Source organism: Myxine glutinosa, chromosome 2, assembly GCF_964187855.1.
Source record: "Myxine glutinosa chromosome 2, kmMyxGlut1.1, whole genome shotgun sequence".
Taxonomy (NCBI): domain Eukaryota; kingdom Metazoa; phylum Chordata; class Myxini; order Myxiniformes; family Myxinidae; genus Myxine; species Myxine glutinosa.
This window is the reverse complement of record NC_136262.1, coordinates 51,786,274-52,029,228: the sequence shown is the minus strand read 5'-3', so window position 1 is coordinate 52,029,228 and position 242,955 is coordinate 51,786,274. Positions and strand designations below refer to the sequence as shown.

The following is a 242,955-nucleotide window of genomic DNA, read 5'->3' as shown; positions in this document are numbered from 1 at the left end:
GGCAGTGGGTGTGCTAGATGCATGGAGACTGCATTACCCCAACAAATCTGAGTATACTTGGGGACGATGTGCCAATGGGAGAATGACTTTCGCTAGACTTGACCGTTGGTACATAAACTCACAGTTCAGGAATGCGGTTATCTCTCCAAATCATTTTCCATCTTTGTTTTCTGATCATCATTTAGTTACCATGGGCCTCTTTTTCCCTCAACCCTTACGCAAAAGTGCATACTGGAAATTCAATACCAGTCTTCTCGAAGATGCTTTGTTTAAAGACGCCTTCCGTGCTTTTTGGGTCATCCAACTTTCAAGAAAGCCCTCTTTCTCTTCTTTAGCATTATGGTGGGATAACACAAAAGCTCAGATTAGAGTGTTTTGTCAGCAGTTTGTTTCAAATGATACTGACGTAAAAAATATAACAATGGCTTGTTTAGAAGCTGATATTATACGGTTAGAGTGTAAACTGGCTAAAGATAATATCAGAAGAGACCACAGGTTATTGGTTGAAAAGAAGGCTCAACTGAAAGAGCTGATTCAGGAGAAAGCAGCAGGCCTGTTAATTAGATTAAGAATAAACAATTTAAAGGTATCAGACACCCCGAGTAAATCTTTCTTCCAAATGGATTTTGTAAATAAGTCACCCAAAACCCTTTTCTCTGTACAAGACTTTAGGGGAAACATGGTTGCCAACCCTGGAGATGTAAGGTTGTGCATTAGAGAGTTTTTTTCAAAAGTCTATGCAAAACAAAATGTTTGTGAGCAAACCATGGAATTTTTAACTTCTCACCTTTCATCCCTAACTGAGCCTCAGTGCCTGGGCCTGGATTCAACAATTACTTTGCCTGAGCTAACGCAGGCCCTAAGTGAAATGGACTCGGGGAAAGCTCCTGGGATTGACGGCCTACCGGCAGAATTTTTCTTGGCTTTTTGGGACCTTTTGGGCCCTGAATTATTGAATGTCCTGGAATCATCCTTGGTGCTTGGAGAACTCCCACTAAGCTTCAGAAGAGCAGTGGTGTCGCTGATTCCAAAGACTGGGGATCTACGACAGATAAAGAATTGGCGGCCGGTCTCGTTATTATGTACGGACTATAAAATATTGTCAAAAGTGTTGGCCAATCGGTTGAAGACCGTAATCGGTGATCTAGTCCACCATGATCAGAGTTACTGCATCCCAAACAGATCTATTTATGATAATATTTTTTTGATTAGAGATTTAATGGAATGTGATTGCTTGGAAAAAGATTTTGGGATAATATTCCTGGATTTGGAAAGGGCTTTTGACAGTGTGGATCATGTTTTTTTGTATCGGGTGCTAGAAGCATGTGGCTTTGGTGTCAATTTTAGGGCCTACGTGACTTTGTTGTACAACAATATATTTAGTTTATTTAAAATAAATAACGAACTCAGCTCTCCGGTACAGGTTCAAAGAGGGGTGAGACAAGGATGCCCGGTTTCTGGGTTATTATTTTCCTTGGTAATGGAATCACTCCTAATTTTATTTAGGAAAAATATTTCAGGAGTGACTGTATCCCCTGGGAGTCCTTCAGTAGTTGTATCGGCTTATGCAGATGATGTCTGTGTGGTTGTTAAGAAGGAGAGTGATATCCCAGCACTTGTTGAATGTTTAAATCTTTTTTGCCTCGCTTCTTCTTTGAAGTGTAACTGGGACAAGAGTAAGGCCTTATGGATTCCCTGTCTCAAGAACATTCCACCTGGAAGAGTGCTGGTACCACCTGTGCATCTACCAACAAAGTTAAAATGGGTGGAAGACGGAGTCAAATACCTTGGGGTTTTCCTGGGATCTCCACATTACGTCCTCAAAAATTGGGACGGGATTGTTGAGCATGTCAAAAAAAAGACTGGGACTGTGGAAACGAGCTCTGCCCCACCTTTCCTACAAAGGCAGGGTTCTAGTGGTGAATAATTTGGTGGCTTCTTCCCTGTGGCATAGGTTTATCTGCCTTCAGCCGCCAGAGGCACTACTAAAGGCAGTGCAGAGGCTACTCGTGGATTTTTTTTGGAGTGGTCACCATTGGTTACTACCAAATGTCATATGTAGCCCCTTGTCTGAAGGTGGCCAGGGACTGATCGACATAAAAAGTCGTATCATGGCTTTTCGGCTGTGTACCATACAGCAGTTGCTGTACAAGGAACGACTGCCAAGCCGACTTCTGGCCTATCACGTGCTGCGAAAAGCAAGCGGGCTCGGATATGGCCTTGAACTTTTCTTAGTCCAACTCCAACATGTCGACACATCTCATCTACCATCATTCTATCAGAGCCTTCTGAATGCCTGGCAAAGCCTTTCGACTAGTCGCCAGCAAGAAACCTATGCTATAAGCATGTTTGTGGAAGAACCCCTTTTTTACAACCTACTGTTTCCTGCAATTCCATGAAGCCGAGACTTTTATCAACACTTTATTACAGCGGGCATAATCAAAGTGTTGGACCTCCGCCATGATTCTGGTTGGGGGTGGAAGACGGTGCAAGAGATAGCCGATATGACTGGAATATGGTCAAACAGAATAATCGGAAGAATACTAAAGGGAATAGTAAAGAAAAGCTTCCAACTTGGACTAAGATGGACCCAGGAAGTTTTGGTGACATCCAATGAATGGCATTTTCCTGGTTTATTGGTACAGCCTAGTCACGGAGACTTGCCCCCAATTAGTGAGGGACAAAACATTTTTCAGAAATGCAGTAGTAAAGACCTGTATCGGTTATGCACTGCAGTTCTGCTTGGGAACTCACCGTTAAATGGAGTGGCCAGGTGGAAAGGGCTAATGCCGGAAGGACTCCCATCTGAGCCTGCATGGGAATCAGTATACAGTAAGCTGGTAAGCAAAAGGACAGGTGATCTCCAGTGGCGAATGATACACTGGATCATTCCATCTAATAAATTAGTGAGTCATTTCGCGCCCATATCTATGTGTTGCCCGTTCTGTGTTTACACAGAGGATGTGTTCCATGCATACGTTGATTGTGCAAGGCTTGTGCCTTTATTTCAATGGCTGAACTACATGGCTGGAAAAATGAAGATCACTTTTTCTCTGCGATCATTTATTTTTGGTTTCAATGATATGAAAGAACATGTACATATGTTGTTTTTGTTTTTAGTGGCCACGGCGAAAATGGCAATTTATTTATCGAGGAAGGAAAAACTGAAAGGAAAGCCGATTGGGCAATGTGATGTCTTGTTCTTTTTTAATGCCTTGATATCTGCCAGACTCAAACTTGAATTTTGTGATTCTGGAAGAAAGAAATGTATTGATGAGTTTATGAACATCTGGTGTTTTGATGGGATCTGCATGGTGCAGGAGAATGAATTATTGATATATTTGTAGGTTTGTTGGGATTGAATCAGTGTGTGGTCGGTTTTTCTGTTGTTGTTTTTCTTTTCTAGTTCATTGGACTGTTTTGATTTCCTGTCATTATCTCTTTTTCTTTTCTGTATTTTTGATTATTGTGCCTGTATTGAATAGTATCTTCACCGACTGGCTTGTATTTTTATATTTTTGTAATAAAAAGTCTAAAAAGTCTCTCTCTCTCTCTCTCTCTTCCCACTTTGCACAGCTGCCACTCGCTTAGCACGCACGTGCGATTGCCAGGTCTGTTGCTCAGTCACTGGCGGTACGTGCTGTGTCTCGTGTTGCTTTTTCCTTTCTTCCTACCTTTTGGTCCTTTCTGCTGTCCGAGTGTCGGTGTCCCTTTCTATCGTCTTGTCTACTGAGCGAGAGAGGGAGAGACAGCGCGGTTAAAGTTATCCGCTTTAGGTGGTTAACGGGATTTATTTATTTATTTCCCAGTTATTGTTGTTGTTTTTTTCATTTATTTCGGCTTTATAAACCTTTGTACCATTTATTGGTTATTTTTTTCGTTTAGTTACTTCAAATGGCTAGCAAGAATAGTCGAAGTAATGCCGGTCGTGACGCCGATGAGGGGTTAACAGATGAACACGGCATGTGTTTTGTCCCACCGGAAGATGTCTCGCTGGAGGAGACGCTCCTCGCAATCGGAGAATTGATCGGTTGTGAGGACATACGGGCAGCGTCCCGAATGCACCACAAGGTGGTTGTTTTCGTTTCACGTGTCCGTTTCGCGCGCATCGTCGTGCAGAACGGACTCACCTTGGGTAATGACCAGTTTGTTCCGGTTTCGCCATGGAACACTCCGGCCTCGAAGGTAATACTATCAAACGTTCTACCGACGCTGTCTAATGAGGAAATTCTTCAGAAGCTCGGTCAGTACGGTACTGTGGTGTCGAGAATTATCCAAGCCTCCATTCGCACCACAGACGGGAAGCTTAAGTATATCGAAACGTTTAGACGGTTTTGTTATGTTGTTTTGAAGGATGGTTTGACGCAATTGAATGTCTCTCTCGTTTTTAAGTCGTCAAAACGTGAGCACAGGATTTTTGCGGCAACGGAGAGGTTGATTTGTTACGGGTGTGGTGTACATGGACACACTCGGCAGTATTGTCCTGATGGGGAGAACACGTATGCCACAGCAGCCGGACCAGCTCCCCCCCGTGACCATTACGGAGGATTCTGTAGATGATTCGCCTTCAGTGCGGGAATCTACGTTGGACCATCAAGGTACGGCTAAGAGTGGTGCTGATGAGACCCATACGGATGTGCTTCGTGTAAGCGATGAGTCATCCAGTACAGCTGGCCATCGTGCAACCGATGAGTCGGCAAATGTAAGGGAGAAGCCTCTACCTGTAGAGGGAATGATTTGTGAGGAGCAGCAGATTGTAGATGCGGCGTCTCGGAAAAATTTGAAACGGTCACTTGTAAGTGCGAGGAATGAGGACAAAGGTGTTAAAGTGTTGGTGGTGCAGACAGGAAGCAGTTTAAACGATTCAGACAGTCCTTCACATGAAGATCAGCAAGGTGGTGAAATTATGGCTGACATGATACCACCTGCTCAGGATGAAGGGGAACTTTTTCCTGAAGGTTGTAAATCAACCTGCGAAACCGAACAGCCTACTGATGACCATATCAATTCTAATGGGGAATGCAAAATACCCATTACTACTAATAACGACTCCTCCCCCCCCCTCCCCCCCCCCATTGCAATGATGCATGAGGATAAAGAGGATGAAGAACCTAAGGTAGATGGGGATGGAACAGGTGTTTCTGTAGAGGTTCAGGAGGAACTCGGTACTGGCGTCACAGAGGGAATTCTAACTACAGAGACACTGATTGGCCATGAGGAACCAGTGGCAATGGTTGACAGCCCCCCCCCCCCCCCTCAGGAGGAAGAGCAGCCTTTGGAGATCTCAAAAGAAAATATTGTCAGATTTTTGAAGGAAACTTTCAGACAAAGGCATGTACGAATTAAGGATCATTTTCCTAATATCCAGGCCTTCCTTGCAGCCTCAAAACCTTTGCTGCAAAGGAGTGAGCATGTGGAAATCTCCGAACCTGACTTTCAGCGGCTGAGGAAATCCATCACGAAGGCAAACAAGGAATTAATTGAGGAAGAGGACTTCACCCCCCAGAAGAATCAACCATGGAACTAAATGTTGTATCCTTAAATATAAATGGGGGTCGTGCCCCCTTACGGAGGGTGCAAACCATTCAAGCAGTTGGAAAAGAAAAGGCTGACATTATTCTCTTACAAGAGACCCATGCTACTAGTGCTCAAGTAGCCGATTGGGGGAAACTTTTTAAAGGGCAATGGTGGCTAAGTGGGTTCCCTACACCTCGGGCCGGTGTTGCCATTTGCCTAAGTCACAAGATTTGTGCTCAACAGGTTTCATTTAAAGAAATCTATAAAGGGCATTTGATCTCCGTAGATTTTCTTTATAATACCCAAAAGATTATAGTAGTGAATGTTTATGCACCGTGTGACCCAATGGAGAGGAAAATTTTCTTTTCCACTCTGCGGGATTTTGTAAAAACTCTGGACCCAACAGCCTTTATCTGTATCGCGGGAGATTTTAATTGCACAATTTGTCCGTCGATTGATAGGAATGGTCATGAGCCTCATGTTGCCTCTACGAAAGCTCTAGAGGACACCATCAACATCTTTCGGTTTAAGGATGTGTGGAGATCACAACACCCACTCTCACGCTGTTATACATGGTGTAGATGCAATGATGGTATTATGTCAATGGCAAGGCTGGACAGATTCTATGTGAACAAGCCAATGTTGAATGTGGTGTCTGTCTCCAAAATTTTACCAACTGGATTCACAGACCACAGTTTAATCTCAATGTCCTTTAAGTTACCCTTTCCACCCGGTGGTAGTGCTTACTGGTCTTTGAATACTCATCTCTAACATGACAAGGAATTTAATGAGGCCTTTCACGTCGTGTGGGAGAAAATTAGCTCCTCCAGACCTGAGTATGATAGTCTCCAGCTGTGGTGGGACATTGCAAAATCCCAAATTAAGAATTTCTGTCAACAATATAGTGCATACACCACCAAAATCCAATCAATATCAATCGATCAGTTAAAATCTGAAATTATATCGTTAGAACAGAATGTTGATGAGGTTGGGAGAGGTGCACGTGACCAACTAATATGGGCAAAGAAAGCAGTGCTGGAGGAAGCGGTACGGCAACGGGCGATGGGTGCTTTGGTCCGAATGCGAATGAGCTATTTAACTCTGGACATGCCAAACAAAGAGTTCTTTAAGTTAGAGTCTTCCCTCAAAAGGTCACAACAAATTTATACTTTACTCACTCCCAATGGGTCGCTGGTGACCTCCCAGCAGGCGATCAGGTGTACTCTGAAAGGGTTCTATTCTAACTTGTACTCTCCTCAGAACGTGGACAATGAGGTGATACGAGAGTTAACTGCTGGGCTTCAGAGTGTCGAGGAGGATGAGCGATGCATGCTCGATTCCCCAATTTCGGCTGATGAACTTGAAGCAGCTGTGTGGAGCCTGAAAGATGGGAAAGCTTCTGGAATAGATGGCCTGCCCACAGAATTCTACAAGACCTTCTGGGCCCTTCTGGGACCTGACTTACTCGATGTACTAGATGAAAGCATACGTGTCGGAGAACTTCCAATGTCTTGTAGACGAGCAGTCGTTTGTTTGCTACCAAAAGCTGGGAATCTTCAACTGGTTGATAACTGGCGACCTGTCTCCTTATTGTGTGTTGATTACAAGATTTTCTCTAAAGTACTTGCTAATCGTATGAAGACTGTGATCAGTTCAGTTATACACCCGGACCAGACCTACTGTGTGCCTGGAAAACCTATTTATGATAATATATTTTTGGTAAGAGATATTATTTCATGCAATAATTTCCTGCGTGACGATTTTGGATTGCTGTTTCTTGATCAAACTAAGGCTTTCGATCGTGTTGACCACAAGTACCTTTTTTCTGTCCTGAAAGGAATGGGGTTTGGTGAAACTTTCACCTCTTATGTGAAACTCCTGTATACTAATACTCAATGTATGATGAAGATCAACAATAGGTTATGCTCTCCCTTTCCTTTCCAACGGGGTATTCGCCAAGGTTGCCCCCTCTCTGGGCTTTTATATATAGTCGCCCTTGAACCACTCCTTCGGTCTATTAGACAGCAAATACCTCAGGGAATGAGAAGCATAGAAGGAGCAGAATTTGTGCAGACGGCTTATGCTGATGATGTCTGTGTTTTGATTAGAAGCTCCAATGATGTCTCTGCTTTACAACGTTGTATGCGAGATTTCTCTGCAGCCTCTTCCGGTGGGATCAATTGGAATAAAAGTACAGCATTATGGTGTGGCAAAGGCAATCTCTCTTGTGTATCACCACCCTCACTCCCACACAACCTGGTCTGGAGAACGGACGGGGTTAAATATCTTGGAGTGCATATCGGTAATCGTGAAACAGAAATGAAAAATTGGGAAGGAGTGTTGGAACAAATTATGCACAGATTGAAAGCATGGGAAGGACTGCTGAGGTCCATCTCCTATCGAGGCCGTACCCTTGTCATAAACAATCTGGTTGCAACAAAATTATGGCACAGAATTATTGCTTTACAGCCATCAAACCAAATAATTATGGCTACTCAGCGAATGCTAGTAAACTTCTTTTGGAGTGGCTACCATTGGCTGAGGCCTGAGATATTGTACTACCCCCGGAAGGAAGGTGGCCAGGGCATTGTTGATATCTCTGGTCGGGTTGTGGCCTTTCGGCTGCAGTCTCTGCAGAGACTACTGTTCGCTGAACAGCTGCCCTGGCGGCCCTTTGCATTTTTTCTGTTACAACAGGCTGGTAGACTGAGATATGATCGGCAGCTTCTTTTGATAGACCTCGAGCATATAAATTTTGCCTCTCTTCCGAGATTCTATCAGAGTTTATTGGACACTTGGAAAAGGTTTGACGTCCACCGCTTCCTTGAGGGCTATAATTGTCGAATGTTCCTTCAAGAACCCCTTTTCTTCAATAACTTTTTTCCTGGTATCCCTCATAGCCATGCCCTGATTAAAAAATTTATCCAAGGAGGAATTAACAAAGTATGTGATCTGAGAGATTCATCTGGAGTTAAGTGGAAACCTGCTGGTTTGGTGGCAACCTCAGTTGGATCTCGGTCTGTCCGACTTGTAGACCAAGTTGTACGTATAGTCATTAGAAAATTTAGACAGCTAAACATCGGCTGGGAAGGTGTTGGTAACATTGAGGACTTTCGGTTAGGTTTCCCTGAAATCAAAGTGCTCCTTTCGTCTTCTCTTCAGCCGGAGATTGAACATACCCCCCCTTTTCATCTTGTAACTAAGATTGGAATCCGTGATCTCTCTCGACAAAATAAGAATGTACCCCTCTCTGGGAGAACACGAGTAGCTTTGTGGTCAGAGCGGTTAGGGTCGGGGTCTCCGTGTACCCCCCTTTGGCCTCACATGTACACCTTTACCAATACATGGTGTGTTAGCGGACATACAATGGAGGTTAGCACACTGGGCGCTTCCCTCCAATATTTTTGTCCACCGTATTAACAGCTCGCTGCCGGAAACTTGTCCTTTCTGTGATCAGAAGGAGGATTTGTTTCATGCTTATGTACAGTGTCGTCGACTGACATCGCTTTTCTTGTTCCTTGAATATCTTTTTCACCAACTGTCCTACCCTTTCAATATGCATATGTTTATATTTGGTGTGTCTTCCAGGCCCACATGTAGAGATGTGGGTGTTCTTCTCAATTTTTTGGTTGCTGTTGCAAAATATGCGATATATAAATCTCGGAAAATTAAAATAGATAACGGCTATGGCTCTGATGCTATTTCTATTTTTAAAGGGTTTGTCTCAACACGACAAGCTAGAATTTGATTTCTTTGTCAGTAATGGAAACGTCCAACTTTTTGAGAGAAAGTGGTGTATTGGCAATGTTCTGTGCTCAGTCGATGATTCAAAAGTGGTAATTACTTTATAATTCCTGATTGTTTTGACTTTTTTTCTTTGGAACTGATTGCTTGCATATATGTTTCTTCCTGTGTCTTTGAATACATTTCTCTCTCTCTCTCTTAGGTTTTCGCTTAATTTGCTCTTGATGTATTTATAGCTCTTGCGTGAGCGTTTTCCTTTAAAATTGGTTGTGGTTTTGTTTGTGTCTTCCCCTTTGGTTTGTAAAATATATATTTTTGTATATTTGCTGGTTTTCTTTTAAATACCCCTTTGCTCTTTTTGTGGTGTCTTCATGATCCTTATGCAATTTCTTTAAACTGGTTGCTGTGTTTTCTTTTACAACTGCTTTGTGAAATGTTTTTTTTACAACTGCTTGTGAAATGGCTTTACATTGTTTATAATAAAAGGACACAAAAGTCAAAGTCTCTCTTTCTCTCTCTCTCTCTTTCTCTCTCTCTCTTTCTCTCTTTCTCTCTTTCTCTCTCTCTCTTTCTCTCTTTCTCTTTCTCTCTCTCTTTCTCTCTCTCTCTTTCTCTCTTTCTCTTTCTCTCTCTCTCTTTCTCTCTTTCTCTCTCTCTCTTTCTCTCTTTCTCTTTCTCTCTCTTTCTCTCTCTCTTTCTTTCTCTCTCTCTCTTTCTCTCTTTCTCTCTCTCTCTCTCTCTCTTTCTCTCTCTTTCTCTTTCTCTCTCTCTCTTTCTCTCTCTCTCTCTCTCTTTCTCTCTCTTTCTCTCTTTCTCTCTCTCTCTTTCTCTCTTTCTCTCTTTCTCTCTTTCTCTCTCTCTCTTTCTCTGTCCTTCAACCCTTCCTATTCACTCCAGGATGTATACATTCTTTCAGTAACGACCTGGTTAAATTTCCAAAATCCAGGCTGATAACTTACCTCAACCCTTTTCTTCCTCATTTACCTGTTTCTAGATCCACCTTTACACACTTTTTCTTCCAGAATTCAAGCAAGTAGTGCACTGCCATCTCTTCTCATCCGCAATTCTGACCCATTGTCTTCATCAACCCCATTAGTCTTTCATAACCTAACTATTCTACCAGCTAGTTTCAGTGTTTGCTCCTCTCTCTCTCTCTCTCTCGCTCCTCTTTTCCTGTGGTTTTTCTTCCCTTAATGTCTCTTTTCCTGTGGTTTTTCTTCCCTTAACGTTTGCCCAACTGTCATTTCTACCTTGCTCTTCCATGAGCCTCTCTCATATAAATGAATAGTCGTTATAATAAATACTTGTGAACTGACATTGTGTACCAATTGATTTAATAATTTTGAGAGCTAATTTCAAGTTCACCCTTTTACCTGTCGTACAAGGATTTCATACTGGCAATGTGGAATTGTTACAAAGTTGCTTCCATGCTGTCAAATACTCAATCAGCAAACTTGTATGCAGCTTGTGTGCAGATGGATGATGGATACTGGGGTTGGCGCAGCACAGGTATTAGGTGGGCCTAAAGGCTCCTCCTGTGCCAAAGTTCCTTTTTGTGTAATTATATAAAACAAAAACCTTTCACATAATCTTTAAGTTCAAATTGTAAATATATGGAATGTTAAACGGTTTTGGATCAGAAATTACAAAACAAAGACCAGATGATGTAGATATTTATTGATCATTCGTTCATGAGATGGAAGCAAAGTTTCAACCATTCAAATACCTTAGTCCACATGCTGTAACGAGGAAAGGAAACCCAACTCGGGAAAAAAGTTACCTTCACAGTCTTGATTCTTATTTGCAGAAGCAATTTCTGATGTGGTTCCATTTGATACGAATTATATAAAATGATCCAAATGTTGTTCTTATTGATGTTGTTCTTTTGAGTCTGCAACACTAAAATTCCTTCAAGATTTTCACTCATATGAGCATGTTATCGTAAATTGATGTATCTTGATGATGACCACTTTTTACATCTTCAGATACATAGAGCTGCCGAAGCAGTTTCTCAGCCACAATCCTGGACGGGTCACCACTCCGATGCAGGTACTCGAATAGCTCATTCATCCCAGCAAGCTGGTATTCATTTTGCCAACCTCAGAAAGATGACAGGCTGAATCAACCCAGCTCGTGTTAATTCAACGGTTTGACAGGAGATTGAACTTTAATGTGTACTTTTAATGTATCTGTACCCGTTCTGTAGTTTGTTGAAAAAGAAAAAAAATGTACAACAAGCTGTAATAATTGTTTTTAATTAAAAAGTTTCATCCTCAAAAGTTTGAATCCATTTAAACAAAGTAATATTGTTTATACGTTTCCCACAATGACCTCTGCTTTCACACTGGGGCCTGCGACCGTACAATGGGAAATGGTGCCTACAACAGCCCACTTGTCCCATGCCTGAGTGTCCCGTATGTTATTCCTGGTCACCCTAGTAAAGGTTTCAAACAACATTGTGATTATTTACCAATAACTCGCTATTACGTTGTCGGCAGTGCACCAAAGAGCAGCAGCCATGGAGGATCCCCAGTCAGCTGGGGAAGGGGGTGAACCTTCTGGATCTCAGTGACTCACAACCATCAAACAGTAGATTGTTTCATTTTAATAAAGGGTGATTTTTTTTTATTAGCCTCACCCCTCACCATGTGTTTGCTTCCATCCATTGAGTACACCCTTTCACCCATGGGGATTACTCACACTTGGCATGAAGAGTCTCCACTCCCCCAGCATAGTTTTTCACTTTTCCCCACTAATAGTGTCCGCTCCCCCAACATAGTTTTGCATTTTTCCCCGCAAATACTGTCCACTCCCCAGCCTAGTTTTTCACTTTTCCCCACTAATAGTGTCAACTCCCCGGTCTAGTTTTGCACTTTGCCCCGCTAATAGTGTCCACTCCCCGGCCTAGTTTTGCACATTTCCCCGCTAATAGTGTCCACTCCCCTAGCATAGTTTTGCACTTTGCCCCGCCAATAGTGTCCACTCCCCCAGCATAGTTTTTCACTTTTCCCCACTAATAGTGTCCACTCCCCGGCCTAGTTTTGCACTTTTCCCCACTAATAGTGTCCACTCACAGGCCTAGTTTTGCACTTTGTCCCGCTAATAGTGTCTACTCCCTGGCCTAGTTTTACACTTTTCCCCGCAAATAGTGTCCACTCCCCAGCATAGTTTTGCACTTTTCCCCGCTAATAGTGTCTACTCCCTGGCCTAGTTTTACACTTTTCCCCGCAAATAGTGTCCACTCCCCAGCATAGTTTTGCACTTTCCCCCACTAATAGTGTCCACTCACAGGCCTAGTTTTGCACTTTGCCTCGCGAATAGTGTCCACTCCCCGGCCTAGTTTTGCACTTTTCCCACTAATAGTGTCCACTCCCCGGCCTAGTTTTGCACTTTGCCCCACTAATAGTGTCCACTCCCTGGCCTAGTTTTGCACATTTCCCCGCTAAGTGTCAACTCCCCCAGCAGAGTTTTGCACTTTGCCCCGCCAATAGTGTCCACTCCCCCAGCATAGTTTTGCACATTTCCCCACTAATAGTGTCCACTCCCCCAGCATAGCTTTGCACATTTCCCCGCTAATAGTGTGCACTCCCCGGCCTAGTTTTGCACATTTCCCCGCTAAGAGTGTCCACTCCCCCAGCATAGTTTTGCACTTTGCCCCGCCAATAGTGTCCACTCCCCCAGCATAGTTTTGCAAATTTCCCCACTAATAGTGTCCACTCCCCGGCCTAGTTTTGCACTTTTCCCAGCAAATATTGTCCACTCCATGGCCTAGTTTTGCACTTTTCCCCGCAAATAGTGTCCACTCCCCGGCCTAGTTTTGCACTTTTCCCCACAAATAGTGTCCACTCCCCGGCCTAGTTTTGCACTTTTCCCCGCAAATAGTGTCCACTCGCCGGCCTAGTTTTTCACTTTTCCCTGCAAATAGTGTCCACTCCCCCAGCATAGTTTTTCACTTTTCCCCACTAATAGTGTCGACTCCCCCAGCATAGTTTTGCACTTTTCACTGCAAATAGTGTCCAATCCCCGGCCTAGTTTTGCACTTTTCCCAACTAATAGTGTCCACTCCCAGGCCTAGTTTTGCACTTTGCCCCGCTAATAGTGTCCACTCCCTGGCCTAGTTTTGCACATTTCCCCGCTAATAGTGTCCACTCCCCCAGCATGGTTTTGCACTTTGTCCCGCCAATAGTGTCCACTCCCCCATCATAGTTTTGCACATTTCCCCACTAATAGTGTCCACTCCCCCAGCATAGTTTTGCACATTTCCCCACTAATAGTGTCCACTCCCCCAGCATTGTTTTGCACATTTCCCCACGAATAGTGTCCACTCCCCCAGCATAGTTTTGCACATTTCCCCACTAATAATGTCCACTCCCCCAGCATAGATTTGCACATTTCCCCGCTAATAGTGTCCACTCCCCGGCCTAGTTTTGCACATTTCCCCACTAATAGTGTCCACTCCCCAAGCATAGCTTTGCGCTTTACCCCACGAATAGTGTCCACTCCCCCAGCATAGTTTTGCACCTTACCCCACTAATAGTGTCCACTCCTCGGCCTAGTTTTGCGCATTAACCCAATAATAGTGTCCACTCCCCCAGCATAGCTTTGCACTTTACCCCGCTAATAGTGTCCACTCCTCGGCCTAGTTTTGCACATTTCCCCGCTAATAGTGTCCACTCCCCCAGCATAGTTTTGCGCATTTCACCACTAATAGTGTCCACTCCCCCAGCATAGCTTTGCACTTTACCCTGCTAATAGTGTCCACTCCCCCAGCATAGTTTTGCGCATTTCCCCACTAATAGTGTTCACTCCCCCAGCATAGCCTTGCACTTTACCCCACTAATAGTGTCCACTCCCCCAGCATAGTTTTGCACTTTTCCCCAATAATCGTGTCCACTCCCGCAGCATATCTTTGCACTTTATCCCACTAATAGTGTCCACTCCCCCAGCATAGTTTTGCACTTTTCCCCACTAATAGTGTCCACTCCCCCAGCATAGTTTTGCACTTTTCCCCGCTAATAGTGTCCACTCCCTCAGCATAGATTTGCATTTTTCCCTGTGAAGTGTCCACTCCCCGGCCTAGTTTTGCACTTTTCCCCACTAATAGTGTCCACTCCCCCGGCATAGTTTTGCACATTTCCCCGCTAATAGTGTCCACTCCCCCAGCATAGTTTTGCACTTTTCCCCGCCAATAGTGTCCACTCCCCGGCCTAGTTTAGCACGGATAGTTTTTCATCCCGGGTCGCCAATTATTATCGATGTAAATGGTATCATGTAGCACCGCTTCCAGGTGGGAAAGCAGTGGCGGATCCAGGGAGGAGGGGTGGGGGGCGCAGGGGGTGCGCACCCCCCTCCTCTTCAACGCAACGGCATGGATGTGCTGGAGGCAGACTCGATGATTGACGACAAGAAGGAAGCGCTTACTCAAGTAGGGTCAAATGCTGAAACGGCATTCTCTCTGTGGTTCGATCACGCTAAGGCCATAGGTGCATGCGATTTGGTCTCTTCCGAAGACCGAAGCCTCTTCCGGAAGATTGCTTTGCGCCGAACAGGCAGAAGAGAAGCAAGATGGCGGCCAGACATGCATTACTCACGCTCATGATGGAAGAATTAGACAAAGATGACACTACATCACAAGTTGATGCAAATATCCAGATTGTGTTTTCACTTGCAAGTTTTGCTGCGTAAGTATAACCAGCAGCGTTTCTCCGTGACTGAAATTAGGCGAGGCCATTTTGTTTTCGAAGAGCCTGCGCCTCTTCTGCTGGATTTTTGGAAAAGGCAGAAGAGCTTCCGAGAAGAGAAGAGTCCAAATCGAACGACCGGAAGAGTCTTCCGGAAGTCTCTTCCTCTTCCAGACGTGCAAATCGCACACGCCTCATGATATAACCTGAAGGAGGTGATGTCACAATGCCGAGAGTTGTAAAACGACAAATCCATCGTCCAAACACTGCCGCCAATGCTCCCTGGCTCTTCTACCTCAGAAACATGTCCATTCCATTTCTCGACAACCTCAGCCAGGAAATGGACACCGATTCTGTGCTGAAAATCGGGAAGGTAGTGATCTCTTTCTGCTAATGCAAATCTGCAATAATCGCCGATACCTGCGACATTCCAGCTCTACATCAGACGCTGTTGCGTTGGAAAAACGACATGGAAAAACAAAAACGACACCCGTCCAGCCATCCACCTCCAGCCATTCATTTCTGCCTTCATTCCCCATTCGTGAAGTCTGACTGTCGTCTGTTTTGTGTGTCTTGTCCTGGGGTATAAGTAAGGACTGATAAATGAGCTTAGAGACTGGCAGATGTTTTGGAAAAGGAAGCCCAACAACACGCTTCCAAGCACATTCATGGATTGTTTCTACGCAGTAGATGGAGACGAATTTCCATCCATCAAAGTCCTACTCCATATTGGATGCACCCTCCCTGTAGGTTCCTGTGAGGCCGAACGCTCATTTTCTTGCCTGCGTCGTCTGAAGACCTACCTAAGAAATTCCATGGGAGAAAGTCGGATGGCATCTCTGGCCCTCATGAACATACACCATGACTTCACCATATCCCCACATGATGTGTGTGACATTTTCGTTCAGAAACACAAGCGCCGTCTATTCCAAAATAGCAAAATTTACGATTAATAAAATTATTTACATTCCGCTGTCAAATCTGAACTCTTTTGTGGGGAGAACCCACTGCCTTGAGCTTCACAACCTCGGCGCATGGCGGTGCCAGGCTTTGCCCAGCACCTATTAAACTACTCTATACACCTTAGGCCAAGTAAAAAAAAAAAAATGTTTCTCGTCCCCGCCCGCTTCCTTTTTTGTCGCCGCCTACTTTTATTTACTATTTAATACTATTTTTTAAAAATATATTGTTAAAAAATTGGATTTGAGAATATTGTTGTAAATATCACCCTCTGTAAGTGTAATGAATTCTTGTAAATATCTCCGTTTTGTGTGTAAAGGTCAAAGGCCGTCCCCTTAGTTAATCCATGTACAAGCACGTAGGCCACCATATACCTCTCTTATAGTTATTTCCTTATTCTGTGTTCCAGGTTAAGGCTCTGTTACCCATTAATTGACACTGTATTGCACTGAATCGAATAAGACAGATTCCCTTTTCAAATTTCCCCAAAAGCCTTTATTGCCAACTGCATTTGCCAGTGTATTGGGCGGTTTTCTGGACCCCAAACTCCATTACGCACGCGGTCATCTCAGAGCAGAAGGTGGGAGGAGTCAGCAAAGTGCCAGGAACAAGGCGTGGCTTTGCCAACGCCTCCTCAAGGGGCGGGATCGGTGAGCCCTTGCGACCAATCAAGGCCGAGGCGAGCTCACCGATGGGCCTTTCTAAAAGGCCGGCGGCTTGATTGCGACGCGCCTCATAAAAGGGGGTGCGGAAGGACTGCGGAGAGAGATGAGAGAGATAAAAGATGCGCAGCAGATGCGGCAGAGGCACGACCTGACTGCAGCTTTTGACCACTGCAGCTTTTGACCACTGCAGCTTTGACCACCGCAACTTCGAGCCGTGCCGTGACACCGAACGGACCCGCAGCCTTCCCGCCCTGTGATCCCACCTCATCCGTCCAGCCATCCACCTCCTGCCATTCATTTCTGCCTTCATTCCCCATTCGTGTAAGTCTGACTGTCGTCTGTTTTGTGTCTTGTCCTGGGGTATAAGTAAGCTTGTATAGATAAGTAGTATTGCACTGTGTCTTCTTTTCCTTCTGTCTTTATTTTCGTATCTTTCCTTCTGCCTTGGTTATTTTGGTCTTGTAAATAATTAGTAATAAATCCCTGTTCTTCCTACCTTCGTCTTCTTCATTCTCATCCGGTTCGTTTTAGTGATTTCCCCATTGGATACCTGTGGCACGATTTGGCCAAAGTTCTGAATCGGGTCTAGTTTCTGTTAATGGTTCGAGCCGCGGCTGCTAATCCGCTCGGCAATTAATATCTTGTCCGCGGTCTCGGACGAGGTTGCTCACCTGCCTCCCTGGAGGGAGCTGGGCAGCTTCAGGACTCACGTCGGTCAGTCACAAACAAGGGGATTAATCCCCCCTTGGTAAGGGGAAAAGGGCCGACATTGAGATCCGTAACAATATACTTGTTTTAAAAAAAACGTTTTGCGAAGAAACTCGGTCTAAAACTTGCCGTTTCCGGGCGTTTGCTGATCGTATCTTGTGCATTGATGATCAGAACTATTATGGATCGCGCCCTCTATCGGAACTTCCTGGTTAATACATGCTAGGCTTAACGCAGACACTTTGTGCTAAAGATGGTCAATTCTCGCAGCGGTTGTGCACTGGGCAAGTGCAATTTACGTGTAAAAATCTTGCATTTCATACTTTTAATGGTACAAATTTGAGTAGGGAATATGACGATATTCGTGTGTGTAAGCATACATACGTTCGTCGACAAAAGTTTTGAAGTCTTGGTTCGCGAGATCAGTTGTAGATGAGAAGCGAACGTTGAACGATCTCTTCGCTAAATTTGCCAGTGGAGAATTTGACGATGGAGATTTTTTTTTTTTTTTTGTATACAAGATCGAGGCTCGTGAAAGAGCGAACATTAATCACACAGAAAGACAAACAGACACACAAAACAAATAACATCGGGAGCGGTAGACAAGATGGGGAGAGAGGGGGAAGGACACAAACACAACATTTGAGAGCAGGGACCGAGAGACATGGAGACATCGAGAGAACTGTGGGAGGGAGAGGGCTTTGGGGGGAAGGCATGGGAAGGGGGGGGTGGTGGGAGAGGTATAAAACATATGGACACTGCCAGGACTTCCAGGAAAGAAGTTGGAATTTCAAACAAGGTGGATCTGGGGTGAATTAGTGGGGGTAGAAAAGATCAAGGTTTTGGATGGGGGAAGATAAGAGATGGTGGTGAACAGCTGTTTTAAAGACCTGGAGGGAGGAGTGGGATTGAAGGGAGTGAGGGAGTTTGTTCCAGAGGCGGGAGAAAAGAGGAATGAAAGAGTGAAGGTGAGCAGAGAGCCGAGATTTCGGCAGTTTAACCATCAGAGGGTTGCTGGCAGATCTTGTGCGACCTGTAGGAATATTTGGGGGACAGAGCACAGAGAGAGCTGGGGGTGCAAGGCCGGAGAGGAGTCGGTAGAAGACAGAAAGACCACCTACCTGCCTGCGGTGAGTGAGTGAAAGGCCCTCAGAGATAGCTTCATCGTGGGAGATTCCAATAATTCTGAAAGCTTTGGTTTCAACAGCGTGAAGCCGAGCTAGGTGTGAGGCAGGAGCACCGGCCCATAGGGGAGAACAGTATTCCATTGAGCTGCGGATGAAAGCCTTGTATGTGGTGAGGAGCTCAGGTGTGCCGAGGAAGGACTTCGCACGACGGAGGATGCCCAGTCGGCGACTGGCTTTGGAGGCCAGCTTGGAAATGTGGTTTTCCCAAGAAAGATCATGGCAGATAGTGAGACCCAAAATCTTGAGCGACAGAACTTCTTGGAGAGGATTGTTGAGAAAGTAGATGGGAGGGTTGTCCAGTCGATATTTTCGGAGAGACATAGTAAGAGTGTGAGATTTGTCAGGATTGAAAGACATGTTCCACTTGTTTGACCAGTCTGTGATTTTGTCCAGGTCTTCAGAGAGTGAGGAGGCAGCAGACTGCCGATCTGAGGGAAGAGGAATGGAGCGGCAGAGAGTGGAGTCATCAGCAAAGAGATAGAGAGGATTTTCGAGAGAGTCAGAGAGATCATTGATGAAGACCAGAAAAAGCACGGGGCCCAGAACACTGCCTTGGGGAACTCCAGCCTGAACAGGAAGAGGAGATGAGAGAAACCCATTCAGGGCTACACGTTGACGACGACTAGAGAGGAAGTCCACCAGCCATGCGTGGAGATTTCCATGGATACCAAAGGAGGAGAGTTTGGTGAGCAGAGCGGGGTGCCAGACCGTGTCGAAGGCACGTGATATGTCGAGGGAGACAGCTCTAATTTCCTGTTTGGCATTGAGGACCTCCATCCATTGTTGAGACAGCAGAAGCAGCATGTCCAGAGTAGAGTGACCTGGTCTGAAACCAAATTGATGATCAGAGATCAAGCCATTGGAGAAGAGGAAAGATTTCATATCCGAAGCAATGATGGATTCCATGACTTTGCTGATAATTGGGAGAAGGCTGATTGGTCTGTAGTTGCTAGGATCTGTTTTTGCACCTTTTTTGTGCAAAGCGGTGATGTTGGCTGATTTCCAAGCAGATGGCAGTTGACCTTGAGCAAAAGAGAGGGTGAAGAGAACAGAGAGAGGGTGAGATAGAGCAGCAGAGCAGGATTTTAGGACCCGTGGGCTGATGCCGTCGGGTCCAGTTGCAGAATCAGAGTCGAGGGTTGACAGAAACTTTTCCACCTTGTCAGGAGGAAAGGACACGGAGTCCAGGAGCAGCAGGGTACGACTGGGTATGGTGGGTACAGAGAGGGATGGGTTTGGGACACAAGATTTAGAGGCAAACACAGAGTTGAGGCATTCAGCTTTTTCACGTGCGGAGTCAGCTGTGTAGCCGTTTGAGGTAAGGGAGGGGATGGAGGGGGAACAAACACCAGAAACGGATTTGACCAGACGCCACCAGGATTTGGAAGAGGGAGACAGATAAGAGAGTTCGGTCTTGAGAACGGAGAGATATTGTTTCCTGGCTCTCCTGAGGGTGGACACACACTTGTTTCGGGCTTTGTGAAAGGAAATGAGATTTCCTTCCGTTGGATTTGCTTTCCAGGAGACGAAGGCAAGTTGTTTCTGGGCAACAGCCTCACCACAAGATTCCGTGTACCATGGACGGGAGGAAGGGTATGACAACTGAAGACGAGATGGGATAAATCTGTGCATGAGAGAGAGCAATTTACTTTGGAAGAATTCCCAGGATGAGTTGATGTCAGAGGTGGTAGAGATGGGAGACCAGTCCAGATGATTGATGGCTGCTTGAAGACCGTGCCAGTTGGCCTGAGTGAAATGCCAGACTCGTCGACGCTGAGCAGGCTCCCTGAGGATGGTCAGAGAGATGTCCACTTTAACAAGGACATGATCAGATGATCCGATCGGAGCAGAAGAAGAGCAGCAGACATTTTCAGGGAAGTTAGTCATAACCAAGTCCAGAAGAGAAGATGTTCCGTTGACTGAGATCCGGGTCGGGAAATTGACAGATTGTGTCAGTCCCAGTGAGTCACAGAAGTCCTTTGCTGAGGAGCCATGGCTGGTGAGAGAGGTACCCACACCCAGCCAACTGGCATGATGACAGTTGAAATCACCACATATGAGGAAGAGAGAGTTGGGATGAGTAGATAGAAGTTGGTCCATATCATCAGACAGCGAGATGTAGATGGAGTCATCACTGTTTGGTGGACGGTACAACACACATATGAACAAGAGGTGGGAGCGAAGGGGAAGCCGTAGCCAGAGGTATTCCTGGGGGTGAGGTGGAGAGAGTGCAGTGCAGGGCGAGTGAGGAAGAGAGTTTTTGATAAAGATAGCAACCCCGCCTCCAGGACGAGGCTCAGGTCTATCATACCGGAGGAGGGAGTAGCCCGGGAGAGATACTATGGAATCAGAGACATCATAAAGGAGGAAAGTTTCTGTTAAGCAGATCACGTCTGGTTTGACAGAAGCAACCTGTATGGAGAGATCAGTTAAGTTTGAACGAAGGCCCCGGATGTTTGAGGTCCATACCGATGAGGTCCAGAGGTCCAGATGACATTGGTGATGGATACCAAACAACGAAAGTAAGTTGGCGTCGTAATATAGCATAAATATTTAAGCCATATCAAGACATACATTTTCTTGACATAAGTCTCACTGGGATTTCTTACTTTAATATTTATGGAACAGACCATAAGATAGACCAAGTCCTATAGTCATTAGTTTCACTATGTGGGGGGAGGGCAAACTGGAGATTAAACATATATTATTTAGTCCCACTTCTGGTTTTGTAAGAGGGAAGGATCAGCCTTCCAATGAAACTACAGTAGTTGTTTTTTAGGATTTCATCAATCTTTTGGTCTGTTCTCTGAGTAGTCCCCAATATGAACAATTCTTGTACTATTAGTGTATTATTGTGTATTTATATTAAACAAGGACACATACCAAATTTAAACATTGTCATTGTTTCTTTTTTGTTTTATTCAAATATAGTTTGTCCGGTGTAACACATGACATGTTCCATTGATTGATTCTATTCATATGCCATTTCAGTTAAAACATATATTTATTTGCTATTTTGGAAATGAAATTGCAGGCCTTTCGGTAACAATCAACACTGGCATGTTTCACATTACATTGGACAAACTATAGAGTCTTTAAGTCAGCCACAGTGGTCATTCAATTCATGGCAGCCATCTTGGAAAAAAATAGCAAAAAAAATGAAAATAGTAAATAGTAAGGGCCTCCCTCCTTTTTTCAAAAAAGTCCGGACGAGAAACTTTTTTTTTTTTTTTACTTGGCCTTAACATGGCATGCGTTTAGAAACATGGGAATTCTTCTGGATTCTTTGTAGTTAATTAGCCTAATTAACTCAGGACATCATAACAATCATTTCGCGAGAACTACACAAATCAGAAATTCCATATCAGAAAGCTCCAGAACTACACAAAAAACACGACACACACACACACACACACACACACACACACACACACACACACACACACACACACACACACACACACACACACACACACACACACACTTCATTCTGGCCCTTCGGGGTCAGGATGCATGTGTTTTGATTGACCATGTGCTTCAGCCTTTGGTTTGAGGTGCATGTGTATGCCAATGGGGCAGTCTTGATGGACGGTGTGCCTTGGCCGTGGGGTCAAAGTGCACCTCCAAGGCTGTTTAAATGTTTGATTTTTTAACCTTTTTTATTATAAAAAGGCAGGCCTCATAAGGCCATCGCGAATCTGTTGAACTGTTGGACCAGGGAAGAACACAAGGAACTGCAGAAACTTCCAAGAACGCACGAAATGCCGTTTGACGATCAATTGTTAAAAATTTCCTGGTGAGTGGTGGAGGACCCCCAGACCCCCCTTAATCCCCCCCCCCCCCCATCTTGAAATTCCTGAATCGGCCCCTGGAAAGGGTATTACAAGTCTGCACCCTTTACAGTCCAGTATTCCTGTCTGCATGTTTTCCAGTGCAATGAGGTGTAGCTTTTAATTTATAAACAGCAGGCATTTTTTTTCCTTTATGCACTTAATCGGGGAGCAGTATGATGCCAATACACCGCCCAAATAAAGGTTCGTCAGAAAAACGTGTTGCATGCAATTGTTCCCGTAAGGCACGATTACTCTGCTTGTTTTTACAATGTGTCAACAGACATGTATAGGTTAAACAGCACATATTAATGTGAAGCTTATGTAACGTATCATGTCGTCCTGATGTTACTGATGTGGTGGAGGTCCATATACTCTTGGCAGTGTTGTGGTGTTCATAACGCTTTTAGGTGAGAATGAATCTTGGACGAGTGGCCTCTCCTTGTGAGTGTGCATCACTCAAGGAAGGTGATTTTGGCTGGACGTTGAATGTAATTTGATCAGGATGCCGGCGATAACTCGCCTACTCTTCATCAACCACATCATGGGATGTTTAACGTCCACCAACTAATGCTGGAAAATTGGACAGCCGGCTTAACATCCATCCTAGGGACGGTGCAGTTTGTGTGCAACACCTCATCTGCGAAGCACCAATGCGGTCGTTTATATTCGAGCAGAGAATAAACCCAGTAGTGTAGCAGCATAGCAAACCTGTTGTGCATTTTGTGATACAAGCACCAAATTTGGCACAAATGTACATTAATATGTTGCGAACATTTTCAGATATTGGGCCACTTGAAATTCTCTCTTTATGTCCGCCATATTGGATTTCAAAATGGCCGCCACTTGAAATCTACATTTGCTATTATCTCTGGACGTAATGCAGCTATTGACTTGATTCTGGTATCTAAATGTATGTTTTTGGGGGCAAGGAATCCAATGGTACCAATTTCAACTTAATATTATCTATCACAGTCTGTTATATAATTTTATTTGGAAATTATCTAGGCAAATATTGGATTCAACACAATACTTTGAAAAGAATGTCTTAGTTCTGTAAATGTCTTAGGTATAATACTGACATGCTACATGGTCTATTATTTGAGGCTAGGTGTACTGGTATCTGAGGCTAGGTATATACCGGTACTGAAGATACGTGTACATAAACAGTGTCATGTTAACAAGTTCAGCATTGCCACAAGTACATGTATGTTGTTGACTCATCGTCATGTGCAGTCCCCTTCACACACACAGAGGGCTGTGCACTGAAGGGCAGCCTTTTTGCACTTGCAGCGCCTCACACACCCTTTCTTGCACTTGCAAGAAACCAGCTCAATGCAGCTGTGAGCTGCCTCAGTTAGCCTGGTCCAGTAAGGTGTGTACTGTCCTTCTCCAGTCCTTGACCAACCCCAGTTGGTTAGTGGAGGGAGCTCTGGTGCTGGCAGCAGTATCTGACCCCACACATGTCCACCTTGATACACTGCCCTCTTGACATGTTCCTCCAGAGCTGCCTTCGTTGGAGGGATGAGCTGCACATTGTTCTTCCTTGCGAAGAGTTTCCTCCTGGCCTTGTCAATGTCTGTGCATTTGCTGGTTCGATCATACAACAGGATCACGAACCTCTCGATGATGCGCATTGCATCGTCTGGTATGTCACGAGGTGCAGAGGACAGCAGCAGCAGCGCCTCAGTGAGTTCTGGCAGTACCGTCCAGACTGCCCACGCAGTGTTCTTGCCATGTCTATGAAAACTAGACACAGTGTCGCATCCAGTTAGAGCGTGGAACATTGGCAGTGCACGAGCCTTCTCTCGTCCCAATCCAGCTGCTATTTCGTGTGCTGCTAGGTATCGGAAACTCTGGCCTGTTCCGAATGCCAGCCACAGTTTGTCTTCTGGTTGCAACTCCTGTGCCAGGGACACTGCCAGCACCACAACATCGGTGTCTACAGTCCGGATGAGTATTGCATGGTGTCCATGCTGGACTGTGTGAGATGCATGCAGCAACATCCGACTGTCAGCCTCTTCATGGTTACATGGGGCGAGTGAGGTCAGATCTGGCAGTAGTGGCTTGCTGAGCACTGCCTCTCCATCAGTAATGACGAGTTGCTTGTCCTCCTGGTCAAACCATTCCATGAGAGCTGCTGAGAGGAACTTCTTGACATACTTCAGGGAATCCTGTGAAGGGCTTGGCTTCTCCAAACATGTGACGGCGAACAATCTGTGCAGCATGGGCAAGATGGACTGCATCACTATCACTGTCCAGCTCGCAGGCTTTGGCAAGAGCAGCACCGACATCTTCTTCAAATGCCATCAGGATGTCTCTCCCCTTGGTGTGTGCCCGCATGTCAGGAAACTGAGCCAACAGTCTCTGTTTCAGTCGTGTGGAGTGGACTCTCGTGTCGAGCTGGACTCCTAGCTGTTCCATTCTGGACTGATAGAGCTGGACAAGGTCAGCCAATCTGAATACTGGTGCCGTCTCCTCATCTTGTCTGGTTTCTTCAATGTAGAGGACGAGTTCAGCGAAGACAACTGCCGACATTGCTCGCTCTTGTTTTGTGTCCTGTGATCCTGTTGACTGGGCCTTTCTTGTGCGATTGTAAAGTCCTATCAAGCACCGTGGGTGATACTGGGCGTCCAACGATATCATGTCCCCACCACTGAGACGGCCCAGCAGTTCTGTATCACCAAGAAGGGTTGCACAGGCACGCACCCGTTTGTCCATTTGGAATGTTGCAGCTTTCCGAAGACTGTCAGCCCCAGCAGGTTGTTCACAGAAGAAACAATTTTCTGGGACCTTCTTCTCTGTACTCGATGAGCGTGAATGTAACCTGGTGCATTTGCATGCAGCTTGTTCCTCATCGCTCTCACATTCTTTCTTGAGTGCTCTCTTTTGTGCTCTCTGCAGTTTGGTGTTGTTGTACTGGAGCCTGCATGTCTGATGATATTTTGCACCATGTGCAACCATCGCAGCTTCAATGCCATGACCATCATCGAGTCTTTCCAGGTGAAATTATCCTGGAAGCTCTCCAAGTTCACTGAATTTGACCAAGTTCTCTGCGAGTGAACTGTACCCACTCCCAATGTCTTTTCTCTTTGATTGGTCAGGTTTGGTCAGTGTCTCCGTCTTGTCATCTTGACATATAAGGCATAACTTCCAGTCAGTTGTGGTGAGGTGCTGTGATGTTGATGGTGAAGTTCGCTCAACATCAGCTAGTCTGAAGCTCTTGGACATGGTGGAACTGTCTTCTGAATCTGCAACGATACAATGATATAATGTTAACATTTTGTTATATATATAATAGAGGGGTTTCCTCCGCCATACTAATGGAGAGGAGGATAATTCCTCTATATCGTAGAGCATTTAGCTTGGCACACTTAGGGAATTAGTTTTGTGAGATTATGCCGGAATTAAATTTTCACCCATACCGGAGGCAAGAAGAGAAATAAAATCACATGAGATTCTTTAGTTAAAAAATATTCCCAAATTTATTGAATATTTACAAAACATTTGAATTCATAAATTCTTACAATATTTACACAGCCAAGATTTAAATATAAATCAGTCTAAACTCTTATTAGGTTGGACAGTACATTTTCCAGACATACCCCGTTCTGTTAATTACAGCCTTCGTGTTAAATTCAGAACATGTCAAAACTGTCAGTGTGGAATACACACTTCACTCAAAATACTACTTTATATAAAACATTTCTAATTTAAAGCCTTATAGTAAGAATTTCAGATAAACCCCAAAAAAGTAAGACCAGGTTGGCTATTAGACAACCTGCCTCTGTCGTGCCCACCAGACAAGTGGTTTTAGCCAGCACACATGTGTATCAGGTAAGCTTGTGCTGAGTACATCATACCTGAACAACTCAGTGAGGCAGAACACAGCAGTGCACACCAGGGTGACCCCTTCAGTGCATAAACCAATTAACCTGTCCACTGCAGGGCATATAGAAATGAAGTTATTTTCTGCATATAATAATAATATAAGTTCAGTTCTATATAACAATTTCTGTTATCACCACTACCACTACAACTACCACTACTACAAGCTTTGTCTGGAATTTTGTGGACTAACAGACAAACAGACATACAGACAAGCTGGGATCAAAACATTACCTCCTTCCACCATTGAGTGTAGAGGTAAACATCATGGAAATTATATCATGCCCTAGATTTAATTCATGCTTACCCGTGTATTTGCTTCACTGGTTCACAAGGTCTTTTGCATACATGTAATTCAGACTCTCGTCTTCATTGCTGACCACACAATGTTGTCTAGCTGAGCCCAGATTGTATGTAATTAACTCATTTATGTGGAGTCACAAGGTGATTTAAACACAGCCACACACAAAGAACACAGTTGATGTGGGTCAACACACATGCAGCCTCTCTACTCTTTTATTTGGGTCAGGGCTGTGATTAAAGACACTAGGGCATGCCGTACTATATATATATCTAAAATTATATCCCCCCCCTCTATTTACATGAAATGGTTTGGTCCATTCGCAAAGCCAAAGCGAACGGTTTGCGAGTACGGTGACAATCCCCCCCCTCTATTTACATGAAATGGTTTGGTTCATTCGCAAAGCCAAAGCGAACGGCTTGCGAGTACGGTGACAATCCCCCCCTCTATTTACATGAAATGGTTTGGTCCATTCGCAAAGCCAAAGCGAACGGCGAACGGCTAAATCGCCATAGCCGTACCCGTATGCTCTCACATCACGCATCTCACATCACGCATCATGTTTTTAATTGAATTACTATCCGTAATGGCGCACGCTCTCACAGGAGCTCCGGAAGGTCGCATATCGCAGTTACGATGAATCGCAAATTAGTTTTAATTAGTTTTAAAACATAGTTTAACGCCAACATAGCGCCAACATAGTTTGCCAACGTGAAATAAATGAATACGCTCTCAAATGTGCCGTCCGAGGCAGAGTCTGTTCGCCACGTTCGGCACACGTATAGCTCGCTGCTCTCTGATTGGTTGAATCGTTTTTTGGACATAGCTCGGTAACTACTTGTCCGATTAATTTCAAACCTTGAAAAGGCACATCCTCGGGTCCCCAGCAATATACCTGGCAAGTTGCAAGTATATCGGACCCGTGGTTGTCGAGAAACAGCGGTCACAGACAAACACACACACACACAGACACACACACACACACACACACACACACACACACACACACACACACACACACACACACACACACACACACACACAGAGATTAGTGGAATTATAGATAGATGTAGTGGAGTCATGTTTGTAAACATTGTTAAAGACATGCTACAGTGCATTGTTAAGGAAACAAGACAGATGGAAGCCTATACAAGAAATTTCTGTACTCTAGAAACACAAAAGATGGCTTAAAGGGTCTAGGAAAAGGGGATTATGCATGTTTGGTATTTATTGACAATATGAATGTAATGTTACATAAAATATGCATATGAAAAACACAAATGAATGGGTCACTTTGTTTCCTAATGGGATATGAATTTATATTTTAGACTGCCAGTATATATGAGCTTGTCTGAGTTGTTACTAGTGATTTAGTATAGTTTTTTAATTTATTTATATTTACAGAACTAAGACATTCTTTTCAAAGTATTGTGTTGAATCCAATATTTGCCTAGATAATTTCCAAATAAAATTATATAACAGACTGTGATAGATAATATTAAGTTGAAATTGGTACCATTGGATTCCTTGCCCCCAAAAACATACATTTAGATACCAGAATCAAGTCAATAGCTGCATTACGTCCAGAGATAATAGCAAATGTAGATTTCAAGTGGCGGCCATTTTGAAATCCAATATGGCGGACATAAAGAGAGAATTTCAAGTGGCCCAATATCTGAAAATGTTCGCAACATATTAATGTACATTTGTGCCAAATTTGGTGCTTGTATCACAAAATGCACAATTCTTTTGAATATTTGGGCTAAGCCGCCCCACTAAAAGGTCGGTCTAATGAAACAATTTCACCAAACTGCAACTGATTGTTTTATCACCCATTGACTCACTTGTACGTCGTCACCTCCTGACTTGGCTGGAGTACAAACTAGCTGGAGTACCCGGCGTTGCCCGGGGAAATTCGTGCGATTGAGGAGGAGAGGAAGAGGGAGTGGGTGGGGGAAGGAGGAGGAGAGGATGAGTGGACAGGGGAAGGGGGGGGGGGGTAGGGTAGGGTGAGGGGAGACATGTACGGTATATATACATATATATATATATATATATATATATATATATATATATATATATATATATATATATATATACATATACATATATATATATATATATATATATATATATATATATATATATATATATATATATATATATCTTTTGGGAGGAAGGTTTTGTAAGTGTCCTCCGTTTCGGGGGTGGGGAGGGGGAGATGAGGGAAGGTGGACAAATTTACCCATGCGAAGAATGCTTTAACCTCAGCCTTGCCCAGGTATAAAGGAAACTGTAATACCCCATGCCATCACCACCAGGTGGCGCTACACAATACGCATTTATACAGAGAAACTTCCAAGAAGCTTGCGATACCCACATTCCAGGCAGGAATTTGTAAGCTTGCCACGGTGATAACTCGTATCCTCTTGCGAAGGACACCATGGGATCTTTAATGTCCACCAACTAATGCTGGCAGACGGGACGCCAAGTTTAACGTCCATCTGAGTGACGACACACACATTGCTGCATTTCCCAGGCTACGAAACACCAGGGTGGAAATTTATAGTTGGCACAATATGCGAACGCAGGTAAGACAGCTCGGAGGTGAAACGTGGGCACAAGCAGACGCTTTTCTGCAAAAGTGACGTCATTTACGAGTAGACGCGCAAATAATTCAAATGCATTCCAAAAATGGAAAACTATTTTGCATAATTCACAACATAATCCACAATAATTGGTATAATTTTAGATTTTTACTTGTGATATGTCGCGGATCTACAAGAGCTTCGTGTTGCTGTTACCTGAGGTGGATGGAGGTTATGTTTTCACCTCTGTCTGTTTGTTGTGGACGGATTCAAATTTGGTGGAGAGATTGGGTATGTGACAAGGACGAAATGATTCGATTTTGGTGAAGATCTAAATACGGATCTGCATACGAGAATTTTTTTTTTTTTAAGCGATTCTTCACCATTGAGTGATCGGGCCAAAAGCGGTATAGAGCATATTATTCCAAAAAGTTGTGGATGGACAATGGCAAAACTTGGTGGATGAGTTGGTTTGGTGACAAGACCAAGCTGATTAGATTTTGGTTCAGGTCCGAATCCAGATCCGGCCTATCAGTGGGATACAAAATGTAAACTGTTCAGCCTGGTGGAGGTGTGTGCTCTACCAATTACCGTTCTAGTTTGATATTGGGTCATTCCTGGTGGAACTTTATGTCATCTTTCAACTTTGGTTCAGGTGAGAAGCATCGGAGATTTGCAATGTCGCGCCATTGCCCACGCTCTCGTTTTCCATGTGCCTATGATCTGACCTTGGTACTACCAGCACGTATGCAAGATTTGGCAGAGATCTGTCCAGCCCTGTTTTTTTCCTATGATTTTCAGATGTGCACACACACACACACACACACACACACACACACACACACACACACACACACACACACACACACACACACACCTTGCTTAATACAGTAGGATATAGCAAAGGTATAAATTCCTTCCCTTTCGATTAAACTCCCAAAATCCTAACTTACCTGCCATAACTGACTCCGTGAACACCTGACGGTCAGAAGAGTACTCGCACAAGTCCGCAGCCCAGACGAAAATCAAATTACGACTCCAAAGTGTCTGCGACGTCACGAGCGCCTTTTCGCTAAAAGAGCTTCATCAGCGGCGATGATTATCAGCGACCGGGGCTTCCTGGTTATTGTGAAACAAACAAACGAACGAAAAACTGCCGTGAAAATAATATCAAACAAAAACTCAGCAAGTTTATACCCATAGGATTCTTTATGTAACTTTTTGAACTTTGGAATACTTTTTTTCAGGGAACTAATTTCACCTTCGGGGGTAGGAATATGTTCGTGTGTGTGTGTGTGTGTGTGTGTGTGTGTTTTTCCAAAAAGAACCAAATATAGGAGTTGGGGAAAGGAGGGATGAAGGGGTAATGTGTCCCGCCAGGATCCTCCAGAATCAAAATCGGTACAATGTTGATATTAAGTACATCGAACAAGGATTTTGAGATTCTTTAGCAGATCCTTTTGAAATAACTATGGGAATTCATGGAATATCATTCATTATAAGGTAATTATAGGTTGTTTGTGTTTTGTATACACGTTTGAGGCTTGTGTAAGAGCAAGAGCAGAAAGAATGGAGATAACAAAATGGAAAGGGGGAAACACCAACATCAGAATAGAAATGAGAGTGAGAGTGAGATCATGAGTATGGATGTGGGATGGGGATGGCTCTGACCTGTGTTGATGAACAACTGACTTGAAGCCCTAGATAGAAGAATGGGACTGAATAGACTGGGTAAGTTGGTTTCACAGGGGAGAGAAAAGAGGAACAAAATGAGTAGAAGTGAGCAGTGAACTTGGATTTTGGTGATGTTAGTTATCCTGCAGGATGGATGGCGCAGTATGCCCAAACTTTTGGCATTTATAACATCTCTTTTGAAAAAAGATGCGAGCAGACGACCACTTTTTTGAAATACCGACTTCTTTCCTTGAATCCCTCACAGTGTCCATGTGTTTCATACCTCATTCCACCCCCCTCCCCCCCTCCTCCCCTCATTCCCATGCCTCCTCCCCCAAGCTTCCTCCCTCCCACAGATCTCCCAATGTCCCTGTTCTCCACTTCTGTACTTGTGTGCTTCCCTCTCTCCCCATCTTGTCTCCAGCCCCATTTACTACATGTTTTTAATGTGTCCGTTTTTTTTTTTGTGATTAATGTTAGCTCTTACACGAGCCTCGATCTTGCATACAACAACAAAAAAAAGACCCAAAAAGTCGTTGAGACCTAAAAGTCCCTGAGGACCCAAAAGTCCCCAAGAACCCAAAAGACCGAAGATTCCCCCCAAGGACACAAAAGTCCTCAATGTCCCAAAATACCCTTAAGTCCCCAATGACCCAAAAAATCCTTGATGACCCAAAAGTCCCTGAGGCCCCGAAAGTCCTCAAGGACCCAAAAGTCCTTGATGACAAAAAGTCCCCATGGACACAAAAGACCCAGATGACCCAAACGTCCTTAATGACCCAAAAGACCCCAAGGACCAAAAAAAGTCATTGATGACCCAAAAGTCCCCAAGGACCCAAAAGAACCAGATGACCCAAAAGTCCTTAAAGACCCAAAAGTTCCTAAGGACCCAAAAAGTCATTGATGACCCAAAAGTCCACAAGGACACAAAAGACCCAACAGTCTCCGAGGACCCAAAAGTCCCCAAGGACCCAAAAGGTCCTTGATGACCCAAAAGTCTCCAAGGACCCAAACGTCACCAATGAGCCAAAACACCCAGATGACCCAAAAGTCCTTAATGACCCAAAAGACCCAAATGTGCAGTGAGCACGTGGGCCGGGCAGCTCCGAACAGCACAGTAGCACGTCAACCAGGCAGTCCTGAACAGCGTGGCAAGCACTTTGACCAGGCAGCTCCGAACAGCGTGGCAAGCATGCCGACCAGGCAGCCCCGAACAGCGCGGCAGCATGTCGACCAGGCAGCTCCGAACAGCGTGGGAAATCGGGTACCAGCCTGCTTCCTTCACTTCAGCCAATGTATATAACAGCACCACCAATCTTTGTTATCAACTCATCAATCTCGGGTAACAGAGGAAGAAAACGGGGGATCAACCGGGCAGCAACTTTCACACTCTTACCTATCTTGAAGGTAAACTACACAATCCCTGCAAATCATTGAATCTCGATCTTCTCTAGGAGGTGCTCAGGGAGTGGGAAGGGGTCGTAATCTGGTGTGGAGACTTCAATAGCCATAACTCTCTTTCGGGCTCCAATATCAAGGATAAAAATGGTGAGTGCATCGAAAGCATCATTGAGGAGTTCGACGTGGTGCCGTTAAATGATGGAAGTGGGACCTGCTTGAATCCATCCTGGGGGAAAACCTCCCCCCTTGATCTCACCTTCATATCTTCGTCTGTAGCAGCAAGATGCAAGTGGTGGGTGCACGGGGATAATCTGGGGAGCGACCATTTCCAGTGTTCACAAATCTTTTAGTTGAAAGGGAAATCAAGGCTGCTGGTAGCCCTCCCTCCTGGAATTTCTCCAAGTCTGACTGGGCTTCCTTTTCTCGTCAGTACTCCGAGGGAGTGAGGAAAGATCTTGCAAGTGGGAATACTGCGGACTTCAACAGCTCTTTAGTTCAGACCGTGAAGGCCATCGCCCAGGGAACAATCCTTACCTGCAGAAGCTCATTGGGCAGGAAAACCAAAGTGCCTTCGTGGAATGTCGAGTGCGGGAAGACCATCCGCGAAAGGAGGGAGGCTCTGAAGAAACTGAAGAAATCCTTAAGGATGGATGACGTAATAGAGTACAAGAGGAAAAGAGCCCAGGCCCAGCGGGTCATAAAACGTGCCAAGACTGCTTCTTGGCGGTGCTTCTGTTCAGCCATTAGCCCGGACTCCTCTCTTCAATCCGTTTGGAGGAAGGTGAAATCCATGAGCGGTATTAAAGATGGGGGAGGGGTCATCCCTATACTCGTTTCTCCTGATGGAACCTCCTCCACGAATAAGGACAAGGCCGAGGCCTTGGGCAAACATTTCTCTGACTTGATTAGAGAAAATAACACTGACACGGAGTCCAAGGTGTCCAGGTTCCAGTTCCAGACCCAGCACAGAAAAATCCTCAATGACTGGTATCCCAAAAATTCTCTTCTAAACCTGGACTTCTCCCTCTGGGAACTTAGGCAAGCGGTTCATAAGTCTCGGAACAGTGCCCCTGGCCCCGACCTATTGACCTTTCATATGTTTACGAATATGGAAGACAAGGTGTTGGGCGTGTTTCTCGACCTATTTAATAGAATTTGGTCTTTAGGAGAACTGCCCCATGAGTGGAAACACTCTATAAGTTGATGACATTCTCTCTCGCCATCCAGGTGCCGGTATTATTATAATGGGAGATGTCGATCACCTCGATCTGACTGCACTTCTTATCGGCCACAATCTTAAGCAGGTTGTAGACCAGTCGACAAGAAATAATGTCGTACTGGGCAAAATTGTGACAAATATGAAAAACCTCTGCAGTTCTGTTCAACTTGCTGCTCCAATCGGGCAAAGCGATCACAGCGGGGTAATGTGGTACCCGAAACAACATCTCTCTTCCAATAATGATACGAAGCGCAAAGTTATCCGCCCAATGCGTAAATCAGACATTCGTGCTTTTGGTGAATGGATAACACATCATGACTGGACAGATGTTATTAGCAAATGTGACGTTGAAGACAAGTGCACACAATTCTATATCGAGTTGAATTCTGCAATTAACACTCACTTCCCGTCTAAGATCATTAGACTCCATGTGGCAGATAAACCATGGATAACATCGGAAGTGAAAGTGCTGATTCATAAACGTCAAGACGCATTCCATAGAGGATCCCCCAGCTGGAAAAACCTCCGAAATAAGGTTCAACGGAAAATCAATGAGGCAAAGCAAGACTTCTAAAGTAACCGAGTTCAACGATTGAAGTGCGACAACCCGAGCTCATGGTATCGTTACATTAAACTCATGACGTCCAACACACAACAGGAGCTGATTATCAACTTGCCAGGCATTCCGAGCAGCGACTCCTGAGCAATTTCAAACGCCATTAATTCTTACTTTGTTTCAATTATGAGTAGTACATCCCCATTACACAAAGACAATATTCCAGCTTTTTTTCCTTTTCCACCAAATAGTGTTCCCATGGTGCAACCAACGATGGTCTATAAAGAACTATTAAAGACCAAAGTGGGGAAGAGTTGTGGGCCGGATGGCATCTCTCCTAGACTTATACGAGAGTTCGCCATGGAACTAAGCATCCCTCTCTGTGATATTATCAATGCCTCATATAAACAAGGTGTTGTTCCCAGTCAATGGAAGAAATCAATAGTTGTTCCTCGACCTAAACAATCACCACCGACACTGGACAAGCCGAGACCGATTGCATTAACTGATCATTTTGCGAAGCTTGCGGAGCTATTCCTGCATCGATGGCTCATGTCTGACATTTCTGGTAACATCGACCCTCAACAGTTTGGGAACCGTGCAGGTATGTCCTCCACCCACTATCTCATACAACTGATGGATTTCCTGTATGGTAGAGCTGACAGACGAGTGGGAACTGAGTACCCTCGTCCCTCTACACAAGGGGAAAGGTGACCCTCTGGACTGTGGCTCATATCGAGCGATAAGGTTATTGGAGCATGGAATGAATATATTGGAAAGGGTGTTGGAGAGGAGGATAAGGAAGAAAGTGAAGATCGACAAAATGCAGTTTGGATTTATGCCAGGAAGAGGATTGACAGACATGCTTTTTATTGTGAGGCAGTTGCAGGAGAAGTACATGGAGAAGAGGAAGAAGTTGTTTCTTGGGTTTGTTGATCTGGAGAAAGCATTCGATAGGGTTCCACGTGAAGTATTGACATGGGCATTGAGGAAGTTAGGAGTGGAGGAATGGTTGATCAGAGTAGTGATGGCAATGTACAAAAGAGCACGCACAGCTGTAAGGACGAAGGACGGGAACAGTGGTAAGTTTGAGGTGAAGGTGGGAGTGCAGCAGGGGTCGGTACTAAGTCCACTACTATTTGTAGCTGTGGTGGAGGTGCTGGCTCAGAACGTAAAGGAGGGTTTACCGTGGGAGTTGTTGTATGCAGATGATCTGGTGTTGATTGCGGAAAGTATGGATGGACTGAAGGAAAAGATGAACAAGTGGAAGGAATGTATGGAGACAAAAGGTCTGAAGGTGAATATCGGAAAGACGAAGGTGATGGCAAGTGGTAAACCATGTGGTGAGGTGGAAAGAACTGGGAAGTGGCCATGTGCTGTGGGCAGGAAGGGTGTCGGAGTGAACTCCATTCAATGTACAATGTGCCCTGAGTGGGTTCATCAAAAATGTATTGGTCTGAGAGGGTCATTAACCAGTGTGGTAGCTCCATTCAAATGTAAGGTGTGCACAGAGGGAGCTGCAGATGGAGGAAATGTTGAGTTGGATCTTGGAGACAGTGTGAAGCTGGAAGGTGTAAAAACATTTTGCTACCTCGGAGACATGCTGAATGGAGAAGGTGGATCAGACTCAGCAACGGTTGCTAGAGTGAGATGTGCGTGGAAGAAGTTTCGGGAACTGAGTGGCGTGCTGATGAGGAGGGGAGTGTCGTTGAAGCTGAAGGGAAAGGTGTATGCTGCATGTGTGAGAAGTGTTATGATTTATGGGAGCGAGACATGGGTAATGAGTGTAGAGCAGCAACGAAGGCTGGAAAGGGTGGAAATGCGAATGGTTCGGTGGATGTGTGGAGTATCGTTGAGAGAGAGAGGAAGACAAATGATGAATTGCGAAAGATGATGGGAATAGAGCCTGTGATTGATGCTGTGAAGAGGAACAGGTTGAAATGGTTTGGTCATGTGTTGAGGAAGGATGAAAGTGACTGGTTGAGAAGAGTGATGGAAATGAATGTAGAAGGAAGTAGAGGACGGGGAAGACCGAGAAAGACTTGGCTGAAGATGCTGGAAGAGGAAATGCGGGCAAGGGGGTTAACAAGGAGAGATGCAGAAAATAGGGCAAAATGGAGAAGATTGTCATGTGGACCGCAAGGCTCACCCCCGCTCTCGCAGGGAAAATGGCCTTAAAATGCATGTTGTTGTTGTTGTTGTTGTTGTTGTTGTCGAGCTGACAGACCTGGTACAATTTCGACTATTGTCGAAACCTTTTGACCTCACAAATAGTTGCTTTCCTATTTCAGTGATGCACTATGTAATTGCTGCTAAATTTTCGAGTTAATATAATGAAAAGTGAGGATTTTTCAGATGAAAATAGATTTTAGAAGTTTGACATTGAGTTGACCGTTGACCTTTTGACCTTAAACATAGTTGGTTTCCCACTTCAGTGACTCGATATGCAAATGCTGTTCACCCTTCAAGTTAATCGGATGAAAAATGACAATTTTAGAAAATTCATCTCAAGATGACCTTTAACCATTGACCTCAAAATCGATCGGCTTCTTCCTTATGGCTAACTCCACCATTTGGTGAAGTTTTGTGAAGATCGGTTTAAAATTGTGACCTGCAGGCGATTGATAGACAGACAGACCGATAGAGAATAACGCACAAGACCAACCAATATATTTGAAGAATCTTCGATTTTGCAAGTAACAAACAGACAGGGGTGAAAACATAACCTCCATCCACCTGTGGTGGTGGAGGTAATGAAACGCAGCAAGAAGAGGAAGGAGGGAAGGCGGGTAGGAAACAGAAAAGTAAAAAACCAATGAAGAGAGGAGAGGGAGAGGAAGGAAAAATCACAATAACCTGGAGAAATGGAGTTCCCCAACAAAGTTCCAAATTTAGAGTGTTGGCACTGCCCAAGTAGTCTCTCAGAAAGGGCTATGCTGGGTGGTTTGGTGTTGCATTATGCTGGGTGGGCAGGGTCATGTCGGTGGTAACTCGTCTGATCATCACCCCGTGGGAGGGATCTATGGCATCCACCAACGACCAGTGCTGGCAGACAGGTCCTCGGGCATCATCTCCTTCACAGGGATGGCACACATTGATGCATCGCTCTGCATGTGAAACAACAGGGTAACAGTTTAAAACTGACCAGACATTCTAACCCAGGTTAGACAGCAAAAGTGCAGGTGTGTAAACCTCCAATCGAGATCTCCGATAAGTCTATCCTACCAATCGTATCATAATCCGACAAGCACGAAACACGGAGTACTCATAAACATAGATGTAACCCCATCGCCAAACTAGAAGAATCGTGCCATCTGAGTTTATCGTGGTGTCGGGAATCGAACCCACATGAGAGAGCTACGGTTGTAGTTCTGCTACTCCTGTCGCACTTACTACATTGAAGTTTGTCAATTATCAAATGAAGTTACAACTTAAGTAACTTTAAAAAGTTGATTATTTGTTTTAAAAACATAAATTTGAGCTACGACCACTTAACGTGAGCAATAACTTATCGGCATAAATAGTCCACGGTACCTTTTTCATATCAACATATAAATTAACCAAACTTTATAATTTAAATGTGACAGTAAATCAACTTTTCATTCAAAGTTTGAAACAAATGGAAATGTGTAGAATATCGAATCAAACATTATTTTCATGAAATATTATTTGGGGGCAGAGAATCCTCTTTTTCAGTGAATTTTGAATAAACACATGAAAAGGAAATCCAGCACAGTATCGTTGTGATCTTGGTGCAGTAGTGTTATACATGTTGGTACAGTGGTGTTATAAATGTTGGCACAGTAGTGTTATACATGTTGGTACAGTGGTGTTATACATGTTGGTACAGTGGTGTTATAAATGTTGGTACAGTAGTGTTATAAATGTTGGGACAGTGGTGTTATAAATGTTGGTACAGTAGTGTTATAAATGTTGGTACAGTAGTGTTATAAATGTTAGTACAGTAGTGTTATAAATGTTGGTACAGTAGTGTTATAAATGTTGGTACAGTAGTGTTATAAATGTTGGTACAGTAGTGTTATAAATGTTGGTACATTGGTGTTATAAATGTTGGTACAGTGGTGTTGTAAATGTTAGTACAGTAGTGTTATAAATGTTGGTACAGTGGTGTTATAAATGTTGGTACAGTAGTGTTATAAATGTTGGTACAGTAGTGTTATAAATGTTGGTACAGTAGTGTTATAAATGTTGGTACAGTAGTGTTATAAATGTTGGTACAGTAGTGTTATAAATGTTGATACATTGGTGTTATAAATGTTGGTACAGTGGTGTTATAAATGTTGGTACAGTAGTGTTATAAATGTTGGGACAGTGGTGTTATAAATGTTGGTACAGTAGTGTTATAAATGTTGGTACAGTGGTGTTATAAATGTTGGTGCAGTAGTGTTCTAAATGTTGGTATATTGGTGTTATAAATGTTGGTACAGTGGTGTTATAAATGTTGGTGCAGTAGTGTTATAAATGTTGGTACAGTGGTGTTATAAATGTTGGTACAGTAGTGTTATAAATGTTGGTACAGTTGTGTTATAAATGTTGGTGCAGTAGTGTTATAAATGTTGGTACAGTGGTGTTATAAATGTTGGTACAGTGGTGTTATAAATGTTGGTGCAGTAGTGTTATAAATGTTGGTACAGCGGTGTTATAAATGTTGGTACAGTGGTGTTATAAATGTTGGTACAGTATCGTTGTAATGTTGGTGCAGTAGTATTATAAATGTTGGTACAGTGGTGTTATAAATGTTGGTACAGTATCGTTGTAATGTTGGTACAGTAGTGTTATAAATGTTGGTACAGTAGTGCTATAAATGTTGGTACAGTAGTGTTATAAATGTTGGTACAGTGGTGTTATAATGTTGGTACAGTGGTGTTATAATGTTGGTACAGTGGTGTTATAAATGTTGGTACAGTAGTGTTATAAATGTTGGTACAGTAGTGTTATAAATGTTGGTACAGTAGTGTTATAAATGTTGGTACAGTGGTGTTATAAATGTTGGTACAGTGGTGTTATAAATGTTGGTACAGTGGTGTTATAAATGTTGGTACAGTGGTGTTATAAATGTTGGTACAGTAGTGTTATAAATGTTGGTACAGTGGTGTTATAAATGTTGGTACAGTAGTGTTATAAATGTTGGTACAGTGGTGTTATAAATGTTGGTACAGTGGTGTTATAAATGTTGGTACAGTTGTGTTATAAATGTTGGTACAGTAGTGTTATAAATGTTGGTACAGTGGTGTTATAAATGTTGGTACAGTAGTGTTATAAATGTTGGTACAGTAGTGTTCTAAATGTTGGTACAGTGGTGTTATAAATGTTGGTACAGTAGTGTTATAAATGTTGGTACAGTAGTGTTATAAATGTTGGTACAGTAGTGTTATAAATGTTGGTACAGTGGTGTTATAAATGTTGGTACAGTAGTGTTATAAATGTTGGTACAGTACTGTTATAAATGTTGGTACAGTAGTGTTATAAATGTTGGTACAGTAGTGTTATACATGTTGGTACAGTAGTGTTATAAATGTTGGTACAGTAGTGTTATAAATGTTGGTATAGTAGTGTTATAAATGTTGGTACAGTAGTGTTATACATGTTGGTACAGTAGTGTTATACATGTTGGTACAGTAGTGTTATAAATGTTGGTACAGTAGTGTTATACATGTTGGTACAGTAGTGTTATAAATGTTGGTACAGTAGTGTTATAAATGTTGGTACAGTAGTGTTATAAATGTTGGTACAGTAGTGTTATAAATGTTGGTACAGTAGTGTTATAAATGTTGGCACAGCAGTGTTATAAATGTTGGTTCAGTGGTGTTATAAATGTTGGTACAGTATCGTTGTAATGTTGGTACAGTAGTATTATAAATGTTGGTACAGTAGTGTTATAAATGTTGGTACAGTTGTGTTATAAATGTTGGTACAGTGGTGTTATAAATGTTGGTACAGTAGTGTTATAAATGTTGGTACAGTGGTGGTATAAATGTTGGTACAGTGGTGTTATAAATGTTGGTACAGTAGTGTTATACATGTTGGTACAGTAGTGTTATAAATGTTGGTACAGTAGTGTTATACATGTTGGTACAGTAGTGTTATACATGTTGGTACAGTAGTGTTATAAATGTTGGTACAGTAGTGTTATACATGTTGGTACAGTAGTGTTATACATGTTGGTACAGTAGTGTTATAAATGTTGGTACAGTAGTGTTATAAATGTTGGTACAGTAGTGCTATATACATGCTGGTACAGTAGTGTTATACATGTTGGTACAGTAGTGTTATAAATGTTGGTGCAGTAGTGTTATAAATGTTGGTACAGTAGTGTTATAAATGTTGGTACAGTAGTGTTATAAATGTTGGTACAGTAGTGTTATAAATGTTGGTACAGTAGTGTTATAAATGTTGGTACAGTAGTGTTATAAATGTTGGTACAGTGGTGTTATAAATGTTGGTGCAGTAGTGTTATAAATGTTGGTACAGTGGTGTTATAAATGTTGGTACAGTGGTGTTATAAATGTTGGTGCAGTAGTGTTATAAATGTTGGTACAGCGGTGTTATAAATGTTGGTACAGTGGTGTTATAAATGTTGGTACAGTAGCGTTGTAATGTTGGTGCAGTAGTATTATAAATGTTGGTACAGTGGTGTTATAAATGTTGGTACAGTATCGTTGTAATGTTGGTACAGTAGTGTTATAAATGTTGGTACAGTAGTGTTATAAATGTTGGTACAGTAGTGTTATAAATGTTGGTACAGTAGTGTTATAAATGTTGGTACAGTGGTGTTATAAATGTTGGTACAGTGGTGTTATAAATGTTGGTACAGTGGTGTTATAAATGTTGGTACAGTAGTTATAAATGTTGGTACAGTAGTGTTATAAATGCTGGTACAGTAGTGTTATAAATGTTGGTACAGTGGTGTTATAAATGTTGGTACAGTGGTGTTATAAATGTTGGTACAGTGGTGTTATAAATGTTGGTGCAGTGGTGTTATAAATGTTGGTACAGTGGTGTTATAAATGTTGGTACAGTAGTGTTATAAATGTTGGTACAGTGGTGTTATAAATGTTGGTACAGTGGTGTTATAAATGTTGGTACAGTAGTGTTATAAATGTTGGTACAGTGGTGTTATAAATGTTGGTACAGTAGTGTTATAAATGTTGGTACAGTAGTGTTATAAATGTTGGTACAGTGGTGTATAAATGTTGGTACAGTAGTGTTATAAATGTTGGTACAGTCGTGTTATAAATGTTGGTACAGTAGTGTTATACATGTTGGTACAGTAGTGTTATAAATGTTGGTACAGCAGTGTTATAAATGTTGGTACAGTAGTGTTATAAATGTTGGTACAGTAGTGTTATACATGTTGGTACAGTAGTGTTATTAATGTTGGTACAGTAGTGTTATACATGTTGGTACAGTAGTGTTATAAATGTTGGTACAGTAGTGTTATAAATGTTGGTACAGTAGTGTTATAAATGTTGGTGCTGTAGTGTTATAAATGTTGGTACAGTGGTGTTATAAATGTTGGTACATTAGTGTTATAAATGTTGGTACAGTCGTGTTATAAATGTTGGTACAGTGGTGTTATAAATGTTGGTACAGTAGTGTTATAAATGTTGGTACAGTAGTGTTATAAATGTTGGTACAGTAGTGTTATAAATGTTGGTACAGTATTGTTATAAATGTTGGTACAGCAGTGTTATAAATGTTGGTACAGTAGTGTTATAAATGTTGGTACAGTAGTGTTATAAATGTTGGTACAGTAGTGTTATAAATGTTGGTACAGTGGTGTTATAAATGTTGGTACAGCAGTGTTATAAATGTTGGTTCAGTGGTGTTATAAATGTTGGCACAGTGGTGTTATAAATGTTGGTACAGTGGTGTTATAAATGTTGGTACAGTGGTGTTATAAATGTTGGTACAGTGGTGTTATAAATGTTGGCACAGTGGTGTTATAAATGTTGTACAGTGGTGTTATAAATGTTGGCACAGTGGTGTTATAAATGTTGGTACAGCAGTGTTATAAATGTTGGTACAGTGGTGTTATAAATGTTGGCACAGTGGTGTTATAAATGTTGGTACAGTGGTGTTATAAATGTTGGTAAAGTGGTGTTATAAATGTTGGCACAGTGGTGTTATAAATGTTGGTAAAGTGGTGTTATAAATGTTGGTAAAGTGGTGTTATAAATGTTGGTAAAGTGGTGTTATAAATGTTGGTAAAGTGGTGTTATAAATGTTGGTAAAGTGGTGTTATAAATGTTGGTAAGGTGGTGTTATAAATGTTGGTAAAGTGGTGTTATAAATGTTGGTAAAGTGGTGTTATAAATGTTGGTAAAGTGGTGTTATAAATGTTGGTAAAGTGGTGTTATAAATGTTGGTAAAGTGGTGTTATAAATGTTGGTTAAGTGGTGTTATAAATGTTGGTACCTGCAGAAGTGTTATAAATAAAGTGTGACGTGTTAAATATTATGATGAGCAACTTCCCTTAAATCCCGAAACCGAAACTCCCGTTCGTCCCGTGTTGGTTCTCCGTGTGAGAGCAGCACAGCCCGGATATCCTCATGCACAGCACAGCACGGATATCATCACAGCACGGATATCAGCACAGCACGGATATCCTCCTGCGCTTTATCGTGGATATCGTACCATCTGAGAAAGGTAGATTTGGAATCGAGAGGAGATTGTAGACTTTCAGGTGAAGAGAAGAGGAAGAAGACGAGGCTATCGAGACTGAGACTGTTGAGGTTTTTGTGAAACGTTTGGACGGACGAGCAGGTCGAGGCGCTTCCGAACGTGTTCTCACCTGTCCAGGTACCTGAGGTAAATGATAACCTTGTGTTGCAGACAAAGTCAATGGAGTGTATTTGTTGTTATGGTGAATGACCCCCAATGTGTTCCCATGGGATGGGGAGGTAACCCGTAAACCCCAGGGTATTGCGATTCACTGCACCCACACTCTACCACAGTAGTTTGATTCTTTGCACAGGAATGTGACCTGAATGACCGGTTTGATGGTATTTTCTCTCCATTTTGAGTCGGTTCCACATTTCAAGTCTTTTACACACTTACCCAGCCAGCACGTACAGCTGGGGCCCATATGAAACCTATGTGGTCTCACTTGTGTGTCCCCTTTCCCCACATGTAGGCCTCAGCTGGATTTGTCCAAAGGCTCGACCCGGGGGCCAACTTGGCAGTTAATGGGCTTTTCGTGGGCTACTCCACATAGGCTGGACATGGGATTTGCAGGGGTTATACATGGGTTTTTCGTGGGCCTCACTTGTACTTAAATGGGGTGTGAATCAATACCGCATTCGCTACATCACATCTGCTTTACTGTCAAGTAGAAATATCGAATGGAGCGTATTTTTAGAGAGGCTTTTGCTTGAAGTGATCTTAAAGAACATCCTAACTCTCCCTTCACCTTCACTCCTTCATTCCTCTTTTCTCCCGCCTCTGGAACAAACTCCCCCACTCCCTTCAATCCCACTCCTCCATCCAGGTCTTTAAAACAGCCGTTCACCACCATCTCTTATCTTCCCCCATCCAAAACCTTGATCTTTTCTACCCCCGCTAATTCACCCCAGATCCACTTTTTTGGAATTCAAACTTCTTTCCTGGAAGTCCTTGCAGTGTCCATAATTATGTTTTATACCTCTCCCACCTCCCCACAAGCCCTCTCCCTCCCACATTTCTCCCGATGTCCCTGCTCTCAAATGTTGTGTTTGTGTCCTTCCCCCTGTCTCCCCATCTTGTCTACCGCTCCCCTTATTTTGTGTTTGATGTGTCGGTTTGTGTCGGTTTGACTTTTTGTGTGATTAATGTTAGCTCTTTCACGAGCCTCGATCTTGTATACCAAAAAAATAAAATAAAATAAAATAAATAAACTTGGGTCTGTCAAAACAAGCTAATAATTATAAATGGTAAATACTTTAATAAATTGAATGGTGTTTCTGTGGCATGTGAAATGTCTTGGAACATCTTGGTGTGGTATTCCTGCTTCCACAAAACCAAGGGTGTGAACCTCTGAAAGTTTGACGAAGATAAGATCCGTTCACCCATCCCTGAGAGAAATGGCGACACACACACACACAGACAGACAAACGTCTCTCTTATAGTATGTTTAGATTTACTGAAAATCAAACTTTCAACCCTCTACATTGAACCACCATCCGAAGTATCATAAAATTGACGATTCAAGTATTATCGATCTACATCAGGATTTACAACATGGCTGCTGATTGGAAACTACAATGTTTCTTCAAACGGAATGATTCACTTTCAGACAACAACAAACTCACGTTAAAAAACTGTTGTTGAACTGGTCTTGATAACATGTTGGCTGCCAGCTGCTGGCTGCCATTTTTTTTTTTTAACTTCTGAAATTAACATTGGCTCGGCCCACCTGGGACCCACGGAGGGCCCAGTTCAAAGCCCACTCAAAGTTCAGTTCAGCCCACCTAACTGACGAAAAGTCATGTGGGCCCCAGTCAGCATTGTAAGTTGGGATATGATGTCAAAGAGTGTCGTTATAGTTGTAGAATGACACCGGCAGCCCAGATGAGACCCACGTGGAACCAAGTTAAAAAAACCCACCCAGAACGCAAGCCCACCTTAGCTCATCCAAACCACAAATTTTCCAGCTGTGCCCCAGCTGTACATGCTGGCTGGGTAGTCCTTCCATTTTAATGTTTCTCATGGGGCCTGTATGATGGTCTAAAGGTACGCACACTCTCATCTGAGCTGCTTAGCCTGGGTTGGAATCCTGACTCAGCGATAAACTGTTTCACATGCAGGGTGATTCGTCAATGTGTGTACTGTTCCTCAAATGGACCTTAAACTAGGTGTCCTGTCTGCCAGAATTCGTTGGTGGATGTTAAAGATTCCACGGTGTCCTTCGCGAAGATTAGTCGAGCTATTGCCGGCACCTTCAACAAATTACACATTTCTTCTTGAAAACACCTTGGGCTAATGAAGCTACTCCAGAGCCTTGTGCTACATATGAAAGAAGAACAAATAATAATGTTTCTGATCATTATATACCTTTGTTTGACGTTTTCGTGGTTGAAATGACATGACGGTTTTTCCAAACCCCTACCTGATCTGTGTCCCAGGAAGAATTCCCAGGAAGAGTTGATGTCAGCGGCAGTAGAGATGAGAGACCAGTCCAGATGATTGATGGCTGCTTGCAGACCATGCCAGTCGGCCTGAGTGAAATGCCAGACTCGTCGACGCTGAGGAGGCTCTCTGAGAATGGTCAGAGAGATGTCCACTTTAACAAGCACCTGATCAGAAGAACCGATTGGAGCAGAAGAAGAGCAGCAGACATTTTCAGGGAAGTTAGTCATAATCAAGTCCAGAAGAGAAGATGCTCTGTTGATTGATATCCGGGTCGGGAAATTGACAGATTTTGTCAGTCCCAATGAGTCTTAGAAGTCCTTTGATGAGATGCCATGGGTGGTCAGCCCAGGTCCTAAAATCCTGCTCTGCCGCTCTATCTCACTGTATCTCACTGTCGCTCTATCTCTGTTCTCCTCACTCCCTCTTTTGCTCAAGATCATCTTGGAAATCAGCCAACATTACCACTTTACACAAAAAAATGTGCAAAAACAGATCCTTGCAAATACAGACCAATCGGCTTGCTCCCAATTATCAGCAAAGTCACGGAATCCATCATTGATTCGAATGTCAAATCCTTCCTCTTCTCTAATGGCTTGATCTCTGATAATCAATTTGGTTTCAGACCAGGTCACTCTACTCTGGACATGCTGCTTCTGCTGTCTCAACAATGGATGGAAGTCCTCAATGCCAAACACGAAATCAGAGCTGTTTCCCTTCACATTTCACGTGCCTTCTATACGGTCTGGCACCCCGCTCTGCTCACCAAACTCTCCTCCTATGGTATCCATGGAAATCTCCACGCATGGCTTGCGGACTTCCTCTCTGGTCATAGTCAACATGTGGCCCTGAATGGATTTCTCTCATCTCCCCTTCCTGTTCAGGCTGGAGTTCCCCAAGGCAGTGTTCTGGGCCCTGTGAGTAGTGTAATAATGTTGTTCCTGGGACACCCCAAATCTCCATTCACTTACATGTTAATTTTCCTCTCACCCTCATTTCCCTAAACACCTCTTTCTGCCACCCTGATCTTTATGAACCTTTTGGCCTTTTGACATAATAGCGATAGCAAAAGATAACCAACTCTTATCCTTAATGTTGTTCATTAGACCACTCAAACAATGATCCTACAAATATTTGCTCCCTCTCACCATCACTTTTCTTCATTTCTACTTAACACCCCCTTGGCCTTATGGACCTTTTAACCTTTTACTCTTAATATCAATGATCATTGTTGTTTAGTAGACCACTCAAACAACGATCCTACAAATATTTGTTTATGCGTCGGAAATAATTTAATTCTCCTACAACTCCCATCACCATCTAATACATAAACAAAGTATATGTTTGAGTTTGGTTCTTTATCAAGATATTTTAACTGAGCTCTGATAAAATGATAAACCTCCCTCAATGTTCTTGTCTGAGCGCCTCCTGTGCCATACACCATTTTAAAATTAAAGTATATATTTTCCTGACAACCATCAAAGTTTTCCGTCCACTCAAAAATATTTCCATCTTTTTTACCCAACTCACCAGTATTTAAATTAATTCTCTCATTTGTTTTGTGAACTTTTTTACCAGTTGCCTTTTCAATAAGTCTTATTTGATATTTTTCACATTCATTATGTTTTCCATTTATATACCAAGGTTGATTACACCTCCACTCTTTAGTCTGGTTGATACTTGGTTCTATCATTTATATAATAGTAATAAAAGGCGGCGGTAGCCCGTTAAAATCCCTAACCCCCTTTTTAACTCAACACTTATATACTTATATAACCATAAGGGAGACTATCAATTCCATTTTCTAAAATAAACCTCTTATCATCAAAGGCCCCCAATGCTTTCTTATTTATCTCTTCTGCATATAATTGATGTTTATAACTTCTTATTCCATTAATCTTTCCAAACTCTTCTTTCTTTGTTGTTAAACAGTTATAATAATCCTTAAAGTTTATTGTTTCTTTAATAACATTTTTCTTTACACCTTTTAACTTCTTATCAGTCTTTTCAACGTTATTCACAATGTATTTATAAGCATACGCCTTTGACCTCAATCCCACAAATTCACTCATAACATTTCCTCCTAATTCATCCTTGAACTTTCCAATCACCTTTTTATTTTTAGAGGAGAACAACTCACTCTCTGGACTATAATTACTAGTGTCATAGATATTGTTACTGATCGCGGTTTAGGATGTTACTTTGCCGAGCGAAGGCTCCGCGACCGAACAGTTACTCCCCGATTAGAACCCGATTCACCCAGAACTTTGGCCGTATCATACCGCAGCTGCCCAATCTGGAAAACTCTAAAGCGACCGAAAGAGAAGGAAAAAGAGAAGAAGACAGAGTACGGAGGAAGAACAAATTTATTATACACACACAAGCAATGGATGGAAGAAGCAGTCACACAGTGAATCGTTAACTTACACTATTCAATTTACTTAACCCCAGGACAACGATTAGGACAGACGACGTTCACACTTACACGGGGGAAATTGCAGGCAGGGATGGCGGAGGTGGGTTGCTGGAGACGGAGGCAGGGTCGGAGGTAGCAGCTCTCAATTCTTCGCGTTTTTGGCGGGAAAACCCTCGGTCGCGTATCCGCTGCCGATGCTGTAGACGTCACGCGCTGGCTCGGTCACACCTGCTCCTCTCCTTCTGGTGGAGCCGTCTCCCTCCTCTCAGCGCATCTCTCCAAAGCTGGTTTCCTCTCCGAGTACCTCTCCTCTTTGGCTTGGAGCGTCTCGCATCTCACCGCTCACAGCTCAGCTCACAGCTCCTCTCGTATGTCACCTCTTCGCTCATCTCCCATCTCTCTCCTGAAGCAGTCCCTTCCAGTCGCTTTTATCACTCGGGGCGGAATCAAGCCGCCGGCTGCGAGGGCACGCCTACCGGGTCGCTAACCGCGGTGCTGGTTGGCTGTTAGGGCTGTCCGATTCCTCCTTTGCTCATGACGGCGTGCCACGCCTGTGAGTTGGCGGCTCCTACCCCCCTCTTCTCCGAGATGAGCACATGGGCAATGGCGGCTTGCGGGATTGAACACCACTCGCACCCCTTTTGAAAGGAACTTTGGAGAGCGGAGATGTTTGGGGAAATTGAAGGGGCCTACGCTTATTTTGTTTGATACAATGCAAAGTCAATCTAGTGGGAAACACATATTTAGCCTACATAGAATAAGGAAATACACTATTTAAAAAGATATATCGTGGCCTGTGTGTAAGTTTCATGGAATTAACTAGGAGGACGGCTGCGACCATTATTTACATTACGAGGGTGTTACACACAACAAAACCATACTTTTCACATTCGTTACACTTCCTCCAAAATTGTTACACTTCTCAAAAACCGTTACACTTCTCAAATTCGTTACACTTCTCAAAACCGTTACACTGCACCCTCCTTTCTTCAGGCCCGTACTCGGGCCTACAAAACTTTAACTTAGTGTGACACGTAGGTGTAATTCCCTCTACTTTTAACCTGACCCTGAGTGTGACAATCTTAAAACACAAATAAGTATGTCCCCCTATTGCATTGCACCCTGTCTAACAGACTCAAGCCCACAGCTAACCAAATTACGGAATTATTCTCAAACTATACATTTACGGTGGGGAGCATTATTTACAATGACGTTATTTCTTATTTACAACGCAACCCAGGACCTGTGTTTTTTTTTTTTCTTTTTAGGGAACAAGAAAAAAAGAAATTCCTGTTGGGAGGGAGGAGACAGCACGCATTGCATCGATGCACCAGTACCAATACCACCAAAGCACCCAAAAGCACCACAAGCACCACAAAGCACCAAAAGCACCACTCGGTACACAGTCACCATGGTTCATAATAAACACAACAAAACAACTGGTGGTGGTCTTCTCTTTCTCTGCAGGGCCGATGTTCTTCCCGACGTCTTCTGGCTTCATGCGGCCTACTTGGAAATATAAAAAGCACAAACCGTGTCCATTTTTATTTAGGGCAACAGGGGCCAACTAAGGGTGGTCCACCTGTTTGGTATAGGTGCCACCTTACCGAGGTCCGCAAGCAAAATTCCCTGGCCACTATGGCCGGTCTCCAACAGAGGTGCCCTGCCCCAGAACCTGGGGTCCATCAAGTGGCACTTGGCCGCAGAACAGCGGTCCATAAAGTGGTACATCAACGCAATGCATGCTGGTTCTGGGAATCTCGTGCGCACAATGGCCACCTCACGCACGCTCCCCTCGGCCCCCAATGGCGCACAGGTCATGTGGGAGACAAAAGAGACAATTGAGCGAGGGGTAAGGTCACAAGGGTACACATCAATAAGGCGATGCAAGGCGAAATGCGTACGGAGGGCGAAGTGAGAAAGCTCGTCCCTACCGTACGTCAGCCCCCTGTCACCTACACTATCCTTGCCCTTACCCCATATGTACAAAAATCTACCCATTTACAAATTCGTCACTACTGTCACGTCTTCCCCATATTTCTCCTATACCAAATTCGTCTCCACAATCCCTCTAACCAAAATTTGCCATCACCCAATTCATCATCAATCCTCATAAGGAGGAAGAGATGGAACATCAAGCACAATGTCACACCCACGTCATGATGCGTCTCACAATCCAAACATTTGCATCATAAAAAATAATCAAACCATGGCATGGTGTGGAGTACCTGTCACCTCAGGTGAGTGGATGCAGATGGTACGAGGAGACTTCATCCTAACTACTTTCTAAATGACATTAACACACTTTACACTACCCGGGGTCTTTCCCTGCCAATCCATTGGCCACTTACACTATGGGTTCTAACAACCAATTCCCATTGACCAAACTGTGGTGCTTCTCAATTTGGGGTCTCACTCCCCCGATTCATCTCCCGGTGCCCTTGCACAATTTCTGGGCTGTGACGTGTAGCTCTCCCAGCAGGTCTACCCACCTGCACACCTCCACCACTGCAGTTGCCACCCGAGCTTACCTAGCTCCTCACCCTAACCTAACTAACTGGGGACAGCCCCTCCTGGCTCTGTCACCCCACTCGGTGCCCTCTGGCACTGGGCTACCCGGGTCCGTCCTCCGGATCCTCGGGCCCCATCCACAACAACTACTCCCGGCTCCCAGAGCCCACCTGCGACCTCACCTGGCCGACATCCTCACAGTGGTGGAGCGCCCAACCAACTACACACACTAACAGGCTACACGCCCAGCCATTTCCACAACACTAATGCACCCATCCAAAGACCATTCTTTCACCCGCACCACAGATGCCAATATCCAACCACAATTTACCTGTACCCTCTACCTAACACTTACACTACCCGCCCCGGGTATCCGTGATGGGGGTCCACTCTTCCCCCATTCACACCTTCGCACCATCCACTCCACTCCACAATTTCCACCATACTCACTCCACGACCATCCATTCCAATACTCCATTTATTCCACACTACCATTCTCCATACCTGTTGTTGCACACCTGTGCCCTCACACCTGGTGCCACCTGCACCCTCCTTTCTTCCTGGACCATTTGGTCAGCACAACACGCAATCACCACTACTCCCCCATACACTGCTCCACACACCTGTTCAGTTGCACACCTGTGCAATCACACCTGTTCAATCACACCTGTTCAATCTTCAAACACACGGCATCATCTCAGCTAACTACTCCCCTTTGAAACTTGCGCTTCCCAGTCGTCCCTTTAAACTATTGCGCTCCCACGTCATTATAATCCACACTAATCTACCTGCGTCCCCCCTACAGGTATCAGTCACTAACTAAACCTTAACGTTGCCTAATGTCCTCTTCGCTAGATCCCTACACATGATATATCCTAACCCACCCGGGCTAGTTTTCACTGCCATCAACCCCATAACCTATAGCGCATTTGCCCCACCTGTGAGGGATGGTGGATTGCCCATCCCACCACATCGGGGAGGTCCCACTATCAATTTCGCTCGTCCAAATCCAACAAATCAAAAATTTGCCATTTACTGCCAATCACCGTACCAATCATCAAATTTTGCCTTTTTCTAATTTTGGGTCCAAAACACTAACCTCATCACCCGTCTACTTATTAGATCCTCTCGGTGCGCCAATTCCCTTCTTAAGCTCGGCTTCGTACAGCCGAGCAATGAACGCGGGTTCTTTTTGTGCCTGCGGCTGGATACGTCCCGCACTCGGGGCAGGGACGGGGCTTACCCGGGCCGAGATCCCACGCACCACCTCGGCGTGGAGCCATCCAATGTCCCGATCTCGACCTGCCGGCACGTCTCAATAGAAAGTGGTCGCCATGACGACCCTTCCTATCGGGCTGCCCGCTCTGCCTAGTGGAGCCCGGACGCGGCCGTTCCAAGCGAGGCCCAGCGTGGATCGCGTACGGCGGTCCTTTCGAACCCGCCGTGGCTCGGATCCCCGCTGGTTCTCGTGGCACGCAAAGCTCGGCACGCACCGAGGGCCCGATTCGCCTAACAGTCGCTCTAACCGCTAACCCGGTTACCGTCGATGCCTCACCTGCATGCTTACATGCATACGCTACCCCTTTCTTGCTCATACCTCCAGCTGTTCCCATGCTCCTCGTACCTTTCCTTACACACCTCGGTACACTCATTCCGCTCACAGACTTGGTCACACACCTGACCACCGAACACCTTGGCACACATTCGTCGCTCGCACACCTCACCAACACACCTCTTCGCGCCCCTTCCTCGGTCACCTCCTCTGTGACCATCACAGGTGTGCTTTCACTCGCACACCCAACCACGTGCCTCACGACCAACTCAAGTGTGCATTCCCACACACGCTCTACCATTCCAGGTGTGCATCCTTCCATTCCAGGTGTACATCCTCGCTCACCTGTCACAACCAACTCACGCTCCGTGTCACTCTCACTACTTTCACCTCCACTCTCGGTCGTGCACTCACCATTACTCTCGACAGCGCACTCTTTCCTCATGCACCTGTCCGTTACACACCTTTCTCGCACACACTCTCCCGTTACACCCTCTGTAACACTCACCACAGGTGTACACTCTCTCGTTACTTCCTCTGTAACACTCACCACAGGTGTACACTCTCTCGTTACTTCCTCTGTAACACTCACCACAGGTGTACACTCTCTCGTTACTTCCTCCGTAACACTCACCACACCGCGCTTCCATGTACCCCCTCGCACACGCGCTTCGACCAACTCACTCTTGACGGCACACTCACTGGTCGGCGCGCACTTTTTCCTCACACACCCCATAGTCGGACATTCTTGCACACCTCTTTTTTCGCACACCTGACCTGTCACACACTTCACCAACGGCCTCTCACGAACACCCAGATCCAAACCAATCCCCAAGCCGACTGAAGCTTTCCTCACATCATGTACATTTCCGATTATATCGCCACTCACCTTGGCACCTCGTCTCCACACCTCTTTTGCCACCTGCAAACTCTTTATTTGGTTAGTGAGCAGCACATCATGAGTTGAGCACCGACCTTGTACCAATTCCATTACCTCCTCCTGGATTTCTCTCTTAGTTTCTGTCCGTCTCTTTTTAATTTCACTCACCTCTTCTTCCACTTCCTCTAATTTTTGTTTAACCTCTTTTATTTCTCGGTGCGTCTCCTCAAGTTCGTCCTCCAAGGCTACCGTGACCGTCTCTATGTGCATCCTCACCTCTCGGTCCTTTGTCTCCATTATCTCTGTCACCTCGTCCAACTTCTTCGTCAACCCCTCATGTACCATCTGACATTCCTTTTGTGTTGCTATTAATTCGTTTTTAATGTCCTTTTGTGTCGCTTTTAAACCCCCGATGATTGCAGTGTTCTTTTCCACTTGGTCCGCTAGTTCCCTTTGTCCGACTGTCAGCTGTTCTACTCCCTTCGTCAGACCCTCTATTCCCCCCTGTAACCTAGCCGTATTATTTCTCACCTCTTTCTCCATACGCTTCTCACCTCGCTTTACCTCCCCGCGTAGCCCCGAGACCTCCTCACTCACACCTCGTCGTATCTCCTCCTTCATCTCCTCCATCTCCTTTGTAGATGCCACCCTCATCTGTCCCAATTCATCCCTCTGAGCATCCAATTTGGTTTCTACCCCGATTTTTACCTCCTCTATCTGCTCTCCCATTTGTTTAATTTCTCGGGCGGATTGCTCCCCTATCTCCCGCAATTTGCCTTCCATCCTGTTTTCTAACCCCGTTAACCCATTCTTTACCTCTTTTATCCCATTGTCTAACGCCTCACCGGTACCCCTCACTTCGTCCCTCATTACCCCCATTTGGCCCTCCAATCGCTCACCCAATCGCTCACTATCAGCCCTCATTTGCTCACCCATTCTGGCTTCCATTTTTTCACTATCAGCCCTCCTTCTGTCTTCCATTTTTTCACTATTAGCCCTTATTCTGTTTTCCATTTGTTCCATACTGTCGTTTTTTTTCTGCATTTCCACCATGAATTGGGCCATGAAGGCTTGTATTTGGGCCGCGCTCATTGGTTCCGCGACCGTGGCCCCCTCAACCACGTGCGCGAGAGCGCCATTTTGTGCGTCTGAAACCTCCGCAACCACATTGCCATTTTTCTCCTCCTCCCTTTCCTCCACATACATTTCCCCGAGGTCCTGGGTCGATTCCACCCCGTCTATCTCTCCCACCGGCATCCCGTCGCCTTGACCAGCCATGGCGCGATTTCAAAATTCGGGTTTTGCTTTAAAACAAAACAAATTTCGTCCGCTCCAAATTTTGACCAAATTTTTTCTAGATGTTTTAAAAATTTGGTTCGGGCCCCGAATCCCACTCCCAGACACCAATTGTTACAGCCAATAGTACAATTGGTGTCCAAAATTTGTGCTAAATAAATTTAGTCCCAGGTTCGAATCCCAACTCCTGACAACCAATTGTTACAGACGCGGTTTAGGATGTTACTTTGCCGAGCGAAGGCTCCGCGACCGAACAGTTACTCCCCGATTAGAACCCGATTCACCCAGAACTTTGGCCGTATCGCACCGCAGCTGCCCAATCTGGAAAACTCTAAAGCGACCGAAAGAGAAGGAAAAAGAGCAGAAGACAGAGTACGGAGGAAGAACAAATTTATTATACACACACAAGCAATGGATGGAAGAAGCAGTCACACAGTGAATCGTTAACTTACACTATTCAATTTACTTAACCCCAGGACAACGATTAGGACAGACGACGTTCACACTTACACGGGGGAAATTGCAGGCAGGGATGGCGGAGGTGGGTTGCTGGAGAGGGAGGCAGAGTCGGAGGTAGCAGCTCTCAATTCTTCGCGTTTTTGGCGGGAAAACCCTCGGTCGCGTATCCGCTGTCGATGCTGTAGACGTCACGCGCTGGCTCGGTCACACCTGCTCCTCTCCTTCTGGTGGAGCCGTCTCCCTCCTCTCAGCGCGTCTCTCCAAAGCTGGTTTCCTCTCCGAGTACCTCTCCTCTTTGGCTTGGAGCGTCTCGCATCTCACCGCTCACAGCTCAGCTCACAGCTCCTCTCGTATGTCACCTCTTCGCTCATCTCCCATCTCTCTCCTGAAGCAGTCCCTTCCAGTCGCTTTTATCACTCGGGGCGGAATCAAGCCGCCGGCTGCGAGGGCACGCCTACCGGGTCGCTAACCGCGGTGCTGATTGGCTGTTAGGGCTGTCCGATTCCTCCTTTGCTCATGACGGCGTGCCACGCCTGTGAGTTGGCGGCTCCTACCCCCCTCTTCTCCGAGATGAGCACATGGGCAATGGCGGCTTGCGGGATTGAACACCACTCGCACCCCTTTTGAAAGGAACTTTGGAGAGCGGAGATGTTTGGGGAAATTGAAGGGGCCTACGCTTATTTTGTTTGATACAATGCAAAGTCAATCTAGTGGGAAACACATATTTAGCCTACATAGAATAAGGAAATACACTATTTAAAAAGATATATCGTGGCCTGTGTGTAAGTTTCATGGAATTAACTAGGAGGACGGCTGCGACCATTATTTACATTACGAGGGTGTTACACACAACAAAACCATACTTTTCACATTCGTTACACTTCCTCCAAAATTGTTACACTTCTCAAAAACCGTTACACTTCTCAAATTCGTTACACTTCTCAAAACCGTTACAATATTAATGTCCCTTTTCATGTCTGAATAAACATCGTTAGTATTAATTTTCAAAATAAAATGATCTGTATCCATATAAAGTAGATTAACATCATTTTGATATTTCTTCCTCAAGTTATTATAAAAGTAATCATACATTAATGACTTTGATAAATCAAGAATTGATGTTCCAATATAAATAGGTTTGTCCATTTCAATACTCTCTTTAATCAAATGGATCGCACAAAAGTTCTCAGTAAAGACCTCAGCTCTAGTAAAACTCGGTCTATTAATTAATTTTGATGCTTGTTCCCAAAATGTTGTTAGTCTGATATTTTGTCTTTTCTTCACGTTCTCCATGGTCTTACCAAAGATCGCATTATTCATCAATTTATAAAAGTCTTTCTCAAAATCTGTTTTTGACTCTGTTCTTCTTTGTGTATTAAAATCAATGTACTCCTTTAGCCAATGACTTTGATTGAACTTTAGAACCCTGTGGATCTTCTCTACTCTTAGACCTTTTGATAAATATTGTCGCAAATTTCTTTGGTGTAGAACAGAATTTTTCTTGTTATATAATGTAGTAAGTAATTTTTCTGTTGATTCGCCTATATCAAACGATCGTTGATAATCACTCAACCATTCTTTCTTTGGACTTTCTTTCTCACAAGCAAATGGAAGATCTTTATGTTTGACATGAAGTTCTTCAGGATATTTTAAATCGACCTCAAAATAATAACCAACCTTTGAATCATCCAATTCTTTTTGTGTAGAGATACATACATCTTGTAAAACCTTTTTTTAGTCTTTTTCCTTTACCCATCTAAGTTTTCCATAAGGAAGAGCCTGAGACATTGCCCAGCCATACAAGTTGTTTGCGTCATAGTACATCAAGTAAGAACTCTCTTTCGTTGAATCATAATTTGGAAGATATTTGTTATTTGCTTTTGCGTATCTGCTTGAGCAGACTTGTGAAATTCCACCTCTTTTTGCCTTTTCAATCATCAAAAGCATATCAACATCGGTTATCAAATCCAAAGCTTGTTTTGTCATTTTCAACATCGCGCTCCAAGCAAATCCAGGTGCTGTGTAGTAGTGAGCAGGATCCAATCCATATCCAGTGCGACAAACAGATCTAAAGGCTTCAAATACATCGGCCAATAAAAGCACATCAGTTTTGAGATACAAATCGTGATACTCGCCGAGATTCTTGATGTTATATTTTTCCCAAACATTTTGTGTGTGTACATAATCTTTATCAGATATATGACTGTTGTTTAATTTGTTATAGAAATTTTCTTTTAAAGGAAGTTGTGTTTCATTGAATCTCTCAAATGAGTCCATATAGTCATAGGGGTAAATTCCCTTTTGTGTTAGTAAATCCTTATCTGAAAAATACTCTGAAAGACATGGAAACTCTTTTAGATTTTTAACCAAGTTAGCCAATGGACTTGCCATGAATTTAAATGTGTCAAGAAATCTAATATTAGTTAAAGCATAAGTATTTTTAATTTTTTTAAATGTTAAATCCTGTTTTTATATAGATTGTTTTTGTGAATGAAATGTATTTCTGATCCGTGTTAGGAATTGCTGAAATGTGTCCAGATGTCTTTGAACGTTCATTAATAAATAGATGTGTATCATAATGAGCATTGTTATGAAGAAAGACAGGAATCAAAGAGGGCAGTTTATAATTAACATTACAACTTTGATGAGCCGGACCTCTATATTTACCAGTGAGATGACAATGATCTCTAACCTTTAAACCTTTACCAATTTTTTCCTCACAAATATGACAGACATTGTTTTTTCTAAATTCCCTTTTCTCCTCACTCGTCAAGGACATTGGTTTATTGGTTTCTCTCATTATCTTGGTTAATCGAACACAGTCTTTTTCTAGTCGTTTCACAAACTCATCTGGGGTATTTGAGCCTCTATACTCCTCTAACTTGTATATTCATCACCAACGGATGATTTGATATAATAACAAAAACCACAAGGAGTATGGTTTTGATATTTATTTGTGTATGATTCTTTTGGATCTGGAGAAGCAGTATCAATTTTTTCTAGAATACTTTCAAAATCAGCATATATAACAAATGGATGTTTTATTGTTTTCTTTTCATCTTTGAATGAGATCTTTGAGCCTTTTTTAGGCATATTGATTACCGTTGATTTATGTTCACCACAATAATTTGAATGTTTATCTAATCTTTCTTGTGTATGGAAGAAGTTAAGACAACGCAAACAAATATATATTTTGTTTGTTCTTTTACATACTTGTGGTTTTATTAATTTAGCAATATCTTTGATGTATGTATAATGTGAATTTTCATCTGAAATAAAATATAGAAGATGAATATGAGTTTGTTTACAATTGTAAGAAAGATTTAAAACCTGAATCTTGTTTGTTTCTGTTAGACCATAAACATTAACTGATAAATTATTCAACTTTTCAAATTTAGGAATATCATTTAAAGTCATAGGAAACTTTAGATCTTTCGTATTTAATGTATTCTCATATTTTTTATAATGAGATACTCTTTCATCATGAAAATGTGGAGGATGTAAGTGTGCTAGAATAGACCAGAGAAAACATTCTTTATTTTTTTATTTTTGATATTGATATTGATATTTTATTTGATATTTATTTTATTTTGATATAAAGACCAGTCTTTATTTTTGATATTGATTACTGCTTTTCTATTTTTGATAACACTGGGTAAATCAATGTAAGAAGAAGCTTTTAGAGGATCTGATTTAAGAATATGAATGTCTATGTAAATAATTTTTCCTATATTGAATCCACTTCCTATGATTGAATTATCCACATCTTGCTCTTGTTTAATAAGTTCATCATAGACTCCTGATGTTTTAAAATCTTGATATGAAGATATAAAGTGTGGCTCAGTTCTCATGTATGGTGTATCTATAACTCCTTCGTCGTTTGTCATTTCTAATTTTACTCCCATATAAAATTTAAGTGGTTTCATTTCTTTTAGTGTTTTTTCAATCAACGTTTGAACAGCAGGTTTAACTATTTCTACAGCATCAACTATAGACTCTGGTTCAGGAGGTTTGAAGTTAAAGACTCTTATTTTAATATGTCCTTTGAATGCGCCATCAGAGTTTTTAGTTGTGATAAAATTTGATAAATGTAGATTTGTTTTAAGATGTATTTCGAAGCCTTTCTTGAGGATATTTTTATCACAGACAGAACAGTGTTTTGTTTCCTTCTCAATAGGAGCTAGTAGGTGAAGTAGATTAGATGTGTGTTTGTTAGTTTTAAGGTGTCTTTTGTATTGTTTATATTCTTGTTCACAAACGTCGCAATACGTTGCTTTGATCATATTTATATAGTAAAATTATACTTAAAACAAAGTGCCTTTTTTAGAGGCTTTTTTTAAAGATGAAACTGTGCTTAAAGTAAAACACTTATAGAAGAAACTGTGCTTCGAAGAAAGTGCCTTTTTACAGGCTTTTTATATATGAAACTATACTTAAAGTAAAACACCTTTTACACGTATACTAAAAGTAAAGCGCTTTTTAATCACAAAATTCAACACTAAAATCATCATCATCACTATCATCTAGGTTCAATGAGAACACTATCATTTGTGTACACTGAATTATCATCACTAAAATCACTATCACTATCATTATCACTATCACTATCACTCATTGATTCACTATCATCATCAATAAAACTACTCTCATAACTATCATTTGAACACAAACTATTAGTATCATAACTATCTTCAGATCCTAGACTCTCAGTATCATATTCAGATCCTAGACTCTCAGAGTATTGACTGTCAATATCACTCATTTACATAGCATTAAACTTCCATCAATATCTATATATTTTCTTTCATTAGAACTAATAACCACAATATTTTTTACATTAAATGTTATTTTCAAATAATCTCTAATAATCAGGGTATGGAATGATAGTTCACAACTAATATTCATATTATTAATTTCACCCACATCTTTGGGTCTATTAAAGAATATACAAATGTTTCCTCTAGAATCGTTGATGGTCTTATCATTCATTTTCAAAGCTTCTTTATCAATGATCTTTTCAAGCTTTGAGTAAATTGCCAATAGTAGTGGAGAAACTTTTGTCAAATTTACTTTAATAGAGTTATTAATTAACATCGCTTGTCCCGTAAATTTAATAAAAGGACACATGTTATTCTCCATTATGGGTTTAATCCAAAAATTTCCATATTTATCTTTGTTCAATTTAACATCTTTGACATATTTTTCTGCTGGTACCAAAGTAGAGATTGATTGAAATTTGTCTTTTGTGTTTTGAAACATTGTATTTATTAGCTAATAAACTTGCATTTTGTTTAAGTAAAAATTTACCTTATAAATATGATAGAAGGATATTTAGAATTTCCAGACTCTCCATATGATAAATTAGAGAATTGTCCGGCTTGTGATAGAATAGGGCTTAATAATGAGGGTTCATACAAAACAATGTATTTTCTGTGATTTAATTTTAATTAATGATAATAAAAAAAATATAAAAATATATAACTCTTTTAAATTAGAACCAAAAATGAATTACTTTACAAGATTAATAAGAGAGATGAATTAAGTATTGTGATGATAATACACCATTTCTTTCAACGGAAGAGACTATTTGTATTGAGGAAATGTATGATAACAAATACGTTTGATAACAAATATGAAACAAATACGTTTAATGATATTTATTATTCAAAATAATTTTAATGGAAATGTTAATACAAGATACTATATAAATAAAATAATGAATTATTTTGAAATTAAACCCGAACTCAGGATAAAATATAGAGTTTCTAAAATAGCTCAAAAAAAGTTAGATGACTTGTTTTCCAAATATATAAATGAATGATTTTTTACCCATTTGGGAAAATAAGATAAAATTTAATAACCATAAAAACATTCCAAATTCATTGAGATGTCTAATAGTTGGTTCAAGCGGATGTGGAAAAACCTGTTTACTTTTAAAGATGCTCCTTGGTCCTAATTTTTTAGATTATGATAATTTAATAATTTTTACAAAGTCAAGTTTTCAACTCGAGTATCAACTACTCTCACAGGGTTTTAATGCGGGTCTTAAAAAGGAAGACATTATCGGTTTATTTAAACTTCAAAACAAACTAAATGATTATAATATTGAAGATATAATACAATTATTTTGTGATACACAGAAATCAAAATCGAAACCAAAACCCATAACTTGTATTCTCAGTGATAATACGGATGATATACCTTCACCTCAAGATTTAGATGAATCAAAAAAGAACCTCGTTATCTTTGATGATTGTGTTAATGAGAGAAACCAAACAGTAATGGATAGCTACTATACAAGAGGGAGACATTCTTCTTGTAATTGTATTTATCTTAGTCAGTCATATTTTCAACTCCCTCGGCGCTCAATAAGAAACAATGCTAATACTTTTATTTTATTTAAATTAAATTCAATAGATGTAAATAATTTTTGGAGAGATAATTGCTCTACGTTATGTAGTAAAAAAGAATTTGAAAATTACATGAAACACACGGTTGAAAAATATAAATATATTGTTGTGAAACAAGATGAGATACTAACTGATATTTTACACACATAAATGACAACAATTATTATTAATCTTGTGGGTAAATCTGCTTCAGGAAAGAACTTTCATAAATCTAAACTCTTGAATAGTAAAATGAAAAGATTGTAAGTTTTAAAAAAAAACACCCGATGATTCGTTTTGTAGGTACTACAACCAGAGCAATGCGACCAGGAGAAGGAGAAGGGAAAGATTATTACTACATTTCAATGGAGGAACATATGCGATTGAGGAATGAAGGTCAAATATTTGAGGAGGTCTCTCTTGGTTCTACAAAATATTCACATTGTAAGAGTGAGTTAAATAAAGTAAAATCTAATGGTCTTGGGATTTTAGAAACTAATCCTGAAGGAATGAGACAAATTATTAAACATTTGCGTGGTGATGGAGTTAAGATTTTATCATTCGGTTTTGATATCGATGAGGAGACTCAACGCAAACGTATGAAAAGCAGAGATACAAGTATTAGTGAAGAAGAAATAACAACTCATATTAATACCAATAAAGAATTTGATGAAATATTTAAAGAAAAGGATTTATTTCAACACATTTACTATAATGACGAAGAAAAGGAAAAATTTCCCATTAACCTTTACAATTCATTAAATGATATTTTTCAATAAATAAATACAGAAGATGAATACCGAAGAAAGAGCAAGAAAGCTTAAAGAACATCAAGAGTTGGTTTCAAAAGTTGTAAAGCAACAGGAAGAGATAAAGAAGAAACGGAGACAGAAACTAACTGGTGAAGAAGCCTTTGAAAGGAAACGAGAGAAATTTTTAAAACCACTTTTAAAAACTCAACAAACGATTTCACCTACAGTTCCCACAGTAGAATTTACTCCGAAAAAACTTCAAATGCTCAAAGCTTTTAGCCAAATGACAGAGCAAGAACTTGGAGAATTAGAATATGATGATGAAGGATTATTTCAGAAACTTGAGGAGATAAATCAACCACCTAATTATATTGTGGAAGCTCTTCAAAACAATGAATATTCGGCGGGTTCAAAAACCAGAGCAGGTCTCATTCCAACAGAAGAACCAGCACAGTTCCAGCTTGTGAAAGAAAAGTTATTTATATTTAATGATAAATTGGTGTTCTTAAGTTCTGCTCAACCAAATGTTGATTTAACTCCAAGATTAATGTTTCTTCTAACAAACTCCGGATTCAGCGGTTCAAAATATTTTGATGAACCACTTGATATAGAAAATGCGGAAGATAGGGTATATATTGATTTACTAAACTCACTTGATTATGGAGTTTCTGTTGCTGGTAAAAGGAAGAAGCATGAGAAGGAGAAACATATTATTGATGCTTTAAGTAAGCTTGGTTCGGGTGTTAGCTTTCTTCCAAATGACACATCACAATTAGTTAATAGGCTATTATTGCTGTTGGGTAGTAAGAAGGCTGGAAACAACAATTGTTTTAATGAAGCCTCAGCCATTTTAGACCAGTTGATGAACATGAAAATAATTAATAAATGTCAATACAAAGATATTTTATTAGATATTAAATAAGATGAGAAGCACAATTCTTAGTTTTAATTTCACAACGAGTGATTACACAGCTTCATTCCCTTACCCACTATAACTTAACCCCACAAAAGAATATGAGGCTTCTTTGTTGTCAATGGAGACTTACAATACCCTTTTTAATATCACAGAGAAAAACAACAAGTTTAGTTATAATCCAGGAAGTGGATATAAAACTATAACCGTTTCACCTGGAGCTTACGAGATTTCTCAAATATCTTCTGAAGTCTCTCGCCTTATGAAAGAACAAGGTGATGAACCAAACAAATATTGTCATAGATATTCAAAAACACACTTCAAAATCAACTATTAAACTTAAAAATAATTATAAAGTGGATTTCACAATTGATAAATCATTTAGAGAGTTGTTGGGTTTCTCCTCAAAAAAGATTGAAACGAACGGGACGTTTTACAGTGATAATGTCATTCAAATATCCTCCGGTATAAATTCGGTGTTAATTCATTGTGATTTAATTGATGGTGCTTATAACGATGGAATAAAAACAAATACAATATTTTCATTCAGCGCATACTCAACACCAATTGGTTATAAATTTAATATGGAACCCAAAAATCTTGTATATTTACCTGCCAGGAAAAACCATATACAGAGTAAACTTTAGGATAACCGACCAAGATAATCGTATGATATCCTTTAATGAAGAAATTATATCCATCAGAATTCACCTTCGTGAAGTTTTTTTTGATAAATAAATCATGGTTATTGTGAGAAAACACGAGTTGGGAAAATATAAAATAATTACAGGGGAGGGCATGTACCTTTCACCATACTATAAGGGTGAAGGTATGTTTCTTGGGAGAGGATACTATAAACCTAAGAGACAACGAGGTGTAGGTCATCAATTTAGAAATAAAGGAGTTGGGATAATTGATACTCTTATGGGTATTGGTTCAACCATTCTTAAACATAAAGACCTTATTGGTTCAACTGCTTCTGCCGTGGGAATTGTAGCAGGTGCTATAAAGAGTATAAAAGATGCTCAAAAGGAGTCTCATAAATTACAAGCAATCAAAGAAATAAAAAAAGGCAAACCTCAACTGTCTTCACAAGAACGACAAAAAATCATGAAAATACTTGGGCCAGGGTTTCAACGATTTTAATGCTATATAAATACAAGTATGGAAGCGATTGATAGTATCTATGATTTGGATGATACAATTATCATTTCAAACTCCACGAAAAAGGAAGACTATTTTAAGGTAAATGCTATAACAGGAACAGACTGGAATTAAAATGGAACAAAAAGTTTTGAAATAAATAATCAACAAACTTACTTGAATCTCGCTGATAGTTTCTTGCTGTGTAAATTTAAATTCACTAAGGCTGCTAATAACACTAATGCTACACTCGTAAATGATTTCTTCTGGAAAATGTTTGATAGTGTTCGCCTGTATATTGGAACACAAGAGGTTGAAGCGGTTGATTATGTCTCTGCTACATCTGAAATTATGAAATTTACACTATATTCGTTTGGTGATAGAATGGGTAAGGGAGCTGTTGAAGGTTTTATTCCTGATATGTCAACGGGAACAAATGCTGACCCTGGTTATAGTCAAAGGAAGGCAATGTATAATGATGATGCAAAAGCAGAGAATAGTTTTACCATAGCAGTACCTCTTAAAGGTATATTTGGATTTTGTGATTATGATAAAGTTTTGTATGGGCTTAAAATTAGATTTCAACTCCAAAGGAATGATAATGTAAATAGATTGCTTTTTGGGGCTCAAAATGCTTTTGGTGATAATAATAAATTTGTTATTAATGATTTGTGTTGGTATATCAGCGAATATACTCCTAATCTTAAAACGGAAGAGATGTTAAACAGAAGACTTAACGCAAAGAAACCGCTAAATGTATCATACCTTAAAATAAGATGTCAACACGTTAAACTGGAACACACTACCTACACTTGGAATTTGGGGGTTCTTCAAGGAAAGCCACGATACCTATGGCTCATTTTAAAAAAACCAGATGGAGAGGACGGTACTGATAAGAATAATTCGCTGAGTGATAATGCTAAGGTGAAACAACTTCGGGTTTCTCTTGATGGCACATTTTATCCGCGAGATAGATTGGAAATTGATTGGGAAAAAAATGATTATGCGGAAGCCTACAAGTCTTACCAAAAGGTGTGTGAAAGCAACGGTAATAATGACCCTATTTTGGATGTGGTGCGTTTCAAAAACTTTATACGATCTACGCAATTGACCTGAGTTCTCAAAAAGAAACTATAAAGTCTAATAGAGTGGATACTTCTCTATACATTGAAAGAGGGGAGAGTGAAGAGGTTAATGCATATTGTTTGCTTTTGGAAGAAACAGAATTACTGATTAATACAGATAATGGTGTTATGATTAATATCACATAGGTTTTTTCTCATAAATAAATGAGTAGGAAAGAACCGGTATATGTTAATCAAATGAATCTTAATTAATTTACATTCTGTATTCAAAATCAAAAGCCTTGTATTATTAATGTTAATACAATTCAAAGAAAAGGAGCAGTAAGAATTGATGTTTTACTCACAAGAGAGCAGGTAAAAACACTAAATGATTCTGGATCACTTAAAATTAAAATGACAAAACCGATGTTAAAGAAATATTCAATACAAAAGGGAGGATTTCTCCCATTTCTAATTCCTTTATTTGCTGGTTTAAGTGTGGCAGGAGCATTGGCTGGTGGTATTTCAGCAGCGGTAAAAACTGCTAACGAAAGGAAGGCACAACTAAAAGCCCAAAAAGAATTGGAAAGACATAACAAGGAGTTGGAGAAACAAATTAGTGGAAGTGGTGTAATTGTGGATTTTGCTCAAAAACTTGAAAGTCTACCTGATAAAGCTAGATTGTTGGTTGGAGATATGCTTTTCCTCTATCGCTCAAGCGGGTGTTAAACTAACTAAACGGGGTAATGGATTGTATCTTTCTCATAAATAATGGATAAATGGTTTAAACAATTTGGAAAGAATACAACGTCAAATATAGAACTAGCTAAGTATTGTAAAAAACTAAAAATTGATAACGTGGTAATCTGTATGAGAGATGAATTAACAAAGTTGTCCAAGAATTCAAAAAATATTATTATGAATTTAGACACACAGAATGGTTCTCATTGGGTTTGTATTCATAATAGTCAGGATAAATATTATTTTGATAGTTATGGTATGCCACCGCCTGTTGAAGTAATACAATTCTTACAGAATGGTGTTTATCAAACATTTCAAGTTCAAGAAATTAATTCTAAATGTTGTGGTCAATTATGTTTACATGTATTATTTCAACTCAACAATAATGAAAATTTTTATGATGTCATTTTAAATCTAATATAAATGACTTATGTCGGAAAAGATGGTTCTATCTTTGGAGAATCCTCTCAGGATATTGAGTTGTCAAATTATTATACAAAGGCACAGGCTGAACGACAAAAATATAGTATAAGTAAAAATATTAATATGAAGAATACTTATAAATTAATCAATTATCCAAACCCTACAGATGCGAATGACTTGATTAGATTCAGTGATTTATCACAATATATATCTTTAAATAAAACAGCACGTTTTGTTAAACAAGTAAAATTTACAACCACAACACCTGGTTATACTGACCATACACCTTTCCTCATTAAATTTAACTATCTGCTTACAATTGAATTTTATAAAGAAGGACATATCGTTAATATGCGAATTAACAAGTCAAGTGAATCCACTTGGATTCCGCCCAGGTTGGCCTTGGTTGGCCAGGTTGGCCAAGACCCAAATGACCCAGAGGACCCAAATGACCCAGAGGACCCAAATGACCCAGAGGACCAAAATGACCCAGAGGACCCAAATGACCCAGAGGACCCAAATGACCCAGACATCTCTGATGACTGGGTCCTCTGGGTCATTTGGGTCCTCTGGGTCATTTGGGTCCTCTGGGTCATTTGGGTCCTCTGGGTCATTTGGGTCCTCTGGGTCATTTGGGTCCTCTGGGTCATTTGGGTCATTTGGGTCATTTGGGTCCTCTGGGTCATTTGGGTCCTCTGTGTCATTTGGGTCCTCTGGGTCATTTGGGTCCTCTGGGTCATTTGGGTCCTCTGGGTCATTTGGGTCCTCTGGGTCCTCTGGGTCATTTGGGTCATTTGGGTCCTCTGGGTCCTCTGGGTCCTCTGGGTCCTCTGGGTCCTCTGGGTCATTTGGGTCCTCTGGGTCATTTGGGTCCTCTGGGTCATTTGGGTCCTCTGGGTCATTTGGGTCATTTGGGTCCTCTGGGTCATTTGGGTCCTCTGGGTCATTTGGGTCATTTGGGTCCTCTGGGTCATTTGGGTCCTCTGGGTCATTTGGGTCCTCTGGGTCATTTGGGTCCTCTGGGTCCTCTGGGTCCTCTGGGTCATTTGGGTCATTTGGGTCCTCTGGGTCCTCTGGGTCCTCTGGGTCATTTGGGTCATTTGGGTCCTCTGGGTCCTCTGGGTCCTCTGGGTCATTTGGGTCCTCTGGGTCCTCTGGGTCATTTGGGTCCTCTGGGTCATTTGGGTCCTCTGGGTCATTTGGGTCCTCTGGGTCATTTGGGTCCTCTGGGTCATTTGGGTCCTCTGGGTCATTTGGGTCCTCTGGGTCATTTGGGTCCTCTGGGTCATTTGGGTCCTCTGGGTCCTCTGGGTCATTTGGGTCATTTGGGTCCTCTGGGTCATTTGGGTCCTCTGGGTCATTTGGGTCCTCTGGGTCATTTGGGTCTTCTGGGTCATTTGGGTCCTCTGGGTCATTTGGGTCCTCTGGGTCATTTGGGTCCTCTGGGTCCTCTGGGTCATTTGGGTCCTCTGGGTCATTTGGGTCCTCTGGGTCATTTGGGTCCTCTGGGTCATTTGGGTCCTCTGGGTCATTTGGGTCCTCTGGGTCATTTGGGTCCTCTGGGTCATTTGGGTCCTCTGGGTCATTTGGGGCATTTGGGTCATTTGGGTCCTCTGGGTCATTTGGGTCCTCTGGGTCATTTGGGTCCTCTGGGTCATTTGGGTCCTCTGGGTCATTTGGGTCATTTGGGTCCTCTGGGTAATTTGGGTCCTCTGGGTCATTTGGGTCCTCTGGGTCATTTGGGTCCTCTGGGTCATTTGGGTCCTCTGGGTCATTTGGGTCCTCTGGGTCATTTGGGTCCTCTGGGTCATTTGGGTCCTCTGGGTCATTTGGGTCCTCTGGGTCATTTGGGTCCTCTGGGTCATTTGGGTCCTATATTCCTATCCTATAACATATATATCCTATAACCTATCCTATATATATCCTATATCATATAACATATATCCTATATATCCTATAACATAACATATAACAAATATATCCTATATTATGTACTAGCGAGCGGCCGCGTACCAGCCAAAGGGGTAGCCCATGGTTAGCCTAAATATAGATTTGATGACGTCATGTTTACACATCTGAGCGACAGAAACTGTCTACACATCTGAGCGACAGAAACGTCTACACTGTTGGAGCTTCACTTTTGGAGAGACAGAAATTCCCAGGCAAACGCTATAACGCACCAGGTTTACAACCTGTGCGTTAATAAATGGGGGTATGATATGCCTGATTTAGGGTATAATTGGTCCTTTTCAATAAACTTAGAAGACCTACATGATTTTAATCAGTCTCGTAAAGAAGAATATTATCCGCTTGGTGAGGATAAGGATTTATGTGGAAGTACAATTAGTAAACAACAAATACATGATTTTAAGAAAAGAAAAATATATGATAGTATAGCGATGGTTAGCATGACAAAGAAGGAAGGTAATGAGATAAGGATAGAAAGCCGAGGAATACAAACCGATTTGGTAGTGGGAAGATGGGGTGGTATTACCTGTCATAATATTAATCTCACATATATTTCTGTTACATAAATGGCAGGAAGAAGACTACAAGAGAATTATAATTTTTGTATTCAAGGATACCTACAAGAAAAGGGTGCTTGGTATTACATACCTTATGATTTGGAGCATATACATGGGAATTTTGTCATAAAAAACTGGCCTTATACTGATATTGCTAAACCCACAAATAGAGACTTGTTTAAAATATTAAATAAAAATGAACTTCTCAAAGTTATGAAATATAAAACTCTTTTAGAAATCATCAACAAATCTTATTGGTATCCTATTATGATAAAAATAATTATTGATACAAGAATATCTCAAAATCCAGATGAGTATATGTATAATATTATTTGGGGTTCAAACTCAAGGGTAGCAAGGGAAGGAGTTGAAGAAGAGAAGGAGGAAAGAGAGAAGGAGGAAAGAGAGAAGGAGGAGAAGGAGAAGGAGGAGAGGGAGAAAAGGAGAAGGAGGAGAGGGAGGAAAGGGAGAAAAAGGAGAAGGATGAAAGGGAGAAAAAGGAGAAGGATGAAAGGGAGAAAAAGGAGAAGGAGGAAAGGGAGAAAAAGGAGAAGGAGGAAGGAGAGAAAAAGGAGAGGGAGGAAAGGGAGAAAAGAGAGAAGTAAGAGAGGGAGGAAAGGGAGAAAAGAGAGAAGGAGGAGAAGGAGCAAAGAGAGAGGGAGGAAAAATATAAAAAGATGGAAATCAGTGAGATTCGTAAAAGATTGAGTGTATTACAGCAAATAAATCAATCTCAACGCACCGAAGAGGAAAATAAAGAATTAACGACTCTTACTAAGATAATGATTTTAAAAATGGTTGAGATGAGTTCAGCGAGGAGATTTACATGAAGAAGACAAAGATTATGTGGTTGATGATGTTGGTGTTATTGACTTTAGTTAGTTTTATTTGTAAATAAATGGAGGAGAGAGTGAAGGCATTCCTTAGGATTCTTTATGTTTTAAAAATAAAGATTGAAATGTATATGTTAAAAACCAAAAAGGTTTTGATACTCTGTCGGAATTTTTCTGATAAATAAATATGAGTTATTGTCTCAAATGTAAAAAGAAAACTAAATCTAAAAATATCTCTTATGTTAAAGCTAAAAATAATAGAGTTTATCAAAAAGGAATATGTCAAGTGTGTGGCTCTAAAAAGTGCCAATTCATCTCTCCTAAAAGTGGAGGAGACATACAAAAGTTTCTGTCAGGAGGTAAATTTACAACAACTGGAATTCCAGGGGAATTACACCTTCCAGGGTATTCTTTCTGTGGTCCAGGAACAAACTTGGATAAAAGATTAGATGAGGCTGACAATCCTAAACCTTGGTCTAAACCTATAAATAGGGTTGATGAAGTGTGTATGAAGCATGATATTGCTTATGGGAATACCACTATATTGGATGAAAAACATGAAGCAGACAGAGAAATGTTGTATAATTTGTCTTTGATATGAAATCCTACGTTGAGAGAGAAAGTTGATCGGTTTATTGTGAAAAAAATGATAAGTGCTAACTAAATTGAAACTTGGTCTTGGTTATTCCCCAAAAAACTATTAAACTCCAATGATGTCATCAAGACTGAGGAGCTTTTGGCTAATGAATTACATAAACCTATAATCACAAAGTTTAAAAGAAGGAAAGTTTATTCTAAATACACCGACCACATATGGTCCGCTGATTTAATCGAACTAAATAATGATAAGGGATACAGGTATGCTTTAACCGTTATTGATTTGAGGAGTAGATTTGCCTGGGTTGTTCCTTTGAAAAACAAAAGGGGTAATACTCTTATGTTAGCTTTCAGTGGAATATTCAGTAAAAGTAAAAGAAAACCAAAGAAGTTATGGACTGACGAGGGAACAGAGTTCTATAGCAAAATGTTGATGAAATTTCTTAAGGGGGAGGATATTAAATTATACAGCACCTTTAATGAAGGAAAGGCAGTTGTTATTGAGCATTTTAATCGCACTTTGAAAGAGAAACTATATAAGAAATTCACACAACTCGGTTCTCAACAATGGGTATATTTAATCCAGAATATTGTAGATAATTACAATAATACAGTTCATTCATCAACAAAATCAAAACCATCAGAAACATTTACAAAATTAGAATATGAAAAGGAGATTAATTTGAGAAAGCCCAAGTTCAAAGTTGGTGATATTGTAAGAATATACAGATGGAAAAGCCATTTTGAGAAAGGTTATACAAAGAGATGGACTAATGAATTATTTAAAATTGTTGATGTAATGGATACAGTCCCTTGGACTTACAAATTATATGATATGAATGGGGAAGAAATCTTGGGTTCATTTTTCTCACAAGAATTACAAAAACACAAGTAAGCAGTTAATACCCTTGAAAATAATAAATAAATAAATAAATAAAATGTAATGGGGATACGTTCTTGAGATCTGTGAACCCCAAACACAGAATCCCTCAACTTTTCAGTTGGGGCTTAACTTTTGTGTGTGTGTACAATGGGGATACGTTCTTGAGATCTATGAACCCCAAACACAGAATCCCTCAACTTTTCAGTTGGGGCTTAACTTTTGTGTGTACAATGGGGATACGTTCTTGAGATCTGTGAACCCCAAACACAGAATCCCTCAACTTTTCAGTTGGGCTTAACTTTTGTGTGTACAATGGGGATACATTCTTGAGATCTGTGAACCCCAAACACAGAATCCCTCAACTTTTCAGTTGGGGCTTAACTTTTGTGTGTGTGTATGTGTGAGTGAGTCATAATAATAGACAAACCCTTACCCAACCCCATCCCTAACCCAACCCCATCCCTAACCCAACCCCATCCCTAACCCAACCCCATCCCTAACCCAAACCCATCCCTAACCCAACCCCATCCCTAACCCAAACCCATCCCTAACCCAACCCCATCCCTAACCCAACCCATCCCTAACCCAACCCCATCCCTAACCCAACCCCATCCCAAACCCAACCCCATCCCAAACCCAACCCCATCCCTAACCCAACCCCATCCCTAACCCAACCCCATCCCTAACCCAACCCCATCCCTAACCCAACCCCAACCCCATCCCTAACCCAACCCCATCCCTAACCCAACCCCATCCCTAACCCAACCCTAACCCAACCCCATCCCTAACCCAACCCATCCCTAACCCTCACATTCAAAATCCCAACCCTAACCCAACCCCATCCCTAACCCAACCCCAACCCTAACCCTCACAATCAAAATCCCAACCCTAACCCAACCCCATCCCTAACCCAACCCCATCCCTAACCCTCACATTCAAAATCCCACCCTAACCCTAACATAATCTTTTTTTTCTTCTTTTTTTTAAATACGGATTTCATTTTTTTTTTCCCTCCTCTGCCAATTCTGTCTTTCAAGGCTTTCAAGTTTGAAGAAGTAGAAATGGGAAGAAAGAATTTTCCAGCATTTTCTTCCTCGAACTTTCTTGATATTGCTTAAATCAAGTGTCATTAAACAAAGAACATTGTTCATTGCTTTAGAATCCAAAGAGTCTCCAAGATGGACCCCACAGGTAGAGTCTCCAAAATAAAACCAACTTTCCAAGTTCCCAAGGTATAACCACATTCCTGTTGAGCCTCCAAGATAGGTATCACATTCCGAGTCATCAAAACAAAACCCCCATTCCGAGTCTCCAAAAATATAACCATCTTTCCAAGTCTCCAAGGTAGAACCACAATTTTCAGAAATATTGGGGATTTCCGTGATAAGTCTCACATAGTATAACTGCGGACCATCAGGGAAAACTTCCCTTTCCCAATTTTTTAGGGTTTCTATGATGTGTCTCACATAGTATAACTGCGGACCATCAGGGAGAATTCCCGTTTCCCAATTTTTTAGGGTTTCTATGATGTGTCTCACATAGTATAACTGCGGACCATCAGGGAGAACTCTCCTTGCCCAATTTTTTAGAGTTTCTATGATGTGTCTCACATAGTATAACTGCGGACCATCAGGGAGAATTCCCGTTTCCCAATTTTTTAGGGTTTCTATGATGTGTCTCACATAGTATAACTGCGGACCATCAGGGAGAACTCCCCTTTCCCAATTTTCAGAAATTTGTGGGTCTGCAATGTATGACTTGTATTCTGGCTCATCAAGGTAGAACTTGTTCAGTGGGTTTTGTTTTGATAACTCACAATAAGTATCATCATGGTAGAACTCTTTTTCAGGATTTTGTGGATCTCCAAGGTATAACTCTTTGGCTGGGTCATCAAGCTAGAACTCGTTCTGTGGGTCTTGGTTGTTCAAAATGTCTTCAAACAAAAAAATAACTTCATCCCAAGTTGTGTTAAAAGCAGAATTTTCATTTCGTATCTCAGATACAATTTCCTGTGAAAGAAAATAACAATGTATTAATTTAATACAATATTTTTATTTGTATAAATCAAGCTCTATGAATATTAAAATAAACTTTGTTAACTCTTACACGAGTCTCATCTAAAAAAAATTAAATAAATAATTAAACAAATAATTAAATAAATAAATAAATAAATAAACAAACTTACCTCCATTGATAAGAGGTTCGAGTCCAGTTCATAAATCTGAAGGTTGAGTTCTACACAGGTAGTAGGACTCCAAGGAATAGCAAAGTTATCCCATTCCATTTCGGCATAGTAGTTCATTCTCAAGTGAAGCAGAAAGCGTGTTTGAAAAAGCCTGTGTGGTCGGTGCCTTTTATAAGGACTGGGTGTGTCATTTCCTGTGGAAATTCCCTGGGCATGTCTTAACTGGAAATGATGTGATGGAAATTCCCTGAAAATGATGTAATGTCTTAACTGAAAATGATACAATGGCAGAGTTTATAAAGTGGGCGGGGCTTAGCAAAAAGTGGGCGGGGCTTACCAAAAGTGGGCGGAGCTTAACAAAAAGTGGGCAGGGCCTACCAAAAAGTGTGTGGCACTGGAGGTGCTCAAACAAGAACATTGAGGGAGGTTTATCATTTTATCGGAGCTCAGTTAAAATATCTTGATAAAGAACCAAACTCAAACATATACTTTGTTTATGTATTAGATGGTGATGGGAGTTGTAGGAGAATTAAATTATTTCCTACGCATAAACAAATATTTGTAGGATCGTTGTTTGAGTGGTCTATTAAACAACAATGATCATTGATATTAAGAGTAAAAGGTTAAAAGGTCCATAAGGCCAAGGGGGTGTTAAGGGGAAATGAAGAAAAGTGATAGTGAGAGGGAGCAAATATTCGTAGGATCATTGTTTGAGTGGTCTAATGAACAACATTAAGGATAAGAGTTGGTTATCTTTTGCTATAGCTATTATGTCAAAAGGCCAAAAGGGTGGTAAAGATCAGGGTGGCAGAAATAGTGGTGTTTAGGGAAATGAGGGTGAGAGGAAAATTAACATGTAAGTGAATGGAGATTTGGGGTGTCCCAGGAACAACATTATTACACTACTCCTGTGCTTTTTCTGGTCTTCATCAATGATCTCTCCGACTCTCTGGAAAATCCTCTCTATCTCTTTGCTGATGACTCCACTCTCTGCCGCTCCTTTCCTCATCCCTCAGATCGGCATTCTGCAGCCTCCTCACTCTCTGCAGACCTGAACAAAATCACAGACCGGTCAAACAAATGGAATATGTCTTTCAATCCTGACAAATCTCACACTCTTACGATGTCTCTCCGAAAAGACCGATTGGACAACCCTTCCATCTATTTTCTCAACAATCCTCTCCAAGAAGTTCTGTCACTCAAGTTTTTGGGTCTCACTATCTGCCATGATCTTTCCTGGGAAACCCACATTTTCAAGCTGGCCTCCAAAGCCAGTCACCGACTGGGCATCCTCCGTCGTGTGAAGTCTTTCCCTTGCACACCTGAGCTCCTCACCAAATATAAGGCTTTCATCCGCAGCTCAATAGAATGCTGCTTTCCACTCTGGGTTGGTGCTCCTGCCTCACACCTAGCTCAGCTGCACGATGTTGAAACCAAAGTTCTCCATGTCATTGGAATCTCCTGCGATGAAGCTGATTGTGAGGGCCTTTCGCTCACTCACTGCAGGCAGGTCAGGTAGGTGTCTTTCTGTCTTCTGCCGACTCCTATCCGGCCGAGCTTACCCAGCTCTATCTGTGCTCTGTCCCCCAAATATTCCTACAGGTCGCACAAGATATGCCAGCAACCCTCTCCTGGTGAAATTGCCAAAATCAAGACTCTCTGCTCACCTTCACTCTAAATTCCTCTTTTCTCCTGCCTCTGGAACAAACTCCCACACTCTCTTCAATCCCTCTACTCCCTCCAGGTCTTTAAATCAGCTGTTAGCCACAGCTTTAAAACAGTTTTTTTTTCTTGTATACAAGATCGAGGCTCGTGAAAGAGCTAACATTAATCACACAAAAAGTCAAACCGGCACATAAAACATATAATAAGGGGAGCGGTAGACAAGATGGGGAGAGAGGGGGAAGGACACAAACACAACATTTGAGATCAGGGACATCGAGAGATCTGTGGGAGGGTGAGGGCTTGGGGGGAGGTGGGAGAGGTATAAAACACATGGACACTGCAAGGACTTCCAGGAAAGAAGTTGGAATTTCAAAAACGTGGATCTGGGGTGAATTAGCGGGGGTATAAAAGATCAAGGTTTTGGATGGGGGAAGATAAGAGATGGTGGTGAACAGCTGTTTTAAAGACCTGGGGGGTGGAGTGGGATTGAAGAGAGTGGGGGAGTTTGTTCTAGAGGCAGGAGTAAAGATCTTCAATCAACTGGACTAGTCTCCCATCTCTACTGCCTCTGACATCAATTCTTCCTGGGAATTCTTCAAAAGTAAACTGCTCTCTCTCTCATGCAAATATTTATGCCATCTCATCTTCAGTTGTCTTCCCCTCTTCAGTTGCCCCCCCTCCCTCCCACACACACACTGGAACGGTACTCTGATGACATTCAAATGGAATTTGGCCTAGATAAGTGTGACAAATGCACATTCGTGCAAGTAAGACCAGCAAAAACAGACAACATAGAAATCGACCGAAACACAGCAATGCAGGATCTAGATTCGAGACAATGAGGTATCATACTAAAACCTCAGAGTAAAGAGGGCCACCACCAAATATGGCACAAAGAAATGCACAAAACAATTGCCAAAGCACACTTGCGTAGAATGAGGCTTATGCAACCTTCACATACACGGATTATTCTTACGAGTCCTTACGGATCGCCAACTCGTAGTCAATCACAAGCATCCGTAAATAACTCGCTGGTATCCGTAGATAACTCGTCACAACTCGCAACAACTTTTGACATGTCAAAAATCATTTACGGATGTTATTTACGGATGCTTGCGATTGACTACGAGTTGGCGATCCGTAAGGACTCGTAAGAATAATCCGTGTATGTGAAGGCACCCTTATTCTTAAAACCTTTTTTTTTTTTTTTTTTTTTTTTTTTGTATACAAGATCGAGGCTCGTGAAAGAGCTAACATTAATCACACAAAAAGACAAACCGACACACAAAACACAAAAAACAAGGGGAGCGGCAGACAAGATGGGGAGAGAGGGGGAAGGACATAAAAGAGAGGGGGAAGAGGGGGAAGGACACAAACACAACATTTGAGAGCAGGGACATCGGGAGGACTTGGGGGGAGGTGGGAGAGGAATAAAACATATGAACACTGCAAGGACTCTGGGGTGAATTACCGGGGGTAGAAAAGATCAAGGTTTTCGATGGGGGAAGATAAGAGATGGTGGTGAACAGCTGTTTTAAAGACCTGGAGGGAGGAGTGGGATTGAAGGGAGTGGGGGAGTTTGTTCCAGAGGCGGGAGAAAAGGGGAATGAAAGAGTGAAGGTGAGCAGAGAGCCTAGACTTTGGCAGTTTAACCATAAGAGGGTTGCAGGCAGATCTTGTGCGACCTGAAGGAATATTGGGGGGACAGAGCACAGAGAGAGCTGGGGGAGCAAGGCCGGAGAGGAGTCGGTAGAAGACAGAAAGACCACCAACCTGCCTGCGGTGAGTGAGTGAAAGGCCCTCGGTGTTGACTACATCGCAGGAGATTCCAATGATTCTGAAAGCTTTGGCCTCAACAGCGTGAAGCCGAGCAAGGTGTGAGGCAGGAGCACCAGCCCAGAGGGGGGAACAGTATTCCATTGAGCTGCGGATGAAAGCCTTGTATGTGGTGAGGAGCTCAGGTGTGCCAAGGTCTGTCCACCTGCGGCTCAGGTCACATCCATATATCTCGCCCCGAGAAACAGAATCAAAGCCATAAACCAACGAGCAATACCAGTATTGCAATACATCTGCAGAATAATAAACTGGCCATAAGTGGAAATCAACAAACTGGATATCAAAACAAGTAAACTCCTCACCATTCACAAAATGTTCCATAGAAGCAATGCATCCCAAACTAGAACAATGCGACTGTGTCGCCAATATGCCTCTGCATAGTCCCACAATGGGTAGATGCCATCGTTCACTGTCATAAAAATAAATAAGTTTGATTTAAACCCCTTCAGCTGTTCTCAAGTGTCACATTTTTACCAGACATGACAGGCTTCACATCCATCGGTGAAGCAGTTTCAGCGAAGGGATTTTTTAAAATATCAGCTTTTAAGCTAATATGGCTGCTATACCACATGACGTATGACCATAAAAAAACATATACACTTCATATGTATGGGTCGGGGATCACGTTTGTGAAGTTTGGTTTTGATCAGGTAAGATTCGTTTTTCTATCCAAGATGGCTGCCAAACCACGTGACATACGACATCATTTTCAAACTATATGCAACAGTGCTGTTCGATGATATTTATAAAATTTCGCAACTATAAGGTCAGCCATTTCAGCGATATAATTATTTAATATTTCCCTTCAATCCAATATGGCTGCCAAACCATGTGACCTATGATATCAGAAATTTAATACTTCAATACAAATGGGTCATAGATCATGTGCATGCAATTTCAGATTTTCAGGATAAGGAATTCGATTAAAACATTTTTGGCTGGTATACCACTTCACCTATGATGTCATTATTATCATGCTTTTGTTCCCTATTGGGAATACTTGACAATGTGCCAAGTTTCATTTTTTTCATTCAACGGTTTCCGAGAAATATATTTTTTTAATCATTTGCTTTTAATCCAAGATGGCTGCCATACCACGTGACCTATGACATCGCAATTATCATAAAACATTCTGCATGGGTGTCACTCCAACCCTGAAAGTTTTGTCTCAATCGGACATATGGTTGCTGAGAAAAAACGAGGTTTAGCCCGTACAGACGGACGGACAGACAACCCGAAAACGTAATGCCTCCGGCGACTTCATCGGCGTTGGCATCAAAAGTACCTGCTGAGACGAGGAGGTAGCGCCCTGATGGAAATGAACCAAGTGCATAGAATGACAACAGCAGGATTGGCTGAATACGTGAAACACACACACACACACACACACACACACACACACACACACACACACACACACACACACACACACACACACACACACACACCTTTTAAACTCAGTTATCTTGCTATTTGAAGAAAGTGTTTTTCTTCTCCCCAAATTGTAATGAAAATAAACCAATAAATCTATTTTGTTGCATTTATTGTTATGTTGTTATGTTTCATGTTACATCATGTTTGGAATTTTAAAAAAAAGGAGTTTTTGTATCTGTAGTTGATCCATTATATAAACTAGAACAGCACTCGGTAAAGCACATACCTCCACCAGGGCCTATACAGTTTGTTTTGTATCCCATTGAGAGGCCCGATCTGGATCCGGACCTGAACCAAAATCGAATCGGCTTGTTCTTGTCACTTACCCAACTCATCCACCAAGTTTCGTCTAAATTTATCCATAATTTGTTGTTACCCTCATCACAGACAAACAGACAGGGGAGAAATCATCATTTGTCTACCTGTGGTGGAGGTAATTGTGATTATTTGTAAAGGTGAATATTTGTTGGTTTAATCGGTATATTGAGCTCATAGACAGAGTGCACACTTCTGTGTTTAATTTAATAATCCTCCTTTATTTGACTCATTTTATAATTATTACATCTTTGTACATTGTATTTATCACATCTTCTTCATTTTATCTTCATTCAGGTGATGTGTAAACCTGGTGAACATGTTTGAAACTGTGCTTTCATGGCTTGGTGACATGGCTTGGTTTAAACAAGCCATGGCATGGTTTGGTTATCACAAGACGAAGCCTGGTTTGTATTTTTATTTACCATTTATATCATAGAATCGTGAAATAATTAAATAAGTAAATGGATGAGTGTCCAGATGTACATGATGTGGGCGGAGTGGGTTGGGACATGGTACTCACACTGTGCATAGGAGGGCGTGGGAAGACTCGATCATGGGTCGACATGAAAACAATACGATGGTCGAATGGGTTACATACGTGGAAATATTCATCAGCAATATCTATACTACCTCATAACATATGTGGCCGAGTGTTTTTGAGCAGGTTTATTCATATATTTCACTGGAAACACAATTAACAATCTCGTTCTTCTCAGATATAACACTTAATGAGTGGGGGGAGGGGGGGCAGGGAGGAGCGGGCAGGTATGCGCGATGTGAGAACAGTATCTGAGTTCAATCTAACTATTACACGGGCCTCCATGACGCGCCTCTGTAGACGAGTGTGGAAACATCCGAAGGGTTGTATTATTACATGTATAGATATTTGATTTGTAATATTTCCGGGATCTTATTCTCCTTTCTGCCAACACATCCTGATTCTCCACTTTTGAAATTTTCCTTGTTGACGACCCTGAACTTTGACCTCCCAGTCGGGCCGTGTACGTGTCTGTCATCTTGGTCAAGGTTGCTGTGTGCAAGGTGGTCCTTTGCTGGGATGGTTGGGCCATCACTCAATTTGCCACAAACGAATGCCATCTCTTGTTATGTCGATACGGTCAGGTTACTCGATTGGGACTTTGGAGAAACGAAAGAAAAACAGTTTTCAGTCAACATCGACCTGGGAATGAAATCATTTACGAAGACGAAAACTGAGTTCAGTGTTAGATGCTTAAGGACAACATGGAAGGTCACAATCCATAGATGATCTCAAAACAGCAATAACTGACGAAATCTGTTCAATCCCTGCAGCCGAATGTGTCAGAGTGATGAACAATTTTCCTCGTCAAATCCAAGTCTGCCTGCAGCGTGGAGGCCTACATCTGAGGCTTGTGGTCTCACCTAAATCAGGTCACTGATAGAAAGATATCTTTCCATACACTCTCTTTACTCCCCCCCCCCCCCCCCCACTCCACCTCCAGTTTTCTGCAGGGCTCATACTCTTCATTTCAGGTGGACCTGCCCAAATCCAGGATGTCTGTTCACCTCCACTTATTTGTTCCTATTTTTCCCACCTGCAGAATCAACTTTCACATTCTCTTCTATTTCATTCTGTTCACCACCATCTTATATCATCCGCAATCCAGAACCATGATCCTTTCTACCCTTGTTAACCCCCCCTCCCCCCCTGCCTCTCCACCCCTCTCTACCATCCCAATCCCTCCTCCTTCCAAATTTCCAGTCCCCCCCCCCCCGGAGTTTCCTGCTGTATCCATCTTGCCCTCCCCATGCATCCTCTCCTGCCCTTCATTCCTCCCCACACCCATTGTTTGTCTGTCTCCCTCTGTCTTGGCAGTTGGCTCTGCTGTTGGTGTTTCCCCCTCTCTCTGCTGTTTGTTTTGACCTGTTGCGTCCTGGTCCATTCGGTGTACCGGTACGAGCTCTTCCACGAGCCTTGGTTATGAAAACAAAAAAAATCCATCTGAAACTTTCCAGAGAGATTGTGCATCATGTGACGCAAATGTTCACAAATAACGTGTCATTTTAAATTAAAATAATGAAGGTTTATATAATTTCATGGGTACCGTTGTTTTATGATAACCCTGCATCATGTTTGAGAAATGTATGAACCTCCATGTACGTATCTCGAGTTTTTGGGACTCAGATTCAGTGATAACTTGTCTTGGTGAAAAGAGAAAACTTCACTCTCATAGTAAAAGTTATTTGTTGCACTAACCCTGGGTGTTCACAGGTGTTTGATTGATTTAAATATTGTAAAATAAAATTATAACTTCCACATTGATGTTGCTCTCCACTTGTGGTTCACCTGTCCTCCTTTTCTGCGTCGATACCTCAAACGTGTCCAGTGACGCCAAAAGAGCTCTTGGACACATTGATGGTAAAAAGTGAATTTTTATCATCCGTTCTTTCAAATTGTGTGAATTGTATGTAAATAATTGCAGTTTATATGAAGTTGAGGGATGTTTGCTGAGATGATGAAAGTCATGTTTTGCTTTCAGGAAGACCTGCAATCCTGATTATGATGAATAACGTTCCAAAGAATTCCATCAGAAATGTTCCTCACAGTGCCTCACTGGTCCGAGAAAAGAATGTCCATGAGGTGCTGGATTGGTTCTTCTCATATTCAGATGGAATATATGATTGTGAGGAGAATAACGAGGTCGTGAAACAAGTGAGAAATCATCTTCCAACAATGGTAAATTCCCTTCAACAACATGATGATGGACCAAGGGTAAGTTTTTCTTCACTTATTTAAATGGTGTCAATCGATTGTTGATGAATCATCAAGTTTGGTGTGAAGGGGTTTTTGACATTGACAAGACAAAGTGCAACAAAGTTGATATTTAAGAATACTTGTCACAATCCCAAATAATAATGCACATTACATGAAAGTGTCATCAATCAGACCAAAGAGTCTCCTCTGTGTCGCGATCTACTGTTGTGTTCCCATTGGGCGTGATGGTATATATCTGTGATATTTGAGGTAAATAATTATATTTACCTCACCCATTATCCATGGAAAAGGAGCAGAACTACAAATGATAATGATTTATCGGTTTTACCTTTCGTCGTTGATGTTCCCATTAATTGATTTGAAATGGCTTGAGTGGTTGAAAGCATCCATATGGAGGTTCCCTCACTGTGGCAACCCTTAATTTGATCTTGTGAGATCATTGCTGTGTCCGGGAAGTGATGTTCTGAAGCAGGACATGTATATGTGTTTAATCTTTTTGCTTTTGTTTATGATATACTTTTATATCCTTGTGTTAGTGTAGTTGTTCTGAATAAGCATGACGATGTGAACAACGACATACGAGGATGTGAAGGATTGATCAAAATTCAAACAAATCGGTGAAGGTGTTCAGTACAATCGCACAGCAGCGCTTGGATGCAAACTACAGCCGCACTACATTTATGCAAGTTGTGTTAAATACACTCCATAGCTGTTACAATTGTGCAAACGCTCCTGTTACAAATTGATCAATTGAGAGGATCCACACACATGACTGAGCACACACATGACTCTGAGCACACACATGACTCTGAACACACACATGACTCTGAGCACACACATGACTCTAAGCACCCCAGTATGAATACAGTCTACCGAAAATACACATGGAAGATGATCTGTTACGTCAGATCCTATCAATGACGTACTCTGCACAACATGAATTGATTCAGTGATTAAGTGAAGTACTGCAACCAGTTCTTCTGACTGCGCTTTCACCACTCAATCAATTCATCAAAAACAACGCGTGAATTGGAGCTAGACAGTGACGTCAGGACTGTGGTGTCTGCACATGTCAGGCCTAGTCACAAACCTTCCACTCAACGAAGACATCGATATCTGTGCAGAATCACGATACCATAGCAATCTCCAACCGCCGTTATTTCCTGAATTTGGCTTTGTGGAACGCATGAACATAGCAATGTGTGGAGTTAAGTTCAGCTTTGATGACAACATGTAAGCACAATTGGACGATGTTGTGAGCACAACCTCCCTCGGTCTGGCACTTGCTAACTTCTTCATCAATATCCACAAGAAGCGTGCCTTTCAAAGTTTATGCACCAACGTCATACTTCGTGTGTGTTTTTATGAACACAATACGTTTGCGATTTACTTTTTTTTTGTTTGATTTGTTGGCATGCAACTAGTTCCTTGCACATCTCGACGCACTCCATCCTGCATTCAAATTCACCTTTGAGATGGAGCAGCTGCACACAGCCTTTTCTGGATATGTAAGTCAAGACTTCTGAGGATAGATTTTTGACTACCACATAATGGGGGTCGAGGCCCTGTGGTCTCAAAGCAGACTAGTTTACCCCTCCAGCCCTTGTTCTGTGAAGAGACAACTTTCCATATTTGTCTTGTTTCAATCCAAGGGGTTGGTTATTCTGCTTTTGTTTTCTTTGTGTAGCCCCCACCTCGAGTGGCCCTGCAGGCTTTGTGGTGGGAAATATCACATAAAAATAAAATCCACCAAAAGACTGGAAGAGTCCCACACATGGTGAGACTCTTAGTCCCACTCGTTACAGGATTGCCCTCAGCAACACTCTGATGAATAGAGATTTGGCCATCTGTTCATCGTACAATTTGCTGCAGAAATTGAGCATGTCAAAGCCATTATGTACACTGAGCAAGTCATCATTGGGTGTGTGTCATTCATAATTGTCAATTGGTCGAAGGTCATTCCAGGCCGTGAGCTGAGTTGTTCTATTGTTCAATTCCGTTATGACCTTGTGTGAATAAGTGCATTTCATTTTTTGTAAATTAGCTCAGGTGTAACCAATCACCTTTGAAATAACACACCAACTTGATTGGCCTCCACTGTGTTCAATTGTAGTGATTCTGATTATTTCTAAATAAAATCAGCTGTTCCTGTATGTTTCCCCTGCTGGGTAGTGCATTGCACAGCAAAGACTTAACCATGAGCACCCAGGAGCTTTCAAAGGACCTCTAGGATAAAGTTTTGGAAAGGCACAGATCAGGGGATGGGTATAAAATATTTCAAAGGCATTTGAATATCCCTTGGAGCACAGTCAAAACAATCATGAAGAAGTGGAAGGCATATTTTACCACTTTTTAATAGTATACAATTTTGCATTTTTACTTAATTTTCTGAAATTTGTTGAATTATTCTTCACTAGCGGGGTCACCCGTGGGAATCCCACGGGCATGGATGTGTGTGACATTTCGACATATTGAGTTAGATGCTGCACATTCATTTTTACAAAATGGTTACTGGCAAGTCATCAGATCCAGAAATGGTGTGATGAACACAATTTATTTATTTCACATAAGATGTGACCCCTCACTCCTCTCCACCTGACACTCTCCTCTCTCCACCTGACACTCTCCTCTCTCCACCTAGCACTCCTCTCCTCTCCAATCCCTCACATTCCTCTCATCTCCAATCCCTCACCTCTCCAATCCCTCACACTCCTCTCCTCTCCAATCCCTCACATGCCTCTCCAATCGCGCCTCACACTCCTCTCCAATCGCGCCTCACACTCCCCTCCAATCACTCCTCTCCAATCGCGCCTCACACTCCTCTCCAATCGCTCCTCACACTCCTCTCCAATCGCGCCTCACACTCCTCTCCAATCGCGCCTCACACTCCTCTCCAATCGTGCCTCACACTCCTCTCCAATCGTGCCTCACACGCCTCTCCAATCGCGCCTCACACGCCTCTCCAATCATGCCTCACACTCCTCTCCAATCGTGCCTCACACTCCTCTCCAATCGTGCCTCACACTCCCCTCCAATCGCTCCTCACTCTCCTCTCCAATCGCTCCTCACTCGCTTCTCCAATCGCTCCTCACTCGCCTCTCCAATCGCTCCTCACTCGCCTCTCCAATCGCTCCTCACTCGCCTCTCCAATCGGCTTTCCCTCTCTCGTTTCTCTCGTTTTTCTCCCGTCTCGTTCTTTTTCTTGCTCCAAATCGGCCCGTCTCACCCGTCGGCCCGTCGGAATCGGAAATCGGCCTGTCTTGCTTTCGTGCTTGCGCGTAAATAAATTGTGTTCATTACACCATTTCTGGATCTGATGACTTGCCAGTAACCATTTTGTAAAAATGAATGTGCAGCATCTAACTCAATATGTCGAAATGTCACACACATCCATGCCCGTGGGATTCCCAAGGGTGACCCCGCAAGTTTGCATTGACGTTCGTCGATGGACTCGTTCACTCGTCTCATTCGCTTTCTTGCTACATCCTGTTCCAGTCTGCGTTCTTCATCGACCGTCTCATTCATTTTGGAAATAGAAGTTTCCACGCAGCGCATGAATTGTCACGATCCTCAAGAGGAATTTGTCTCGTAATCATCAAATGATAAATGGCAAGTAAATTATATTGTGGAAAATTAAAGATTTCAAATAAACCTATTTAAAGTGTATGCGCACATAACTAATTTAAAAAACGAAGAAATATCTCTCGGTAATTTCCTGAAACATATTTTACTTCCGGCTAATAATGTTGAATGAAATAAAAACGAAGAAATATATGTCGGCATCATTGTTGACGTTTTTGTGACGACTGTCATCAAACGAAAAAGTAATATATCTTAACGGAAAAGCAAAAGCGAATTTTTAATATGTATCGACACGTTGCCGTCGGTGTCATGTTGGGCGGTGTATGATACACCATGACGCGATTTTAAAAAATATATCTCTGCATTTTCCCGCGTGTGTGGAATGTTCTCAATTATTGCTGACACCGAGTCTAAAACCATCGATAAAAATGAAATCATATGGTGAGTTAGATTGGAGATAAAGGCATGAGAGAGACTCAATGGCCTTGAAGTTATATTACAGGCCCTTGAGAATTCATTTCGTTCTATAAACGGCAACTTTCATCGGATTTTCTTCCCGTTTTTTTTCAACCGAGTCTAAAACTATGTTAGCGACTGCGAAAAATGAAATGATATATCGAATTTTTAATATGTATCGACACGTTGCCGTCGGTGTCATGTTGGGCGGTGTATGATACACCATGACGCGATTTAAAAAAATATATCTCTGCATTTTCCCGCGTGTGTGGAATGTTCTCAATTATTGCTGACACCGAGTCTAAAACCATCGATAAAAATGAAATCATATGGTGAGTTAGATTGGAGATAAAGGCATGAGAGAGACTCACTGGCCTTGAACTTGAAGTTACAGGCGTTTGATAATTCATTTCGTTCTATAAACGGCAACTTTCATTGGATTTTCTTCCCGTTTTTTTTCAACCGAGTCTAAAACTATGTTCGCGACTGTGAAAAATGAAATGATATATCGAATTTGATTTGAAATAAAACTGGGAGAGAGAGCAAGACACCACGGGCCTACAAAACAGGCCTCAAAGCTATGCGAGTTAATAAAATGGTGGATATTTGTTTATATGAAGCGAAGGCTCTCCCAGAATGGGTGGAGCTATGGGGGGAGCTACTCTGCAAACCGAGTAAGCCACACCCCGGACAGACGCCCAACAGACAGACAGACAGACAGACAGACAGACAGAATCATCTACGGCTATTATAATATAGATAGGGAAGTTGTGGGTTACAATGTGTAAATAAAGGTGGAAAAAGTCTAGTTTAATGCAATTTAATTCCAGGCTATGAGGCAACAAAAGGTGAAAAATTTGAAAGGCGGTGTAGACTTTCTATGGACACTCTATATACAGGATATATCTCCCTTCCCTCTCCTCTCCCCTCACCCTACACCCCTCGCCTTCCCCCTTCCACATTCCTCTCCCTTCCTTGGAATTTGCCCGGGCAACGCCGGTTACTTAAGCTAGTAGGATATAAGATGGAAGAGTAAACCACCAAAATAATTTGTATGATTACTAACATATAACTAAGTTCAGAGCACTCTGATTTTTTAAGTTATCATTATTTCTGATGTGGGCCATGACCTTTTTGACATATACTCAAATGAGCCTTGAGGTGCAATAGGTTGAGAACCCCTGACCTATATATTGTATCATGTGCAACAATATATACCTAGATATCATATAGTGTGCCCCATGTAGCCATACATTAAGATGGGGACCACAACATTGCATTCAGCAAGTCTCAAACATCAGACAACAACTTCCGTGGTGGGTAAACGTGAAATTTTCTCCTGTGTGAAACTCCTTCACTTTGTGGTTTGAAAGAAGGGCCTGATCGGAAGTTGGCCCTTTTGACCCCTTTCACAATTAAATATCCCATGTGGAACTGCCCCATTGAATTCAGCAGTTCTGAAATATCAGGGGAACAACTGCTGTGTGTGGTGAGTAAAACATGTGAAATTTTGTCCCGTGTTGAAACTCTGGTGTTTGAGGTTCAAAGAAGGGCCTGATTGTGAATTGGCCCTTTTAACCCCTTTTGCAATGGAATATCGTGTGTGGCACTGCACCGTCGAATTCAGCAGGACTGAAACTTGAGAAATTTCCCAATTACACTTATGCCCCAGATTGTTCCGACGGAGGTCCATTTCTCGCCACATTTTGAGCGATCAACTCACGGAGTATTATACTCCGATCTGAGAACTGCATTGTCCACCAAAAGCTGCCTTGGAGATGTAAAATCTCTCGAAAATTAACAGCTGGTAAAACAAGTGGTCTCGCGCTGCTATCACGCAGTCACAACATAAGTGGTATTTACCACTCACAAAATTATCCAGCCTATCCAGAAAGATGTACAGCTGACCACACCTGTAAGGTATCTCGACAGACGACGATCGATTGTAGCACACGTTTATTGACTCTCCAGATACAGGCCCGATTCACTCCAACGCCATCCGAGCTGGGCCGTAACTTCCGGAAAAACGGAAATAAACCCGCGGTCACGGTGTAGGGATACAACGGTGAATATTTGCAGCTTCATACATGACATCCTCCCCTTTAAGTCCAAAATTACCAAGAGCAATACGTGCTGGACTTCCAAAATTGACATTTCAAAAGCAACATTTCCAAAACATGTGAAAATATGTGTGCAAACGATTATGAGAATAATGAAAATACGTGAAAATAGAACATGTCAATGTGAAAATAGAACATGTGTCACCGTGAAAATAGAACGTGTCACCGTGAAAATATAATGTGTGTCATCGTGAAAATAGAACATGTGTCAACGTGAAAATAGAACATGTGTCACTGTGAAAATAGAACGTGTCACCGTGAAAATAGAATGTGTGTCATCGTGAAAATAGAACGTGTGTCAACGTGAAAATAGAACATGTGTCAACGTGAAAATAGAACATGTGTCAATGTGAAAATTGAACATGTGTCAACGTGAAAATAGAACATGTCAACGTGAAAATAGAACATGTGTCAACGTGAAAATAGAACATATGTCAACGTGAAAATAGAGCATGTTCAAAGATTCAACCGGTCGGGTGCTTTTCTCTCACGCATTGAGCGTCGTACCAGTGGATACAGAGTCCGAGGTGATCCCTTTGGGCTCCACGAAGGGGGTATCATTCGCAGAGGTTTTCGGGGCATCCAAGCTGGCTGGAGCGGCCACGACGATCTCCGGCAGTGGCGGGTCGAACTGTTGTTCTGACTGTGACGAAGCTGCAGGCTCTATCGACTCACAGTGACGGTAGGTTATGTGGTCCTGATGTCGACGAATTTCACGGCCGTCCTGCAGGCGAATCACGCAGGACAGTGGACCTGGCTTCTCGATGATGTCCACCGGTAGCCACGTCGCACCTGCACCAAAATTTCGGGCAAACACTGGATCTCCAATGTTGATACAGCGACTGTTGGACGACTTATCGTGCACCAGCTTTTGATTAAGCTGGCTCTGATAAACATTTGATGATATGTCTGGTTTGAGATTGTCAACTGTCGATCTCAAGTGTCGTTTCATCAATAACTCAGACGGAGCTCCACCGGTTGTTGATTGTGGCGTGATGCGGTATTTGAACAGGAGATGAGAAAGCTTTGTTTCCAGGGTTCCCTCCTGAAGTTTCTATAATCCGGATTTGATGATTCCCACGGATCGTTCGGCCAAGCCATTTGAAGCCTGGTGATGTGGGCTGACAAACTTATGTTTGATGCCGTTCCGACGTGTGAACTCGGCAAACTCGGAACTGGAAAAACACGAACCGTTATCACTCACGATCATCTTTGGCAGACCATGAGTGGCGAAATAGCGTCTGAGTCTTTCGATGACAATGGCTGACGTAGTACCACGCGTCACATAGGCATCAATCCATTTTGTGTGCGCGTCCATAATTATTAGAATCATGCTGCCGTTGATAGGCCCGGCATAATCGAGATGTAGGCGATGCCACGGTTCGCTGGGCCATTCCCAGGGATGCAGTGGCACTTTCGCAGGTGTATTCCGGGTGCTCTGACAGGGGTAACAATGTCGAACATGATGTCCGATATCAGCATCAAGATTCGGCCACCACACATAGTTTCTGGCGAGTGACTTCATCTTCACAATCCCGGGGTGACAGTCATGGATTTCATCCCCACAGATCCTGGAACCCTGGAACGCAGATTTTCTGGGATCACGACACGACATCCCCAGAGTAGGCAACCATTTTCCACGCTGAGTTCGTTTTTACGTGCTTTAAAAGCCGCAAAAGCTGGGTCACCCTCAGGTAGCAAATGCCATCCAAGCTGTACAGCCTGGACAGTTCTGGACAGAACGGGGTCTCGTAGAGTATGAGTGCGGATCTGGCCGGAATCGACAGCACAATCTTCCAGATGATCCATCAGTGCGATAATGGATCCTGGTGTAGGCGAATCATCAACGGATTCTGGAAGGGGTAACCGACTCATGGCATCTGCATTTGTGATAGACGAACTGGCTTATAACATATGGTGTAGTCATAAGCAGCGAGAAACAGGGACCAGCGCATGATCCTGGGCGGTAGTGTGTCAGATGCCGCCTCCGTTGGACCAAACAGACTGATCAGCGGCTTGTGATCAGTGCGAATCGTGAAATGATGTCCAAGAAGGTACTGGCGAAATTTGCTGACGCCGAAAGCGATTCCCAATCCTTCCTTGTCAAGTTGGGAATAGTTCTTCTCTGCCGGGGACAACGTTCTGGATGCAAATGCAACAGGTCTTTCCGTACCATCAGGCATCACGTGTGATAATACACTCCCCACTCCATACCGACAGGCATCGCATGTCAGCACAAGATCCTTCTCTGGATCAAAATGAACGAGAACAATGGACGATTTGAGCAGATCCTTAGAGGTCTGGAATGCTGATTGTTCAGTGGACCCCCAGCTCCAGGAGACTCCTTTCCTCAAAAGCCGATAAAGGGGGCCCAAATCTTCGGTCACATTCGGGATGTAACGACCATAGAACTGAAGCAAACCGAGGTATGACTTCAATTCGGTTACGTCTCATGGAGCCGGAGCATCCTTGATAGCTCGGACTTTCTCATCTGTCGGGTGTAGACCCTCGGCATCAATCGTATGGCCCAGGTACGTGACTGATGGCACCATAAACTTGCACTTGTCTCGACGCAAACGTAGGCCGGAGTCCGAAATCTTCTACAGAACTCTATCCAGGTTTTGTAGATGTTCCGCATCCGTACGACCAGTAACCAGAATATCATCCTGGTAACAAACGACGTTTCGTTCGGCGGCAAACAAACTGTCCATGACATGCTGATAAATTCCAGGTGAAGATTTCACTCCAAAACTGAGTCGGTGGTACCTGTACAACCCACAATGCGTGTTGATGGTAAGATACTGTTTCGAAATCTCGTCCAAGCGGAGCTGTAGATAGGCGGATTTGAGATCGAGTTTCGTAAATGTCTTGCCTCCCGTGAGACGAGCATAGCGGTCTTCGATCCTCGGGATTGGATATTTATCCAATGAAGAACACTTGTTCACGGTCATTTTATAATCTCCACATATGCGGATGGACTGGTCCGATTTTATGACCGGAACGATGGGCGCCGCCCATTCGGCATACTGGATTTGCTCGATGGTGCCCAGATTTTCAAGATGATCCAGTTCCTTGTCAATCCGCTCCCGCAGGGCGAAAGGGTCTGGGCGTGCTCTGCAAAATATAGGATTGGCATCCCGGTCAACACTGAGTTTAGCCCTATGTCCTTTCAAGGTTCCAAGCTCATCCTTGAAGACATCCGGGTACGTATCCAGCACATTTTTGAGTGTGTATGCTGCGGTAGGAGAAACGTTGGCTGCCCGGAGTTGATGAATGCTTTTCCACTTCAGTTGAATTATGCTCAACTAGTTACTGTCGAGTAAGGAAGGGCCCTTTCCAGGAATGACGATCAGGGGTAGCTGAAACTCACGGTTATCGTAGCCCACCGTGACGTCACATGTACCGCAGGGAACAATCTTATCACCTGTATAGGTGGAGAGTCCATTGGTAGTAGGTTTCAAATGGGGAGCAAAAACCGAACCAAAATGCTCGCGAAAAATTGCGATTCTGCAATTGAACATTTGCTGAATGATCCAGGATGTGGAGAAAACTATTGTGCCAATTGCTTTTGAATTGTGGCCAGAGCACTAGGCGTAGTACATTTGCGTGTGCTGGAGGCAAAAAATTTATGCACACAGAAAATGGCATTTTATGGACACAAAAATAATTGGTAGTACCATTCTGCTTGTTTTTATGCAACTGCAGCATTGTGGAGCTTGAGTTTTCTAATGCGCTCTTCTCACAGCTATCATGCACTTGAACATTACTAAATCGACATCTGATGTAAGAAAATGAGTAACCGTGTTTAACCACAAATTGCTTTGATCTTTGACTTGCCGTATTCTTGTGATTATCCTGACAAGTGCATGATGCAAAGTTTAGACAATGTCACTTTTCAACCATTGTGGAGGATGGCAGAGTGCCTGCATTTTGACAGTTTAACAAGGAGGGGGTTATTGGAAGAACGTGTGCATGCTGGAGTAGATGGGGAGAGTCTGTCAGATGACTTAGAAAGCAGAGGGAGCAATATTGGAGAAGAGGCAAAAGGAGACAGAGAACACAGACTTGCCTGTGATGTGAAAGCAACAGACCTTGTGCTTTGTTCTCATTGCTAGATTACAATAATTTCAAGAGCTTTACATTCCACATAATCTAGGAGAGACGTACAGTCACGACCAAAAATATTGGCACCCTTGCACTTTTTTCAAATAACTGGGCTAACTGGGCAAATAACTGGGCTAACCCCCGCTCTAGCAGGGAAAATGGTCTTAAAATGCATGTTGTTGTTGCACTTTTTTCAAATAATGCACCATTTCTTCCAGGAAATAGTTGAAATTAAAAAATATTTTGGTATCGATAAATGTATTTCTTTTGATTGCAGTGGAACAAAACAAAAAAAAGATGAAAAATTACTCAATCTTAGCTTTTTCCACACAGAAATCCTAAAATGGGATCCTAAAATCCTAAAATCTAAAATCTAAAATAAATCTAAAATCTAAAATAAAAAATCTAAAATCCTAAAATCCTAATATCCATCCACCGGGGGACGCGGTCTGTAGACTGGGGTATGTACAGATGTTTAGTAGAGTTGTGAATTTTGTGAGTTTGTTAAGTTTTGTAGTTAAGGTAGATTTTGGTGTGTTGTTTGTTTCCTCCCTCCGCAGGAACGACGAATTGAAATCATTGTACATATTTGCATGACTGTTAAGGGGATTAGAATGTTCAGGAGTAGAGGTAGGAAGTCCGACTCACTTCCCACAGCCCTCCTGATTTATGTCATAGGTTAATTAAGTGTGAGACAGTAAGTGTTAAGACTGGAATGGTAGCGCCTGCAGTGAACCTTACAGGAGCTACTGTTCCGGGGGGGGTGGGGGGGGGGAGGGGGCTGTGTTATGTCGGTAGGGTAGTGATATGTAGAGCCAGATAGATCTGTGTAGGTAACGTGCTTCGTGTAGCGCGGTTTGGCAAGTTGGGAGGGGAAGGATTGGATGACATGCAACCTGAGGAGTTGGAGGATCTCATTTCCTCACATGGCGACAACCTCACTGAGGAGAAGTTGGAGGCCATTATAACGGTTTCCGAGGAGGATAAGGCAGGCAGTGATGAGGAAGAGGTGCCGAGGTCTAACCTCACAGTCCAGTTCCTGGGGGAGTTGCTGCTTGGTATGCAGGCACTTATCGACAAGTTGGAAGATGCTGATCCAGTCATGGAGAGGCACCTCAAGTTCAAGAGGGGCTTGGATGATTTGCTTCTCCCCTACAAAGAGCTGCATCAAAACTTGCGGCAATGTGTCAGGCAGCTCTCCATTACCCATTTCTTTCAACCTGCTCCCTCCACCTCAACACCACCATCACCCTCCTCACCTGCTGCCCACTCAGTGTCCTCACCAGCATCCTCACCAACACCCTCAACTGCTGCCTCTCCTGCCTGTCCTGCCTCTCCCTCAGAGCACGACATTGCAGGACTATCATTTGGTTCATCCTCAGAGTTTGAGGAATTCATGGGATTTTAATTCATCACCATCATCATCATTATCATCATCTGAAAGTTGCGTGTGTTTGTAAAATAAAAATTTTAAACGGCACATGATGGTGTTGTGTTTTTTTAACTTTCATGGTACGGTATGGTTAAGCACTTTTAATAAACTGTAAACGCATTCCTTCAATAAATTGGAAATGGTACTGTACCTGGTGTTGTTTTATTTATTTATTTGTAAGCATTTTTTGTGAAACTGTAATCATGTGCATTTGCGGTCGAAAACATTTTAAACTTTTAAAAAATCTCCTCTGTGAATCAGGAACTGCCGGGAACCTATAACGTATTCCCTTTTTCCCATTGAAACAATGCTGTGGCATACATTCGTGGGATTTTCATCGACCTTTGTGGATTTTCGTCGACCTTCGTGGATTTTCATCGACCTTCGTGCATTTTCGTCGACCTTCTTGGATTTTGTCTTGCCATTTCCGTGACTTTCATCGACCTTCGCGGATTATCGCCGATATTCGTGCGTTTGTCTCACCATTTCCGGGACTTTCATTGACCTTTGCAGATTATCGTCGACATTCTCTGGATTTGCATCAACATTCGCGGATTTGGCCTCGCTGTTCACGGTTCGTTCCTCACTATTCGCGGATTTTGGCGACTCGGGAACCCATACCCCCTTTTTGCATTGAAGCAATGCTCCACTATTCAGGTGTTTTGCTCTTTGCAGATTTTGCAGAGATGTGTCCCCCACGATTAGCGGGGTCTGACTGTATTAAAATATAACATTATAATATTATTATAATATTGAGGTATATACCATATTAAAAAGAACATTCAAAATACGTGATATTGGATTTTCAATTTTTTCTGTCACTAAAGATCCTTACAAACTGGGTTAATTCTGATTTCAAATTCGAAATCAGCACCCTCTAATTCATCTAAAACACGTACTTTAACCTCAGCAGCAAATTTGTTGTTGCCCAGTGTTATCATTGCGAGAGAGGTTGTTCCACTGCACTCCAGTTTCCCATGGAGAATCACAGTAAATTAAAAAGAGTAAACTCTTTTATTTTTTGGGAAAATGTTGCTGATAAATTATAACTGCGTGGTTGATTTGATGGCAGTGGGGTGGAAAATGTGGTCGAGTTGAGGGATAAGTCATTGAAGGAAAAATGGTTTTATCACATGATTCGTACATCACGTGATGATGATAACTCACCTTTCCAATCCCAATGTGATTTGGTAACATGCTTTGAAAAGGTTATTTTAATTGTAAGTCAAGGGTCATGGAGGAACAAAGCAACATAGTACAATGGGTTTACAGATTGCAAGAAGATTAAAGGGGAACAGGCATAGAAAAACACAAATACACATTACAAATGGGTAGGTGAGTGGCAGGAATGAAAGAAGGATAAGAGCGAAGGAAGAAGGAGATCAACAAGATCCAAAGATATCGGTAATGGTATGGGAGAAAGTCTAAGGTGATGATGGATTTCTGTCAGATGCCTGTTGTGACGGTCTTGAGGCAACATGTACAAAGTTGGTTACACAGATGAGAAAGTGTAGGGATGAAGGAATGGAGATGAGAATCCAGGCCATACTTGAGCATGAAAACCAGGTGTGGGTTTCTGTAAGAATGCATGTGATCGTGATCTTTGGTGATGGGGGAAGGGATTAGAGTGAGTGTGGAGCAAGGCTTGAGGTGAAGCAGGAGAAAAATATAACCCCATCATCCTGCCTGTGGAGGTGAGAAGCAGTCCCGCAGATTGATCTTATCAGCAAATCCCATTTATGTGAAAGGTATTGAAATTGATGTCTCCAGGTGAGCAAGATGTGAAAAAGCTGAACCAACCCAACGTGGGGATCCACATTCATTGCTAATTTTGTTGATGGTCTTGTCCACTTTGAAGTCTACCTGGATCAGAACGGAAATGGCTCTGCAAAGAACACCACCGGTGTCAGGTAGCGCATAAACGGTTGCAGACATGGTCAGGTAAAGACACGTGACAAACAATGAAAACAAATAGTTCCAGGGATTACATCTCTTCCCTGGATTGCTAGAGAAGTAAACTAGTGACTTCAACATCTGATTCTTATTGAAGGACAGATTGAGAGTTTATGACATTCCTGTGTTGAAAGACATGTTTCAGGTAGCTGACCAATCACATTTGTTTCACAGATCTGCAGGCAGTGATGTGGTGCCACCTTGCCATTCAGAGGTGTGGATCTAGTGTTGTGTGCAGGATGGAATCGGAAACAGAAAGGTCATTGATGTAGAACAAGAAAAAGGTTGTGAGCTCAGAAACCTTTGCATCAAGTTGCTGTTGATGAAGCCTTTGCATCAAGTTGCTTTTGATGAAACCTTTGCGTCAAGTTGCTGTTGATGAAACCTTTGCATCAAGTTGCTGTTGATGAAGCCTTTGCGTCAAGTTGCTGTTGATGAAGCCTTTGCATCAAGTTGCTGCTGATGAAGCCTTTGCATCAAGTTGCTGTTGATGAAACCTTTGCATCAAGTTGCTGTTGATGAAACCTTTAAATCAAGTTGCGGTTGATGAAACCTTTGCATCAAGTTGCTGTTGATGAAGCCTTTGCATCAAGTTGCTGTTGATGAAGCCTTTGCATCAAGTTGCTGTTGATGAAACCTTTGCATCAAGTTGCTGTTGATGAAGCCTTTGCATCAAGTTGCTGTTGATGAAGCCTTTGCATCAAGTTGCTGTTGATGAAGCCTTTGCATCAAGTTGCTGTTGATGAAACCTTTGCATCAAGTTGCTGTTGATGAAGCCTTTGCATCAAGTTGCTGTTGATGAAGCCTTTGCATCAAGTTGCTGTTGATGAAACCTTTGCATCAAGCTGCTGTTGATGAAGCCTTTGCATCAAGTTGCAGTTGATGAAGCCTTTGCAACAAGCTGCTGTTGATGAAACCTTTGCATCAAGTTGCTGTTGATGAAGCCTTTGCATCAAGTTGCTGTTGATGAAGCCTTTGCATCAAGTTGCTGTTGATGAAGCCTTTGCGTCAAGTTGCTGTTGATGAAGCCTTTGCATCAAGTTGCTGTTGATGAAGCCTTTGCATCAAGTTGCTGTTGATGAAGCCTTTGCATCAAGTTGCTGTTGATGAAACCTTTGCATCAAGTTGCTGTTGATGAAACCTCTGCATCAAGTTGCTGTTGATAAAACCTTTGCATCAAGTTGCTGTTGATGAAGCCTTTGCATCAAGTTGCTGTTGATGAAGCCTTTGTATCAAGTTGCTGTTGATGAAACCTTTGCATCAAGCTGCAGTTGATGAAGCCTTTGCATCAAGTTGCAGTTGATGAAGCCTTTGCAACAAGCTGCTGTTGATGAAACCTTTGCATCAAGTTGCTGTTGATGAAGCCTTTGCATCAAGTTGCTGTTGATGAAGCCTTTGCATCAAGTTGCTGTTGATGAAGCCTTTGCATCAAGTTGCTGTTGATGAAGCCTTTGCGTCAAGTTGCTGTTGATGAAGCCTTTGCGTCAAGTTGCTGTTGATGAAGCCTTTGCATCAAGTTGCTGTTGATGAAGCCTTTGCATCAAGTTGCTGTTGATGAAGCCTTTGCATCAAGTTGCTGTTGATGAAACCTTTGCATCAAGTTGCTGTTGATGAAACCTTTGCATCAAGTTGCTGTTGATGAAGCCTTTGCATCAAGTTGCTGTTGATGAAGCCTTTGCATCAAGTTGCTGTTGATGAAACCTTTGCATCAAGTTGCTGTTGATGAAACCTTTGCATCAAGTTGCTGTTGATGAAGCCTTTGCATCAAGTTGCTGTTGATGAAGCCTTTGCATCAAGTTGCTGTTGATGAAACCTTTGCATCAAGTTGCTGTTGATGAAGCCTTTGCATCAAGTTGCTGTTGATGAAACCTTTGCATCAAGTTGCTGTTGATGAAGCCTTTGCATCAAGTTGCTGTTGATGAAGCCTTTGCATCAAGTTGCTGTTGATGAAGCCTTTGCATCAAGTTGCTGTTGATGAAACCTTTGCATCAAGTTGCTGTTGATGAAGCCTTTGCATCAAGTTGCTGTTGATGAAACCTTTGCATCAAGTTGCTGTTGATGAAACCTTTGCATCAAGTTGCTGTTGATGAAACCTTTGCATCAAGTTGCTTTTGATGAAGCCTTTGCATCAAGTTGCTTTTGATGAAGCCTTTGCATCAAGTTGCTGTTGATGAAGCCTTTGCATCAAGTTGCTGTTGATGAAACCTTTGCATCAAGTTGCTGTTGATGAAACCTTTGCATCAAGTTGCTATTGATGAAGCCTTTGCATCAAGCTGCTGCTGATGAAACCTTTGCATCAAGTTGCTGTTGATGAAGCATTTGCATCAAGTTGCTGTTGATGAAGCCTTTGCATCAAGTTGCTGTTGATGAAGCCTTTGCATCAAGTTGCTGTTGATGAAGCCTTTGCATCAAGTTGCTGTTGATGAAACCTTTGCATCAAGTTGCTGTTGATGAAGCCTTTGCATCAAGTTGCTGTTGATGAAACCTTTGCATCAAGCTGCTGTTGATGAAACCTTTGCATCAAGTTGCTGTTGATGAAGCCTTTGCATCAAGTCACTGTTTCTGAAGCCTTTGCATCAAGTTGCTGTTTATGAAGCCTTTGCATCAAGTCACTGTTTATGAAGCCTTTGCATCAAGTTGCTGTTTATGAAGCCTTTGCATCAAGTTGCTGTTTATGAAGCCTTTGCATCAAGTTGCTGTTGATGAAGCCTTTGCATCAAGTTGCTGTTGATGAAACCTTTGCCCTAAGTTGCTGGTGATGAAACCTTTACATCAAGTTGCTGTTGATGAAGCCTTTGCATCAAGTTGCTGTTGATGAAGCCTTTGCATCAAGTTGAGGTTGATGAAGCCTTTGCATGAAGTTGCTGTTGATGAAACCTTTGCATCAAGCTGCTGTTGATGAAGCCTTTGCATCAAGCTGCTGTTGATGAAGCCTTTACATCAAGTTGCTGTTGATGAAGCCTTTGCATCAAGTTGCTGTTGATGAAACCTTTGCATCAAGCTGCTGTTGATGAAGCCTTTGCATCAAGTTGCTGTTGATGAAACCTTTGCATCAAGCTGCTGTTGATGAAGCCTTTGCATCAAGTTGCTGTTGATGAAACCTTTGCCATAAGTTGCTGTTGATGAAACCTTTACATCAAGTTGCTGTTGATGAAGCCTTTGCATCAAGTCACTGTTTATGAAGCCTTTGCATCAAGTTGCTGTTGATGAAGCCTTTGCATCAAGTTGCCGTTTATGAAGCCTTTGCATCAAGTTGACCGTCCTGCACCCAGTCTACACACAACATTAGACACCAAATGAACAACAACCAAGATGCTTTGCAAGGCCGAACAGTAATGGGTGCTGCTCTTGTTCGTTTTATTCCAAATAATAACAAGTTACTGAAGAAGCCCCTTCCATGCTGCACCCACTAAATCATTAATAGTTTCCCAGTAATCATTGAAGATCAAGTATCTTATTATGGAGTTTACTGACATGAAACCACCTGTAATTGGGAAGAATATCCTCCTCATAAGGTTTCACACCTATGGCTAACAACTGTGTGAGTCACGTGACCGGACCTTACCTTGACGACTGGACCTTACCTTGACGTTTGGTGGTGTCATGTCATTACATAACGGATTGGTTTACTTTATCATTTATATATTTTTTCTGTTCAGGCGATGGAGACTACACCATCAATTTCACCTTCTGGTGAAAAGAATGCAAATCGAAAAGTTCAGAAAACTCAGCAATCAGGTGTTGTGCTTCGTTTGTGCTATCTTGTGGTGAACACTAATATGAGATTTCAAATTACCATTGAAAAGTTAACTCCTTGAATAAACTAATTTTTTTCTCCTCTGTTTAGTTTTATTGCAGTACGACACGTATGGACATTCAATGGGAGCAGAACGAGACTTTTTGTCGAAGTTGAAATCGTATTTTCACAAGAGAAATGTGGATTTGTATGTCGAGGCTTATACAAGAGGAACCCCCATTGCTGATAATACAAGAGGAACCCCCATTGCTGATAATACAAGAGGAACCCCCATTGCTGCTAATAAACAGCTCTCCTTTTCTGTGTTAACTCTACTCGTGTGGGAACTGATGCTCAAGCTGCGCTCCGACGCATTGGAGGTAACAAAGTAAACTTTCCGCCATTCCTCTTGCAAAACATCACGAGCTTTGCACAAATGTGTTCAAAATTTACACGAGCTCTTTCATTTTTGATCTTTTGTGTCTCTTTTGCTTCCAGACGAGCCTGTGATATTGATTGTGATGAATCACTTTCATAAGAAAACGAACTTGGCAAATCCTCACAGCGCCGCACACGTTGCACAAAGCAATGTCCGTGCAGTGGTGGATTGCTTCTTCTTCGAATCAGACGGCACGTACGACTGCAAGCAGAATGAGGATGCCGTGGAACAAGTTGCAAAAGAAATCATGTCAATGCCGAATACTCCTGGACATCATGACAACGTTGAAACAGTAAGATTTTCATCACTAAGTGAAATGGCATCAATACTTTAGACTGTAATCAGCAGGATTCGGCTTGTAATTTGTTGTTGTGCAGATATATTATTGATTCAAGAATGTTGATCAACTTGAAAGATATTTATGTGCTGGAGAAAAAAATTGGTATTTATTAGTACAGGGTGAATTTATTTATTTTTTTCGTTCGAGAACCATAAATAATCCACATTCACTAGAAACTATATCTGTTGGGAACCTAATATAAATGTGGCCTCATGTTACAGAAGGACGTAACATGATCCTGAGAGTTTTGAGGTATCACGTGGTTTACCACGTGACCCGGCAGTGCCGTTTAACGGTTTTCACTCCGTCATGCCATGGCGCTCACTGTGGACGAACACGTGTTTCTCATCGAACATTACATCAAGAATGTACCCTTTAGGGAATGTCAAATTACATTTAAAAGTCGCTTTGGTTGTTTTATAAAACCTTCAAAATCAGCGATATGGAAACTGGTGAAGCAGTTCAGAGAAACAATCTGCGTGAAAGTTAAAAGGTTATTTGTCCCCTACCGGTGTACACCGAAGGGGACTATAGGTTTGCACGCCGTCCCTCCGTCAGTCAGTCTGTCAGTCCGTCAGTCCGTCAGTCCGTCACGCAAAGAACAGTTTTCCGGACCTTTTTTCTAAACGCTTAATGCTAATGATTTCAAACTTGGTACATGGTTTCCTCATGATAAGTTACATATCGAGTTCGAACTTCACGACGTTTCGATCATTGTTGACAAAGTTATGGCACTTTGAACTTTGGGAATTCTGATAATTCTGATGATCCTCAACTCAGTGCCATTTTAAGTTTTAATTTCCTTTAAAAAAGATTTTCTCTGCAATAATTGGACCGATTGAGATCAAATTTTCACCATAGGAGGGACTCCGTCTGTAGAATATTTTAATGGAAAGTATGACGTCACAGGTCACGTGGTTCGGGCGCCATATTGTTTTTCGTGAAAACACGTAAAACCCTTTTTCTCTGCAACGGCTGAACAGATCGATGCCAACCTTTGCAGGCAGAATCGCATACCCAGGACGAACAAAAAAGTCGACGAGCATGACGTCATGCGTCACATGGTTTCAGAGTTATGACGTTTTTAAGCATGAACCTTTAAAACCGAACCTCTCCCTCATTTTTGATCCAATCGAGGGGAAACTTCACAGGTCTGTTCCGCATGTCAGTCTACTAAAATGTCCTTTTGGAATTTGCGATAGCTCACGTGGTTTGGCAGATATCGTTAATTAAACGAAAATATTTTAAAAATGGATATCTCTTGAATCGCTTTATTTGTCGACGTGAAACTTCATACTGTAGTAGAAGTCATGAAGAGTAACAAGTGTGCAAACTTTCAAGGTGATTGGATGTACGGTCTGGAAGCTAGAAGTTGTTATTGCGTGAAGAAGAAGAGGCGTAAAGTTTGTGGATTTAATTATTTATCACATGTACAGACTGAAAGCATCGTTGGACACGACCTGTCGCGGTCATTTTAACCTCAAATAAAATTCTAATTGAAGATTTGTCAATAGCTGAGGTATATTAACAAATGAATAAAACAGATTTGGTCAAATTCTGACTTTTTCAACTCGATCGCATTTGACAGAGTTGTGACAAGCTGAGGAAGAAGAAACCTCGCATTGGCTTCTCCAATGTGCCATAAAAAAATGGATATCTCTTGAATCGCCAGTACCTCAGACCGTGAGTTGGTAATAATTTATATAATTCACACAGTGCAATACGTGCAGGCCGCTCCACGGAGCGACCTTGCGGGCTTATCAACGAGGCGAGGCGTGACACACGTGTCTCAGCATACCTCAGATCAAGTTTGAAAACCAGCATCAACCGTGCATAAATTTGCATATTCGATCATTTTTGACAAAGTTATGGCACTTTGAACTTTGGTAGGGGACATGTATTGCAGCGCAATACTCAGAATGCTTGTTTCCCAAGAAATGCTCCACTTCGTGTCAGAGCGCATGCTGCGAATAATGAATTTGTGCCTCCAACATGGTGGTGGACACTCTCAACACTTCATTTCAGTTAATCAATTGTGTGGATCATGTCAGGTCTTTCTGTAACATTAGGCTACATTTACGCAAAATATTAGGTTCCGAACAGATATAGTTTTTGTGTATGGGAATCATTTATGGTTCACAAATGAAAGAAGATCCCCTTGTGTATCGATGAGGTGTTTGAAGGAATTCTTCAGCCACTTGTTCTGAGGTCCCAACTGTTTTGTGTAATTTGATGTTCAAAAGCACACCAAGCACCTGAGGACCTAAATTATATGCCAAAGTCGCCGAAGGCATTATGTTTTCAGGTTGTCTGTCCGTCTGTACGTCCGTCCGTTATAGGTTTTTGTTGCCATGATAACTTGAGAATGGCTGAAGGGATCTTAATCAACTTGGTGCAGGTATGTATGATGAGGTAAAGATTAACTGATTCGATTTTGCGGTCACGATGGCAAATGTCAAAGGGCAGAGGTCATGTTCGGTAAAAATCCTGTTACCCGCGATAACTTGTGAACCAGTGATAGGATTCTGACCAAATTTGGTACAATTATGTAGAATGTTGTAAAGATGAACTGATTTGATTTTGGGGGCAAAGGTCAAAGTCTGTAATGGGTCTATAACTTGAGAACGGCTGAAGTGATGTACTGTAATTAAAACTTGGTACTGGTATGTATGATGATGTAAAAATTAATAGATTAGAATTTGGGGTTAAAGGTCAAAGTCTGCAAACTATATTATATGAGTCGTAGGTGATTCTGTCTGTCTGTCTGTCTGTCGTGGGGTGTGGCTTACTCAGTTTAGAGAGTAGCTCCATCCATCCTGGGAGAGGCCTCATAAACAAATATCCTCCATTTTATTAACTCACATAGCTTTGAGGCCTGTTTAGTTAGGCCTGTGCTGTCTTTCTCTCTCACACAGGTTTATTTCAACTCAAATTCGATATATCATTTCATTTTTCACAGTCGCTAACATAGTTTTAGATTCGCTAGAAAAAACACGGGAAGAAAATTCGATGAAAGTTTCCGTTTATAGAACGAAATGAATCCTCAAAGGCCTGTAATACACCTTTATCTTCAATCTAACTCACCATCTGATTTCATTTGTATCAATGGTTTTAGACTCGGTTTCAGCAATAATTGGGAACATTCATGCACACATGGGAAAATGCAGAGATATATATTTTTAAATCGCGCCTCGTGTATCATACACCGCCCAACATGACACAGACGGATGTAATGTAAAAATGATGTAAAAATTAACTGATTAGAATTTGGGGTTAAAGGTCAAAGTCTGTAATAGGTGTATAACTTGAGAATTGCTGAAGTGATCTAATTCAAACTTGGTACAAGTATATATAATGATGTAAAGATTAACTGATTAGTTTTTTGGGTCAAGAGGTCGAAGGTCAAAGTCTGTAATATGTCTATAACTTGATAACAGCTGAAGCGATCTAATTCAAACTTGGTGCAGATATGTATAATGTTATGAAGATTAATTGATTCGATTTTGGGGTCCTGAGGTCAAAGGCCAAAGGTCAGAGGTCATGTCAGGTAAAAAATGTTCCAACTTGTGAACAGCTGAAGGGATTTAAATTATAACTTGGTGCAGGTATGTTTGAATGATGATGTATAATAATGTATAATGATGCATACATGAACTGATTAAATGTTGGGGTCAAGAGGTCAAAGGTCAGAGGTTATGTCAGGTAAAAATGTGATAACTTGAGAACAGCTGAATGGATTTAAATTATAACTTGGTGCAGGTATGTTTGAATGATGATGTATAATAATGTATAATGATGCATACATGAACTGATTAAATGTTGGGGTCAAGAGGTCAAAGGTCAGAGGTTATGTCAGGTAAAAATGTGATAACTTGAGAACAGCTGAATCGATTTAAATCAAACTTGGTACAAGTATTATAACGATGTGATAATGTGGGTGGAGGCATATCGGTCGACGTCATGACGTCTTAGAGTGTGTGTGTAGTTTTTTAAATTAACTCCACAGGGAGTGTGTCATCCCAAAAACGAAGAGGGTAAAAATAAATAAAGAAGACTTGAAATTTTAGGATGGAGTTCCATAATTTAGGATGGAGTGAAATTTTAGGATGAATTAAATATGCTTCTTTATTTGGGTGTCACTTTAAATAATTCCTTGGCATGTGACTGGATAAAGAATGGCACGCGACATCGGGTTGAAGAAAAAGGCAGTTTTGCCTTATCTAACCTGTGTTATATTTTCATCCGAATACAAGAAGACTTGAAAATTATTACACTTAAATAATCAGCTCAGGTTATCCAGTTTAATGTTTGCACTTCTCCATGATTTTGGGATTTCAGTTTTTAATCAAATGTATTATGTTGATTTATCCTTTACTGTATTTGTTAATGTAATTTTTTCATGTCTGTTTTCATTGATGTATCCCCAAGTGTCCTTGTCTCGCTTGTTATCCACGTGTAACTTCATACAGAAGATGCTGTAGAAAGAAAGAAACTCAAAATAAAACATGTCTCATTTGTTAACTAACTTCACCAAACAGCCTGAAATAATTTGCTAATGGAGGGTTTCACCGAAACGGCAGCTTTGGTCACATGAACAACACTAGATGGTATTCATAGAATACTTACCCTGCGCAGTCAACTTGGTGTGAGCCAACTCTTCGTTTTTCAAGGTTTTTTTTTTTTTTAAATCCAATATGGCTGCCAGACCACATGAGCGATGACATCGTAAATTTTTATTCTCTAAATAATTGTTGCATACATCATGCTCAATACATTTTAAACTGATCAGACCAAGCGTTGTCCCTGTCGAATTATGACGTCATAATTATGGCACCAATGATGTCATCATTAACAATACCTATTCCACATATGGAGTTATTTAAATGAGCCACGTTTCAATTTTTTCCATCAAGCGGTTTTGGAGATATAGATGTGCAAAGTTTTTCCAAGATAGCGCCTGTAACACATGAACTATGACGTCATGATTATCATTAAAATATTCTAAAGGAGGAGGTGCTCCAATGGTGAAAATTTCGTGTCCATCAGACCAACAGTTGCTGAATTTTTTAAAATCATGATCGGATTGTTAAGTGTTGTATTTGTCGAATTATGATGTCATAACGAAGGCACTGATGACATCATCATTAACATATCTTATTACCCATGGGGAGTCGCTGATAATGAGCCAGGTCTCATTTTTTTCCATGGAGTGGTTTCAGAGATTTAGAGGTGCGAAGTTTTCCAAGATGGCGCCTGTACCATGTGACCTCTGATGTCATAATAATCGAAATATTCTACAGGAGGAGGCCCTCCTATGGTGAAAATTTCGTGTCAATCGGACCAAGAATTGCAGAGAAAAAAAATTCATACTGATCGAATCAAGCATTGTACTTGTCGAATTATGACGTCACAATTAAAGTACCGATGACATCATCATTGACATATCTTATTCCCCAAGCGCAGTACTTGACAATGAGCCATGTTTCAATTTTTTCCCATGGAGCGGTTTTGGAGATATAGAGGTGCAACGTTTTTGGTTTTTCCAAGATGGCGCCTGTAACACGTGACCTATGACGTCATGATTTTTCATTAAAATATTCTAAAGGAGGAGGCGCTCCTATGGTGAAAATTTCATTTCAATCAGACCAACGGTTGCCGAGAAAAAGAATTTTTAAAATACTGACATGGCACACATTTTACTTTACTGAAATGCAGACACGTACCTACGTACCTGAATGCTTAACCCCGCTTATCGCTTCGCGAGCGCAGGGTACTAACGTTCAGGCAGTGGTGGATCACATCTTCAAGTCAGACAGCCTGTTGTCAGCTATGAGGTGTTTAACATGTGTTGTCATTTTGGAATGGCAAAAAATTTACTGCTGAATAGTTAATGTGAGTTTGCAAAATCCTCATTTAATATCTGATTGTTTTGTAACATACTGACCAAGGCCTGACAGGATGGTAAGATGCTCATGCCATCATGATCTTCCTGTTTAACATGGGACATGCACCACAGTTGCTTCGGGAAACAATTTGTAAAGATGTTTAAATTTGTCAAGTTACTGAGATACTTATTTCATTGCAGAAATCACCCAGACGCAGCTCAGATGGTTCGGCTCACCCTCAGCCCGAGAATTGGCAATTTAATCAGCGATCACTAGAAAATGATGATCTTCAAGGTATTATTGTCTTTTGTCTTGTATTTGATGATGATCTGTAGTGATTCCTCCTGTTGGTGCATTGACTGATTCACAGCACGCAATGCTGAACGACTACAACATTAAATTGCATGTGAAACATCCATACTGGTGTTTTGTGAAGATCATTCACTTACTTGTCATTTTATGTTAAATGCAATCTAACACTTGAGTCATCAGGGTGCAGTCTTGGATAACTTGTCTCTGACAACTTGTCTTCATGAAACTGTCTGTCAAAGCAGAATCTCAATAAATCATTATTTTATTAAAAGACAATAATGTGTTTCATTAAAAGGGCCAACTGGTGGGTTGGGGATGTGGGGGGAGGAGGAGGGAGCGTGGAAGGGGTGAGGTGGGGGTGAGGTTGGTGTGGGCCTGGTGAACACAGGGGGTTCTTCTTCTGAACGTTTGAATCCCATCTGCATTTGCCTCTGCATCAAGATATTTAATTAAAACGGAAAGAGTTATTCAGATAAATTCTTATTTTGTTCTAACTTTGTTTGGTATTTCTTTGTTAAGTTATTTTGCAGTATCAAAAGACAGCGGCAAATGAAGAATGTTTAAATGAACTGGATTCAGATCTACAGAAGTGGTGTCATCAGAACTTTCAGGACGCGACAAGAAGCATCCCATCCCATGTTGAATCGAGTACTTTCCACGTTAATTGTCCCTGCCCGGCGACTGATATCCTTTCTGTTGCTCGTCTCATTGAAGGTAACAATGCAAGCCTTCCAGTGCACTATTTGCAAATATTGAGGAATTTACTGAAATGATGCCATTTATTGTGCTTGCAGCCGGGTCCCTCATTTCGGTTTCCATCAAACACAAGCCAATGCAGAGCCACGTCTTCTTGTTTCAAACAAATGAGAGCCACAGCAGTGATGACAATCAGGAAGTTTTGAGACTCATGGAAGAGAAAAGCACAAAAAAAAAATCGAAAAACAATGCTGGAAGGACTCTTCAAACTGATGATACAGTAAGTCGACAGGTTCTGAAACCAATTCTTGTCGTTTGTACCAATGGTAAAACATTGTGGAATTTTTGATACACCTTCACCCACCCATTATGCCCTTGTAAGGCTCATACCTACATACCGACACTTTTATTTATTGTCCCCCGTCGAACCGCGGAGCGAAAGGGGGACGATGGTTTTCCCCCCAGTCCGTGTGTCCGTCCGTCCGTCCGCCCGGCCCATATCTACATACCGGCACTTTAAAAAAAAAAAAATTGTATACAAGATCGAGGCTCGTGTAAGAGATAACATTAATCACAAAAAAAAAACTGACACATCAAACATATAATAAAGGGAGTGGGAGACAAGATTGGGACAGAGAGAGGGAAGCACACAAGTCCAACAGTAGAGAACAGGGACATCGGGAGATCTGTGGGAGGGAGAGGGCTAGGGGGGGGGGAGGCATGGGAAGGGGGAGGGGGCTGGGAGAGGTATAAAACACATGCACATTGCTAGGACTTCCAGGAAAGAAGTCGGCATTTCAAAAAAGTGGATCTGGGGTGAATTAACGGGGGTAGAAAAGATGAAGGTTTTGGATGGGGGAAGATAAGAGATGGTGGTGAACAGCTGTTTTAAAGACCTGGAGGGAGGATTGGGATTGAAGAGAGTGAGGAAGTTTGTTCCAGAGGCTGGAGAAAAGAGGAATGAAAGAGTGGAGGTGAGCAGAGAGTCTTGATTTTGGCAGTTTCACCATAAGAGGGTTGCTGGCAGATCTTGTGTGACTTGAAGGAATATTTGGGGGACAGAGCACAGACAGAGCTGGGGGAGCTAGGCCGGAGAGGAGTCGGTAGAAGACAGAAAGACCACCAACCTGCCTGCGGTGAGTGAGTGAAAGGCCCTCGGAGTTAGCTTCATCGCGGGAGATTCCAATGATTCTGAAAGCTTTGGTTTCAACAGCATAAAGCCGAGCTAGGTGTGAGACAGGAGCACCAGCCCAGAGGGGAGAACAGTATTCCATTGAGCTACGGATGAAAGCCTTGTATGTGGTGAGGAGCTCAGGTGTGCCAAGGAAGGACTTCACACGACGGAGGATGCCCAATCGGCGACTGGCTATGGAGGCCAGCTTGGAAATGTGGGTTTCTCAGGAAAGATCATGGCAGATAGTGAGACCCAAAAGCTTGAGTGACAGAACTTCTTGGAGAGGATTGTTCAGAAAGTAGATGGGAGGGTTGTCCAGTCGGTCTTTTCGGAGAGACATCGTAAGAGTGTGAGATTTGTCAGGATTGAAAGACATGTTCCACTTGTTTGTCCAGTCTGTGATTTTGTCCAGGTCTGCAGAGAGTGAGGAGGCTGCAGACTGCCGATCTAAGGGATGATGTATGGAGCGGCAGAGAGTGGAGTCATCAGCAAAGAAATAGAGAGGATTTTCAAGAGAGTCGAAGAGATCATTGATGAAGACCAGAAAAAGCACAGGGCCCAGAACCCTGCCTTGGGGAACTCCAGCCTGAACAGGAAGGGGAGATGAGAGTAATCCATTCAGGGCCACACGTTGACTACGACCAGAGAGGAAGTCCGCCAGCCATGCGTGGAGATTTCCATGGATACCATAGGAGGAGAGTTTGGTGAGCAGAGCAAGATGCCAGACTGTATCGAAGGCATGTGATTTGTCAAGGGAGACAGCTCCGATTTCTTGTTTGGCATTGAGGACTTCCATCCATTGTTGAGACAGCAGAAGCAGCATGTCCAGAGTAGAATGAACTGGTCTGAATCCAAATTGATGATCAGAGATAAAGCCATTGGGGAAGAGGAAGGATTTGATATCAGAAGCGATGATGGATTCCATGACCTTGCTGATTATTGGGAGCAGGCTGATTGGTCTGTTGTTTCAAGTATCTGTTTTTTCACCATTTTTGTGTAAAGCAGTAATGTTGGCTGATTTCCAAGCGGATGGCAGATGACATTGAGCAAAAGGGAGGGTGAAGAGAACAGAGAGAGGGTGAGATAGAGTGGCAGAGCAGGATTTTAGGACCCCTGGGCTGATGCCATCTGGTCCAGTTGCAGATTCAGTCGAGGTTTGACAAAAACTTCTCCACCTTGTCAGGAGAGAGGGACACAGAGTCCAGGAGCAGCTGGGTTCGACTGGGTAAGGTGGGTACAGAGAGAGATGGGTTTGGGACACAATATTTTGAGGCAAACACAGAGTTGAGGCATTCGGCTTTTTAACATGCGGTCTCAGCTGTGTATCCATTTGAGGTAAGGGAGTGAATGGAAGGGGAACAAACACCAGAAACAGATTTGACCAGATGCCACCAGGATTTGGAGGAGGGAGACAGGTTTGAGAGTTCAGTTTTGAGAGTGGAGAGATATTGTTTCCTGGCTCTGCTGACGGTGGACACACACTTGTTCCGAGCTTTGTGAAAGGAACTGAGATTGCCTTCAGTTGGATGAGCCTTCCATGAGGCAAAGGCAAGTTGTTTCAGGGCAACTGCTACACCACAAGCTTCAGTGTACCATGGACGGGAGGAAGGGTAAGACAACTGAAGACGAGATGGGATAAATCTGTGTATGAGAGAAAGAGAGAGAGCAGTTTCCTTTGGAAGAATTCCCAGGAAGAGTTTATATCAGAAGCAGTAGAGATCGGAGACCAGTCCAGCTGATTTATGGCTGCTTGAAGACGATGACAGTCAGCCTGAGTGAAATGCCAGACTCATCGGTGCTGATGAGGCTCTGAAAATGGCCAGAGAGATGTCCACTTCAACAAGCAAATGATCAGAAGAACCGATTGCAGCAGAAGAAGAGCAGCAGACATTTGCAGGGAAGTTTGTCAAAACCAAGTCTGGAAGAGGGGATACTCCATTGACTGAGATCCGGGTCGGGAAATTGACAGATTGTGTCAGTCCCACTTACACCAGGCTTCTTCCAACCAATTTCCGACTTCACCTTTTATCTCATCCTACCATACTCTTCAAACATCCTTTTTCATCAATATACTCCTGACCTTCTTTTGTCCTCGCCAAGATTTTCTCATTTTCCACTTCCCCACCATGTTTCATCTGCACAATGAACACGGGGCCTCACCAATGGCACTCTATTCTCATGCACAGTGTATTCTTTCTAAGAAAAAATACCTTGAGTTATTAATGATCTGTTTTAATTCTTCAACCTCCTTTGTTCATGGACATGATGGTGGCGTTAACAGTGAAGACGATGGACTGGCCTGTGAGGGTTTGTGATCCAATTCCTAATTTAATTGAACAGTATAACATATTGACATTCAAAGCTTCTGAAAACCGAGTGTACTGTCAGAGGTATTATTACATCACTGAAGTTGTCAGTAAAAAGCTATCTGGCCCATAAATGACCTTCTGGGAGGGGATAATCTGGATACCACTCATGGTCTTGTCCACATGCGGTGCAGGACCACAATGTGGTTGGATTAATGCCCCCAGGGCTGCTCATCACATGGATGGTCTCTTTCCACCAGAGCAAAGCGACATTCACCCCGGTGCGATGCTCTTCCAGACCATTACCCAACAAATATCTCCCTGCCTGTGCCCCTAATTTGTCCTCCAGTTTTCACAGCCTGTGCCCCAATTGACCCTCCATTTTCCTCTCTCATCCATCCATTCGCTCTTCAAGTTAATTCATTATTTCTTCCAACCTCACTCCCAAATCACTTTTCATCTCATTCATTTCATTCTTTTGTTCATCTATTTTATTTTCAAACCTCACCCATTGTGTTCTCATCTCCCTTTTACTCTCATCCATTTTGTTTTCCAAATCGTCTTCATTTCTATTTATTTTCTCACCCATATTATATTATAATTTCACCCATATTACATATATATACAGACTTGGCATTTAACATGGCATATTTTTTTTTCTTGACTTGGGTTTACTTTCTGAACTCGGTATATCAATCTGGTGAGTTTCTTTTATGCTTCGGTGATTTCTTTGTTAAAAGAACCATGTCACTGATTGTCTGTCCCAGCAAGAAGTCAATAACAGGATTATATCACAGGTGGCGTGACAAAATGTACGGACAGGTACATTTGACAATTGGCTTCACAATCGGGTATATAAGGGTTGTTACATTCTGTATTAGTGGTAAACAACTGTTGCACGTCTACAAAAGTTATTGCCGCTTCCCCTGGAGATGGTCCGTCAACTCGACAATGCTGTTTGTCATTTAGTGGTGGCTTTACGAAATTCCGGCATGAAACAGCATGCTATTGCTCAGCAGTATGGCATCACCCAAGGTCAGGTGTCAAAGATCCTGAAACGAAATGTTCAGAGGGATGTCCCTACTCCAATACCGAGGTCAGTACGTCCCCGCAGAACCACAAGGAGGGATGATCGCCAGCTGCACCGGTTAGTCCGCAATGGCCGTACCAAGTCAGCTAATCGGCTTCGGGCTGAGTGGCAGCAACTGACAAATGTGCCTGTATCCAGAAGGCTAGTCAACCAACGACTGGTTCAAGCAGGCTATCGTGCCAGGCGTCCCCTGAGAAAGCCACGCCTGACCAGGCAACACCGCCAGCGTCGATTGCAGTGGGCCAGAGAGCACCGTCAACGGCAGCCAGGACACTGGAATCACGTGATCTTCAGTGACAAGTCTAGGTTTCTGGTCTATCGTCAATATGGCTGTGTCCGAGTGCGCAGACAAGTGCATGAAGCCTACAACGAAGATTGTATAGTGCCAAGAGTCCATGCTGGAGGTGGTGGGGTGACCGTTTCGGCTGCTTTTCATGCAGGGGGCAAAACTGACCTGGTTGTTCTGAATGGAAACCTGAACCAGTTCAAGCACAGGGCCATTCTGAAAGAAACATTGCTTCCATTTGTTCATGCAGCCTATCGAGGAAACTTTGTCTTCCAAGATGACAATGCACGGCCTCATCATGCTCGCATGATCCAACACTTTCTTGCTGACCGTGGTGTAGAGCATATGGAGTGGCCTGCCATGTCCCCGGATATGAATCAGATAGAGAACTTGTGGGCAGAATTAACGCGTCAAATCGACAAGTTGGACCAGCAGCCTGCCTCTGTGCGTGAATTGTAGCAGGCTATTGTAACTGCATGGCAAGCGATTCCTGTCCAAACCTTGGCAAATCTCGTGAACAGCATGCCTCAATGTGTACGTGCTCTCCTGAATGCTCGTGAGGGTTACACGAAGTACTGAACTGTAATTTTACTGTCTGTAATCCCAGTCGTAATTTAACTTTTGTTTTTGTTAAAAAGATTTTTTGGCTAATGTGCAAAATAAAGAGATACTTCTGGAAAACGTACAGAAGTTTAACACAGTACTGTCCGTGAATTGAGTTCCATATCAGTTTACATCACTTTCAAGGATCAATTTACTTGCTTCAAAATGTCAAATGTGGTTTTTGTTTCTTTTAAAGGTCACATTAACAAAATATAGAATAATTTCAACATAATTCCAATGAACCTTTGGTTCTAAGTTATCTTGAAAAGTAAGTTCACCCCCACAAAAAAAATATTCCATATTAAATGCCAAGTCTGTATATGAATAATATCTCTTCATATGCTCACCCATCTTATTCATGTCTCCCTTCATTTGTTCACCCATCTCATTCATTTTATTATTCATTTGTCTTAAATTTTTTAACTTGGCCTGGATGGCCATCGCATCCGTTTTCTGGCTCGCCCGCTCAGGAATGCTGGAGGTTCCTACCCTGGGATCCTCACTAGCCCCCACTCCCGGCTCACTTCCTTCATCCTCGCGGTATCTTCGTGCCGCCAAATCTTGCACATCCGCCATCAATTAACACCGATGCTGGACGGATGGACTGAAATGGCTTTGACTCCCTCAAACTGCATCAATTATAGCGGACTTGCACACATGCGGTTGTGAGGAGAAACACAACAACCTGAAAGCTCTTGTAAAACCATTGGGTTCATTCTCGAATACAACAAAACAGGGAAGATTGAATCCGACGGCGGTGAACCCGACGGCAGGATTGGAGAAGGGGAAAAAATGGGAAACGGGTAACAAGTAATCAATAAGTAAGTACATGCAATGACATAAAGTCAATCAAGAGAAATATAAGGCTCCTCACTCCAGATGCGTTCACAGATGGGGAAAGAGAACAATAACAAGAACAAGTGACTTCTCTCTTATCTCCAGGAGTTGAAAGGTCTAAGGAGGAGGGATGAGGGGTGGGGGGGGGGCGGGTTGGTGGGGAGGGGGGTGGGGGGGGGGGGGTTGGCAGCGAAGCAGCCACGGACAGGCAGGACAAGCAGGCCATGACATGGTGATAAGGGATGGTGAGGAGGCGTTGATGAAGCGGGCAGGACAATGAACAGAAAGCACACAGACAAGAACCGCCGCAGGGCGAAGGCAGGCAGGACATCTCCTGCAAAAGCTCTCCTCTCAGCGCACTCTAGAAACCCTCACTTGCACTTTCCAAATTCTCCTCCGAGCACCTGTGCGACACAGGCTCCTCCCCTCACTCTCCTGACACTCTCTACCCTTTCAGGCGCCCATAGCTCCGCCCTCATGAACAGACGTTTGTCACTCTGCCCCCCCCCCCCATCCCCTTTCTCCTAAACCTGGCAGAGCCTCACCATGATGTGTATCGCTCTCCCCTGCTATTCTATTACCACCTGGTGGATTACAAAAGGTTTTACACACGTTTGACGAACCTTAAACCCTCGATAATTATTACAATGCACCACTCTCCATATGGTGCACATTCAAACAAGACAATCCTTAAGCTGACATGTCCCCGCTTATTACATCAATATTAGCGAACTAATCGTACACAGACCATGCTACTCAATACATTTCTATCTGTTCTAAGGTGATCTCGATCCTCTCACACACCCACAACCAATACTTATGCTTACCTAAAATGAGGGCACTGAACATAAAAAGTGCGATTGTTATATGATGGTAAAACATATATGCATATAAATACCAAAAGTAAAATCTGACCTTCTTTATTCTAGCCTCATATTCATCTTTTGATCTCAAATCCAAATTTCTTGACGATGTAGCACTAAGTAGATGGTCTTCATTGAATACATACATGGTCTTCAATCTGCGTCGTCAACTTGGTGCGAGCCAACTCTTCTGTTTTTGAAGGTTTTTTTTTTCTTTTATCCAATATTGTTGCCAGACCACGTGAGCGATGACATCATAAATTTATATTCTCTAATATAATTCTTGCATAGATCACGCTCAATAAATTTCAAACTCATCAGACTTAGCGTTGTCCCTGTCGAATTATGACGTCATAATTATGGCACCAATGATGTCATCATTAAGAACACCTATTCCGCATATGGAGTTCTTTACAATGAGCCACGTTTAAATTTTTTACACAGAGCGGTTTTGGAGATATAGAGGTGCAACATTTTTTGCTTTTTCCAAGATGGCGCCTGTACCACATGACCTACGACGTCATGATTATCATTAAAATATTTTAAAGGAGGAGGCGCTCCCATGGTGAAAATTTCGTGTCAATCGGACCAACAGTTGTAGAGAAAAAGAATTCATAATGATCGGATAAGTGTTGTATTTGTCGAATTATAAAAATAATAATAATTCATTTATTTTGTATAGCGCTTTTCATGAAGCCCAAAGGCGCTTTGACAGAGTGCAAAACATAATGCATAACAAAACATGAAAACAACAATTGCAAAAAGACAAGAATCAATAGGGAAATATTTAAAGCCAAAGGAGGGAGAAGGAGAAGTGATAGTCAGGGGTTAAATGCTGTGGGTTGAATGTTGAATGCAGTGCTGAACAGGTGGGTCTTGAGTGATGTTTTGAATGTGGTGAGTGAGGAGGAGTCTCTGATGGTGTGAGGTAGTGAGTTCCAGAGGGTGGGAGCAGCGATGTCAAAGGCCCTGTCCCCCCAGGATCTGAATTTGGTCCGGATGGGGGGGGTCAGGAGGTTGGTACCAGCAGAGCGGAGGTTGCGGGTGGGAGTGTGTCTGGAGAGGAGGTCAGCCAGGTAGGATGGGGCCAGGTTATGGAGGGCTTTGTAGGTCAAGAGGAGGATTTTGTACTGGATTCTCTGGGAGATGGGGAGCCAGTGAAGCTTGTAAAGGACGGGGGTGATGTGGTCACGGGTCCGGGAATGGGTGAGTAGACGGGCAGCGGAGTTCTGAATGTATTGGAGTTTATTGGTGATTGTTGTGGGTGAACCATAGAGGAGGCTATTGTGTCGAGATCGAAGACCTCAAGGGAAGGAAGAAGAAGAAGAATCAGAGGAAGAAGAGCAACAATGTTTAATAAAATCGATTATATACACACGTGTGGAGCGAGGCTCGAGAATGTACCGCCTACACGCAGCGGACAATTCCTCAAGACACTCGCTGAAAAATAAGTGGAAAGGCATTTCATTTATAGCAAAATATTAGACAAGAATCTGCGCTAAAGACATAGCACTACTGGGCAATAAGGACAACACCTCCCATTGTCCCGTCCTATAGAAGGTCAAATTTAGACAACAAGATGTAAGCATAATGATAGGCTACGCTTTTTTTGGCTATCTATCTAAACATATCAGACCCGAGCGCAGGCCGAAGTAAATATTCTTATACACTAGGCTAAATGGTAGATGAAGATTGGATACGTCCTTGGTTTAGGAGACATACTAAACACTACGAAGATATATAATTAATTATTCCCTTTGTGAAGGAGGCGTTTGGATGACATCTTTTCCTGTACGTGGGTCGAGAGCATTTTATCTACTGTTTGGCACATTCATTCAAGGACTAATTTACTAGGCTAAGGATCCACCCTGCACGTTGAGCCTCGAAACCACATTTTGTCCACTCACCTCTGCCTGCAGTTGAGTTCAAATCAGTTTCCAGAAGCACGATATATAATTTCAGATGTTATACTCAATTGAGTCATGGGGCTAAAACCCTAATGGCTGACAGTTCCTTCCTTTGTCTTTACAAGACAACTCCTTGGAAAGACACCAAATTCATCAATTAGTTACATGCCAGGCACGACATAGCGTCACGTATACTCAAAGAGAGAGATACCGGCCCTAACTGGCCGTCTAACATTCAACGCATAAATTGTTAGCCATGATTCGCGACGACGGCGCCTGGTTTAAGAGATTGCTGCCGCCCGCCAGATTCCGAATCCACCCTCGCTGCGGCATAGGTGCGACCCAGTTGCCAGCCAGATTAAAGGGCCCTCTTTATGCAAGTGAGGTCCTCGCGAATCAGGGCAAACAATCGACGTTAAATGCCATCAAGCCCTGTGAATGTGATTTGCTGGGTGGTGTAAATAATTTTTAAAAGAACGTACACTTTCTAAATCACAGGTTAAATCATCCCAACTAAAATCATAATCATTATCAGAATCCCAAGCATCAAATAGGTTCATCGATCACCCCATATACTCCTTCCTTTTCTGCCAACAACATATCCAAAACCACTTGATTCTGCATCACCATCGTTTGCATATGCATTAATTCGTTTTCCAATTGTAGTTCTGCGATTCAGGTTTCGTTTCCAATTCGTTCCATTACTAATGCGAGACTATCTATTTGCCAATCATTCATAATACATAAGAGGCGTTAGCCAGTACACGCAAGGGATTTTCAACACAAGTATTACAATCATCACAAACATCGATGCAGGCATCAGCCAGTAGCCAGTTCCCACATGGGATTAACACAAGTATCACAGTCATCATCACAAAATTTAATACAAAATTCTGAAGCGCTGGTCACATCTGCCTTGTTGAAGGACCCATTCAGATCGACGGCCTCTGTGGTCAAGATCATGGTTTTCCACCGGCGATTTCTTCATCGTCCATCCTGAAAAATACTTTCTTACACACACCATGATCAATTCCTAGCCCCCCGTCCCACTAATTGGCATTTAGTTACCTTATCTCTCAGATGGTTGGCTTATTCATAGCCGCATTTCCTGTGTCGTGTCTGGAAATTCAAATGCCATATTTACTTTCACTAATTTCCGAAAATACCTTCCTTTTAATCATCTTCCCTACATCAAATAATACATGATTTACCAAATTTACCTTGGGAAAAATGGATCCCAGATAACAAGTCCCTCCCCACTGTTCGGGTAGGTATGGATATGCTTTATTTCCGCAAATAAACATTACTCCATGGGGTGGGATAAGGGCCGAGGCCATGCATTTACTGATCTCAACGCGGGTGGCGCTTGGTGTCCCCCAAGATATGGTTAGCTTGGTTACGTTATGCTGGGCTTGGTCATCTATGGTTATTACAAGGGGGTCTTCCTTTTCTCTCCCTCTGCCCACCATAACTGGCAGACAGACAATGGCGAGCCATAAGCCCCAAAATGACATTGCACGAACCCTTTCAATACCTGTCTAAACCTACTGCCATTTAACGACGCTTCCCAGATGACGGCTCCCCTACACTATTCTGGCACAAAATTGTTGCATCCCACAGATGCCACGATTATTTGAACAAACTCATTTTCCTAATCCACCCTTTCAATTTTCATTTCAATTTAAAGTCAATCCAATGTCCTCTTTTAGCATCCCATGCACCTGTTGCAGACACCTGTTTTAGCCTGAAGCGGTATATTAAACTAAATGTGATTGCCACCCCTAACAGGCGGTGGTGCAGCATCCTCGATCTGTGGTGGTGCGTTTGAGGTGTCTGTGTTTGTGGGTATGGCCAACTTACAATGTGTGGCATGTACCCAGGACGACTTGCCCTCACCAAAACACCGCTGTTGGTGTGATCAGAAGAACTTGGTATGGCCCCGTCCAACTTTGTTCGAGCGCAGTCTTACGGGTGAAATGCTTCACCAGCACGTAATCTCCTGCCTCGACGGTGTGGATAGGCTTGCTTGTTGGCTCCGGTAGGGCCTCCCGAACGCGTTCATGTATGCTGCGTGCCACATGGGATAGACCTATGCAAAACTTTAAAAACATGTCATCCATGATAGGTAATTCAAGGGCTGCCATATCCACTGGCGCTGATACCGTTGACATATAGCGCACGAGCGACAGACCATGGTAACCACAGTCGAAAGGCCTGGTGCTGCCCAGGTGGAAGTGACCTGCCTCATCACCTCACCCCCCTATGGCACACATGGCCATTTGGATGCGCCATGCGTGCCAACCATGGCAATAAAGCTCGCGGTGCCACGGGTTTGTCATTAATCGTCCACATTTGTCCTTCTGCGGGGCACTGGGCTCCCAATTTAATCCAATTTTTGATGTTCTACGTTTGAGGCTGCGGCTTGTAATTGTATTACATCGAACTCTGTAGGTGCGGATGTCGGAACGTCTGTCTTGAGGTGCCAAATTAATTATGAACCCTTCATTGTTGTCCAACACATGGACCGTTCGGTGTTCAACATTGTATCGACGCCTTACTGGCGTTTTCCGCAGTCGGTCCATCATCCATGTACGACAGTACCCTGCCATTCCCAAAAATCGCAACGAACACACTAACTCTTCACTGTTATCCTTCACTTCACTTCAAAATTTCACTGCTATCCTATCAATACCTGGACAATTTTTTCCTTTCCTTCCTAGATACGCGAATTTCACATCAGTATAAACCCACTGGAAAAATTATCTGAAAAATAACTAGCCTCCCAAAACCATTTCCCTGCAAGAGCGGGGTTAGCCTTGCGGTCCACATGACAATCTTTTTTATTTTGCTCTATCACCTCCCTTTGAGCAATAATTTAATTGGTGTGATTCCCATATACCCACTCCTGGTGGAGTTCTGTTCACCTGGTCTGCAGAGCCGTGATCCAATCTTCACCAGCCCCCAATCACCTTCTTATCACAAAACAACAGTCCATAACTAACCATAACTAACTGCAATAACAACAGTCCACAACAGTCCACAACAGTCCATAGTTCTTTATTTCCCGTCTTTTCCATCAACTTTTATAATCTTTTCCCCTCCCTTTCTTAGCAAACCTTGCAAAGTCACTTGTCATTGACAAATGATCCATTTAATTCGACTTTCCTTTAACATCTTCGCACTTTCCATGACCTTCTTCACACTTACTTTAAACCTTTTCTTCAGACACAAACCACATGAGTTATGAATACAATTTCCCCTTCCAGGCACGTGTCTAGTCACTCACAAAGTGTCCATAAGACAACGTCATCATATTCCACAGAACTCCACCACTCTATTAAATCCTAAGCATACCCAATGGGCAATCCACGAAAAAATCAAAGCATTTTCAGTCCCCCTTTTTCCCATATACTAGTCAATGTAAGTCAGCCAAACATAAACAGAGAGGTTCCAGCGAGTTGTGACCTCCATAACTCTAAACAACTCCGCTGGCACCTTTTAAAACAAACTTTCCCAGTCACTTACTAAAATAAAGTGCAGCTCTTGTCCGTAGATATACGTTAACCAAGGTTACATGAGACTTGACAACAATAGAATTTGGCTACCTACAGAGAAAGTACCTGCACAACACATTTACAAACCAATTCGTCCCCTCGTATTAGGGAACGTCACAAATGTTCCACCACAATTTACAGCAGGTGACCACCCACCTGCCTTCTGTCGAAGTCCAGTTCAATTTCCATTCACAGACAGACAGACAGACGAACCCCCAACGTACTAACAGGATGGTCTCACAGAGGCCATTCCATTCAAATCTGTAGGCTGCCACGATTCTTCCCGCCAGGACACACCATCATAGTCCCCATAGTCACACGACACGTCAGCAGACACAGTGAATGACATTCAACATCATAACAAACGCCGCAGAAACTGCTCCTCCTTGATCCATATCTGCAGACGCAGTCAGACACACCCAGTTGGACAGACAGACTGGCTCCACATTACAACTGCAAACATCCGAAATGACAACAGCTAACACCAAATATTTATTGTCCCCCTTTCAGGGAAGTCAAATCAACCACCATTAAAGCACAAAACAGAAAACGACCATATACTCAGAGTATATGCCATATACTCAGAGTGAGACCCGAAAATCAAGCAGACAGACCGACAATCGAACCTGTCTTTCGACACTGCCGAACGACAAGTTCGCAGACACTGAGGGAGTGACATTCGACCCCCAGTAGATACCGCGGACACCGCTTTGGTCCGCACCAGCAACTCCCTCAAAATCAGTGTTCAGAGACATGACTCCATAGACAGCCAGAAAGCCAGACAAATACGGACACACACACACAGAGATTAATATATTTTTACAGATTAATATACAGAGATTAATAGATTAATATAAACAATTAATATATTGTCCACATTCATCTTGGTCAACCCAACCCATTCTGGCTCTCCCCAAGAGCTCTGTGTCCGGACAGACAGACAGATAAACGGACCGGTGAAACCATAACCATCCATTCTTCCGATTGGACTCACGTCAGCATCACATGTCATTTTTGCCTTCATTCGACGCATTCTGCCATCCCAAATCGGCCAAATACAAGCCCCGGCCATGCCGTTGAATAAACACCCTGTCGGTCGACAGCCTATTATTTTTGACTTTCACTCCCATTCTCCCTTGCTACATCTGGAGAGCCGTTAATGTGGGGATGTAATTGAACACTTGTTTTAAAGCCCTGTCCACACATGCTCTCCATAACATTCTCATTATTCCCTGCCAATTTTACTCATCCGGATTGCCCAACGCCCGTAGGCAATTTGGGGAATCCCTTGTCAGTCAATGACACACATCAATGACACACACACAATAAACACAAATACACGCTGCAATGACAGATCATTCATTCCCTTATACACAAATACCATGTGACTGACCTTTCATTCTCCATACAATACAGTATAAATTCATGCACACTCATGCACACTCCAATCCTACTTACCTGTGAACTCTAACACATCCAGTGCGTAGCTTAACTTAAAATACTCATTATTCTACCTTTCTTGGGCTAGTCCCTCCTGGTAGTCCTAAGATCGGGTCGCCCCCCGATTCCTAACCTTAAACGCAGTTCTCACGCCGGAGTAACTTAATACCTATTATCTATCACCCACATATGGGTCTACCTGCTTCCCACGCAGGAAGCTTACCTCCTTATCCCGGGCGCCCTGTATAATCGATTCATTACCCACTGCTGCTCTGGTTTAAACTAAATTTGGTTCGGAATGCAAGCCAAGTTGTACAGCCGACAGAGGTCCACACGTCCAAGCAAGGCGGGAGGCTTCAATTTCGAGGTGCAAAAATGCGTACCCACCAAATTAGATGCCGGCAGGCCTCCTTTCCGACCTGGAACGTGAGGATCCACCTCGTCTGCACACCTGGATGTATCCCACTTCTGACACCAAAATTGTCGAGATCGAAGACCTCAAGGGAAGGAAGAAGAAGAAGAATCAGAGGAAGAAGAGCAACAATGTTTAATAAAATCGATTATATACACACGTGTGGAGCGAGGCTCGAGAATGTACCGCCTACACGCAGCGGACAATTCCTCAAGACACTCGCTGAAAAATAAGTGGAAAGGCATTTCATTTATAGCAAAATATTAGACAAGAATCTGCGCTAAAGACATAGCACTACTGGGCAATAAGGACAACACCTCCCATTGTCCCATCCTATAGAAGGTCAAATTTAGACAACAAGATGTAAGCATAATGATAGGCTACGCTTTTTTTGGCTATCTATCTAAACATATCAGACCCGAGCGCAGGCCGAAGTAAATATTCTTATACACTAGGCTAAATGGTAGATGAAGATTGGATACGTCCTTGGTTTAGGAGACATACTAAACACTACGAAGATATATAATTAATTATTCCCTTTGTGAAGGAGGCGTTTGGATGACATCTTTTCCTGGACGTGGGTCGAGAGCATTTTATCTACTGTTTGGCACATTCATTCAAGGACTAATTTACTAGGCTAAGGATCCACCCTGCACGTTGAGCCTCGAAACCACATTTTGTCCACTCACCTCTGCCTGCAGTTGAGTTCAAATCAGTTTCCAGAAGCACGATATATAATTTCAGATGTTATACTCAATTGAGTCATGGGGCTAAAACCCTAATGGCTGACAATTGCAGTAGTCCAGACGGGAGGTGATGAAGGCGTGGATGAGGGTTTCTGCAGCCATGGAGGAGAGGGATGAGCGGAGACGGGCGATGTTTTTCAGGTGAAAGAAGGCTGTCTTTGTGATCTGTTTAGTGTATTTGTCGAAGGAGAGGGTTTGGTCAAAGATGACGCCAAGATTCCGGATGAGAGGGGAGGTGGATACTGGGATACCGTCGATGTTGAGGGCAAAGTTATGGGTGGATTTTGTGAGCGTTTTGGGGCCAATGATGATTATTTCAGATTTATCACAGTTAAGTTTGAGGAAGTTGATTTGAAGCCAGGATTTTATTTCAGAGATGCAGTTTGTCAGGATAGAGTGGGTGTCGGTGGAGACGGACTTGGTGGAGATGAAAAGCTGGATGTCATCGGCGAAGCAGTGGAATTGGAGACCATGACGGCGGATTAAGTGACCGAGGGGGGACAGGTAAAGGATGAAGAGGAGGGGGCCAAGAACTGAACCTTGGGGGACACCTTGGGGGAGGGGAGCAGTGTGGGATTTGCAGTTATTGATGGAGATGAACTGGCGTCTGTCAGAGAGGTATGATTTAATCCAAGAGAGGGCAGTGCCGGTAACGTTAAAGGTGGATTCAAGTCGGGTGAGGAGGATGGTGTGATCGATGGTGTCAAAGGCAGCGCTGAGGTCGAGGAGGACGAGAATGTTGAGGTTGCCAGCGTCAGAGGAGAGGAGAAGGTCGTTGGTGATTTTGAGGAGAGCAGTTTCAGTACTGTGGTTGGAGCGGAATCCGGATTGGAATGTTTCATACAGGTTATTGGCAGAGAGGTGATATTTGAGTTGAGTGGCTACAGCACGTTCCAAAACTTTCGACAGAAAGTGTAGGTTGGAGATGGGTCTGAAGTTGTTTAGGGTGTCAGGGTTTAGACCAGGTTTTTTTAGAATGGGGGTAACAGCAGCAATTTTGAGGGATGGTGGGACGATGCCTGTAGACAGGGAGGAGTTTATTGTTGCAATGATAAGTGGAGAGAGAGCAGGGAGGGAGGCCTTGACAAAGCTGGAGGGGATGGGGTCAAGAGTGCAGGTGGCAGTTTTCATTCCTATGAGGAGTTCAGAGAGGTCAGTAGGGGAGACCGGGGAGAATTGAGACAGGGGATGGCAGGCCAAGGGGGGGCAGGTGGTTGGAGGGGGAGCGGGTGCGGCGGTGGTCAAGCTGTTGTAGATGTTGTCAATTTTGCGTTGGAAGAAAGAAAGGAAGGAGATGCAGTTGTCTACTGTGAATGACTGGGTGGTGGTGTCCAGGGGGCGGAGGAGTTTGTTTATTGTCGAGAAGAGTGCTTTTGGGTTTCCGGAGCCAGAGTGGATAATTTGAGAGTAGTAGGTGGAGCGGGCACGGGAGAGAGCATCTTTGTAGTGTTGTAGGTGGTCCTTGTAGGCTTGGGAGTGAACTGTGAGACCTGTTTTATTGCGGTGTCTTTCAAGTTGGCGAGCACGAGTTTTCATCAGGCGGAGTTCAGGGGTAAACCAGGGAGCAGAATGGGTGGAAGAAACTGTTTTGGTTTTTACAGGCGCAAGCTGGTCAAGGCAGGAGGAGAGAGTGTGGTTGTAGTAGTCAGTGAGGTCGGAAGGGGTGTGGAGGTCAATGAAGGGAGAAGTGGACATTTTTTCAGAGAGAGTGGATGAGAATGAGGTAGGTGAAAGAGCGTTTAGCTTACGGAAGTTGATTGTGCGATAATGTCTTGGTGTTGGGGTGGGGATGTTGATGGTCATAGTGATGGCTAAGTGGTCAGAGAGGGTGAGGTCGGAGCCAGAGAGATGGTGCAAAATTAATCCAGTGGAGCAGACAAGGTCCAAAATGTGACCACGGATATGCGTAGGAAAGTTGACATGTTGAGTGAGATTAAAGCAAGTGAGTAAATCAGTGAAGTCAGTGGTTATTGTGGAGTCAGTGGAGTCCATGTGGATATTGAAATCACCAAGGAGGAGGATTGAGGGGGAGAGGGAACATAGCTGGGTCAGAAAGTAGGAGAAGTCAGACAGGAATAATGGGTGTGGTTTGGGAGGGCGGTAGACGACAGCCATGACTGACTGCGTGCGACCAGAGAGTTTAAAAGCCAGGTGTTCAAAGGATGAGGATGAGGCGATGGGGATGAGGCTGGTCCTGATGTCTTGACGGTGGATAACGGCAATTCCACCACCTCGGCCCTCCGAGCGTGGTTTATTGACGTAGGAATATCCATTGGGTGTGGTGAGGTTGAGCGTGTAGTAGTCCAGTGGTTGTTGCCAGGTTTCGGTGAGACAGAGAAAGTCCAGTTTGTTATCCAGCATGTAGTCGTTGAGGATGAGGCATTTGTTGTTGAGGGACCGGGTGTTGAACAGGGTGAGCTTGATGTTGTTTTGAACAGCGGGGATGAATTCAGGTGATTTAGCCAGGGTTCGCAGGCAGGAGGTGCGATTTTGTGCGTTGCCGTGATTAGGTGCGCTGGGACGATGAGTGGGAGTGCGCTGAGCCGACCAGAGGACGGGGATGGAGTGACCTGATTGTACATATACAAACTTACGACCGGAGCCACGGTGAATGTAAAATGGCGTGAATTATGGCGTTATAATGAAGGCACTGATGACATCATCATTAACATATCTTATTCCCCATGGAGAGTAGTTGAAAATGAGCCAAGTCTCAATTTTTTTCCATAGAATGGTTTCAGAGATACAGTCGTGGCCAAAAATATTGGCACCCTTGCACTTTTTACAAATAACTCACAATTTTTCTAAAAATAAGTTGAAATTGACAAAAGTATTTGGTCTGCACAATTCTTTATTTCACTGTTAATGTTACAGAACCTTTGTTTTTTATGCGGAACTGAATATGTCCTTTTAAATCAGAAAATAAAAAGAAATGGTATTATCAAGAAATTATCTTCATCGGATGAAGTTTTGTACTTGTCGAATTATGACGTCATAATGGAGGCACCTATGACATCATCATTAACATGTTATTCCCCATGGAGAGTTCTTTGCAATGAGCCATGTTTCAATTTTTTCTATGCAGCACTTTCGGAGAAATAGAGGTGCAAACTTTTTGGTTTTTCCAAGATGGCGCCAGTACCACGTGACATATGACGTCATAATTATCATTAAACAATTCTACAAGAGGATGTGCATGTCAATCAGACCAACGGTTGCAGAGAAAATCATATTTATTCTGTGTGGACAAACAAATGACAGACAGACAAACCCCTCTTCCCCTCCCACACCCCCACTCATGCTCAAGCAGTGCAGCAGGCAGGTATGCTACAAGGCTGTGAAGACCAACGGAAATTGGTCCGGGTCCACTATTCGTGAAGATCGGGTGCTTTATTCTCGTCCAGATTGGGTTGGGTGGGAATAAGGGGGATGGTAGGGGACCACATCCTTGACTTTTTTTCCCAGAGCCCCGGAATCACTCAGACCGCCCCTGTATAAGATTACAAAGTGATGATAGAAAAATGGCATCGATGATGGCAAAAGGCAGTGTAAGATGAAGAACACGCATATATTTGAGGCTCGCCAGTTTCGTGTTCCCCTCTGAGCACTTCACTGAGGATGGCTGATGCCAGGTTCAAATCCTATGTACTGTGTTAATTTGTCCATTATCGACTAATATCCTTCTGATTTATTTTACTTTTTTTTTTTTATCCTTCTGATTTATGTAAAAGTAGTCTTCACCAAATCCAAATTGATTCATTGTTGTCATGCATGCAACCTCTCCACCAAGTTTCGTCAGAATCCGTACACAACTTGTTGAGATGTCTGTCTTCGACAAACATATAGACAAACAGATAGGGGTGAATATTTAACCTTTGGTGGCAAAGGTAAACCTCAATTTTTTCACAGACTATACACCTTTTTGGGAATTCAAATACATAATGTCATCTATCTAGTACTAAGTAGGTGGTCACAAGATATACTTCAAAACACTTCTGGTGATGCAGACGAAAAATGCATTTTAAATATACCAAGAAAATTGTACAATTATTCCGAACACTTTATTGTCCACACCTGTGAAGTCTTTAACGATAGGTATAATCCTTTTTTTTTAGAGAATCACATCCACTGTGTTTGGAATGTTTCAGAAGGAAAGTTTCCATCTTGGGATGAAAGAGTTGATTGATTGTTGGACAAATTGCATTGAATAGTAAAACAAGGAAAAGAGCTATCAGAGATTGCAAACCCTCGCCAGGATGTATTTTTAGTGGTTTTTAAGGCTTTTGTGTTAAAACAAATATGGCGACCGAACCACGTGACCGATGACGTCATCATTAATTTTTTTTGTCCCCCGTCGCACCGCGGAGCGAAAGGGGGACTATGGTTTTCCCCTCCGTCCGTGTGTCCGTCCGTCCGTGCGTGTGTGCGGGCCTGTGTGCATGCGTGCGTAAGCGAAGGACCGCATTCGAATTTGGTGTGTGGGTGCAACCCACGTCAAAATCCAAGATGGCCGCCACCATGTATGTCTGATGCCATGTATGTCTGAACCTTGTGAGCGGGATATCTTTAAAAATAAGCGAAGTACCAACTTCTAATGTAGTGTGTGGGTGTATCTACGCATAAGGAAGAACGCCATTGGAAATTGGGTCGCCACGTCAAAATACAAGATGGCCGCCGCCATGTATGTCTGAACCTTGTGAGTGAAATATCATATCATAGCATGTTTTCTGCGTCTTCCACTTTGTCAACTCGCATCACTTCCCCGACGGGGGACCTAGGCGTAACGCTTGTTCTAAACTAATTTATTCCTAGATTATGCTCAAGAAATTATCTTGATCGGATGAAGTTTTGTACTAGTCGAATTATGACGTCATAATGGAGGCACCTATGACATCACCATTAACATATTTTATTCCCCATGGAGAGTTCTTTACAATGAGCCATGTCTCAAATTTTTCTATTCAGTGCTTTCAGAGATATAGAGGTGCAATATTTTTCGGTTTTTCCGAGATGGCGGCCGAACCTCGTGCGCAATGACGTCATCATAATTTTTTTTCTCCACCAGTTTATGTCGACATGGCGCTCAAGAAATTTCATCTTGATCGGATGAAGTTTTGTACTTGTCGAATTATGACGTCAAAATGGAGGCACCTATGACATCATCATTAATACGTTTTATTCCCCATGGAGAGTTCTTTACAATGAGCCATGTCATTTTTTTCTATTCAGCGCTTTCTGTGATGTAGAGGTGCAAAGTTTTTCGAATTTTCCAAGATCGTGGCTGAACCACGTGACATATGACGTCATAATTATCATAAAAAATTATACACGTGGAGTTGCACTTATGGTGATCATTTCCTGTGAATCGGACCAACGGTTGCAGAGAAAATCATATTTATTCTGTGCGGACAAACAGACAAACAAACAGACTCGAATGCAATACCCTCCACTGTCGAGGGTAATTATTTAGAATGAGATTGCATTAATTATTTGTCAATGGAGCAACCAAAAGATGTAGTTTGGGGTACAAATTTTTTCGGGGGGGACAATCTTCGTATAACCTGAATGATTTTGGTAAAATCAGGGCAACGAGAAATGATATTTTAAACCGTGACTGACTTTGAAATGAATGGTTTTATGAGTCGTTATTGCTTGTTATCTTTTTCTCTCTGCAGATTCTTTGCAGTTTTACACACATCACCACCTCGGCAAAGAACCAGAAACCTTCCTTAAAATGCTGGAAGAGATATTGAAGAAACATTCTTTCTAGTTCATTGAAAATTAATAACAATAGGTAGCGCAATGGTTAAAGGGTCCATTCTGAGTACTAGCGTGACTCAGCGCGCTCCGCACGCCTCACCACACGTCGTTTCAGAGGGGTAGGCATCTTTGACGATGGCTGCTTTCTCAGGGTGTGAGGGATGGTGGGAATGGTGGGTGGGGGTTTGTGGTGGTGAGAATTTATGTGGGGGTTAGAGTGGCCAAAATTGGGTCTTCAGGGACTTTTGGGTCTTCAAGGTATTTTGAGTCTTTGGGGTCTTTTGGTTCCTCTGGGTCTTTAAGGGTCTTTGTGGTATTTTGGTTCTTTGGAGTCTTTAAGGGTCTTTTGGATCTTTGGGGTCTTTAATGGTCTTCAGGGTGTTTTGGGTCTTCAGGGTGTTTTGGATCTCCAGGGTGTTTTGGGTCTTCAGGGTCTTTTGGGTCTTCAGGGTGTTTTGGGTCTTCAGGGTGTTTTGGGTCTTCAAGTTGTTTTGGGTCTTCAAGGTGTTTTGGGTCTTTTGGGTGTTTTGGGTCTTCAGGATGTTTTGGGTCTTCAAAGTATTTTGGGTCTTTTGGGGGTTTTGGGTCTTCAGGGGCTTTTGGGTCTTCAGAGTCTTTTGGTTCCTCTGAGTCTTTAAGGATCTTTGGGGTATTTTGGGTTTTCTGGGTCTTTCAGGTATTTTGTGTGTTTTGGGTCTTCTGGTTATTTTGGGTCTTTTGGGTCCTTTGGGTCTTTAAGGGTATTTTGGGTATTCAGGGTCTTTAAGGTTATTTTGGGTCTTCATTGTATTTTGAGTCTTTGCAGTTTTTAAGGGTATTTGGGGTCTTCAGAGGTCTTGGTGGTCTTAAGGGTCTTGGGGGACTTAAAGGGTCGTCAAAGGTTTGAGGGGGTCTCAGCAGTCTAAATGGTCAAACGGTATATTCCAATAGTACATAATTAAGAAAGAGTTGACGGATTGTGTTTTGGGTCGTAATTTTATTTGAAGAAGAAGAAGACGTCTTGGTCACAAATAAACATACAAACATCACCAGACACGTTTGCTCTATTATAATAAGATGTGATGTCGGCGGTTTAAACCTCGGCCGAATCCTACCAAAGAGTTTGAAAATGGAACATACTGCTTCCTTGCTTGATGTTCAGCATTTAAAGAGGATAGAACACGAACTAAACAATTATTGTGCAGGCTTAATGGGTCCCATGGCCTCATCCTTCATTGAAGTTCCTGATAAGGGAATTCATATTTATTATATTTAAAATATGTACTGGATTTCTGGTAAGTTTGAAATTGGTGTTGTACAGGGCTGGAAAATTGGAGGAAAATTTATTGATGGAGCACCCTCAAGTGTTCTAAACATTGCAGCTTATAAGTTTCAGATCACCTTAAAAGTGATCACCTTATAAGTTGCAGATCACCTTAAAAGTGATCACCTTATAAGTTGCAGATCACCTTAAAAGTGATCACCTTATAAGTTGCAGATCACCTTAAAAGTGATCACCTTATAAGTTGCAGATCACCTTAAAAGTGATCACCTTATAAGTTGCAGATCACCTTAAAAGTGATCACCTTATAAGTTGCAGATCACCTTAAAAGTGATCACCTTATAAGTTGCAGATCACCTTAAAAGTGATCACCTTATAAGTTGCAGGTCACCTTAAAAGTGATCACCTTATAAGTTGCAGATCACCTTAAAAGTGAGCACCTTATAAGTTGCAGATCACCTTAAAAGTGATCACCTTAAAAGTGATCACCTTATAAGTTTCAGATCACCTTAAAAGTGATCACCTTATAAGTTGCAGATCACCTTAAAAGTGATCACCTTATAAGTTGCAGATCACCTTAAAAGTGATCACCTTATAAGTTGCAGATCACCTTAAAAGTGATCATTTTGATGAGTATCTGAAACAGGGCCAAAGCTCCTTTGCTAATTCAGCTTTGACGCAAGTGGAGTTTCATCTCAAACACATTGAGGTCATTGACAAAGTCTCGGCATGTGCAAATCCTCACAGTGATATGCTGAGTTTATTCATGATGAAAACTATATTTAAAGGTCAGGTGACATCAATAACCCATTTGTTATGAACAAAGTAAGCCTGGAAGCTTTAAAAGACAACAATAAAAATGTCATGAGGTGAACAAACATCGTAGTTGAAATGAAATTGAAAAAGCTGCTTGAAAGAATCTTTGCAGTGAGAGAGTGAGAGACCTTGACAACCCAGTTCAACATGACACGACCCTTTTTGAAGCCTCCAGACACTAATCTTACATTGGATTCGCACATGTCCAGGATTAATTCTGAGCCAAGCTTATGGGCCAAAGTTACTCTCCAGTGCGGTGTGGGAGTAACAACAAAGAGACGAACCCAGAGATTACATGGCTGGAAGTGATTATGGAGATTTTTTAGAAAAGCAATGGAAGCTGGGTACATAACAGTTTTAATTGTTCATCATTTTATATACATTTGACCTCAACTATAACATTATCATTGTATAATGTGTGTGTCGGCAAACTCAAAACAGCTTCCCACAAAAATGATGGAAGGAAAAACAATTCCTGCAAAATAAATAAATGGGAAATGTGATGATTGTTGAAGTGAAAACCCCCATTCCACAAGGTAATGCTCAATAGGCATGTTCAGATGTTTTGTTTTTGTTTCCCTGATCGAGTAGCTGTTGGTATATCTCCAGTATCGTCTAAAATAGTTTTTTTTTTCAGGCTCCAACATAAGAAAGTTAGAAGTTTCGAATGCTGCATCGGCTTCTCCTGTCACGGATTATGTGAGATAACAGGAATTATGTGAGGGTGAAATTTATGAACTGACTTCAACAATGAATTATTATATAAGAACCAATCTAGCCTTAGACCTGGAACTTGTTTCCACCAGAACCTTTCTATCATCAAACCTGACTTTGCAGACTGGAACCAGGAATGTTTGTTTAGCATAACAATAATTCTGTACAATGCATGTCAGTGTATGTCAATGAACATTCAGTACCTGGTGCACAAGGAAGTGACTCGTTATTCTTCTCCTCAACCCCAAAACAACCCTTCGTTCACGAATCACCTCCCGTAACTCTTAATCCCTCATCACCAATGCAATCACCTTTTGATCCTTCATTCCTGATCTGACTGAGCCCCTTCAAACTTTCAGCCAGCTCAACAATAGTTACAATTCCCCTTTCCACCATCATAACACTCTTCCACAGAGGAAGTGTTGATGTGGGAAACATCGGCTTTACTTCGCATCCATTGCATGGCGATTACCACACCTTTATCAACACTTAGTCGATAAACCTACAATTGGAATTGTCCACCCACACTAACTCACACTGGCCTTGATAAAGTCGAGTAATATTGCATTGTCTAAGTTTTATTAAGTGTTTTATTAAGTGTCGAAAAGATAACCGTCTCCAAACTTCCACCAATTAAGATTTTCATTCTTTCTCTCCAAATGAGTTGATAGTTGAATGACCAAAAAGGTTCCTCTTTCTCCTCCTCCTTCTCCTGAGTCCAGGTGACCCCATACCATTAAGCAACTGGGACAATTTGTGGTGGTTTATTTCGAAGGGACAATTCTCAAACTTATTTGTAACATTTTTGAACTTTATGCATTTGCAGAAATACTTAATCCCTTGATTTATTTTTCACTAAATCTACAGGTCTGCATGTTTGAAAGATAGACTGCTTTTTGGTACTTGCTATTAACCATTACAAATGATTTCTTAAAGATAAACATTGCACCTTTCAGTTGATTTTATGGGAAAGTTCGAGATTTTTATATTGGGATTTGCACATAAATGGGGAATTTACGGTATTGTACTCAGCACATGGGCAATAAAGGGACTGGCAGAGATACCTGCCCACTGACAATGTTGCATCTTCTTCTTCATAATTATACTGGAATTTGTTTGCTGCATTGCCTCTCTATTAAACAACATTGTGGTGAAGAGCTTCTCAACAAACTCAGTAATCTGCGGGATATTTGCCAGCATTGCTGCATTTTTCCAGTGGAGTGTTTCAATAACAATGCGGATCGGGAAACACATTTGTGACGGCCATTGGCATTGTTGGCAAGAGGAAAATGAACTTGTTCCTCACTAGGATGGGACCAGAAACATGGACGTTATTTAATAAACCTTGTTTAGTATGAGACATGTTATCAGAAGATGTACGATCAGGACTGGATTCACAATGGCTCCAATGTCATTTTGGTGCCAGGCCCATAATCAGAAGGGCCTTAATGACAAAGATAGATTTTTTTTGTTTACACATTTCGATACGTTTAGATAAAGAATATGTGTGGAATTTAACGTCACTATTTAAAATATATACTATTTAAATGGGAAAACACTATCATTTCCTGACGTGTGACATCACAACAGTTAATGGCGAACATTCCAATTTCGAGTGTGTCCAATCAAAACGGGCATGACCATGAGGGTTTAATGGAACAATTAACGGTAATTCTTGGGTGGTTAATACTGAAACAAGAGAAAAAGGAATGGATGACCAGGCTGGATGCGGGACTGGCGGAAACAAAGGAGGAGAAGGGCTAAGTGCGTGGGGCAGGCTGGCATGGAGGAAACTAGAATGGCACTCTGTGGACAGAATACCTGTGCCACTGTGCCAGGCTGAACAGTTTATTCTGTATCCCACTGATAGGCCGGATTCGGACCTGAACCAAAATCGAATCGGCTTGTTCTTATCACCTCACCAACTCGTCTGCCAAGTTTAGTCATAACTCGTCCATAACTTTTTTAAATATCATGTTAAATATAGCGCTTTTCGCCCGAACTCTCAATGGTCAGGAATCTATTGAAAATTAAATAATTATCGTGTCGGAATCCACATTCAGATCTTCAACAAAATCGAATCGATTAGTCCTTGTCACACACACAATCTGTCCACCAAGTTTCGGTCGAATCCGTCCACAACTTTGAGATATCCTGCTACGTATCGTTTTTGGCCCTATCTCCCAATGGTGAAGAATCATTTTTAGCCGCGTCGCAGACGCTGGTCATAGAGTGCCCTCTGCTGTTGTTGTTGTTGTTCTTCTTGTTCTTCTTCTACTTGTTCTTGCAGAGAAGACAAAACCTCAAAGCTCCACCCATTCTGGGAACCATAGCTCCACCCATTCTGGGAGAGCCTTCATATAAACAAATATCCACCATTTTATTAACTCGCATAGCTTTGAGGCCTGTTTTGTAGGCCCGTGGTGTCTTCCTCTCTCACACAGTTTTATTTCAAATCAAATTCGATATATCATTTCATTTTTCACAGTCGCTAACATCGTTTTAGACTCGGTTGAAAAAAAACGGGAAGAAAATCCAATGAAAGTTGCCCTATATAGAACGAAATTAATTCTCAAAGGCCTGTAACTTCAAGTCCATTGAGATCTTTTTTTTTTAAATCGCGGCATGGTCAGTCATACACCGCCCGAAATAAGAGACGGGAAAATGCCGAGATATATATATTTTGTTTAAATCGCGGCATGGTCAGTCATACACCGCCTGAAATAACAGACGGGAAAATGCCGAGATATATTAAAAATTCGTCCATTTGATGACAATCGTCACGATGAAATATTTAATTTATACGTCGTCAAAATAATGTGGAGAGAGGAGCATAGCTTCGTTCACGTGTCGCCACACACGGGAAATTGCCGAGATATATATTTTTTTAATCGCGGCATGGTCAGTCATACACCGCCTGAAATAACAGACGGGAAAATGCCGAGATATATTAAAATTTCGTCGCCACACACGCGAAATTGCCGAGATATATTTTCACTTTGCACAAAAATAACATCAAGTAATCGAATCAATAGGAATGTCCTGTGCGTATAACATCGACGTTATAGGCACAGCTGCATCTAGGCATTGTGTAACATCGACGCGGCTTTTGTTTTAATTAAAACTTTTTGTACTTGTTTAAATTCTAGTCGTCGGATCCGAATCCGGATCTTCATCAAAATCTAATCACTTCGTCCTTGTCACATACACTACCTCTCTGCCAAATTCCGTCCAAATCCATCCATAACTTTTTGAGATATCTTGTTCACAAACAAACAAAGGAACAGACAGGGGTGAAAACATATAACCTCCATCCACCTCCGGTGTTAAAAATGTATACGGGATGGACAGACGTAAAGGCAGACATAAAGGCTGTATGAGTAATAACATGTGGGCTGGACTGGCGGAGCCAAGGGATGGGCAGACATGACTTTGTGGAAGATTTGACATGTGTATCGGTGAAGCATCGGGGATGTGGCATGCGTGCAGGACACACTGCACATGATAACGACCATTCAGGCCAGGGGTAAAGCAGAAGGGGTACCGGATAACCCACTATTAAGGTAAAAAAAACCATGGTAGATAGAGAGTAAAAATAAAAGCAAACCATAGCAGGAGACCGAGTTGACAGATGGATTGTTTATAGAGCCGGAACGCGAGAGTTTAGTATTTAAAACGGAGCCCTAAAAGACTTATTCAACTGGGCCAGGAAATTAAAAGGGGAATTAGATCAGGCTTTGGCAGCAGAGGTTGAGGTTCGTGATTCGAGCAGGACAACTTTTGTGATTCGTGAAGATTGAGAACTTTTGTGCTTGGCGCGCGTGTGATGACGGAGATGACACAAAATGGTGCGAGATTCGGAGGGATACAAGGCGATACAACGAACAGGATTATGGGATATATGGACATAATGACTTCAAAAGGCGAATAAAAAAGGCACCAAACCAACAACAATTATGTATATTTCAACGAGACATGCAGTCGTGGCCAAAAATATTGGCACCCTTGCACTTTTTTCAAGTAACTCACAATTTTCTCTAAAAAATAAGTTGAAATTGACAAAAGTATTTGTCCTCCATAATTCTTTATTTCCCTGTTAATATTACAGAATCTTTGTTTTTGATTCAGAACTGAATAGAATGTATCCTTTTGAATCAGAAAATAAAAAGAAATGGCATTGACAAAATTATTGACACCCTCGACTTAATATTTGGTATCACAGCCTTTGGACAAAATAACTGCAGTCAAGGGCGTTGTATAGCCATGAATGAGCTTTCTACACCTCTCTACTGGCAGTTTGGCCCACTCTTCTTGTGCAAACTGCTCCAGTTCTCCCAGATTTGAAGGGTGCCGGTCCCAACTGCTGTTTTCAGATCTCCTCACAGGTGATCAATGGGATTTAGATGTGGACTCATTGCTGGCCACTTCAGAACAGTCCAGCGTTTTGTCTTGAACCATTCCTGGGTGCTTTCTGAAGTGTTTGGGGTCATTGTCCTCCTGCAAAACCCATGACCTTCGACGGAGACCCGGCTTTCTGTCACTGGGTTGAACATTGCACTCCAAAATGCCTTGGTAATCTCCTGATTTCATGATGCCATGCACACATTCAATGCATCCAGTTCCAGAGGCAGCACAGCAATGCCAAAACATCACTGAACCTCCTCCATGTTTGACTGTAGGGAAGGTGTTCTTTTCTTTGAAGGCTTCATATTGTTTTCTATAAACATAGAGATGATGTGCCTTTCCAAAAAGCTCTAACTTGGTCTCATCTGTCTACATCACATTCTCCCAGAAGGATTTTGGCATGTTCAGGTGTGTTTTGGAAACTCCAGTCGGGCTTTCTTATGTCTCCCTCACAGCAGTGGGGTCATCCTGGGTCTCCTACCATAGAACCCCCTTTCATTGAGTTGGCGACGGATGGTGCGATTGGAAACTGCTGTACCTTGTGTCTGAACATCAGCTTGAATGTGTTTGGCAGTTGATTGAGGTGCTTTCTCCACCATTCAAACAATCCTTCGCTGCAATCTTCGATCAAGTTTTCTCTTGCGACCACGTCCAGGGAGGTTAGCTACAGTGCCATGGGCCTTAAACTTCCTGATAACATTGCGTACAGTGTACACAGGCACATCAAGGTCTCTGGAGATGGACTTGTAGCCTTGAGATTGTCCATGCTTGGCTACAAACTTGTGTCTGACCTCCTCAGACAATTCTCTGGTTTTCTTTATTTTCTCCATGCTCATTGCGGTACACACAGTGACACAAAACAGCAGAATGACTCCTTTTCTCCATTCAAACTGGTTGAATGAGTGATTTTTATATTTAAAGCTCCTGCAACTCACCACAGGTGAGTTCAATTCCGAAAGTAAACGAGAATCACCTGCTTGAAATCTAATTATATCTTACAACTTCTAGGAGGTGCCAATAATATTGTCCGGGCCATTTTAGTATTTCTGTGAGGAATAAGATTTAGTAATTTTTTAACCTTTTTTTGTTTTGTTCCACTGCAAACGAAAGAAATCCATATGTGGATATCAAAATATTTATTAATTTGAACAATTTCCTGGAAGAAATGGTGCATTATTTGAAAAAAGTGCAAGGGTGCCAATATTTTTGGCCACGAGTGAATAACAGCAAAGATTGTCTCAAGAAAAAATTTATCTATAACTGGAAATATCGATCTGTCTGTGTCTGTATGTTACATATACACTTACACATCTGGATGGATTTGGACCAAATTTGGTACACAGGTAAAATGTTGTACCTCCAGGTTTATGCATGTTTCCGGTTCCTTCGGCCTCAAGGAAAATGATGGGGTATACTTTTTACGCAATTGCTGTTGGTTTGAATAGTGCCACCTTTGGTGAAGTTGTGCTACAGGATGGATTGAATTTCCCTGGCCAGCTGCCTGACTGTCATGTTCTATGGTTATTCTTGCCACCACAATGGCTAGCCTTTTCCAATCACTGGGGATGGGTACTTTAGTTCGTCTATTTATAAAATACTTTAAAATTTCCCATTATCTCTGGAAACCACCACTAATTCTGAGCAAATGCGGGGGACAATTTAGGTATTCTTGAACTACAAACACACACACACACACACACACACTGAACCCCGAATCCTGCTGCGCATGTGCACGGGCTGCAACGACGAAAAAAAGAAAAAAAGAAAAAAGGAAACCTGTTTTGGGGGTAGGGGCATTGCCCCTCCCCCATAATCCACGTGCGACCTACAAAAGTTTACTCATCGTTTTAAATGAATATTTGAGCTTCCACCACTGATAGAGCAATAACATATTGGCTTAATCTTCCTTTTTATATCAATATAAGTTGATCAAACTTTACAAGCAAAATGTCACAGGAAATCAAACTTTTCACTAAAATTTTAGAACAAATGGAAATGTGGAGAATATGGATGGAGTCAAAGTTCATTTTCATGAAATATTATTTGTGGGTATAGAATCCTCTATTCGGTTAGTTTTGAATAAACAAGTAAAAGGAAACACAGTATCATATTTTTACAGTTTTTCTTGATCACTAACAACATCTAACATTAGCAAAACAGTAAAAACATGAATCAGTGTTTTCGTGGTTTGCAAAATGCAATTATGTTGTCAATAATCAAAATCAACGATTCGTATCAAAATGATACATTTGTCAACAAACGAAAAGCTCACATTTATCAATCATTTCACAAAGGTTCAATAAATTCAAAATATAAACATCAGAATGTTTAACTCTTTCATTCTTTTTTTCGTCATAATATTTCAGTCTGTTTGCTCTTGTTTTATTGGAATATTTGTCAAGTGACCATACATTTTACCTGCAACCGTGTTGGCCAGGTGTTGGCTCAACGATTCAGGTGGCTGACTTAAGATCTTAGGTTTCTTGAGTTCGAACCCATGTCATGCCATTAAAATACCACCAGGTGGGTTTACTCAGCCTGAACCATCCTTCCAAAGTCATCAAAATGAGCACCAGATCACTGGTAACAGGGGCACTGCATCAGTGGCACAGCTAAAAATGATGCAACCAGCAGGCATAGGCTGCGTACAAAACAACATACGAGTGCATATTTTTGTGGATATCAGTTAGCAGTTAGCAAATAATGCAAGTACAGTCAAACCTGTGTCGAACGACCGCTCAAGGGAGATGGAAAAATTGGCCTTTGGACGGGTGGTCTTTCTGTACAGGGTTGCGGCCGCCATCTTGGCTACCATTTTTCTGCAATACAACGACGATATTCAAGCACAAGTAACCAAATGCATGCAGTAAGCAAACCTGACTTCCTGACCTTTATTAACTCCACCACTGAAGGTGGACAGAGGTTATTTTTTCACTTCTGTCTGTGAGCAAGAAGTTGTGGTCAGATTCGGACAGGGCAGCAACGTCACAACAACGGCGGAACTTTTCTTACCAGTTATACTCGGTGGTTTGTCATTGTCTTCCCATCATTGTTTGTCTGTGCTCTTCCCTTTTAAATGCTGAGCATCAAGCAAGGGAAAAGCACGTACCATTTTTAAAGTCTTCGGTATGACTCAGTTGTGCTTCAAACTGCCAACTTCCCAGATGTGGAGCTAACGCTCTAACCATTACACCGCCAGGTCTGGGCTCTGGTATCAATCACAGAGATCTGTTTGTGTGTTTTGTGTGAAAACTGTTTTATGCTTGGAAAGGTGACTGAATCTTCCGATTGAGAATGGAATCAATGAGCCTTATTAACATGTTTGAGTTTAAGAAGGGAAGCAAATTGTGTGGTTGCTGGTTGCGTTAGACAGGTGATTGTTCTGTACAGGTGATGTAACAAACGTTTCCTCTGTGAGGGGAATTTACGTGGCTGCAATGGACAGGTGGTCTTTCTGTAAAGGTGGTCGCTAAGGCAGGTTTGACTGCATTTTTTTTTTGACTTCAGGCACCAACAGTCAGTTTGTGAATGACTTGGGTAAAAAAAACTGTGAATGGCAAACGATGAACCAATAAATTCCACATTCGTGTGCAACCTTCAGTCGAACGTCACGCAGTGACAGCAGGTTCTCCATATTGTCATTCCAAACAGCATCATTCATCATACCAATCACAAATTAATACTATCGTGTTGATATATCAAAATATGTTTAATCATGGTTGTATTGAGATATTATCAAACCAGCGAACCATCGTCATCTGTTCACTTCCGGATTTGGGAGCAAGCTCCGTGTCGATCACATTTCAAAATCATAATTGTATTGAGGAATTTCTGAAACCACCTACCTTGCGACACCAGCTGGAATCCCAAAAAGTTCCTCAGAAGGTTATTATATTTCCTTTTAGGAAAATATAAAACTGTAATGGTTAATAAACGCCACCAATCCGACACGAAATATTTAAATTTCAACGAGATCTACAACAGCAAAGATTGTCTAGTTTATTCCCCCTATCATGTGACCTTACTTTGTACGAGGGTCCGGGGGCATGCTCCCCCAGGAAATGTTGAAAAATTATTGTCAAAATATGCATTTTGGGGGTGATATTGTCGAAAATGGAACAAAAAAACTATGCAAATGAACAAATGATATTTAGCGGAAATGTTTTAATTTCATCTGAACATCCATTGCTGGGAAGATTCTTTTCAGTTAATACAGCATTTTATTATTATAAAAGAAATTGCTTCTGAATACCACATACCTTTTTTTGTTGTATACAAAGTCGAGGCTCATGGAAGAGCAAACACAAAAAAACACAAAAGCATAAACAGAAACACACATGAAACATAACAAAGGGAGCGGGAGACAACAGGGGGAGAGAGAGGGAAGCACACCAACAGTAGGGAACATGGATATCGGGAGTTCTATGGAAGGGAGAGGGCTGGGGTGAGGTGCACAGTACAAAACAAATGGACACAACAAGGACTTTTAAGAAAGAAAGCAGAATTTTTAAAAGGTGCGTTTCTTTTTTATATTTATACAGAGGGCTTGTGTAAGAGCTAACATATTGTTATGAATTTGGGTAGAGGAATATCTAGAGCCAGGTAGATCTGTACAGGTAGGTCACGACTGTCGTGATAGGGAATCTATATGTAATACGTTCTGTGTCGCCCGAATGTCGGTATAAGTGCGTATTTGTGTCCCCGCCGCGAGGGGGCGGGGCGTGCTAAATAGTACAGGGATTATGGATAACATTCCCTCGTTTGTCGTTCCCTCTGTCGCCAATCCAGTGTCCCTTATGGCAACACACTCACATAGACACGTAGATAGGCCCATTAGTGCACACATTAAATAAATCCCTCCCTTACAAAAAGACTTGCAGGAAAGACAAGCAGGAAGCGGCCACGTACAACGCCGGCGTGGGCATCAAACATCGAGTGAGGCAAGCTATAGCCACGCCCAAGGAACATGTGATTGGTTGAGGCGGAAGGCGCAATGGTTGGTGCGCAAGGCGCGAACCTTCGGCCAATCAGTACAGAAGGCGCGAACACACGACTTCGAAGGGGGTCGCTAGTTGGGGGGAAGAGCGGGGGTGACGTCGGAAGGCGCGAAAAGATCACGAAGAATCGAGGCTCTGATTGGTGGTGCGTTGGGGCTGACATCACACCGTGCATGACAAAACGGCTCTTTTGCGGGCATTTCGTCCCCCGCCCCCCCCCCCCTCCCCCTTCGTGCTTGTGTGGCTCTGCGCTGGACCCTTCATGCTTGAAGCTCTCTCTGCGCTGGACTCTTAGAGATCTGTTGGTTCTTCCTCCCTGCGTGTTCGTTGGCATCTTCCCTGAATCTTCGTGGTGCTTTTGGTCCTGCTTGGTGCTTTTGGTGCTGTGAGCGAACGGACCTCGTGTGCGACCGACGAGGAGCTTGGAGTGGGGCGTGCCACTGAGCGGGTCGCTCGGGGCCTGGCGGAGCGCGCGAGCGAGGCGGACTGAGGCTTCTTCGCGCTGGCGTCGGGGCCGGACGGGGCCGCGTTGGACGACGGACACACCACTGTGGACAGTTAAGACGCACCACATCTCACACAAATACACGACGAACGTTTTATTTTATTAATTCATTTGCTTTGTCTCGTATTTGAAGTCTGTGTGGGGACGTCCCAATTTAGAATTAGGTTTTGTCGTCGCATTTCTTTGTATCGGGTTCCGTTCAATAAATCGTTTATTTTTGTACATTGAATTTGGGTTTCGTTTTGAGTTACATTCCCTCCAGGATCGGAGCTGCCGTCGGGGCTACAGGTATGCGCTTGCCGCTTCTTCCTCTTCATTCTTCCTCCTGTGCTTTTATAGTCGAATCCGAATTGATCGTCACCTCAAGTAAAGCCGTTCTGTCGTCCGCGGTCCTACGGTATTAACCGAGGGAATCGTGTGACAATATTAAACACGAAAACATGCACGGACACATAAAACCTACAATGAAGGGAGCGGGAGACAAGAGGGGGAGAGAGAGGGAAACACACAAGCACAACAACAGTAGAGAACAGGGACGTCGGTAGGTCTGTGGAAGGGGGAGGGCTGGAGGGAGAAGGGAGGGGTACACGGTATTTGGGGTGCATTAATGGGGGTAGAAAAGATCAATGTTTTGGATAGGGGACGATAAGAGATGGTGATGAACAACTGTTTTAAAAACCTGGAGGGAAGGAGGAGTGGAATTGAAGAGAGTGTGGGAGTTTGCTCCAGAGGTGGAAAAAAGAGTTAAGGTGAGCTGAGAGTCTTGATTTTGGCAGGTTCACCAGAAGAGGGTTGCTGGCAGATCTTGTGCGACCTGTAGGAATATTAGGGGGACAGAGCATGGACAGAGAAGGGGGTGCAAGACCGGAGAGGAGTGGAGAGACCACCAACCTGCCTGCGGTGAGTGAGTGATAGGTCCTCAGAATCAGCTTCATTGTTATAAATGTTGGTAAAGTGGTGTTATAAATGTTGGTACAGTAGTGGTGTAAATGTTGGTGCAGTGGTGTTATAAATGTTGGTGCAGTAGTGTTATAAATGTTGGTACAGTAGTGTTATAAATGCTGGTACAGTAGTGTTATAAATGTTGGTACAGTGGTGTTATAAATGTTGGTACAGTAGTGTTATAAATGTTGGTACAGTAGTGTTATAAATGTTGGTACAGTAGTGTTATAAATGTTGGTACAGTAGTGTTATAAATGCTGGTACAGTAGTGTTATAAATGTTGGTACAGTGGTGTTATAAATGTTGGTACAGTAGTGTTATAAATGTTGGTACAGTAGTGTTATAAATGTTGGTACAGTGGTGTTATAAATGTTGGTGCAGTAGTGTTATAAATTGGGTACAGTGGTGTTATAAATGTTGGTACAGTGGTGTTATAAATGTCGGTACCATGCAGTAGTAGTGTAAATGTTGGTGCAGTAGTGTTATAAATGTTGGTACAGTGGTGTTATAAATGTGGGTGCAGTAGTTATAAATGTTGGTGAAGTGGTGTTATAAATGTTGGTACAGTAGTGGTGTAAATGTTGGTACAGTAGTGGTGTAAATGTTGGTACAGTAGTGTTATAAATGTTGGTACAGTGGTGTTATAAATGTTGGTGCAGTACTTATAAATGTTGGTGAAGTGGTGTTATAAATGTTGGTACAGTAGTGGTGTAAATGTTGGTACAGTAGTGGTGTAAATGTTGGTACAGTAGTGGTGTAAATGTTGGTACAGTAGTGTTATAAATGTTGGTACAGTAGTGTTATAAATGTTGGTACAGTACCGTTGGCGTTAGTGTTATAAATGTTGGTGTAGTACCGTAAGTGTTATAAATGTTGGTACAGTAGTTATAAATGTTGGTGCAGTGGTGTTATAAATGTTGGTACAGTACCGTTAGTGTTATAAATGTTGGTGTAGTACCGTAAGTGTTATAAATGTTGGTGTAGTACCGTAAGTGTTATAAATGTTGGTACAGTATTGTTATAAATGTTGGTGCAGTGGTGTTATAAATGTTGGTACAGTAGTGTTATAAATGTTGGTACAGTCGTGTTATAAATGTTGGTACAGTACCGTTAGTGTTATAAATGTTGGTACAGTATTGTTATAAATGTTGGTGCAGTGGTGTTATAAATGTTGGTACAGTAGTGTTATAAATGTTGGTACAGTGGTGTTATAAATGTTGGTGCAGTGGTGTTATAAATGTTGGTACAGTAGTGTTATAAATTTTGGTACAGTAGTGTTATAAATGTTGGTACAGTGGTATTATAAATGTTGGTAAAGTGGTGTTATTAATGTTGGTACAGAAGTGTTATAAATAAAGTGTGACGTGTTAAATATTATGATGAGCAACTTCCCTGAAATCCCGAAACCGAAACTCCCGTTCGTCCCGTGTTGGTTCTCCGTGGGTGAGAGCAGCACAGCCCGGATATCAGCACAGCACGGATATCCTCATGCACAGCACAGCACGGATATCCTCATGCGTTTTATCGTTGATATCGTACCACCTGAGAAAGGTAGATTTGGAATCGAGAGGAGATTGTAGTTCAGGTGAAGAGAAGAGGAAGAAGACGAGGATCTCGAGACTGAGACTGTTGAGGTTTTTGTGAAACGTTTGGACGGACGAGCGGATCGGGGCGCTTCCGAACGTGTTCTCACCTGTCCAGGTACCGAATGGAGATGATAACCTTGTGTTACAGACAAAGTCAATGGAGTGTGTTTGTATCATGGTGAATATTACCCCCAATGTGTTACTATGGTAAGGTAATAGACCACTGCACGTGTGGAGAACTGTTATGCCTTCTTAAGGTAAAGGTAAAAAATACCGTAATGTATTTTTACCAATAACCAAAATATGTTTCGTTTTAACTGATTGCTGTATGCTCCGAAGAGTTGTCGTAAAGCCAAAGGGGGGACATGGGGGGCACACCACGTGACACAGGGCACCTGAGAAATATATATTTAATTGTGTCTTTCTTTTGCTTGCTTCAAAAAACTAGATTCACTGCAAAACATGTTGATTCACGGCTCGGTCATATCCAACCTTGGGGACATTTTTTCACCATCTTCTAAGGAAGAAAGTTATGGGAATAGTTGTAAGTTAACCTCGAACAGGGGATGATGTAATATGTATCCCTTGATCTTTGTGTGCCTGGTTTCTTATGTTTCACTACCAAATGTTCACATCATAGAACTTTATTATGGGAATGCATCGCTGGGCCTTGGAAATCCCAGCTTGTTTGGAATTAGTGCCTGAGAAATATCTTCCTTTTTGTGTCTTCAAAGGCCCTCTCTTGTCTGAGGTCATAATTAGCGCAGCGTTTTTCCTGTTATTTCATGTATATAACAAATTGTATTTTGCGGAGTTTTTAGAGTGTGGCTTGGACTTGCAGGTCCTGTGTGACAAGGCCCTGCGATTTCAAGGCGTGCTCCACAATATTGTGTTTGCTCGATTTTTCATTAAACCTCATTTGCTGCTTCAAGGTGCCTCTTCTTGAGTTCCAAAGGGGGGGCCAACCCGTCATCTGGTGTCAGGAGTGGGATACATGCAGGTGCATGTCGAGGGGGGCCACGCTCCTCAGGTCGGGGAGAGGCCAAAAAGCCAGCGCTGGCACCATTTGGGCTGAGGTAAGCATATTTGCACTCCCAAATTTAAAGCCTCTCTCTTCCATTTGGATGCGTGGGGCCTCTGGACTGTACTTGAGCATGTATCTCGAACCAAATTGAAGCAACCAGTGGATTAATGAATCGAGCAAGGAGGGCGCCCTAGGTTAGGAGGGATAGCCCTCGAGGGATAGCCTCAGGATAAGGTACCCCCGGCGTGGGAGTAGTTAACTAGCCCCCGGCGTGGGAAGGAAGAATAGACCCAGGCGTGGGTGGATATGGATAAGGATATGGATAAGGATATGGAAGAATAAGGATAAGAATGGGTAATAGATATTGGTGTTAAGAATACTCCGGCGTGAGTACTGTGTTAAGAGAAGGGTATTAGAGATCGGGGGGCGGCCCGATCTTCGACCCGCTGGAGGGACTAGCCCAAGGAAGGTAGGACGATGAGTATTTTAAGTTAAGCTACGCACTGGATGTGTGTATCTGATAACCCCCCCCCCCCCCTCAAGGCCTTCTTTGTCCTGTCTCAGGATTTAAGGCATGCACATCCGGTGCAGTTTTTACCCAAAGGAAGGAGTTCTGACAATATGCTATAGGCAGGTCAAGTATTAGCTCTTTCTGGACAAGAGATGAGGTTAGATCTGGAGAAATAAAACAGAGAGGATTATAATGTACGAGGTGTGTGGAATCCAGCTGTGAACACGCGAGCCGAGACATGCAGGCAGGTTACCGGGGCAACGGAGTAGCTGCCTTGCGGGGAACAGCGAGGTGGGACGGAATCGAGACAGGAATGCGGACCATGCTGTGCACAAGCAGGGGACGCATTCGTGTGTGTGAACAATGCGAGTGATGAGGTGGCTTGAAGTGATGTGCTGGAGTGAGCACATGTATGTTGTGTGCTGAGTGGAAGCGGTGCTGCATTGTCGAGCATGCTTCCAAGGAAGACTTTGGGATGCTAGAGTTGGAAGCGTTTTTGTTTTGTATCTCAAGGGAGATATTGGTTATTTCTTATATGTGGAAATAGGAAATGTTTATGTGATTTTTGGAGAAGGATAAATTAAACTGGAATCAGAAAAGCGCAGGTACCAGATAGGAGAAAGGCAGGAGAAGTGCTGAGACTTCAAGAGCAGAGGAAGAAGCAGATAAAGCACAGGAAGAAAGAAATCCAGGTAGAAACCAAGGGATGGATAGGCTCACAGCAAGGGGCCAGGTAAGTTCACAGGTGGGTAGGATTGGAGTGTGCATGAGTGTGCATGACTTTATACTGTATTGTATGGAGAATGAAGGGTCAGTCACATGGTATGTGTGTATAAGGGAATGAATGATCTGTCATTGCAGCGTGTATTTGTGTTTATTGTGTGTGTGTCATTGATGTGTGTCATTGATTGACAAGGGGTTCCTCAAATTGCCTGCAGGCGTTGGGCAATCCGGATGAGTACTTTGGAATGATATTATTTATATGTTGTGAAGGTGAAAATTGATTGAGTAAATTTGGGGAAGAAATAAAAGGTATCAGTTTAGATTTTGAGATGCCATGTGGGACTCAGTCTGCTGGGGAAAATTGGCAGGGAATAATGAGTATGTTATGGAGAGCATGTATAGACAGGGCTTTAAAACAAGTGTTCAATTACATCCCCACATTAACGGCTCTCCAGATGTAGCAAGGGAGAATGGGAGTAAAAGTCAAAAATGATAGGCTGTCAACCGACTGGGTGTTTATTCAACGGCATGGCCGGGGCTTGTATTTGGCCGACTTGGGATGGCAGAATGCGTTGAATGAAGGCAAGAATGACATGTGATGCTGGCGTGAGTCCAATCGGAAGGATGGATGGTTATGGTTTCACCCGGTCTGTTTATCTGTCTGTCTGTCCGGACACGGAGCTCTTGGGGAGAGCCAGGATGGGTTGGGGTGACCAAGATGAATGTGGACAATATATTAATTGTTTGCCATTGTGAAAATTTGCCCTCGATTTGAGACGAAGACATATGGCATTTGCTGTCCGGCTCATTGATACTCCTATGTGATGCGGGGTATGTGTGTGGTGATGGTGTCTGGGGCCTCGGGGTTTGCCCCTGCCTATTTGCCGGTCCGTCTTGGCTGTCTGTTACATTTGACCCTCAGAAAAGGTTTCGTGAAAGGGGTTACACTTGATGGGCCAACTTATGGACAAGAACATGGAATTTGTACAGAATGCAGGCGATAACCCACCTGTGTCTATCTCTGTGTGTGTGTCCGTATTTGTCTGGCTTTCTGGCTGTCCATGGAGTCATGTCTCTGAACACTGATTTTGAGGGAGTTGCGGGTGTGCCATGGAGTTCAGGTGCACCTGCGGTGGTTGGAAGGTGGTGGTGGAGCAGGTGCGAGGATGCACGCTTGGATTAAAACATGTATTTAATTATCTGAGGATGTGTGCCGAGGTGCAGTGTGGATCAATTAAGGGAGAGGGCACTTCGACTTTGTACATCCGTGGACTTTGCCATGCGTGTGAAAGCGCAAGTCGATGATAATAATGTCTTGTCCAGCACAATATTTTCGCAGCTATGGAATGTGCTCGAATTCCATGTTGGTGCAATACGAGTGTGATTCCCGCCATGCATGCCGCGAGAGATACGTTGTTTGTGATGGGACTGTGGCGAAAAGTTGGATAGCAATGTGTAGAATATAAGATGCGTCGGTACATTTGTGTTGATCGATGCGCCGAAAAAGAAGTTGGAGGCGCGTGATGGAGTTGCAGGTGCGGACCAAAGCGGTGTCCGCGGTGTTTACTGGGGGTCGAATGTCACTCCCTCAGTGTCTGCAGACTTGTCGTTCGGCAGTGTCGAAAGACAGGTTCGATTGTCGGTCTGTCTGCTTGATTTTCGGGTCTCACTCTGAGTATATGGTCGTCCTACTTCCCTTTCTGTTTTGTGCTTTAATGCTGGTTGAGTTGACTTCCCTGAAAATGGGACAATAAATATTTGGTGTTAGCTGTTGCCATTTCGGTTCATCAAATGTTTGCAGTTGTAATGTGGAGCCAGTCTGTCTGTCCGACTGGGTGTGTCTGACTGCGTCTGCAGATATGGATCAAGGAGGAGCAGTGTCTGTGGTGTCTGTTATGGTGTCGAATGTCATTCACTGTGTCTGCTGACGTGACGTGTGACTATGATGACTCTATGATGTGTGAGTGTGACTATGATGGTGTGTCCTGGCGGGAAGAATCGTGGCAGCCTACAGATTTGAATGGAATGGCCTCTGTGAGACCATCCTGTTAGTACGTTGGGGGTTCGTCTGTCTGTCTGTCTGTGAATGGAAACTCAGAAAATTGGACTGGACTTCGACAGAAGGCAGGTGGGTGGTCACCTGCTGTGAATTGTGGTGGAACATTTGTGATGTCCCCTAATACGAGGGGACGAATTGGTTTGTAAATGTGTTGTGCAGGTACTTTATCTGTAGGTAGCCAAATTCTACCTGGGGTAAGTCCAGGTGGAGAGGGGAGTTGTCTCTGGTGCCTTGCTCCACGGGGCAGTACTATTGTTGTCAAGTCTCATGTAACCTTGGTTAACGTATATCTACGGACAAGAGCTGCACTTTATTTTAGTAAGTGACTGGGAAAGTTTGTTTTAAAAAGTGCCAGTGGAGTTGTTTAGAGTTATGGAGGTCACAGCTCGCTGGAACCTCTTTGTTTATGTTTGGCTGGCTTACACTGGCTAGTGTATGGGAAAAAGGGGGACTGAAAATGCATTGAATTTGCAGCCTGGCAGACAAGAGCTGTGTTTGGGAAGGTTAGAATCCAGCATTTTGCAGCCCTGAGCAGAGGGGATTGCCCATTGGGCATGTTTAGGATTTAACAGAGTGGTGGAGGTCTGTGGAAGATGCAGTCCATCAGGATAGAGTTGAGCAGTGGATTTGTGTCTGTCAGAGGTAAGATTTGAACCAAGAAAGGGCGGTGCCGGTAATGTTAAAGGTGCGATTCCAGGGAGGGCTATTCAGGTACTTTGAAGTGATTTACATCGGAATGCATCTCTTGGAGGACTCCCGCTGTTCAAGGGAGGAAAGGTGTGAAATAGTGACGTCATCCTCGCTGGAAATGTGGTTGGGAATGGCAGGATTGACGCGAGAGTCACAGTGGGTGAAAAAATTGACCAACATGAGAATTAGGTCTATTTCAATAAATAGATCAGGTTATTTTCTTTTTATTATTTGTTTATTGGGCAGCTATTGGGCCAGAGGCTAAAACAGGTGTCTGCAACAGGTGCATGGGATGCTAAGAGAGGTATTAGAGGACATTGGATTGACTTTAAATTGAAATGAGAATTGAACAGGTGGATTAGGAAAATGGGTTTGTTAAAATAATCGTGGCATCTGTGGGATGCAACAATTTTGTGCCAGAATAGTGTATGGGGAACCGTCATCTGGGAAGCGTCGTTAAATGGCAGTAGGTTTAGACAGGTATTGAAAGGGTTCGTGCAATGTCATTTTGGGGCACAACTCGACACAAGAGTGGTAGAGAGCTGAAGTGAATTCTGCCAATATGGTGCAATAGGGTGACAACTGAGTTTTGTTTGGAAAACTATTTGTTTGCAATCTTGGTTCGTACATAAGCTGGCAAAGAGATTATGCCAGTCTGAGGGAGATTGTGTCCTTTGGATGGGAGCTGGAGCCTTGTAGGGTTGGGGCTTGTGGCTCGCCATTGTCTGTCTGCCAGTTATGGTGGGCAGAGGGAAGAGGGAGTGATACTGCTCTGGCCTCTTGCTTGGCAGAATTGAGTATTGCTGGTTTTACACCTGTTCAAAATTGAGCTCTCGAGAGCTGATTAACATTAGGATGCATCTCTCAAGGGACCCCTGGGTGGTCTCGAGAGCTGAGGTGTGAAATATGATGATTTTGTCTTGTGGACAATTTGTGGGTGGCTAGACAGACGCGCCTGGAAGGGGACATTGTATTGATGTGGGTTGAGTCTGAAGGAAAGGATTTGCTGAGGAAGTGTTGAAGAAGGTTGTTGGAAGTGCAAAGATGATAGAGGAAAGATGTGTAAATAAATGTTTACTCTACATGGGTGACTCTAGGTTCTAGAACCTAGGACAAAGCGCAGGGAAAGGAAATATTTTTCCAGTGGATTATACTGGTGCGAAATTCGCTTGAATACCAGTTGATGTATTTTGATATTTAACTACCAGCTGCTAATAACGTGAATTATGGTATGAGTCAGTGGATAATTTGTTTACACAGGATGATTAGTGAGATGAGTGAATGATATTAGATGCAGGGAAAAAAATATAGGAAAAATTGTGCTTCAGATTTTGAGACACTGATGGGATGGAAGCAATACGAGATGATGTTTACAAATATGTGTTTACAAAAAATGATGGTTGCACATAGGAAGACAACAAAGCAAGATGGAGACAATGTAGTGAGTTTCTCCATTGACTGATCATAATTGGGGGGGGGGCTAGGAATTGTGATTTGTAGTGTACTAACCAAGGCTTTAGTCCTTGCATGTGTGAGAAAGTTTACCACAGGATGGACCCTAAAGACGACCCCGGAAAGGGCCATGGTGATGACCGCCAAGCTGACCACGGATCCAGATGCTACTCCGGCTGTCGACGTGACTGCAGACTACGGATCCTGGAACAACGACCCGAACGAGTCACTGGGCAGCAATGATGAGATCTCCGCTTCCGAAGATTGTTCTTCCTTGATTGATTTGCCTGAAAAGGATTATATTACTGATGACTATTTTAACTGCATTGACAAACTGGATTTGGATTCAGATGTGAGCGTGCTCTGGCCCTCGCGGGCGTCGCTTAATGATTTTTGTGCTGTTACTGTCTCACGAGCTCACAGTAAATCAACCATTGTTGACCCGGCCCCGGCTTTGGACTCAACTCCGACCGAAGAGGCATGGCGGGACTTCAGAGCATTGCGGGCTGCCTGGAAGCCGAATGCTCTAGGCCCCAACGCGTCACATGCAGACACCATGACCTACCTAAGGGCGGTCTCTCTCTTTATCTCGAAGGGTAGGGCTTGACTGCTGCTGACCGTCTGTGCCGCAGCCCTAAGCCACCCGAGGATGATGTTACGGATGATGAATCCGATGATGATGTGGACCACTCGCGTGAGTCTGATACTGATGTTTATGTCTCAATGACGGCTTTGCCTCTTTCTGCTTCACAAGCTCACCTCTGCTCCTTAAAGTCTCGCAGTAGTTCACAGTAGTCACGCAGTAGTCGCAGTAGTCACTGACCCACTTTTAGATGCCGACCCAACACCGGACCCGACTGCAAATCCGGGCTTGGGTGGCAAGGAACTCGACAATGACAATGCTCCGAGCTCCGATTCTGATTGCTTCGACGATTCATTCATGGATAATGACGATGGAAGCAGCAACGACTCGGACAACTTCGACCTTGACTCAAAGGAAGTTTCTCTCCCTCCTTTGGACCGTTATGCTTTGTTGTTTGGCCATAGGGTTAAGCCACCTGATACTAATGTTGTGTATTCCCCTGCAGAACAAACGCACATTCGAGGCCTAAGGGCCATGAATATCGATTGAGCACCGAAGATCGACAGGGATTGCGCCTGGGGATGCTTGGGCGAGCTCCAGTTGGGGGGGAGTCCCGGCCGCACCTCTGTAGGCAAAGGGTGGGTCGGGAAATCCTCCTGGGTGTGGACCCCGGTTGACTCAGACGCCTTTGCTGTGGATTTGACACGCTATTCGATCTTCATGCCCCTACGGACTCACACGACATACTCACAGTCTCACACACTCACATTACCCACTCACCCACCCACATGCTACGCGGGTCATCCTGCTGAGTGCGATGTGCGGTGCTTTGGGCACGGGACATGCTCACTGGGCTGCATTCGCTTGGTACATTGCCTAGTTTATTGCCTTTGGACTTGACCTGCTATTGGATTCTACGGACCCACTTTTCATACTCACATACAAACGCGAATCATCCCGCTGAGTGCGATGTGGAGTGCTTTGGGCACTACATGCTCACTGGGTTGCCTTCACGTGATATGTTGAATGACTTTCCTGATTTGTTTTGTTTCTGCTTTGTTGACAATAAAGGCCTTTGATTGGCTCGTAGATAACGTTGTATCTTAGATCCAAAAGGGCGGTATGTGGAGAACTGTTATGCCTTCTTAAGGTAAAGGTAAAAAATACCGTTATGTATTTTTACCACTAACCAAAATATGTTTCGTTTTAACTGATTGCTGTATGCTCCGAAGAGTTGTCGTAAAGCCAAAGGGGGGACATGGGGGGCACACCACGTGACACAGGGCACCTGAGAAATATATATTTAATTGTGTCTTTCTTTTGCTTGCTTCAACAAACTAGATTCACTGCAAAACATGTTGATTCACGGCTCGGTCATATCCAACCTTGGGGACATTTTTTCACCATCTTCTAAGGAAGAAAGTTATGGGAATAGTTGTAAGTTAACCTCGAACAGGGGATGATGTAATATGTATCCCTTGATCTTTGTGTGCCTGGTTTCTTATGTTTCACTACCAAATGTTCACATCATAGAACTTTATTATGGGAATGCATCGCTGGGCCTTGGAAAGCCCAGCTTGTTTGGAATTAGAGCCTGAGAAATATCTTCCTTTTTGTGTCTTCAAAGGCCCTCTCTTGTCTGAGGTCATAATTAGCGCAGCGTTTTTCCTGTTATTTCATGTATATAACAAATTGTATTTTGCGGAGTTTTTAGAGTGTGGCTTGGACTTGCAGGTCCTGTGTGACAGGGCCCTGCGATTTCAAGGCGTGCTCCACAATATTGTGTTTGCTCGATTTTTCATTAAACCTCATTTGCTGCTTCAAGGTGCCTCTTCTTGAGTTCCAAAGGGGGGGCCAACCCGTCACACGCACACTGTACCACAATAGTTTGATTCTTTACATGTACCTGAATGACCGGTTTGATGGTAGTTTCTCTCCATTTTGAATCGGTTCCGCATTGCAAATCGTTTACACACTCAGTCTGTAGTTTTAAATGTTTCTCATGGGGCCAGTGGGATGGTCTAAAGGTACGCACACTCACCTTGAGCTGCTTCGCCTGGGTTGGGATCCTGACCGAGCTTTCAACTGTTTCACACGCGGGGTGATTCGTCAATGTGTGTACTGTTCCTCGAATGGACGTTAAATTAGGTGTCCTGTCTGCCAGTATTCGTTGGTGGATGTTAAAGATTCCACGGTGTCTTGTCTGCCAGAATTCGTTTGTGGATGTTAAAGATTCCATGGTGTCCTGTCTGCCAGGATTCGTTTGTGGATGTTAAAGATTCCACGGTGTCCTGTCTGCCAGAATTCGTTTGTGGATGTTAAAGAATCCATGGTGTCCTGTCTGCCAGAATTCGTTTGTGGATGTTAAAGATTCCATGGTGTCCTGCCTGCCAGAATTCGTTTGTGGATGTTAAAGATTCCACGGTGTCCTGTCTGCCAGGATTCGTTGGTGGATGTTAAAGATTCCACGGTGTCCTGTCTGCCAGAATTCGTTGGTGGATGTTAACGATTCCACGGTGTCCTGTCGGCCAGAATTCGTTGGTGGATGTTAAAGATTCCATGGTGTCCTGTCTGCCAGAATTCGTTGGTGGATGTTGAAGATTCCACGGTGTCCTGTCTGCCAGAATTCGTTGGTGGATGTTAAAGATTCCATGGTGTCCTGTCTGCCAGAATTCGTTGGTGGATGTTAAAGATTCCATGGTGTCCTGTCTGCCAGAATTCGTTGGTGGATGTTGAAGATTCCACGGTGTCCTGTCTGCCAGAATTCGTTGGTGGATGTTAAAGATTCCATGGTGTCCTGTCTGCCAGAATTCGTTGGTGGATGTTAAAGATTCCATGGTGTCCTGTCTGCCAGAATTCGTTGGTGGATGTTAAAGATTCCATGGTGTCCTGTCTGCCAGAATTCGTTGGTAGATGTTAAAGATTCCACGGTGTCCTGTCTGCCAGAATTCGTTGGTGGATGTTGAAGATTCCACGGTGTCCTGTCTGCCAGAATTCGTTGGTGGATGTTGAAGATTCCATGGTGTCCTGTCTGCCAGAATTCGTTGGTGGATGTTAAAGATTCCACGGTGTCCTGTCTGCCAGAATTCGTTGGTGGATGTTGAAGATTCCATGGTGTCCTGTCTGCCAGAATTCGTTGGTGGATGTTGAAGATTCTACGGTGTCCCTGTCTGCCAGAATTCGTTGGTGGATGTTGAAGATTCCATGATGTCCTGTCTGCCAGAATTCGTTTGTGGATGTTGAAGATTCCACGGTGTCCTGTCTGCCAGAATTCGTTGGTGGATGTTGAAGATTCCATGGTGTCCTGTCTGCCAGAATTCGTGGGTGGATGTTGAAGATTCCATGGTGTCCTGTCTGCCAGAATTCGTTTGTGGATGTTGAAGATTCCACGGTGTCCTGTCTGCCAGAATTCGTTGGTGGATGTTTAAGATTCCATGGTGTCCTGTCTGCCAGAATTCGTTGGTGGATGTTGAAGATTCCCTGGTGTCCTGTCTGCCAGAATTCGTTGGTGGATTTTAAAGATTCCATGGTGTCCTGTCTGCCAGAATTCGTTGGTGGATGTTAAAGAATCCATGGTGTCCTGTCTGCCAGAATTCGTTTGTGGATGTTGAAGATTCCATGGTGTCCTGTCTGCCAGAATTCGTTGGTGGATTTTAAAGATTCCATGGTGTCCTGTCTGCCAGAATTCGTTGGTGGATGTTAAAGATTCCATGGTGTCCTGTCTGCAAATGAGGGTTTTTCCAAACCCCGACCTGATCTGTCCCGTGTTGAATCTGTCCCTGATCTGAATTCTGGCAGACAGGACACTTAAGGGTTCCCATCAATTCCCCCTTCCACCTGCACAGCCTTTGCATCTCAAGAGACAGGAATCGTCATCTTGTTTAGGTGTGCCATTGATGCAGTGCCCCCTATAGGTTAGAGCAGGAATTTGTGATGGAGCAACGGTGGCGATAACGCATCGAATTTTCGCAAAGGGCACAATGGGAATTTTAACGTTCAACAACTAATGCAGACAAACAGTACGTACAGATTAACATCGATCCAAGGGACGGCAAACACATTCAGGAATCACTCTTCCCGTAAAACACCGGGATGACAGTTTACAGCTGGGTTGGGATTCGAACCCATGTTAGACAGTGAGACTGCCCAAAGGTGACTGAGGATGGCATAGCTCAAGGCCATCTTGCCGTCCTAAACACACACACACACACACACACACACACACACACACACACACACACAGTCACACACACACACAGTCACACACACACACAGTCATACACACACACAGTCACACACACACACACACACAGTCACACACACACACACACGCGCACACACACACACACACACACACACACCTTTTAAACTCAGTGATCTTGCTCTTTGAATAAAGTATTTTTCTTCTTCCCAAATTGTAATAAAAATAAACCAATAAATCTATTTTGTTGCATAAATAATGTTGTTATGTTTCATGTTACATCATGTTTGGAGTTTAAAAAGGAGTTTTTGTGCCCGTACTATATCTATATCTAAAATTATATCCCCCCCTCTATTTACATGAAATGGTTTGGTCCATGAAATGTTTTGGTTGATTCGCAACGCCAAAGCGAACGGCGAACGCTTTACATGAAATGGTTTGGTGCATGAAATGTTTTGGTCCATTCGCAACGCCAAAGCGAACGGCGAACGGCTTGCGAGTACAGTGACAATCCCCCCGGGGTTTTTATTAGTTTTAAAACGGAGCTTGGCAACCGCTGGCGTTCTTTAGCCGGCAGCTTCGCCCGCCCGAACGCCGTTACAGTACCTTCGACCGCGAGTTGCTCGGACTTCACTTGGCGGTCAGGCACTTCCGCCATCTGCTCGTGCGAGTACAGTGACAATCCCCCCCCCCCCCTCTATTTACATGAAATGGTTTTTATTAGTTTTAAAACATAGTTTAACGCCAACATAGCGCCAACATAGTTTGCAAACGTGAAATAAATGAATACGCTCTCAAATGTGCCATCCGAGGCAGAGTGTGTCCGCCACGTTCGGCACACGCGATAGCTCGCTGCTCTCTGATTGGTTGAATCGTTTTTTGGACATAGCTCGGTAAGTAATTGTCCGATTAATATGAAACCTTGAAAAGGCACATCCTCGGGTCCCCAGCAATATACCTGGCAAGTTTAAAGTATATCGGACCCGTGGTTGTCGAGAAACAGCGGTCACAGACAAACAAACGTACAAACGTACAAACGTACAAACGTACAAACGTACAAACGTACAAACAAACACACAGAGATTACTGGAATTATAGATAGATAAACCAATAAATCTATTTTGTTGCATAAATAATGTTGTTATGTTTCATGTTACATCATGTTTGGAGTTTAAAAAGGAGTTTTTGTATCTGTAGTTGATCCATCTATCTATAATTCCATTAATCTCTGTGTGTATGTTTGTTTGTTTGTATGTTTGTATGTTTGTATGTTTGTATGTCTGTGACCGCTGTTTCTCGACAACCACGGGTCCGATATACTTTAAACTTGCCAGGTATATTGCTGGGGAACCGAGGATGTGCCTTTTCAAGGTTTGAAATTAATCGGACAAGTAGTTACCGAGCTATGGCGATTTAGCCGTTCGCCGTTCGCTTTGGCGTTGCGAATGGACCAAACCATTTCATGTAAATAGAGGGGGGGGGGGGGGGTTCTGTGGTCGTTGCGAATGGACCAAACCATTTCATGTAAATAGAGGGGGGGGATTGTCACTGTACTCGCAAGCCGTTCGCCGTTCGCTTTGGCGTTGCGAATGGACCAAAACATTTCATGAACCAAACCATTTCATGTAAATAGAGGGGGGGGGGATTGTCACCGTACTCGCACCCACGTACCCACGTACCCACGTACGGGCATTGCACCCACGTACGGGCATTGCACCCACGTACGGGCATGCCCTAGTTATATAAACTAGAACAGCACTCGGTAAAGCACATACATCCACCAGGGCCTATACAGTTTGTTTTGTATCCCATTGAGAGGCCCGATCTGGATCCGGACCTGAACCAAAATCGAATCGGCTTGTTCTTGTCACTTACCCAACTCATCCACCAAGTTTCGTCTAAATTTATCCATAATTTGTTGAGTTACCCTCATCACAGACAAACAAACAGACAGGGGAGAAATCATCATTTGTCCACCTGTGGTGGAGGTAATTGTGATTATTTGTAAAAGTGAATATCTGTTGGTTTAATCGGTATATTGAGCTCGTATAGACGGAGTGCACACTTCTGTGTTTAATTTAATAATCCTCCTTTATTTGACTCATTTTATAATTATTACATCTTTGTACTTTGTATTTATCACATCTTCTTCATTTTATCTTCATTCAGGTGACGTGTAAACCTGGTGAACATGGCTGAAACTGTGCGTACAATGGTTGAAACATTGTTTGGTTATCACAAGACGAAGCCTGGTTTGTATTTTTATTAACCATTTATATCATAGAATCGTGAAATAATTAAATAAGTAAATGGATGAGTGTCCAGATGTACATGATGTGAGTGGAGTGGGTTGGGACATGGTACTCACACTGTGCATAGGAGGGCGTGGGAAGACTCGATCATGGGTAGACATGAAAACAATACGATGGTCGAATGGGTTACATACGTGGAAATATTCATCAGCAATATCTATACTCCCTCGTAACATATGTGGCCTCGTGTTTTTGAGCAGGTTTATTCATATATTTCACTGGAAACACAATTAACAATCTCGTTCTTCTCATATATAACACTTAATGAGTGGGGGGGGGGGGGGGGCAGGGAGGAGCGGGCAGGTATGCGCGATGTGAGAACAGTATCTGAGTTCAATGTAACTATTACACGGGCCTCCATGACGCGCCTCTGTAGACGAGTGTGGAAACATCCGAAGGGTTGTATTATTACATGTATAGATATTTGATTTGTAATATTTCCGGGATTTTATTCTCCTTTCTGCCAACACATCCTGATTCTCTACTTTTGAAATTTTCCTTGTTGGCGACCCTGAACTTTGAGCTCCCAGTCGGGCCGTGCACGTGTCTGTCACCTTGGTCAAGGTTGCTCTGTGCAAGGTGGTCCTTTGCTGGGATGGTTGGGCCATCATTCAATTTGCCACAAGCGATTTGCCATCTCTTGTTATATCGATACTCTCAGGTTACTCGATTGGGACTTTGGAGAAACGAAAGAAAAACAGTTTTCAGTCAACATCGACCTGGGAATGAAATCATTTACGAAGACGAAAACTAAGTTCAGTGTTAGATGCTTAAGGACAACATGGAAGGTCACAATCCATAGATGATCTCAAAACAGCAATAACTGACAAAATCTGTTCAATCCCTGCAGCCGAATGTGTCAGAGTGATGAACAATTTTCCCCGTCAAATCCAAGTCTGCCTGCAGCGTGGAGGCCTACATCTGAGGCTTGTGGTCTCACCTAAATCAGATCACTGATAGAAAGATATCTTTCCATACACTCTCTTTACTCCCCCCCCCCCCCCCCCAACACCCACTCCACCTCCAGTTTTCTGCAGGTCTCATACTCTTCATTTCTGGTGGAACTGCCCAAATCCAGGATCTCTGTTCACCTCCACTTATTTGTTCCTATTTTTCCCCACCTGCAGAATCGACTTTCACATTCTCTTCAATTTCATTCTGTTCACCACCATCTTATATCATCCGCAATCCAGAACCATGATGCTTTCTACCCTTGTTAACCCTCCCACCCACCCCCCCCCCCACCTCTCCACCCCTCTCTACCATCCCAATCCCTCCTCCTTCCAAATTTCCAGTTTCCCCCCCTCCCCTGGAGTTTCCTGCTGTATCCATCTTGCCCTCCCCATGCATCCTCTCCTGCCCTTTATTCCTCCCCACACCCATTGTTTGTCTGTCTCCCTTTGTCTAGGCAGTTGGCTCTGCTGTTGGTGTTTCCCCCTCTCTCTCCTGTTGGTGTTTCCCCTCTCTCTGCTGTTGGTGTTTCCCCCTCTCTCTGCTGTTGGTGTTTCCCCCTCTCTCCACTGTTTTTTTTGACCTGTTGCGTCCTGATCCATTCGGTGTTCCGGTACGAGCTCTTCCACGAGCCTTGGTTATGAAAACAAAAAAAATCCATCTGAAACTTTCCAGAGAGATTGTGCATCATGTGACGCAAATGTTCACAAATAACGTGTCGTTTTAAATTAAAATAATGAAGGTTTATATAATTTCATGGGTACCGTTGTTTTATGATAACCCTGCATCATGTTTGAGAAATGTATGAACCTCCATGTACGTATCTCGAGTTTTTGGGACTCAGATTCAGTGATAACTTGTCTTGGTGAAAAGAGAAAACTTCACTCTCATAGTAAAAGTTATTTGTTGCACTAACCCTGGGTGTTCACAGGTGTTTGATTGATTTAAATATTGTAAAATAAAATTATAACTTCCACATTGATGTTGTTTTTACCTTTTGTTTACCTGTAGTTCAAGTGCAGTATTATGTGGATGGAAACTCATTCGGAGCAGAAAAACACTTTTTGGAGGAGCTGCGATTATGTTTGAAAAAGGAATCCGTGAATCTGGAATGTACAGAATACCTCTCCACTTGTGGTTCACCTGTCCTCCTTTTCTGCGTCCATACCTCACACGTGTCCAGTGACGCCAAAAGAGCTCTTGGACACATTGATGGTAAAAAGTGAATTTTTTATCATCCGTTCTTTCAAATTGTGTGAATTGTATGTAAATAATTACAGTTTATATGAAGTTGAGGGATGTTTGGTGAGATGATGAAAGTCATGTTTTGCTTTCAGGAAGACCTGCAATCCTGATTATGATGAATAACGTTCCAAAGAATTCCATCAGAAATGTTCCTCACAGTGCCTCACTGGTCCAAGAAAAGAATGTCCATGCAGTGCTGGATTGGTTCTTCTCATATTCAGATGGAATATATGATTGTGAGGAGAATAACGAGGTCGTGAAACAAGTGAGAAATCATCTTCTACCAATGGGAAATTCCCTTCAACAACATGATTATGGTCGAACGGTAAGTTTTTCTTCACTTATTCAAATGGTGTCAATCGATTGTTGATGAATCATCAAGTTTGGTGTGAAGGGATTTTTGACATTGACAAGACAAAGTGCAACAAAGTTGATATTTAAGAATACTTGTCACAATCGCAAATAATAATGCACATCACATGAAAGTGTCATCAATCAGATCAACGAGTCTCCTCTGTGTCGCGATTTACTGTTGTGTTCCCATTGGGGGTCGTGGTATTTATCTGTGATATTTGAGGTAAATAATTATATTTACCTCACCCATTATCAATGGAAAAGGTGCAGAACTACAAATGATAATGATTTATCGGTTTTACCTTTCGTCGTTGATGTTCCCATTAATTGATTTGAAATGGCTTGAGTGGTTGAAAGCATCCATATGGAGGTTCCCTCACTGTGGCAACCCTTAATTTGATCTTGTGAGATCACTGCTGTGTCCGGGAAGTGATGTTCTGAAACAGGACATGTATATGTGTTTAATCTTTTTGCTTTTGTTTATGATATACTTTTATATACTTGTTAGTGTAGTTGTTCTGAATAAGCATGACGATGTGAACAACGACATACGAGGATGTGAAGGATTAATCAAAATTCAAACAAATCGGTGAAGGTGTTCAGTACAATCGCACAGCAGCGCTTGGATGCAAACTACAGCCGCTCTACATTTATGCAAGTTGTGTTAAACACACTCCATAGCTGTTACAATTGTGCAAACGCTCCTGTTACAAATTCATCAATTGAGAGGATCCACACACATGACTGAGCACACACATGACTGAGCACACACATGACTCTGAGCACACACATGACTCTGAGCACACACATGACTCTGAGCACACACATGACTCTAAGCACATACATGACTCCAAGCACACACATGACTGAGCACACACATGACTCTGAGCACACACATGACTCTAAGCACCCCAGTATGAATACAGTCTACCGAAAATACACATGGAAGATGATCTGTTACGTCAGATCCTATCAATGACGTACTCTGCACAACATGAATTGATTCAGTGATTAAGTGAAGTACTGCAACCAGTTCTTCTGACTGCGCTTTCACCACTCAATCAATTTATCAAAAACAACGCGTGAATTGGAGCTAGACAGTGACGTCAGGACTGTGGTGTCTGCACATGTCAGGCCTAGTCACAAACCTTCCACTCAACGAAGACATCGATATCTGTGCAGAATCACGATACCATAGCAATCTCCAACCGCCGTTATTTCCTGAATTTGGCTTTGTGGAACGCATGAACATAGCAATGTGTGGAGTTAAGTTCAGCTTTGATGACAACATGTAAGCACAATTGGACGATGTTGCGATAGGAACCTCCCTCGGTCTGGCACTTGCTAACTTCTTCATCAATATCCGCAAGAAGCGTGCCTTTCAAAGTTTATGCACCAACGTCATACTTCGTGTGTGTTTTTATGAACACAATGTTTGCGATTTACTTTTTTTTTGTTTGATTTGTTGCCGTGCAACTAGTTCCTTGCACATCTCGACGCACTCCATCCTGCATTCAAATTCACCTTTGAGATGGAGCAGCTGCACACAGCCTTTTCTGGATATGTAAGTCAAGACTTCTGAGGATAGATTTTTGACTACCACATAATGGGGGTCGAGGCCCTGTGGTCTCAAAGCAGACTAGTTTACCCCTCCAGCCCTTGTTCTGTGAAGAGACAACTTTCCATATTTGTCTTGTTTCAATCCAAGGGGTTGGTTATTCTGCTTTTGTTTTCTTTGTGCAGCCCCCACCTCGAGTGGCCCTGTAGGCTTTGTGGTGGGAAATATCACATAAAAATAAAATCCACCAAAAGACTGGAAGAGTCCCACACATGGTGAGACTCTTAGTCCCACTCGTTACAGGATTGCCCTCAGCAACACTCTGATGAATAGAGATTTGGCCATCTGTTCATCGTACAATTTGCTGCAGAAATTGAGCATGTCAAAGCCATTCTATACACTGAGCAAGTCGTCATTGGGTGTGTGTCATTCTTAATTGTCAATTGGTCGAAGGTCATTCCAGGCCGTGAGCTGAGTTGTTCTATTGTTCAATTCCGTTATGACCTTGTGTGAATAAGTGCATTTCATTTTTTGTAAATTAGCTCAGGTGTAACCAATCACCTTTGAAATAACACACCAACGTGATTGGCCTCCACTGTGTTCAATTGTAGTGATTCTGATTATTTCTAAATAAAATCAGCTGTTCCTGTATGTTTCCTCTGCTGGGTAGTGCATTGCACAGCAAAGACTTAACCATGAGCACCCAGGAGCTTTCAAAAGATCTCTAGGATAAAGTTTTGGAAAGGCACAGATCAGGGGATGGGTATAAAATATTTCAAAGGCATTTGAATATCCCTTGGAGCAGAGTCAAAACAACCATGAAGAAGTGGAAGGCATATTTTACCACTTTTTAATAGTATACAATTTTGCATTTTTACTTAATTTTCTGAAATTTGTTGAATTATTTTTCACTAGCGGGGTCACCCGTGGGAATCACATGGGCATGGATGTGTGTGACATTTCGACATATTGAGTTAGATGCTGCACATTCATTTTTACAAAATGGTTACTGGCAAGTCATCAGATCCAGAAATGGTGTGATGAACACAATTTATTTATTTCACATAAGATGTGACCCCTCACTCCTCTCCACCTGACACTCTCCTCTCTCCACCTGACACTCTCCTCTCTCCACCTAGCACTCCTCTCCTCTCCAATCCCTCACATTCCTCTCATCTCCAATCCCTCACCTCTCCAATCCCTCACACTCCTCTCCTCTCCAATCCCTCACACGCCTCTCCAATTGTGCCTCACACTCCTCTCCAATCGTGCCTCACACTCCTCTCCAATCGTGCCTCACACTCCCCTCCAATCACTCCTCACTCTCCTCTCCAATCGCTCCTCACTCGCTTCTCCAATCGCTCCTCACTCGCCTCTCCAATCGCTCCTCACTCGCCTCTCCAATCGCTCCTCACTCGCCTCTCCAATCGGCTTTCCCTCTCTCGTTTCTCTCGTTTTTCTCCCGTCTCGTTCTTTTTCTTGCTCCAAATCGGCCCGTCTCACCCGTCGGCCCGTCGGAATCGGAAATCGGCCCGTCTTGCTTTCGTGCTTGCGCGTAAATAAATTGTGTTCATTACACCATTTCTGGATCTGATGACTTGCCAGTAACCATTTTGTAAAAATTTATGTGCAGCATCTAACTCAATATGTCGAAATGTCACACACATCCATGCCCGTGGGATTCCCACGGGTGACCCCGCAAGTTTGCATTAACGTTCGTCGATGGACTCGTTCACCCGTCTCATTCGCTTTCTTGCTACATCCTGTTCCAGTCTGCGTTCTTCATCGATCGTCTCATTCATTTTGGAAATATAAGTTTCCACGCAGCGCATGAATTGTCACGATCCTCAAGAGGAATTTGTCTCGTAATCATCAAATGATAAATGGCAAGTAAATTATATTGTGGAAAATTAAAGATTTCAAATAAACCTATTTAAAGTGTATGCGCACATAACTAATTTAAAAAACGAAGAAATATGTCTCGGTAATTTCCTGAAACATATTTTACTTCCGGCTAATAATGTTGAATGAAATAAAAACGAAGAAATATATGTCGGCATCATTGTTGACGTTTTTGTGACGACTGTCATCAAACGAAAAAGTAATATATCTTAACGGAAAAGCAAAAGCGAATTTTTAATATGTATCGACACGTTGCCGTCGGTGTCATGTTGGGCGGTGTATGATACACCATGACGCGATTTTAAAAAATATATCTCTGCATTTTCCCACGTGTGTGGAATGTTCTCAATTATTGCTGACACCGAGTCCAAAACCATCGATAAAAATGAAATCATATGGTGAGTTAGATTGGAGATAAAGGCGTGAGAGAGACTCAATGGCCTTGAAGTTATATTACAGGCCCTTGATAATTCATTTCGTTCTATAAACGGCAACTTTCATCGGATTTTCTTCCCGTTTTTTTTCAACCGAGTCTAAAACTATGTTAGCGACTGCGAAAAATGAAATGATATATCGAATTTTTAATATGTATCGACACGTTGCCGTCGGTGTCATGTTGGGCGGTGTATGATACACCATGACGCGATTTAAAAAAATATATCTCTGCATTTTCCCGCGTGTGTGGAATGTTCTCAATTATTGCTGACACCGAGTCTAAAACCATCGATAAAAATGAAATCATATGGTGAGTTAGATTGGAGATAAAGGCATGAGAGAGACTCACTGGCCTTGAAGTTACAGGCGTTTGATAATTCATTTCGTTCTATAAACGGCAACTTTCATTGGATTTTCTTCCCGTTTTTTTTCAACCGAGTCTAAAACTATGTTAGCGACTGTGAAAAATGAAATGATATATCGAATTTGATTTGAAATAAAACTGGGAGAGAGAGCAAGACACCACGGGCCTACAAAACAGGCCTCAAAGCTATGCGAGTTAATAAAATGGTGGATATTTGTTTATATGAAGCGAAGGCTCTCCCAGAATGGGTGGAGCGATGGGTGGAGCTACTCTGCAAACCGAGTAAGCCACACCCCGGACAGACGCCCAACAGACAGACAGACAGACAGACAGACAGAATCATCTACGGCTATTATAATATAGATAGGGAAGTTGTGGGTTACAATGTGTAAATAAAGGTGGAAAAAGTCTAGTTTAATGCAATTTAATTCCAGACTATGAGGCAACAAAAGGTGAAAAATTTGAAAGGCGGTGTAGACTTTCTATGGACACTGTATATACAGGATATATCTCCCTTCCCTCTCCTCTCCCCTCACCTTACACCCCTCGCCTTCCCCCTTCCACCTTCCTCTCCCTTCCTTGGAATTTGCCCGGGCAACGCCGGTTACTTAAGCTAGTAGGATATAAGATGGAAGAGTAAACCACCAAAATAATTTGTATGATTACTAACATATAACTAAGTTCAGAGCACTCTGATTTTTAAAGTTATCATTATTTCTGATGTGGGCCATGACCTTTTTGACATATACTCAAATGAGCCTTGAGGTGCAATAGGTTGAGAACCCCTGACCTATATATTGTATCATGTGCAACAATATATACCTAGATATCATATAGTGTGCCCCATGTAGCCATACATTAAGATGGGGACCACAACATTGCATTCAGCAAGTCTCAAACATCAGACAACAACTTCCGTGGTGGGTAAACGTGAAATTTTCTCCTGTGTGAAACTCCTTCACTTTGTGGTTTGAAAGAAGGGCCTGATCGGAAGTTGGCCCTTTTGACCCCTTTCACAATTAAATATCCCATGTGGAACTGCCCCATTGAATTCAGCAGTTCTGAAATATCAGGGGAACAACTGCTGTGTGTGGTGAGTAAAACATGTGAAATTTTGTCCCGTGTTGAAACTCTGGTGTTTGAGGTTCAAAGAAGGGCCTGATTGTGAATTGGCCCTTTTAACCCCTTTTGCAATGGAATATCGTGTGTGGCACTGCACCGTCGAATTCAGCAGGACTGAAACTTGAGAAATTTCCCAATTACACTTATGCCCCAGATTGTTCCGACGGAGGTCCATTTCTCGCCACATTTTGAGCGATCAACTCACGGAGTATTATACTCGGATCTGAGAACTGCATTGTCCACCAAAAGCTGCCTTGGAGATGTAAAATCTCTCGAAAATTAACAGCTGGTAAAACAAGTGGTCTCACGCTGATATCACGCAGTCATAACATAAGTGGTATTTACCACTCACAAAATTATCCAGCCTATCCAGAAAGATGTACAGCTGACCACACCTGTAAGGTATCTCGACAGACTACGATCGATTGTAGCACACGTTTATTGACTCTCCAGATACAGGCCCGATTCACTCCAACGCCATCCGAGCTGGGCCGTAACTTCCGGAAAAACGGAAATAAACCCGCGGTCACGGTGTAGGGATACAACGGTGTAGGGATACAACGGTGAATATTTGCAGCTTCATACATGACATCCTCCCCTTTAAGTCCAAAATTACCAAGAGCAATACGTGCTGGACTTCCAAAATTGACATTTCAAAAGCAACATTTCCAAAACATGTGAAAATATGTGTGCAAACGATTATGAGAATAATGAAAATACGTGAAAATAGAACATGTGTCAACGTGAAAATAGAACATGTGTCACCGTGAAAATAGATCGTGTCACCGTGAAAATATAATATGTGTCATCGTGAAAATAGAACGTGTGTCAACGTGAAAATAGAACATGTGTCAACGTGAAAATAGAACATGTGTCAATGTGAAAATTGAACATGTGTCAACGTGAAAATAGAACATGTCAACGTGAAAATAGAGCATGTTCAAAGATTCAACCGGTCGGGTGCTTTTCTCTCACGCATTGAGCGTCGTACCAGTGGGTACAGAGTCCGAGGTGATCCCTTTGGGCTCCACGAAGGGGGTATCATTCGCAGAGGTTTTCGGGGCATCCAAGCTGGCTGGAGCGGCCACGACGATCTCCGGCAGTGGCGGGTCGAACTGTTGTTCTGACTGTGACGAAGCTGCAGGCTCTATCGACTCACAGTGGCGGTAGGTTATGTGGTCCTGATGGCGACGAATTTCACGGCCGTCCTGCAGGCGAATCACGCAGGACAGTGGACCTGGCTTCTCGATGATGTCCACCGGTAGCCACGTCGCACCTGCACCAAAATTTCGGGCAAACACTGGATCTCCAATGTTGATACAGCGACTGTTGGACGACTTATCGTGCACCAGCTTTTGATTAAGCTGGCTCTGATAAACATTTGATGATATGTCTGGTTTGAGATTGTCAACTGTCGATCTCAAGTGTCGTTTCATCAATAACTCAGACGGAGCTCCACCGGTTGTTGATTGTGGCGTGATGCGGTATTTGAACAGGAGATGAGAAAGCTTTGTTTCCAGGGTTCCCTCCTGAAGTTTCTATAATCCGGATTTGATGATTCCCACGGATCGTTCGGCCAAGCCATTTGAAGCCTGGTGATGTGGGCTGACAAACTTATGTTTGATGCCGTTCCGACGTGTGAACTCGGCAAACTCGGAACTGGAAAAACACGAACCGTTATCACTCACGATCATCTTTGGCAGACCATGAGTGGCGAAACAGCGTCTGAGTCTTTCGATGACAATGGCTGACGTAGTACCACGCGTCACATAGGCATCAATCCATTTTGTGTGCGCGTCCATAATTATTAGAATCATGCTGCCGTTGATAGGCCCGGCATAATCGAGATGTAGGCGATGCCACAGTTCGCTGGGCCATTCCCAGGGATGCAGTGGCGCTTTCGCAGGTGTATTCCGGGTGCTCTGACAGGGGTAACAATGTCGAACATGATGTTCGATATCAGCATCAAGATTCGGCCACCACACATAGTTTCTGGCGAGTGACGTCATCTTCACAATCCCGGGGTGACAGTCATGGATTTCATCCCCACAGATCCTGGAACCCTGGAACGCAGATTTTCTGGGATCATGACACGACATCCCCAGAGTAGGCAACCATTTTCCACGCTGAGTTCGTTTTTACGTGCTTTAAAAGCCGCAAAAGCTGGGTCACCCTCAGGTAGCAAATGCCATCCAAGCTGTACAGCCTGGACAGTTCTGGACAGAACGGGGTCTCGTAGAGTATGAGTGCGGATCTGGCCGGAATCGACAGCACAATCTTCCAGATGATCCATCAGTGCGATAATGGATCCTGGTGTAGGCGAATCATCAACGGATTCTGGAAGGGGAAACCGACTCATGGCATCTGCATTTGTGATAGACGAACTGGCTTATAACATATGGTGTAGTCATAAGCAGCGAGAAACAGGGACCAGCGGATGATCCTGGGCGGTAGTGTGTCAGATGCCGCCTCCGTTGGACCAAACAGACTGATCAGCGGCTTGTGATCAGTGCGAATCGTGAAATGATGTCCAAGAAGGTACTGGCGAAATTTGCTGACGCCGAAAGCGATTCCCAATCCTTCCTTGTCAAGTTGGGAATAGTTCTTCTCTGCCGGGGACAACGTTCTGGATGCAAATGCAACAGGTCTTTCCGTACCATCAGGCATCACGTGTGATAATACACTCCCCACTCCATACCGACAGGCATCGCATGTCAGCACAAGATCCTTCTCTGGATCAAAATGAACGAGAACAATGGACGATTTGAGCAGATCCTTAGAGGTCTGGAATGCTGATTGTTCAGTGGACCCCCAGCTCCAGGAGACTCCTTTCCTCAAAAGCCGATAAAGGGGGCCCAAATCTTCGGTCACATTCGGGATGTAACGACCATAGAACTGAAGCAAACCGAGGTATGACTTCAATTCGGTTACGTCTCATGGAGCCGGAGCATCCTTGATAGCTCGGACTTTCTCATCTGTCGGGTGTAGACCCTCGGCATCAATCGTATGGCCCAGGTACGTGACTGATGGCACCATAAACTTGCACTTGTCTCGACGCAAACGTAGGCCGGAGTCCGAAATCTTCTACAGAACTCTATCCAGGTTTTGTAGATGTTCCGCATCCGTACGACCAGTAACCAGAATATCATCCTGGTAACAAACGACGTTTCGTTCGGCGGCAAACAAACTGTCCATGACATGCTGATAAATTCCAGGTGAAGATTTCACTCCAAAACTGAGTCGGTGGTACCTGTACAACCCACAATGTGTGTTGATGGTAAGATACTGTTTCGAAATCTCGTCCAAGCGGAGCTGTAGATAGGCGGATTTGAGATCGAGTTTCGTAAATGTCTTGCCTCCCGTGAGACGAGCATAGCGGTCTTCGATCCTCGGGATTGGATATTTATCCAATGAAGAACACTTGTTCACGGTCATTTTATAATCTCCACATATGCGGATGGACTGGTCCGATTTTATGACCGGAACGATGGGCGCCGCCCATTCGGCATACTGGATTTGCTCGATGGTGCCCAGATTTTCAAGATGATCCAGTTCCTTGTTAATCCGCTCCCGCAGGGCGAAAGGGTCTGGGCGTGCTCTGCAATTAAATTTATTAAAAAATATTTTGGTATCGATAAATGTATTTCTTTTGATTGCAGTGGAACAAAACAAAAAAAAGATGAAAAATTACTCAATCTTAGCTTTTTCCACACAGAAATCCTAAAATGGGATCCTAAAATCCTAAAATCTAAAATCTAAAATAAATCTAAAATCTAAAATAAAAAATCTAAAATCCTAAAATCCATCCACCGCGGGACGCGGTCTGTAGACTGGGGTATGTACAGATGTTTAGTAGAGTTGTGAATTTTGTGAGTTTGTTAAGTTTTGTAGTTAAGGTAGATTTTGGTGTGTTGTTTGTTGCCTCCCTCCGCAGGAACGACGAATTGAAATCATTGTACATATTTGCATGACTGTTAAGGGGATTAGATGTTAAGGAGTAAGAGGTAGGAAGTCCGACTCACTTCCCACAGCCCTCCTGATTTATTTCATAGGTTAATTAAGTGTGAGACAGTAAGTGTTAAGACTGGAATGGTAGCGCCTGCAGTGAACCTTACAGGAGCTACTGTTCCGGGGGGGGTTGGGGGGGGGAGGGGGCTGTGTTATGTCGGTAGGGTAGTGATATGTAGAGCCAGATAGATCTGTGTAGGTAACGTGCTTCGTGTAGCGCGGTTTGGCAAGTTGGGAGGGGAAGGATTGGATGACATGCAACCTGAGGAGTTGGAGGATCTCATTTCCTCACATGGCGACAACCTCACTCAGGAGAAGTTGGAGGCCATTATAACGGTTTCCGAGGAGGATAAGGCAGGCAGTGATGAGGAAGAGGTGCCGAGGTCTAACCTCACAGTCCAGTTCCTGGGGGAGTTGCTGCTTGGTATGCAGGCACTTATCGACAAGTTGGAAGATGCTGACCCAGTCATGGAGAGGTACCTCAAGTTCAAGAGGGGCTTGGATGATTTGCTTCTCCCCTACAAAGAGCTGCATCAAAACTTGCAGCAATGTGTCAGGCAGCTCTCCATTACCCATTTCTTTCAACCTGCTCCCTCCACCTCAACACCACCATCACCCTCCTCACCTGCTGCCCACTCAGTGTCCTCACCAGCATCCTCGCCAACACCCTCAACTGCTGCCTCTCCTGCCTGTCCTGCCTCTCCCTCAGAGCACGACATTGCAGGACTATCATTTGGTTCATCCTCAGAGTCTGAGGAATTCATGGGATTTTAATTCATCACCATCATCATCATTATCATCATCTGAAAGTTGCGTGTGTTTGTAAAATAAAATTTTTAAACGGCACATGATGGTGTTGTGTTTTTTTTACTTTCATGGTACGGTATGGTTAAGCACTTTTAATAAACTGTAAGCGCATTCCTTCAATAAATTGGAAATGGTACTGTACCTGGTGTTGTTTTATTTATTTATTTGTAAGCATTTTTTGTGAAACTGTAATCATGTGCATTTGCGGTCGAAAACATTTTAAACTTTAAAAAAATCTCCTCTGTGAATCAGGAACTGTCGGGAACCTATAACGTATCCCCTTTTTCCCATTGAAACAATGCTGTGGCATACATTCGTGGGATTTTCATCGACCTTTGTGGATTTTCGTCGACCTTCGTGGATTTTCATCGACCTTCGTGCATTTTCGTCGACCTTCTTGGATTTTGTCTTGCCATTTCCGTGACTTTCATCGACCTCGCGGATTATCGCCGATATTCGTGCGTTTGTCTCACCATTTCCGGGACTTTCATTGACCTTTGCAGATTATCGTCAACATTCTCTGGATTTGCATCAACATTCGCGGATTTGGCCTCGCTGTTCACGGTTCGTTCCTCTCTATTCGCGGATTTTGGCGACTCGGGAACCCATACCCCCTTTTTGCATTGAAGCAATGCCCCACTATTCAGGTGTTTTGCTCTTTGCGGATTTTGCAGAGATGTGTCCCCCACGATTAGCGGGGTCTGACTGTATTAAAATATAACATTATAATATTATTATAATATTGAGGTATATACCATATTAAAAAGAACATTCAAAATACGTGATATTGGATTTTCAATTTTTTCTGTCACTAAAGACCTTACAAACTGGGTTAATTCTGATTTCAAATTCGAAATCAGCACCCTCTAATTCATCTAAAACATGTACTTTAACCTCAGTAGCAAATTTGTTGTTGCCCAGTGTTATCATTGCGAGAGAGGTTGTTCCACTGCACTCCAGTTTCCCATGGAGAATCACAGTAAATTAAAAAGAATAAACTCTTTTATTTTTTGGGAAAATGTTGCTGATAAATTATAACTGCGTGGTTGATTTGATGGCAGTGGGGTGGAAAGTGTGGTCGAGTTGAGGGATAAGTCATTGAAGGAAAAATGGTTTTATCACATGATTCGTACATCACGTGATGATGATAACTCACCTTTCCAATCCCAATGTGATTTGGTAACATGCTTTGAAAAGGTTATTTTAATTGTAAGTCAAGGGTCATGGAGGAACAAAGCAACATAGTACAATGGGTTTACAGATTGCAAGAAGATTAAAGGGGAACAGGCATAGAAAAACACAAATACACATTACAAATGGGTAGGTGAGTGGCAGGAATGAAAGAAGGATAAGAGCGAAGGAAGAAGGAGATCAACAAGATCCAAAGATATCGGTAATGGTATGGGAGAAAGTCTAAGGTGATGATGGATTTCTGTCAGATGCCTGTTGTGACGGTCTTGAGGCAACATGTACAAAGTTGGTTACACAGATGAGAAAGTGTAGGGATGAAGGAATGGAGATGAGAATCCAGGCCATACTTGAGCATGAAAACCAGGTGTGGGTTTCTGTAAGAATGCATGTGATCGTGATCTTTGGTGATGGGGGAAGGGATTAGAGTGAGTGTGGAGCAAGGCTTGAGGTGAAGCAGGAGAAAAATATAACCCCATCATCCTGCCTGTGGAGGTGATAGGCTATGAGCCGAGGGGTCGACCATGCTCAATCAGAGGGAGGATGGCTAAGGAGTAAGTCACATTTGCTCTACGGCTAGGATACGGCGGCCGTACCCCCCATAAATTGACAGAAACGTGCGGCGGCCGCAGAGTTTCTGAGGTGGCCTCAGGGTGTCCCTAGGACGTATGGCTATATTTTACAGGCCGTAGGGTTCGCCGTGGAATGATAGCGCGGAGTTATAACTTTTTTCATTTCTAGGGTGGCCGTAGCAATTCGACAAGCCGTAGCCATGACAACTGTAAGTGCTGTTGTACATATGAAAAAGAACTGGTATATATACCCACTCGTTACCGTCCGTCTGGCCGCACGTTCGCCCTAGGGCTCCCCTGCGGTCACCTTGCGGGCACCTTGAGGCTACCTTGCGTCTGCCTTGAAAATTCTATGGCCGCCGCAGGGACGCCCTAAGGTCACCGTGCGACATCAAATCAAAGATCGTACGGCACCCCCACGTTTTCGGTCTCCACAATTTATACATACCCCGTGCGGCTACCCGAAAAATAAAAACATATGTGACTGCTACATTGTGTGACCGTGGAAATACTGCGGCCGCCCTAGAATTGCTAGTGGCCGTAGATTTTTTAGACCCTACGGCCGCCGAGCCAAATGTGACTGAAGCATTACAGTTATTTTTGCAAGGCCAAGGTCCCTAGTGCTGAAAAAAATGTGATAGCAGTGTGAAACTCTTAGCCGTATCTGTGTTATCATCACAATTGTCAGATCACCCATTTATCGCTTTTCGGGTCATTTTTCCCGCTTAAGATTTAGGGGGTGGGGTTAGTTTTTTGGCTCTCAAATAATATCACGTGTATGTATCAGCTAGTGTGGTATATCAGGTAAAAGGTTATTGAATTACCTTTCAAATGATGTATAGAAAGTGCCTGTGTGATCTATAGTAACCTCTTTATAATGATTATTAAAACATAATTATTTCCACCAACTCTCAAAACTTCATCACAAAATCCCCAATTTTAGGAACAAAAATAGGCAAAAATCAAAAGGTATGTAAAAGGTATGTTTCGATTTGAGACACACATACAGTATAATTAGAGTCAATATCCTCACACATATGATCATGATGTGCTATGAAATTCAATGCAATATGTGTAGACATGCTAATACGAATGTTGTCATCAATGTCAATATTTTCATTATATTTTAGGTGATTTGCAACCATGACAGCGGTGCACGACATCTAATGTATTTATCTTTGTAGATTTGTTGGTGCAGAATACATTTTTAAGCAACTATAGCAACTGATGCTAATTTGTAGTAGTGGTGGTGGTGGTGGTCTCATTCGATATTATGTGTCTTTCCAGGTGAGACGGTGGTGGTGATATTGGTGGTGGTGAAACAGAGTGTACCGCAGATAGACAATTGAACAAATACTTGCAATGGAGATTGCGATCACTCAGAAAGTTCCCAAGGACGTTTGTATCATTCATAAGCTATCGTTAGATGTCAAACCAGAAGATCCACTCATAAGCCCTCAAACATTCGATTCGTGGACTACATTGCTGGATGCGGCCAAAATACGGAACCATGCACCCATTCTCGACCTTGCTCAGTCGCTGCCAGAGAAGGAGATTCCCCGAGTATTCTACCACAGGCAGTGCAGGAGCGTGTTCACCATGAAGCGAGATTTGGAAGCACTGAAACGAAAAGCTGAATCCAATTTAACCGACGATGCTGCTGCAACATGTTCAGCGAGCAAGAGACAAGCCAGAAGGGCATCTTCGGAATCACGCATCTATGAACCGGATTGTATATTCTGTGGAAAGACCAAGTGGTGCAAGGGAACGTCATCCCGTGAAATCTGGAGCAGTGAAGCGCTACTATGTCACATCCGAACACAGGAGTGCGTTTCTCCGCCAGATGAGGGAAATGGTGAATGTGAGCAACACACACGTACAACACGCGGATCTGCAGCAAACACGGATCAAGAAAGATGAGGACGCTGTATCATCACTGATAACTCTGATCCAGAGTTGGGTGAACCCATTCACTATGGCCAGCTCTCTCATCAGTATTTCCACCGCACGCGCAGCCCCTCCAAATATTGCCAAGGATCTGGAGAAAGCATGGGAAGTCGGACACAAGTGCTACACAAACTTCAAGATTGAGCGACTTGAGAGCAACCCACCAATCAAGAAATTCCACGACCCTTTGCAACTGAACAAGCTGAAGACTTTCAGCAACCTCACTAAGAAGAAGGAATGCAGAAGCAATGGCAGGGCAGTAATTCTTCAAGCAGACAGAGCTCTATTTGGTAGAATTATCGTGATGGCACAGGGCCGAGATCTTCACATGGCAGAGGTGCTATCTCATCCTCTAGGTCCCTTGCCATGGGCCCTGGCGACACCCGAAGGCCTTCTACGGAAAACCAACAAAGCTGCCCTAGCCACGGCCTTGCAAAGGACTGTGACCCCGGCTGAAAGGATACCCGACAATTCGGCAACAATTATTGACGGAATGCTCCTTATACAGAAGGTGGCAGGTGATCAAACTACATTTGCCGAAGTGGCCATGATTGTCCTATCCATGGCCCTGAAGGATGGATGCAGTAGCCAGAGGATCGATGTCGTCTTTGACACCTACAAGGAGACTTCCATCAAAAACAGCGAACAGTTAACCAGGGGGGAAGAACTTGGACTTGAGCTGAAAAACATCACGGCATCTCAAATTGTAAGGCAATGGCGCAAGTTTCTCAGCTATGTTGGGAACAAGTCAAGTCTTATCATGTTCCTGGTCGAAGAGTGGAAGAAACCAGAGTACATCAGACGCCTACAGGGAAAGGTTCTCTTTGTAACATGCGATGACAAGTGTTATCAGATCACATCTGATGCTAGCCAAGAAGTAGTGGCCCTGGAAAGCACACACGAGGAAGCAGATGGTCGTCTGTTCTTGCATGCTGCCCATGCTGCCGCACATGGATACCAGTCTGTGCTTATTAGCTCAGATGACACCGACGTACTTGTCATTGGCTTGGCATTTCATACCAAGATTCATGCCAAGTTGTTTCAGAAATGTGGCACCAAAGCAAGGGCTAAAATCCTAGACATAGGGAAATAGGAAAGTCAGTCGGCACAAATGTATGTCAGGCCCTAATTGGAATGCATGCCTATACCGGATGCGACACAGTCAGCACGTTCGCTGGACGAGGAAAACTGACTGCACTAAAACTCATCAGAACCAACAAAGATGTGCAGGATGCATGTACACAGCTGGGAGAGGACTGGGACGTCAGTGAGGAACTGATGGATAAATTGGAGAACTTCACTTGTCTCATGTACGCACCGAAGTCGGGGACAGTGAAGGTGAATGACTTGAGATATCACCTGTTCTGTGCCAAGAGGGGAGAGATCGACAGTCACCAGCTACCTCCGTGCAAAGACTGCTTAACCAAACATGCACAGCGAGCCAACTATCAAGCCGCTATTTGGAAGAGGAGTCTCAAGATGGATCCAGCAGTACCGAGTCCAATCGGGAAAGGATGGCACTGGGATACCCAGGATGGTCGCGTGCAGCTGGCAGTCGACTGGATGCAAGGACAGCCCGCACCACAGGCGGTTCTGGATTTACTGGCATGCACCTGTTCGAAAAGATGCACACTACCCATGTGTGTCTGCATGGCCAGTGGTTTGAAGTGCACAGACATGTGCAAACTCACCACATGTGACAACCAGAGAGTGTATGGTGAGAGTGATGAGATGACAGTTCGGCAGAAGACGATGAAGAAGACGACGACGATGACGAGGATAACTTCTGAATTGTAGAACTGTATGGAGAAAGATCATGTACATATGTGTAACAAATATGGTGTACGCTGAATTGATAACTCGTGTACTTTATGGTATGATGTCTATAAATATATGTTGCTTAAATAGAAAGTACATTGTTTTCCTTTGGTTTACTTTATGTATAGCTGGTAATATAAGAGAACCATACAACACTACAAGACTAAAAACGTTTGCATGAATATGATGTAAATTATCTCGCCAAGTTAGGGTACATCAGGATACATACATATACATGGAGTAGGTTAATCATCACATGCATCATACGTCTGTGGTATATTCAAGAACACCACATACAGTTTGGTCATAATGCCTTCATATTTTTAGAATTAGACATTTCTGACACCAATTTCAGTACTTTTTGGCCTATATATGGCTGACATCCCAATATTATATATACTATTTTTAGACCAATAATGGTATACAAACTATATACATGCTGTCGGTCAAAAATCGTAAAATGTAAATCAATATATCATAAGAGCGGAAAGATATACATTTATGGATTTTAGGTCATGGTTACAGCAACTACTGTATATTGGATTTTCTCATCTTTATCAAGGTGTATGAGATTTAAGGCCCAAATTTGACTTTAATCATACTGTGTGTTTCTCAAATTCAAAAATTCATTTAATATCCGCCAAACTGAATTTTTGCCTAATTTTGTTTTCATTGGGGATTTTGTGATAAATTTTTGAGGGTTGGCGGAAATAATTATGTTTTAATGATCATAAAGAGGTTACTATATATCACACAGGCACTTTCTATACATCATGTGAAAGATAATTCAATTACCTTTCACCTGGTATACAACACTAACTGATACATATAGGAGATATTATTTGAAAGCCCCAAAACGAACCCTACCCCCTAAATCTTAGGCGGAAAAATTACCGAAAGCGTTATTGGGGTGGTCTGACAAATGTGATGATAACACAGTTACGGCTAAGAGTTTCACACTGCTATCACATTTTTTTCAGCACTAGGGTCCCTGGCCTTACCAAAAATAACTGTTAGCCATCCTCCCTCTGATTGAGCATAATGTCGAAAATTTGAGGGTCTGGCTCATAGCCTATGAGAAGCAGTCCCGCAGATTGATCTTATCAGCAAATCCCATTTATGTGAAAGGTATTGAAATTGATGTCTCCAGGTGAGCAAGATGTGAAAAAGCTGAACCAACCCAACGTGGGGATCCACATTCATTGCTAATTTTGTTGATGGTCTTGTCCACTTTGAAGTCTACCTGGATCAGAACGGAAATGGCTCTGTAAAGAACACCACCGGTGTCAGGTAGCGCACAAACGGTTGCAGACATGGTCAGGTAAAGACACGTGACAAACAATGAAAACAAATAGTTCCAGGGATTACATCTCTTCTCTGGATTGCTAGAGAAGTAAACTAGTGTCTTCAACATCTGATTCTTATTGAAGGACAGATTGAGAGTTTATGACATTCCTGTGTTGAAAGACATGTTTCAGGTAGCTGACCAATCACATTTGTTTCACAGATCTGCAGGCAGTGATGTGGTGCCACCTTGCCATTCAGAGGTGTGGATCTAGTGTTGTGTGCAGGATGGAATCGGAAACAGAAAGGTCATTGATGTAGAACAAGAAAAAGGTTGTGAGCTCAGAAACCTTTGCATCAAGTTGCTGTTGATGAAGCCTTTGCATCAAGTTGCTTTTGATGAAACCTTTGCATCAAGTTGCTGTTGATGAAACCTTTGCATCAAGTTGCTGTTGATGAAGCCTTTGCGTCAAGTTGCTGTTGATGAAGCCTTTGCATCAAGTTGCTGTTGATGAAGCCTTTGCATCAAGTTGCTGTTGATGAAACCTTTGCATCAAGTTGCTGTTGATGAAACCTTTAAATCAAGTTGCGGTTGATGAAACCTTTGCATCAAGTTGCTGTTGATGAAGCCTTTGCATCAAGTTGCTGTTGATGAAGCCTTTGCATCAAGTTGCTGTTGATGAAGCCTTTGCATCAAGTTGCTGTTGATGAAGCCTTTGCATCAAGTTGCTGTTGATGAATCCTTTGCATCAAGTTGCTGTTGATGAAGCCTTTGCATCAAGTTGCTGTTGATGAAGCCTTTGCATCAAGTTGCTGTTGATGAAGCCTTTGCATCAAGTTGCTGTTGATGAAGCCTTTGCATCAAGTTGCCGTTTATGAAGCCTTTGCATCAAGTTGCTGTTTATGAAGCCTTTATATCAAGTTGCTGTTGATGAAGCCTTTGCATCAAGTCACTGTTGATGAAGCCTTTGCATCAAGTTGCCGTTTATGAAGCCTTTGCATCAAGTTGACCGTCCTGCACCCAGTCTACACACACATTAGACACCAAATGAACAACAACCAAGATGCTTTGCAAGGCCGAACAGTAATGGGTGCTGCTCTTGTTCGTTTTATTCCAAATAATAACAAGTTACTGAAGAAGCCCCTTCCATGCTACACCCACTAAATCATTAATAGTTTCCCAGTAATCATTGAAGATCAAGTATCTTATTATGGAGTTTACTGACATGAAACCACCTGTAATTGGGAAGAATATCCTCCTCATAAGGTTTCACACCTATGGCTAACAACTGTGTGAGTCACGTGACCGGACCTTACCTTGACGACTGGACCTTACCTTGACGTTTGGTGGTGTCATGTCATTACATAACGGATTGGTTTACTTTATCATTTATATATTTTTTCTGTTCAGGCGATGGAGACTACACCATCAATTTCACCTTCTGGTGAAACGAATGCAAAATCACCTTCTCGTGAAAAGGATGCAAAATCACCTTCTCGTGAAAAGGATGCAAAATCACCTTCTGGTGAAAAGAAAACTCGGCAATCAGGTGTTGTGCTTCGTTTGTGTTATCTTGTGGTGAACACTAATATGAGATTTCAAATTACCATCGAAAAGTTAACTCCTTGAATAAACTATTTTTTTCTCCTCTGTTTAGTTTTATTGCAGTACGACACGTATGGACATTCAATGGGAGCATAACGAGACTTTTTGTCGAAGTTGAAATCGTATTTTCACAAGAGAAATGTGGATTTGTATGTCGAGGCTTATAGAGGAGGAACCCCCATTGCTGATAATAAACAGCTTCTCCTTTTCTGTGTTAACTCTACTGGTGTGGGAACTGATGCTCAAGCTGCGCTCCGACGCATTGGAGGTAACAAAGTAAACTTTCCGCCATTCCTCTTGCAAAACATCACGAGCTTTGCACAAATGTGTTCAAAATTTACACCGGCTCTTTCATTTTTGATCTTTTGTGTCTCTTTTGCTTCCAGACGAGCCTGTGATATTGATTGTGATGAATCACTTTCATAATAGTCCGGCAGATATGTGAAGAATTGTGGTAGAATTGTGCCTTTGATGATACAAGCATGAAACTTGGCACACAGTTAGGGCATACCCTTACAGTGAAATTTGGATGTAGGGGCATTCCAGATTTCTCCTTGGCCCAAAATGGCGGCCATTTTACAAAATGGCGGCTAAGAAGGACATATTTACCTATTATTTCAGACTTGTCATTTGTGCTGCTATTGAAACACAATGTAATGAGCATATTATAAATTGTCATGTACATGCTATGCAATACCTTCATACTGGGTTCAAAATTGGAATCTACGGTGGCCTATAAGGGGCAGAACAAATGGTTTACCATTGCAATAGACAGGTCTGGTCTAGCGGTGTAATTATTTAACTTTGCATGACTATCTGATTTCTCCTGGGTGTAATTTTGGTTCAATACCTTTATATGAACAACTTTGATGTAGCTTTATGAACTTTCCTATCATAGACTAGGTGACTATAAGGAACAATGCAAGGCTAGTGAAAAGTTACGAAAGCGAATTACTATATTTATGATAATAATGTATGTATTTCTTTTTCAGATGATAACTCGACTGCACTGCACCTTCGCTCATTGACTGTAGTAGCTACCTAGATTTGGTTCCCAATTTGTATATTGATTGGATGGTGGTGGTGGATAATGCTTAATTGACAATGGCCAACAAAAATTTCAAGCTATTAGACCCCCAAAGCCCTAGTACATCTGGAACAAACATGCCTTATCTGACAGATTGGGAGAAGTGTGTGTTATGTCAGGAGGTCACCGATGAGGCCCTTGCCTGTCCAGCTGATTCCAAGCGAACCACAGGGTCCGGATACCAAACTCTTGCAGATTATCTCCTCACCTTCAGCCAGATGGGCTGCCTGCCAAAATCTCTAGAACTGTCCCGCCTGGACGATGGTGAAGGTATCCAGTCAACCTTCCAGAGCCACAAGGCTAAGTGGCATGATTCATGCAGACTGAAATACAACAAAACTGAACTGCATCGGGCACAAAAAAAGAGAAACGTCTAGTGAAGAAACCGCAAGTGTCTCAAGAAAGTACACCCGTCACAGAGTACATGTAGACCACACACAGCCACAGCCTGAAAAGTGTTTCTTTTGTGACAAACCAGCGGGTACTAATTCTCTGCGAAAAGCTTCCACCTTCGACCTCGATAAACATGTCAGGACAGCTGCCCTGAAACTAGGAGATCAGGCACTTCTTGCTAAACTGAGTGCAGGTGACCTTATAGCACAAGATGCACAGTACCACGTGAAGTGTCTGGTGTCACTTTATAGCAAAGCAAGGGCCACAAGCACAACACTGAATGAACAAGATGATATCAATCACGGTATAGCACTTGGAGAGCTAGTGTCCTACATCGATGATGCCCGCACAGATGCTCTTGTGACACCAGTGTTCAAGCTGGTAGACCTAGCAAGACTATACACCACCAGGCTGGAACAGCTTGGAACAGTCTTGACCAGGCGTGTCCACTCCACCAAACTCAAAGATCGAATCATGACATATTTTCCAGACCTAGAGGAGCACATGTCCGGTCGAGATATTCTGCTTGCTTTCAACCAGGATGTTGGCTCAGCCCTTCAGAAGGCATGTGATCACGACACTGACAGTGATGGAGTTTGTCTTGCTAGAGCCGCAAATATAGTTCGTAGAGACATGTTGAAAATGAACTCAACATTTAGTGGTTCATTTGAAGCCCACTGCCAAGAACATTCGGTACCTAATTCGCTTGTATCACTAGTTTCTATGATCTTGAATGGTCCTAACATCCAAGAGCAGTCAAGCCACTCGTCGGTATCAACACCTACTCTCACAATCTCACAACTCCTTATGTTCAACAGTTACTCACGCCGCAGAGAGAGTAGCAGTACTACCACGTCCACGAGGCACAGTCACAATCGGGAGACTCCCCTGCCTGTGTACCTGGGCACCCTTATCCACACAAAGACTCGAAAAAGAGACCTGGTTGATACTATGTTCAACCTGGGTCTCTCGATCTCCTATGACAGGGTGCTTAGCATCTCCACGGACTTGGGGAACAGAATCTGCCGTTTCTTCCAAAATGAGGGTACAGTTTGCCCCCCTGAGCTAAAAAGTGACCTCTTCACAACTGGGGCAGTGGATAACATTGATCATAACCCCAGTTCAACAAGTGCCCACGACTCCTTCCATGGCACTGGCATTTCACTTTTCCAGCACCCAAATAGCGATAGCCGTGGAGTTCAACGGGTAAACCCAGATGACACATCAACAACAGATGCACACCTGCCACAGTCATACACCATCGTACCTCCTGTTGTTCTGGGTAAATGTGACCCACCTGTACCCAAGCTAGCGGGTCCCAACAAAAGCAACTGCCAACTCATCCCTGAAGCAATGCAGATTGAGTACAGGTAACTAATTATTGTGTTTGAACTGTGGACAGTTATATGTGTACCTAAATAACCAAGACTTGTTAACTTGTGTGGACTTGTTTGTTCTTAATTGTGTTCATTATCTTGCATTTTGACAGGTGGCTGGAGCAGATGGAGAAGACAGTGCTATCTGACACACCACTTAAGGGAGACGAGACAGTATCATGGGCTGGATACCATGCCAGCAAGCAGTCTATTCCAGAAGAACCAGAGTGTAGTGTGGCCTTAACTTCATTGCTGCCTCTCTTCTATGACCAGGCAAAATCTGTGGCAATGATTCGTCACTCCATGGATGTCATCAAGAAAGCAATCGATATTCTGAATCCAGGTCAGATCCCTGTAATCACACTTGATCAGCCACTGTACACACTTGCCAAACAGATCCAATGGAGATGGCCAGAAACACACGGAGAAGATCACTTCGTCATGGTCTTTGGTGGACTCCATATTGAGATGGCAGCATGGAAAACCCTCGGTGACCTTCTGGATAGCAGTGGGTGGACAGGCGTTCTGATGCTTGCAGGGGTTGCTACAAGTGGTACTGCTGATTCCTTCCTGAAAGTGACCCATGTGACACGCACACGACGAGCACACCAAGTCACAGCCAGTACTCTCTATCTTCTCCTGAAGGAAGCCTACAGCCAGTACACCAGTGGACTAGATGAGGGACAGGATACGATACCACTAGATGACTGGTGCGGTGAACAAGCCAATGCAAGTCCACAGTTTCAGTTCTGGTTCCTAATTATGCAGCTAGAACTGGCAGTCCTGATCTATGTGAGATCCGTCCGTGAAGGAAACTTCCAACTGTACACTGATGCTCTGACCAAGCTTGTACCATGGTTCTTCGCCTTGGGACATACAAACTATGCCAGGTGGATCCCAGTTCACTTGCGCGACATGGTGACACTTGCAACAAAGCATCCAACTGTATACGCACAGTTTCTGGCAGGAAACTTCACCATGAAGAAGACTACACGTGCATTCTCTGCCATAGCCTTAGACCAGGCACACGAGCAAAATAATGCATTGGTGAAAGGTGATGGAGGGGCTGTAGGTCTTACGGAGAATGCTGCAGCTTTGCGCCGATGGATGGTGTCTGGTCCAGAGATGGCCAAACTGATCTATAAGTTCGAGGCCACAACAGAAAAAAGAATTAGGAAAACTGAACTAAAACACCATGAACAGACAAAGCACACGCAGGTAGCCTTTGCTCGAGATGTGAGAGCACTCACCCGTGTCATAGGAGAGATGGGGAACCCATTCTGTGACGACAGCAAAGATCTCTTGGTGCTAGACAGCAGAGACCTGGCAGACCCAGCAGTCATCAACACCCTTTACCAGATCGAGAAGCTGGGAAAAGAACAGTATGACACATATGTGAACGAGAGGCTTGTACATCAGACAAAGCCTATCACTGACCCAATAAAAAGAAACAATCTCCCTCTCTTCAGCCGACCCCCAGTCAGAGAGAAGTCAAGAACAGAGTTGAAGGTGGTATCTCTGAAGAATGACTGCGTTCTGTTCTCCAGGCTGTTTATTGCATCCCAGACACGGAATGGAGATCTTGATGAATTCTTTGCACATGAAAACCAAGCTTGTCCCCCTGCATTGTCACAAATGGGCAAAATCCGGCTTGGAACCAAGTCTGATCTGGTTGGGTGCTTCGAAGATCTGATCACCTCACGGGAAAATGATGATGTAAGCCCCCCTGTTGAAGTCATGATCCTGGATGGAGCAGCCATCGTGAACATGCTGGCACCTCGTAATGCGAAGACCTTCTCTGAGTATGCATCACTAGTATTCTTGCCATACATCACATCTCAGATACAAAATAAGAGCAGGGTTGATATTATCTGGGATGAATATTTCCCAGACAGTTTGAAAGCCGACACCAGGAAGACGAGGGGTAAAGGCACCAGGAGACGAGTTGAGCCATCTAGTTCCATCCCTCGAAACTGGCAGGCCTTCCTTCACATAGACGAGAACAAGGTGGAGTTGTTTGACTTTCTAGCAACGAGGATAGCAAACATTGAGACTGACAAGCAAATCGTCACCACAAACCACAAATAAGTTTTTTGTACACAGCCACGAGATGTTACTGGTCTTTCCCCGTGTAGTCACGAGGAGGCAGATACAAGGATACTACTCCATGTCCAAGATGCAGTCAGACAGGGCTATACCAAGGTGTCAATCCGCACAGTGGACACAGATGTTTTGATCCTTGCAGTGGCAGCAACTGGATATCTTGACATCGATGAACTCTGGGTTGCTTTTGGCACAGGGAAGAATTTCAGGCACTTGGCAGCTCACGAGATGGCTGTGGCACTGGGACCAAACAAGTGCCGAGGGTTGCCATTCTTCCACGCCTTCACTGGGTGTGACACCGTGTCCTGCTTCGGCGGAAGGGGGAAGAAAACAGCATGGGAAACATGGAAAGCCTATGATGAGGTCACCTCAGCTTTCTGCGCACTGGCTGCCACACCAACCATTTCAACTGCAAATGACAACATGGATCCACTGGAGCGTTTTGTTGTTCTGCTCTACGATCGAACAAGCAGCCAGGAACATGTTAACGATGCCCGCAAGCATCTCTTCACCCAGACTGGTAGATCAATAGAGGCTATCCCACCAACGCAAGAAGCCCTCAGACAACACATCAAGAGAGCTGCCTACCAAGCCGGCTTTTGTTGGGGCCAGATGATGATTTGCGCACCTGAGCTCCCATCGCCAAGTGAATGGGGTTGGAAACAGAGTAATAACGGCTGGGGGATATATTGGACAACCCTCACAGAGGCAACTGAGGCATGCCGACAATTGATTAGATGTGGATGCAAGAAGGGTTGCAGGAAACAGTGCAAGTGTGTTAAGGCCGCACTCCAGTGCTCAGCTCTGAGTGTCACTGTGCAGGGGAGTGCACACGATAGTATACAGGAGGAATAACACACCTGTTACATATACACAAACATGTGGAAGACTGTTTTGTAGACTGTTTTTATAGTGAAAGTCACTTCCACAGCGTTAATGTGGCATTTTCACTTCATTTCCATTGTGTTTCTGGAGTTTGCTCAAAATAGCTCAAAAAGTAATTATTTTTGTAAAGAATAAGGACCAAATAAATGTTATGTGAGTTTGTTGACATTTAATTATGATCTTACAACCTGTTTACGTGAAAAAAACATCATAGGTGTGCTTGAGCAATAAGTAAATCTAGTTTTATAGACATCGGTACTGTGTATCTTATTATCCGTAAACGGCCATTTTTAAAATGGCCGCCATTTTGTCCCTAGGAAAAGATTTGAATGCCCCTATATCCAAAAATCTTCCTAGTAGTATGCTCTATCAGTGTTCAAAATTTCATGCTTGTATCACCAAAAGCACAATTTTTTCACATATCTGCTGGGCTATAAGAAAACGAACTTGGCAAATCCTCACAGCGCCGCACACGTTGCACAAAGCAATGTCCGTGCAGTGGTGGATTGCTTCTTCTTCGAATCAGACGGCACGTACGACTGCAAGCAGAATGAGGATGCCGTGGAACAAGTTGCTAAAGCAATCATGTCAATGCCGAATACTCCTGGACATCATGACAACGTTGAAACAGTAAGATTTTCATCACTAAGTGAAATGGCATCAATCGTTTAGACTGCAATCAGCAGGATTCGGCTTGTAATTTGTTGTTGTGCAGATATATTATTGATTCAAGAATGTTGATCAACTTGAAAGATATTTATGTGCTGGAGAAAAAAATTGGTATTTATTAGTACAGGGTGATTTTTTTTTTTTTTCCTTCGAGAACCATAAATAATCCCCATACACTAAAAACTATATCTGTTGGGAACCTAATATAAATGTGGCCTCATGTTACAGAAGGACGTAACATGATCCTGAGAGTTTTGAGGTATCACGTGGTTTACCACGTGACCCGGCAGTGCCGTTTAACGGTTTTCACTCCGTCATGCCATAGCGCTGTGGACGAACACGTGTTTCTCATCGAACATTACATCAAGAATGTACCCATTAGGGAATGTCAAATTACATTTCAAAGTCGCTTTGGTTGTTTTATAAAACCTTCAAAATCAGCGATATGGAAACTGGTGAAGCAGTTCAGAGAAACAATCTGCGTGAAAGTTAAAAGGTTATTTGTCCCCTACCGGTGTACACCGGAGGGGACTATAGGTTTGCACGCCGTCCCTCCGTCAGTCAGTCTGTCAGTCCGTCAGTCCGTCAGTCCGTCAGTCTGTCAGTCCGTCAGTCCGTCAGTCCGTCAGTCCGTCACGCAAAGAACAGTTTTCCGGACCATTTTTCTAAACGCTTAATGCTAATGATTTCAAACTTGGTACATGGTTTCCTCATGATAAGTTACATATCGAGTTCGAACTTCACGACGTTTCGATCATTTTTGACAAAGTTATGGCACTTTGAACTTTGGGAATTCTGATAATTCTGATGATCCTCAACTCAGTGCCATTTTAAGTTTTAATTTCCTTTAAAAAAGATTTTTCTCTGCAATAATTGGACCGATTGAGATCAAATTTTCACCATAGGAGGGACTCCGTCTGTAGAATATTTTAATGGTAAGTATGACGTCACAGGTCACGTGGTTCGGGCGCCATATTGTTTTTCGTGAAAACACGTAAAACCCTTTTTCTCTGCAACGGCTGAACAGATCGAGGCCAACCTTTGCAGGCAGAATCGCATACCCATGACGAACAAAAAAGTCGACGAGAATGACGTCATGCGTCACATGGTTTCAGAGTTATGACGTTTTTAAGCATGAACCTTTAAAACCGAACCTCTCCCTCATTTTTGATCCAATCGAGGGAAATCTTCACAGGTCTGTTCCGCATGTCAGTCTACTAAAATGTCCTTTTGGAATTTGCGATAGCTCACGTGGTTTGGCAGATATCGTTAATTAAACGAAAATATTTTTAAAATGGATATCTCTTGAATCGCTTTATTTGTCGACGTGAAACTTCATACTGTAGTAGAAGTCATGAAGAGTAACAAGTGTGCAAACTTTCAAGGTGATTGGATGTACGGTCTGGAAGCTAGAAGTTGTTATTGCGTGAAGAAGAAGAGGCGTAAAGTTTGCGGATTTAATTATTTATCACATGTACAGACTGAAAGCATCGTTGGACACGACCTGTCGCGGTCATTTTAACCTCAAATAAAATTCTAATTGAAGATTTGTCAATAGCTGAGGTATATTAACAAATGAATAAAACAGATTTGGTCAAATTCTGACTTTTTCAACTCGATCGCATTTGACAGAGTTGTGACAAGCTGAGGAAGAAGAAACCTCGCATTGGCTTCTCCAATGTGCCATAAAAAAATGGATATCTCTTGAATCGCCAGTACCTCAGACCGTGAGTTGGTAATAATTTATATAATTCACACAGTGCAATACATGCAGGCCGCTCCACGGAGCGACTTTGGGGGCTTATCAACGAGGCGAGGCATGACACACGTGTCTCAGCATACCTCAGATCAAGTTTGAAAACCAGCATCAACCGTGCATAAATTTGCATATTCGATCATTTTTGACAAAGTTATGGCACTTTGAAATTTGGTAGGGGACATGTATTGCAGCGCAATACTCAGAATGCTTGTTTCCCAAGAAATGCTCCACTTCGTGTCAGAGCGCATGCTGCGAATAATGAATTTGTGCCTCCAACATGGTGGTGGACACTCTCAACACTTCATTTCAGTTAATCAATTGTGTGGATCATGTCAGGTCTTTCTGTAACATTAGGCTACATTTACGCAAAATATTAGGTTCCGAACAGATATAGTTTTTAGTGTATGGGAATCATTTATGGTTCACAAATGAAAGAAGATCCCCCTGTGTATCGATGAGGTGTTTGAAGGAATTCTTCAGCCACTTGTTCTGAGGTCCCAACTGTTTTGTGTAATTTGATGTTCAAAAGCGCACCAAGCACCTGAGGACCTAAATTATATGCCAAAGTCGCCGAAGGCATTATGTTTTCAGGTTGTCTGTCCGTCCGTACGTCCGTCCGTTATAGGTTTTTGTTGCCATGATAACTTGAGAATGGCTGAAGGGATCTTAATCAAACTTGGTGCAGGTATGTATGATGAGGTAAAGATTAACTGATTCGATTTTGCGGTCACGATGGCAAATGTCAAAGGGCAGAGGTCATGTTCGGTAAAAATCCTGTTACCCGCGATAACTTGTGAACCAGTGATGGGATTCTGACCAAATTTGGTACAATTATGTAGAATGTTGTAAAGATGAACTGATTTGATTTTGGGGGCAAAGGTCAAAGTCTGTAATGGGTCTATAACTTGAGAACGGCTGAAGTGATGTACTGTAATTCAAACTTGGTACTGGTATGTATGATGATGTAAAAATTAATAGATTAGAATTTGGGGTTAAAGGTCAAAGTCTGCAAACTATATTATATGAGTCGTAGGTGATTCTGTCTGTCTGTCTGTCGTGGGGTGTGGCTTACTCAGTTTAGAGAGTAGCTCCATCCATCCTGGGAGAGGCCTCATAAACAAATATCCTCCATTTTATTAACTCACATAGCTTTGAGGCCTGTTTAGTTAGGCCTGTGCTGTCTTTCTCTCTCACACAGGTTTATTTCAACTCAAATTCGATATATCATTTCATTTTTCACAGTCGCTAACATAGTTTTAGTTTCGCTAGAAAAAACACGGGAAGAAAATTCGATGAAAGTTTCCGTTTATAGAACGAAATGAATCCTCAAAGGCCTGTAATACACCTTTATCTTCAATCTAACTCACCATCTGATTTCATTTGTATCAATGGTTTTAGACTCGGTTTCAGCAATAATTGGGAACATTCATGCACACATGTGAAAATGCAGAGATATATTTTTTTAAATCGCGCCTCGATGTATCATACACCGCCCAACATGACACAGACGGATGTAATGTAAAAATGATGTAAAAATTAACTGATTAGAATTTGGGGTTAAAGGTCAAAGTCTGTAATAGGTGTATAACTTGAGAATTGCTGAAGTGATCTAATTCAAACTTGGTACAGGTATATATAATGATGTAAAGATTAACTGATTAGTTTTTGGGGTCAAGAGGTCGAAGGTCAAAGTCTGTAATATGTCTATAACTTGATAACAGCTGAAGCGATCTAATTCAAACTTGGTGCAGATATGTATAATGTTATGAAGATTAACTGATTCGATTTTGGGGTCCTGAGGTCAAAGGCCAAAGGTCAGAGGTCATGTCAGGTAAAAAATGTTCCAACTTGTGAACAGCTGAAGGGATTTAAATTATAACTTGGTGCAGGTATGTTTGAATGATGATGTATAATAATGTATAATGATGCATACATGAACTGATTAAATGTTGGGGTCAAGAGGTCAAAGGTCAGAGGTTATGTCAGGTAAAAATGTGATAACTTGAGAACAGCTGAATGGATTTAAATTATAACTTGGTGCAGGTATGTTTGAATGATGATGTATAATAATGTATAATGATGCATACATGAACTGATTAAATGTTGGGGTCAAGAGGTCAAAGGTCAGAGGTTATGTCAGGTAAAAATGTGATAACTTGAGAACAGCTGAATCGATTTAAATCAAACTTGGTACAAGTATTATAACGATGTGATAATGTGGGTGGAGGCATATCGGTCGACGTCGTGACGTCTTAGAGTGTGTGTGTAGTTTTTTAAATTAACTCCACAGGGAGTGTGTCATCCCAAAAACGAAGAGGGTAAAAATAAATAAAGAAGACTTGAAATTTTAGGATGGAGTTCCATAATTTAGGATGGAGTGAAATTTTAGGATGAATTAAATATGCTTCTTTGTTTGGGTATCACTTTAAATAATTCCTTGGCATGTGACTGGATAAAGAATGGCACGCGACATCGGGTTGAAGAAAAAGGCAGTTTTGCCTTATCTAACCTGTGTTATATGTTCATCCGAATACAAGAAGACATGAAAATTATTACACTTAAATAATCAGCTCAGGTTATCCAGTTTAATGTTTGCACTTCTCCAAGATTTTGGGATTTTAGTTTTTAATCAAATGTATTTTGTTGATTTATCCATTACTGTATTTGTTAATGTAATTTTTTCATGTCTGTTTTCATTGATGTATCCCCAAGTGTCCTTGTCTCGCTTGTTATCCACGTGTAACTTCATACAGAAGATGCTGTAGAAAGAAAGAAACTCAAAATAAAACATGTCTCATTTGTTAACTAACTTCACCAAACAGCCTGAAATAATTTGCTAATGGAGGGTTTCACCGAAACGGCAGCTTTGGTCACATGAACAACACTAGATGGTATTCATAGAATACTTACCCTGCGCAGTCAACTTGGTGTGAGCCAACTCTTCGTTTTTCAAGGTTTTTTTTTTTTAAATCCAATATGGCTGCCAGACCACATGAGCGATGACATCGTAAATTTTTATTCTCTAAATAATTGTTGCAAACATCATGCTCAATACATTTTAAACTGATCAGACCAAGCGTTGTCCCTGTCGAATTATGACGTCATAATTATGGCACCAATGATGTCATCATTAACAATACCTATTCCACAGATGGAGTTATTTAAATGAGCCACGTTTCAATTTTTTCCATCGAGCGGTTTTGGAGATATAGATGTGCAAAGTTTTTCCAAGATAGCGCCTGTAACACATGAACTATGACGTCATGATTATCATTAAAATATTCTAAAGGAGGAGGTGCTCCAATGGTGAAAATTTCGTGTCCATCAGACCAACAGCTGCTGAATTTTTTTTAATCATGATCGGATTGTTAAGTGTTGTATTTGTCGAATTATGATGTCATAACGAAGGCACTGATGACATCATCATTAACATATCTTATTCCCCATGGGGAGTCGCTGATAAATGAGCCAGGTCTCATTTTTTTTCCATGGAGTGATTTCAGAGATTTAGAGGTGTGAAGTTTTCCAAGATGGCGCCTGTACCATGTGACCTCTGATGTCATAATAATCGAAATATTCTACAGGAGGAGGCCCTCCTATGGTGAAAATTTCGTGTCAATCGGACCAAGAATTGCAGAGAAAATTCATACTGATCGAATCAAGCATTGTACTTGTCGAATTATGACGTCACAATTAAAGTACCGATGACATCATCAATGACATATCTTATTCCCCAAGCGGAGTACTTGACAATGAGCCATGTTTCAATTTTTTCCCATGGAGCGGTTTTGGAGATATAGAGGTGCAACGTTTTTGGTTTTTCCAAGATGGCGCCTGTAACACGTGACCTATGACGTCATGATTTTTCATTAAAATATTCTAAAGGAGGAGGCGCTCCTATGGTGACAATTTCATTTCAATCAGACCAACGGTTGCCGAGAAAATGGTTTTTAAAAATACTGACATGGCACACATTTTACTTTACTGAAATGCAGACACGTACCTACGTACCTGAATGCTTAACCCCGCTTATCGCTTCGCGAGCGCAGGGTACTAACGTTCAGGCAGTGGTGGATCACATCTTCTTCAAGTCAGACAGCCTGTTGTCAGCTATGAGGTGTTTAACATGTGTTGTCATTTTGGAATGGCAAAAAATTTACTGCTGAATAGTTAATGTGAGTTTGCATAATCCTCATTTAATATCTGATTGTTTTGTAACATACTGACCAAGGCCTGACAGGATGGTAAGATGCTCATGCCATCATGATCTTCCTGTTTAACATGGGACATGCACCACAGTTGCTTCGGGAAACAATTTGTAAAGATGTTTAAATTTGTCAAGTTACTGAGATACTTATTTCATTGCAGAAATCACCCAGACGCAGCTCAGATGGTTCGGCTCACCCTCAGCCCGAGAATTGGCAATTTAATCAGCGATCACTAGAAAATGATGATCTTCAAGGTATTGTCTTTTGTCTTGTATTTGATGATGATCTGTAGTGATTCCTCCTGTTGGTACTGAAAAATTCACAGCACGCAATGCTGAACGACTACAACATTAAATTGCATGTGAAACATCCATACTGGTGTTTTGTGAAGATCATTCACTTACTTGTCATTTTATGTTAAATGCAATCTAACACTTGAGTCATCAGGGTGCAGTCTTGGATAACTTGTCTCTGACAACTTGTCTGAATGAAACTGTCTGTCAAAGCAGAATCTCAATAAATCATTATTTTATTAAAAGACAATAATGTGGTTCATTAAAAGGGCCAACTGGTGGGTTGGGGGGGGGGGGGGAGGAGGAGGGAGCATGGAAGGGGTGAGGTGGGGGTGAGGTTGCTGTGGGCCTGGTGAACACAGGGGGTTCTTCTTCTGAATGTTTCAATCCCATCTGCATTTGCCTCTGCATCAAGATATTTAATTAAAACGGAAAGAGGTATTCAGATGAATTCTTATTTTGTTCTAACTTTGTTTGGTATTTCTTTGTTAAGTTGTTTTGCAGTATCAAAAGACAGCGGCAAATAAAGAATTTTTAAATGAACTGGAATCAGATCTACAGAAGTGGTGTCATCAGAAGTTTCAGGACGCGACAAGAAGCATCTCATCCAATGTTGAAACGAGTACTTTCCACGTTAATTGTCCCTGCCCGGCGACTGATATCCATTCTGTTCTTCATCACATTGAAGGTAACAATGCAAGCCTTCCAGTGCACTAATTGCAAATATTGAGGAATTTACTGAAATGATGCCATTTATTGTGCTTGCAGCCGGGTCCCTCATTTCGGTTTCCATCGAACACAAGCCAATGCAGAGCCATGCAGTGGGGGACGTCTTCTTGTTTCAAACAAATAAGAGCTACAGCAGTGATGGGAATCAGAATGTTTTGAGACTCATGGAAGAGAAAATCGCAAAAAAAATTTCAAAAAACAACGGTGGAAGTACTCGTCAAACTGATGATCCAGTAAGTCGACAGGTTTTGAAACCAATTCTTGTCGTTTTTACCAATGGTAAAATATTGTGGAATTTTTGACATACCATCACCCACCCATTTTGCCCGTGTAAGGCTCATACCTACATACCGACACTTTTATTTATTGTCCCTCGTCGAACCGCGGAGCGAAAGGGGGACTATAGTTTTCCCCTCCGTCCGTGTGTCCGTCCGTCCGTCTGTCCGTGCGTGTGTGCGGGCGTGCGTACATGCGTGCGTGCGTAAGCGAAGGACCGCATTCGAATTTGGTGTGTGGGTGCAACCCACGTCAAAATCCAAGATGGCCGCCACCATATATATGTCTGAAGCTTGTGAGCGAAATATCTTGAAAAATAAGCGAAGTACCAACTTATAATCTGGTGTGTGGGTGTATCTAGCCATAAGGAAGAACGCTATTGAAAATTGGGTCGCCACGTCAAAATCCAAGATGGCCGCCACCATATATATATCTGAACCTTGTGAGCGAAATATCTTGAAAAATAAACGAATTACTAACTTCTAATCTGGTGCGTGGGTGTATCTACGCATACGGAAGAACGCTATTGAAAATTGGGTCGCCACGTCAAAATCCAAGATGGCCGCCGCCATGTATGTCTGAACCTTGTGAGCGGAATATCTTGAAAAATAAGCGAAGTACCAACTTCTAATCTGTTGTGTGGGTGTATCTAGGCAATAAAGAAGAAGGATGTTGAAAATTGGGTCGCCACATCAAAATCCAAGATGGCCGCCTCCATGTATGTCTGAACCTTGTGAGCGAAATATCACATCATAGCATGTTTTCTGCATCTTCCACTTTGTCAACTCATATCACTTCCCCGACGGGGGACTTAGGTGTAACGCTTGTTTATTTTTATACAAGATCCAAGCTCGTGGAAGAACTAACATTAATCACAAAAAACAAACTGACACATAAAACATATGATAAAGGGAGCGGGAGACAAGATGGGGAGATAGAGAGGGAAGCACACAAGTCCAACAGTATGGAACAGGGACATCGGGAGATCTGTGGGAGGGAGAGGGCTTGGGGGAAGGAGGCACGGGAGGGGTGGGAGGGTGGGAGAGGTATAAAACACATGGACACTGCTCGGACTTCCAGGAAAGAAGTTGGTATTTCAAAAATGTGGATCTGGGATGAATTAATGGAGGTAGAAAAGATCAATGTTTTGGATGGGGGAAGATAAGAGATGGTGGTGAACAGCTGTTTTAAAGACCTGGAGGGAGGAGTGGGATTGAAGAGAGTGAGGGAGTTTGTCCCAGAGGTGGGAGAAAAGTGGAATGAAAGAGTGAAGGTGAGCAGAGAGTCTTGATTTTGGCAGTTTCACCATAAGAGAGTTGCTGGCAGTTCTTGTGCGACCTGTCGGAATATTTGTGGGACAGAGCACAGACAGAGCTGGGGGAGCTAGGCCGGAGAGGAGTCGGTAGAAGACAGAAAGGCCACCAACCTGCCTGCGGTGAGTGAGTGAAAGGCCCTTGGAGATGGCTTCATCGCGGGAGATTCCAATGATGGTTTCAACAGCATTAAGCCGAGCTAGGTGTGAGGCAGGAGCACCAGCCCAGAGGGGAGAACAGTATTCCATTGAGCTGCGGATGAAAGCCTTGTATGTGGTGAGGAGCTCAGGTGTGCCAAGGAAGGACTTCACACAACGGAGGATGCCCAGTCGGCGACTGGCTTTGGAGGCCAGCTTGGAAATGTGGGTTTCCCAGGAAATATCATGGCAGACAGTGAGACCCAAAAGCTTGAGTCACAGAACTTCTTCAAGAGGATTGTTCAAAAAGTAGATGGGAGGGTTGTCTAGTCGGTCTTTTCGGAGAGACATTGTGAGAGTGTGAGATTTTTCAGGATTGAAAGACATGTTCCACTTGTTTGACCAGTCTGTGATTTTGTCCAGGTCTGCAGAGATTGAGGAGGCTGCAGACTGCCGATCTGAGGGATGAGGTATGGAGCAGCAGAGAGTGGATTCATCAGCAAAGAGATAGAGAGGATTTTTCAGAGAGTCGGAGAGATCATTGATGAATGAAATGAATGAATGAATATATGAATGATCGTTTTAATGCCATTTTTCCCCGCTAGGGCAGGGGTTAGCCTTGCGGGCCCAATGACAATCATGGTTCCCCGTTTGAGGCAATGTTTTTATGGCCGGATGCCCTTCCTGACGCCAACCCTTGGTCGCCTCTTACGATGTGCAGGGATACGGTGCACCTATTCTAAGCCGGGGTACACACCGGGATCATTCATCCCAGCAAGCTGGTACTCAATTTACCGACCTCGGAAGGATGACAGGCTGAGTCAACCCCCCTGGCGTTAATTCAGCGATCAACCCGGATTCGAACCCAGGATCCTGGGATCCCAAGCCGGCACCCTAACCGCATTGACCTGACATTGATGAAGACCAGAAAAAGCACAGGGCCCAGGACACTGCCTTGGTGAACTACAGGCTGAACAGGAAGGGAGATGAGAGAAATCCATTCAGGGCCACATGTTGCCTACGACCAGAGAGGACGTCCGCAAGGCATGTGTAGAGATTTCCATTGATACCATTGGAGGAGAGTTTGGTGAGCAGAGCGGGGTGCCAGACCGTATTGAAGGCACGTGATATGGCAAGGGAGACAGCTCTGATTTCCTGGTTGGCATTGAGGACCTCCATCCATTGTTGAGACAGCAGAAGCAGCATATCCAGAGTAGAATGACCTGGTGTGAATCCAAATTGATGATCAGAGATTGCCATTACCATAAAGAGAATTTGCTTGTTAAAGTGGACATCTCTCTGGACATTTTCAGAGAGCCTCCTCAGTGCTGACGAGTCTGGCATTTCACTCAGGCTGACTGGCATGGTCTTCAAGCAGCCATAAATCATCTGGACTACTACCTCTGGATTACTACTACTCTGGACTAATACTACTACTACTACTACTGGACTACTACTACTCCCATCTCTACTACCTCTGAAATCAACTCTTCCAGGGAATTCTTCCAAAGGAAACTGCTCTCTCTCTCATGCACAGATTTATGCAATCTCATCTTCAGTTGTCATAACCTTCCTCCCATCCCTGGTACACTGAACCTTGTGGTGAGGCAGTTGCCATGAAACAACTTGCCTTCACCTCGTGGAAGGCTCATCCAACTTAAGGCAATCTCAGTTATTTTCACAAAGCTTGGAACAAGTGTGTCTTTATGGCAGAGATTGCCATAAAGCCATTGGAGAAGAGGAAGGATTTGATGTCAGAAGCGATGATGGATTCCATGACCTTGCTGATTATTGGGAGCAGGCTGATTGGTCTGTAGTTGCAAGGATCTGTTTTTGCACCTTTTTTGTGTAAAGCGGTAATGTTGGCTGATTTCCAAGCAGATGGCAGATGATGCTGAGCAAAAGGGAGGGTGAAGAGAACAGAGAGAGAGAGTGAGATAGAGTGGAATAGCAGGATTTTAGGACCCGTGGGCTGATGTCGTCTGGTCCAGTTACAGAATCAGAGTCGATGCTTGACAAAAACTTCTCCACCTTGTCAGGAGAGAAGGACACAGTGTCCCGGAGCAGCTGGGTTCGACTGGGTAAGGTGGGTACAGAGAGAGATGGGTTCGGGACACAATATTTTGAGGCAAACACAGAGTTGAGGCATTTGGCTTTTTTATGTGCAGTGTCAGCTGTGCAGCCGTTTGAGGTAAGGGAGGGAATGGAAGGGGAGCAAACACCAGAAACAGATTTGACCAGACGCCACCAGGATTTGGAGGAGGGAGACAGGTTTGAGAGTTCAGTCTTGAGAGTAGAGAGATATTATTTCCTGGCTCTCCTGACGGTGGACACACACTTTTTACGAGCTTTGTGAAAGGAACTGAGATTGCCTTCAGTTGGATATTTCATGGCAACTGCCTCACCACAAGCTTCAGTGTACCATGGATGGGAGGAAGGGTATGACAACTGAAGTTGAGATGGGATAAATCTGTGCATGAGAGAAAGAGAGAGAGCAGTTTCCTTTGGATGAATTCCCAGGAAGAGCTGATGTCAGAGTCAGTAGAGTTGGGAGACCCATCCAGATGATTTATGGCTGCTTGAAGACGATGCCAGTCAGCCTGAGTGAAATGCCAGACTCTTCGGTGCTGAGGAGGCTCTCTGAAAATGTCCAGAGAGATGTCCACTTTAACAAGCAAATGATCAGAAGAACTGATTGGAGCAGAAGAAGAGCAGCAGACATTTGCAGGGAGGTTTGTCATACCAAAGTCTGGAAGAGGGGATACTCCATTGACTGAGATCCGGGTCGGGAAATTGACAGATTGTGTCAATCCCACTTACACCTGGCTTCTTCCAACCAATTTCCGACTTCATCTTTTATCTCATCCGACCATACTCTTCAAACATCCTTTTTCATCAATATCCTCCTGACCTTCTTTTGTCCTCCCAAAGATTTTCTCATTTTCCACTTCCCCACCATGTTTCATCTGCACAATGAACATGGGGCCTCACCAATGGCACTCTATTCTCATGCACAGTATATTCTTTCTGAGAAAAAATACCTTAAGTTATTAATGATCTGTTTTAATTGTTCAACCTCCTTTGTTCATGGACATGATGGTGGCATTAACAGTGAAGACGATGGACTGGCCTGTGAGGGTTTGTGATCCAATTCTTAATTTAATTGAACAGTATTACATATTGATATTCAAAGGTCCTGAAAACCGAGTGCACTGTCAGAGGTATTGCTGCATCACTCAAGTTGTCAGTAAAAAGCTATCTGGCCCATAAATGACCTTCTGGGAGGGGATAATCTGGATGCACCTCATGGTCCTGTCCACATGCGGTGCAGGACCACAATGTGGTTGGATTAATGCCCTCGGGGCTGCTCATCACATGGATGGTCTCTTTCCACCAGAGGAAAGCGACATTCACCCCGGTGCGATGCTCTTCCAGACCATTACCCAACAAATATCTCCCTGCCTGTGCCCCTAATTTGTCCTCCAGTTTTCACAGCCTGTTCCCCAATTGACCCTCCATTTTCCTCTCTAATCCATCCATTCGCTCTCCGAGTTAATTCATTATTTCCTCCAACCTCACTCGCAAATCACTTTTCATCTCATTCATTTCATTCTTTTGTTCATCAATTTTATTTTCAAACCTCACCCATTGTGTTCTCATCTCCCTTTTACTCTCATCCATTTTGTTTTCCAAATCGTCTTCATTTCTATTTATTTTTTCACCCATATTACATATATATATTAATAATATCTCTTCATATGATCACCCATCTTATTCATGTCTCTCTTCATTTGTTCACCCATCTCGTTTAATTTATTATTCATTTGTCTTAAAAAGTTTAACTTGGCCTGGATGGTCATCGCATCCGTTTTCTGGCTCGTCCGCTCAGGAATGCTGGAGGTTCCTACCCTGGGATCCTCACTAGCTCCACCCCCGGCTCACTTCCTTCATCCTCGCGGTATCTTCGTGCCACCAAATCTTGCACATCCGCCATCAATTAACACCGATGCTGGACGGATGGACTGAAATGGCTTTGACTCCCTCAAACTGCATCAATTATAGCGGACTTGCACACATGCGGTTGTGAGGAGAAACACAACAACCTTAAAGCTCTTGTAAAACCATTGGGGTCATTCCCGAATACAAGAAAACAGGGAAGATTGAATCCGACGGCGGTGAACCCGACGACTTGATTGGAGAAGGGAAAAAATGGGAAACAGGTAATAAGTAATCAATAAGTAAGTACATGCAATGACGTAAAGTCAATCAAGAGAAATATAAGGCTCCTCACTCCAGATTCAAATACAGATGGGGAAAGAGAACAATAACAAGAACAAGTGACTTCTCTCTTATCTCCAGTAGTTGGAACGTCGAAGAAGGAGGGGTGAAGGGGGTTTGGCAGCGAAGCAGCCACGGACAGGCAGGACGAGCAGGCGATAACAAGGTGACAAGGAGACGGTGAGGAGGGGTTGATGAAGTGGGCAGGACAATGAACAGAAGGCACACAGACAAGAACCGCCGCAGGGCGAAGGCAGGCAGGACTTCTCCTGCAAAATCTGTTTCTGGTGTTTGTTCCCCCTCCATCCCCTCCCTCACCTCAAACGGCTTAACGGCTGACTCCGCACGTGAAAAAGCTGAATGCCTCAACTCTGTGTTTGCCTCTAAATCTTGTGTCCCAAACCCATCCCTCTCTGTACCGATTGTTGAAGAATTGGTAGCTGAGAGACTCAGGACTCCAATGACCGGACACAGGTTTTCAAAAGGTCTAGTTTATTAACTGTATTTACTTCATTCCAATTACCAAAATGATACCGCATAATATAATGGATCAGGTTAACTCTTTTCGCTGGTCCTTCTCGTTCAGCCGATGTTTCCTCCGCCACTCCCGTTCGGTCAGCGCTTCTCGTAGCAAGTTTCCTACCCAACGTTTTCTCTCGGTTATATCGCCAACCTGGACTTAATCCTCTCTCCGCTGATGCCCCGAGGTCATGCATTGCACCGAGTCCTGGCATCAGCTCGCTCCCCTCCCGCTGTGATTTCCATTTACACAGTAGGGGGGGGGTGCTCTAGCCTGGGGCCTTGACCAGGTGTTTCAAGAGATTACCATGTTCATGCACATTCTGATACTCATTTACAAACTCGTCTTTCACAGAGTTTGCATGTAAAATGTATCTGCTTTGTTACCAGGTTAATTAATAAGTTACCAGTGCCAATTAATAAGTTACACTGAGTTACACTTCCACAATTCCCTCATTTTTTTTGTTTTTGTTTATATTAACCATTAATCTAAACATCAATATAAGTAAACAGTCAATCACTGCAAGTAAACATCATTACAAGTATAAGTAAATAATCATAACTTTGGTAATCAAAATCCCTTAGGCATACACCGTCATCCTGCAAGAATCACAAAACATTTCGTTGGTCATTGACTTCTTCCATATTGTTCAATCTATTGCATTTGCATCACAAATATATTTTCAAAACAACACTTCACCATCACCAAGATACAACAATTTCACTTCATTTTCAAGTTTTTGTAAAGCATCTGCACCATCTGGCAAAAACGTTTGCCTCCACACAAATGTTGACTTTGTTTGAAAGGAAGGGCTGATCACTTGTGTTTGAATCCAGGTATGAAACATTTTCTCCTAATGTCTTCATAGCTCCTGCACTACTTCGTGTAGGATTTCGCTGTTGTGGTAACACTGCGGAGTCATAGACTGACCCTTCTCTCCATGTAGCATTCTTGCCACTTTTTGCTGTGAACCATAATGATTCCTTGAACAAGGCCTTCGCCCAGTTGTAGTCGATTTGCCTCCTCCCTCATTATGAGTGGGCAGCAAGTATTGGTGTGACGTTGATTGGCCAGCAAGATGTGGAACAGGGATGCCGGATGCATCCACAATGATGTTGGGACCATGGTGTTCAGGTCATTCATGGTCCTTACTAGGAGCAACCAGCAGAATCGTGCACAGCTGTTGTGACAAGGGCACAGCCGTTTTTTTGCAGCTCCATGCTGGTTCCCCGGACGTTGGTGAAGTAATAACATATGTCCCCGCATTTCGCAGAGGTTGCAGGTAAAATGTCGTTGTCCTGCAACTTCTGATGTGGTGAATGTTCGAAGCCTTCGAACAAGAGTAAGTGATCGCCTTTCTTTCATATGTTGCAGTGTGATCCAGGCAAATGGTCACATAAATTTCCTTGGTGAAGGTAAGCATTCATCTCCAAGTTACACGGGAGAATGTCTTCATCATTCTTTGAGAAAGAGGGTGTATGCCACGATTAACTTCATTTTTTAGCCACAAATTTTCTTTCTCGAACTTCTTCCCAATTCCGTTAGCAATCCCTCCAAAATGTGATCTCGTCTTATCCTTATGCTCAGTCACATCTGAATCTGCTTTCCGCACACACTGAATCAGATAGGGTACATCTTACCATGAAATCAGCATAATCATGTATATCTTCCGACAGTTTCACATTCAACAATTTGTTGTTTTTCCTTAACACAAAAGTTATATTCATCTATATGCGTCACACAAATAATATTCAATCTGGTATGTATTTCACTACTAAACTAAGAATAGCATTCACCATTGCTTTCAGGTTAATATAGTTCAAAATTAACTCATGCAGGTATTTTAGCACTACTCTAAGAAAATAAATTGTATATGATTACAATCACAAACGGGAATATCTAATTCCCAACAACAATTTTCCCAAACCAACAAATTAAGCATAATGTATTATTACCATAATTCCTCTCCACTTTTTCTTTTCCCTCTTTTTTTTTTTCTTTTTTTTTTTTCCTAACAGTGTGTCACTCGTGGTGATATGAGTTCACTGATATTGTAATTGACACAACTCATAACATTGTCGTTATGCCATTATCTTAATTCTACTGTTTATGTCGCCATAAAAGTCTTCCTTTTCTGGATCCACATTTCTTTCCTCATTTGTCACTTCATGCGTTATCATCGTGTTGTTGGTTACCTTATTCAAACACACCGTCACTAAGGCTTTCAAGCAAGCCACCACTAAAACAATTGCCAATATAACTACTAAACCAACAAACAAGTCTGCTACTCCTTGTATATATTCATACCTATGACATAGTTATATGTCGATGACATTTAACATTATATACCAAACTAACAAGCTTCCTAAAAGGTAAATAAAGAAAATCCCTTAATATGTAACATAATCAGATTATTTGTCTTACAAATGATCCCCCTATCTCCCGGGGTTGAACTCAATCCCCTGATCATGAGTGTAGTTGTGATACATTTTTCACTCATGTTGTATTAATATCAGCAGGTAATTGTATGTCATGTAGGCAAATAAATGTCACTATCCCAAGTAGGAATATCACATGTTGAAAATGTAATGTTTATCAATGCAAGGGGTGTTAAAATGTAATTCAAATGACTGTAAATCACTACTATCATTTATCTACCACTGAATGTTCTGCTGGGCTGCTAGGTGCAGCCTCATTTTCTGTGGGATCGTCCACCTTAGCCCCATGTGCTTGTTTGCAATGAGGGGCATGAATCCAATTTTCTATTTTGGGTCCATCTTTTTTTTCTATTCTTATCAATCTCCTATGGTTTATCATTTCGTTCCAAGATACCGCAACCAAAGGTTTTAACCAAAGCTCTACCAAACTATTTCCAATTTGAATAAAAAATGCCAGTGAAACAATGATTCGAAGAATTAACTTCAAGGGGTCAATAAATTTATTCTATAGCCAGATCTAATTTTCCCATCCAATAGTTTGCCTTGCCACATGTCATATTATAACACCTTAATAAACCTTCGAAAAAATGTTTCCCATCTCAACAAATTTCCTTTTTTACAAATAGCCATGTGTAACTTACGTATTTAACTACAATTTCCTCTCAATTTGTTTGGCCTAACTGGCCGCAACAGTGGCTGCCAGCATGCAGTACCGTTTTTTATCTACCAAGGAAGTGTTCCACACAAGACCTCTACCAAAATGTTGTTTGTAAAAAACAAATCTGGGATTTCTGATTACATGGATGCACACTCTCAGGACATTTTCAGGCTGCTGTTAACAATCCACTACGATGACTTAATTCCTTTACCCACAATCAAATAATTAGTACAAATTGAGGATATTATCCCTATCACATTCTTTTATAGATTCATTATGTTGGATCTAATTTTTCCCAATAATTTTCCACTGCTGTAAGGCGGAACAATAGCTCTCATAAGTCTTAGTAATATCGTACTTAATTTGCCCAGCAGAGAATAATTTATTTACTATCCTTTCTCATCTGTTAACCAGTGACTTTGTTTAAACTCCAGAACTGAAAACCCACAATAGTTCAAACCAGCAAAATTTTCTTTACTATTTTCCCATATCATCTATGCCTAAAACACATCCATACATACAGCACAATTTATATGCTGATAAAATTCAAGTTTATATATATAAAATCCATGAGCAGAGTATTCTGGGAAGTCAGTGTAAGACCTCTCCCAAATTTGGATGATTTTGTACTTCCTCATTTCCTTTTATGAAGCTCATATCCATAAATAGATGTTATTCTCATATACATTCTATCAAAAAATGGAATCCCAAAATTACTCACAATTTTACTATTAATTAATGGCTGCTCATAACCCAGCACATCAAATTTTTATATTCCATTTCCCTTGACAAAAGAGATAATGTTCATAATCAAATTATATTTCTATTTTATTTTACGGATTCTCTGGATATTCAATCCCATCCACATATCCCAATCCCATCCACATAAAACTATCCATTTCCAGACAGGCACACTGTCGGTGTCAACAATCTTGTAAGATTGATACACAAAAACACACACACACATGCATTATGCATATTTGTTTGCGTTGGAACCATTATTTACAGATCAGATGGGTGTCAATTTTATTTCAATTTCATAAAATTTGTCAATCAAATTCAAAATGCTTATAGACAAATAAACCAAAAGTCCATTCTTAGAAAACCCTTATGATGTCACATTGAAATTACCCTTTCAGCCTTCACAATAATCTATCCAAATTTTGACTACACACCCATTTGCATGTCAGTCGACCATTGACCTATCAATCGTGCGGAACAATAGTCCGAAATTCCCACCTGATCATCATGTGACTCTTGTCACTTGGTTTGCCAAAAAAATTGCAACGCAATTGTTCCAAACTTTGTAAATTTAAAATTGCTGTGCCCAAAATAGAAGATCCAATTTTGGCATTTGATCAATTAATTATTAATTTGTTTAACAAGCAAAAAGAAAAAATGAATCATTCTTGCTCTGAAAACTTTTCAGACACAAGAATCATCGACAGTTATTCATGTTTGTCCAGTAATCGAATCTGTTGAGGCCAATCATCATTTGGGATTTGCAGCAATGAAGGCCTAATCATTGTCTGAGGTACCGGTAAGCACTGGTACCCTTGATCTTGGTTTGCCCCATGACCTTGTCTTCCTGTTGACATACGGACATCTTCTTCTCCAATGTCCCATCTTTCCACACTCGAAACACCGGTTTCTGTCGTTGTCTGATCTGTGCACCTGTGCACTTGTATTGCTGGGCTGCATCTCTACATCCCTGAGTTGCCACTGCAATCTCTCGTTATCTCCTGAAACACGAAAAAATTCTCTGTACCGTCCTTTTTGGGGAGACAACTGGAAATCAGATGGGACAACTGTCACTTTCATTCCTAATTTCGAGGGCAGTTGTGCATTTGTCTCCTCCACTGTATCCTGTATCCTTTTTATTTTAAGTTCTAGTTCCGTTATCCGTTCTTGCTGTTCCCGTTGTCTGGATTCACCATCCCAAAGATGGAATGCAAGCCAGTCTACCGTTAGATTCTGTCTCTTCCTGGCTTTCAATCTTTGTTCCAATCTTTCCAATCGACTTCGCTCAAATGTACCATCTCTTGGAAACTCCTCATCATGTCCCTTTGTCCACAAATACCAATTCTCGACCTGCCTTATAGCTTCTGCACCATAACGGTCGTACATATGATGTGTACAAGTACCTTTTTGTGGAATCTCTGGTTGTCCTTGTGTATTCTTGCAGGCTCCATTTCCCATTCTGCCTTTTATCAAAGTAGCGTTGGATGTGTTGTAGTTTGTTCCTCTAAAGCTTCACTCGTACCTCCAGGAAGGGTCTCTCCACCTGTTCACACGGTGATTTCCAGAGAATCTCCCTCAGCCGTGGCTTTTGCACAATCCAATCTCACAGATCAGTATTTGCAGATGAACCGGAGGGTCAGTATGAAATGGGTGAATCCTCAGGTGTCCGCTCTGTTGACGGGGAAATCACACAATGCTAACCGCACATATATATCTGTATATAAACTCACCACCTTGCTCAATATTCCCAGGTTGTCTCCACATTGTTAATATCACGCAAAGATATCAAAGCTTCTTTCTTGAGACCGCATTTTCATCAATCAAACAATCAATATATTCAATTCAATTTATTCAGTTCAATTTATTCAGTTAAATTTATTCAATTAAATTCAATCAATTAGATTCAATCAATCAGATTCAATCAATCAACAATTCAATCAATTATTCAATTTCAATTAATTCATCAATATTCATCAATAAATCAAATTAATCATTTTGGATGTCTCCTTGCATAAGCCCTTTCCCCAATGATGTCAGGACAGGTCCATCCATTGACTGAGATCGAATTTCATCGGTCGTCACCTCGGATTCGTACCTCATGTCAATTGATGAATCGCCGTCCTGTCCTAGGGTCATATCTGACATATTTTCCCATTTTGCCTGGTCTCCACAAATTTTCTTTGCAACCACTAAAGGCAACTCATCCTTCATTCGTGAGGCAGCCAAAATGGATGGCAGATATTAAAGTTCTTTGGGAAAAATATCTCATCATTTTCCTTTTAATAGTACCCAAAATCTCTTGGCAATATAAATTTCGTAAAACTCCTGAAATGGGACTGTCAAATTCCTTCAATCATGCTAAATTTTGAAACTCCATCGCTTGTAATACCCAATTTATCCCATAGGGCTTGAAAGTTCTTTCCCAAGTTCATGCAGCATTCTGCATTTGAACCCTATGATATCATTCATAATAATCATCATGATTTTATAGTCATGGTCCTATCATAGTCATCTATTTAAACGAACATTTCCTTTATCACCACAGCTATGTGGTATAATCAACAATAGAATAAAACTGTACATAGCAACAGGCTACCTCATGGCCACTTAGTATACCTATTGACAATAAGTCATAACAATATCGAATAATCATTGAACAATTCAAAAATCGCTTCCACTGCTCTAGCCGCAGCATCCGTGATATTTGTTTGCTCATTCCCTATTCCTGATTCGTCATCAAGGATCTCCATCATCACACAGCGTACTTAATTCCGCATTTTAATGAGAATTCAACAGGAATTTACGACTCAAAGGAAAAAGAACGAGCAGACCTTTTGCAGGATGATCGTTACAAAATCGTTACATATATTAAAGTATTTATAATGTCGACAAATCATATCTTAATTCTTGCAAGATTTGGTTCTTTGGATAAATCACAGCACCGGGAGAACCAGCTCCAAAAATGGATCTTTGTGTTTATTCAGCACCCTAGTAATTGGTTCTTTGTGTACTAATTACACAGCACCCAGGCCCCGCTCATATGGATCTTTGTGCAGCGCTGCACAGCACCTGAGCAAAAGGGGTTTCATCTACATTTTCCTATCCGGCGTACCATCCGTGATATTTGTTTGCTCATTCACTATTCCTGATTCGTCATCAAGGATCTCCATCATCACACAGCGTACTTAATTCCGCATTTTAATGAGAGTTCAACAGGAATTTACGACTCAAAGGAAAAGAACGAGCAGACATTTTGCAGGACGATAACTGGAATTAGTCGTGAAAATATATCCAAATACACAAAAATACACACCCACACAAATAAACAGCATTTATTCCGTTTCACAGAACAAACATTTCCTCTATCATGACATGCATGTCTTCAAAATTATATGACCAAGAGAAAAAGTAAAACTAATTAAAACTGTGGGCAGTGATAATCCGGGGACCATACCGCTCCATCCTGATTGGACGAATGCGTGCTAGAGTCGTTAACAACGACAGTCCAGGTCCGAGTGTTCAAAATTTCAACTCAATCGATCGAAAAATGAACGCAGGGATGCATTTTAAAGGTGCAGTGGCACTAACTGAGTTGCCACGAATATGGCCACGAAATTGCCAATATGGCCAATATGACAAAATATTTTCCTTAATCAATTGGCTCATAGCATAACCAATCTGTAAGTATTTCATCCGAAGATGTATCTCTGAGGACTTTTAATTAAATAAGTCATTTATAAATCAACGAGTTAATTTATTAAATGATTAATCAATAAATCAATATTTTCCTTGACAGCCACATCACTTGGTCCGTGTCATGTCCAAATATCAGCTTCCTTACTCAAAAGGTGCCTGAGTTAATGTAATGTAATTACTGTAATAAGATTACTGCAATTACTGTAATGATTACTGTAATTACTGTAATTACCTCAGGTAATTACTGTAATGTAATTACTGTAATTTAATAAGAAATGTAATTAATTAAATGAGTACTTCATTAATCGCTCATAATGAAATAATTCCTTAATTTTCATTCGATTCACTTTACATTCGACTGGGATTTATATATCCGTCAACTATTTTATTCAATCACTACATTTTATTCGACATAGGCCAAAGTCCACAACAATTTGAAAAATCCTTCATTTTCATTCGATTCACTTTACATTCGACTGGGATTTATATATCCGTCAACTATTTTATTCAATCACTACATTTTATTCAACATAGGCCAAAGTCCACAACAATTTGAAAAATCCTTAATTTTCATTCGATTCACTTTACATTCGACTGGGATTTATATATCCGTCAACTATTTTATTCAATCACTACATTTTATTCAACATAGGCCAAAGTCCACAACAATTTGAAAAATCCTTCATTTTCATTCGATTTACTTTACATTCGAATGGGATTTATATATCCGTCAACTATTTTATTCAATCACTACATTTTATTCAACATAGGCCAAAGTCCACAACAATTTGAAAAATCCTTAATTTTCATTCGATTCACTTTACATTCGACTGGGATTTATATATCCGTCAACTATTTTATTCAATCACTACATTTTATTCAACATAGGCCAAAGTCCACAACAATTTGAAAAATCCTTCATTTTCATTCGATTCACTTTACATTCGACTGGGATTTATATATCCGTCAACTATTTTATTCAATCACTACATTTTATTCAACATAGGCCAAAGTCCACAACAATTTGAAAAATCCTTAATTTTCATTCGATTCACTTTACATTCGACTGGGATTTATATATCCGTCAACTATTTTATTCAATCACTACATTTTATTCAACATAGGCCAAAGTCCACAACAATTTGAAAAATCCTTCATTTTCATTCGATTCACTTTACATTCGACTGGGATTTATATATCCGTCAACTATTTTATTCAATCACTACATTTTATTCAACATAGGCCAAAGTCCACAACAATTTGAAAAATCCTTCATTTTCATTCGATTTACTTTACATTCGAATGGGATTTATATATCCGTCAACTATTTTATTCAATCACTACATTTTATTCAACATAGGCCAAAGTCCACAACAATTTGAAAAATCCTTCATTTTCATTCGATTCACTTTACATTCGACTGGGATTTATATATCCGTCAACTATTTTATTCAATCACTACATTTTATTCAACATAGGCCAAAGTCCACAACAATTTGAAAAATCCTTCATTTTCATTCGATTCACTTTACATTCGACTGGGATTTATATATCCGTCAACTATTTTATTCAATCACTACATTTTATTCAACATAGGCCAAAGTCCACAACAATTTGAAAAATCCTTAATTTTCATTCGATTCACTTTACATTCGACTGGGATTTATATATCCGTCAACTATTTTATTCAATCACTACATTTTATTCAACATAGGCCAAAGTCCACAACAATTTGAAAAATCCTTCATTTTCATTCGATTCACTTTACATTCGACTGGGATTTATATATCCGTCAACTATTTTATTCAATCACTACATTTTATTCAACATAGGCCAAAGTCCACAACAATTTGAAAAATCCTTCATTTTCATTCGATTTACTTTACATTCGAATGGGATTTATATATCCGTCAACTATTTTATTCAATCACTACATTTTATTCAACATAGGCCAAAGTCCACAACAATTTGAAAAATCCTTCATTTTCATTCGATTCACTTTACATTCGACTGGGATTTATATATCCGTCAACTATTTTATTCAATCACTACATTTTATTCAACATAGGCCAAAGTCCACAACAATTTGAAAAATCCTTCATTTTCATTCGATTCACTTTACATTCGACTGGGATTTATATATCCGTCAACTATTTTATTCAATCACTACATTTTATTCAACATAGGCCAAAGTCCACAACAATTTGAAAAATCCTTCATTTTCATTCGATTCACTTTACATTCGACTGGGATTTATATATCCGTCAACTATTTTATTCAATCACTACATTTTATTCAACATAGGCCAAAGTCCACAACAATTTGAAAAATCCTTCATTTTCATTCGATTCACTTTACATTCGACTGGGATTTATATATCCGTCAACTATTTTATTCAATCACTACATTTTATTCAACATAGGCCAAAGTCCACAACAATTTGAAAAATCCTTCATTTTCATTCGATTCACTTTACATTCGACTGGGATTTATATATTAATTCTGGACCGGCATTAGGTGGGATTGTCTGTCATGAATTTATTTGTTGATCGAACGAGTTTTAATTTGTCTAAATCCGACCAGTCGTTTCCAAAGATATAAGCCTTTTTGTCGCAGTACCATATTGGAAATATATATATATATAAATATAATTCCCTTTCCCGGTTCCCTGTCGCTCGCCGAGCGCCGAGCAAGTCAAGTGCTTCGAACAAGTGCAAAAAAAAGAAGTACCCCATACGTGTACGGGTGGGTAAACGAGTGTACCGGCCTTACACGTCCTGGAAGCAAATGGTCGCAAGGTGCACACTTGCTCCGTTTGCTTCCAGGTCACAGTAAGACCCTTAATGACCAGCGCAAAAATACGTATTTACAGAAATCATTTAGAAAAAAAACACGAATAAATTGCTACAGTCGTTTAACACGTTTCATCCTTGTATTTCCTATGGGCAATCGCCAGTCCCACACACCAAATCCTCCATCTTCAGAATTCATATTTCATAATGGACAGATCCCCAAGAGGTCATGCTCACCTTGACCCTTGACGACATCCACTCGAAATCCCAGCGGTGCCTCCAGATTGTTGAAGAATTGGTAGCTGAGAGACTCAGGACTCCAATGACCGGACACAGGTTTTCAAAAGGTCTAGTTTATTAACTGTATTTACTTCATTCCAATTACCAAAATGATACCGCATAATATAATGGATCAGGTTAACTCTTTTCGCTGGTCCTTCTCGTTCAGCCGATGTTTCCTCCGCCACTCCCGTTCGGTCAGCGCTTCTCGTAGCAAGTTTCCTACCCAACGTTTTCTCTCGGTTATATCGCCAACCTGGACTTAATCCTCTCTCCGCTGATGCCCCGAGGTCATGCATTGCACCGAGTCCTGGCATCAGCTCGCTCCCCTCCCGCTGTGATTTCCATTTACACAGTAGGGGGGGGGGGTGCTCTAGCCTGGGGCCTTGACCAGGTGTTTCAAGAGATTACCATGTTCATGCACATTCTGATACTCATTTACAAACTCGTCTTTCACAGAGTTTGCATGTAAAATGTATCTGCTTTGTTACCAGGTTAATTAATAAGTTACCAGTGCCAATTAATAAGTTACACTGAGTTACACTTCCACACCACCATACCCAGTCGTACCCAGCTGCTCCTGGACTCTGTGTCCTTTCCTCCTGACAAGGTGGAAAAGTTTCTGTCAACCCTCGACTCTGATTCTGCAACTGGTCCTGACGGCATCAGCCCACAGGTCCTAAAATCATGTTCTTCTGCTCTATCACTCCCTCTTTCAGTTCTCTTCACCCTCTCTTTTGCTCAAGGTCATCTGCCATCTGCTTGGAAATCAGCCAACATCACCGCTTTGCACAAAAAAGGTGCAAAAACAGATCCCAGCAACTACAGACCAATCAGCCTTCTCCCAATTATCAGCAAAGTCATGGAATCCATCATTGCTTCAGATATTAAATCTTTCCTCTTCTCCAATGGCTTGATCTCTGATCATCAATTTGGTTTCAGACCTGGTCACTCTACTCTGGACATGCTGCTTCTGCTTTCTCAACAATGGATGGAGGTCCTCAACACCAAACAGGAAATTAGAGCTGTCTCCCTTGACATTTCACGTGCCTTCGATACGGTCTGGCACCCTGCTCTGCTCTCCAAACTCTCCTCCTTTGGTATCCATGGAAATCTCCACGCATGGCTGGCGGACTTCCTCTCTGGTCGTAGTCAACGTGTGGCCCTGAATGGGTTTCTCTCATCTCCTCGTCCTGTTCAGGCTGGAGTTCCCCAAGGTAGTGTTCTGGGCCCTGTGCTTTTTCTGGTCTTCATCAATGATCTCTCTGACTCTCTTGAAAATCCTCTCTATCTCTTTGCTGACGACTCTACTCTCTGTCGCTCCATTCCTCATCCCTCAGATCGGCAGTCTGCAGCCTCCTCACTCTCTGCAGACCTGGACAAAATCACAGACTGGTCAAACAAGTGGAACATGTCTTTCAATCCTGACAAATCTCACACTCTTACAATGTCTCTCCGAAAGGACCGACTGGACAACCCTCCCATCTACTTTCTCAACAATCCTCTCCAAGAAGTTCTGTCGCTCAAGCTTTTGGGTCTCACTATCTGCCATGATCTTTCTTGGGAAAACCACATTTCCAAGCTGGCCTCCAAAGCCAGTCACCGACTGGGCATCCTCCGTCGTGCGAAGTCCTCCCTTGGCACACCTGAGCTCCTCACCACATACAAGGCTTTCATCCACAGCTCAATGGAATACTGTTCCCCCCTCTGGGCTGGTGCTCCTGCCTCACACCTTGCTCGGCTTCACGCTGTTGAGGCCAAAGCTTTCAGAATCATTGGAATCTCCTGCGATGTAGTCAACGCCGAGGGCCTTTCACTCACTCACCGCAGGCAGGTTGGTGGTCTTTCTGTCTTCTACCGACTCCTCTCCGGCCTTGCTCCCCCAGCTCTCTCTGTGCTCTGTCCCCCCAATATTCCTTCAGGTCGCACAAGATCTGCTTGCAACCCTCTTATGGTTAAACTGCCAAAGTCTAGGCTCTCTGCTCACCTTCACTCTTTCATTCCCCTTTTCTCCCGCCTCTGGAACAAACTCCCCCACTCCCTTCAATCCCACTCCTCCCTCCAGGTCTTTAAAACAGCTGTTCACCACCATCTCTTATCTTCCCCCATCGAAAACCTTGATCTTTTCTACCCCCGGTAATTCACCCCAGAGTCCTTGCAGTGTTCATATGTTTTAATCCTCTCCCACCTCCCCCCAAGTCCTCCCGATGTCCCTGCTCTCAAATGTTGTGTTTGTGTCCTTCCCCCTCTTCCCCCTCTCTTTTGTGTCCTTCCCCCTCTCTCCCCATCTTGTCTGCCGCTCCCCTTGTTTTTTGTGTTTTGTGTGTCGGTTTGTCTTTTTGTGTGATTAATGTTAGCTCTTTCACGAGCCTCTATCTTGTATCCAAAAAAAAAAAAAAAAAAAAAAAAAAAAAAAGCTCTCCTCTCAGCGCACTCTAGAAACCCTCTCTTGCACTTTCCAAATTCTCCTCCGAGCACAACACTCCCCCTGGCACACTCCCAACAGGATCAACGTGATCCTTGCGCTTCTCAAGCTCCTCCCTCCTAGCACATTTCCAATTCTCTTCAGATCGATGTGATGCTCAAGAGCCTTAAACCTGTGTGACACAGCCTCCTCCCCTCACTCACCTGACACTCTCTACCCTTTCAGGCGCCCATAGCTCCGCCCTCATGAACAGACGTTTGTCACTCTGCCACCCCCTCCCCCATCCCCTTTCTCCTAAACCTGGCAGAGCCTCACCATGATGTGTATCGCTCTCCCCTGCTCTTCTATTACCACCTGGTGCACCTGGTGGATTACAAAAGGTTTTACACACGTTTGACGAACCTTAAACCCTCGATAATTATTACAATGCAGCACTCTCCATATGGTGCACATTCAAACAAGACAATCCTTAAGCTGACATGTCCCCGCTTATTACATCAATATTAGCTAACTACTCGTACACAGACCATGCTACTCAATACCTTTCTATCTATTCTAAGGTGATCTCTATCCTCTCACACACCCACAACCAATACTTATGCTTACGGTACCTAAAATGAGGGCACTGAACATAAAAAGTGCTGTTGTTATATGATGGTAAAACATATATGCATATAAATACCAAAAGTAAAATCTGACCTTCTTTATTCTTGCCTCATATTCATCTTTTGATCTCAAATCTAAATTTCTTGACGATGTAGCACTAACTAGATGGTCTTCATAGAATACATACTCTGCGTAGTCAACTTGGTGCGAGCCAACTCTTCTGTTTTTGAAGGTTTTTTTTTCTTTTATCCAATATGGTTGCCAGACCACGTGAGCGATGACATCATAAATTTATCTTCTCCAATATAATTGTTGCATAGATCACGCTCAATACATTTCAAACTCATCAGACTTAGGGTTGTCCCTGTCGAATTATGACGTCATAATTATGGCACCAATGATGTCGTCAATAAGAACACCTATTCCCCAGATAGAGTTCTTTCCAATGAGCCACGTTTACATTTTTTCCACAGAGCGGTTTTGGAGATATAGAGGTGCAACATTTTTTGCCTTTTCCATGATGGCGCCTGCACCACATGACCTACGACGTCATGATTATCATTAAAATATTTTAAAGGAGGAGGCGCTCCCATGGTGAAAATTTCGTGTCAATCGGACCAACAGTTGTCAAGAAAAAGAATTCATAATGATCGGATAAGTGTTGTATTTGTCGAATTATGGCGTTATAATGAAGGCACTGATGACATCATCATTAACATATCTTATTCCCCATGGGGAGTAGTTCACAATGAGCCAAGTCTCAATTTTTTCCATAGAGTGGTTTCAGAGATACAGTCGTGGCCAAAAATATTGGCACCCTTGCACTTTTTGCAAATAACCCACAATTTTTCTAAAAATAAGTTGAAATTGACAAAATTATTTGGTCTCCACAATTCTTTATTTCACTGTTAATATTACAGAACCTTTGTTTTTTATGCAGAACTGAATATATCCTTTTAAATCAGAAAATAAAAAGACATGGTATAAACAAAATTATTGATACCCTTGACTTAATATGTGGTATCATAGCCTATGGTCAAAATAACCGCAGTCAAGGGCTTCCTGAAGCCATGAATGAGCTTCCTACACCTCTCTACTGGCAGTTTGGCCCACTCTTCTTGTGCAAACTGCTCCAGTTCTCCCAGATTTGAAGGGTGCCTTCTCCCAAATGCTGTTTTCAGATCTCCTCACAGTTGTTCAATGGGATTTAGATCTGGAATCACTGCTGGTCACTTCAGAACAGTCTAGCGTTTTGTCTTGAACCATTCCTGGGTGCTTTTTGAAGTGTGTTTGGGATCATTGTTCTGCTGCAAGACCTATGACCTTCGATGGAGACACAGCATTCTGAAACTGGGTTGAACTTTGCGCTTCAAAATGCCTTGGTAATCTCCTGATTTCAAGATGCCATGCACACATTCAAAGCACCCAGTGCCAGAGGCAGCACAGCAACCCCAAAACATCACTGAACCTCCTCCATGTTTGACTGTAGGGAAGATGCTATTTTCTTTGAAGGCTTAATTTTGTGTTCTGTCAACATAGAGATGATGTGCTTCACCAAAAGGCTCTAATTTGGTCTCATCTGTCCACAGGACATTCTCCCAAAAGGATTTTGGCTTGTTCAGGTGTGTTTTGACAAACTCAAGTGAGGCTTTCTTTTGTTTCTCTCTCATTTGTGGGGTCCTTCTGGGTCTCCTACCATAGAACCCCCTTTCATTGAGTTGGTGACGGATGGTGCGAGGTGAGCCACGACTGTATATTTAGTCATATTGTTACGGTCCGCGGTTAAGGATGTTGTTTGCCGAGCGAAGGCACCGCGACCTAACAGTTTTTCCCCGACTCACCCGATTCACCCAGACGTTGGCCGTATCGCGCCACAGCTATTCAATGTGGGAAACCTCTAAAGCGACCGAATGTAAAGAGGAAGAAGAAGAGGACGTGCGGAGGAATAACACGTTTTATTAATTATTTTCACAAGCCAAAGCAAAGAGAGCAGTTGGTTATATACAGAAAATGGAAGGAGCAGGCACACAGTGAAATCTTTAGCTAACCTATACAAGCTTAATTAATAAACCCCAGGACAACGTTGAAGACAGACGGACGATCACACTTACACGGGGAAATGCAGGCAGGAATGAATGGCTTGGAGATGGGTGGCTTTTAGAGGCAAGGAAGGTTCAGCGGGTACTGGGCACGGTCGGGCCAGAAGGCACCGCCGTCAAGAAGCCGAGCTTTGGTCCCAAACTGCGCGGGCAAAGTTCCTCTCTCTGTACTGCTGCCTCGTGCGCTCCTTGCGTTGCTCGGGCCCGCTTTTCCTGCAGCGCGGCACGTTTCACGGCGGCTCGGTCACACCTGCTCGTCTCCAGCGCATCTCCTGGACCCATCTCCGTAAAAGCTCATCTTGTATCTCTTTGGGGAGCGTCCAGCGGCGGGTTATATAGGCCCCGCCCTTCACCCTTTTCGAACCTTCCCCAAACGTTCTCTCTCCGCCCTCTCAAGCCAAACCCCTCGTTCTGGGTTGGATGAGCAGGGCTGACTTACTCCTCCCCTCTATGACGAGGTGGAGACCCGCCTTTCTTCTTCGGCGTTACCTCGTGCGTGCGTAATGGAGTCAAATGCAGCACAGTGGACGGCAGATGGAAATGCAGCAAAGTGCCTAAAGAGGCAATTGCAGCAAAGTGGCGAACCTGGCACTTGGAAGCTGCCATGGGGCGTCAGAGGGCCTACTCTTATTTAATTCGGTGCAATGAAGAGTCAAACTAGTGGGAAACACATCCTTAGCCTACACAGAGAATAAGGGACTAACTATTTAAAAGGATATATCGTGTCCTGTGTGTAGGTTTATGGAATTAACTAAGAGGACGAGCTGCGACCATTCTTTACATTACGAGGGTCAGTTACACACAACAAAACCATACTTTTCACATTCGTTACACTTTCTCAAAATTGTTACACTTCTCAAATCCGTTACACTTCTCAAATCCATTACACTTCTCAAATCCGTTACACTGCACCCTCCTTTCTTCAGGCCCGTACTCGGGCCTACAAAACTTTAACTTAGTGTGACACGTAGGTGTAATTCCCTCTACAATTAACCTGACCCTGAGTGTGACAATTTTAAAACACAAATAAATATGTCCCCCTGCTGCATTGCACCCTGCCTAACAGATTTGCGCCCACAGGATAACCAAATTACGGAATTGTTTTCAAGCTATACATTTACGGTGGGGAGCATTATTTACAGTGACGTTATTTCTTATTTACAACGGAACCCAGGACCTGTGTTTTTTTTTTCTTTTCTTTTTAGGGAAACAAAGAGAAGGAAATTCCTGTTGGGAGGGAGGGGACAGCACGCATTGCATCGATGCACCAGTACCAATAACACCAAAGCACCCAAAAGCACCCAAACGCACCAATCAGTGCACAGTCATTACTGTTTGCAATAAACACACAAAAAAACAACTGGTGGTGGTCTTCTTCTTCTCTGCTGGGCCGATGTTCTTCCCGATGTCTTCTTGCTTCATGCGGCCTACTTGGAAATATAAAAAGCCCAAACCGTGTCCATTTTTATTTAGGGCCCCGGGGGCCAACTAAGGGTGGTCCACCTGTTTGGCATAGGTGCCACCTTATCGAGGTCCGTAAGCAACATTCCCTGGCCACTATGGCCGGTCTCCAACAGAGGTGCCCTGCTCCAGAACCTGGGGTCCATCAAGTGGTACTCGGCCGCAGAACAGCGGTCCATAAAGTGGTACATCAATGCAATGCATGCTGGTTGAGAGGGTCCTGGCACACAAGACGACCTCCGCACGCTCCTCTCAACACCCAGTGGCGCACAGTCCTCAGGTGGGAGACAAAAGGGAGGGAAACAGATGAGCGAGGGGTAAGGTCACAAGGGTACACATCAAACAAGGCAATGCAAGGCGAAGTGCGTATGGGGAGCGAAGTGAGAAAGCTCGTCCCTACCGTACGTCACCCCCCCCCGCCCCCCCCCCCCGTCACCTACTCTACCCTTGCCCTTACCCCCTATTTACAAAATCTACACCTTTACAAATCCGTCGCTACCGTCACATCTTCCCCATATTTCCCCTACACCAAATTCGTCTCCACAATCCCTCTATCCAAAATTTGCCATCACCCAATTCATCATCAACCCTCATAAGGAGGAAGAGATGGAACATCAAGGCACAATGTCACACCCACGTCATGCTGCGTCTCACCTTCCAACATTTGCATCAATAAAAATAATAAAAACCACCTGGCATGGTGTGGAGTACCTGTCACCTCAGGTGAGTGGATGCAGATGGTGCAAGGAGATTTTCATCCTAACTACTTTCTAAATGACATTAACACACTTTACACTACCCGGGGTCTTTCCCTGCCAATCCATTGGCCAACTTACACAATGGGTTCTAAAAACCAATTCCCATTGACCAAACTGTGGTGCTTCTCCATTTTGGGGTCTCACTCCCCCGATTCATCTCCCGGTGCCCTTGCACAATTTCTGGGCTGAGACGTGTAGCTCTCCCAGCAGGTCTACCCACCTGCACACCTCCACCACTGTAGTTGCCACCCGAGCTTACCTAGCTCCTCACCCTAACCTAACTAACTGGGGAAGGCCCCTCCTGGCTCTGTCACCTCACTCGGTGCCCTCTGGCACTGGGCTACCCGGGTCCGTCCTCCGGATCCTCGGGCCCCATCCACAACTACTGGCTCCCAGAGCCCACCTGCGGCCTCACCTGGCCGACATCCTCACAGTGGTGGAGTGCCCAAACCAACTACACACACTAACAGGCTACACGCCCAGCCATTTCCACAACACTAATGCACCCATCCAAATACCATTCTTCCACCACGCACCACAGATGCCAATATCCAACCACAATTTACCTATACCCTCTACCTAACACTTACACTACCCTCCCCGGGTATTCGTGATGGGGGTCCATCCTTCCCCCACTCACACCTTCGCACCATCCACTCCACTCTATAGTTTCCACCATACTCACTCCACGACCATCCATTCCAATACTCCATATACTCCACACTCCATGTATTCCACATTCCATGTATTTCACACAACCATTTATTCCATACACCTGTTGGTGCACACCTGTGCACTCACACCTGGTGCCACCTGCACCCTCCTTCCTTCCTGGACCATTTGGTCAACACCACACGCAATCACCACTACTCCCTCATACACTGCTCCATACACCTGTTCAGTTGCACACCTGTGCAATCACACCTGTTCCTCACACACGGCATCATCTAAACTACCTGTTGCCCTGCTAACTTAGTGCTCCCCGTCTTCCCTTTAAACTAAGCACATACCACGTCATTATCATCCACACTAATCTACCTGCGTCCCCACTACCGGTATCATTGTCACTAACTAATCTTAACGTTACCTAAGGTCATCTTCTAGGTCCCTACACATTATCCAAACCCTCCCTCGGCGAGCTTACACTGCCATAAACCCCATAAATCTAGTGCTCCTTTGCCCCCGTTGTGAGGGATGACAGAGTTGCCATCCCACCACATCGGGGATGTCCCATTATCAATTTTGCTTACCAAATTCCAACCAATCAAAAATTTTCCAATTACTGCCAATTCTATTCACTTTTCTAAATTTCGGATCAAAACCACTATCACTATTATCATCATCACAGTCCGCTATATCCTAGCCTCGGTGCGTCATGACATCATTAAACTCGGCTTCGTAAAGCCGAGCAATGAATTCGGGTGGTTTGATCGCCTGCAGGTTGAATCCGTCCGGCTTTCGGTTCAAGGGAGGTGGTTTGGTCGGGCCGAGATTCCACGCACCATCTCGGCGCGGTACCTTGCGGTCCTGGGCCCGATGACCGAGGCTCGCTCGTTCGGAACCCCGTCCCCGCGAGGGGGCACCGTTCCGCTTCCTCCCACTCGCCCTTGAACCGGACTGGACGCCTCGCCCGCCAAGGCCTGGACTCGACCGTGCAGGGCGGGGCCAAGCCCGAATCGGCACCGACGCTTCGAAGAGAAGCGACGCCGCATCGATCCGCGCCGGGCCTCGCATCCAACAAAGCACACCGCGCCCCGAGTGCTCGCATCGGCTATCCGTCGCCCTAACCGCTAACCCGGTTACCGTCGATGCTTCACCTGCATGCTCACACGCATACGCTACCCCTTTCACCCTCACAAAACCCGGCGTTCCAACGCCGTCCATCCATTCCACCAACGCACTCCCTGTTACACACCACACCTCTCGCGCACACTCGCTGTTCGCACACCTCGGTCCACACCTCTCCTCCGTTACGTCCTCCGTAACACTCACCATGGGCGTGCACTCTTGCATCCACCCACTAACGCGCTCAGATGGGCTTTCCCACACTCGCGCTACCACCAACTCAGGTGTACTTCCTCGCACACGTTCCACCACCACCTTACTCTCCGTGTCACACTCACCCTCGCACGTACACTCTGTATCGCTCTCACTCCCTGTGTCACACTCCGTACACCCCGACGTGCATTCTCGCTCGCACTCGGTCTCACACTCGCGCTTCGAAACACGCTCACCCCTTGACGCACACTGTTTTTTCACACGCGTGCCATTTCCACTCACACGGGACCCTTCACCAACGCCCGGGTGCCATATTGACCCCAATCGCGCGACAATTCTTTTGTCGCCAAACATCCTTCTACAAAATCTACCCGCACAATATACAGCACGACTCACCTGGGGGATCCTTTTCTCCACGCGCACCTGCAAACTCTTTATTTGGTTAGTGAGCACATCATCATGATTTGAGCAGGGACTTTGTACATATTCCATTTCTCCCTGCAATTCCCGGGCTACCTCCGTCGTCTCTTCAATTTTAATTGTACGCACTACTGCTTTGTCTTTGTTCCCCTCGACGACCGTTGGCTTTAATAAAATTCCTTCTACCTCATCGGTCGCCGGCTTTTCCAAACCCCGTGTCGCGATTTCTACCCCGGTCCAGTTACCCGTGCTTTTCTCCACTTCGCTCAACCAGTGCTTCTCGACCCGCTTTACCTCCTCGTGCACCCGTGGGACCTGCTCGCCCAACCTGCGGTCTCTGTCCCTCTCCACTTTCCTTACTTCATATTCGGCCTGCATTTCGCCCGATATTGCTTCCATTTTATCACTCAATTTTTTACTGTTCCTGTCCAAAAGGGCCTTCATTTCAGCCATAATTAATTGCATGTCTTCCACCGTTGGTACAAAGGGCGCGGCTCTATTTGGTGCCGCTGTAACCACGTGCACGAGAGCGCCATTTTGCGCTGCGCGAGAGCGCCATTTTGCGCGCCTGAAACCTCGTGCGCGAGAGCGCCATTTTGCGCACCTGATACCCCCTCACCCACATTGCCAATGTTCTCCTCCCCTCTTTCCTCCACATACATTTCCCCGAGGTCCTGGGTCGATTCTACCCCGTCTATCTCTCCCACCGACATCCCGTCGCCTTGACCAGCCATGGCGCGATTTCAAAATTCGGGTTTTGCTTTAAAACAACACAAATTTCCAGCAGCTCCAAATTTTGACCAATATTTTTTTCCTAGATGTTTAAAAAAATTTTTGGTTCGGGCCTCGAATCTCACTCCCAGACACCAATTGTTACGGTCCGCGGTTAAGGATGTTGTTTGCCGAGCGAAGGCACCGCGACCTAACAGTTTTTCCCCGACTCACCCGATTCACCCAGACGTTGGCCGTATCGCGCCACAGCTATTCAATGTGGGAAACCTCTAAAGCGACCGAATGTAAAGAGGAAGAAGAAGAGGACGTGCGGAGGAATAACACGTTTTATTAATTATTTTCACAAGCCAAAGCAAAGAGAGCAGTTGGTTATATACAGAAAATGGAAGGAGCAGGCACACAGTGAAATCTTTAGCTTACCTATACAAGCTTAATTAATAAACCCCAGGACAACGTTGAAGACAGACGGACGATCACACTTACACGAGGAAATGCAGGCAGGAATGAATGGCTTGGAGATGGGTGGCTTTTAGAGGCAAGGAAGGTTCAGCGGGTACTGGGCACGGTCGGGCCAGAAGGCACCGCCGTCAAGAAGCCGAGCTTTGGTCCCAAACTGCGCGGGCGAAGTTCCTTACTCTGTACTGCTGCCTCGTGCACTCCTTGCGTTGCTTGGGTCCGCTTTTCGTGCAGCGCGGCTCGGTCACACCTGCTCGTCTCCAGCGCATCTCCTGGACCCATCTCCGTAAAAGCTCATCTCGTATCTCTTTGGGGAGCGTCCCGCGGCGGGTTATATAGGCCCCGCCCTTCACCCTTTTCGAACCTTCCCCAAACGTTCTCTCTCTGCCCTCTCAAGCCAAACCCCTCGTTCTGGGTTGGATGAGCAGGGCTGACTTACTCCTCCCCTCTATGACGAGGTGGAGACCCGCCTTTCTTCTTCGGCGTTACCTCGTGCGTAATGGAGTCAAATGCAGCACAGTGGACGGCAGATGGAAATGCAGCAAAGTGCCTAAAGAGGCAATTGCAGCAAAGTGGCGAACCTGGCACTTGGAAGCTGCCATGGGGCGTCAGAGGGTGTACTCTTATTTAATTCGGTGCAATGAAGAGTCAAACCAGTGGAAAACACATCCTTAGCCTACACAGAGAATAAGGGACTAACTATTTAAAAGGATATATCGTGTCCTGTGTGTAGGTTTATGGAATTAACTAAGAGGACGAGCTGCGACCATTCTTTACATTACGAGGGTCAGTTACACACAACAAAACCATACTTTTCACATTCGTTACACTTTCTCAAAATTGTTACACTTCTCAAATCCGTTACACTTCTCAAATCCGTTACAATATGTTTGGCCACGACTGGATGGAGGTGCGAAGTCTTTCCAAGATGGCGCTTGTACCACATGACCGATGACGTCATAATTATCATTGAAATATTCTGCAGGAGGAGGCCATCCTATGGTGATATGATGAAAATTTTGTGTCAATCGGATAAAGAATTGCAGAGAAAAAAAATTCATCCTGATCGAATCAAGCGTTGTACTTGTCGAATTATGACGTCATAATTAAGGTACCGATAACATCATCATTAACATATCTTATTCCCCAAGGGGAGTACTTGACAATGAACAATGTTTCAATTTTTTTCCATGGAGCGGTTTCATAGATATAGAGGTGCAACTTTTTTCGATTTTTGCAAGACGGCGCCTGTACCACGTGACCTATGACATCATAATTATCATTAAAAAATTCTACAGGAAGCGCCGCTCATATTGCGAAAATTTTGTGACAATCGGAATAACAGGTGCAGAGGATTCTTTTTTCATACTGATCAGATCAAGCGTTTCACTTGTCGAATTATGATGTCATAATGAAGGCACCGATGACATCATCATCAACATATCATTTCCCATGGGGAGTACTCGACAATAAGGCATGTTAAATTTTTTTCCATTGAGCGGTTTGGGAGATAGAGGTGTAACGTTTTTCCAAGATGGCGTCTGTACCACATGACCTATGACGTCATAATTTTGAACAAAAATTTCCGACAGCTAGAGGAACTCCGCTAGTAAAGTTTCGTGCCAATGGGACCAACAGTGCCGATAAAAATGAATTTTAAAAATGCAGACATGTATGCACGTACGCACGACATACGCACCCGAATGCTTAACCCTGCTTTTCCCTTCGCGGGCACAGGGTAATAACAAATTTGACTTCACTGTTCCAATAATTATGGAGGGCACTGTATCTACATCACTTTTGCTTGTGGTTTTAGACAGCAACCTCTTCCATGTGAATATTGTTGCGGATATGGGATTTACATCCATCCATATCCGCTTGTAAATATTCCCCTATTTCCTCATCCTTCCCAACTATCCCCAATCCCCCATTCCCTAGTCCCATTTTCTGTAAACAACACTCTGTAGACCCGACCTTCCCCTATTTCCCCCATTAAATGTCGCATCCAGGTCCACCGCATCTCACGTAGACAACTATAGGACATCTTGCTAGTTATTCTTAGTCTATGTCAGTTAAGGACTCGTTTCCATTAATTCTGACTCTTCGTTGCACCAGAATGTGATTGTATGGCACCGTTAGGAAGTTTAGGACCTCCCAATACCTCCCCGCAGCTCTTCCTCACGGTTCAACAACAACAACAACAACAACGGCGGCGGCGCGGGGAGTGTGCGTCCTCACTCCGGCTTGGTTGGTAGGGGGTGTTGGGAGTGCACCATGCCTGTCCAACGAGCCGCCATCGAGCATGTGCTCGACGGGGTTACCAGGTAGGGGCTCGCTGTCAGCTCCTCATCAAGGGCGGAGCCCGGTAACCCCCGCACCCAATAGAAGCGGCGGACCGATCCCATCTGGGGCGGAGCCAACGAGCCGAGGGCGTGTCACTCCCCGCTGAGCATGCGCAGAAAGAGGGAGGTGACGTCAGATGCGCGCTGAGCTTGAAGCAAGAAGGACGCCACCTCCGAGCGCTGTGACACCTCCCTGCATCTTTTGGACCGCGCTTTATCCTGTCCCTGAGCCAAGGTGCACCTTGTGCTATCAACCGACCTGTCCTTCCCTGCCATCAATCCCTGTGTAAGTCAGTCTTGTTCCGTTTGTCTGTGGTCTGTCTGGGAGAGATAAGATTGTGTCTAAGTGCCTATCTCTTCTGTGCTTTACCTCATTACCTTGTAATCTACCCCTTTTCTCCACCACCAATTATATCCTCCTCCGGAGGTCTTGAGAACTGTACCGCTTGCGTCGTTTCCTTTATCCCAGTCGTTGTGTCTTTTCCATCATTGATTTAGCATAGCGCGATTTGGGCCAACGTTCGAGTGGAATCGGGTGAGTTGGGGGAGAATCGGGTAAACTGTACGAACACGGCGGCCATTCCGCTCGGTCAAGCAACATCTTAAGTCGTATCCGTAACAATATCATCTTCAGGATTACTTGTGAAAGTGTGCCAATTGATTGTGATCACAACTTGTGTGAGTGTGTGTAGATTATTTTGACCATAAAAAGCAATGGAAGCATTGACGAACCAAAACTGATATCAGTCATATATCTGTTTTAATTCAGGTTCTCTACCTTTAGTGATTAATAAGATGAATTAAACACAGTACTGTACTGCAAAGAGCATTGAAATAAATCACTGAAGATAATTTAACAACAATGTTGTTGTAATGTATGATTATAATTTTTCTTTTTCTTCCTCAAATAGATGAATGGTAACCAATCCAAGTCCGAAGATTCTGCAAAGTGTTCTGATAAAGGAAAACCTCAAACGACTCCATCAACATCCTCATGTAGGTATCAGGATGATCCTAAATGTGACAAAGTGACATTATGTCTGGTTTTATTTTTTTTGTATACAAGATCGAGGCTCGTGTAAGAGCTAACATTAATGACGAAAAAAAACAAACGGACACACAAAACATACAATAAAGGGAGCGGGAGACAAGATGGGGAGAGAGGAGGAAGCACACAAGCACAACATTTGAAAGCATGGACATCAGGAGATCTGTGGGAGGGAGGGGGCTTGGGGGAAGGTGGCATGGGAAGGGGGGAGGGGTGGGAGAGGTAAAACAACACATGGACACTGCTTGGACTTACAGGAAAGAAGTCGGTATTTCAGAAAAGTGGATCTGGAGTGAATTAACGGGGGTAGAAAAAATCAAGGTTTTGGATGGGGGAAGATAGGAGATGGTGGTGAATAGATGTTTTAAAGCTGGTGCCAACTTGGGATCCTAGAATCCTGGGTTTGAATCCCGGTCGATCGCTGAATTAACGCCAGGGGCGTTTACTCAGCCTGTCATCCCTCCGAGGTTGGCAAATTGAGTACCAGTTCACTGGTAATTCCCTGTGTGTCGCAACCGCACTAATAGGGTTGGCGGCAGGAAGGGCATCCGGCCGTAAAACATTGCTTCAAAAAGGGGACCATGGTGCCCGAAAAAGGCCAACCCCCGCCCTGCGGGGAAAAATGGCCTCCAAAGGCGGTTTTTGCACACGTCACTTGAGGCGACGTTCTTTTACAGCCTACCTAGGCAATGTCAACCAGAAACAATGAAACAAAATTATCCAGGTGGGGCAGACAAACGAAAAAAAGTAAAAGCAGAGAAGAAATCACATGAAAGTTTGCAAAAAGTTACTATTATCTTCAAAAGTAAAACTAAGACTGGAGCAGCAGCGCCGGCAAGAATCAGCGGTAACGTTGGGGCTAACAACCAAAATATTTCCACCTTAAGCTAATAACCTCGTTTTTTCATCGTTATAGCGAGAGTATTTTGTTTTCGAGCCCAACACGATGCATTCACACTGACTTTGTCAAATGAATTTGGAGTCACTCCATTCCTTTTATAATATTCATTTTGTGTGTGTGTGTGTGTGTGTGTGTGTGTGTGTGTGTGTATGTGTGTGTGTGTGTGTGTGTGTGTGTGTGTGTGTGTTTGTGTGTGTGTATGTATATATGTTTGTGTGTGTGTGTGTGTATGTATGTGTGTGTTTGTATATGCATGTGTGTATATGTGTGTGTGTGTGTATATGTATGTGTGTATATGTAGGAGTTCTCCTGGATCTCTCTGATGTGGAGTGTGATGCACCAAAATGATCATGACCGTCGTTGATTTGGCTAATTATCTGTAAACAATCCGGAAGAATTCCCACGTTTTAAACACACGCCATGTTAAGCTGTGCAGAGCAGCTTAATCGGTCCTTCCACGGCATGGCATTCCTTTTACAAAATAAACAAGAAAGACAAATCAGAGATTGTAGACCCTCGCCAGGACATGTTTTGAAGGCTTTTGTGTTAAAACAAATATGGAGGCCGAACCACGTGACCGATGACGTCATCTTTTTTTTCTCTCTGCCAATTTATCCCGTGATCCTTGTGACCGAGATGACGCTCAAGAAATTTCAACTTGATCGATGAAGTTTTGTACTTGTCGAATTATGACGTCATAATGGAGGCACCTATGACATCCTCATTAACATATTTTGTTCCCCATGGAGAGTTCTTTACAATGAGCCATGTTTCAATTTTTTCTATGCAGCACTTTCGGAGAAATAGAGGTGCAAAGTTTTTCGGTTTTTCCAAGATGGCGGCCGAACCACGTGAGCAATGACGTAATCATAATTTTTTTTTCTCCACCAGTTTATGTCGACATGGCGCTCAATAAATTTAATCTTGATTGGATGAAGTTTTGTACTTGTCGAATTATGACGTCATAATGGAGGCACCTATGACATCATCATTAACATATTTTATTCCCCATGGAGAGTTCTTTACAATGAGCCATCTCCATTTTTTCTATTCAGCTCTTTGAGATGTGGAGGTGCAAAGTTTTTCGAATTTTCCAAGATGGCGGCCGAACCACGTGACATATGACGTCATAATTATCATTAAAAAAATATACAGGTGGAGTTGCACCTCTGGTGAGCATTTCCTGTCAATCGGACCAACGGTTGCAGAGAAAATCATATTTATTCTGTGCGGACAAACAGACAAACAAACAAACAAACGGACTCAAATGCAATACCCTCTCCTCTGGCGAGGGTAATTATGGAGAATGAGATTGCATTAATTATTTGTCAATGGAGCACCCAAAAGATGTAGTTGGGGCACAAATTTTTTTGGGACGATCTTCGTATAACCTGAATGATTTTGGCAAAATCAGGGCAAGGAAATGATATTTTAAACCATGACTGACTTTGAAATGAATGGATTTATGAGTCTTTATTGCTTGTTATCTTTTTCTCTCTGCAGATTCTTTGCAGTTTTACACACATCACCACCTAGGCAAAGAACCAGAAACCTTTCTTAAAATGCTGGAAGAGATATTGAAGAAACATTCTTTCTAGTTTATTGAAAATTAATAACAATAGGTAGCGCAATGGTTAAAGGGTCCATTCTGAGTACGAGCGTGACTCGGCGCGCTCCGCACACCTCACCACACGTCGTTTCAGAGGGGTAGGCATCTTTGACCATGTCTGCTTTCTCAGGGTGTGAGGGATGGTGGGAATGGTGGGTGGGGGTTTGTGGGGGTGAGAATTTATGTGGGGGTTAGAGCGGACAAAATTGGGTCTTCAGGGACTTTTGGGTCTTCAAGGTATTTAGGGTCTTTTGGGTCCTCTGGGTCTTTGTGGTATTTTGTTTCTTTGGAGTCTTTAAGGGTCTTTTGGATCTTTGGGGTCTTTAATGGTCTTCAGGGTGTTTTGGGTCTTCAGGGTGTTTTGGGTCTTCAGGGTGTTTTTGGGCTTCAGGATGTTTCGGGTCTTTTGGGTGTCTTGGGTCTTTGGGGTGTTTTGGGTCTTCAGGGGCTTTTGGGTCTTCAGGGGCTTTTGGGTCTTCAGAGTCTTTTGGTTCCTCTGAGTCTTTAAGGATCTTTGGGGTATTTTGGGTTTTCGGGGACTTTCAGGTATTTTGTGTGTTTTGGGTCTTCTGGGTATTTTGGGTCTTTTGGGTCCTTTGGGTCTTTAAGGGAGGGTATTTTGGGTATTCAGGGTCTTTAAGGTTATTTTGGGTCTTCGTGGTATTTTGGATCTTTGCGGTCTTTGAGGGTATTTGGGGTCTTCAGGGGTCTTTGTGGTATTAAGGGTCTTTGGGGACTTAATGGGTCATCAAAGGTCTGAGGGGTCTCAGCAGTCTAAATGGTCAAAAGGTATATTCCAACAGTCCATAATTAAGAGTTGACGGACTGTGTTTTAGGTGTTAATTTTATTTGAAGAAGAAGAAGACGTTTTGGTCACAAACAAACATACAAACATCACCAGATACGTTTGCTCTATTATAATAAGATGTGATGTCGGCAGTTTAAACCTCGGCCGAATCCTACCAAAGAGTTTGAAAATGGTACATACTGCCTCCTTGCTTGATGTTCAGCATTTAAAGAGGATAGAACACGAACTAAACAATTATTGTGCAGGCTTAATGGGTCCCATGGCCTCATCCTTCATTGAAGTTCCTGATAAGGGAATTCATATTTATTTATATTTAAAACACGTACTGGATATCTGATAAGTTATTGTAATCAATGACATGGCTGATCTCACTTTATCCCAATGAGCTTCCCAATTTGAGGTTCAGTCTTTAGCAGTGCACAACACAAGTCTTCCTCCATGACCAATTGACTCATCTATTTTGGTTTTATGAATGGAAGATTAGAAAGCCAGATTCTCACAACTATTTGGAAGTGAAAGGGAGGAGCATCTGAACAACCACCTTAAATATGTTCGAGTACAAATCAACCATATACATCAAATTTGAAGAAGTCTTCAGCACATGTCTTTTGAAGAACTGTCAATTATAATTTAAATAAATTCCTCTTGCACAGCAACCATTAAATCAACACTCACACTGAATGGATTTCTGGTATGTTTGAAATTGGTGTTGTTCAGATCTGGAAAATTAGAGGAAAGTTATTGATGGAGCACCCTCAAGTGTCCGAAACATTGCAGCTTTTGTGTTCATCAACCAGCACTGTTCACCCTAAAAGTGATCATTTTGATGAGTATCTGAAACAGGCCCAAATCTCCTTTGCTAATTCAGCTTTGACGCAAGTGGAGTTTCATCTCAAACACATTGAGGTCATTGACAAAGTCTCGGCATGTGCAAATCCTCACAGTGATATGTTGAGTTTATTCATGATGAAAACTATATTTAAAGGTTAGGTGACATTAATAACCCATTTGTCATGAACAAAGTAAGCCTGGAAGTTGCATTTCTTCTGGTAAACAATAAACCCCTGGATCTAGGTGTGCTGCCTCAAGGCTCATTTGACATTGAGTGTTTTTGTTTTTTTGAAAAAGTGCAAACCTTTTCCATTGGAAAAGATACTGGTCAGAAAATTGACCTTCTGGCTCCGACCAGCATCTTTTTATCGAATTGTTGATATGACGTTTGTTTGAACTGTCGTTCATGTTACCCAATGTGCAAAGTTGGACTAAACGAGGGTGTAGGGGATTGGGAGCAGTTCTTTCTCATTTTGAATGTGATGATTTGACCCACATTATTGACTGTTCTTCATTTTATGGTACATTTCACTTGTAGGCACTATCGTGATTACAACAGATGACAATGAGCAGACATCCACCCAGGAGCCATTTCGTGAAAAGAACATCGGTAATGACAAAAGCCGATTAGTGATTCATTACTGTTTATCTGAATCAGGCCAAACCAAAATCAATGAGGCTGTGAAAACCGTGGCTGAAGAAATCTTGCAACAATATAAACGTTCACAGGCTGATCATAAGAGTGTAAGTAGTTACTTTGTTCAGAGATGATCCACTTTTGCTGTTGTAAGTTGATTTTATGTGACTCGTTGATGTGGGAATGCCGAAACATTACCAGATGTTTGTGAAGATTTCACTGGTTGTAATTCAGGTGATTACGATGAGGATTACATGTATTCTTGTGAGTATGTTTATTGGAAATGGTACAAAACACATCTAATGTCCTAAAACGGTTTTCCAAATGTAGTTTCTACACAAAAACACAACTAAATGGAAGTTTTTGTGTTCTCCTGCGAGTTATTAGAAAGTTCAAGTTGATGTAATTATAACATGCAAGTTCCAGAGACATGATGCTAACCCTATGGCTAGATTACTGGGGAGGTTGGCCGGTTTTCAGAACAGGTGGTGATTAATTATAATGAGCGGGGTGATAACTTTCTAGCCCGTAATGTTGGTACTGCCTTGGTCTGTGTCTGGAAGCTTAAAAAGACAACAATAAAAATGTCATGGGGTGAACAAACATCGTAGTTGTAATGAAATTGAAAAAGCTGCTTGAAAGAATATTTGCAGTGACAGAGTGAGAGACCTTGACAACCCAGTTCAACATGGCACGACCATTTTTGAACCTCCAGAGAATATTCTTACATTGGATTCGCACATGTCCAGGATTAATTCTGAGCCAAGCTTATGGGCCAAAGTTACTCTCCGGTGGGGTGTGGGAGTAACAACAAAGAGACGAACCCAGAGATTACATGGCTGGAAGTGATTATGGAGATTTTTTAGAGGTTGCAGGTGAAACATGACAAATGGCAGAAATGGAGATTTTTCAAAAAAGCAACGGAAGCTGGGTACATGACAGTTTAATTGTTCATCATTTTATAGACATTTGACCTCAACTATAACATTATCATTGTATAATGTGTGTGTCGGCAAACTCAAAACAGCTTCCCACACAAATGATGGAAGGAAAAACAATTCCTGCAAAATAAATAAATGGGAAATGTGATGATTGTTGAAGTGAAAACCCCCATTCCACAAGGTAATGCTCAATAGGCATGTTCAGATGTTTTGTTTTTGTTTCCCTGATCGAGTAGCTGTTGGTATATCTCCAGTATCAAGTCTAAAATCGTTTTTTTTTTTCAGGCTCCAACATAAGAACGTTAGAAGTTTCGAATGCTGCATCGGCTTCTCCTGTCACGGATTATGTGAGATAACAGGAATTATGTGAGGGTGAAATTTATGAACTGACTTCAACAATGAATTATTATATAAGAACCAATCTAGCCTTAGACCTGGAACTTGTTTCCACCAGAACCTTTCTATCATCAAACCTGACTTTGCAGACTGGAACCAGGAATGTTTGTTTAGCATAACAATAATTCTGTACAATGCATGTCAGTGTATGTCAATGAACATTCAGTACCTGGTGCACAAGGAAGTGACTCGTTATTCTTTTCCTCAACCCCAAAACAACCCTTCGTTCACGAATCACCTCCCGTAACTCTTAATCCCTCATCACCGATGTAATCACCTTTTGATCCTTCATTCCTGATCTGACTGAGCCCCTTCAAACTTTCAGCCAGCTCAACAATAGTTACAATTCCCCTTTCCACCATCATAACACTCTTCCACAGAGGAAGTGTTGATGTGGGAAACATCGGCTTTACTTCGCATCCATTCCAGGGCGATTACCACACCTTTATCAACACTTAGTCGATAAACCTACAATTGGAATTGTCCACCCACACTAACTCACACTGGCCTTGATAAAGTCGAGTAATATTGCATTGTCTAAGTTTTATTAAGTGTTTTATTAAGTGTGGAAAAGATAACCTTCTCCAAACTTCCACCAATTAAGATTTTCATTCTTTCTCTCCAAATGAGTTGATAGTTGAATTACCAAAAAGGTTCCTCCTTCTCCTCCTCCTTCTCCTGAGTCCAGGTGACCCCATACCATTAAGCAACTGGGACAATTTGTGGTGGTTTATTTCGAAGGGACAATTCTCAAACTTATTTGTAACATTTTTGAACTTTATGCATTTGCAGAAATACTTAATCCCTTGATTTATTTTTCACTAAATCTACAGGTCTGCATGTTTGAAAGATAGACTGCTTTTTGGTACTTGCTATAAACCATTACAAATGATTTCTTAAAGATAAACATTGCACCTTTCAGTTGAGTTTATGGGAAAGTTCGAGATTTTTACATTGGGATTTGGTATTTGCACATAAATGGGGAATTTACGGTATTGTACTCTGCACGTGGGCAATAAAAGGACTGGCAGAGATACCTGCCCACTGACAATGTTGCATCTTCTTCTTCATAATTATACTGGAATTTGTTTGCTGCATTGCCTCTCCATTAAACAACATTGTGGTGAAGAGCTTCTCAACAAACTCAGTAATCTGCGGGATATTTGCCAGCATTGCTGTATTTTTCCAGTGGAGTGTTTCAATAACAATGCGGATCGGGAAACACATTTGTGACGGCCATTGGCATTGTTGGCAAGAGGAAAATGAACTTGTTCCTCACTAGGATGGGACCAGAAACATGAACGTTATTTAATAAACCTTGTTTAGTTTGAGACATGTTGTCGGAAGATGTACGATCAGGACTGGATTCACAATGGCTCCAATGTCACTTTGGTGCCAGGCCCATAATCAGAAGGGCCTTAATGACAAAGATAGATTTTTTTTTGTTTACACATTTCGATACGTTTAGATAAAGAATATGTGTGGAATTTAACGTCACTATTTAAAATATATACTATTTAAATGGGAAAACACTATCATTTCCTGACATGTGACATCACAACAGTTAATGGCGTACATTCCAATTTCGAGTGTGTCCAATCAAAACGGGCATGACCATGAGGGTTTAATGGAACAATTAACGGTAATTCTTGGGCGGTTAATAATGAAACAAGAGAAAAAGGAATGGATGACCAGGCTGGATGCGGGACTGGCGGAAACAAAGGAGGAGAAGGGCTAAGTGCGTGAGGCAGGCTGGCATGGAGGAAACTAGAATGGCACTCTGTGGACAGAATACCTGTGCCAGGCTGAACAGTTTGTTCTGTATCCCACTGATAGGCCGGATTCGGACCTGAACCAAAATCGAATCGGCTTGTTCTTATCACCTCACCAACTCATCCACCAAGTTTAGTCATAACTCGTCCATAACGTTTTTAAATATCAAGTTAAATATAGCGCTTTTCGCCCGATCTCTCGATGGTCAGGAATCATTTGAAAATTAAATAATTATCGTAACGGAATCCACATTCAGATCTTCAACAAAATCGAATCGATTACTCCTTGTCACACACACAATCTGTCCACCAAGTTTCGGTCGAATCCGTCCACAACATTTTGAGATATCCTGCTACGTATCGTTTTTAGCCCTATCTCCCAATGGTGAAGAATCATTTTAAAAATTCTAGTAGCCGGATCCGAATCCGGATCTTCATCAAAATCTAATCACTTCGTCCTTGTCACATACACTACCTCTCTGCCAAATTCCGTCCGAATCCATCCACAACCTTTTGAGATATCTTGTTCACAAACAAACAAAGGAACAGACAGGGGTGAAAACATATAACCTCCATCCACCTCCGGTGTTAAAAATGTATACGGGATGGACAGACGTAAAGGCAGACATAAAGGCTGTATGAGTAATAACATGTGGGCTGGACTGGCGGAGCCAAGGGATGGGCAGACATGACTTTATGGAAGATTTGACATGTGTATCGGTGAAGCATCGGGGATGTGGCATGCGTGCAGGACACACTGCACATGATAACGACCATTCAGGCCAGGGGTAAAGCAGAAGGGGTACCGGATAACCCACTATTAAGGTAAAAAAAACCATGGTAGATAGAGAGTAAGAATAAAAGCAAACCATAGCAGGAGACCGAGTTGACAGATGGATTGTTTATAGAGCCGGAACGCGAGAGTTTGGTATTTAAAACGTAGCCCTAAGAGACTTATTCAAATGGGACAGGAAATTAAAAGGGGAATTAGATCAGCTTTGGCAGCAGAGGTTGAGGTTCGTGATTCGAGCAGGACAACTTTTGTGATTCGTGAAGATTCAGAACTTTTGTGCTTGGCGCGCGTGAGATGACGGAGATGACACAAAATGGTGCGAGATTCGGAGGGATACAAGGCGATACAACAAACAGGATTATGGGATATATATATGGACATAATGACTTTAAAAGGCGAATAAAAAAGGCACCAAACCAACAACAATTATGTAAATTTCGCTGGTAAATTATGTAAATTATGTAATTTTGTAAATTATGTAAAACTGAATTACTAAAATTACGAAAATTAAATTTGTAAATTATGTAAACTGGCGGACTTCCTCTCTAGTCGTAGTCAACGTGTGGCCCTGAATGGGTTTCTCTCATCTCTTCCTGTTCAGGCTGGAGTTCCCCAAGGCAGTGTTCTGGGCCCTGTGCTTTTTCTGGTCTTCATCAATGATCTCTCTGACTCTCTTGAAAATCCTCTCTATCTCTTTGCTGACGACTCTACTCTCTGTCGCTCCATTCCTCATCCCTCAGATCGGCAGTCTGCAGCCTCCTCACTCTCTGCAGACCTGAACAAAATCACAGACTGGGCAAACAAGTGGAACATGTCTTTCAATCCTGACAAATCTCACACTCTTACGATGTCTCTCCGAAAAGACCGACGGGACAACCCTCCCATCCACTTTCTGAATAATCCTCTCCAAGAAGTTCTGTCACTCAAGATTTTGGGTCTCACTATCTGCCATGATCTTTCCTGGGAAAACCACATTTCAAATCTGACCTCCAAAGCCAGTCGCCGACTGGGCATCCTCCGTCGTGCGAAGTCCTTCCTTGGCACACCTGAGCTCTTCACCACTTACAAGGCTTTCATACGCAGCTCTATGGAATACTGCTCTCCCCTCTGGTCTGGTGCTCCCGCCTCACACCTAGCTCGTCTTCACGCTGTTGAAACCAAAGCGTTCAGAATCATTGGAATCTCCCACGATGAAGCTAACTCCAAGGGCCTTTCACTCACTCACCGCAGGCAGGTTGGTGGTCTTTCCGTCTTCTACCGACTCCTCTCTGGCCTTGCCCCCCCAGCTCTCTCTGGGCTCTGTCCCCCAAATATTCCTACAGGTCGCACAAGATCTGCCTGCAACCCTCTTATGGTTAAACTGCCAAAATCAAGACTTTCTGCTCACCTTCACTCCTTCATTCCTCTTTTCTCCCGCCTCTGGAACAAACTCCCTCACTCTCTTCAATCCCACTCCACCCTCCAGGTCTTTAAAACAGCTGTTCACCACCATCTCTTATCTTCCCCCATCCAAAACCTTGATCTTTTCTACCCCCACTAATTTCACCCCAAATCCTACAATTTTTTGAAATACCACTTCTGTCCTGGAAGTCCTTGGTCTCCTTGTGTTTTATACCTCTCCCCCTCCCCGTCCCACGCCTCCTCCCCCCAAGCCCTCTCCCTCCCACACTTCTCCCTGCTCTCAAATGTTGTGTTTGTGTGCTTCCCCTTCTCTCCCCATCTTGTCTTCCGCTCCCTCTTTTTATATATTTTGTTTGTCTGGTTGATTTGGTTGTGAAATAAATGTTAGCTCTTTCACGAGCCTCGATTCAGTATATACAAAAAAAAACATTTCAACGAGACATGCAGTCATGGCCAAAAATATTGGCACCCTTGCACTTTTTTCAAATAACTCACAATTTTCTCGAAAAAATAAGTTGAAATTGACAAAAGTATTTGGTCTCCACAATTCTTTATTTCCCTGTTAATATTACAGAATCTTTGTTTTTGATTCAGAACTTAATATATCCTTTTAAATCAGAAAATAAAAAGAAATGCCATTCACAAAATTATTCACACCCTCGACTTAATATTTGTTATTCGACTTTGGACAAAATAACTGCAGCCAAGTGCTTTGTATAGCCATGAATGACCTTCCTACACCTCTCTACTGGCAGTTTGCCCACTCATCTTGTGCAAACTGCTCCAGTTCTCCCAGATTTGAAGGATGCCTCCTCCCAACTACTGTTTTCAGATCTCCTCACAGGTGATCAATGGAATTTAGATCTGGACTCATTGCTGGCCACTTCAGAACAGTCCAGCGTTTTGTCTTGAACAACTCCTGGGTGCTTTTGAAGTGTTTGGGGTCATTGTCCTCCTGCAAAACCCATGACCTTCGACGGAGACCCAGCTTTCTGACACTGGGTTGAACATTGCACTCCAAAATGCCTTGGTAATCTCCTGATTTCATGATGCCATGCACACATTCAAGGCATCCAGTTCCAGAGGCAGCACAGCAATGCCAAAACATCACTGAACCTCCTCCATGTTTGACTGTTGGGAAGGTGTTCTTTTCTTTGAAGGCTTCATTTTGTTTTCTATAAACATAGAGATGATGTGCTTTAGAAAAAAGCTCTAACTTGGTCTCATCTGTCTTCAGGGCATTCTCCCAGGATTTTGGCTTGTTCAGGTGTGTTTTGGAAAACTCCAGTCGGGCTTTCTTATGTCTCTCTCACAGCAGTGGGGTCCTCCTGCGTCTCCTACCATAGAACCCCCTTTCATTGAGTTGGCGACGGATGGTGTGAGTTGAAACTGTCGTACCTTGTGTCTGAACGTCAGCTTGAATCTGTTTGGCAGTTGATCGAGGTGCTTTCTCCACCATTCAAACAATCCTTTGCTGCAATCTTCGATCAAGTTTTCTCTTGCGGCCACGTCCTGGGTGGTTGGCTACAGTGCCATGGGCCTTAAACCTCCTGATAACATTGCGTACGGTGGACACAGGAACATCAAGGTCTCTGGAGATGGACCTGTTGTCTTGAAATTGTCCATGCTTGGCTACAATCTTGTGTCTGACCTCCTCAGACAATTCTCTGGTTTTCTTTTTTTTTCTCCATGGTCATTGTGACACACACAGTGATACAAAACAGCAGAATGACTCCTTTTCTCCATTCAAACTGGTTGAATGAGTAATTTTTATATTTGAGGCTCCTGCAACTCACCACAGGTGTGTTCAATTCCGAAAGTAAAGGAGAATCACCTGCTTGAAATCTAATTATTTCTTACAACTTCAAGAAGGTGCCAATAATATTGTCCGGGCCATTTTAGTATTTCTGTGAAGAATAAGATTTAGTAATTTTTTAACATTTTTTTTTTTTGTTCCACTGCAAACGAAAGAAATCCATATGTGGATACCAAAATATATTCTAATTTCAACAATTTCCTGGAAGAAATGGTGCATTATTTGAAAAAAGTGCAAGGGTGCCAATATTTTTGGCCATGAGTGAAATAACAGCAAAGATTGTCTCAAGAAAAAAATTATCTATAACTGGAAATATCGATCTGTCTTTCTGTATCTGTATGTTACATATACACTCTTACACTTCTGGATGGATTTGGACCAAATTTGGCACATAGGTAAAATGTTGTACCTTCCTGGTTTATGCATGTTTCCGGCTCCTTCTGCCTCAAGGAAAATGATGGGGTATACTTTTTACGCTTTTGCTGTTGGTTTGAATAGCGCCACCTTTGGTGAAGTTGTGCTACAGGATGGATTGAATTTCCCTGCCTGACTGTCACGTTCTATGGTTATTCTTGCCACCACAATGGCTAGCCTTTTCCAATCACTGGGGATGGGTACTTTAGTTCGTCTATTTATAAAATACTTAAAATTTCCGATTATCTCTGGAAACCACCACTAATTCTGAGCAAATCCGGGGGACAATTTAGGTATCTTGAACTACAAACACACACACACACACACACACACACACACACACACACACACACACACACTACACATACACATACACATACACACACACACACACACACTAAACCCCGAATCCTGCTGCGCATGTGCACGGGCTGCAACGACGAAAAGAAAAAGAAAAAAAAAAGGAAACCTGTTTTGGGGGTAGGGGCATTGCGCCTCCCCCATAATCCACGTGTGACCTACAAAAGTTTACTCATCGTTTTAAAATAATATTTGAGCTTCCACCACTGATAGCGCAATAACATATTGGCTTAATCTTCCTTTTTATATCAATCTAAATTGATCAAACTTTACAAGCAAAATGCCACAGGAAATCAAACTTTTCACTAAAATTTTAGAACAAATGGAAATGTGGAGAATATGGATGGAGTCAAAGTTCATTTTCATGAAATATTATTTGTGGGTATAGAATCCTCTATTCGGTTAGTTTTGAATAAACAAGTAAAAGGAAACAGTATCATATTTTTACAGTTTTTCTTGATCATTCACAACATCTAACATGAGCAAAACAGTAAAAACATGAATCAGTGTTTTTGTGGTTTGCAAAATGCAATTATGTTGTCAAATCTCAAAATCAACGATTCGCATCAAAATGATACATTTGTCAACAAATGAAAAGCTCACATTTATCAATCATTTCACAAAGGTTCAATAAATTCAAAATATAAACATCAGAATGTTTAACTCTTTCATTCCTTTTTTTCGTCATAATATTTCAGTCTGTTTGCTCTTGTTTTATTGGAATGTTTGTCATGTGACCATACATTTTACCTGCAACCATGTTGGTCAGGTGTTGGATTGACGATTCAGGCGGCTGACTTCAGATCTTAGGTTTCTTGAGTTCGAACCCATGTCATGCCATTAAAATACCACCAGGTGGGTTTACTCAGCCTGCCATCCTTCCAAAGTCATCAAAATGAGCACCAGATCACTGGTAACAGGGGCATTGCATCAGTGGCACAGCTAAAAATGATGCAACCAGCAGGCATAGGCTGCGTACAAAACAACATACGAGTGCATATTTTTGTGGCTATCAGTTAGCAGTTAGAAAATAATGTAAGTACAGTCAAACCTGTGTCGAACGACCGCTCAAGGGAGATGGAAAAATTGGCCTTTGGACGGGTGGTCTTTCTGTACAGGGTTGCGGCCGCCATCTTAGCCACCATTTTTCTGCAATACAACGACGATATTCAAGCACAAGTAACCAAATGCATGCAGTAAGCAAACCTGATTTCCTGACCTTTATTAACTCCACCACTGAAGGTGGACAGAGGTTATTTTTTCACTTCTGTCTGTGAGCAAGAAGTTGTGGTCAGATTCGGACAGGGCAGCAACGTCATAACAACGGCGGAACTTTTCTTACCAGTTGAGTGGTTTGTCATTGGCTTCCCAGCATTGTTTGTCTGTGCTCTTCCCTTTTAAATGCTGAGCATCAAGCAAGGGAAAAGCACGTACCATTTTTAAAGTTTTCGGAGTTACTCAGTTGTGCTTCAAACTGCCAACTTCCCAGATGTGGAGCTAACGCTCTAACCATTACACCGCCAGGTCTGGGCTCTGGTATCAATCACCGAGATCTGTTTGTGTGTTTTGTGTGAAAACTGTTTTATGCTTGGAAAGGTGACTGAATCTTCCGATTAAGAATGGAATCAATGAGCCTTATTAACAGGTTTGAGTTTAAGAAGGGAAGCAAATTGTGTGGTTTCTGGTTGCGTTAGACAGGTGATTGTTCTGTACAGGTGATGTAACAAACGTTTCCTCTGTGGGGGGAATTTACGTGGCTGCAATGGACAGGTGGTCTTTCTGTAAAGGTGGTCGCTAAGGCAGGTTTGACTGCATTTTTTTTTTGACTTCAGGCACGACAGTCAGTTTGTGAATGACTTGGGTAAAAAAAAACGGTGAATGGCAAACGATGAACCAATAAATTCCACATTCGTGTGCAACCTTCAGTCGAACGTCACGCAGTGACAGCAGGTTCTCCATATGGTCATTCCAAACAGCATCATTCATCATACCAATCACAAATTAATACTATCGTGTTGATATATCAAAATATGTTTAATCACGGCTGTATTGAGATATTATCAAACCAGCGAACCATCGTCATCTGTTCACTTCCGGATTTGGGAGTAAGCTCCGTGTCGATCACATTTCAAAATCATAATTGTATTGAGGAATTTCTGAAACCTCCTACCTTGCGACACCAGCTGGAATCCCAAAAAGTTCCTCAGAAGGTTATTATATTTCCTTTCAGTAAAATATAAAACTGTAATGGTGACTAAACGCCACCAAACCCACACCAAATATGTAAATTTCAACGAGATCTATAACAGCAAAGATTGTCTAGTTTATTCCCCCCTATCATGTGACCTTACTTTGGACGAGGGTCCGGGGGCATGCTCCCCCAGGAAATGTTGAAAAATTATTGTCAAAATATGCATTTTGGGGGTGATATTGTCTAAAATGGAACAAAAAAACTATGCAAATGAACAAATGATATTTAGGGGAAATGTTTTAATTTCACCTGAACATCCATTGCTGGGAAGATTCTTTTCAGTTAATACAGCATTTTATTATTATAAAAGAAATTGCTTCTGAATACCACATACCTTTTTTGTTGTGTACAAAGTCGAGGCTCATGGAAGAGCGAACACAAAAAAACACAAAAGCATAAACAGAAACACACATGAAACATAACAAAGGGAGTGAGAGACAACAGGGGGAGAGAGAGGGAAGCACACCAACAGTAGGGAACATGGACATCGGGAGTTCTATGGAAGGAAGAGGGCTGGGGTGAGGTACACAGTACAAAACAAATGGACACAACAAGGACTTTTAAGAAAGAAAACAGAATTTTTAAAAGGTGGGTTTATTTTTTATATTTATACAGAGGGTTTGTGTAAGAGCTAACATATTGTTATGAATTTGGGTAGAGGAATATCTAGAGCCAGGTAGATCTGTACAGGTAGGTCACTCGACTGTCGTGATAGGGAATCTATATGTAATTTCTGTGTCACCCGAATGTCAGTATAAGTGCGTATTTGTGTCCCCGCCGTGAGGGGGCGGGGCGTGCTAAATAGTACAGGGATTATGGATAACATTCCCTCTGTCCATTCCATTTGTCATTCCCTTTGTCGCCAATCCAGTGTCCCTTATGGCAACACACTCACATAGACAGGTAGATAGGCCCATCAGTGCACACATTCAATAAATCCCTCCCTTACAAAAAGACTTGCAGGAAAGACAGGCAGGAAGCGGCCGCGTACAACGCCGGCGTGGGCATCAAACATCGAGTGAGGCAAGCTATAGCCACGCCCAAGGAACATGTGATTGGTTGAGGTGGAAGGCGCAATGGTTGGTGCGCAAGGCGCGAACCTTCGGCCAATCGGTACAGAAGGCGCGAACCCACTTCTTAGAAGGGGGTCGCTAGTTGTGGGGAAGAGCGGGGGTGACGTCGGAAGGCGCGAAAAGATCACGAAGAATCGAGGCTCTGATTGGTGGTGCGCTGGGGCTGACATCACACCGTGCATGACAAAACGGCTCTTTCGTGGGCATTTCGCCCCCCCTCCCCTTTTTGTGCTTGTGTGGCTCTGCGCTGGACCCTTCGTGCTTGAAGCTCTCTCTGCGCTGGACTCTTAGAGATTTGTTGGTTCTTCGTCCCTGCGTGGTCGTTGGCATCTTCCCTGAATCTTCGTGGTGCTTTTGGTCCTTCTTGGTGCTTGGTGCTTTTGGTGCTGTGAGCGAACGGACCTCGTGTGCGACCGACGAGGAGCTTGGAGTGGGGCGTGCCGCTGAGCGGGTTGCTCGGGGCTTGGCGGAGTGCGTGAGCGAGGCGGACTGAGGCTTCTTCGCGCCAGTATCGGGGCCGGACGGGGCCGCGTTGGACGACGGACACACCACTGCGGACAGTTAAGACCCACCACATCTCACACAAATACACGACGAACGTTTTATTTTATTAATTCATTTCCTTTGTCTCGTATTTGAAGTCTGTGTGGGGACGTCCCAATTTAGAATTAGGTTTTGTCGTCTCATTTCTTTGTATCGGGTGCCGTTCAATAAATCGTTTATTTTTGTACATTGAATTTGGGTTTCGTTTTGAGTTACATTCCCTCCAGGATCGGAGCTGCCGTCGGGGCTACAGGTATGCGCTTGCCGCTTCTTCCTCTTCATTCTTCCCCCCGTGCTTTTATAGTCGAATCAGAATTGACCGTCGCCTCAAGTAAAGCGGTTCGGTCGTCCGCGGTCCTACGGTATTAACCGAGGGAATCGTGTGACATTATTAAACACTAGGGCATGCCCGTACTATATATATATCTAAAATTATATCCCCCCCCCTCTATTTACATGAAATGGTTTGGTCCATGAAATGTTTTGGTCCATTCGCAACGCCAAAGCGAACGGCGAACGCTTTACATGAAATGGTTTGGTCCATGAAATGTTTTGGTCCATTCGCAACGCCAAAGCGAACGGCGAACGGCTTGCGAGTACAGAACTGCTACCATCATCAAGTAGAAAGAGAAGAGAAAAAAAATGAAAAGGAAAAACATTCCAAACCGCGAGGGAAAACAACACGGCACGTCGACACAACAACGTGTCCTGTGATTGGCCGTACGTGGCTGCCAGTAGCTGCCCCCAAAAAAAAGCTTTCACCGTCCGGCGACTGAATTTAAGGGGAAAAATAAAACGCTCTTCGCTTAAAACAACGCCCTTCGCTCTGACTGAATTGGGACAATGTTTTTATGTTTTTAATTGAATTACTATCCGTAATGGCGCACGCTCTCACAGGAGCTCCGGAAGGTCGTATATCGCAGTTACGATGAATCGCAAATTCGTTTTTATTAGTTTTATTATTAGTTTTAAAACATAGTTTAACGCCAACATAGCGCCAACATAGTTTGCAAACGTGAAATAAATGAATACGCTCTCAAATGTGCCATCCGAGGCAGAGTGTGTTCGCCACGTTCGGCACACGCGATAGCTCGCTGCTCTCTGATTGGTTGAATCGTTTTTTGGACATAGCTCGGTAAGTAATTGTCCGATTAATATGAAACCTTGAAAAGGCACATCCTCGGGTCCCCAGCAATATACCTGGCAAGTTTAAAGTATATCGGACCCGTGGTTGTTGAGAAACAGCGGTCACAGACAAACAAACACACAGAGATTACTGGAATTATAGATAGACTAGGGCATGCCCGTACTATATATATATCTAAAATTATATCCCCCCCCCCCTCTATTTACATGAAATGGTTTGGTCCATGAAATGTTTTGGTCCATTCGCAACGCCAAAGCGAACGGCGAACGCTTTACATGAAATGGTTTGGTTCATGAAATGTTTTGGTCCATTCGCAACGCCAAAGCGAACGGCGAACGGCTTGCGAGTACAGTGACAATCCCCCCCCCCCCCTCTATTTACATGAAATGGTTTTAATTAGTTGTAAAACATAGTTTAACGCCAACATATGGCATGCACGTACCCGTACTATCCGTAATGGCGCACGCTCTCACAGGAGCTCCGGAAGGTCGCATATCGCAGGAAAGCGAAAGAATCGCAAATTCGTTTTAATTCGTTTTAAAACATAGTTTAACGCCAACATAGCGCCAACATAGTTTGCCGACGGGAAATAAATGAATACGCTCTCAAATGTGCCATCCGAGGCAGAGTGTGTTCGCCACGTTCGGCACACGTGATAGCTCGCTGCTCTCTGATTGGTTGAATCGTTTTTTGGACATAGCTCGGTAACTACTTGTCCGATTAATTTAAAACCTTGAAAAGGCACATCCTCGGATCCCCAGCAATATACCTGGCAAGTTTCAAGTATATCGGACCGGTAGTTGTCGAGAAACAGCGGTCACAGACAAACATACACACATACACACATACACACATACAAACACACATACACACAGAGATTAATGGAATTATAGATAGATGAAAACATGCACGGACACACAAAACCTACAATGAAGGGAGCAGGAGACAAGAGGGGGAGAGAGGGGGAAACACACAAGCACAACAACAGCAGAGAACAGGGACATCGGTAGGTCTGTGGAAGGGGGAGGGCTGAAGGGAGAAGGGAGGGTTACACGGTATTTGGGGTGAATTCATGGGGGTAGAAAAGATCAATGTTTTGGATAGGGGACGATAAATAGATGGTGGTGAACAACTGTTTTAAAAACCTGGAGGGAAGGAGGAGTGGAATTGAAGAGAGTGTGGGAGTTTGCTCCAGTGGTGGAAAAAAGAGTTAAGGTGAGCTGAGAGTCTTGATTTTGGCAGGTTCACCAGAAGAGGGTTGCTGGCAGATCTTGTGCGACCTGTAGGAATATTAGGGGGACAGAGCACGGACAGAGCAGGGGGTGCAAGACCGGAGAGGAGTGGAAAGACCACCAACCTGCCTGCGGTGAGTGAGTGATAGGTCCTCAGAATCGGCTTCATTGTTATAAATGTTGGAACATTAGTGTTATAAATGTTGGTACAGTGGTGTTATAATTGTTGGTAGTGGTGGTGTAAATGTTGGTGCAGTACCGGTAGTGTTATAATTGTTGGTACAGTAGTGTTATAAATGTTGGTACAGTAGTGTTATAAAAGTTGGTGCAGTACCCGTAGTGTTATAAATGTTTGTACAGTAGTGTTATAAATGTTGGTACAGTAGTGTTATAAATGTTGGTACAGTGGTGTTATAAATGTTGGTACAGTAGTGTTATAAATTTGGTACAGTGGTGTTATAAATGTTGGTACAGTGGTGTTATAAATGTCGGTACTGTGCAGTAGTGGTGTAAATGTTGGTGCAGTAGTGTTATAAATGTTGGTACAGTGGTGTTATAAATGTTGGTACAGTGGTGTTATAAATGTTGGTACAGTAGTTATAAATGTTTGTACAGTGGTGTTATAAATGTTGGTACAGTAGTGGTGTAAATGTTGGTACAGTAGTGTTATAAATGTTGGTACAGTAGTGTTATAAATGTTGGTACAGTACCGTTAGTGTTATAAATGTTGGTGGGTGTAGTACCGTTAGTGTTATAAATGTTGGTACAGTAGTGTTATAAATGTTGGTACAGTAGTGTTATAAATGTTGGTGCAGTAGCGGTAGTGTTATAAATGTTGGTACAGTAGTGTTATAAATGTTGGTACAGTAGTGTTATAAATGTTGGTACTGAAGGAGCTGTGCTCCTACACGAGTCGAAAGGATTGACGCGACAAAAGACGGGAATTCGTCCGAGTTTCTTTATTGAGCAAAACCAAAACTCGGGTACTCTGAAAAGCCCGTTTATCGGGTAGCAATATATCTTTGCAATCAAACACGTCATGCCGGAGCGTTTGCCCGGGAAAGGCGAGACCAGGCGGCTTGGGCGAGCCCGGGAAAGGCGAGTCCGGGCATGCCCGGGAAAGGCGCGTCTGGGCATGTCCAGGCAGCCTGGGCGAGCCCGGTACAGTGATCGCTCCCTGGTTGCGTCTTCGGCAGGTGTAAGGCGATTGTGTATGCTCAGCGGCAACCGCGACACGCGCCCCCCCAGAATCGACTTGCACTGGCAGGGTCAATTTAAGGGGGGTCCTGATGACCCGGCCTAAGCGACCCCTGGAGGGTCGTGGGGGGTGGGGGAGGGGCGGTCCGGTGTGGTGGTGGGTGGTCGAGCGGGGGGAACCGTGGACGGAGGGTGGCCTCGCCGCGGAGGAAGGGACCAACCGTGGTGGTTGGTCGACGTCCACGTGCGCCGGCTTGAGGCGGTCCACCGAAATCCGGTCCGACCTGCCGTCGATGACGAAAGACTTGTCATCCCGTCGCAGGACCCGGAAGGGCCTGTCGTATGGCGGCCGGAGTGGCCCCCGGTGTGCGTCATGAGTCATGACGCACAAAAACGTACTCTGCTGTGCGAAGCGCTGGGGGGACGTAGGACTGGGGGCCACCGTGGCGGGACGTTGGCACGGGGGCAAACCGTCGGGCGGCCTCCTGGAGGTCCGAGCGCTGGCGAGCTGCGGACCAGGGACTGGTAGCGTCGGGCACGAACTCGCCCGGGACGCGTAGCGGCTGGCCGTAGACGAGCTCGGCGGTGGATGCCTGGAGGTCCTCCTTGGGGGCCGTGCGGAGGCCCAAAATGACCCACGGCAGCCGGTCGGCCCAACCGCCGTCCTGAAGGCCGGCCATGAGCGCGGCCTTCAACGAGCAGTGAAAACGCTCGCACAACCCATTGGCTTGGGGGTGGTAGGCCGTGGTACGGTGGAGCTTGACCCCCAGGTTGCGGGCGACCGCGCCCCACAGCTCGGAGGTGAACTGCGGACCGCGGTCCGAAGAAATGTCCGCTTGTGCGCCGAAACGGGCGACCCAGGTGGCGATGAAAGCCTGCGCCACGTCGGCGGTGGTAGTGGAAACGAGGGGAACGGCCTCCGGCCACCTGGTGGTCCTGTCCACCATGGTGAGCAGGTGTGTGAACCCTCGTGATGGGGGAAGGGGGCCCACCAGGTCCACGTTGACGTGGTCGAAATGCCGTTCGGGCACGGTGAAAGGTGCCAGCGGGGCCTGGGTGTGGCGATGGACCTTGGCCCGCTGGCAGGCCATGCAGGCGTTGGCCCAATCGCGGACGTCCCGTCGAATTCCGTGCCAGACGAAACGCGCCGACACCAGCTTCTGGGAAGCTTTCCGGCCCGGGTGGGAAAGGCCGTGGAGGGAGGTGAAAATGCGACGCTGCCAGGTAACGGGCACGATGGGGTGAGGCTGGCCTTGGGAGACGTCGCA

The 242,955-nt window shown here is 42.9% G+C and overlaps 2 protein-coding genes and 1 long non-coding RNA gene across 5 annotated transcripts; 2 read left to right on the top strand and 1 right to left on the bottom strand.

Moving 5' to 3' along the window:
* Nucleotides 1–24,955: 24,955 nt before the first annotated feature.
* Nucleotides 24,956–30,184, bottom strand: LOC137421803 (uncharacterized). The gene is made up of 3 exons (XR_013622561.1): nt 30,023–30,184; nt 26,156–26,234; nt 24,956–25,543 (listed from the first exon to the last, which is right to left on the bottom strand). It is a non-coding gene; the product is annotated as an uncharacterized LOC137421803 (long non-coding RNA).
* A 12,246-nt stretch (nt 30,185–42,430) lies between these two features.
* LOC144891035 (uncharacterized) lies at nt 42,431–176,781 on the top strand. 3 transcript variants are annotated; one of them, XM_078773284.1, is made up of 11 exons: nt 42,431–42,751; nt 78,156–78,265; nt 80,381–80,613; nt 97,923–98,001; nt 98,111–98,379; nt 98,498–98,730; nt 104,864–104,957; nt 105,495–105,689; nt 105,770–105,951; nt 176,396–176,534; nt 176,643–176,781. In XM_078773284.1, exons 6-11 carry the CDS (start codon nt 98,521–98,523, stop codon nt 176,684–176,686), a joined length of 864 nt encoding a protein of 287 aa, XP_078629410.1. In that variant the 5' UTR covers nt 42,431–42,751; nt 78,156–78,265; nt 80,381–80,613; nt 97,923–98,001; nt 98,111–98,379; nt 98,498–98,520; the 3' UTR covers nt 176,687–176,781. The 3 variants fall into 3 exon arrangements, with proteins under 3 accessions (XP_078629410.1, XP_078629411.1, XP_078629412.1); XM_078773285.1 differs by lacking the exons at nt 78,156–78,265; nt 80,381–80,613; nt 97,923–98,001; ... (3 more) ...; nt 105,495–105,689; nt 105,770–105,951 and adding exons at nt 155,287–155,369; nt 157,392–157,595; nt 157,718–157,950 and having other exon boundaries at nt 42,495–42,751; XM_078773286.1 differs by lacking the exons at nt 42,431–42,751; nt 78,156–78,265; nt 80,381–80,613; ... (4 more) ...; nt 105,495–105,689; nt 105,770–105,951 and adding exons at nt 141,711–141,989; nt 155,287–155,369; nt 157,392–157,595; nt 157,718–157,950.
* On the top strand, nt 176,691–228,739 carry LOC137421805 (uncharacterized). Its single transcript, XM_078773283.1, has 9 exons — nt 176,691–176,858; nt 176,977–177,016; nt 182,872–183,064; nt 189,231–189,324; nt 189,857–190,051; nt 190,132–190,325; nt 221,429–221,513; nt 226,253–226,458; nt 227,578–228,739. The coding sequence occupies exons 2-9, from the start codon at nt 177,000–177,002 to the stop codon at nt 227,587–227,589; spliced, it is 996 nt and encodes a 331-aa protein (XP_078629409.1). The 5' UTR covers nt 176,691–176,858; nt 176,977–176,999; the 3' UTR covers nt 227,590–228,739.
* Nucleotides 228,740–242,955: the final 14,216 nt, after the last annotated feature.

Excerpts from the sequence above, each read along its gene's own strand:
- LOC144891035 (XM_078773284.1), top strand. The coding sequence starts at position 98,521 with ATGAATCACTTTCATAAGAAAACGAACTTGGCAAATCCTCACAGCGCC. Across the intron at positions 98,731-104,863 it reads ATCATGACAACGTTGAAACA|AAATCACCCAGACGCAGCTC; the intron begins GTAAGATTTTCA and ends ATTTCATTGCAG. Across the intron at positions 105,690-105,769 it reads TGTTGCTCGTCTCATTGAAG|CCGGGTCCCTCATTTCGGTT; the intron begins GTAACAATGCAA and ends TTGTGCTTGCAG.
- LOC137421805 (XM_078773283.1), top strand. Across the intron at positions 189,325-189,856 it reads AGAAAATGATGATCTTCAAG|TTGTTTTGCAGTATCAAAAG; the intron begins GTATTGTCTTTT and ends TTCTTTGTTAAG. Across the intron at positions 190,052-190,131 it reads TGTTCTTCATCACATTGAAG|CCGGGTCCCTCATTTCGGTT; the intron begins GTAACAATGCAA and ends TTGTGCTTGCAG.